This window comes from Amia ocellicauda, chromosome 10 (genome assembly GCF_036373705.1).
Source record: "Amia ocellicauda isolate fAmiCal2 chromosome 10, fAmiCal2.hap1, whole genome shotgun sequence".
Lineage (NCBI taxonomy): Eukaryota > Metazoa > Chordata > Actinopteri > Amiiformes > Amiidae > Amia > Amia ocellicauda.
The window spans coordinates 25,203,317-25,457,912 of NC_089859.1; the positions used below are offsets into that span (position 1 = coordinate 25,203,317).

A 254,596-nucleotide genomic window follows, 5' to 3' on the forward strand; every position below is an offset into this window, starting at 1 on the left:
TGTGCATGTCATTTAATGATTGAAGCCGGCATGACAAGAAATACTCTTCTAGAATTTGTTATTCGAGGATTCCATAGCTATGAAGCTCCCATCTGCTGGAAAATAAAAAATCCCCGACACAGAAAGGCAAATCCTCCAGATCTGAAGACTGTCGTATTCCACGCTGTAAGATGTGTTTACACGGAAAGGGGATACCTGAGATCAATGAAGCATTACTCATTTGTGTTTTTCTAGTTTTAACTTGTTTGGGGGTGGATGTGAGCGAGCTTCTTAAAGCGTGTGTGAATTGCAATTTTATAGAGGTTACTAGGCAACAAGAATTAGCATTATATTCCAAGGTTTCTAAATTGATAGCATACATTTTGCTATTCTGGCTTTGATTACCAAACTAAAATGTGGTAATTAGAAGGAAACATATTCTGAACTCAAGAATAATTAGACAAAAAAAGAATGTGGGGATTTCAAACTGTAGATAATTGTTACTTTTAATGTAGAGAATTAAACAGAGGAGCGAGCTACAATTCAGCTCTGATTGTAGACAGACAACCTGTAAACAACAAATGGGATACACATTTTGTGTTTTTTTCAATTCAACACCTTTCGTTATATTCAGCCGATCTCACTAGACTGATCCACAAATAGCTACCAAAGAGTATGAAACTAATTTATCACTTGTATTATTCTCCTGTGAGTTTAATTTGTATTCTAGCAGGTATCACTTTCTCAAAAGACACAGGTGAACTCCTGCAGCAGGCACAAACAAACATATTGTAGCATTACAGCTGTAATAGTAGCTGTGAAAGCAGAAGGTACGTGAAGTCACAGATCGGAAAGCACGCAAAATAGAGTTGAGGAATATAGATGGTGACATCACCAAGTTGTCCAATGTTGAAAGCTGTATTTTATTAGCATGGTATTAATGCCTTAATAGCTTGCTTCCTGTCTGATCTGACCTTCACACTGTAACATCAGGAGCACAGAGATGTAAGGCCTATTTTTGGAAAGTAAAGAAGAAGGCATGCTGATCCAATATGCTCCCATACCCATTTGCCAAGTTTAACCTTTTTTTATCTTTCTATTATTTCATTTAATAATGTTTAAAACGATCTATATCTAAACTGTATCCTGCTGGTGTCTGGCATTATTTCATAGTTTAAAATACAAACGACTAACAGTTGCAAATGTTCGGATTTTGGAATCTGTTAATGCTCAGTTGCGTTTTTCTTTTTGATAGGGTATTTCCCATTTACAAGTTCAAGATGTTTTGTTTTGTTTTGTTTAATCTTAATCAAACGTACAGCCCATCTTTGACCAGCATGACAAGACGATCAGAGAGTGAAAAAATATTCTAAATGAATGATGGAGTCATGTGCCAACCCTACTTAATAACCATTACAAAGTGAAATTTCTTAGACAAATAGTACATCAATAAAGACAGAAAAATCACAATACACAAGTATTTAATTAAAATGATACATACAAATAAGAGGGCATTTTATGTTGTGGTGCTTACTTAATTGACACCGTCTGTTTTTTCACCCCTATCTGAGTTGTTTCTGTTCCAGTTAAGTTATTTACAACAATATTTTTTTAAAGCATTGCTCATGGTTGCAAAAATAAAGGGGGTAGGGAAATTATTAGCAAAATGTTATTCAAAAAGGCATTTATTTAATGTGGCAATCCCTCTCCATTTTATTTTTCAAACAAATGGTTTTTGTTTCTGTGCTTTGAAAATGGTATTGCGACACTCCACACTTTGAGCAAATTGATCTATAACACAATTTATTGAAATAAAATATGCTGACTATTACCTTCACTTCACTTCACTTTTTTATTCTAAATATAATCTGGAAAAAATTTAATGTATGTAAGCTTTTACTCTTTAATATAAACTCAGATTTATATAACAGGCAGTTAAAGTAGATGTCTGAAAATGGCCAGTATCTGCTCCTTAAGATAAATAAACTTCCACTCTACAAATTAATTTTGGAAAATGTTTTTGCCCATGGCTGGATCCATCAGAAAACACTGGGACACTATCAAGCAAACCTAAATGGTATTAAATGAGAAGTGAACAGAATAAAAGCCAGACAGATACTGCAAAGTGGAGTCAGGGGAAGTGTAAGGATTGTAATCTTCATAATGAATCTAATCTTATAATGGATATTTTAATTATGTTTGGAGACTTCTTAAATTAATCTTCAGTTTTTAAGGAATTATACGAATAGAGTACAGTGAAATATTCAGTTTTTAAAAAGGAATGAGAAAATGATCATTCAAATTAGCAATACGTTTAATGTAAGTGACAACTGGGTAAACATTAGCATGCATGTGTTAGGAAGAAGATCTGAAATAGCTGTTAGTAATGGACATTGGGGTCTTTGAGAGAAATGTCAGTAAACATGACCTTTTACGGAGTAACTGCCTTTAGTGAATATCAAAAGTTCATGTCATTTCCCCATTATTGTATTGTGGTTAAGCATGAGGCATTCTGTTGACTTTCCAACAACATAAAGTAAGCAATTCATGAACATTTCAGCACTTCCAGAATAACTCTTATTTTCCTCTACATTATGATAAGGAGGCTTTATGCAAAATCACGATACAGTACTGATATGTTTATTTATGTTCAGCCCATTAGGCGTTAACTGAAAAGTATGCAAACACAATTCAAGTGATCTTATATTGCACCATTATTTATGTTCATAGGGCACATGTACTGTAGCATTAGAGCAGGAGGTTTGATAAATATTTAGAAACATGCAATAATTTTAAAATCAGTTAATTCAAATTAAATTTGCAGTGTGTTTCCATTTGGATCATGTTAGCTTCATGATTTTCATAGTGCTTGCTTACTGACATGCGGGAGGAATTGAATAGCAACTGAGGAAATACTGTATATTACACAGTATATTCTAATGGCATCCTTTATCTCCCTAAGAGAATGGCTGTCTGTATTTACTGGAGCACATTTGCAATAGTGCAAGAATCTGAAGCTATGCCTTGAACCTTTTAGAGCAAGGACATTGGTAACCTGGATGAGAATTGCTCTCCAGATGCTTTTCAACATGATTGTTTAAGGTGTTGGAGGTGGAAACACTTTGCTGCTCAGATATTAATAATTCACTGTGACACGATATGGAGACAAACAATTGATGAGTTGGAATTTCAATGATAGCAGCCTGCCTTTTTGTGGCTAAAAGGCTTTTGAATTTCATCGTGTTCCTTAATGATGTTATCCCTTATGTACTCCAGATCATATTGGCGGGTAGCCTGGGAGGAAATCCACCGAGAATATTTTTCAAAACTTCAGGGCTGTATCCTGTCAGGGTATTAACACCGTTGTGCAGTCAAAAGAAAGCAGCTACTTCATTTAAATTTTTTTCTTGATCTTGATTGATGTGTTATTTTATTTAAAGTTATTTAATGATTAATTTTGTTTAATATGTACTATCCATTTAACCTCAAACAACTTGTTTAACAATGATACATTTTCAAAGAGAGTGAAAATTGTAAAGATTCTACCTGATTGAACTGTGTAAACATTGGACTGCCAATCCCAAGATACCAGTGAAGGATGTGAATATATATATATATATATATATATATATATATATATTATGGCACCATATTGAGATGGACACGATAGGGTTCAATAAGGCAGGGACTATGGAAACAGTCACTCACAGGCATGGAAATATGTTGCAAGGATGTGATATTTATTGTACACTGCGGAGTTGAGCAAAAGAAAGAGACATACAAAAGCCAAACCTAGCTCCTCCTCCAAACCAGACCAAATCACAAATCCTTATTCAAAGTCCAAGTCCAACAGCAAATGCTTGTTACCGGTCAGTGGCTTCCTCTACTTTGTGCCTCTCTCTCTCTGTCATACACTGCCACTCCTGTTCACACTCACACTCACCCTCCTATGGGGGGCCAAACAAGCCATAATACATCAGTTTGTGTGCATACTATATTGGTTTGTATGTATATCGGTTTGCATGCACACTCTATTGGTTTGTGTGTGTACCATATCGGTTGTTGACGTGACTCAAGTGGGCGATGCAGGATTAGGGACGAAGGGAAATCAAGGCGGAAGTAGCAGTGCAAGCTTTGTCCTCAAGCAACACATTACTGAATGATTAACCATGTCATCTGAGCAAGATATTACAGATTACTTTTTATGTATTGATCACACTGTGTCCATGGTTGACACTTATGGGGGGCCGTTTGTGTCATACATAATTTTGTGCACCCAATAGTGCTGTCCATTTTTACCTCCGAAGGCTAGGAACACATTACACATTTTTTGAAACATTTTTGTTTTACAATTCCATTATACTGCACAACACTTTGCTGTAAAGATGGCAGATAAAGAAACAGTATCTCAGAGTGGTCCACAGGCATGCTGGCAGATGGGGATGATACTCTTTTAAGAAAAAAAAAATCAATGCAATCGTATATTCTCAAAATACATTGTTTAAATTTAATCGGGTCCAATGCCTACTGATATAACAGTAGCAAGTGAGGGGCTTTTTATGACAGGTTCTACAACCCTAATTCCGAAAAAGTTTGGACAGTATGGAAAATGCTAATAAAAATAAAGAGGAGTGATTTGTAAATGTACTTTGACTTGTATGTTAACAAAAAATGTATAAAGACAAGGTATTTGATGTTTTACCTAATCAACTGCATAGTTTTTTTGAAGGTAAACAGTTTATTTTGAAATTGATTCATGCAACACTTTCCAAAAAAGTTGGGACAGGGGCAATTTAGGACTAATAGCCATGTGACAAGTTGAAATAAGAAGGTGATGTGAAACAGGTGAGGCAATCGTGTAATCATAGTATATAAGGAGCCTCCAAAAAAGGCCTAGTCCTGAGCAAGGATGGGTTGAGGCTCACCAGTCTACCAATAGATTAGTCAGCAAATAATCCAACACTTTGAGAACAACATTCCCCAAAGATAAATCAGTAGGATTTTGGGCATTTTACCTTCTACAGTGCACAATATAATTAAAAGATTCAAGAAATCCCGGTGCATAAAGGACAAGGCCGAAAACCACTTCTGAATGTGTGTGATCTGATCTCTCAGACGTCACTGTCTTAAAAACCGTCATGAGTCTGTAATGGATATCCTGACGTGGGCTCGGGAATACTTTGGTAAACCTTTGTCAGTCAACACCATTCGCCACTGCATCCACAGATGCAAGTAAAGGCTTTACTATGCAAAGCAGAAGCCATACATCAACACTGTCCAGAAGCGCCGCCGACTTCTCTGGGCTCGGTCTCATCTGAGATGGACAGTAGCACAGTGGAATCATGTTTTGTGGTCCGACGAGTCAACATTTCAGATAGTTTTTGGACAAAACAGCCGTTGTGTTCTCCGGGCCAAAGAGGAAAAGGACCACCCAAGCTTTTTATCAGAGTCAGGTCCAAAAGCCAGCGTCTGTCATATTATAGGGTTGTGTCAGTGCCCATGGCATGGGTAACTTGCACATCTGTGAGGGCACTATTAATGCAGAAAGATATGTACACATTTTGGAGCAACATATGCTGCCATCCAGAAGTCGTCTTTTCCAGGGACGTCCCTGCATTTTCCAGCAGGACAACGCCAAACCACATTCAGCCCGGATTACAAGCGCATGGTTGCGTAAGCAGAGAGTGCGGGTGCTAGCATGGCCTGCCCGCAATCCTGACCTGTCTCCCATTGAGAATGTATGGCCCATAATGAAGCGCAAAATAAGGCAACAAAGGCCCCGTACAGTTGCGCAGCTGAAGAAATGCATAATGGATGAATGGGGCAAAATTCCGCTTGCCCAAACGCTTAATAAGTGTTATTAAAAGAAAAGGTGATATTACACAGCGGTAAACAGTCGACTGTCCCAACTTTTTCGGAGTGTGTTGCAGTCATCAGATTTGAAATGAGTGTATATTTTCAAAAATAATTAATAAATTCACAAAGTAAAACATCAAATAATGTGTTAATAATGTTTTTCAATATAGTACAGGGTGAATTGAATTTTCAAATGACTTTTTTTGTTTGTTTTTTTGCATTTTCCATACTGTCCCAACTTTTTCTGAATTGGGGTTGTAACTAGTTATATCCAACAACTTTTATTTAAGTAATGGGCAGTATGAAAATCAAATGTTTTACTTTAGATTATGGTATGGGACATGTGAAGTGTGGATTACTATTGTAACACTTGCGGGGGTTTCCAAGCAGTAGACCCAACCCATCATTGCAGGTGCAACAACAAATAGTTGTATTTATTATTACTGCAGTACACAAATAGCACAGGGACTAAACACACATTCATACTTAAAAAGTAATCTGTAATGTGTTGCTCAGATGACATGGTTAAGTCATTATGTGTTGTTTGAGGACAAAGCTCGCATTGCTGCTTCCGCCTTGAGTTCCCTTCATCCCTAGTCCTGCCCCGCCCACTTGAGTCACGTCAACAACCAATATAGTATGCACGCAAACCAATATAGAACACACACAAACCAATATGGTATGCATGCAAACCAATATAGAAAACACACAAACCAATATGGTATGCATGCAAACCAATATAGTACACACATAAACCAATATAGTACACACACAAACCGATATAGTATGCACGCAAACCGATATAATATGCATGCAAAGTTGTGAACCAATATAGTATGCATGCAATCTGATGTATTATGGCCTGTTTGGCCCCCCATACTCTCCTGCTCAACATACATATTACTACCCCCTCCCTCTTCTTATCATAATTAAAAGGGTAATTGAAAATCCAATCCAGCTCTATTTTTGTGGAACTTGTAAATCAGGGACTTCCTATGCATTTTCCAATACTGGTCTCAGTTGGAGGGGCAAGACATTGAGTTAATAGCAGAAGGTCATGTTTGCTGTTTGCTCTGTAGCTTTTATTAGCTTTGTACATTCCCTTTTGCTGACTATGTAATGTGTATGTTGTCAAAAGCATTCTCACTGTCTGTGTTCGGGAGAAGTGATATTCCCTCAGAGTCTGCCCTTGCGGTGACCGTTCAATACAACTCTAAATGAAGATTTCATTCCGGCTGAATAGAGAAAGTACAAAATAGAACATATTACTGCAATGTAAACTGTTCATACTGTACAGTAAGTACAGCACTGAATAAATATTTGTATTTATTCGTTCGTTATCAATAATCGCTTCATCCAGTACAGGGTCATGGTGAGCTGGAGCCTAACCCGCTGGGCACAGGGCACTAGGCAGGGTACACCTTAAATGGGATGCCAGTCCATCACAGGGCAGTGCAAACACACACCACAGTCACATGACTACAGGACAATTCAGACTAGCCAATCAACCTCACAGCCTCCCATTGGGATGTGGGAGGAAACCCATGCTGATAACAAGCAAACTCCACACAGGCACATACCCGAGGCCAGAATCAACCTGGGTCCCAGTACTGTGATTGTGTGTGTGTGTGTGTGTGTGTATTCATTATGTAAAGGCCTTCCAACGGAACTGAGCAAAACAATGACGAAGTAAGCAACACATCAGCTTTACACAAATAATAAAACATCTCTAGTTAATGAAGGACAATTGTGGATGTTCTACACCTTGGCTGTCTGAATGTGTTAAATTGCAGTACTTGTATTTACATTTGACCTAGTTGTGCCGGAGAGTGAAAACATTTGTCTTTAAATTTAAATGTGTCATGTCATTTAGTCATACCACCACCAGATGTCAGTTAAACACAAACCAAGGGCTTTTATTGTCTACACACTGTAGTAAGAACATTTGATATTTGCTGCAGGGTGTCTCCAGGTGGGCCGCAGTGGTTTTCGTTCTAACTGGGCATCTCAATTACATTAATCGGTCTTGGTTTTTGATCAATCAGATATATGAGACATTGTTTAAATGTTTGTTTTTAGAATTGGTGGTTTAACATATTCTTTTGATTCAAGGTATACTACTTTTAATCTGGATTTTGTAGAGACATCCAGTTTGTAGGCTAATCAGACCAAATCAGTAACTGGGAGCTTGCCAGGGAACACTGTGGCTCTCCAGGAATTGAGATTGATAGCGAAGATTTAAGATTATTATTATGTGGTAAATGGTGAATTCCAAAAGATTTTCCTCCATGCAGTCAGTGTGTAACTACATGATGAAACCCTTCTTTTCACACAGAATTACACTTCCTGTTTTGCACTTTGGTAAACATGTTTGTTTAAAAGCTTTCTGTTTTGCATCTGTTTCTAATACATTTGATACGTGGTGAAAACATAATGCCTAATTAACCTCTCCTTAGTGTGTGTGTGTGTGTGTGTGTGCAAACCCAATACTGCATATGCTTCAGTTTGTGCAGGGTCAATGCACAAGATACAAACTGATTTAATTCTGCTGTTTCAGGGGGAAGTCTGTTTTTATACTGATGCAAGATTTGTCTTTTTACACTGTAGTGAGTAAATTCCTGTAATTTGCAAGATGTACTGCAATTCTGTCAATAATACTACATTCTGCCGTGACTCATTGAAGTCATAACCAATTTAAAAAATAAGGTCGGTCTTATCATTTGATCAGGAGATAATTTATCTCGGATTTTAATAGGTCAAGCATTAATTTCATGATCTTGAGATAACAATTTGCAAATCCCCAAATCTATAGACAAATTATATGCTTTTAGGAAAATTATTTAGACATTTTAAACTAAAAAAAAAAAAGTTTTTGTTGGATGGCCTTAATGACTCACCAAAACATTCAACAACATTCTGCATTAAGTGTAGTTTGAGTATGTGAAAAATGTGAAGTATTGCAAATACACTGACACACTGACATAATATTACTATTATTCATATCTTTATTATGATGTGTAGGAGGTGAGTGGTATTGACATACACTATAGTAAACTAAACCCACTAACATGATTTTAAAATTGGCTTTAGATTTGTCCTCAGGGGTCAGCACTTGCATAGCAAATAAACTGGTCTACACTGAACCATAGTTAGAATCTGTTAACAATCCTTAAGTAATGGATTAACTACTTAATTACTTTGGCATGCTTTGCACTTTCTGCTGTTGGTGGCTGGCAACTTTATTTAACATTTTTTGTCTTTCCTGAGTTTAAGATTTCTAGTGTTTGTTTCCCTAACACATGCATTTTCTGTCTCATCATCTCCTCTTCTGTACCAGCTAACTTTAATTCTGTCATAGGAAATAATTTATTATAATTTCTACAGATAATTATTACTAAAATCCTCCTTGATCTTGGACCTAGAGAGTATCTGACTCATCTAGGGCTCAAATGGAATCACAGAAATAATAATCCGTTCAGTATATCACACACGATACTGTTTTCTGAAAACATATCTTTGTTCTCTCTACATTTTCTGAGATGTCATCGCTAAAAACCTTTTGCTGTTGATAAGTGTTTAACAATTCAAGTCATGCATGATACAGTGTTATAACTTCCTCAACTATTAAACAACCTGTTATTGAGTTATTGATGCTAGTCATTGTTTTTCATTTAAAAAAGCACCATATGGCATTGCATTTCAAGTTGAAAGACTAACAGAAAATATTGTTTTCAGAAACCCTGATGGCAAAGCAAAAAAATATATAGGAAAGCTTTGATGGGTGGCTAATTAGTTTGAGTATGGTATTCATCTGCCTAAAGTAATTATTTCATATATTGTATCTTCCAACCAAATAAATATTTTAAGGAAATTGAATCTGTGCTTTAAATTGATGCACACACAGAGACATTAATGATTTGTGCATTAATTTACTGTCCTTCTATGTGTTTTCCTTGCCTTTACAGGAAACGATATTATTTAGACCTATAATACACTTTCTCTTTAATTCAGGTGTCAAAGTGTCTTGGAAAATCTTCACTTCTTTAGTGATCTGAACAGAAATAACACTGCTAATATTATTCCAAAGCAATGAAGGGAAATTGGCTTTCTTGATGACTGCATGCTCCTGACAGCTTCCAGATGCTTTTGATTTTACTGCCTCATAGGTAATGGGGAAACAATAGTGTTCTGATGGTAATGGTTTTGATATTTGTTATTAATATGCAATTTACCAACTTGCAACAAGATGCCAGGAAATAACCACATTCCAGATGTTCAGTTGGTTTGTCTCATCAATGTTATATTCTGTCAGAATTCATTTTTGTTTTTAACACAATGTGCGAGAGTTAAGGAATAATTCAATGATCAGTATAACGTTGTGTTTCAATCAATCATTACATGTGTCTCAGTGAAAAATGCATACATTGTAAGATATTTTTTTTAATGACTGCAGCATGTTTGTCAAAACATATTGTAAAGATTTAAAAAGCACTGTAGAAAGTCATATAAATCCTTAATTCCTTAAACACTTAGAAATATCATGTTGAGAACTCAATGGGTGTTTCTTCTTAATTGAATTATAGCTGCCATTCGCATCAGAAACTGCTGCAGAATTGCTCAATAATCTGGAGCAGTCATAAACGATCTGTATTTCGGCTTTGCAAAGCAATCAAGGAATATCATTTGTGGATAGATTTGTAGGTTGTCAAATGCTGCCATTCATCATTACTTTGGAGTGACTCTGTTGTTACCAGAAGAAAGGGGTTAATAGAGATCGTTGTAAAGTATTAATAGCAATGTACAATAGATGTCAATAACCTTTTTGATGCCATTTTTTTCAAGTCAGTGCAGTGATTTGAGGTTAAAAGGTTAGATTTATCCATCCATCTTCAAGAAGAACTTCATCCAGTACAGGGTCACAGTAAGCCAGCAGGCACAAGAAGCTAATCCATTGCAGGGCAGCACTAGTACAACTACAGGGCTATACACAGCTTGTCTTTGGGATGTGGGAGGAAACCAGCACCCAGAGAAAACCCACACATCCACAGGGAAAAAATGCCAACTCTACACCAGCAGACATCCAAAGCTAGACTCAAACCTGGGCCCCAGAGATTCAGCAGCACTAACCACAACACCACCCTGCCACTCGGTTAGATAGAAAAGAAAAATATGGAATATCTATACTAATATTCAGCATCCCATATTATTTTTATTATTTTCAGAAAGACTGCAATTCCTTATTCAGCATTCACAAATGGATGTGTGCACAGATATAGGACTACAATATGTTTGTAATTATTGAGGTTAAGGTATAATTCTCCCGCTGTGTTCTGAAAGGGTTAAACCCACCTGTAAGACAAGATGTGCATTTTCAAACACAATCTACTTTCCAAGAGGACTCACAGGGTGTATTACTTTGAATATTACAAGGATTAGGTTTGACAAGCTGCCTAGAGCTTTTTTCTTTAAATATTCCCCACATATTAGTCTCTTGCTGAAAGCACTTTCTATACCAGCATAGAGCAAATTATGAAAATGAATGGTGCACATACATTTCAATATGACAGCTCTGATTGTGTTTATCTAGTGAAGCTCTGTTAAATTTAAGTAGACCCAGGAGAATTAGGAGAATTAGGAGAATTTTAGGTAAGTTTTGAATCCCTTTTACAGAGCTTTCAAAATGATGACAGTATTATTTAGAGCTTGTGGCACAATAAAAAGTACAACTTTGAGCCCCACTAAGTGAGCATCGATGTATGAAATCTTATAGCTCTGCAATTCCCGTTGCTGTGTTTACATTGGAATGAGGATTAATGCATCTCTGTGCATGCAGTTTGTCACTGTGAGACAATAAAAAAGCATAAGATGATGAATCTAAATGTATGACATATTTAAATTTCACTACATAGCACAAAAAAAACAAAAAATGTAACATTCTGAGTTGGTTTCAAGTTTTTTCTTTCACAGACTGTCAAAGACCAATAAAAAGCAACAAGCTTTCTTGGAAGGAATACAAATTCCTGAGTTTTCCAGGGTTTATTTAAATCATTCCTCATGTTCCACTTTCTTTGCTGGTACACATTCTGTGACTTAGTTTTCTCTGTCAGATCTGTTGGGGCTTTTCTTACATATTCAGTCACTTTCAATAAAACATTTGCAGACCTCTTTCAAGTCTCAATTTGATTTGTTTGATTCTAAAACATTTTTTGCTTCCCTTTTGTTTTATGAATCAGAAGTTGCCTTTTTTAATAATCCTATTGGTAACCCTAAACCTAAGATTGCCCAATACATAACCCTAATCCAGACTCTAAATTTAATTCTATGTTACAATTTAACTTAATTTAAAGTTCTAGATGTGGGTTAGGCTGTGGATTGGCTTAGGGTTAGAGTAATATTATCCAGTAAGCTTTGACTTCCAGGGTAATGGTAAGGTTCATACAAGGGAGGAATGATATTATATTTACAGTTTGGTTGTTCTTATTTGAGAGCATTTTTACTAACAACATATAAGGGAGGGGAGCAAAGTACACTACACGATATAGAGATTATGGAATATATGGTGTAGGATTTCAAGACAATACATGTAGTACAGCAAATTAAACACAAGGTACTTTTGTTATCATATCAACCATAGTTGGTAGCTTTAATAACAAACATTATTTGGCAGTGAGTGTAAAACACAATTTCCAGCTGGATTACATTTGTGTTTCTTTTTTACTTCTGGGTATCCTCCAACAATGCAAAATCCTTGGAAAAATTACTTTTTAGATCCTAATACCCCAGATAAAAATATTTAAAAAGGTTGTTTGCTTAAATATATATATATATCAATATAAGTTTTTATAACTTAATAATTAAATCATTTAATATTAATTTGCACATTTAAACTTTATTTAAAACAATGTGAAATGAATTCTGCTCAGCAGCAGTGGCGGTTCTTATGGGGGGCCAGGGGGACCACCTGCTTGGCCCCACCTGTAGCCCCCTTAACTAGCACTGCGTAGAAAACCCCGACACCCCCCCCGATAACATTGTGTAGATAGCACCGTCAGCACCCCCCCCCCTCTTAAAAAAGCAGAAAATACTCCCCCCTACTTCAGCAACATGGAGAAATTGATGGCCCCCCTAATATTACAACTGGCCTCAGACAGGCCCCCCAAGTTGAATGGGTCTAGAACTGACACTGCTCAACGGTAAAAAAACAATCAAACAAATAAAGAAATCTGATCCTGTGCAATTATCTAAGAAAGACACATTTCTTAATAAGTATAAAAATAGCTACGTTTACATTCAGATCCAAATAAAAGTACACAATTCTCATTCTGTATGAGGGCCAGTTGTGGTCAAAGACATTGGATCGGATGTTGAATAGCTTTGGATGTTTCAATAGATTGAATTAGACTCCATTCCAAGTCTTCTGATACACAGAATATACCAGATCTGACCACCATTAACAACATATGTATAGAAAGACCAAAGCAAGTCAGTAATTTACTTTGTAAGGTATTTAAAAATATAGTATGGTAAAAAAAAAAATGTCTTGACATAATTACTTTACATAAAATAGACACAATTTACTAAAAATGATCTGCTTTGTATTCTACTTTTGTTCTTATTTGGAAATAAATCTGAAAAAGAAAAAGGTTTTCTTCCGTTCTTAATAGCCCTGATTTGCGAGCATTGGATGTTTCTAATTTGATGCAGGTGTCCATCGTTCCCGTTCCAACAGGGAAGCTCTTAAATAATGAAACCCAGTAGTGACCAGACCTGTGAGATCACTCCTGCAAAACCTGGAGCTGGAGGAGAGATGGAGGGAGTAAAAAGGAGGACAGAGAAGGAACTCTTTATCCTTTATATTTTGTATCCTTTAGAAATTATTCTGGAACATGATAACTGTGCCTTCATGGTGCCAGTTTTATGAAGCACAAAGACGGCACTGCAAAATGTCTTCTGTAACTAAAATCTAAATGTGTAATTTACTCTACATTTAAGGGAGAAAAAACATACTTTTTACACTGGGTGGTTTGCCACAATTTACCTAATCTCTTGTTTAAAACACCGCAGTGTAAGGTGTAGACTTGTCAATTCAATATTTTCAAATCCAGAATGTGCGGGTACTGTCTCAAGACAAAAGGGGCATTACTCAATCTGACAGGAAAATAAAACCTGACTGCTGTACCCGACACTGAAAAAAGACAACCTTGAAGGTGACTTCTCTAAGTTGTTGATTAGGCAGACCAAATGCTCCAAAATGCTCCCAGAAATTCATTATTCATGGAACTGAACATTAATAGTAGAAATGCATCATTAACTTCAAGCTGCCCTTTACCATAGGGCAGTAAGGTAAACACATTTTGTTCAGAACAGCTTATGATGATAGTCCTCAAAAAAGTGTAACGTAAGTGATAGCTTACAATAAGATCATCTTTATCTTTATATTTACTGAAAGAAAATGTGTCTTAAACGATAGATGCAAGTACGTTAAGTTAATCATGATATTTTGAACATCAAGAGTAAGTCACTTTTATTTGGTGGTATCTAATACAACCATTTAAAAGGTAGATGTTGTATAATGATAGATGTTATACTTTAACACAAATGATAATTGGTACCATGTGTATTATCCTGATATGTACATTTTCTTGGTGGTTTCAACTCAGATTGTTATTTACCATGGAAACCATTGTGCTGATACGATTCCTAAGGCAGAATGCGAGGTGATGTGGGTACACAAGAACTTAAGAAAGAATATAAATGAGACAAGGTCATCTGGCCCATCTCTCTCATTTGTTTTTCAAATTTAATAAGGAGCTTCACTGCATAACCCTTGTTGCACCACTTGAACCTCAGCAAAGGCTGCGCTTCCTGCCACCTCAACAACGGTTTAATGCTCCTAATCGGCAACATCCACACCTTCCAGAGAACATTTTCATGTCTGTTAACAGCATACTAAAATTCTGTTTCTCCAAAGTGAAATGTAAATGTAAACCAAGGTGCCCAGGGAATCAAGAACCCTCCCTAAGATTATGGCAGACCCAGACTCTTTACCCAGTTAGTTTTTTTCCCCAATGGTCTTCAGTGCATCTCAGCACGGCATCATAGTCTTTCACCACAAGAAACCAGAATGTCCCATTTCGAATTTACATACAGGGATTGTACACGTATTGCTTGACACCACCATAGTTAAATAACACATTTCAAAACATCAGAAATGTTTCTTCTTCCCCTCTCTTTAACCTCCCAGCCCTGTGATTCCAGATGTTCAAAACCCAAGAGCTTTTAAAAAACATTCCCCTTCCTTCTTTTTTCAACTCCATCCTTATCCTCTTAAAGTCTATTGCGGTACTTCAGATTAAATCAATTCAGACACATACAGTGGAGAATTGACTTTTTCCTCCACTAAACATTTCACAGTTATTCATTACTGCTGTAGTACAGCACTTATCTCTATGTCCGCCACGCTCCCTCTGATCCCAAGTACCCTTTCCTCTCTGAGATCTGCATGAAGACTGAATCATTTTTCACCCTGATCTTCACCTTTCCATGACCCTTGCACACAACCTATCAGTGGAAAGGTATTTGTCTTGTATATATTTACTTTGGAGCACATTTACTCAGACATTACATACCAGTTTGATTCACTAACCAATGTCTTCCCAATCAGCTGTGAGAAGTATTTCCTTTGCTATTTAATTAACAATGCAAACAGCAGTGTCAAATGGAACAATGAGGCAGAAGTTCCAAATCACATCCAATGCAGCATAAAATGAATATAACAGAAAAACACTGAAATATATCCTACACCTTTGATGGTTTGTAGTCTTATTCTAGGAAGGTTATGACAATAATAGCATTTCAATCATTTTAAAATGTGCTGGCAATTATTTGGGTTATCATATATAGTATTTAAGGTTTTGAAACTTGAATTATATATACCTTATATATTGTATTGCATTAATCAAACTATAAATAATAAGTGTGCCATGTCTTTTTCAGAATTAATTAATTTCAGAATAGAGAGAAACCAGCTACAGGCTCACATTGAGTTAATACCAGACTAGCTGTTTTAATAGTCTGGTGGCACAAGTAGTCCCAGAAATTGAACCGTGCTTATCTGTTTAATCATATCTGCCTGAAATGTATGCACCCTGTCTTTCTGTAGACCCAAAATGATACTTTTTTGACAGTCCTATTAACAAGCTATCTTGGCCTTGATTAAATTATGGAAACACATTTTAAGGAATGAAAGTAAAAGCAATGTTATCTTTCGATTTAATAAAAAAATGAGGGAGAGGTATATAGCACTAAAAGGTTTTAATTGAAAGTCTATAAAAATATGAACAATGTAAATAAATTGATTTTATATCAATATTTGTCAGGCTCCATTTGACATATTTCTGGACATGAAATATAGGTCAATGTATGCTGAAGTATATTTTCTGATACATTTATATATTTTACAATGAATGTTTTAGTAATTCTGGCTTTTACATTTTGTAAATGTATTTCACTATATTTTACCACAATCTTTTCAACTTGCAATATTTTTATATAACATATGTAATTATCAATTGCCCTGCAGCCTTTCTAATAGTTTGACTACATGCACCATTAACAAAAAAAACACAAATGTTAAAAATGCAATTCAAGCATTGCTGTTAATTATTGTGGGTCTAATCACTTTAAAGTGAATCCTTGGACAGAAAGTCTCAAAGGGTTCAGACGTGTTTCTTTGGGCCAAGATAAACAGCTCCTAACACCACATGTAATGCATTACTTTAATCTTTCCTGTTTTTGAGCCAGATCATATTATGTTCTGATTTTAATGTGGAAAATATTATGAGCCAAATGCACAATGTATTTTTGGTAATAAAATAATAATTTAAAACATCTAATTACCTCCCAAACAACTAAACACATACAAAAATACTGTTGTGTTTTTTTTTTGTTTGTTTGTTTTTTTATAGCCAAATGTAAAAATAAAAAACATACATATATACAAACATAAATAAATAAATATGCAGGGGCCAATTTGGAAATCTGGGATTATGTTTTATTTCTCCATGACTCATCCACCCAAAGAGAAGTCTCTTCAGTTTCTAGAAACAGATTTAATCCCTGTACTGACATTCCAAGGGTTACAGATCTATGAGTGATTAATGGCATACAGTATGTAATTTACAGCAGTGTACCAATTATTTCAAAATAGCAGTACGGTCCTAAAATATATACTGAGCATGGATAGAAGGGATCAATGTCATTTATTAGGCTTCACACATGTAAACATATTTTTTCATTAAACTGAAGAAAAGAAGTACAAGCAACCCATGAATATTATACTGTTGAACCATTTACAAGACTGCAATGCGTCTTCTTTCATAGACTTACAAACCTTTTTCTGCAAAGTAGCACTGTTGAAAAGTATTCTTAGTGGATATAATCTACACAACACTATTTTACCTAATAAGACATCTTGAGACCAGGCCGATGTATTGCATGTTCTTTTGTTATTGTTGAGTTGTTGCAATCATGGAGTAGACTCAGATGGCTGGGAAGCAAAGAAAAAATGATTTATTAAGATGAGGGACCTAAAAAACAAACAGCTAATACGCCTCATTAAAATTGCTGGATAGCTTTGCTACATAATATTTGTAAGTTTGAAATCTCTCCATGATTTTTTGACAGCAAAGAAGTACTGCTATGATATATTTTAAAGCTAAACCATTATAGACAAAAACATAGTGCTATGCATAGTATTTTAAATGTCTCTCAATAGCAGCGCAAACAGAAAAGACATCACTTTGAAGGCACAGTTTCTGAAAAGGTTGTTAATAACATTTAAACACATATTAAAACTATGACATTTTAATTTGGCAGTGTCTAATCCAGAAATTGTGTCCAATGTTGCTGAGTTATTTTAACATCTTCAGTTTTTCCATATTGCCCTTAGGTATACATTCTAAAAGGGTCTATGTCTTTTCATCACGCACTTTTCATCATGCACGCTTCATCACACACACCTCATCACACACAGCTCATCACGGGGCACAGTTCATCACTGATTTGGATATTCATCAGCACTTCAGCATATTCAGCTACAAACTACACACGCGCATGGTCTCTTTTGATTTAGATCGAATGTTCTTTAATGACCTACAATTCCAAAACAGACTGATCAAATCCAACATTGATGGCAGGTTTGGTCTGTTTTTCAACTCTTTAATTTCACCCACCCCTTAGTTCTAATGTTATTCAGCACTTTAATTTATCCCCTTTTTATTGATTAATGCATTACTCAGTCTGCAGTCAGTGTTTACTTATGATCTAATATTCCAGTAATACATATTGGGAGGAATACTTACATATGAACCAGCATGTATACATAATGTGCAGTACACCAGTGAATATTTGTTGTTTGTGGTCACTCAATGTAAGTTTTTGAAGTTGTTTTATTAAATAATAATTAGTCGTGAGAGAGAGATTGGGAAGATGGGGGAATAATAATAATAGTAATAATAATAATAATAATAACTAGTCGCGAGAGAGAGAGAGACGGGGAGGAGGGGGGTGTTTAAAATAGGGCTATAGCACCATTATTGACGCGTTATACATAAAGTGTATACATATTTTATTAAACTTGTATTAATCGAAATTTGAAATGTGCGTGATGAAAAGTTATTATTATATGTAAAAGTAGTACATTTTTATTAAACATAAAGTCTGGCATGCTTACCTACTTTTTACAGAACAAAATAATTACTTGGAATAAGCTGTGTGTGTGTGTATATATATATATATATATATATATATATATATATAAGAACACAACTTTGTCCTTTGTACAGCTTTCCAAAGATCTAAAGTACTATAAATTAATAAATAAATCCAAATGATTGTTGCTCACTTGCCAGGTTTTTCAGCAGTGGGCATTTATCTCTAGCACATTTCCTCAGACATAGCAAGCAGAAAGGGAAAACGTTTAGAGTGATTTTGTTTGTACTGTTGCACGGAAAATAATCCTGTCCTCTCACAAGGTAGTCTAGAAAACAAACAAAACATCACCATGACAATGTAATTGTTAGCTTAAAGCTTTTGATTTATTTTGTTATGGTGCCATTTGTTTATATATTGTTTTACATCAGTTCAGTCATGTAAGAATATTATGTTTATTCACAATGTGTTACAGTTATTTTACATCTTGTGGCTTTGGCCTCACTCTTTAAGGGGCCCCTGTCCACATGCAGGGGGCAACGCAACCTCGATGGGAGAGCAATGATGCAGGTGGAGGCTGGGGAGGGGGAGGTGATGTCAAACACACAGCAGAGGATGCTGTTTTGGGTGAATTTTAGCTGGCCTTGCTATTCATTGAGAGCTGTGTTTCTGTGGGAGGTCGATGTGTTTAAAGTACTGGTTGCACTAAGTTTCCTGCCTGAACCATCACTTCTCATGTTTAATTTCATGTGAACCAGTCATACAAAACAAACTCCATTGCTACTCATAATGTTATTCTTTGCACGTAAAACAACATTGTGCTCTCACTTTGTTTCTTGTATTGTCAAATCACAGGGGACCTTTTCTATAACCAAAGAATAAAAAATAAAAAAACAGGTGAACATATGAAACTGAATCCATTCCTTTACATATTACAAGGTCTGATTTACATTTTCCTTAAAGATCTGTACAAAAACATATTTTTTGATAATCATCTACTTTGGCAATATGTAATTAATTTGTCAATATCAATCATTGTTGCTGCTTTCATTAAATTAGACCATTCAGGTAACAGTTACAAATGTTAACAGGTGATATGTACAGTAGATCACAAAAAAGGTTTAATATTTATGCTTGAGATTAATGATCTCAGGCTTCTGACAATTTAAAGTTATGATCTTGTGATTGCAAGAGAAATTATTTGAGCATCAGTGCATTTGAAATTGGTTTACAGGACAAAAAGATGTATTTTCTTGTAATTTCTGTTGAAAATGAACAATTCAAATTTGATAAGATGTGGATTCTGGAATAAATTGCTCATTTCATATCTAGTACATAGCAATCTTTGTTTGTCAAGGTGAAAAGAAATCTGTATAAAATCTGACCATTATCTAGATTTAATTGCTCAGTGAGAAGAATCCTTCAGTTCAAGTTGGAATATTAAGCAAGTTAAATGTAGTGCAAAGTTTAATTAAACTTACAATAAAGACATTAGATTATCCTTTATTCCCTTCACTTCATACATCCATACTATACAAGAAAAAGAATAATTGCATTGTGTAAGTGCTGTCAGTATGTAATGAACACATGGATTATTTAGTATCAGTATTCAGAGTTGGCAAAGTTATTTTGTGAAGCACTGGTTTGATTTTCTGACTGTAAACTGAAACTAATGCAATGCACCTGGTGATTATTGCGTCAGCTATCGCAAAGAAACCTTCATGTTTCACTCTGAAAAAATATATCGGAGCTCTTCAAGACTTTATTATGTTTCAGCAATGAATAAGTCCTGCCCTACATTACATTATCCAAACGGATGACACTGTTTGTATTAGAAGTTTAATTTATTATTTTGTGTTTATAAAACATTGTATTGTTATTCTGTAGTCATTTTAAATGGCTTTGTGAACAGATTACAAGTAGGCAAAAAGAAAGCGACATTAAAATCAAGTAAATCTTACACTTTATATCAAAACTTCTCATATTTATATAATATAAAATATATGTAAGTTCAGCGGAATGAGAGCAGTTGCAGTGGAAATTATGGTTTGCATAAACAAGTATTTTACTGAGAGAATGTATGAGGTAACTTTGTATACAATTTCAGCTTTAAATATTTTATATAACCGATGATAAATAATGAAGTTAGATCATAACAAAGCTTTATATGTGTTATTACATTGTAGTAACAATATTAATTTCCAATAGTATTACAGTGAAATGTCGCAAACGTTTTAAGTGAAGTATTTATTACATTTATTACATTATTACATTGTAGTAACATATATGTGAGGCTTTACCAATGCTGTATAACACCACACTTATTCAGTAATTTAAAAACATTAATGAAACACCAAACTGCTCAAATCATCTTTTTAATATAAAGTATTTCATTTCTAATGCTCTCCTGCTGATTCTATTCAGCAGGTATTGCTGAAAGCATTTGGTAACACAAACATGAAAGATAAAATATGAAAAGCCAGTTTTGCAGGTCACATAGATTTCACTGCAGACATTCATTTTATTAGCTGAACGGTCACAGGAGTTTTACTATTGTGTGAACATACATGATTTTATGGCATGTTTATTATTCCTAATCCATTGGGATTTCAGACGGAATACCTAACTTCAACCCGTATGTCTGTATGACCGTAAATGGAAGTGAAATAGAGAGCTAAACACTGTATTCTGAAATTTATCATCTTTAGTAAGGTTTTTTTTTCTTCTAAAAGACAGAGTTGGATAGATTGGGGGGAAACAAAACCAGGTTTTATGTGCTAAAGATCAGACAATGTGGCAGCATGTGATGTTTACTCCCATATTACTCAGAGTTAATAGGAAAAAGGGTAGATTTATCTGTGAGCTAATCACTGTGATGCATTATGACTATTGATCCACATAATAGAATTGTCGTTTTTGTAAATATTAACATGTTATTTTTAAGATTTATAAAACAAAAGCAGGGGTATTGCTGTTGTGAATTTTATGTAGATGTCTGATTAGGAGTTTCACAGAGGCAATGTAATCACAGAGAAATTTAAATTGTGTTTTCTTTTAAATCAATGGAACTTCGCTAAAAGATAATAGTAAATCATATTGTAGTTAGTGACTTATATACAAAAGTCCCAAAAACATGTAAACAACTGGTTGTATTTATCTCTAAATGGATGTTTTATGGTCCTCTCCTGCCTGCAACTACTACCCGCCACTCCAGCTCATCCAGAACTCTGCGGCTTGTCTGGTGTCTCTCTGCCCCGATTCACACACGCTACTCCATTGCTCCGCTCCCTCCACTGGCTCCCGATACCGGCACGCATTCAGTTCAAGACTTTGACCCTCACCTACCGCTGTCTCGCCCACACTGCACACAAGTTACCTTCAGACACTCATCTCCCCATACATCCCCTCCAGACCACTGCGCTCCTCCAGTACCAGAAGACTAACTCTACCTCCTCTCTACTCCTCCTCCTCCAGAGCCGCTCCTTCTCATCCCTGGCCCCTAAATGGTGGAATGACCTGCCCACTGAAGTCAAAACAGCAGAGTCGCTGACCTCCTTCCAGCGCTTACTCAAAACACATCTTTTCAGACAGTACTTGTAATTTAGTAATTTAGTCTCGTGTAAGATAGCACTTTACAACGTTTGTTCATACTACTTGCCTAGCAATACTAGTACTCGTATTATTTTGATTTCCCCTCTGCTCTCTTTCCCTTGGCCCTTGAGTGTGACCTAACATCTTGTCTGTACTCAGCTTTTACAATCCAGGATGTAAGACATCATATATTGTATACACTTGTGTAAATTGGAATTGTAAAATGTATTATGCTTTGAATTGAACTGTAATTTGTAAATTGGAATTTGTAATGTTTTATGCCTTGAACTGCACTGTATTTTTGCACTTTGTATTGTGCTTATATTTTGTAAATTACCCTGGATAATAAATAATATTAATTTATCTAACTTTATCTAACTTTCTAACTTTCTAACTTATCTAACTATATCTAACTTTCAAAGTATTTTCATGTAAATGACCTGGGAGTTAAATTATTCAATATTTAGCTGATTTTGAATGTAAGTTACACTTCATTGGTATATTCTTGCAGTGTGCTGAAAAGATATGCCCGAGGTGACCTGAATGATGATCAATAGATCTTCACACATGAATACAGTGAATGCTGAGGAGGAGGAGAAGTTCATCAGAAATACTGGGCATTTCAAGATGTTGTGAAGAAATCACAGTACCTGCCGGTGTTTGAAGAGTGTTTAAAAAAAAAACAGATAAGTTGAGAATTTGTGAACTATTTATTTGAAATACATACAAAACATCAAAAATCTCACCCCATTTTTATGAAATTGCAAAACAAAACATAGGATATATAACTGTTCTGGTTGAGTTGATTTTTAATAACTGTATATGTTTTAAAATTGCTCTGTATTGTTTGTGTAGCACTTTAGCATAGTTACAGTAGTGTAGTTTTGGGAATGCACCATCTGTTTTCTTATAATTAAGGATCGCTGCTACCGAGGGACAAAGCTCCATTCTTGCAAATCTAACAAGTATTCCAGCAGTATATGAACAGCACATGTTTCTTTGACCTGAAAATAGGCATGGTTGAAGGTGCTTCTTCTATTTGTCATTATAACTGAACCCTAAATTCACTTTATCAGCTCTCAAGCAGTTTGGAGAACAATCAAGATACCTATCATGTATTATAGGGGGGGAAATGAAATCTGCAAACTAGAATACAGTCGTTTAAATTAGATGGGAACACTATTATTAAATTCTGCTGATAATGCCAGCACTTCAGTAAATCAAATCGGGCTGTGCGTCAATATGGCTTCACACCAGGTATGAGCCATCTGAGGTGAATTAATGTTGTTCTAATTTAAATCAATGTGTTTTTAAATATTTATAATTATTTCAGTGGTATATTGTATATTCAACACATTGATTTCACTGTATCGAACAGACAGTCCTAGAGATAAGCACTTTTGAACACAATGCCAGTAGGGACACAGCTTTAATTTGTGCTTAGGCTACCACTTAAGATATAACTGGCCCTGCACAGGATCACGGCTTAGTGTCCGACTCTAAAGTGCTGCTTCAGCTAGAGAGGTAATAGAAAATGCCACAATGGGGAAATAAGCAATTTCTTTTGCAGGTGAGCAAAGTAAATGGGTCTCTGTAAATGGGATCTGGTTTCTATCACAAGCAACTGAAGAAATTAAAAAAAAAAACCATGTACCAGCTTCTCCTTGTCAGACTCATAAACTAAAGATCATATACATACATTAATGTGTAGATGGAAGGAAACAAACACACACAGAAAAGAATGTGTTACTTTACATGAAGTGCACAGTTTTTGGATGTTTGTACTTTCACTACTGAGAGTGTAGTTAAACATTAAAGTAGGCAATGTGTATCTACCTTGTTGTTAAATTACACATTCACATTCACCTGTATAATTGCACTACAGAATTTACACATTATAGCTATGCATACATTATAGATATGTGTAATTACACTGTAATACATATGTAATTACTCAATACGTACACCAAAAGGTTACCTACATACTGTGAAGTGTTACCAAAAAACAAAACAAAAAAATCAATTGAAATATTGATGTGAGACTCAAAAGCCAACCTAGAATCAAAGATCACACTGAGATTGATAGCAAAAATGTTCAACCTAATTTCAGGAATGTCGATAACCTTAAAAAATACTGTCAAGCTTATGAAACTAAAGTGGAGAAGTACAGCAGATGTAAAAATTAGACTTCATGGCACATTCAAACTCCTTTTATATTTTTATATATTTCAAACCTCTAACATGTAGTTATATTTTGTGTTTGAAAAAAATGTATCCGTACAACATAGATTTATATATGAAAATAACAGCAAGCTACAGCCAGTTAAACAGTATGGGGGTCTGTAATCCCTTAACAGATACAGGAGGCATTGCACATATTGCATATTAGTCAGAGATGATAACTGGAGGTCTGTGAATTAAAGGAAAGTGGGGTCTCTGAATATGTGTGCCAGTTGCAATAAGACAACTAATAGAAATCTCTGAAGGGTAATGCATTTTCAGTGGGAAATGAGCTCCTACTTTAACCCCAGCATCGGAGTTAGGATTCTGCTTCATGGATATTGTTGGCAAGACTTAAATCAGGTTTTTCCATCAATATACATGACTACTGCTGTCAGTATATTACAACAAGCCAAACTGACAACAGGAACTCCATTGTGCAATCTGCAGTAATTGTGTTGTCTTTGATTTATGGGTAAAAAGTGTTTTGTTTATTACCGATTACTTGCTAAGAATATATTGGTCTTTAATTCATTCATATATTCATTCATTCATTTATATCAGCTTCAGCAAAACCGTAACAAATGGTCTTGTGTGTTTAACGTGATAGATTTTCTCGTGATTGGTAGATTCTATCAGTAAATTCAATTTAAAAAAAAGTTTTCCAATGGATTATTGTTTTTGCCTGCTAAAATTTTGATTGCAGTTTATCTTCGTCATTACATGCTTAAATTACCATCCTTTCGGTAGCATATTGCTATTATGTTACATCGGTTTAATAATCTGCTTTAATTTCTCTTTTCAAAATGAATTTCTCTCAGAAAGGACAGCATAAGAGAGGATGACTCAAACAAATGTTCCCTGGTAAAGGTGCATAATATACATCACAATAAATAATGCTGAAAATGTCTTAACATTGATAGCCATTTGAAATGCAATGTAAAGGGTGCAGTGCATTTTACTTTAGGTTAAATAAAGCCAACTCTGCTTCCACCTTTCCTGTCTTTGGGAAATGCCCAATGTGTCATATCTGAAATGTTGCATAATATCATTGCAGGTGTCTACAAAATATATACAAATGTAGAGTACATCATGATTTTCAGCTTTCGTTCAGATGAAGTGGGATAAATCATAGGCATCAGTCTTAACAGCTTGCCGTTACTAAAATTTATGATTCCTTTCAATATGTTCACACTTATGAAAGTGAGGGAAAAGAACGATATATGTAACTCACTGATTTCAGAAAGAAAGATTCATCTGGCCAGATCTTTCCATCACACTGGGGTATTTTTGTGTGTGTGAGCTGTAAATAGTTCAGTAATTATACCAATCATATAGCCATGGGAAAATTTGAAAGGGTAATTTATTTCCCGGACAGATGTCAAGAGATAGTAAAACAATTTTCATCCCATATGAGTCTTTGCTATGACGGCCATGGTTCCCCTGCATTGTATTATTGTGATTTACTGTTGAAAATGTTAAGGGCTGAACCATAATACCCTAATCTGAGTTGACTGGTGTGAAACATGGTTTTAGTGTAGTGTAAAGTAAATTAATTAAATTCATTATCCTTCAACTTAGTAATCTCATTTGCTTCCAGATGTTGTGCTATTCACAAAGTTTTTTAATTTAGATTTTGTTTTAGAAACGCTCAGTTTTTCTGACAGTTCAGTAGAATAGTTTTCACCTGGCCCAGGGCCACCTTAAAACTATGACCCTGTTCACATATGAGTTAAGGCCGCCCTGGGCCGGCCTAAATCTTAAATAAGAACGGGGTCTATGAGATTAAAAGCTAATGGGAAAAAGACCAAGTGTTTCAGCCCCGTAGTGGTGACGTACATTGATACAAACACTTGTGTCACTTATGTAATCTCTTATACAAACTTTTGATTTCAGACTTTTTAGCTCGAAGAACTTGTGAACTGTTGTAAGACACTTATTACAGCAATTCACCGGGAGGGAAATATGTGAAGTGGAAAATTAGGTATTGATCAAAATATATATTTTTCCTCACCTTATTACTTTTTATACTTCTTCCAAACTCGCAAATTTGTTTTAATTACAAGGTGGTGTGCCTTGGCCCATTTCTTAGCTGTGGAAACTGCAACACTGCAGACAGCTTGGCTTGAGGATCACTAAAGAAAAGGGAGAGAAAGTGTATGTGTGTGTGTGTGTGTTCAAAAGGGAGAGAGACGAGACAACTAGTACATCTGTCTAAGGTAACATATTTGTATGAACTCACACTCAAGACATGAAACCAAAAACATGAAGTGTATTGGCATCCTGTGAATAAATCCCTTGTTACATTTCTGGAAGTGGAATCAGTTAATTGTCCTGTGCAGCTGGTTAAACATAGACGCAGCATAGTGAAAAAAGGCACATCATTGAACTACAACATAAACTTTTAATTAAAGGCCCAAACAGAAGCCTGAGCAGCATAGAGGTTCAAAATCTCATGTTCTTTTACGTTGCCTGAATAGTATCAGCAGAACCTGCAGTGCTACTTGATTTATCAACCTGTCAAGCAACTTCAGTCACACCAGACCTGAATGCAGATAAAGATTAACCCCTATGGGTGTATTCATATTTATTTTCTGTAAATCTAAGAAGCCTTATTAGACTCTAGTTGAGGCTGTAATTTAGTTTTTAGTTTCTTTGGCATCTTAACGTACATTTACTACTGCTCTCATTTCAATATAAATCATGGTGTTTTCATAATTAATATGGAGTGATGAAAATGTTGAAAAAACAACAACAACAAGAACCAAACATGTAAACTCCTGAATTCAGATCTGTGAATCCTGCACAAACATCGCTTCCTCAATGAATCCACAAATTGCCCATGACAAAACAGTGTGTCAGCCCTGATGTTGATGGAGAGTTTAGGACTGTCCAAAAAAGAAAAGATAAAAGTGCATTTAATTTTCTATCCCTGAATTCATTATTTGCAAGATAACATTGTTCAATGAAATGCCCTCGACAGATTCTCCGCATTATGATGTAAAAGTCTGTTCATGTTCCTCGAGTCCTCCTGTGCTTCCTGATTCATCAAGCTGTCATGGGACTTGAATCTTCTCTGAGGCACACAAGACTTGAATTCAGATTAAATACAAGGACCTTAATGATGTGGATGTACTGCTTTCATTGTAGTCAATGAGAAATCTGTATATCTTACTAAATATAGCCACATACCACCCGACATAAAAGCCATATGCTCCTTTAATCACACACTTTGAATATTTTCCATCACTGGGGAAACCAGTTACAGAATAAATCCCTTTGAACAATTTTAATTACTACATATTCGCACAAAGGTCTGTTATCCCAAGACAATACGATAGCGTGCCGTTACTATAGGGTAATCATTCTCCATCTCCCCTCAGCAGCAGGTACATTAAATAACAATGTCAATAATGCCAAGAGCTGAATGTGAATGAAAATAAAAATCTGAAGTGGACTCATCAATATCTATGTCTGCAAATGTGAAGAAACAAAAAAAGCCTTACCATTAACTTGGATATGCAGGGTTGGTTATTAGAATACAAAACAAGTCTTTGTAATGAGTAAGATTCTAATGTTTAGAATATAAATAGAATATATGATATATTGGATTACATTCTAGGCATAACTATTGTATTTTCATAAATCTGATTTTGCATATTGTAAGGTGAAGTTGTTCTTTTGGTCTATTTTAAGTTAATTAAAATATTCAAAAACTACAGAAGCACAGTTATAGACAAATAAGTTGATCCCCACGAGTCCATCACTGAACTATCTTGTTTCAAGTGGCTGAGCTTCTTACTTTCCCTCCCAGACAACACATCTCTGAACTGCCAATCAAGAGCTTTCTTTGTGTGAAATTGTGCACATGGCAATTAAACATCAATTATAGATAATGTCATCAGAGATACTGAAGCAGAGAACAGTTTTCTTCATTTTTCTTATGTGGATATTCCCAGATTTGCATAACAGAGTTTTATCTTCAATACAGTTTTCATTTTCATAGTATTTTTTGTTTTGTTTTGGTATTTATGGGACCAAGGCTGAATCTGTCCAAAAACCACATGGCATTGTGATCCTTGTGTTAAATCCCCTTTTAAAACATTGCAAACTATTATTTCAAAATGTGAAGGTGTGAAGATGGTTGATCTGAACAGAGTCGCTGCAGTAGCCTACTTGAATTTAGATATTTACAGTAGGATTTTTCTAGAAAACAAAAAGCTTATCACATATATACACCAGCAAATATTTTCAATCTGTTCTATGAATTAATATCAACTCATTTAATGTACAGCATCTGAATCACGCTGTCTTGGCTGTAATAACTCAAACTGTAAGCTGTTTTAAGTGGATAATAAAAGGTACTGAGATTGTTCAATGGCGGTCTTAGTGAAAAGATCAACCAATAAATAAACCTGTGCCTCAGGGGAGATCATATTAATAGGTGTTGATTTTGACATGCCATTAATATTAGACCCCAACATGTACAAGGCAGAAGCATTAATTTCTCATTGAAATTGTTTTTTAAAAAGCGGAGATATTTCAACGCACAATCAATTGCTAGATCTGATTGATGCTTTAGGGTGAAAGAAAAAAAACACACCTTCATGTAGACCTTGATTAAGCTGGCATTTCTATGATGAACTGTTAAAAAGTAGAAACTGCAATATGGTGATTCCACTTTGGGGAGGTTTGTCTTAGCTTGCAGGGGATTCAATGAGAAGCAAGCCAGGAACACTGCCAATCATTCTGAGAGGACAGGTAACGGAAATCTGTTTGTAAACACATGGTCTCATGAGAGGTATGGATGGATGATGGAGTCTCCAGAGTCATTTATTTCTTCCTTGATTGATCTATGGATTGAAAAGCATGGCCAAAATACAGGTGGTTTTGTTCATCATGCTTACTTTTGTCCGTGATCATAAGATACTTCCTCTTATAATTGGATTCTTTACCGTTTATTCTTCAAAGAAAATAGAATTCCATGATTCACATTCTTGAATATTCACATTCACATTCACATTCTTATTCACATTCCTGATAAAAGGGGGATTTGATGAGGATTGCTGCCCTCCTTTCTGTGTCCCACATGTCTTAATTCAATCACAAAAGTCTAATGATTTTCTAAGAACAAAAGAATGTAAGGAATGCATAGCCATTATAATCTTATTAAATAAACACATTTTGTCTGGGCCACTCTTATTGTTAAAATTAGTAAACTGAGAAACAAATCTAAAATCTAAATTTGAGAAGATTTGAAATGCATGCTCATTAACACAATCCAATGAAATGATGAACCAGACAAAAACTGCTGTTAATTTCTTTGTTTTTATCGGTACAAGAGACATGAAAATGTAAATATATTTAGAAGCTAGGCAAGTCCAGTTAGAAGAATACCAGTCTGGTCTGAGGATTTTTTCCTGTGCCCTGTAGTAATTATTTCCATTACAGCATTTGTTGAATCTGTTTGGGGACTTAAAGCAGTTAATTATACAGTTCCAGGATGTATAACTTCAAATGTCCCAAGGTTTTGATCACAGCAGTATATGAGTCTTTGTCAGAGATTTGCTGTGCATGCCCCCCTCCTATATAGCTGTTTACAGAAAATAGTCAAATAAAACCAGTGCTATCTTTCAAGTCGGAAGCACTGCTCAAGGGGGAGGGGTTTCTGTGCACTTCCGTAGGAACCCGATCGAAACTTTACTCAAAGCTGCCACTGGCCCCAGAGCACGTCACTCACAACAGGTCCCTTCCACTTCCTGTTCTATAAAACATGATGTCTGCACAGGTTCGTCTGAGAACATGAGCTTTCTGTGTCTGTGTTGCATTAGACCTTAAAAACTGCGTATTTCGACTGGCTGGCTTCACTAAGTGTTGTTCACCACCGTTTCGCTACATCTCTGTCTCTATTGTGTGTCTTATTAGTTATATTTATACCTAATTTCGATCCTGTCCGTCCGCGCACCAGAGCTGCGGCTGCACTTTCAGTTTCAGTTTCGTTTCACAAATAAAGCATTTAAAAATAATAATCATGTTAATAAAGTGCCATATATTATCCGATTGCTTGCTGTGTTGGTTTGTTGTCCACAGGGCTTTTTCCTCCACAGCATGAGCGCTAGCAATGGCAGTAAAATCCAAGACCCGTCCACCCGGCCTAAGCCTCAGTCTGTCATAAAAGATCTCACCCACGAGAAGTGCTCCTTTGCCGACTTGTGCCCGCACTACAGCCCGCAGCTGCAGCTGTAGGAGATCTGGTCTTTCAGACGTGGTAGTAGCCACTATCGAGAGCTCCCTCTACGAGGTTGCAGTATTCCTACTGCTGGTGGACGTATAGCACCTGGTGCCAAGACGGCGGTCAAGACCCAATTAATTATCCCATTGGGGTCATATTATAATTTTTACAAGAGCTGTTGGTCCAGGGTCCCCATTCACGCTCAAAGTGTATCTGGCGGCCATCTCCGCATGTCATGTCCAGATTGATGCCGAGCCCCCTGGGTCTCATTTCTTGGCTGCACAGTTTCTGAAGGGAGCTTGACGGCTACGGCCTCCTCTCGCCCCTTTACTGCCTGCATGGCGTCTTGATGTAGTGCTGGATGCACTTTCCCTAGCCCAATTTGAGCCACTGAACTCAGATGAGCTGAAGCAAGTATCACTTAAGACTGCGTTTTTGCTGGCAATCACCTCTGCAAAACGCGTGAGTGAGTTACATGCCCTGTCCATACACCCATCGTGTGTCCGTTTTCAAAGCAGCACCTCTCACAATGGATTGTGGACACCATTACCATGGCCTACGAGTCCACTGGGACCCCGGTGCCTGAACACCTGGTGGCCCACTTGACTTAAGTGTTGCCACATCATGGGCCCTTTTTCAAGGCGCCCCCTTGGCAGATATTTGTGCGGCTGCAGCTTGGGCCTCGCCGCTTACACTTGTCTGGTTCTACAGGTTGGATGTAATCGGACCAGTCCCTTCCATTGGGAATCCGTTGTTGGCTGCAGTGGAGCCCCAGTAGCCCATGGGCTTTGGCTTGTGTTTTTCTCTCCCAGTCTGCCACTGTTAATTGCATCCTGATGGAGCTATTTGAACCATGTCTTTCTCTTCCACCGGACTATGCCTTCCAGTCAAGCACCCACATGAGCTGCTCCTGGACTTGCTGACAGCCTGTCGATGTGTTCCCAGTGTCTGTCATGCGGCCTACAGGTACGTTGCCTTATGAGGCCGCCCTGTATATAGTTAATTCATTATTGCATTGTGTTGTGGTGGTGCATGGGTCTGGCTTGTCCCCGCTATATATATAACGTATAAACAGCAGGACTGTGACTCCGTTCTAGCTTGTGTAGACTGGAACTCACTGCCACTGTTCCCAGCTGATGGCGTTCAAGTTGTTTGCTGCCCCGCTGTGTATATAGTTCCTTGGTCAGCAAGTCTGTGGCCCACTCTGGCTGTGTGCCATAGAGCAAGAGACTGCTGCTGCTGTCCCCAGCACTTAAGTGGGGTCTCGTGTAAAGCTGTGTACATAGTTAATTGGTCAGCACAGTAGAGCTAATGTTGCCGTGCGTTAGCTGATCTAATCAGCAGGCATCAATTGCTCCTGTGTTCCATGGGTGGCGCATGAGTTGGTTTCTGCACCCCGTGGAGTTAATTTGTGCGACATTGTAGAGCTGGTGTGGCCTCGATCCTAGCTGGGCTAGTGGAGCAAGTACCCAATGCTCCCATGTTATGCAGAGAGTGCATGAACGGTTTTTCTGCACACCGCAATGTTTATGGTTTGATTGCCCGGTAGAGCCTGCTGTTGTCCTGCATTAGCTGTGCTAATAGGTGACAACTGCTCCCGTGTTACATGGTGGTGCATGTTCTGTTCCTGCACCCCACGATGTGTATGAATGATGAATGTTCCTGCTGCCATGCTGTGTATACTCTTTTGTCCAGCTGTGGCTACTCAGTTGACTAGCCAGCTGTGTGTTGCTCCTAGATGCACTAGTAGAGCAGCCGTCCTTGCTATTGTAAGTGGAGGGTGTAAGTCTCTGTAGCCCCACTTTGTATATGCTGATTGTAGACAGTTCCCGGTAGAGCGTGACTGCAGTCCTCGCTCTTGGACAGCCAAGGTTGGCCCCAAGGGGCCTCTGTGGCTCCTGTCTGGAGTTGTGTTGCCGAGGCCCCTAGCAGTACACCTCGGGGCAGGCTCCCTTATCAGGTCACTGCCTCCTCCCTTGCGATGGTTTTGTTATATGGTAACCCCTCCCCCTTGGGCAGTGCTTCCGACTTAAAAGATAACGATAGGTTGCGAATGCAACCCTGTTTATCTGAAAAAGGAAGCACTGCCCAAGGGTTGCAAGGTCGCGCGGGAGTCCTAGTTCCCGGCAAAAGAGGACGAACCTGCGCAGACATCACAATTCACAGAACAAGAAGTGGGAAGGGACCTGTTCTAAGTGACGTGCACAGGGGCCAATGGCAGCTTTGACAGAGTGACATTTTTTCGATCGTGTTCCTAGGGAAGTGCGCAGAAACCTCTCCCCCTTGTGCAGTGCTTCCTTTTTCATATAACCGGGGTTGCATTCGCAACCTATCATTTTGTTGGAGCAGTCACTTTTCCCTCCAGAAGTGAATAATTCCTCATGATCAAGATGTCTTATCCCCACTGACACACAATATCCCTCCTCTGCACCACATATTACAGTGCATTGAAAATCCCAGGGCCATCTTCAAGATGATGTTTGAAACACTCAGGTCACACTCTCTGAGCACAAACTGTCTTACATCACTCTCCTCTGGCAAGAGAGAGACAACACTTTCTCTGATATCACAACACGGCCAGTGACTGGGACACTCATCCTTGGTCTCCGCTCGTTTTCTTTTAGGATACAATTGAGGATGCAAGACCATGAATTATAGATGTACAGATTTGCAGATTCAAGTGACACATAAACCTAAAAGGCTCAAAATATTCTGACAATACTTTCCATTTTAGGAGTAAAACTTCTCAAAATAAAAGTTATTAAAGCACACCATAATATCCCATTAATGGACACATGCCTACTCTCAGAAATACAGCAAATCCCTTGTGCTTGGCTGATGAAAAGATACTGAAGTGTAATTACCCTTTTAAATATGTTTTCGGTACACTGGTTACATTTGAATTAAGACTTAATTTAAAAAGAAGTCACAGACGGAGGAGTGATGTATCAGATAAAAGCAAATTAGTGGAAAGATGATGGCTTACAAGACACATATAGAGGTTAAAAAGAAGAAAACAGATCCCAATGGGACACCACACACTACATGGCTTATGGCAAGAAAGATCGGTTGTGCCCAGAAGAAGCAGAAACTCATGTTTCAATGCTGTGTGACCAGAAACGAGAAAGGAGTGATTTTAGTAAGTTACGATATTTACCAACCATACTTTGAAGACTGAGGGAACAGAGCAGCAGAGGTGTTTAGAACATGTGGAAATAAGGGCCAAGCCAGTTTCCTCAACTTTCAAATCCAGCTGTAGGCCAACGATCAAGAGAGCAAGTTGATCATTTGCAAGAGAATCAAGGACATTGCTGACTTTCACAGCAGAGAAAAAGGAGAGAACCTCTTCAGGCAGCTTATACGTTTTTTTGAACAATGTTAGATTTAAGGAAATGCATATTATTTCTTTTCCTGACAAGATGAAGAGACCACGTGGCAAATCAATGGAGGCCAAGGAGGACAGCTCTTGCTTCTGGTGTCAAGATGAAGCACCCCATCCAATAGATTAGCACTTTATCATAGCAGCTGTGCATCCTCTTCTACATCGGGAGGCTTGGTTGCGTTCTCTCTCCGTGAACTTCAGGTTATCAGGAACAGCTCAAGGCTGTGTTTGTACTCTCGTTGACACCAAACTCTTGCAGTTTGCATTATGCAGCAGCTAAAAGAAAACAGATGGCTTAATAATGCATATGTATTAGAGGACAGACCTGTTAGTTAACTAGTGTGGGAGTTTGTTGCAGTACATTTGGTTGAATGGTTTTCAAGTATTCCAGATAGTTTTGGTATAAAACGGAACTTGAATTTTGGGGAAAACAATGTTGAAATGTAATTTATTTGTTCAATTAGAAATGTGAACGCATCTATGACTCATGCAGCAATGCAACACGTCAGGAATGTAAATTCAATTCTTACAGTATCTATGCAGCCCTTTTCAAAACAGAAAGAAAAATATGACATGAAGAAGTACTGTAACCCCATAGACTGATGCAATCCAGAGGAAACATTGTCCTGAAATGTGATCAATTTAGCAGGTCACCCTTACAAAATCCAGTCCAGGTTGTGCCATTCCAGGTAAAAATACTTACACCTGCATTTTACATCTGCTGCCATATACTGGTTATCTTTCAAGTTGAAAGCACTGCCCAAGGGGGAGAGGTTTCTGCGCACTTCCATAGGAACCAGAACAAAAATGTCACTATCAAAACTGCCATTGGCCCCTGCGCACGTCACTCAGAACAGGTCCCTTCCCAATTCCTGTTCTATAAAACGTGACGTCTGCACAGGTCCATCCTATTTTGCCATTTCGCAGGAACCCAAGAACCCGTGTCTGTGTGTTGCATTAGACAAAAGCCCAAGAAGTAAGCAGAAGTATTTACAAGTTGCCACACACAGACACAGGACCAGGGGCGTCGCAAGGGGGTAGGCATCCTAGGCAATTGCCTGGGGCCCCGGGCTGAGGGGGGGGCCCCAAATGTGAACTCCCCCCCCCGCTCTCATGGGAGAAAACTACGCCGCACAGCCCCCCCCCCCCACTCTCACGGGGGCCCCCACATACCCTAGAATCACCTCTGCACAGGACAGTACAGGTGAGATGCAGCCATCTTGTTGTGTTCCTAGTTTCAGACCAGTCTTAGCATTCCTCATTTTGTTTTAACTTTGCCTTAATAGAAGTTAATCTTGTCTGTAGTTTGCCTTAATTGAAGTCAATACAGTTCAGCTGCTGAGTTGGTGAAAGTAAATAGGTTGTAGAAAGGTGATTTAGTCAAGGACTAGCAGGAATTGTGTTCCAGGAGGAGCCAGGTGGAGCCAGTTAGGTGTGAATTGGTGGCAGGTAGACAAAAGCTACTTAAAGCAGCTGTTGAGAAAGAGCTGCGCTGTTTCTCGGTGACAAAAAAGTTGACTAGGGAACAGGAACCAAGAGACAAACAAACATTTAGAAGCATGTGGGCACTACAGTGTCAGGTTTGCAGAATAATTGCCTTCCTGGATGAACTCATCCAAGAAGATTTCATTTGTGAACGCTGTCAGCATGTTGAAATCCTAGAGATCAAGGTCCGTGATCTTGAGGCCCAGCTTGTTGATCTGTGCTGTATTAGAGATATGGAAGAATTAGTCAATCAGTCCATGAGAGAGATGGTGTGCACGCCAAAACCTAGGAGAGTTGAGACCTTAGAGCAGGACACAGTAGAGAAACTGCTGGGTTTCAGTAAGTCGTAACCGCTGAAAAGGTTGCGCATATCCCTTTGAGGAATCCCAAATGCTAGAAAAGCCCAACAGGTTGCAACTGCTGGACACCAAGTTGGACAGTGGCAGCTCAGAGGGTGATCGGAGGGCAGCTGAGCACCAGAGCACCATGGTGCCCACTGCCCACCATAAATGATACTGAGGCAGAAGAACTCAAATTAGATCCTAGTAACAAAACAAAATCTTTGTGGGTTAAACTTTTGAATAAAATATCCTGAGGATTAGTGGTAGGAGTGTGTTACTCAATTTGTCAGGGAACCAACCAGAGAGAGCGCAAGCATTGACTTGATCTTTTCAAATGATCAAGATAGAGTCAGAGGGACACTAGTTAGAGAACCAATGGCAAACTGTGATCACAATATGGTTAGCTTTGAGGCATTCTTTCAAAAAACAAGGACCAAGTCTAAAACAATGATCTACAATTTTAGAAAAGCAAACCTTGAAGGTATGAGGCGGCACTTAGAAGAGTTAGACTGGAGCACACTGGATACAGATTCAGTTGAAAATGGATGGTTATATTTTAAGAACATACTACTTGAGGCTCAGGAGAAATTTGTACCAAAACTAAGCTAATTGAGGACCAAAACACATTGTTTCAAATTGTTTAACAGAAGTATGCAAAAACAATCAAGAGCAAGAAGGGATAGAGACAAAACTAAATACAAAGAATATGTTGAACTGCAATGAGATCTTAAGGAAGGGATCAGGAAAGCAATGAGGGAAATAGAAAGAAACATAGCTCTTGGAGCTAAAGCTAATATAATACTACAACAGCAAGAGGTCAATAAAGGAGGAAGAGAAACAGATAAAGGGCAAAAATGGAAATATCTTGGAAAATGAACAAGATGTAGCAAATGTTCTAAATGAGTATTTCACAGAGGATTTTACAAAAGAAAAGACAGATAACATGCCACAGGTTAACAAGCAGTCCAGTCAAACCCTAAGAGAGATCAGGATAAATGAGGAGGAGGTACTAAAGGGACTAGCAGAATTAAAAACAAACAGATCACCTGGGCCAGATGGTATATTTCCAACAGTACTTAAATAAATGAGGGAAATTATTTATAGGACACTAACTGAAATATTCCAAATGACACTTAGAACAGGGGATGTGCCAACTGACTGGAAGACAGCAAATGTCATACCAATCCACAAGAAAGGGGACAAAACTGAACCAGGCAATTATAGACCAATCAGTCTCACCTGCAAAAATGATTAGACAGAAAATAGAGGAGCATCTTAATGAAAACCATATTCTTGGAGATAGTCAACATGGGTTTAGATGAGGCAGATCATGTTTTACTAATTCATTCGACTTTTTTGAACATGCAACTGCAGCTGTAGATCTTGTGAAAGCATATGATATGATATACTTAGATTTCCAAAAAGGCTTTTGATAAGGTTACACACCAAAGGCTGATCCTCAAATTGGAAGCTGTAGGCATTCAGGGTAATGTACGTAGATGGATTATGAACTGGTTGATGTAGACACAGAGGGTGTCGATTAGAGGAGTCGCTTCTAACTGGAGTGAGGTTGTTAGTGGAGTTCCACAGGGATCAGTACTAGGGCCCGTGATTTTTCTAATCTATATTAATGATCTGGACTCTGGGATAGTTAGCAAACTTGTCAAATTTGCAGATGATACTAAAATAGGTGGCTCAGTAGATACAATCTTGGCAGCACAGGTTATTCAAAGGGACTTAGATAATATTCAGTTGTGGGCTGACACCTGGCAGATGAAATTCAATGTGGACAATTGCAAGGTAATACATGCAGGTAACAAAAATGTCCACTATAATTACACTGTGGGAGAAATAGAACTAGATGAAGTAACGCATGAGAAAGACCTAGGAGTCTATGTGGACTCCTCACTTTCTCCATCCAAACAATGTGGGGAAGCAATAAAAAGGCAAACAGAATGTCAGGGTATATTGTCAAAAGTGTAGCATTGTACAATGCAGAAAACGGGAGACACGTCTTCACACAGAGAGGTGTTACAATCTAGAACAAACTCCCCAGCGATGTGCTGAAAGCTGAAAGCTGTGGTGTATATAGTTAATTTGTGCAACATTGTAGAGCTGGTGTGGCCTCGATCCTAGCTGGGCTATTGGAGCAAGTACCCAATGCTCCCATGTTATGCAGAGAGTGCATGAACGGTTTTCCTGCACACCGCAATGTTTGTGGTTTGATTGTCATGGTAGAGCCTGCTGTTGTCCTGCATTAGCTGCACTAATAGGTGACAACTGCTCCCGTGTTACATGGTGGTGCATGATCTGCTTCCTGCACCCCGCAATGTGAATAGTTGTTATGACAGCACAGTGGAGCTGGTGCTCTGTACCGTTCAGTGAATGTGATTTTCCTGTGCTGCACAGAGGCAGCATGAATGTTCCTGCTGCCACGCTGTATATACTGTTATTTTTAGCTGTGGCCACTCAGTTGACCAGCCAGCTGTGTGTTATTCAGTGGGTCTGTGGCCCAGCTCCTGCAGGATCAGGGGTCCACTGCCCGGAGAGCGCACAAGTTGCTTGATTGCCTGCACCATATATTGTGCCAGTAGATATACAGTCTCGCTCCTAGATGCACTAGTAGAGCAGCCGTCCTTGCTATTGTAAGTCCTTTTTTTTGATTGGGTTCCTACGGAAGTGCGCAGAAACCTCTCCCCCTTGGGCAGTGCTTCCTTTTTCAGATAACCGGGGTTGCATTCTCAACCTATCGATATAAAGTGTTTTCTATATACCATGACAAACGAATATCCTATTGGAAAAACTCGAGACGCTGTTGAAAATGTTCAATTCCATAATATCCTGTGATTTTGTGATTTATTCAGATTGTTCCAGTTCTATTTACATTTTCAGTCTTTGTATATTGATTGCATTTAGTTGAAGCATTTATCATGTGTTTGAAATTCTGTGTATTTCATTTTACCTATACAAATGAAAAATAACTAGATGCATGTGTACCACATTAAATAGCTTCAAAATCAATATTGCTGCAGCCTTAAGCTTGTTGTTCTTTTGTGTTTATCCCAAGATGTATTGATTTTTTAAGATTAGAATCATTATAGTTAAAATAATTCAAATTAAATAAAATAGTTTCCTTTAAACTGAAAATATTTCTAAATAATTATACATACAGCTTTACTTTGCAGTTTGAAAGTTATTTAAAATGTTAAAATTCATCATTTATGTTTGATATCATCAGGTTATTTTATGTATCTCTATGTATGCAGGTATGTAGGTATGTATGTATGTATGTATGTATGTATGTATGTATGTATGTACGTTTGTGCGTATGTTCGTATGTATTTAGATTTTATTAAAGCATGAATTTCTTTTTTAAGCCCAATATTTATGAATATTGGTCATCCAAAAATTAGGATGGGGAAAATCAAATGTATGTCATGACAAGTATGGCATTTGAATGATAGGTAAAAGAAGATAATAAACTGAAGAATATATTCAAATAAAAATAAAAAATGTTAATGTTTTTAAAACAATGCATTACATGTCAGTAAAGGATCTGTTGCGCAAATTAAATACATATTGTTTTATTTTGGCATTTAAGTATTAAGATGGGATTAATGCATTCCAGTACTCTTCTCAAATTGGCAATTACATGGAGAATACATATTTTCAGCTCTAAATATGTATAATAATGAGTTTAAATACCAACTCTCTATAGACATCTTACAAAAACAAAGATAGTATTGTATTCACATTTTGAGCTACTAGTGGAATGGGCCAAGATTTAATGTTGATAAGAGGATAAGTATAGTTACACTTAGCCTTCTCTGTCCTGTAGGCACCTGCTCTTAAATGGAAGTCACTGCACATCGACACCAAGACAAATGTCTTGCAGACCAATTTAAACCCCACAATACTCACTCCAGTTCATTGCAGCTACAAGAGACTTTCTGACTGTCCTAGTAGTAGGGGGATTCTGCATGCATTATTATTTTGAATACTGGTAATTTTTGAATACATTTTCAAATATTTTTATTTTGTTTGTCAATTCAATGCAAGTTCACTTTCACATTCACAAGGTAGCCTGAAATTAAAACAGTTTTACATCTCAAGATTTCCACAGAAACATCCACAGTACATCTGAGCAGGTCATGTGCTAAATAGTGCTGTGAATGTCAAGTTACAGATCTCAAGATTATTAAATATGTTTTACTGTATGCAGCAGACAGATGTTTGTGATTATTGGTTGGAAAATTAATGGGAGACGATGGTGCAGATAACTACTTTTCAATGAAATTCAATTTGCTTCACATGCTGCAAGTTTATTGTTTTTGGAAAGGCAGCATAATGGGAATTAGTTTTTTGGCATTAAAACTACAGCCTGCTTTCATGTCTGAAGAATTCAGTATTAATCATGACCTACCAGAATACAAATCACCACATTCTTTTCAATGGCATGAGGATTAGAGTGGAAAAGAGGAAAGGGGGTCAACACAAGGTCTATTAACTTAACTACTGCACTTGTCTTTTGCCAGGAATGTTTAGTTCATGTTATAGCACTTCTGTCACTCAGGTACAACAGCACTGAGTATTTCAAATAAAAGTACCTTTTCAGGCAACATGGTTTTGCTAAGGTTATGTATTGAAGTTCTGAAAATCAAATGCTTCTAACACAAAAATGTTTACCCTTCCGCCTTGGCCATTGTCCTGGGCTATTCATACAACAATATAAATATTTGGCTGTTGACTTACATGATAGAGACACTGCATTGAATATTTAATGTGGATTAGCTCAATAATGAACTAAGTAGTTGGTACCAGTCTTCGATTAAGGCTACAAAAATGATAAAGCATTTGATGATTTTATTCAAGACAGTAAAATGCAAAGGACAAACTATTCTCAAGGTAAAAAACAAAGGCATGAGAATGGCTGTGTGAATTGGTGGCCAGACCTTGGCATTTAATGTTCTATGTGATAATGAACATGGTTCCTCATTATCAGGGTACCTCCCAATAGAGTGTACCTGGGGGTGACTGGTAACCTGAGATCATATGCAACTGTATAAATGATTTAATGTTTATACAATTTGAGAAACATGTCCATCATAAAGACCTTCCTATCCTCTCTGACGATCTCTGTAGAGATGGTATGCCTGTTTTCCCAGTAGATTCAATAAACAAACTGTTTCTACTGTACATGCTGGTGGCTCCTTTGGGGTCAAAATTAAATTGGTACTATACTATAATATTTGTATCCTAGAATCAGTAAATGTTAGGTACAGTAATGTTGGTCTGTGATAACTTCACATTTTTCTCGACAATAACTTCTGCTTAATCTTCTGATTAATCTTCCACAATCAAGATGACAATATACAGATCATGACTAATTTTAGCTAAAGAAGAAAACAAACACTTTATTTAGACTTCAGTGTCAAATGCATATTAAATGCATAGCAAGTTGTGTCCCAGAATGCTGCTACCTGTATGTATTGTGTTTTTGCAAACATACTGAACAAAAAGGGAGAAATATACTTTATATGTATTTAATATATTTGAAATTCAGTGCTTTTCAGTGGCATTAGTCCTTGGGAATAATTATTCAATCAATTAATCAATTTATTTGTCCCTAGGTACATTAACCATCAATTTATATGTATTAAATAATAATTAATGCTGTGTGTATACTGCATATACCTTATGTATTAGTTAAATAAAAACAAGTTGAAAAATGGTGCTGCAGCTCAAGAAATATGCTTCCCTTGGATACACATAATTCAGCCATCATTTTGGGCAGAAGATAAGACGAGGATTGTGAAAGACAAGAAGAAGAAGAAAAAAAACATCCCACTATAACGTTACAGATTTTAGGTATTTTTCCAACTTTGGAAATCCTTATCAGGTTCAGGCAGATGAAAACAATTATTTCTAACCTTTAAAGTGTATAATAATTCTAGAATAAGCAAATCCTTGCTGAAAGGATGAAAGTCATGAATTATCTACAAATATGTACATCGTTTTATTACACAGGCAATAAATTACATGTTGGCCTGGCTGAAATACCTTTCTTAAAGAAAAACACACCTTATTATTCTAACACTGAGCTTTTGCATAAGTATTTTACAACTGAAATTCAAACGTTTTGCGATGCTTTCGAAATTTAAAAAGATCTTCCCTGAAATAGATTCTGTGAATGAGGATTGTACTGTTATTGCACACATTTATTGAACTAATAATCTTATGTTACAGTTAAAACATTTGAAAATCACGATCATTTTCACAGCTTGATTAACTCTTTGCATTGGAGTATGCAGCAATTCTAGTGTTTTATTTTGTCTTAAATAAAACTGAAATGAAATGTGCCTTTATGTGATTGACTGAGATTAATATGAGTCAGATGTTTTTATTGTAAATAAAAATAAGAAAAACAAAGACATTGCTTCATGATTACTTCAGGCTAAGCTCTGAACAAGCAAACATGGACATGGAGATCCTGCAGTGCTTAGCAAAATAACAGTAAACTACACTAATGAAATTTACGTTCAAATTCACTTTTTCCATCCAGTACATTGCAGGAACCTGGTACTTTAATGCTGAAATGTAATGCTGTCATCACAAAGACATTAACAGAAGTGACTTGCAGTGTGACCGATGCAGAAACCTTATCAGTCAAGTATGGCCTTTTTCAGTGTGACGTCTTGTCTTATCATAGGTGTGATAAACACATTACAAATCTATTCATGAATCAATGCAGATGTGTCGACTACAACTGAAGTGTCTTTCTGACATGACTAAAGTGGACTACTATAGCAGGTTGTGTGGCATGAAGCACAGGCAATGCTCCACCAAGGTCTGTTTTAGCATGTAATAGCTTTCAGACATGATCTGAAGAAGTTCACTCTGTGTGAATATCACTCAGCAGCTTCATATAAAGTTGTCACTGTAGTTCTCCATCAGTTTCAATGACGAGGAAGACATTATGTGACAAACTGATTGCATGATACAATGGCTGGTCATGGAGAGCAAATGTCTGCCAGGCTTTCTAGTTTTCGAGAAGATATAAGGGAATGGTTTTGCACATCTGACAGCTGCGCGGGAAAGAAAAAATAAGAAGTGCGTTAAGCCATATAATGTCATAATCTTAACAAAGCAAAAAGACATTTCTGTCAAGACATAATTTCTACTTGTCACTTCAATTCGAAAAGAAAAAAAAATCAGAGGTACCGAATCTTTGTAAGTGAGATTCATTTTGTTATGCATATGTGTAGACTGAAACTAGTCTTAATGTCTGTCAGTTCCTTGCATTCTAATTTCCTCTGCTGCCTTGTTGACTCATTTGCATGCCATGGCCAAAATATAATGCACACTTTGTTTTATCTGTAATTTTGTTCCTGAGCCCGCTGTAAAACATTAAGGCATTTTTAGAAAGACAAAAAAGAAAAATGAAAGAAAGAAAACAAGTAACAATGAAAACTATCCTAAAAAGAAAGAGATGCTTCAGAGTGCAGATCATCTACACTGTAAAGAGACAAACATTGTGGTTAGGGTTGGGGTTTGGGGTTTGGGGTTTGGGGTTTGGAGGAAGGATCTTCTTTCCTCTGACCCTAAATAAGTGTTCCCCCAGGGAAAGACAGAAATATTCAGAGTTTCCAGTGTGCAAAAGACGGATCATACAGTACCTTTTCCTGGAACATTTGCGGAATAGCTGTTCTGTGTCACTCCAGGAGAGCTGCAGCTGGAGTTTCCTCTCACATAGAAATAGTTGCCTTCCAATTCACTGATTGCTGGAAAACACTCTGGGGAGGACGTTAAGATTAATGTACGTACTTCCCAAGGGTCAGTGCCGGTCACATGAGCCATGCTGCTTGTGAAATGTGTGTTTTTCCTGATCGTTATAGCAGTGTCACTTTTCATATGATTAGTTTTTGTACTTTGCAGTTGAATCCTCTGGTTTGTGTTGAGAGAATGCAAATGCAAAAGGTAAAGATTTACCTTTGTTATGTATGGTACTAACGTCACAACCACTTTCCCTCAAAACACAGCTACAGTATCATTTAAATTAAAAGATTTTATAGATACCTGTCTCACTATAAAGTGTAGTACATTGTGATTCCTAAGATAATGCTCTGAATTAGTACTATTAAGAAATAAAAGACAATGTGGAAGATTTCCAAAATGGCTTAGAGATAAACCTTGGAAAATTGGATTGTCTTTTGACAAAGCTGATTTTCCATGAAACAGATATACACTGACATATTTATGAGGAAATATTTTCACTTCAAAACACCTATTCAAAAGGGAATATTCCCCCTTAAGAAAGCTGTATTCTGAATTTATACTTAAGAAAGGTAAGATTTTTCAACTTAAATTTTTTCCATTTTAACCTTAATTCTGGGAATTTATAGACTGCAGCCAGGGGATATTTGGACAAGTCATATATAAAGTAGGACTGTGTTTTGTCATCATGGACAAGAACTAACTGTGGAGATGCTTTGGCAACACAGTGTTGTGTTTGGGATATTTTGTGCCCCCACAAAAAAATAAAATCACAGACAAAAAATGTATGGACAGAAATAGCATGTTTTATGACTGAAATATAACTACATCAGAGCAGGGATGTACGGGTTTTGTAATTTTGAAATGCAGAATTATTGTTAAATAATTAAGCAGTTCTTTAACTGGGATTTGTAAGAACAATGCCCACTGAAATTAAATCCTTGCTTAATAGAAACCCTCACACTATATATGTATGCAGTTACTTTGCTTAGAGAGTAAAATAGGGGCTATCCAGTTTTGTCATAGTATTAGTAAATTTAATAGAAATGCTTACTCACAAAGCCATATCATATTTTGCCAATAATCATGACAAATGCCACACATTTCTTGCAGGCTACTGCTTCTTGCCTAATTACCATGAAAAACAATCAATACATGAAGCTCTGATGGCTGATAATGGAGTTTTTATTGTATTTGTAGTGGTTTGCACGATCACTCATCGATACTGAAGAGCCATTTTTGTATTCAGTCCTACACACTTATCAATCAATCTTCTTTTAGGAGATGGGTGTGTTCATATACACCAATGATAGAGTGAGGAATAAAATAGATTATAGTTGATCATAATCAGAATTAAATACAGAACCTGCAGTCATTTTCTAAATTACCCTCTCAGGTTTTGTTCAACAATAAATATGCAATTAATTATTAGAGTTGTGTGATGTGTGACCCTCTTTGGGTTGCCCATTGGATGTGATTGTTATTTATTTATTTTATTCAACTAAAAAGCCAATGATGGGGAGGTCAAGAACAGGCACTAGAGCTTCCACTAAAGAAAAATTGCTCAAAAGCATAAAAACTGTACCAATAAAGAGAACAATTTCTGTCCATGAAAGCAGTGATTGAATTGCATACATTACCTCATAAGAAATATTATATACAATATCTGCTAACAATGCTCACTCTGGGGCAGGAACACTGCAGTATGGAAACAAAGGAAAGGTTGTTTCTGTATTTTTCTGCGAATGTAAGTAAATGCCTGAGGCACTACACATTTTACACACCCTGAGAAACATTATTATGTATATAAGAATGATAGCACAAGTCACACTCCATGTGATCACAAGAACGTTCAAAACAGCTGCGATTGTTGGGGGTTTTGAACATATTTGTTTTTTGTGGCACAGGTGCCTGGAGGAGTGTGATGTAGCGGGGGGCGGGGGGTGGGGGGGGGGGCAGACTGGATATGGTATTTAAGCATGAAAAATTATTTAATAAACCTAAAAGTAAAAGAAAATCATTTTTTGATTTTACGTGACATACATATTCTACAGCTTTTCAAGTAGTCACTTTATTAAAATATTTCCTTGGATTCAGTTCTTATGCCTTCTGATGACACAACTGTCTGATTCATGTTTCACAAACCTCAGTTTTATAGTACAAGGGAATATAATGAAGCAGGAGATTCCCCAATGTGAGCAATTGTAATTCACATTCAGTTTCTTTAAGTTCAAAACAGTGGTCACAGTGATACTTCTCTTCAGATGCATCTTCACTGTTACTTTACAGTGTCATCCTTGATGTCTTATGATAACCCACCAGAATATTTTGTGGCATCCATTCCTGAGTTACACCAATCAAATTGAACTAACTAATCCCCTCGTCTCTACCTTTTACAGATTTCTCCCTGTCTCGAAAAGTTTGTCTGAGTGATATATGCTAATAAGGAGGCAGATGCCTTGTCTTCTTGTATAGACAACTAAGCACAAAACAGACTAACAACACAGGACAGTACAGAAACTCACATGAGATTATATCTTGCCAGTGTAGAGCTTTGCTGAATTGTCCCAAGGTAAGACATCATTAATATGGAAGTGACTAATATGTACTTTCCAAATTCTCTGACAAAATACTACCATATTGGATTCAGTGCAATTTAAATATGAGGCCTGTCTGCTGGAGGACAAGTCACAAAGGCTTTCCTTGTTACTAAATAAAATCTGACCTTTACATTTTGCAACAACAAAAAGCACTGACCTTAGTGCAACTATGCTTGTATACAGGCACACACTCACACATGTGAATACAGCTCACAAAAAGTATGAGGTATTCAACTAGCACTCTGAAAGGCAGCACAGCACAGAAGTTGAGCTTGAATAATTTATAGGAATGATTCTGAAACATGAAAACATTAAGTATTCTTGGTTTCATAGTGTTCATGTAGGGTCACAGTATACAATGTTAAATGAAAGATGGCCATGCAGTCAACTGCTGCAAGGGATACTCCCCTGTAGATGTTACATATAATCTGTAACAGTAGGTTTCTATTGTTGTCTTGATAGGAGTCAATATTCCTACAGAACTGGATGTAGACCCTAGGTAAATTTGCACAATCTCCTTAATTTCTAGATAAAATACACATTCTGTTAATATTGTGAGATTTAAACAGCTTGGTCATCAGAAATGTCATTACCGAGCTTCTCAATACAGTTAGAATCTGAGATCAATATTCTGGTCATCGTGAGTCAGGCGGTGGATTCCCATTTCATAAAATGCAACACAAACATATATTTTGCTGGATTGGCATTTCCAAGTTGTGTCTGCATTGATTTCTTAGCTCAAAAGAGGATTGGTAAATCTGGAATACACCCATTCTGTTGTTTGTAAAATACTGCAATACCTGTAACCCATTGCATTGTCTAGACACAAGCTGTTTCTTAAATTACAGTAAAACATGCTAGTAAAAAGAAGGGGAAGAAATTCAGTACTTCTTCTGTGTTTTTCTCCTTTTTATTTGCCTCTGATGTGACCTGCTATGACCCCTCGTGGGTTTATGTTTACTCTTCTTATTCCTCGGTTTGATCCACAGTAAACACTGTCTAGTGGATGTCGGCCAGGAGAAGCAGACAGACCTTGCTGGGATGGAGCATGCAGTGCATACATTGCACATGTCTGCAATTTAAAGGTCAGAAGAACAAATAACAGGTGATATTTTGACTTGGATATCACCCGCGTAAACCTACAAAAGATTTCAAAGCACTGACTTTAATATTGAGAATGCCTGTTAGTTCAATGCCAGTATTCTGGGTGTATAACCATACACACACAGCGAGGATGATGTGAGCTAATCAAAAAGCAAAGCAGTGTTTTACGCAAGGAGATTGTTTGTCTGGTTTGTTTTGTTCTCTCTCAGGAAAAATGCAAAGGTTTTTGTGCAAGGTATTAAGATTCTAGTAGGTTAGAGACTCAAGTGAGTCTTATTGGGACTTGTGTTTAAGGAAGAATGTGGTATAGCTGAGCAGTCTGGAGATTAAGGGATTAGATGGGGAAATGACCAAATAAGAGCAGCCTTGGAAGCCATAAGTGCGGAACATGTTCAAATCAGGGGAGCCGGCACACCAATCTATTCCCAACATCAAAACATCATCTGATGGAAATGTAACTTTCACCTACCTACAATATTTAATTTTGCTATCATTCAGTGTTATGTGTGGTATAAACGTGTTACTCTACCTCAAATACTAGTAGTATCACTAGTAAAAAAAACAAATTAAGTCTGCAGTTTTCATCAACACACCCTTATGAAAGCTTTCCACAATATTTCCCCAATGTTTTCCCATGCTTATACCATTCTCTTCTCTTCTGTGTGTATCACAGTTTACGGTCCCTGTGCTTTAGGGTACTTTACCTTGCTTTCTTCATCATATACCACAGTAAAAGTATGTTCAGTAACTTCGAGAGGGAAGTGCACCTTAGAAAACATTCCTTTAAGAATTCGGACTGCAGTCTATGCTCATATTGAGTCTGCTTGTTATGTAGTTTTAACCAAGTTGTAAATAAAACCACTAGAGCCCCATGACATTTAGAAGAGCATTTTCCAGTATGTCTAAATGACTATAATACTGATACAAGTACACTTGAATTATAGCATAACAGTTACAATTCAAAGCAAAGCAAGTCATGTTTGTGTTTCAAATGTACACTTGGCTTCTTGTGGATTCTTTTAACTTAATTGGTCTCTTGCTGACCGACACTGTCCGGATAGCTAATGACCAACATAAGAGGCTGCTACATCAGATACATTAAAACACACCGAGCCAATATTTGTATGTAAGGGAATTGAACATTCATCCACAGTTAACAAAGTAATACTTTTTTATTTTAAATTTGACCATCTTTAACACAGAAACTAATGGCACAGACAAGCACCACACAAATGCTTACCATTTCTATTTTCTGATGTTGTGTTTGTTGATCCGTTAGTTATTTACCAGCAGATCCGCTGCATTTGCTTCAGGAATAACGTCAGTGGTGTTCACAGTGTTTTTTCTTATACTCAGGAATACAGAATGAAAGTATATATATATATATATATATATATATATATATATATATATATATATATATATATATATGTATATATACATACAATGCAAAGATAATGCCCAGTGACACGCATAGCACTGCTTCCTAATGGATTGAAGACATTGATGGGGAGGAAATCATAGTGCAAAACAGCACGATCACAAATGTGTTTTAACCCTTCTAAATCTACAGGTCTTTTTAATCCTAATAGGCAATGGTTTCTGATGAGCACTACATCACTCATTCAGCCTTCACTTCCGTCCGCAGGTGAGAGTGATCTGTCCTAATGCCTTTGATCCTACAGAATGAGCGCTGCATAGTTCCCTGGTTTCTCTTTAAATTATTGCAGTACTTTATAATAGAAGAGTCTGTATTAGTCCACAGCTGACTCAGTACGGAGCAAAGAGCACAGGTGTGTGAGACGTTCGGATGGGTCCAGGGGCCGGCCGCAGTAACGCCGGGGGGAGGGCTTGAGTCTGAAAGAGCGCACCAGCTGGGGCTGAGCGCAACGTGAAGGGGGAGCCGACGGCGGCAGCAGCAGCGGCGGCCGCGGCGGCTATGTGGTTCGGTAATATCCTTGTCGTGAGTGGCTTCCCTAGTTCCTTCCTCAATGCAAGCTTTACCTGGAGAAGAAAAGCACACAAAATGGCAAGACTTAGAATTTTAATTTGGATAGCTCTGGTAGCATTTGATCAATAATAATGCACGAATACTTTTAAAACTACTGAAAACCTGAATGGATTGGGGAGCGGAGAAATGGCTTGTTTTAATCAATTGCAGTTAAATCAATGTGAAACAAAGTGAGTTTTTTCCCTGCATTTCTTAGCACTTCATCATTCATGCTTAGAAGAACTAAAAGCACAAATAATAACTGGTTTGGAGGGACAGGCTCAGGGTGCACATTCATCCAAACCCCTGGCATCAAAGTTAAGACCATAGTTACTGTGACAAAACACAAAACTGAGTACTGAATTAAACTGCAGGTCCTGTGGGTTATTAGGTTTTTTACAAAAGTCTCTTTACAGGTGGAAAACACTTGAAAAAATAAAAATGTATAATTGGTAAAATGAGAATGAAAAAAGCTATATAAATACAATCGTTTTCATATTTGAACTCCATTCCCTTGGCCGTGAATCAATAACAGACCTCAGCCTGCCATCATCATTGTGGAATGCACTTGATGTGTTTAAGGTCCAATGTGCCTTCAATTCCATGTTTCCTGGACTTGGTTTTCAAAGACATAATGAAATGACATCTGTTGAGTTCAGTTTTGTCAATCCTACCTTTACCTCACTCAGATTTCCCAAAAGGAGTGATATTTGGGCAAACCTAAAAGCCGTTTCTGATACACTTACTGATTGTGCCGTGGTTCCTCTTTGGGCTTTGTTATAAGGACTGTATTTCGGCTTGGGAGGTTTTCCAGCAGCTCTGTCTTTATGTCTTCTACTGCTTATGTGCTGAAAGGAAGAAAGGAGGTGTATTGGCATCCACAGAAGAAACCAGTACATACATTTTCTTTCATTACGATATTGAGTTTTAAAACCGTTTGCTGCCATGATGTAACAACATCCTATTCTATTATTGTGAGGTGTACATTTAGCTTGCTTTCACACCACTTAAAGGGCAAAGAGGCTAAAAGTGACTGGTAAATAGATTTGAAGGCTTTGCTTTTGTGTTGTATTGATATTACTTTCTTAACACTCCTTTGTATTGGGTACTTATCGTTAACAGACAAATATAAAGGCAGCATTTAATCCTTCGACACCTTTGAAAAGTGCTACCTTTCAAATCCACTCGTTTTCTTTCATCCATTTTGTAACTCACATTAGCCGTTCGTATTCTTTGAGTTGTGTTGCTGTGAGGCACAGAGAGTCACGCTCAGAGACAATGGAGCGGCTTCGACAAATCTCGGCCTTGCTAATTAAAACCTTGCTCAGTGGAGCTGCAGTGACTCAGATCTGCCAGATAATTGAAACAGAGGTCAAAAACCTGCGCTTATGTTGATGCTGCTTAGTTGAAGGGTATTGGAAAAATACCAAGTATTTTGTCAATACTTCAGAAGACTTCAATTACAAAAACATTTGTGTGGCATATGCGGTCAGAGCCCAGATTTGAAGTTTCATCTCCAAACCTCTAAACATCTCACCCGAAAGCTCCAGACAAGAAACACACCCAGTAAAGACCAGTAGACGGACACATTATAACAATTCACCCCATTACATTTACATCGAGCATCTTCATCCATTTATGAAAGGTAAATACTGACCTGTTTGAGCTGTGTTTCTGAGTTTACGTGAACGTCACAGATTTCACAGTGAAACGTTTTGTTCTGTAGCCCGGTGACAATCTTGGCAGCTGGAGCCACTTTGCCTTTGATACCCGGCCTTGGAAAGGATTTGATCGTTCCACTGCCACTTCTCGCTTCTAGCATAGTCTTGTGCTTTGTACCTGTTGTGCCACAAAGATGGGAATAAAAGATAATTTGTTATTGTTTTCCAAATTTTCTGTATATTGTGTTTTATGAGCAATGAAATATAAAGTTAAACACACGTTAACTCTCACTTCACTTTGTTGTTAGTGAGATTGATGCTAATATTTTTAAATGCAACATTAAATTGTCTTTAGAGGGCAGGGTTTAGTGCAGAATGTTTTTCTGATTGTTTTGTAAAAATATATATGATAATAAAATATGTCTTATGAAGCAAGTCATTGGCACTATGAAATGGAGAATGTTAATTTGTGCAATAAAATGATGTAACACCTGCTAAAGGCAAATAACCCACCCAAACTATTAATTGCTTTAAAGCTTCTGGTAAACAAAAGCCAGTCTCTGTGGCACATCTGAGTGTTTTGCAAAATCCCTCATCATCTGCATTGGATTATTATATAATACCGGTCAAAGTAAGCAAACAGTTTCATCCATGTTCTTTAGGGTCTGTTTATTTGGCAGTTTAGTTGTACACTGTTTTCTTGTGTGTCAAGTTTGTCAGGAATATTGGCTTGATTCACACAGCATCCTTACGCAATTCCGCAAAGAAAATTCCCTTAAAAGAAGAAAACAGTCATAGTAATGCCATAAAAAAGAGTGCACTAGGGAGATTCCTTAAAACATGTATTGAATAACAAACTATTTTGCCACCCCAATTTACTTAGCCTGAGAGTAAACAAGCAGTTCTATTTCTTAAAGTGTAATAGAGAAACAAAACCCTGTTATCATTCACCAGGGAGGTGACAAGAAACTTTGCAGCAAAAGCACAATGTATCCATAATTGACTTTAATTCACTGGCTCTTCCAATGCAGCGAATGACAAACTTGAGTGAAAGTGTACTCAGAAAAGACGGCATCTGATTGTAAGCAGAGGCACATTTATATTTTCTGTACAGTTCTATAAAAGCCTATTCCTGGAAAGATAATGACAGGGCTGCTGAGATGGAAAAAGAAATTGCTAAGGCTTACCGCTGTTATGTGCTTCCAGCTGTGAGGCAGAGTTGACAGCTACCTTGCATAGAGAGCAATAAAGCAGTCTTTTGGCTTTTTCTTCCTCGGTCTCCATCGGAGGGCAAGCCTTGCTGCCACTTGATGGCCCCTCTTTCTTGCTTGCCCCCGAGGTTAGTTCTGTACTTGAAGTCACAGCGCAATTTGTCAATGCTGCTCCCGTGGCTGCTGTTGATAAAGGTAATAATGGTGTTCCTGTTGTGCTGTCTGTAGCGGAGAAAAGGAAATGGGAAAGAGTGATATGATAGCTGATAATGATGTTACCACAAAGATCTGATTCTAATGTCATATAATGATGGACTACAGGTGAGTCCTCGTGCTTCAGACTAATTTACGTGGCACTTCACATGCGATGTAAAATAAATAAATAACACGCGGCCTTGAAGAGCAGCATAATCCTTCCCCCTTATCAGTGTCTTCTGAAAGCAGTCAGAACAAAATCTCATTAAACACTACAAATTATTGAAGACATCTGAAAGTTCTGCCTGCTGTAGTGATCTGTAATGTAAGCCGTACAATCTTGTGTTACGTAAGTGGGAACAGCTGTTTTGTAGCAGCGACTTCAAAAGAGAGGTGTTTATCAAAGTACATTTGACATTCGGTTCTTTTTGGGCATAGGAAGATGGTTGTCTTAGCTGATTGTTAATAAATGGAGTTATACTTTAAACAAATGTCATTGCATTGTAAACAGGTTAAGTCATACCAAGTAAAGTAGTTTCAAAACATTTTCAAATGTTGACTAATATTACGATTGGCATTTGCACATTGTGTCTGGTAAATTCAAATTTTAATCTTGCACTAATCCAAAATAATTTGGCGTCAATGTGGTGTACATACTATGTAATAAAAAAGACAGTTTGCAATTACAATAATAGCATGTCTGGTTCTATAGTGTTCACTTTCCAATTTTATAGTAAGTATAGACCTAAGATGACAAAGGTAGGCTGCCTTGACAGCACTGCTATAATTACGCTCCCTTTTCACTTTGAAGCCTCCGCAAAAGTGAGAATTACTTTCCCACACTTTTTTCTGTATAATTTGGAAACCAGTTATGCACAGGATTAATGATCTCTCAATTAAATATCTAAAAGCAGGCTTTCCAGAGGGTGCCTACAATTTGATTGAGGTATAAAAACATGAATTAGAATCATACATTAGAGATCATAGATACCATCCTTATTTTTACTGCGCCAGGACATCTGAGACCCCATCCAGCTTCCACATGCAGCCCCACTGTGGCATCAGAGAACTTTTGACAGGGAAGGCCATTTTCCTCGGCACACGTGGTCAGACAGATCACACGGGTTGTCTTGAGGAGATTCTGGGCTGGAAGGCTCATGGCTCACATGTGAGAGACAGACACACCACATGTGGCAGATGCCTGGCAGTAAATGAGGGTCCCCCAGCTGAGGATCGCCCAGCTGAGCCTTGATTTGTCTCAGGCTCTTCACGTGTGGAAACTCTTCATCTCCAGACTACAAGACACATTCACTACTCGGAATGGAGCCTTTTGCAAAATGGATCAGTCTACTAAGTGTGGACAATTTGAACTGATATTTATCTGCATATGTCCCAACATTATCCCCCCGCAAAAAATGAATGGATACTGATACAATTATTTTTCTTATTTCTTATATCTTATAGTCTGCACCTGCTTAAAATTATACTTTACCCCTAGGACTGCAGTACAAGATACATGTCCCACACATTCAACAGGCTTTCCAAAAATGTATGTCATATAGGTTACTCTCGGTGCCTGGTTGGTACTTACAACTGTATGAATCAGACAATAAATAGTCTTGATAGATGTAATGTAATCTATTACAATTATAACATAGACGTAACATTGCCACTCATCCATGTACAATTCAATATTAAAGAATTTAAGAAATGTCTTTCACGTATGAGGACATTGACACATACTTACAGTCATTACAAAAGGACAAAGTCATGTGTTGTAGACCGTGTTAAAATTAGACTAATAACTATGTAAATGCCTCTGAAGCAAACTTAACAGGTCAAATGTGAAATCTAGGCCTGAACTATTATTTTGCTCCGACCAGTTAATATTATCAAGCCCGTCAAATTAAAACAACATGCAAACCAATTTGAGAATATAAATCAAATGTTCTTGTGGCAAATTCCTAAAGATGAATCTCACAGTATAAAACGAATCCAGATCAAATGCATCCCTCTCTGTTTCATGCCCACATTCACACCTACACCGATTGTTAGTTACTCTTGCGAGTTGTATTCATGTTTTCCACTTTGGTGTGTGGTATGCTTTCATATGAACACAAACTCAATGTAAAATGGATCACATCCAATTAGCTCTCCAATTTGATCATCCTTTGACCCTCTGTGGGATTTTAATTTAAGAAACATAAGAGCTACAGTTATAAAATATAGTAATAGCTGGCAATGATGGTAATTTACAGATTAAATCAATAACAAAACAAAAACAATTAAAAGGTTTTTTTGTAACAAATAAAAAGGATATAGTAGGTATGACATTTTTGTATGTTGATGTAACGTAATGAAGCTCCTATAATCATAATTTTGAAAAAACATGAGTTGATTAAAGAACACCAGGTGAATTCCAGTGAATTTCCAATATTTAAGTCATATCACGATCAATGCTCCCATTGCAACAATAAGAAAGTGAATACAGACACTTTTCATCTCCTAGAGGGATCGTGGATCAATAATGAATTATGTCTTTCTATTTTCACTACCCATTAAGTATAGGTTTCATTTGTCAAAAGGGAGCTCTTTGAGGACACAAATGTCATCTCGATTGTGTGGGCTATTGCATAAGCATAGGTGACTGTCAAGGCACTCAAAATTCAGTCAACCAAAATAACATTACTTTAAAGACATTAAAAAAATACTGAACAATACAATTTCCATTTTGCCTACAAAAAAATCCTAGGAGATAGGAGAATCAAGTCCATAAAAAACAAAACAAAAACTAAATTAACAAACTAACTAAATAAATACAAAACTTGAACCAGGTCAAAACCTCCGATGGACAATAGAAGCTTCAACTACCTTCTTACTCATAGTGATATCAAAGAAGAAAAAGTAGCATAAAACTACATTAATGATACTTAAATTATTCCAATTCCAGAACAAAAAGTTCTTACAAAAAGAGTTCTGATTCAACCATTGGACAAGTTGCATTTCACATGCAATACAAAATAAATTATTCAAGGATCCTGAAGTATCTTACACTAACATGATCATCAGACCAGGGCCCTGGAGAATTCCAAAGTGGTCAAAACTTGATCATAGGACTTAATTCATAACTCCATTATTAATTACACAGATTGATAATAATTAATACTGAATTTGTACACCAGTATATTGTTCTGTGCAATCTAAAATACTGATACAAATAATAACCACAACACAAATATATTGCCTACAGATAATCTGTCTGTTATGCCTTTAAAGTCATTCTAATATTTGTGATCTTAACTCAATTTCTTCACTTACTATTTACATTCTGCCTTTTCAAGATCAGCCTTCCATGACAGTCCTAATGATAACTGAGCACAAAGAGAGGAGAATAAACAGCTTGCAACGCTGCCAAGAAGACAGCCGGGCTGGACATTTTCCTCAACTTAATGGCTGTTCAGAAACTGCCACCTTCCTCACTGTCCGCCATGACAACTGACAACATGCAGCATCCATGACATTCAAAACTTGAACCCAATTTACCACCGTGATTTCATTCTGTCAAAAGACAGGACATTTGGAAACAGAAATACTGCAGTTGAGGCATGGCTGTCAAGATTCAGCTATACACCCAGTCTGAAGCATACTGCAATCCCTAGCTGTAGTCTTTAAGAGTAAAACAAAACAAGTGTCACGTGCATTTTCTTAAAAAGTAATTAATAGAACAATTACTTATTTAAACTATTCATTCATGGGCCTTTTGAATGCCCCACAAATTCCCTTTCATTTCTGTGTTCCAATCTATAGAGTGCAGCTGTTGTGGCCTAAACTTCAGCTTGAAGTTGTATGGAGAACTCAATCCATTCTCATTACTCCTTATAATTAGTGTAATCAGTCTGGAGTGGTGCCATTCAATGAAAGCTGACTTTTACATCACTCCGGCTGACAGATTTAAAGAATAGAGCCCCTGATATTACACATTGCAGCCTGTGAGAAGCAATCCTTGTCTTTCTAATTCTATCACATTACCCCATTCCCCAAGGTAAGGACCAATTTGAGTCTTCTTAATTACCTTTTAGAGAGAAAAGCTATTTGCATTTCTGAAATTCGTCTGCATTCGTTAGTCTTCTAAATAATCAAAGGGTACCCGCGAGATCTGATTACTTTCCCCAATGTTTCAGAATGAAGTACTTTAATTAAAATTATTAGGCCCCATTATATGTCACTATGGCTAAAATGTAAGTCCCTCCAGGCCACTACGACCTGAGGGTTTCATTTTTTTAAAATTTTATGATTTGTTATCATCATATAATATTTAATGAAGAAGACAATTGTTTTTCATCTACATTTTTATTTTTCAAGGTTAAAAAATGACAAACAAGTACTAATAGGTCTGTGGGCATTTTTAAGGCTGATTAGGGTGACAATATAAAAGCAGTTGAGAACCATGTAATGCTAAGAGGATTCATAGTATTTACTAATGGAGAAAGCGTCACTAAACTACTAAACTGAAACTTCACATTGTTTTTCATAGGTACAACTGACTATCTTTCTAATTAGCACAGTATCATTTTATCTAGGCAGAAATGAGCTATATATGAACTATTATAGCCTTCATATCTATCATAGTTCTGATGCTGTAAAACACAGAGCAAAATGAAACTTGCACACATTTGGAAATGTTCTCCCCCACCAACACAAACAATACAATACATGTAAACTTTCTTCAAAGGTAAAGCTACACACAAAACTGGCAGAAGAATGAAATAAGTTTGGACGTGCCACTATCAAGCAGCATGTACGAGCCGATTTCTTGTTTCAGCTCCGATAACCATCCATGGGTCTTGGCCGAGGCTGTTTGCGTAAGTGTGTGTGTGTGTGTGTGTGACTTTATGTATACGCTTACCTGATTTCCAACACAGATGTTGTTTATCAGGGTGATGATGAAATATTCCGAAAAAGATTGTTATTTTAAAAGATTGTTATTTTTCCACACTCATCTAAGAGTTCCTTCAAACTATTTCTGCTGTTACTCACTCTTGGCGTTCCTTTAGGCTTTTATAACAATGACCTCTTCCGACATCACTTTTGTGTTGAAGTCCAACTCACAGCTAGCTTATCCCCTCACTTACTGGAACACTGTTATCTGTGCTCAGCAGCTTTCATATTATTACCAAGTGACCTAAATTTTTCATTAACATCACAGGAAGGAATTAATATATGGTGAAATGCACTTCAGTGTTGCAGATAATACTGTATTTACATGCTTCTGCAATTTACTTCACTTAAGGCTGACTTTCATTAATATTCATTACAGAATCTCATCTGAAAACTTTGACAAGAAACAGAGCAGTGACCCATAAATTAAAGGAGAGGGAGGAACGAGACGTGAATGGTTAGAGACGAAAGTACATCTAAACATCAAAACAATCACGCTAAGCATGAAAACAATTAGGACTCTTTCCTTTGACATTTCTAGACAACAATACAGTGGGGATCTGTATGTAGGCTACAATGACATGTTTAAATGTTTCTAATCTTTATTTTACAGATACTATAATCAATCTGGATTAAAATGTGTATGTAAGGAGAGTGCAGACAGACAGTTTGAGTCTAAACCACTCCAATCCACTCACACTGAAGGAAGGAGATAGCTTCCTAGTAACAGAGTATTAAAAACAGAACAAACTCATCTCTCCCAGCTTCAGCTGACAGTGTGCAGCTTAAACATGAAACTTAACACAATTACTTGAAGTTGACACCTGGTTAATTATATTGTTCATACCAGAAAGTTTTTCTTGAACACTATGACACTATATAATTTTTATATATTGCATACATTACACTGTTTCACAATGGACATAATAACTGTGGTCACTTGCAATTGCTAAGTGACAAGTAGTTAATTTGTTTTACAGTTTACAGTTTTTTAAATAGTTGGAAATCAGTTTGGGGAATATTAGCTGTGATCCTGTGATTTTGAAGTAGCTCACTAAAATTCAATATTTGTTTTGGTGAACGATTATCTACATGTCACTTGTCCTAATCCTTATATTAATTCAAGAAGTAACTAAGATATAGTAATCCCATCTCAAGGTGTTTAATTTTTTGTTGTAGTTTGATAGCAGTCTGGCATGCAATCCTTAACTGTACAGATAGCAGATACAGAGCCATGACCATCATAAGTGCACCACAGAAGTGTTGACACTGCGTTCTCCAGCCGCTGAGCAATAAGGATATAATAAGTCAGCTCAGCTGTCTTGCTATAAAATAAAGATCCATTATTAAAACATATAGTATTACTTATCACTACAAAATAAATGATATAGCGACTTCGGGTTCTTGTGGTAATAATGAGAAGTAGGCATCTTTACAGTTCTTAAGAGCCCTGGTATATTGAACACACTCTGCATGACTTATTAGACTTATTAGCACTTTAACACACCACCATATAACAGCACTGTATTTAAGCTCTTCCCTAGGCTATCCCGGCCTTGGTGCCGTGCCAATCAACTTTGGTCATGCACAGCCAGATGTGCATCAGGTAGGGCAACCTCAGCTATACTGACAGACATGTTTGGTGCCCACAAAGGCTAGTAACCCCAGAACATTCTCGAACTAACATAGAAACACAATATACACCGTGTATAAGCACATTCACATATAGAACGACCCCTCTGGCATTCTGCAATATGTTTATTGAGCATCAGTTTGTTACTACATTAAATCTAAATGTGTCCCATTAGAGCTTCTCTGCTCTAGATATTCACTGCACTTGGCCCCTTTACCAGCAGTTTGTCAGACTGTCTGTTAAAGACATGCATCTCTGATTCAGATTTTCTATTCACTGTATTACTTTCTTGATGGTATATTTCTTTAACAAGCACTAAGTAATAACCCCTTAACATTCAAACTGTTTTGTAGCTTCTCTACTTCAATTCCATATAGACATTTGCTGGTTTTGCTTTCGTTTGGGGATGCATGTATATTGTGTTACTGTGTTACTCTCTGCTCCTAATTGATGCCAGATATACACACGGAAATCCAGTAGTTTTGTGCAAGAAAATCTGACACAAACATATTCACATTTGGAAGAAAAAAAAAAGACAGTATCATTCCAAATACTTCAAGGTACCAATCTTTCTTTGTCAAATGCACCTCAGACATGAGAAGTGACCATCCCCACCCAAAGGAATGGATGGAGAAAAGCAGCATACACAAATGAATATAAAATGCAAGGCCAAACACATGACACACATGAGTTAAATAAAGATATTTCGCTTAACCTGTCTTGTCAGTGCTGGTATTGATGATATTGGTGGTGATGGCGGTGAAGGCAGTCTTTGCGCTGTCCTTGGTAGTGGCAGCTTTCTGCTTAGTTTTCGGGGAGTCCAGTGCTTTGAGCTTCTTGGCATGTTTAGTGCCTTTGTAGTGGGCTGATGCCTGGTTCTACAAAGGAGAACAAAATGAACCATGCAATCAGGCTCATTTCAAAACTGGCACTACATCTGTATTGTGGAAAATACAGACTTCCTTTCAATAAGGGGCACCTTCTCCGCATTTTTCCACATGACCACAGGGGGAGTTAAGAATGATGCCTGGGGATATTTATAGTAAAGTAGTATTAAACTGTGGGGGCAGGAGGTATTTCAAGATTTATGTTTCAAAGTATTACAACTACAATCCTATCTTTTTTTTCAGATTAAAACAGCTTTGAGGTTATCAAGTTGTCCACCAAAGCATTTTCATCAGTGCGTGCTATTTATAAGTTATCATGCTTGGTTTAATAATGTTTAATTTCTTGTGGCCATACATTTTAGTTTTCACACCTTTTTGGATTATAGAATTTTTAAACGTTATCTTTAATTGATAGATCAACTGGCTTTCCATCTTAAATACTCAGATACTTATAATTGACCTATAATAGCAAGTTTTTTAGTTTCATGTCCCATATGAAAAGAGGCTTCATATTCCTCCTGAGTGATTCATTTGATTAGTTAATCATACAGGGTTCGACTGAGAGTACTTTTGCATCATTCAGTTTGGTCAGACTTGGTATCGATGGTGTCCATATTGAAAGAACACTGGCACGTGATGTGTTTCATTAACACAGATAGCTCATTCATGCATCTCTACAGTAAGTAAATATGACAAAACATTAACAAACACATTCTTAAGCAAATACATGATCTAATTAAGCAAACACAATTCTCCAAACACTGGTTTATATTTAAAGCTAGTATCATGCTAAAGACAAACCAAACATCATAACACTTGCAGTTAAATACTTGGATGCATACACTTGTTATTGTTAATGAGCGTAATATAGATTCATTCGATGATCCCAGAATGCAAATCTCAATGAATCCATAATAGATAAGAGATGTAGTTACAGTGATTGAATTGCAGACACAGTTGTGACTCATTTACAAGAATCAAAAAATGATACCAGGGTTACATTTTTTAAAGCAATGTATTTATTTTCTCTATAAAAAATACATGCAACTGTGAATTAATCAATATGCATGTAGAATGACAGCAATGGAGGCATAAAAGACACAGGGCTTCTACACTGTCAGGCATTTTGAATATCACTGGAAGAATCTAAGGGGACTCATAGTAAAGTAAACAAACACACAGATGTCATCTGGTACAACATCTCCTGCCAGTCACTATAGCACATTTGCAAGGAATAACAAGCAAGCCTTTTTACTTCAACAACAATAAAAATACACCTTTTTATTGTCAGAATGTTTATGTGCATTTTATAGAATCTCTGTTACTATGTTTACATGATAAGAGCCTTATATGAGGACAAATAAGATAATATTGATGTTTTTATAGTGTATTAAGGCATATTTCCAAATAAAATAATACACAAACTTACCAGAGAACATTCATGATATGCACTATCAAGCAATGATCATTTTTGGCAAATTGGCAAAAGGCAAAAAAGGAAAAAAACCTCTATGAATTACTTTAAGCATTAGCTATTAGAAATTACGTATTGCTCTTGACATGTGAACAGAGCTGCACACAATGCATCAAAGGGTATGTACACAATGATTTACCAGCTTGTCACCTTTACCAACTTGTATTCACTTATATCCTAAGTATGTCACTCTGGGACCTAGAAAATCTTTATGTGCACAACCACTTTTCCAAGAATGGAGACATTTTTCTAAATTGATCTGAAAACATGATTTAGATGTTAATATTTTTCTTTACCTTGGGTGCACACTGTTATACTTAGCTCAGCAACCACTTGGCAAATCTTCTTTTCAGATTCAAAGCAAATTTGAAAGGGTCAAAGGTTTTGTTGAAGCCACCATAAAAACTGGGCATGATTAATCACCAATATATTGTGGGATTTATTGAGTAAATGTCTAGAGGGAGAATTATTTTCACTAGCAAACACAGAATTTACCATATAACTGTAATTATAATGTGATTATTTTTTTCATTGATTTCCTTAATTTACCCTTTAATGTAGGCTACACTGCTTGTTAAATTACACAGCTGCCTGCTCCAACACCCATACCAGGACTGGAGAGATGACAACAACAACCACATGTCCTCCAACATGTAAACTGTCAGCCCACCTGCAGCTTTTCACTTGGCAAGTCCACAAAGCAAGCACCAGAACTAAAGCATCACACAGAGGACTAAGCCAGGGGCCTCAGGTGACACTGCAGACCTAAATATGATGGGCAGGATGCAGGGAGTGTTGCCAAAATGCACAGCAAAGAAACCAAGGACTAATTTGATTCATCAAGTGTGATCAGTGCTCAAGGAGGTCTGGACAAAGTCAGCTAAAGACATAGTCTAGACAAGTGATCATGGGACTATAAGCCCCAAACAGTACTCCAACTGGGGACATTTATTTATTTATTTATGTATGTATGTATGTATGTATGTATGTATGTATGTATGTATGTATGTATGTATGTATGTATGTATGTATGTATTAATAGTTGTATAATAATTGCAGCAACATACAATAGATGGACTAATCTGTATATAAAGGGAGAAAATGGAAACACCTGGGTAAATGAGGGACACCAAGTACAGATGTGCTTCAATTAGCAATGTTTTGCATAGCGCTATGAGAAACAGCGCTAATTGAAGCATATTTTACCATAAGAAAAAATGTAAAATGCATTATAGAATTACAGAGCAGCAGTTCCAAACATTCATATAGGCCTTACCTTTTATCTTGTGCATGAATGGACCATTGCCATTTTAACATTTTCACTTTCAATTATGTCACATTTTCATTGGTACTCACATCCATTAATTTCTTTCTCTCTCTCTTCTTGTTATTCCAGGCATATATCTTTCGATGTGTCGTCCGCAGTTTGTGTAATATTTTCCTGTTAAGTGACCAGGTTTTACAGCTATAAGTGAGCACTGGTAATATGCATTGATCAAGTGCTTTTCTCTTCAGGCAAATGGGTAGATTTCCTTTCAATGGGATGCTGTTTCTTCCAAATGCACTCCATCCCATTTTTACTCTTCTTTGGTTTCTTACATATCTCCATCTGCGCTGATTTGTTTTCCAAGGTAGACATAACTATTGACTTCTTCAAGTATCCGTTGATCTACTTCAGTATTCTTAGATTTAACAAAGCTGTTAAAGATGACTTAGGCTTTACTCAGGTTCATTTTAAGCCCAGTTCTCTTGCATCTGAGAAGCAAACTGCAGCAGCAGGTCTTCAGGAGTTTTTGCAAATATGATGATGTAATTATTGTGAATGAGCTTGTTATGGTGACACAATCCCTCTGGATTCAGTGGAGTATATAAAGCAGTCTTTTGGCTATTTCTTTATCTATTTTTTATATATGGATAAGACAAATCTTATGTTTTATACCTTCTTATTTTCTTCTCTTTTTAGAATCTATACAATTTCAAGTTGAAATGTTTACCTTCAGAATAAGTTCTCCACTGACAGCTTGACAGGTCCTGTTGCAAATAAGGATGATATCGACTGAAATAGGATTCCTCACATTGGATAAAATGATGAACATAAAAGTCTGCTATTTTCTTTGTCTTTTTGTACCTATAAGTGGGATGTGAGAACTGTCAGTGAAGGGTCAGGCTTCATATTGTAATTTATGTTTAAAAGTATTTCCCATAAAGTATTTCAGTGGTTGCTTACTATGCTTATATTAAAATGGCTTGCTTAATTAAATACTAGCTTAATTAAAATGGCTTTCTGGAGCATTCAATTAGTTGACCGAACATTTTGAAAGCTAAATCAGTAGTTACATTTTTGTACCCCTACCTTTAGCTTGCTGAACTTTGGGATGTCATGTAATTTAGGAAGAAGCTGGTTTAAATTTTCACAAGTCATGCCTTTTCAACACAGAATGGAAAGGGTGTAATGAACAATTAATTGACCACTTTTCTGCATTCTATGATTAAGTTAAATGAAATAAATACAAATAAAACAAAAAAGGAGCTTAGGGAAATTACAATTACACAATCATACACCGATCAGCCATAACATTATGACCACTGACAGGTGAAGTGAATAACACTGATAATCTTGTTATCATGGCACCTGTCAGTGGGTGGGATATATTAGGCAGCAAGTGAACATTTTGTCCTCAATGTTGATGTGTTAAAGGCAGGAAAAATGGGCAAGCGTAAGGATCTGAGCGACTTTGACAAGGGCCAAATTGTGATGGCTAGACGACTGGGTCAGAGCATCTCCAAAACTGCAGCTCTTGTGGGGTGTTCCCAGTCTGCAGTGGTCAGTACCTATCAAAAGTGGTCCAAGGAAGGAAAAGCGGTGAACCGGCGACAGGGTCATGGGCGGCCAAGGCTCATTGATGCACATGGGGAGCGAAGGCTGGCCCATGTGGTCCGATCCAACAGACGAGCTACTGTAGCTCAAATTGCTGAAAAAGTGAATGCTGGTTCTGATAGAAAAGTGTCAGACCACATAGTGCATCGCAGTTTGTTGCGTATTGGGCTGCATAGCCGCAGACCAGTCAGGGTGCCCATTATGACCCCTGTCCACTGCCGAAAGCGCCTACAATGGGCACGTGATCATCAAAACTGGACCATGGAGCAATGGAAGAAGGTGGCCTGGTCTGATGAATCACGAGTTCAAGGTGTTGACTTGGCCTCCAAATTCCCCAGATCTCAATCCAATCGAGCATCTGTGGGATGTGCTGGACAAACAAGTCCGATCCATGGAGGCCCCACCTCGCAACTTACAGGACTTAAAGGATCTGCTGCTAACGTTTTGGTGCCAGATACCAAAGCACACCTTCAGAGGTTTAGTGGAGTCCATGCCTCGACGGGTCAGGGCTGTTTTGGCGGCAAAAGGGGGACCTACACAATATTAGGCAGGTGGTCATAATGTTATGGCTGATCGGTATATATCTTATTCACAAATATGATAAGCAATGCTTTATTTACAGATGGTAATGTAAACACAGCACACTTCAAGCCAATGTAATAGTTCCGATAACAGGACTGCATTCTTTGCATGTAAAAGGAAGACTATTGATCCAGTGAAGTGTTTTAAATAATGCAGTTGAGCTATGTTTCATTAAAAAAATTACCTGGCAAAATTGATTTCATGGGCTTTGAGTTCTGACATGGCATTGATGGATGAGGATGCTAATACAAATCATTACCATCTACTTAGTTTGGATTAAACAAAGAACATGATATCGTTTGGGATTTTAATTAAAATACTTTGTGTACTTATAAGCAGGACAGGAGCAATTAAATTATGTTTTGTACATTTGACACAAAGTTGTTCCTGGTAAGTCTTGCTAGTATTTACTGCATGTATATACTTCTGCATTTCATTTATACCACATCCTCAAACAGCATTAGTTTAATTAAACTAGATGTGCAGAATAATTACTTGTGATAAATGATAATGGACATTAATTATGGGACAATTATAAAGTTCCGAAATTACATGAAATTAACTTTTTATACAAGAAGCTGTTTTACATTAAACAATACCTCAAGTATGCAAGGATGAAGCTTTCTTTTCTTTTCTTTTCAGTGTAACAGAAATGTTCAAAATAATATTTGGTAACGTTATCAGAAAATACTCACAAACATTTAGACAGATTATTAAATACTTATAAATATATGTGGAATTGATCAGTTCCATTTGTGGTCATGAAGTAGAAAATGTAACTACCTTGCAAAGGGATTCCACAAATTAGCAGTAGGTTCTACTGTATCAGCAGTGTCTATGCACATTTATTGCTATCATGTGAGTTTAGAAACTTAGCATGAAGCCATTTTTAATGTTTTAAAAAGTCAACATCAATAATATTTCATACAGCATGAGAGATCAAACTATGTAGATGCCTTAAAGTTCTGCCACCTTTTGGTAACAATTTACAACAGGTCTCCCAAATTATAGTTTATTAACATTGTAGGTACTCATTAACTACATGTTAGTTACTCATAAGTATAGTGTAATTAAGCATTTGTTAACATGTACTTAACATGTATAAATGATTAACGGCATATGAAGTACATATTTGTCTGGTAAGGATGCCTTTGGAGCTAACAAATGCTTAATTACACTGTTCTTATGAGTAACTAACATGTAGTTAATGAGTACCTACTATGTTAATAAACTGTAATTTGGGTGACCTATTGTAAAGTGTTACCCACCCTTCTAAGACTCAATCGGACATACTATAGTGTAGTTCGTATTCTCAGAGGATCACTGATGTTATCTGCTGCCACAGCATCTTTGGCAAAACCAGGCTCTTCTTGAACAGAAAAAGGCAGAGGGTAACCCATGCATTCGCTCAGGAACTCATTTGATCAATGACAAGGCACTGCACAGCCTGTATTACCTCTGAGGGGTATCACATGTGGTACTGATTTCAGAAAACTACCCTTTGTACTTTGGAGACAATCCCCAGACTCCTTTTTGCAACATTTGTTGTGCTATATATGTTACAAACGGAATTAATTAAAAGGAATTAAAGTCATGTAAGATATATTACTACAACCCCAACTTCAAAAACATTGGCTGAAGCATTGAATAGGGCCGGCGTACAGACATGCAGGGTGAGTGTAAAGTCCTTTGGAAACACTGTAGAGATTTACTGGAAAATGGTTCCATGTATGAAGATTAAAAACATAACAAAACATGATTACGAGAAAGTGACATGAGACGGATGGTAGGAGACACATTTTAGAATATTTCCTCCCTCATTGTGCGGGGCTAAATAAGACAGGGATACACTTAGATTAGTTCAAGTAGAGTGGCAGCAATCTGGCTTGCAGGAATCTGGGATTCATATGTTGGAAAGTAAGTGATTACAGGACTCAATACTGGATTGCCATGGTCAAGGTTTCTAGGAGAAATGTATATGTGTCAGTTTTCAGCATGGATTGCTTTTCTGAAGGGAGAACATATATAACTATTTTATTTTAGGCTTTATTTAAGGGTTGTTAAATGCATGTATTCATGTCATGAAGAATCCTGTATTACACCTAGACATTATAGTAGCATTTGTCATTTTCTAAAAATGTACATATTCTGTCACTCTTTTCTGGAAACTCATTCTGACAAGCAGATGCTTACCTCACCTTGTGTACTGCCCTTACAGTTTATGATTTAAAAAAATAAATATAATTAGGTATGCAGAGAAACTCGATCCGAATTGTAGTGTAACTGGATTGTTGGGGTGTTTTTTGCAGAAGGTCAGTTTGTATATTTCAGTTCTCCAAATACACCGTATAAAAGGACTGTAATAGAAAAGGAATATCAGCAAATATGTTTGCTTAAACTATTAAAACTATTGTGTCTTTTTGAGGACAAAAGCTTTTAAACCTAATGTCTTTATAAAAAGACACACATACTCATACAATAATTGTTTTAGGGGGAAAGAATCCATAAACCTTTAAGATGTTTCCTTTTTCAGCACACAGCATACATTCATAGATCCATATAATGATTTTAATAATGCACTCTACGATGGCTAAAGATAGTGGAGTGGAGGTAAGTCATGTCTCATAAGACACTTGCAAACTTGCTGATTACACATCCTGCGTAGGGCAGGAATGGTTAAATAATTCATTGTGTCAGCAAATCAAAACTGAAAGATAAATTTTAAACTTGATTAAAGTGCAATTTCATTTTCTTTTTCTAATATATTTCTCTGTAAGTCAATAATGTTGTAACTAGTAATTTAATAGTGCATTTCTACATCAGTGGGACCCATTCTAGCACCATTACTCCTATGATGTTGAGATTAATGAGAAATTTCTTAGCCTGACACCTAAATAAAACATTTGAGAAAACCACACTGCAGTAAGTATATGTATTCAAATTAATTTTATTACCAAACACCAATAATAAACTATTCATGATGGAAATTAAGTTTATTTTGTTATGCCTCTACTGGAAATGAAATGTTCTCGCCGGTCTCCAGACACATCACTCTGTGTGCTGATGGGACTGATGAACAGAATAGAATCTCTACTCAACTGTACAGAAGAGTGATTGATAGCTGAGATGAATGCTGATTATCACGACAAGATCTCTGATGCAGAGAAAATAAGCAGCGCAGAGAATGAATAGTACATCCAGTCTGCAAGAGAATAAATAGGCCTTTTTTAATGTTTCATTGTTCGGAGGAATGAGAGGAAATTATTTCATAATTGTTTTTGTATATCTCGCACTAATAATAATAAATAATAATAATAATAATAATAATAATAATAATAATAATAATAATAATAATACGAAAAAAAACAGAATGCCTTCTTTTCTCTGTAATTTTTTGAAAAAAAGAATGATATACATGATACTGCATGGACATAGTTTTGCAAGATAATGAAATCATATTACATATTGTACCGTTGCAAGATTTGGGAAAATGAGAACCAAATTTGCCTATACAATGCTGCAGCAATGCTGTTTTGTATCATAAGTGCTGAAATTATGAAAATAATGCCCCCTCCCCCCCCTCCCTTACACAGTCATGGTTTTCTCAGTTGTTTTCATATTCTGTGTCACTTTTATTACATTGGGATCAGAGCTGAGATCTTGAATAATCGCCAAAACAAAACATTGAGAGCTGTACCTAGAGACGTCAGTGTTTCATTCACCATGACTCGAACACTGACTCAGCCAGTGCAGAACAAGAAAAAATGAAGAAGAAACATTCCCGAAGCAATGCAGATCACAGCAGAAATGATACTAACTGTAGTTATATAATTATCATATTGTGTCATTATTATTATTTTCTGCGTGCTGTCCTCCCTCCCATAAATCACCAACAATCTCCCAGAGGTAGAAGTCTATGAAATGAAAGCCTTGATTTTAATGGTATCAGACACTTAAGTAATGAGACTCTCCCTTTCCCGACCAAGGTAACAGTCCTGTCCCAGTCTGATGGGACACTGACACCCCGTCTCGGGAAATGAATCACATGAACTTGTGCTGTCTGTGATCTTTTTATGTCTATCTTCCCTCTAATGTTACTTTTATTTTTAAATGCTGCACCATTCACCCATATCGGACAATTATTCCAAGCCTATCTTTCAGGAATGGATGACACCTCATGTGCTATCACTTAGAACCCAGGACAAAAATAGACACCCAATTATTCCAAGTTGAAGTCTGCACATGTGAAAAGGTTGTGTGAGATGCTTTTGCTTGTAACTTTATTTCTTGCTGTGCATCACTTAGAAGAGATTGGTTGAAACCCAATCAAGTAGAAGGAATCCCAATGTAATCAAAAAGCATAACCACTGAAGACCTTGATTATATATATGTTTTGCTTGGGAGGTTTCCACATTAAGTGCTAGATTGCAGTTCCCCATGATGCATTACCACATTATAGCATAATAGTGGTTACTAAGCAATGTGTTGAGACGCAGCGGCTCACAGGAATGCTGCTGGGAGTAGCCAACCAAAAGTATTTGTAAGCAAGTGTGCTTGAACACTATTTATAGTAAATTCATCACATTGTTTCTCTAGAATCAGTCAATACACACTCTAGGATGAAAAAGTATGACAGCCCTTATAGCTTGAAATCACACCAGAGTGTGTATTTGTTTTCTGTTAAAATGACTGTATGTTGGTTTTCTAATACATCTCTTTGGTTGAGTATATAATGTTCTATATTTAAGGACTGATGCTAAGGTGATGGACACACTACATGGTTACACTGGAAACAAGCTCAAAGATTTAACAAAGTGCTCCATTTTGGATTATGGTGGATTGCTATTCCTTGGAGGAAGATCTTCCTGCCTAATTTGCATAAGAGAACACCTAGTTACATTTACACGCCATTACAAACTGCTACTTAAATGGACCCAGGCAAGAAACAAAGCCAATGCAGAACCAGATTGAATGTGACAGATAAATACAGCACACCCCAGCTACACCACACAACTGGGGATACTATGTCAAGCTTAATGGATTGTTAACAATGTTATAGACACAAAGAGGACATCAACACAATGTAGCATACCTTAGTATTGCATTTGAACATCTTGCATTTAGCAGAAAATTGGCAAAAAAGATAATACCCAAGTGTCATTAAATACGATATTACCAGTACATCTCAACATTTTTGAAAAAGTATCTGTTCAAATCAGGGAACTGAATAGCAAAGCATAATACATTTTCAAATGAGTTTTGTATCTACAGCTATCCTGCTCTCTCCCAGTGCTCACAATGAGATTTCATTGAAAATTATAGAGGCTAATATTCAGAATCAGTAAGCATACCAAAGAGAGAAGTTCATAAATGTAAGATTCTGATATTAGCCTACTTCTAATGTGACTCTGTAAGCACATTAAATTGCACTTTTATAGCGAAGAAATTATATATTCCTTTCCCTTTATACACATCTGAGGGGGAGCTATGAATTTCTGGATATTTGAAAATGTATGTCAAACTTTAAGTGCCATTTTGAAATATGGCATGTCAAAAATGATCTACCCTTCTATCTAACCTGACATTGCAAAATAATTATGTTAATGAAGAATTCAAAAGGTTTAAATCTCTCTCCATCTCTCCCTCTCTCTCTCTGTGTGCTTCTGTCTGTCTCTCTACCCCCCCTCTCATATATATATATATATATATATATATATATATATATATATATATATATATATATATATATATATTCACATCACTACATGAATTCTGAATATGCTCTAGTCTTTGATCAATAGATTGTAAAATGTTTGAATACAGTAAGTAAGTTAATAAATTAATTATGGGTAACACTTACATTAAGTGTCCCTAATTACTGTTTATTTACACTGTAATTACTTAGTAACTTCAAGTGTAATTATGCCTATCTACACTGTATTTACACTGTAATTGTGCATGGTTACAATGTTTTTACTGCACTAGGGTAACACTTTACATTTAGTGTCCCTAAATACTGTATAATTACTTGGTAACTACCAGTATAACTATGCCTATTTACACAGTATTTACACTTTAACAAGTAATTACAGTGTAAATACACAGTAATTAGGGACATTTAATGTAAAGTAAAGAATTATGAAATGTATGCTGAGGATGTTTATTATTATTATTATTATTATTATTATTATTATTATTATTATTACAATTTCAAATGGTCCATGCTAAATCATACATGGGGTATTTGTACTCCTTCTCAAGCAAACACAGTTGAGGTCTTCCAGCTTAGTGTCTGAAACTTTTTTCCTATGAGGCAAGTTAAGCACCTTATCCCTGCACTCCTCTCATTTAACACACTGCACTTATTAAGATGGATTTGCTTGTGCATCTTCTTTCCTCTGAGTGGACTATCTAAATAATTGTTAAAGACAGCGTGCACATTAAAATAGACACCCACTTATTCCAACGAGGCTCCAGTGAAATTAGTTCCTCCAGTAAACAGCTCTCTCACACGGCCGTAAACAGGGCTCTGTTTTTGTGCCTGTGGCAAGTGTAGTGTTGTCACGAAAATATGGGCCTATGCGTCACATCTACCTCACTCACCTCAGAATTAAATCTTAGTTGGCATACATTGCATGAAATGATGTGTTTTCTTTTTGGAGGAAGAGGAACTCCAAACGTGTGATTTATTACTGCTTTTTGAATTGGGTCCATCTGTAAAAAGAAACAAAATGAAAAATCCAATTAACTTCCTGTTCTACACTGCGCTTCTAATTAGACTGCGTTTTAAAATTACATATTTCTAATTCCCTTCCTCCTCTCTGTGCAAAGAGACCTCCAGCTAACACAACGTTGTCACAACATTTCAGCATTGCTGTAAGGTTGTGGTTCGATTGTGTCAGACATAACGTTTTGGGGTGTTTATCGAGTGCTGGTGGTTTGATTTCCTCAGACAAAACGTTGTAGCAACATTACAAAACATTACATAAGACTACTGCTATTTATGGTTTCATACAACACTACTTGTAGATGATAAATGGATAAAAAAAATTGTAATAAATAGCCATCTGTAATAGTCATTGTTCAATATATATATATTTTTATTGCCATATTGTTTTAAATACCTTTTTTAAATTGTGATTGTGGTCATTGTAAATTGTGGTATTCTAGTCTTTGTTTACATTATTTCATAATTTCACCATTGTCACAATGTTATGGTAACATCTATGAGTGGTTGCAGAATTTTGTTTATTTTGCAACATTATTCAATTTGTATTCTTACCACAATGAAAATGATGTTGTAGTGATGTCTTTGGGAATCTACAATTTTACATTCAGCGGATGTCATTTCATATGACCAGAATGTTCAGACAATGTGGTCGAAATGTGAAATTGTTATATGGGCAGAAAACACATGTGTCCCTACTTTAGTACTCTTCTTGACTAACCAAATAATGCCATGTAACTGAATACAATCTGGGACTAAGCTTCAGATATAGGATAAGGAATTTAAGCTTTACGATTTAAGAGAAGCAACTAGTCAAAAACTCATGCTCTGATTCTATACTGAAAATCTAAGTATCAAAACCGCTTCCTGAACTACAATAACTGTTAGACTGCACTGAAAGACAACTCATAAAAATTAAATATAAAGATAAAAAATCATCCAAACAATTACTTGTAATGACTAACATATATAATCCCTTGATGCATAACTTGGCGTTAGTCATCGGTTATATACATCTTATCTGACACTGTTTGTGTAAATAGGATTATTCCAATCCTCTGACTTTCCAATACTGGTAATACAAATAAAAAACTGATTTGCTAAGATGTCTTTAAATTGACACAGTTATTTTATAAACTGCTTACACTAGTCCAGGTCACCATTAGAGCAAATAAACCAGTTATCACACTTAATGTATTTAATCCACGATTCAGAGGATAATCTCTTACTCACAACACATTGTTAATTTAGTTAATTTCTTTTTCCATGTAACCATTACAATTATATCACATCTTTGATCTAGGAATAAGGATATAAACCTTCAAAACATGGTATTTTGTGCAGAACAAAAAGTTGTGTTTGATGACTGTCTGGGAAAGTATGTGTACATTTTCAACTGGAAACAAAAAATAAACTCATTTTGCACAGACACTGGCCACACGACAGCACAGAGCTAAACTGCTGGTACTACAAGAGGAACCTAGAAAAAATAGAAATCTGCTTTCTGTCTCTGTGACATCTATGTGAGAGACATCAACAGCTATAATAACTAGCAGGCAAAATATATTTTTGGCAAAAGAGGATGTGACAAAATCTGTATTGTGTTACTGAAGTAGGTTTAATGTAAAAATGTCTTAAATGTTTGTTTGCATTTGTCATCAAATTCGAGTTTGAGAAATGTGTCGTCAAAAAGTTTTGCACTGGCGTCAGTCATCTATTAGTCTATTCAGTTGTGTATTGCTCACTATTGGTGTTTTCTATGGGGTGAAATAAAAGTACAAAATAAATCAGACCTTAAAGAACAATGCAAACGTAGCAATCCGGAGCAAGAGGGGTATCCAATAGAAGATACAAACATAAACTAAACCGAGGATTGTGCATGGGTAGGGATAGATAACAATGGTAATAGGACACCAGAGAATGCCAACAGTATATTATTATTATTATTATTATTATTATTATTATTATTATTATTATTATTATTATTGTTATTGTTATTATTATTAAGAAATGTATGTGGAGCACAACACCCCGAAAAGATCTCACCAGAAACAGACCCATATTAAACACTGTATCCCTAAGGGTACCATTCTACTCGTCTGGAAATGGACATGTGTCTTTGGCAATAGTTCCCGGGAGACTAAACTGATGAATATTAAATGGTGTGTGCATTTAGTACGCAAGCCAGATGGTGATATTCTTCTGACAACTGACCGATGCCACTCCTACTGCTGTTTTATGATTAAAGCAGAAATAATGAAGGATCCCAATAGTTTTTCATTAAGATGCAGCCGTATATTTTTGTGGAAAGTCCTGTTGTTCTGTGTGATTTCACAATAAATGAAAATGGATAATTTACGATAAATAAAGGTTCACGAGAGTAGACAGGCCCCTGAAATATTCTCAGCTGAATGAAATGCATCCTTGCTTAAAACATGGAGGACATTATTTTCCTGTGTTCTTAAACAGAGAAACTATCACTTGAGCCTTATTCCACTGGCAGGAGTGACAACAGATACAGTTATGTAACAGAATTCCAGCATAAATCTCACACTATGAATCCGCAAGGGGGGGCTTTACACATAAAACTGGCTCGCATCCCATACACATAGTCCAGCTGACATAGAAGAGGCTCCCAAGACACTGGAACAGCCATGTGCAATTACTAAAGTGTACAGTGGGGTATAGCAAACCACGTCCTCTTGCCAAACACAGAATAGTGCACCACAGAGAGCCCATACGGTTAAATTCCACACTGAAGATTTAATATTTACTGTACCACAGGAATGGAAAAACAGATCATTTAGACTGACAGCATAAACTCTTATTGACCCTCACAAAACGCACTGTCACCCCACTCTCCTCAGTAGATCGGCTGCAGTTCACAAATGGAAAGTCAACAGATAGTCTATTCTGGTTGTTTTGTGAATAATATGCCGTCTCTGTATCCTCTCTGTATCTAGTATTGATTTGAACTCACAGTTATTAGGTATTTCAAAAATAAAAGGCAACCGAGGTGATGGGGAACTGTCTGGGCAACATTTGAACCCGTGTTACTGTTTTTTTTCCCAATGTAAGACCTGACTGTGTGTTCAGAGCTATTATCATGTTGACAATCAAAAGCTTCAATCATAGGTAGACTCCCAGAGGGCATTACATACATAGGAGATTGGAATGATATTGTTCTTTAATAAATATATCTCTTGCTTCCACTATTTGTGTGCTGGCCAAACAAACCCACAGCTTCATATTACCTTCCAATGTTGTGCTGAAGAAAATACACACTTTCTTCAGTTTGATACCTGGCTTTCTCCTCTCCTCCTGTTTCCTCTTAGATCTAAATAGTCCAAATAGTCTTTTATGTGGCCAGAACCATCTATACCATCAGGGTGTGGAGCAAAACATGTCACGTGCAGCTGAAAACAACAAACTGCATGCTGGTAAAATGTAATCGCCTTTTAAAAGCATATTTTAAATATATTTCACTTGTAGCTTCAGCCATTTTGGTTTGCACCCCTACCATTTCTTCCCCCTTTTTGCTGATTGTGATCTGCATTCTTAAGTAGTAGAAAACCATTGACTTTTCTTGCAATTTCCCTTCCTCTCCTTGCAAAGGGTAACTATGGATACAAGATGATTATATGTTATAACGTGCCTTGGAGTCATGGTAACTTGCAATCCTATTAGGGATAATAGGTTCTTAGGAATAACTGAGGTATAATACCAGTCAAATGTATCCACTGTTACATTTTCTTTTGAAACTGATCTAAAATGTTTGGATAGCATTTGAATAACATAAATGGTTTATATGTGGTTTTCCTTCCTTAGTGGGATTTGAGTAAGATTTCCAGGATGCTCCATATTGTTGTCTGCTAGTGCTAACAAACAAGTGCAAAGTCTACTCATATTAAATGTCATTTTAGTATAAGAGGCTAATGAGTTCAAGAGTTGCTTAAAGGTACAGCAGTGTCACACATATGCTAACTAGTTGTGACTGTAGTGGCCACAAAATCCTAGACTTGTAACTGGCAGGCTGTTTTCATTTAGTCACATCACACTAGTTTTAAATGTCAAGCTGTTTTTTTCATTCTCTTCAGCAGAGGTAAGGTTTGCTTAATGGTTTCTAAAAACTGAAATGAAACTATAAATACAATATTATTTTTTCCCTAGTTTACCTAGCTAGTTTAAGTTTACCAAAGTAAATACTAATCAAAAAATCATGAATGCATGCATGCGATACACAAAAACATGCAGACAAATCTAAATATATGTTATGATATGGGATATAAAGTAGTCCTTTTATGACAGGTCTGAGGACAATTTGAAAATAGATCAATAAGTGTAAAAATATGAGCAAAGTTTCTGCAGGATATTAACCATCCATCTATTTTAATGCACACCATAATGCTGTGCAAAGTTCATTTATAATAAATAAATTATGTGTATGCTACCAAGAATCTATTGTTATTATTTGTCTGGTTTTCGCATTATTTTGAGGGATGAGATGTATTGGAAAAGGAAAATACCAAAAAACGAAATCATCATTGATTTCAAATACTTGGCATACCATTACAGAGTATTTATAAGTCTCCCCATCACTTTATCATGTGTTGCCATGGTGCTGTCGTGATCAGAAGCTAACTCCCTGAGACAAGCCTCGGCACTGGAGTAGGCATGTTTTATAATCAATTTTTAACACATCTAGAAACAAATTTAAAACTTATCTTATTATAAAACACCAATGACACGGTTCTCCTCCTCCTGACAACTGAAAAGATCTTCAGCAGCCTCCATAGACTGAGAGAAAATGTATTTTGCAATCCCTTTCAATCAGTTGTATATATATATACACACACACACTAACACAAGTCTGTGGAGATCTATGGAGACAATACTAAATTGTGTTTCCTGGAACAAATTTTAAAGGCAGACACAAAGATGGTAGTCAACAACTGTGTGGGTGTATCAGACTAAACAGACCAGGCTTTCTGTCTGATACTAGACAGACCAATCAAACCCTCAGTGCTCAAACCCCCATCACCACCCCCCTCGTCCCTGACTTCAGTATTTCTACAGAGAAGTTACTCTTACCCAAGAGGAAAACTACTCACGACAACTTGTCCAGATGAATCTGACTTATCTGCTGTAAGACAGGGTACCCCCTCCTGGCACACTACACTAAAATATATGTGTAAATAGAAGCAAATGCATGGGCACTTTCTGGCAGAGATGAAACATTATGACATAGTTATGGTAAAATAAAGAACAAGGTTACAGAATGTCTAGAGACATTCAGCTCCTCATTTTATATATTTAATTATATTTCAGTTCCAGTACATTTCCCCCTGATTGTTCGGCAATATAAATACTTTATTAGGCATCATCACCAGACATAGACTTTTGTTTATGCTATTCTGAAGCAGCAAAACAATGCATATAAGGTCATTTATATCAATCATTTTCTCAGCTCCTCTAGGTTAAACATAATGTCTTCAGTGGTTTAACTTTCTGTCTGCCTGCAAACATATCTCACATTGGTTTATTTTGTTAATTTATCTCTGTATTTTATTTTTCTACAGGATACTGAGACTAAATGCTTTTCTGATATTATGATATTATGTTAAAGGCCCCAACAATGCAATTTGCAAAATTAATTTCAAAATTAATCTTCACCTTTACTCTGCCAGATTACCAGTGCACACAATAGCTTCCATATCAATCTCCCAGAATGTTGAACTGTTAAATTGGCCTCATTTCCCCTGACTGCAAAACAGTGCCCCCTGGAGCCAGCTGTGGCCCCCAGCGAAGCGTGTGTGGAAATGCATCCATCAGTCTCAGCAATCACTCTTCAATTGCACTTTCCATTTCCTTCAATGGTGGTTAACAACACAAAATACACCTCTTCCTATCATAAACGAAAAAGTGCAACTGGCTACCAAACAAAAACATGAAACATGGCAGAGGAATTCTATGTTTTGTAAGCCAGATACATAAACTGTTGCTTTGCAAATAAAAATCACTGTTTTTTTATAGTTATTATTACTAATTAATGCTTATTTGAAATATCCTAAAACCACAAGACAATTTAGTTGTAACTTGACTATGATGCCACAAGAAGCCATCATTAGGAATTACCAGAGCATTAAGAGTATTTCTGCAAGGTATTTGAAGACATATCCCCCCTCAAATAAAAACAAAACACATTAGAAATGAAAAGCAAAAACTAACAAATAATTAAAGACTTTATGTCAAAATCAGTTAAGAAAAACAAATGTGTTGTGAAGCTAAAAGCTTTTTTCCCTGAGCAGTGTTTTTTTTCCCTTAAATCTGTGTGGGGATTTTATATATTTCTCTGTATCTCTGTGTTTGCAGGCCTGCTGTAAGAGTTCTCTAATCTGAAGGTCATGGAAAGAGAGTTTTAATGCTATGTGGGTTATTACTGTCATTTTTAGGTATGCATTGATCCAAACCACATGCCAGGCTCTCAGATGTGAGTGTCTGCTTGTCCAATATGTCTTGTTTGATATATCCTATCCCTCCTGAAATCTCTAGCTGACTATGATGTGGAAATCACAATGACGTCTTTGGGAGACAACCATCACCCGTGTAACCTCTGCTGAAACATGGTGCCGTGTGAAGGGCAAAGAAGTAACACAGGCAAGCCTGTTAAAACTCAGTGAGCAGCATGTTCTTCTAATGGTGTCCAATTACTATGCAAATGCCCTATAATTACCCTCATCAAGAGCAGAACATAAAACCAGTTAGTGGAACGGTTTCCATGAAGCAAGTGGCTGACACTTTTAACATGATTGCTTCTTCTTGCTGTGATAGCCATGTATTTTTTGTGCGTAAGTAAAGGGACTGCCTACTTTTTCAAATTTCGCTGCAGTTTGTATGTTGTGCAATTCTGATGTGATGGAAGGAAAAACAGAGAAGTCAGTGAAGCGAAATGACCCCTTTACCTTAAAGTCTGAATGCAGCTGTAACACACGCTGAACACATTCACTATTAACTTAAGTGGGATTAATGGGCTGTCCTTGGTAATCTGCATTCTTATGTGTTTCTAATTAACAATTCTGGGCAAAGTCAATCGCTGTGGACACCGTGGCATCTGCAACTGAAAAGATATGCAATCCCAAAACCAACACCCGTTTGAGTTTAAAAATACACAGAACACAATATAACACACAAGCACTGTTACATGCACTCCCATACTCACACTCACACACAATTGACTGCCAGAAATCCCAGCCTTCCAGCTGCCGAAGGGTGGAAACTGATCTGTCCTGGAAGAAATTCCAACCACGCTCTGAAGACAAGAATACGGAAACCACAGCATTATATACTGATGACAATATGGTGTTTTCATTAGACAGATATACAAATACCACAATACAAAGATTAAGAGCTAAGTAGCTCTAATGCTAACATGCACTCACACATAGAGGAGACTCCTGGCCTTAACATTTGCTGCTTGGCATGTTTGATCACTTTCCTCTACATAAATAACAAGAACATATGAACAATATCTACTCAGCAGGGTGTCAGATCAACAGATGTTCAGGATGAGTTTTGTTTAGTTTCTTTTATTGCTATGTGTGTGAGATAAACGAAAAAGACAAGAAAAGAACAACAACATCTCGATGATTGATGTGCTCTGAAATGTCATAGAACACCCTAGTCACATGACTAAATTGCATAACAGAGCTGTGTGATTTTCAACACAATGATTATGTTTTCTGTAAGTACAATGAAAAGGGAATGCAATCATGGCTGGCCATTTCAGTGAAGTATAACCTATAATCTCAGGTTACAGGTGTAGCAAAGTGCTGAGATTCCCACAGACATCAGAGAGAACATTTTTGTAATGTACTTTTACATTTTTTCATTTTGCTGTACTGCAACATTTACACATTCAAAAATAAACTATATATACTATAAGCTACTCAAGCTAAACCAAATTATAGCAATACACTGAATATACATATAAATACAGACTGTAAATATAGTTGGATAATCTATTACTGAATAGCTGTAATTTTTTTTTTTTGGCTTGTCTATCCAAAACTTCAGAAAACACACAAAATATGTACGCCCAGTGTTCTAGATGTAAACAGTTTCATGGAGAGGAATGCGAACAATTTGTGAAAATAAATCGGCGGAAGGCTGCAGAAATTCTGTTTAGATATTAAGGCTCACTCAGGCCCTTCGGTTTCATTCTGGAAAATACTTATTAAGACAGTAGCCCAAACACAGCTTTTCTGATTGTGACTACAAGAGCCAGGTTACATACTAGACTTCACATCCCACACACATTTTATTTTTCTGTTTGGTTTTATTTAATTAAATTGCTGAATGCAACTTTACCTCAAATGAAATACAGGAGTTCAATTTCCCCCGAGGAGAAACGGTTCTGCAAATGCACTGTTGACCTTATAATACTATCAGAATTCATCACAGTGACTTATATAACTAGGGTGACTAGGCTGACCTCAGAATGCCTTTAGAGTTATCCAGCTGTAGCACATTTCCCTTTATATGCACTTGAATTAAAAAAGAAAAAAGGGAAAAAAAGTCTGTATTCCCTTCCCCTTTTAAAATAGCAACTACAAAGACATGTCCCATGAAAAAGAACAGATGTTTTCCCTTTATTCATTCAAAGTTTGTAAGGCAAGGTGATTAATTGAAGTAGGCAAGCACTTTGTAATAGTCATCGCTATATGACAGTCTGATATCTTTTCCTCCCAAGTTTCCCTAGCACAGCGATTTAATTTAAAGCTCTAAAAGAAACACTACCTAAGCTACTTTAAAGTAAAAAGGACAGGAAGTATAGTAACGAGACATTTTTTCTTATTTTTCATCAAACTCATGCTACTCAGTAAGGTCCTGGGTAGTTTTCAGTCTGAATCCTCAAAATGTCATTCAGGCCACTACAATATAAACAAATTAACAAACTGTACGCCTGAAGTGTTTATGTTGCTGGTTGGGTATTTTATTAATTTGCTGATCGCAGATATAAAGACAGTTTTTAAGTTCTAGTCTTTGTTTTCTTTATCATTCATTTTAAATGATTTATAAATTAGTGACTATATTGGGCCAATTCAGTGTTTGTTTCGTGCTTTTCTGATATGAGATTTGAGTCTACTGCAATTAACATTTAAATGCAGCAATTGCTGAATAGGTGTAACTACTCCCACATCATTAGATGATATTGTATGCTTGTAGATAACATGCTGATCATATCATTATCCATAATTAGGTTTTATTTATATGCTTTGAATGATATTTTGCAAGTTCTTATGGAAAGCCAGGTCAGTCAGGCTGTTCTTTCTCAGCAGTAACCAGATACAAAGCTAGGTAAATATATAAATAAAATAAGACTTCTCCTATCAATGGAATCTCTGAGGTACTAAACTTTGAAGAAGATTAAGCTGAGCTTATCTGGAACGGCTTACACTGGCGCCTGGCCAGCAGAGATCTCTGGTTTGATGAAGTGAAACAGTCCTGGACAAATTCTTTCTCCTGAGACAGGAAGATCAAGAGTTTTCAAGCTTAGATCTTCAACGTGGCATGACCAAGGCTTCAACCAAGTCGGACTCGCCCTGCATTTTTTTGTAAAGTCTCCCATTCTATGGAGAACCCTGAAGTATATTTTCTATTACTCTGTGTTTAACCTTTGGGCATATTGGGAGCAAAAGAAGCTTCATTGGAATTATTTGATAACAACTGTGCTACTCTCATTCCAGTTTAAAAGTAAATGGAAGCATGGAAGCTTGTTTTCCTTGCTGTTAAATGACTATGTATTACAATATATTTTATTTAACTTATATTATGGAATATGAAATACCACATTTGACACAGTTGATGAGTATTCAAATATGGTTTCTTATCTTTTTGTCTTAGTTTTATTTTTTACTATATTAGACATTTTTACCATTTATTCACAGCATGGCCATTTTTCTTTGTTATGTAGTTACAGCACATGTATTATATTGTAGATGGCAAAACCTGACAGATGACTGCAGTTTCTCGGTTACTGAGCTTTCTCTGTTCTTTTAGACATATCAAGATTCATATTTGTTAAATTTATATGAGTAAAACATGTTGTCTTTATACAAAGGAATAAGGGAAAGAACACCATCATTTCTTTTCTCTTCAAACCACAGCAGAGAAACAGTCGAGTTCATTAAAAGATTTAAGTAGATTAATCACTGCATATGAATTATGCAAACACTTATTTTGTATGAAGATTGTAGATAACATTTTTAATTAACTCACAAGGACTTTCATTGAATTGGCTCTTGAAAAATCTGCAGCTAAATGTATTATATATATATATATATATATATATATATAATGTAATACAGCGGCAGGAAAATTATTAATTTACTATTAAAACCTTTAACAGTGAATTACCTGTTATTTATTAATTCTTACAATTTGAATTTCCAGAATATGTATATTTATACCATTAAAGTTTTATGTGCTAGAAAACAGCATAAATAATATCTAGTGCACAAATGTTGCATTCATCTCATGACACCACACTTCTTAACTGGTTTCAAATAAATGTTTTATTCATTGATGTCAACTTAGCTGTGTTACACTGTATATAGATACTGCTGGCAAATTACATATCATTTCAACTTGTAGCCACTTAATTTGCCAAACATATTCCCAGTCTTGATTGTACAATATCTGCTTATGAACCATGATAGGACCTGCTTTTGCTAATTTTCAACAACAGCATACATGTGGCACTTAGTCAATCGCAGCCCGTTGTGGCAGCAGGTTCACGGCTTATTTGAAGCTCGGCATTTGAAAAGATGGTATACTGTTATCGATAAGAGCGGAATTATAAATCATGAAGAAATAACAATTCAGACAAAAGAGCAAAGATGATTGCAGTCCTAATAATGTGCCTATGTGAATAAAACGATGAAGATAGGTTTCACCTTCATTATTAAGTCTTTGGGTATTATATACTAGGCAGTGAGGCAGGCTTTAGCTCATGAACACAGCAGGGCAGCAAATATACCTACAGGCGTTTATATAAAATGGTGTGTACTGCAAATTGAGAATGCGAGTAATTTTGTAAACTGCCACAGCAATTTATTGAATGGGGTTTTAAGATAGTAAAAAAAAATTAAATTATAGTTTATTAGTCGCCAGTCCTTTCTTTTTTTTACAATGCAGGTGCAAATTTAGCTATATGACAGCAGCAATAGATATAAGTACAGCTGTGCACAGGGTGCCAGGCATTGTAAAAGAGAGAACAGTGTGTGGCAGGGATAGCTATGAACGATGAAAATCTGGCCTGATACTGTACAGTACCTGATTTTGTATTTTAGCGATATGGTGATTTGGATGCATTGATAGTGGAAATAAGCATAATAAACAGGCCTTTGCAAAGTACAATTGGATCAATTTGCAGTGATTTAATTAATAAATAGCTGACACTCCATACTTGAACCATGTTGCAAGTAATCTGCAGGAAAAAAAAAAGAAAATGAAGAGACCATTGGTGCAACTGAGTTTCTGACCTTTGGGTAGGAAGATAGTTAAAGGAAATAAGAATAACATCAACTCATATTGTTTGCTGATTTGTATAAATATTAGCTTAGTGCGAATGTCACTGAAGAACACTGAAAGAGATGCAGGAACATTCGATAGACATCCACAAACAACAACGATTTGTGTTACTACACGAAATTTGTTTAAACAAATCTTCATACTGCTTTGTTTAAAGTTAATTAGCTATGTGTTTCATGTTCTCCCACAGAGTATTTATTTTTTATAGTCTAAGAGCCATCCTGACGATTTGAATGCAAAAAAAGCTAAGGCTACATAGTTAAACTTTGTAAGCACATACATTCTCTTCTGTGTAAACTGGGACTTGCATTTAACATGCATTTAACAAAAGATAAGACAGAAATCAAGTGCTTGCACTATCTGTACTAAGTAACACACATGACTTCTGTTATCCTTAAGTGGCATTTGAAAGAGAAAATCAACCCCTAGGGCTAACTTAATCTGCAAAATATCTCTTTCTTGCTAATACTTACAATAATTGAGATTGCTCTTTGCCCTGTTATTTGTTACTGTTTTAAATATACACAAATACGCATTATATTTTAATTAGATTACCTTTTAAATGAGCAAAAATAATATGTAATGTCCATTTTTAAAACACTGTGCAGAATACGTATGCTTGCAGGCCTACAAACCCAGAACAAAAATAAGGATGATGGATTATTTAGCTATTATTCCCCCCCCGCCCCCAAGAAGCATCTTATATCCATTTGAAACCATGAAGCTGGCAGGACCAAGGTTAAAGTGTTGTTCATCTCTTTAAGCACATCCAAACATATTCTAAGCTTTAAGGCACAGCTCTACTGCCTAACAAAAAACAGAAAGATTAAGTCTATTGCTGTAGGAAGTGAAGCTGAACCAGTAAAACCTTCCTGTTTCACGATTTATCTCTTATATAGTCCGACAGAAACACACTGTGGTCATTTGTAATCGATTTATCTAAGGAGTTTACATTTTTGCAATTGCACACAGTTGACTGTTTTTTGTACGTCAACATACAATGGCACTGCATTGGCAGCACCACTGGGTATTGATTATAAAGTAGCCAGTGTATGTACTTAAAAAAACAAAAAACACTATCTGTGAAATACATATATGGACACTTATTTGGGCTCAAGCAGAGATGGTGATGCATCCTGTCCCGGTTGGCCTTTGTCTCCACAGAAATGACTGCACATCTCCTCGGTGGAAGATGTCACAGGCTGAATTTATATTCTGTAAGAAGCATTAGATGAAAACCATGGTAAACTGCTGGTTCAGAAGTCAGGCTTGCTGTGAAGTGTTACATTTGAAAATGCCAGAGAGGTCTTGCACTTGATGGACATTTCCTTGTTCTTGACCTTCAGCAATGTGTTACAGTACAACTGGCCTGCTGCAAAAAAGGACGTTATTGTTTATAAAATGTCAAATGAAATCGTACTTGCTGTTATTTTGATAATCTAAGATGTGCACCGTGAAGTGCTTTAATTAAAAACATAAAAGTCACGTTTCATTTCAGATTGTCCACATGCCGAAACAGCGATGTTTGAGAGGACAACAGTTCATTGATAGTGGCACGCTACACATAAGAGGGCTGGAGTTGAACTGAGGCAGGCGAACTGTCCCAATCTAGGGAGAGTGAGCTCTACTCCAATGTGAAGTAGTTTGTCGAGCGGAAGTGGATAGGCTGAATCCCCTGAATTCAATTTTAAATTCCAAAACTATTACTGGCCTGGGAATGTTTGATCTCCATAAAGTTGTCACAAATCCTACAAAGGCATTCAACTTAGTGAATTATTAACAAGATCTGCAGACTTTTAAAATGTTACAGATCATCAAAATAAGAGGGAAACTGTGAGGCATAAGTGAATGTTTCCCCAGGGATGTTACAGAAGTGCATCCTGAGATTTAGTGGTTTGATGTAAGAATTTCAGAACTTGTCCAAGGCTAGTGAAAACAGGTCACCAGGTTAAAGCTTTTACAGTATGCTACCTAAATGCACCCATTTATCCTTTTTAATTACACTTAACCTAGTTCATGCCAGCAGCAAATTATACCTTCCTACATTAGGCTTTAATGAAGCCTGAAAATAAACAAAGAGATCAATATGCTGTTGTGCAACTGGTACTGTACATCCCCCTGGAACTGCATATTAGCTTTATAATGTCATACATGCATTCCAGTGTTTATTTGTAACAGGTCTTTTGGCAGATAAGAGGAGTACTTTATCAAGCAGGCATTAAGCATATCTAAGGGCAAGGTGCCAAGAACAACTTTGCCAACATGTGCATTTCCAACCAAGTGAAAACAAAAATCTTTGTTATGTCCATGTCTAAATGTAATACTTCCCTTGAGGAAACACATAATGTAATGTCTAAACAACAACAAACAAAGCATTCTGGTCAATCTTAATACTTCATCGTCTCTAAATCAACTTAAGCCTTTGCTATGATTAATGACCTACATATCGATCTTTAGAATGAACATAGGTAAGGATATGTATATTATAGAGGCCAAAAACCAAGCAATAAATGGTGCACCTAATTTCCTTCTGACACACAAAAGCTATTTTATAGGACAACATTTTAAAGACAATAGCTCAAGCTGCCAACATGTCTGGAAATGAAGAGGGTTTGACTCATGTTTTATGTAAAGAAAAACAGTATCTTCAATCAGCTTTTCAGCTTATGCTCTATGTATAAGGGTGTCTGCTAATAAATAAATAAATAAATAAATAAATAAAGTATAACAACAAATGTATTTATAAAATATTCCTCCTTTTTCTACAAAGGATAGTGGTTTTTCTATCCTCTTCTCAAACAACTTATTTCTCTGCTTCTCTTGTAACAAGAAACACCTTTACTGTTCAAGGCATTCAAACTGAGTATATTGAAGGGGGTCTAGATAGCACTTTGTTTGAAAATGCATCTAACGTAGATATATGACATCCACAAGAACACTCTCAAATTAAAATTGTAATGTAGGCAATCTGTTTTGAGAAATTCAGTGGTTGTTAATACAAGTCAAGTTATAATAACCATCACAAATCATAATCACATCTGGCTTCCACAGTTTAAGTGAAAGTAATAACAAGTGTTTGAAAGTATAATAACTTAAACAGAAACCCACCATTTTTCCTTTACCTTTTTCAATTTAATTTAACTGCAAACACACCTTGTGAATGTAAGGCTAACTTGTTTCTGGAAATATAATTTTCAAATGAATAAATAATGCTATACTCAACAGCTTCGTCTTCCACATTTCCCAGTAACAACCTCACAGGACTCTTCTCTTGCTCCCAACAGAAACAAACTTCAGGCCAAATTATCAGCTCCATCTGGCAAGTTTAATAGCTCTCCCTGACTGAGTTTTCTTTCCAAAAACCATAGTAACCGAGATAGAGCAATAAAACAAAACAAAAAAGACACCATTCTGATTCCCCATAACAAAAAGGAGATATTATACAGGTTCAGACCTTAGCAAAACAAAAATAAAAATGATATAATTAAAATACCACAGCTATTCAAAACATATGCGATCAAAGAACAAGTACAGTAAAACAAAAAAGGTCCATAAAAGGGATATTAAACAGGATGTGGCCTATATAACAAAAGATACACTGCAGTAAAATTGAGCTTTTAATGAATGATGTAATAGCATGTTATGTTAAAGGATGAATCTTTCAAGACTTTCAAAACGCCCAACATTTGACTTTTGATTTCAGAGTTCTTTTGTCACACGAATTTGAGAAATATGTACTTTAAGCAATGAAGTAATCTGCACTTTTCAATAATTTGTCGTGACCCCTTATTATATTTTCTTGTTAGTATATTTTGCCTATTAATGTTTTAGCGAAGAGGGTGATTATTTTTTTCTTAAATATCTAAATAAATTATTTCGGACAATACACAAAAGGCATGTTCCATTTCCTTATAAACATATCTGTTACAAAATACCCCAAATACCTTCTATTTGATCTTATTTAAACTGCTGTTTGCTTTCATTCCAGATAGTTTAACCTCATTAAAAAATACAATCCAGAAAAACAGTATAGCTAGCATTTAACATGTAATTTATAGTTGTACACATGATCAAGTTAAGTCAATAGAAAACCAATCCTGACCTTAATGAAAGACTAGTTTTTCTGGGGATTTCAATCCTAACCCTAGCTCAGACCAAAATCTAACCCAAATTTGATCGCTAAATTAAATCAGTGCAGAATTTAGCTCAGTTTGCTTGAAAATACATGGGCCTAGAAAGACAAGAGATTAAGTGCTAGAAGGAAAATTATACTGCTTTTGCAACCCCTGCATTTGTATTTTACAACTACTGGGCACATCTCTCAGTTTCCCAGGATATATGTTCAGGGCAAACTACATATGTACCTGAGTTGATATCTGATGGTTATCCGTTACCAATGTGTTTTGCAAACGTTTGACATTCTTCCTAAATTTTTGAGTGGGTCAGCACCTTTTTGTTGACTTTTCAAACAGTGGGAAAATGCAACACCTTGTGTTCTCAGTAGGTCATTGGGATAGATAAGGATTTATGCTTGTTATTGAAAGTTTTTTGTTCCATAACCTGATGTACTGCAGAATAGGTTAGTCTATTATTTCATATTAATGATGTTCATATTGTTGGGTTTAAGTGGTCAACCACTTTAACATTTTATTGGATCTGTAATGTAGTCATTAAACAACAGGCCAATCTTCTTTCTTGTCTTCTTCATCTTGATTTTGATTGAAGTCTCTTAATGTTTCCAAGAAGATATTGTATTTCGATTCAATCTCCATTGCCTTTACTGTAGAGCAGTCTGCTGACAGTAAAGTCAGGAGCAACAGGATATTGTTAAGCAAAACATAATAAGAGATGTAAAGACTGTGTAATACATCTTGGCCCACACTGAATGAATCTGGGCCATCCATCAATAGCAAGTTACAATCCCAGGGGCTGATGGCAGGTTTCCATTGAGTTAAAGCAAGGAGCTGTGAAGAAACGAGTAACATCACTTCTGTTTTGTGGCAGTTCAGATGCAAAAAAATCACTTAAGTCAGACATTGTAGAAGTACAGAAATAGCCAGTGTAGTGTCTGTGAGTAAACCTGAGTAACATTGGCACAGTGATGAAAAATGACATCAAATGACCAAATGGTACTGTATACATAGTCAATAACAGAGTAGAACACCAAGGGACACCGAGAGAAACCAAAATGCAAGTTTATTTTAATACATAGTTAATATCAATTATCATTGCAGACCTGGATTTGGATTAAATCCAAACTTTGACCAGCCTATCAACTGTGCATAGTATAGTCCAAAGCCAATATTTGAAGCCAGATTAAGAGCCCCTGGCGAACAGAAATCCTCCACCCAGTGACTTACTTGGAATATGCAGTTGGCTGATGGTCAACGTTTTGATTTGATCTGAGCCCTTGACGGGGACCACTAATGAAAATTCAGAGCTCTGCTACTCCACGTATAAATAGAAATATAAACAAATACGATTTAAATTTCGAATTTAAAAGGGGAAGAAACATAAAACCACAATAAAGTATTCAAAGTATTCCCCACCGATGCCGGTTTTGCAAGTGTTTTGCAGCGAAGCTTTAAATTCAGCTCTAAAGCAAGAGCTTTGAGGGCTTTAGCAAAATCACACGGTAGCCCCAGTCGTGCTCATTTTTGCACTTTCTATTTTTTCAGTAGAGAAACATAACCAGCTCTCACGAGGGAGATGTCTGCTGTATTTTAGATTGCTTCATGTATCTCTGCCTACGGAAAAATCACTAGCTTCAGAATGATTTCTGTAAACAATGTAAGTATAGCATACACCCCTGGGCAATCTGTTCTCCAAAAACATCTAGATGCACTTCTTAAAAACAGAAACTTAAATGAGTAATTGCCTTCTTGAAGGCTTAATACTTATATCCTATTGATTATCTGGCCATAACTGGAATACTAACTGTCCTCTTTGATTTTCCCCAAAGCACTTAAAAAACTACTACATAATCAAGTAGCATATATTGCACAGTTTCACAGTTTTCTTGTGATACATCCCTCAACTGTAATGCGCATATCTAATCTTGAGGAATACATGTAAAGGTGCCATTAACAGCTACTGGGCCTACATATGTTTTATGGAGTATAATTAGATACATACCAGTGTATCACACTGACAGCGGAATCAACAGAAAAGGGGTGCCACCTGGAGCCATTATTGCAGAATGCTCTCAAACAAGCTAGTTCACTTAACAAACACAGATTATTACATTTTAATCAATGTTGCAAAATAAATGTGAAATGATTGAGCTGCCTTTCTAAAATTAGGGGCTTTGTTTTTTCTCCTTAGTGGCACCAACTCTGTCAAGAGCCACAGCCCTGTGAGGATTCCTTTCATCAATCAGAACAATGCTGACTGATTTGCATGCTTCGCTTTAGTGGAAAGCACTGTGTAAAGCAGGCGGATATCATCAAAGAGAATCTGAGTACAAATTTGAAAATAAAAGGAGAGTAGATACAGGGAGCCATTTAATAATGAAGGTATAATGCATGTTTGGGTATATACTGAATTGCACAGAGTCAAAGCCCAAAGAGGGAAGAGTACGGTTTCAGACAAAGGTTGAAATGCAGAGACTGATACAGCAGTATTTCTAACATTAGTAAGATGGTTTTACAGTTGGAATGCTTTTATCTCAGAGGACACTTCAAGTAATAGTTCATCCATAACTTTGATCTGAATTTCGAAATGTCCCTGCTCATTTCCTGAAGAGACTAACCATGTTCAAGTAATAACCGATGGGGAAATCTCCTATCTTGATGTTAATAGTTGTTATGCAAGTGCACCAACCTCTGTGCTGTTGGGTTTGTTTGTTTGTTTTTCATTCTGGACACCACACTTTATCGCTCTTTTACAGATGCTCTCGGGATTAATATTTGATTGTCTTCTCAGACTTGTAAGTCCAGAAACCGTTAAAAGTATTGTTCTAATACTGCCTACGTATAAATATACTATAGTAATAATGTCTGAAAAGTTTTGTTCTGATTTAATGACACCACCCCGATATATTGTCTTTCAAAACTCCAGTATTTATAGCACACTATACAGTTGGTAGTCAAATAATTTATGAAAAGATTATCTCTTGCAACCTAGGTTGGAAATCCTTGATAGTAAAGCCTTTTCCTTTCCTTGTTCCTTTTTAAAATTCTAATAAGGCTCTAGGTCACACACAAACACAAAATAAAAACCAGGTTCAATAATACAATGTCCTGAAATTGATCATGAAATAATATGGTTAAATTAGAGATCTGGTTGTTTTAGGCTTGTCCCACAGAAATGCAAAAGATTCTGATCCCAAATACCATTGCTGTTATAAGAGGTAGTACAGGTGAGACGAAAACGTGACGGGCAGCCTCAGTCCCTGCATTGTGCTGGAATACCACCGAGTCTTTACCATCTCCAGAGCGGAGAGAACGCTTCATCAGCCACCTCTTTAATGGACAGGATCATTTAGAGTAATAGTTTATATTATCATAATTTTACTGTTATTGCCGTTCTCGAGCTTTCCATCACATATGTTCTTGCTTTTTTTAGAGCATTTTTAATAAAACTGTTACAGGGATAATTTGCATGCAGTGCAGCTGAACACAATTCCTATCTTTATAATGAGCACCAGCGAGCGGTTCAGTCGTGACTTGTGTTGGTGTTTGCTCTTCCCTGCCTTTCCCTCGATTATCACTCACCGCACTAAAGTTGGGGAAGAGGTTGATGGCAGACGCTGTATCCAGGGGAAATGGAAGGAATGGTTTCATGTCCAACGACGGCTGCATCGTCGGCAGAGGCGGTCGTACCAGGGCAGGAAGAACTGCATTCTGGCATGTGCTCCCTAAAGGGGAGAAGAATAAACAAAACAATACTATTCATGATGCCTGTTTATAGCACAGCTTACGAAATAATATCCTCGAACCAGATAAATACCATCGTGTGCCTGTGTATATACCCTGGCTATTATGCAAATAGCCCTTTTCACACTTGCAAATCATTATACAACACAACATTCTCACTTATATCAACATCTGGATATAACTTACAGCAGGGATTATATAACATTGTGGTGTTTACCTAATACAAGCTACTAGTTTAATTTAAAATTAAAAACTGATACAATATATATTTTTTTTCTACCAAATGACACGTAACTATGTTATATGCAGTGTAATATGCAATATATGCAATAAATGACTTCAGGTTTTGGGTCTCGGCCCTGGGATGATTTATACAAATTTGATATGAATGAGATAAGATGGGCTAGAGATTGTTCTTCCATGGAACAGCCACACCACATGAGTGATTACTGCGTATGACAACTACAATCTGAATATGAAACATAAGCCCAGAATAGAACTGAAATAATGATTTTCATCTGTGTTAACTTTATTTAATCACGGGCAAAATGAATCACCATAATGAAAGACAGAATTTCCACAAAGTGCATCAACATCTTGAAGACAGTTTGATAGTAAAGTTTCAGCAGACAAAATTGAAGCTCCATAAATCGATACTCTATTGGTTCTGTAACTTTGTATGTATTATTGGTGCACACATTATTTAATATAACTTACCAGATGATTCAATTTCTAAACTTACAACATCCTAGTCTAAATGACACAATTGAAAGACAGAATAGTCTTAATTTTTCTGCACTGTAAATATATCTTCTGCTTATCAAAATGCCATCAGTGTACATAATCAGTACACAATGCTCTAAAAAACACCAAGCATCAACCACCCCCACACAGCATTCTTTGCCAGTAATAGACCTCGAAAACGATTATTAACACTTGATTAATTAGCAGAGTATCTTGCTAGTTACAGTGTTTTTCCACATGCTACCCCTATGCTGAAAAGAGTTTTATTCTTAGATGCTTCTCCTATTCTCTCCTTTTCAAATGGTCAACAGGCAAAGCTCCAATCTCCACTGTAACGTAGTCCTGTCGTGAATATGTGCACAACATTAATTTCCCATGTAGTGTAAGTAAAGAGTAAGCCTTTTTACTTTGAAGACCGGGATGCAATAATGTACATCCTATAGACAATATCAAATCAAACTGTACTATTTTGGCCCCTGGAATGTAATCCAATAGGCCAACAACATTTGAAATATTCCTATTGCAATGGAAATAAATTAGGAAACATTAATCTTAAACTGACAGAAACCAATAAGGGAAGATGCTTTCCTTTTTAAGTTGTATTGACACTCAAAAATGCATTCCTACTTTGAAATTTAATGGTTTATTTATTTATTTTATTTTTAGGATCTATGTTTTATCACACATGATGAACAATCTTGATTTTCGTTTTTCACCATCACGATTTATCTGCGCCTATCTATTAGTGGAACTATCCGAACCGTTTCTCGGTTTTCCTTTGCCGAAGGGGATGTGTCCCAGTCGGCTAGTTCCAATTGATGTCTTTGATGTATGTTTCCTACTCAAACGTGGTATATGTTTAAGAAGCCTAAAGTCCCTGGTGTATTTCACTTCAAATAAATTCAAGTACTCTATAATACACATTCATTTACTTAATGATATTGTTTTTTTTCTGTCTCACTTATCTATGCAGAATGTAAGATTCAATATCTCATGCAATGTCTGTTCTGTTACCTGCCATTTTATCTTTGGCGACAACCATAATCTATTATCAGAGTCATTTGCTGCTATTTATGTGCCTATTGTTTTTTTCTACATTCTACATTCACTTTTTTAAACAATACCTGTTAAAATAAGTTGGATGATTGTGTTTAATCAATCAATGCCACATTTTAAGTTTTCCAGAGATTAATTTGTATATGGTTATTTTGAAAACTGACTTCCTTTTCCTCCTCTGTGAATATTGCTCCATAATATTGGCAATGTGGAGAGAGCACTTTCCTAAATCCCGTGCAAATGGCTTATTCACATGCAAAAGTACTTTGTAGTGGTGTTGTAAAGTGCTGCTAAATGCTATCATTTGATACTATGGTTTCAAAGTTTTTAATGTTAGTGAGTCATGTTTTCTAAAGAATAGGACTTGAATTTTACCGTTTACATTTTTTTAATTCTTTGTAATGTATTTAGCACTATTCTATAATATTTTACAATACCGCGGGCTCTGAGTCATTGCGATCTGTAATACCTACTCTTCTACTCTTCACATTTCAGTTTCATGAAGACTCAGAAAAACTTGGACAAAACCATAGCACTAAAACAAATAACTATAACAACCAGCCACGAAGCGCAACAGGTTTCAAATACTGTCGGGAACTGGCTGTAACTTTTGAACTGTTTCACAAGAACTGAATACATACCACATGACTTCTGGTCCAATCCCTTATTAGCAGAGAGCAGGTTACCAAAATGTGTTGAGTAATATAAAAAATACAATATACAGTCGAACACTTTAATTTACACAATTCAACAGTACTTCATTCAACAGTGTATTTTATCCTTGTTAGTTGTTCTATTAGCATTTTTTTTTTATTCAGCAATCAGACATGAAGTGAATCTTACAACTTTTATTAAATGTATGTCTAATAGTTCCATTTTCAACTTTAGGAGAAAAGAAAAGAGAAAATATGGTTGTTGTGTCCCTCTAGTATCGGCACATTGATAATCATCCACAATGTGCTCTGGAACAGAAAAAAAACAAGGTCTTGTAGCATTTTCCCTTTCTACTCCTCTGCTCAGAGGACACACCTTCCTGCACAAATTCACAGTCTCTGAATCACAATGTTGAAGAGATCTTTGCAGTGACCTGGAAACTGAAGTGTTTAAATTTGCTGGAATGTTAACAGTAAGGAGGAAAAATCCAGGAAAATTGCTTGGTAGCAACAAGTGGGTATATTTCTAGGAAACAGGCTGCCTGTTCATTAATACATCTTCAGGGTGGTCCTCACAAACAAAGGTAATCCATGAAAGAGTTTATAAAGTAGGTCAGAGTTTTCAATGCACAGACAACATGCATCAATCTAATCCTAATATTCCTCAGACTGCAAGAGCCAAAAGATACAAATGACTTCAAACACATTAAGCCTGAGGCTTACATGACTGATAAACCCAGATGGGTCTTTTCCCCCCAGTTTAAGGTTTTTGAAGTCAAATACTTAATGCATCTAAAACAACAGAATTTTACATAATGCAGCCCTGTTTGAGGAAATGACTGCTTCCTAAATGTTATAAAATACATAATAATTATATAAATAATAATAATAATATTAGCATATGTCACCATATGTTTCATAGAATAATATAACAAATACATTAATACTACTATTATTATTATTATTATTATTATTATTATTATTATTATTATTATGAATTATTATTATTATTTACTTAATTAATGAAAGATCAATCAGTCCCTGAAAAACACCATGTCTATTGCTGATAACTTTATTTACAAAAAGAATGGAAAAGTGTGTTGACAGCATAAACTATTGAGTTTATTGATTCTGTAAAATATAAAGATATTTTTTTAGGCATTCTGTGTTTTCTTCTCCTTCTATCTTCTACTTTCAGATGGCCAGGTTTGGCCGTGTTTCTGGCTTTCAGACCTGGATGGCAGAAGTTCCTTGCTTCATCTTTGATCTCTGCCACTGATATGCCATATGTCCCTGCCTCTGACCTACTTAACACCTTTACGTACAGATGGTGATGCGTACTGGAAGCAAGATCTGACACCTCGAAGGGGATATATTAAATATATAATTTCAACACAAATTTTCTTTTCACAGCATTATTTTAAGAAATTTGTGCAGGATAAAATTATATACTGAAACCAGTTCCACAAAGTTAAAAGTGTTTAATGCTGTGCTGTGATGGATCCTTTGATCCATCTATGCTGAAACAAGAAAATCCTTATATTCCCTAAAGCTCATGAAGACTTACAGCTTATTTAGCATTTGGTTTGTAAAATGTAGCATGAGTAATTGAATGGGATAATATATTGCCCTCAGAATCACACACACACATGCATTCTAAATATTGCACTTAAAAAACAACTTTGCTGTAAGTTTTTTGTCTTTCTTTCTGGAATGAAAGAAACAAAACAACTAAACAAACAATAACAACAAGGACATGAAAACAACTTGACAAGAAAATATGAAAATTAGTTTCAGACGTGTAGGAATTACTTGTACTTTTCTCCCATGTGTAGAAGGGAATATGAATATTTACTGGCAAGCAAATTTCAATCAGAATAATTCAGATCTTTTGGTTTTAAAAACCCACTGTTAGGTATAGATCGTTCCATGTATTTTAATATCCTTCAACAAGTACATTCAAAATGTATAATAATGGAGGCTTGTGGTTGCATTTTTGAAATATTAGAAAACGACAGAGAAACAATGGTGCATGACATACTGAAATGACTGGGAATAATGTATAATTAACTGCAGTGCTGTGTGCCAAGAGCAAGAATATTGGTTACATATTTCCCCTTTGTTTAAGTGGGAACAAAAAGTTGGGTAAGTGCTGTAAATGTTGAGAATGGAGGGCCAAGAAAACTCGAAAACAAAGACCACCTCCTACAAAGAGAGAGAGCTGCTCAATGGGAGACAAACGTGAAAAGGTTTTATGAGAATAAGAAATTGCTTGTGAATTATATGAGATATTTGAACCACTTCAAGTTTTAAAGTTCATCAGAAAAAATATTAATTTCTCTGAGACAATTCAAATTGCTCAAAATACCAAAGGAAAAATTATCAAAGCTTGAAGTAATATTAATTTGCTCAAAGAGTTGTATTACTGGTGCACAATGTTATTTACAAATTTTATAAAATGCAAGGTACGTTTCTTCCATTGTACAACATCATGCAATAACCACAGGGAGTGTTTATAAACATGATAAGGACTCAATTAATTGTACTAGAGAAAAAATACCCTCATAACTGACAAACTGTCCACAACAAAGTTAACCCCAATAAAACCTTGTGATTACTTTTATGCCTACACAGATGTACTTCTATTTATAAGATGTACTTCTGAAGTAAGATGACAGAATGCCTACACCATGTGCAGCTGTGATTGCTAACAAGAAGGGCATTTTAATGAGACAGGACTGCAGTAAAATACCTGAAAAACACCAAACACAACAACAACATCCTCTGTTTCATTTCCTTTTTAAAAGGTTAATAGATTTCAATAAATACATCATTCATGCTACCTTAGGCTCCCCTCTATTGCTCCCTATTATTTAATATGTGCCCTTTCTTGCACTTTTAAATGACCCTGTTGAAACTGTTTTTATTGATCATTAAGCCTGCATCAACCTCATTGCATACATTATTGATGTAACTACTGCACTGTATTCTATATTTGATTTTAGTTTAATTAGCACTTAAGCTGTTGCTGTATAAGTGTTTTTCACTAAGATCACTAGTTTGGGGGAGTGAGGATTTCCTATAAATTTACGTAGGTTATTAATGTCTCAATTGGTATAGAAACGGTAAATTGTGTGATTTTTTTGAAAGTACAGTTTCTATTACATTTACATTTCTGATGTTCTTGGCTCTTATAATTCTTGTTATTCTTGTACTGAAACTTTTCACATCTGTTGGCATTTTAATACTGAAAATGTCAACAATGCTTCATCAGCTTAAGAGTATAATTAAACATGAGAAAACTAACTTTTAATTTGACAGTAAAAGACAGAGAAAAGAAACTACGTGTTTATGTCACGCCTCAGGCCTAAGCTGACCCATGTTCTGACAGTGATTCCCATAACACACTGGGACAAGTGTTATCTGAGTTCAAACAGCAGCAGGCAGAAGAAATTCTCGCAAAACCTAACAAAACCATTCTGTGTCAAAAAGGAAATGAAGTGCGCCAAACGCTGTCCCGATCTGTCCTGAAATATGGGTTTAAACAAGACTGTCAGCCACCCTGCGCTATAATGCATCTGTGCCACTGTGTTCTCACCAAGGGAGAACCTGACATTGAAATGTACTCTTCAACATGTGTCCTACTTCGCCAATCTTACCTCTTTAAATTATGCCTCAGTCCACGGAGAGCACGTATCATTTTATGTGACCACTACACCGCTTCCAAAGTTCAGCCTCCATAAAGAGAATGAACGTAATAACCAGACGTTAAAGCTTTTTCTTTGAGTATGCGCCACTTCTTCTATAGCCACATAAAATCCAAATACTTTTCCAATAAAAAACAAACAATATTAATTACACTATTTTTCATACATACAATAGCTTGTAAATGTATTATGAAACCTAATCACTTTGTAAGGGTTTTTGCTTCAGGGCAACATTTGTGGAAACATTTCAAACAACTCCATACGTATTTAAGGGGTAATGGGACTAAGTCATAGGTTCATAGGGACTATGGTATATGGAATGGATTTGGGAAAAAGCTCAGTTGGCTGATTCTTGTGGTCAATTGCTTTGCTTTAAGCAGAAGCTTTGTTTCGTAAAAATTACAGAAACAAGCATTTTTACAGAAAAAAAAAAAAAAGTTAGGCAGCCAAGTAATGATTCAAGCTGAAACAACAACAAAGGATGTCACAGAACACATGTATGCGCATATGTGTTAAAGTCAGAAAAGGAGTAGAAGCTCAATTTAACTACTGGTATTGATACCCAAAATAAATGATTTGTTTTTTCTCATCTGTGAAATGATAAGTAACCATTAAGAAAAAAAAATGTTGGTCTATTTAGTTTTGGAATCGGTACTTTTCCTCTTCTTTTTTTAACCTGCTAATTTTAAATACCCAACTGGTAACATGCCTCCCAATTACTCCCCTTGCATTACAATGGTAGAGAATGTATACTTCCAAACACGCACTGTAGAGCAGTTTGTTACTTTGCACACTGCAAGTACATGGTGCTTAATGCAGGGCAATAGCCTCATAGGGAGGCCTAAGACAGCACTCACTGATAAGACATGTTCACCAGCACCCAATACGTGAACGCTGAAAAGACACTGGCAGACATCAAGTCCACGCATGCCCAGCTGTACTTGTCCAATTGCACTCTGCCCTATAGGGAACCACAATCACAATCAGCTTTAATACAGACCCGATTCAAACCTGCTCTCTAAGCAAAGGTTATTCATGGCTGAGCAACTTCAGTCTCTGTTAAAAGCTGTTTTTTTTTATAAACAGTTCGTTGACATTCAAATATAAATTACAAAAACAGTTTAATTAATGAAAACATTGCATTCGCCCATAAAATATTGATTATTTTAACTCCCTTAATTTTCACATGCCTGCGATGTAGCAAGTGGATCAGCAACTGTTCCTCATTTAATTTAATTGCTAACCTATGCAGATTACACATTGACTTTAAATATCTGCCCCCATATGTGTTTGCAGCATGTGTAAAGACTTATGGGACAAAAGTATCTGCAAATTATAGGCTGTAAAGTGAACCTGCTAAGCCCAATAGACTTAATCTTTTTACAACAAATAAAGCTTACCTCTGTCTTAATTACAAAATATGTATTTTTTGGCAGGTGATAGGTATATAAATGGAATCAAGCACATCCCTAAACAATAATCATAACAATTACCTCGCTTCATCTGTAGTCTTTAAAGTGTAATCAAAATGAATGTGTTCGTAATGAGCCTCATACATTAACCCAGAATCCCGGTGTCACGTTCCTCCCATAATGCTGTCGAATGCAGGATGCTGTGCCATGTCCTGCCATGACGCAGAACGATGTGGCATTGGGACTTTTTCATTTGTTTTGAAAGCTTAACTGTTTTGGAAGTAAAATGGTGGTATGAACAGAAAAATAAAACCTTGGAGCAGTGATTCCATATGTCACTCCAGATTCCACACTAAGTTTCCTCTGAGTGTTTTGATCAAGAACAAAATATGTCAATGTCGGTGTTCAAACATTCCTATGAAATATTGGTCTGCAAATGGACACTATAGTGTGACTCACGCTTTTAACTTTGATCTACATTAATCAAAGCCATGTTATGAGTCACAGAAAGCAGTGGCCCACAAAGGACTACCCTGCAATGTTATCAATTATATTGTAAGAAATTTGTATGAAACATTAATACATTTCATAAACCCATTGCATGTTATACACAGAATGAAAGTCCTGCCAAAAACCTTGCATGCTAAACAATCCTGGTACTACATCTGTTGGAACCACACCAAGAGCTTGACTTGTCACTTCTAACAAGTCCTAACTTGCAGCCAATAAAACATGTACCAGGCTAAGTAAAATATATCAATCATAATAATATTTTTCAGCTGATAGAGTTGTACATGGCCATGCTTGTGTAGGTACGTTACCTTTCAACAAAGCATATTTTCGAATACCTTTATTGCTTACAGCAATAATTCAAATATCTAGAATTGAAAGTGTTAACTGAACACCAGGCCCAAATGATTAAAACTCCCCTTATTGAAATGTTTTTATTTTTCCAGTCATAATTTGGAATATACTAACTTTAATTATACCAATCTATAACTTCACTATGCAGAATGTTTGAACTTCTTCCTGGAGCATTAATTTCACATGTACTCTGTGATAAGATAAACAATCTCTCATTGAGGCTCAAGGCAATGGCCAACCAATCAAAGTGCAGTACATTTATGCACTAATTTAGTTTATGCAAAACTGAATTAATTCTTTACACTGGCTGCCTTATATAAGAAAGGTTCTGAAGAGGATAACAGTGGACACAGAAAGCACTCCACAGTGACAGGAGGTAACTGGAGGTTGACCTGCCAGCAACTACCATAAACAACTGCTTTCCTAGGATGGGAGCCAACGTCACAGTAACTGTTTGTCTTGGTTGTCTGGAAGGAATATGCAGTGAGTCAGTGGAACACCAACACAGTCTTGCTCATTAAATACTCTGGACCTGCTGGACAAACTTGCAAAAGGTTCTTAATCTGTCGCAGGAGACTATGCTTACTCCAAAAAGAAAAAGAAAATCCTCGATCCTAATAATGGCGGGGGGGGGAGAGGGAATTGCAGACTCCCAAGCACTTAGTGACGGCCACCATCCTTCAGCCAGGCTGTGGACTCGCACACATCAGTCCCATCAGCTGTGTGGTTAATTACGAGCTGCAACCCTGGAGACGCTTCTCTCTGTGCAATTGGGAAACCACTCATCACTCCATCAGAAAGCGGGAACTGACTGTCCAGCTGTTATTAATCAGAGTCTGGGATTTTGCCATACTGCACAAGCTAAGCTCCTTAAAGTAGAGACTGATTTCAAACTCATTTGACCTTTGGAGGCTGGAGGTCATTGTCATTTACGCAAAGTAACCGGCTTCCCATCAGCTGTATTTATATACTGTTAGAATAATCAGTAGTGAGTTCCAACGGTGTAAACTAACAGAGCAACGATCCCAAGAGTTGATATGAACACACACACACACACATTATATATATATATATGAATATGTAACACAATTCTTATCGCTGGAAAGAAAAGACCATAATTGCCATCACATCTAAACTTGCTTGTTTTGTAAGACATTTTCCACAATGCATTGTTTAACAGAGACGGATGTGTTCTGTAGATTGCATGTCTTTATAATGCACTGTTTAATATACATTTTATACCTGACATGTAAAACCGAAGTTATCTTTTAACTCAATCTGTCGTAGCACGTTGTAACTTGTACGGAGACTTCAGTGCACTGACTATCCCAGCATTCCTCTAGGTCCTTCCAGTGGTGTGATAAACACATGATTGCTAGGTACAAGAAGAGAGGGAAGGCCATCGATCTGGAGAAGAAAGGCTCAGTGCCAAGAGGAGTTTATGAGGACTAATGGGCTTCGAAGGGTGCTTGTATTTAAAATCTTTGTGGAGGGCTTAAGCAAAGGCTTTTTGAAATACATATTCTGAATAACAGCCATTATAGTATTTTGTTCTTGTTGTTTTAATGCCTCTCAAAAAGCATTCAGCGCCGGCATCAGATTCCTGTCCATCTCTCACGCTACATCAAGACGATATGGTACATTATTGAGTGACTTTAAGAGCATATGACCATGTTTGCCTGCTTGCATAGATGCACAAGATACAGTAGGTGCACAATTATAATTACTCTGCTCAGGGGAAATGTGCTGATTAAAATGATGTTAAATGATCATAATTGCATTTTGATTATAGCATTAGAAAATTATTTCTGAGCAAGCCCCTTGTTCATTTTTTTAAAACACTAGTAAAAGGAGGGATTGTAGCCCACTACTAGGCTTTGAGACAGACAGTGAGACAGACATCCTGAATTATCCAGGAGAATGTAAAAAAAGGATTTTAAGTCTGACCAGTGATGGTCTATAAAGATGGTGCATTTAGAGTTTGCAAAGATCTCGGCACAGAATGCATTCTATAGAACCCAACTGAACATTCCTCATTCTAGTCCTATAGAATCTGTAGGATTCACAGTGTTGATGTGCCCGTAGTAACTGAAGCAGCTCGTTTAGGCGGTCACTGTGAGCTGGGATCTGTACTAGGAGAATGCTTGAGAGCCAAGTATCTCCACAGCGTGTATTACTCTTGTTGAGATTAACTTCCCCCAGTTCAAATGTGTTTACCAAAAGAAAACACTGTACTCCGCAGGCTTCATTTAAAAAGGGGGCATGCCCATACAAATCTTTAGGAAAATCAATGACTATTTATCAACGCAGCTGTGTGTCACAATGAAATTCGTCTTTCATTTCATGTTCTTCCTGATTTACACTTTATTGACAGAAATGACAAATGGGACAGGAAATATTACTGTTCCACTTTTAAATTAAACTAATAAGGTACAACTGGTATTATTATTATTATTATTATTATTATCATTATTATTATTATTATTATTATTACATTTTAATCATCTTAATTTCTACTTTTTTATTTGGGACTGAAAATCTAAATTAACTTCTTTGATTAATAGATTCATTTTCTGGGCGATTATGTTTTTATATATAGCATTTTCTGCTGTTATCGGTACACCATAACTCACTCCCTGTCAGGCAGCTTAGCAGGAGTAAACACATCCAGAAACCCCTGTATGTAATTTATTTGAACCTTCCACTTGACTGATAGATGTGTCGATGTGAAAGTATATTTTTGTATTCTTGGGACTTTAAAGTATATATTTTTACTCAATGCTTGGATTTGATTAGTGAAATGGCTTTAATCAATAACGCAGATACAAAAAAAACCTGCTGTCCTTCGGTAAATGAAAAAGAATCTTCTTCCTTTAGTAAAACCATAAATGATCTGGACCATGAACTAAAATCAAGCTAGCAATCGGTACCACCAACTGTGCTGTTGAATATTTGAGATTCTGAGATATAGCAGTACTCAAGAAAAAAAAAAAAACATAAATACTCTGGAAAAGGTTTAGTATTTTCACTAAGTTGCATGTAATTAAAATCAGCATGATACAGGATACTGTATGTAAATTAGCATTGTTTGTTTGTTTGTTTGTTTGTTTATTAAAGATGAACACACAAAACCAAGGTCTAGGGTGTCAAGAGTCAGTCACATTCTCATAGTAACAACATTTGCTACGAAGATTATCTCCTTTCAAAAATAATTAAAAATAAGCCATTCAATGAACAGCGACAGAGAAACTAAGCTCACATATTTCAGAAGATGAAATATCAGAACATGCAATCAAAAATCCTGAGCACCTCCTGCATGTTGAACATTAAATAGAGGTAATTCTCCTTTCCTATGCACAAATCAAATGTGAAAGATTGGTTTGGCAGCATTAACCTGATTTCAAGTTCAAACCATAAAACAAGACCACCACCAGTCTGAATTCCTTGATGCATTCTTGCAGTAGATTATAGCACTCCAAACGGCAGCTTCACTACATTCACTGGTTGTCTAGTGACAACATGACAGCATGAATGGCTGATAGCATCTCCTGTAATATTTTGAAACACACACCTAGGCACCAGCTGACTTTGTTCAACATACAAATGCAGTATATTAACTCCATGCTGAAATTTATAACAATGTTATCTCCAAAGAACACAAGTGGATTCAAAGGTACAGGTTTTTTTTTTCTTTCATTCTTTTTATTCATGCCTCTGCAAGCTGAGTGCATTACCTTGTAGCTACATATATTTCAAAAAGGTAAGCCCTGGGTAGCAATCTGGCACCCATTAATATGAAACCATGCAATTTCTGGTTAACCAAAAAACTATTTATGTGCTATAAAATACAGGCTATATAACACTGTTCTGAATATGTCAGTTTTCTCCTCTGCAATATATCTGTATATCACAGTTCATATTTCATATACACTATTTTAAATATAAACTACAGGCCAATAAACATATACTGTACTTCTGTTTGCAAATATATATGAAACACATGAATAGTCTGTTGAGCTCCAAATGTTATTACTAAAGAGAAACATTTCTGTGCTATTACGGACTGATTACAAAATACACATCGTATTATATGTTATATTAAAATTACTTTAATTAATGGTCATAATATAGTACTACTCAGGCAAGCGCACATTTGCAGCTAGTAAGGTTTGCACGTGTAAGAGCTGTAAAGTAGCCTACACAAAACCAACAAATTACCAGCATCTGAAATACATCTTAGAATTTCTATTTTCCATTGGGTAAGTAAAACAAACAACCAAAGATCTGAGAAAACACTGAAGAAGCATAAAAAATGAAAAAAATATATGACAGTGCGCCTGCATAAACATACAATTGCTTAAATATTATTGAAGGTTATACTATCATTCTAGCTTCCTACCAATAATGATACAAGTCATTTGTTATTTTTCCCCTTTATTATAACATACATTTGTTTTTTTACTATTTCCTAAAAGAAAGGGCTGTATTCAAATATTTCACTCCGTAGCTAATACAACTGATACAACTATAGGTGCTGACAGTAAGATCCCTAAACCCCAATAGGTGCCCCAGTCAAAGATCTTCAACATTGTCATGCAAGGCAATCCATAAAGAACTGATATCATGAAGCAACTTCATTTCAATGCCACTAATTTAAACTCCATATATTAAAGAGTAAATAAACAATCAAATATGCAGCACTTCTACTTTCTGTCTTTTATATACTTTGTATAGAAGCCAAATCGTCTGTTTAATTTTCTGAAAATGTTTTAATTAACATCATTTCATAAGCATGAAACTAAGAATGCATTAGGGGATATTCATAAAAGTCTGCTGAGTTTCTTTCTTCAACATGTACTCAAGAAGCCCCTTCTACTAAAACAAATCCATCACTGAGTAAAATAATTTTGTAGTGAAATTAAATCTATTTCCAAATCAATTCACTGAAATATACTTTGTTAAAGAAACAGACTAAAATTAGTAGCAGCACATCCAATTGTTTTATAACCAGTATATTATTTTTAGCAACAATATTTTTGACTTCAAACCACAAATATAGATTTGTTCAATGAGCACTGATGCTCTCTTGATAGAACCTGAAGCAACACAAAGAATCTCAACATAAAACTCCACATCACCAAAATCACATTTTCCGGTAGCTGAGAGCAAAACATTACCTTAACAACACACTAGATCTGTCTCCTAGGCAAAATAACATCAGGTTATGAGTAATACTTACCGAAATACATACTGTTCTTCATTAATCACACATAGAAAAATCCCACTGTTCTGAGTTTCCACTGTACTCTCAACATGCGCTGACATGCAAAACAGGGAAGTTTCATTCTACAAGCTCAGCTACGTTTCCCTTCAGCATTCGGTTTGATCATTATAGCTCTTCAGCCAGGTTGCTTATATGCTGTCTTATCCCCAACACAGTCCCTGCCTGATTATCATGTACTCTGGCAGCATACTGTGCTTTTGCTTCTACTGAAATCTGACTCCTCCTTGTGATGTTCTTGTTGTGCTTGTGACATCAGTAGTGCCAGAACAAGATTTGTTCTAAGAGTCTGCTTCTCAACTGTTCTGCTTGTGCGTTCATTAGATTTGCTTCGTTCTCATTTAAATGACAAGGCAGGCTTAGTGTCATTCACAACTCCATGCCACAAATAACTGCAAGGCATTACGGCTATGTTTAATACTGGGTTTAGATAACACCATATAATATCACACCAAATACATCACAAATCTCTCTTCTTACTATTCCCCAAAATGTGCGGTGTACATTTTTCTGTTTCTCGTGTTTATTTGACATGCACATTCCAGTAATTCTTTTGAAGGTCAGGCTGCATTTACTATAGTGAGGCAATGATGCATTTATTGATTATAAATCAAGATTTTGTAAAACAAAGTGCATTGATCTGCCCGCACTTTAAATTGCATACAGCTAATCTTTGTCACCGTTACACAATTCAGTTCGATCAAAAGTCTCTTAAAAAGCATTTTATAAGCGATGCTTTTTTGGTGGTAGTGTTGTTGTTGTTGTTGCAGAACTGATATAGCACACGATTTGCCTTCAGCAGCTGTTTTCAATTAATTTTGAATTCACCCATCCCTCCTATCATATCCCCTGAGCCCACATTAAGTAAATAAGTTTATTCCATATCTAAAACCAGCCAATCTCCAATTTCGCCTTGGCTCTGTTCCACAGTCTAAACCCACTGAATGTGTTTTTTAACCTTGACTCAGAAGTGTCAGTTCTGGAAAAGTGCATTATTTGTCACCATGAATACCGTTTAACTGAGCTGGTACCCAGAGGAACTCTGCAGAGCCACACGTGAATACAGCGGGAGGAACTTAATTAATCTTGCTGTCACTTCAACGACGCTTTTCATTAGTTATGGTACTATCTGATCAACTGGCTTTGTCTGTATTTGGAAAACCTTTCAACTGCGTTCTGGAAAGTCCTGCTTGTGCCTTGAAGATCGAGAACACGCTTTCACATTTGATGTTAGGAAACTAAAATAAACTCACCTTAAGGTGTCCATGGTTACTTTTGCTAAAAGGCAAAGCTTGCTGTATGAAACATAATGATATTTGTTTAGAGATCGAGAAAACATAAACCTGTGGCACATGTTGTCATGTTTTACATCTTTCACAAGAATGTCCTTTCAAGGTCAAGTATCAGGAAAAGAAATACTTAAAAATGAACAAATGTTCCTGTCATGTCTACTGCCCTTCACTTCAGGTATAATCTTTCTACATGCTGGACTAAAACTACACCATATGGACAGACAATTTAATAAATGTCTGTCACTTTCTAATGTATTTTCCTATTAAACACACAGCCAAATATAATTAATGTGTTTATTATCCATGTATGATAAGAATGGATCTGCTAATTCGGTAGATACATTTGTGAATTGTACAGTGAAATGGTACATGTATATAAATGAATTAAATGCATTTAAAGCAACATTTTACAAGTGTTTCTTCCCTGAGCAGCACAATTTGGCAAGAACTGAAGAATTATGTTAATAACCTGATCCAAATTTTGTAGTAAGTTCAATATATGGCCACATTTGCTAATCACAGTTTTCTCATATGTGTTACATAAGATTCCTATCAGGTGCTCGGAAGCACAAATGGCAGAGGCAGAATGCCTTTTCGTAGCTACAGGGTAACACTTTACATTAAGTGGGCAATTTTGGGAACTAAGTACTGAGTAATTACCTATGTACTTACATAGTAATTACACATAGCTACAAAGTAGGTAATGTGTTATTATGCAAGTGGGGTGTAATTATATACATGTGTAATAATTTGGCAACATAAGTAGTTACACATTACTTACATTGTAACTATGAGTAATTATACAATATAGATTAATTTATCTAGTACCTGCATTTCATTCACTATGTGTAAAGTGTTTTCTTTTTGTATTTCAGTGATGTTGTTACCTGTGTAATATGGTGTATATGTAGAACATTGTATTTATTATTTATTAGCAAATAACAGAGCAGAGTGAAGTAACAGTTGTCACAAATATATATGTATATATATATATATATATAAATTAAGAAACAGTACAATAAGATCAATGAAATTCAATAGGGCTAGACTAGGGTACTGCTTAATTTACGATTCACGAGTCAAAGTTTTGATTTGGTCTAGCTCCTAATTAGGGTAAGTTATCTTGGATAAAGGTGTTTACAAAATAATAATAATAATAATAATAATAATAATAATAATAATAATAATAATAATAATTTAAACCAAAATTACTAGGATACTGAATTTCAATTCTGTTTTATTTTTTATTTTATTTTTTATATATCTCTGGTTTATACTGGTTAAAATAAAATGTGTGTTAAACTAGAGAAGAATTGTTTAGCATAATCTCAAAATGTACGTCAGGGAGCGCCAAGTATTCACAATCAGGAAATACCATGGTGGGATTTGTTTAGTTGTTTTGACTTGTATTATTAATGTTTATGCCTGTTTGTCTATTTGTTGGTAGACAGTAGAGGTCCAATAAAATGTCATACATACAATATTGAAGAAGGTGTTATTCAATTTAGCAAAAACAGTCAATAGGCTGGTGGATATCTAGCAGCCATCGGGATGCTTGGGTAGAAGGACGTTGACATTATCTTTGTGAATAGAGTTCTGCACCTTGCTTCCAGTTTCCCATAGTGCATTGTAAGAGGCACTGCAGGTATGGACTTACAAAGGGGATTATAAACCTGCAGCGAAGACCTGCTGAAAGAGCAGAAAGCTTTTGTGTCTGCCCCTGAAAAAAGTAATATATCCATGCCATGGAAATATCTGGCAGTACAGTATCCTGGAAGATTACAGAGTCCTCTTGGTTCCCCCCAATGTTACAAAAGAATATATTATTAGCAATCCATTTAACTCCCTGATTGACAATATGTTCAATCTTCTCAATAAAATTAGATGTGGGCCGATTACAAAAATTGCTGCAGTCTGCCTGGGTATGATGAATGCTGCTGATTATCTTCTGAATATCTTTTCCATAAATAAGGCATACTTCTGATTACAATGATAAGCTGTTAAAAAATAAACCAGGGCTGTTTGATTTACAGCTATAACCAAAGTGTTTCCTATGGGCCATATTACATATTCTGCCAAAAGTAGAAAAACTATGAAAAAGCAAATATCTGCTTTGTGTTTTATTTGAATATCTTTCAATAATTTAATAGTGCTGTTAATGTACGATTTTACCTGACTGATGCATGGCTACATTTCTACTGTAGGCCCCATTACTCAACCCTTTGTAAAAAAAAAAAACACATATGTTAACAATAAAACTGTATGTACATAAATCAAAATAGAGAAAAATCAGTGAATTGAAATTGTATAGAAACTGTTTTCATTCCTCCATGTTGTTCATGAAAGAAAATGCTTTCATTTTCAGCCTACACTATAATTTTCATTGCCAAACACTGACAAAGGGAAAAACACTACCTGAACATCTGAAATACAGATTTTCTTTGTGCATTTTTTGTAACGCAATATGCTGATCAAGGATATAGTTAATCGTCTGTACTACTTGTGTTGATCTAGCAATGTGCTTAAAATAATGGATGTTTAAATTCTATTAATTTTCTGGATCATAAAGTGAAGTAGTTCCACAACTCACATTTCCAGAAGACTCTGTTTCTTTACCAGTTACAGAAACCACGGTAAAATTAATGGAAAGATGGAAAATGCAAAATGATTAATCATCATCATCATTGTAATAATTGTAAAGGTTAAGACGAGTACGTAGAAAACAATTAAATTAATTATCGCCCAGACACCAGGATGTATAAATGATACAATTCCACACAATTCCTGCCTGCAAGATATTTAAATATGTATTACTATACCACTACTATTACATGCTAACAACCAAGAAGATAAAATAAAGTAATTCAGGACTGCACTTTGAAACACTGGGACAAATACTAATAATAATCTCAAGAACATTAATATAAAAGTAGTTCCAACAATTCAAACATGAATAAATGTTTCCTAATGTGCTACAAATAAACACTTTTCAAGGCCACGCTTGCGGGCTGTTACTATCAAATAGCTAATTGCAAAAAAGAAAATTATTGTATGACCTAGCAGAGACCCACTGGCCATGTAAATCTGTTTTATAGCTTGTAATGCTGCTCATGGCTTTTAAAGTACTTATTTGTGAAAGCTGTGAGAACATTTGGTAACAGGTATAATTAGCTCTTTCCCATTTCTTTGTTAATGAATTTACTGCACAGAAAAATTGCATTATTAAAGAGTGGCTTTTCTTCACGAGAATGGTAAAAACATCTTGTGTGATGTGGCTCCACAGAATAAGTGCCCCTGTTAGAAACAATGTCACAATATTGCTATGGCTAGCTATAGAACTGGCACTTGCAAAATGCATCTCTGTTCTCTTTGTAAGCCATGGGAGAAATAAATACATAATTAAATAGATACAAATAACATGATTTCAACAACCATACAGCTAGGTTAAATATTGTTGCGAAGTTTCTCTTTTTATAATGGAATTGCATAGCTCTGTATTGTTTGCTAGATCCAAATGCATATTAAATGTAAATATGAGAGCAATATACAAAAAAACAAAAACAAATACCCAATATAATGGTGTATATACATTACATACATGATAAAATATTTATATTACTTAAAGAAGCACATCAGTATTGTTATAGTTTTATGATGCAGATATTTCTGATGCTATATATACTGAAAAAAAGTTCTGCATGTAATAATAATAATCAAAGCACTATTTCAAGTTGTTTAATGCCTGCACCCTGTGCCTCAGTTGTTTGATATACTGCGAATGTGCTGTGTCTTAAGAATTATTATTTTGACTTTATAATCCATCCATGTTAATCAGTCTAGGTCTAATGAAATAAGGTATGGCACAGGCTTGTTTATCCTGTTGTTGTCTGTCACGCCCTAGTGGGTGGTTAGGGGTGATACGCTGTGCGACCACGCCACCTCTTTTTAGAACGAGAGAGGACCTCGTTCAACCAATATCTCTCTCCCTAGGCAGGCTCAACTGGACCCCAGAACACCACCACACAGAAGGTAAGTTTTGCAACAAATAATAGTTTATTTTAAACAGTGCTGAGACAGGGCATGAAGACTTTACCAGAGCAGGGAAATAAATACAAAAAGGGAATATGGGAATGCTAAACATATAAAACCTATTCTAAAATTGCCTTTAAAAAAAGGGGCAATACAACAATGTAAAAACCCTACCTAAAGTAACACAAAGAAAATAATAAAAAAATTGAATAAATAAAACCCAATTCCCCTAATCTAAAATAATAAAAAAATAGCAGCAACCCGAATTTCAAATGTTTAATAGTTTCACAAAAAGTACTATTGCATGGAGCACATCCCCTCTCTTCTCGAAGGAGGTTAAATGGTCTTTCTTTCAGCACAACGCCAGGACCCCGTTGGCCAACTGGGACCCCAACAAAGCTGCATTTAAGAAATGACTGTTAGTTCCAATTTCCAAATGCCCAAGTATTTAATCACTGTCTCTTTTCTCTTTGTTCACAGGTGTAATGCTTCTCCACGGGATATTTGGTGAGAAAGCAGACAGCTTCGCAAACCCAGCACAGAGACCCTCTCCTTCCAGATTAAACACCGCAAGGTTGTATGACTGTTGAAATCTGGTTCAAATGTCTCAAAAAACAAGTTAATCTATCACTGTGAATACTTGAATGTCCCCAGAAACTAAAGAGAGATACTTAGTGGTCCTTAGTCTCGCCATCGACTCCAGCGATTGAGTGTCCTTCTCATCTATCTCCGTCCATGTTGTAGCGTTATGTTGGGTGTATTTGGATAAGAGCATTTGGGCTCTGAGCTGAAGCACTGATCTAAAGAAAACCTCTCCCCCCCAAAGTTATCAGATTCCCTTAGCTCATCAGCTTGGAACTGGTTTGCATCAAAGTGACAGTTTTGGGGAGGATGGCACCAAGAAGAGGCCAAATAGTTTGGAATTCTGCTATGAGATGTCTGGAGAAAGGGGCCTGTAGGTGATAAAAACTCTTTGAAGTGGATGAGAGCCGAAATCCCGACACAGAGCTACGAACCCGGGCCAACCGGCATTTCCAAAAGATGGCATGGATTGACATCAGTCATAAATCAAGCCCCCCTCCAATAGGACACTGGGGGCTGAAACCGAAATCCAATCTCAAGAACTCAGGAACCAATCACCTATTGATCTGACAGACTATAAGGAACAGCGGACAGTCAGTCGCTCTCTCTCTCACCTGAACCAGTAACTCGCTGCCACAGCTCAACCTGTAGCTCTGTTGCCAGAACCGGAACCAGAAACCAACCAAGTCTTTGCCGGCAACAGAAGAGTTAAACTGGGAGAAGGAGATTGAGCCGTACGAAGAATTCTTTTAAAGGACTTTATTAAATAAAGAACTTTACAGACTGCACATGCCCACCTGTGCCCACCTGATCAGTGGAGTTTTACAGCTGGACAATTGACTAAGTCGACTGAATACGAAAGTGTCAGTCATTTAAATAGCTATTTGAGTCTTAAGAAACTTGACCCTTGGAACAAACAGGGCCCTGCTTTCCTCAAAGACTTTGTCTTCAAATAAGTACGGTGAGAGACCCTGCTTGCCAAGAAGATTTTGTGCACAACCTTGGAGCCTTCAAACCAGTGGAAAATCTGTTTGGAAACGACTCTACTTTCGCGAAACCCCAACTTCCAGGTGCATCGACTGAGTGGAAGTTCTTGGACAAAGCCGAACCGGACTGCCTTTGTTCCAACCACACGGACCTCGTGCCGTGTGCTGTTATCTGAGCCCGAAGCCAGAGAGGCCTCTCTGCGACGAAGTTCAGATAAGTTTAACAGTTTGGAGTTCATGATTCATGACATTTGAGAAATCAATTAGAAATGTTAATCTGTGATTCATAACTCTAGAATGTGTAATATCATTTAGTTTTCTTAAATATAAATGTGTGTTGCATTAAACTGTTTTGTTGATAATTTTAGAAATAAAATCTGTCAACGCCGAGAAATATCTTCTCATTCCTGTTTAACTGTTTAGTCTGAAATTGACACAAGTTAATAGATGTTAGATTATTGGTGGCCCTGCCTATCCTTAATCATTGAATAATAATCAGTTAAGGGAAATTGTGGTAACAAGTAATGATAGGATCTTTTTTGGCACCTAAACGTAAATGAGACTGATATATATATATATAACGAGAAGTTACCTGACATAAATACTAACCTGCGTAGTTATTTAATGTCTGACTAATAATACTAACGAGAGACTCACCTTCGTCTTACTAACCGGTATTGTAGTCAATGTGTTTATAACCTTTTTTGTTTAACGATTTTTGTTATCATATGCGATCCCATGGTCTTTGATTTGGTCACGGAAGTGATTTGTCTCTGATTTGTTGATCTAGAGTTGAATTTTAATTAGTTTTTCCCTTTTGTATAATTAGTGTAGTGCTACATTTAGTCTTTGTTTTGAATAAATTTGACAATTTATATCTTTGGAATTGGTGTCTGCGTCCAATTATTACAGAAATTGAGTTCTACAAGATTCCAGGATTCGTGATAAGGTGATACTATAAATTCACTTCTTTAATTGAAATTTATAAGTGTACCTTACGCTACAATGTCTCCAGGGGATTCCTCTTAATAATTATTTATAATCCTTCAATAATCTTCAGGGAGTTCTTCACCATTCTCCCGGTCTCCTGCTGTCTCCGATCACCGCTTGTACTTGAAGTTAATGTCCAAGCTGCGCTCTATGCGTCCTGTATCTGTCTCAGTTGTTTTTACAGGCATTTAGGGGAACAAGGGCACAGGTGAAAACAATCAAGGGTTAGAGTCCAAGTTCATGTGGGAATGCTGATTGGTGGCGTGCAGCAGAGAAAGGATCAATCAATTCCAATCATCCAATTAAATAAAATATAATAAAAACCACACAAAAGAATAATGGAAGCAACGCGTGAACCACACAATGTGCAAGAATATAAAGAAAAATCAAACAGTGAAAAAGAACCTAAAATAGGCACTGAACTAATTAGTTAGCTAATTAAGTCCATCACGCCCTGCCCGTGACACTCCCCCCCCCCCCCCCCGAACATCCCTTGTAATTACAGAGATTCTCTCCTTTCTCTACAGTGCTGGGGTCTAACCCCAAAATTTGTCAGCTGTGACCTGCGCACTCCCCCTCTGATGGGGGCTGCAGGCGGGACAACAGGTTCCACAACCTCTTCCCCAAGTTCTTCCCCCCAACCTACCTCTAGGTCCAGGTCTGTGCAATCGTTCGGGGCAGCCGAAGGGCTGGATAACAGCCCTCCATAAGGCCTTCACCATAGTGGGAGCGGTCTGATCTTGTACTGGCACAGCCCATGCAAATCTGGAGAATAAATCCACCATAACTAGTACATGAGGATAATAATCAGGGCAGCCCCTAATGACAGATGGTCCAATGCAACAATCTCCAAAGGATAGGAAGTCTTGATAGAGACTGTGGGGGCCGCTGCTTCCGGTCACGCTTTTGCCCAGGAGCACTGAGGGCACTCCCCCGCCCAACGCTTCAAATCTTCACCCATCCCATGCCAGAAATACCTCTCCTGCAACACCGAGAGAGTATGAGCACTGCCAGCATGTCCAGTGGCCTCGTGGTACTGGACCCACACCTGCCTTCCTTTCGCTCTGGATGCCACAATCTGCTCCTGTTCACATACCTGTTCCCTCATACTACCCACTTTCCCCTCCAGGCTTTCCCCAACTACAGCTCGCACCTCACCTGGACCAGCGGTCCCTTCCCCTGGAAGCTGGGACAAAATATCCACATTCTGGTTCCACTTTCCTGGCCTATGTTTAATATTGAACACGAAATTAGCCAGTTGGGTGGCCCATTTCTGCTCGACTGTTCCCAACTTAGCCATGCTGAGGTGCACCAAGGAATTATTATCAGTGATGACCATTAAGGTCATCCCCCAGAGGTAATCTTTACATTTCTCGGTAATGGCCCACTTGAGGGCCAGCAGTTCCAGTTTAAAGGATCTGTAGTTCTGATCATTTCGCTCTGCAGGATGCAAGCAATGACTAGCGTAAGCAATAACCCTTTCTTTCCCTTCCTGTACTTGAGACAGAACTGCTTCCAGCCCATCGAAGTTGGCATCAGTATATAAATTAAATGATTTGGAAAACTCTGCATAAGCGAGAATAGGGGCCCTCACTAATTTAGCTTGCAACTGCTCAAAAGCCGCCTGGCACTGTGGGGTCCACACAGAGGGGCGGCGATCTTGGCAAAGGCGGGGATGAAATGCCGGTAATACCCCACAAAACCCAGAAATGACCACACCTGCCGCAGAGTACCAGGAAAGATCCAATTCTCTATGGCTGTGATCTTCTCTGGCACCCCGCCCATGATACTGCTTTTAATTACGCTAAATAAAGCAAACTCAATGTTCCTTCATTATAAACAGATACTTTAAGCAGCAAGAAAAACACATTAATTAATAGTTTACAGAAACCTCCAGGCCTAAAAGAGAGTAGGGGAAATATACTACAGCATTATAGGCTAAGCAAATCGTTAATGTTATGTCTTTAGATTGTGTTTAAAAATGGTTATGGCCTACCTGAAAATCATTAATCACCACCACACGTTATTATTATTATCATCATTGGATACCCCATGTTTGATAAATGTATACCTAAAAGGCATATTAAAAATGCACACAGATGGATTGTAAATTAAAATAAACCTGTTTGCACCAACTCCCTTGTGAGTGTATGTGTGTGTGCGCTTCTCAGGTCTGTGTGTGTTTAACTGTTCATGAATGTATATGTTGTGCTAAGGCAAGCCAAGCTCCAAAGTCTCTAGGCTGCTATTTATTGACTGCTTCATCTTCAAATTATGCCTTCTTTTCGTATGCTCTGCTATGTGCTGTAAAGCTGCCGCAAAAACAGTGACAGGTGTCACACTGACAGCAGACTGATTCTGTAATCTCACTTTTAACAAAGCATGACACCGTTTCTTTATCATAATGGATTCACAACATTTGCAGATTTAAACGCTTCTCCGTAATTGGTTATGCAGATTTACCAATGCTGCCAATGCAAATACATTGAATAAGAGAAGAGGCCTGTTGGAGATGCAGGAGAGTTGTGTTCAGTGATTTAAAAATATATAATGAAATAGGGAATGCAGAGTGAGAAATGTTGATCCGGTAGGCAGTGTATCATGTATCTGTGATGTATCTATGTGAACAGATTGTAAAGGGTATTGCATATATCAGGTACCACATTTCTGCAAACAATGACAAAACTACAAGCTCCAAAATGTGACTTGTCAAACAAACCTTCATGCACCACAAAAGAAACTGCCACAAAAACCATGTCTAGCAAGGTAGTATGTAAGGTAATTATACACTGGGAATCATGTAATTAATTATGCTACTAAGAAAGGCAATTAATTTGGGATGGGGTGAGGTGTGTACTATCGCAAAGCGAGTTGAGCTACACAAATAAATAACTGTTTGTAGTCATGGCTATGCCACCTTGTGGGTGTTGGGCTCTAGGACCCAGAAAGGAACCTTTGCTTCTTTTGATTGCTCTTCCACACCTCCAGTTCAAATATCCCTAGTTGCACCTCTTGAACCAGGACCACAATACAACACCATGCACAGGATGGATACCAATTTAAAAGCAATAATTAACAATGTATTAATACAAAGGGATAAAACACCAAAATAATAAAACAGTAGAGTCCTGGGGGACTACAGTCCACGTTGATGCTAAGCACCCAGCAGTGTAGTTAGCGACTTCTTCTTGACTTCCAAAGGGGAGAGAACAGAACCCAGGATGACTATGGGGGGAAATAAAACAAGTGCCAGTGAACGTGCTTTGATATCCTATAATCCAGTCTAGGCCTAGAACACAACCCACAGTAACGTGCACCACTTGATTCAATAACTAATCACAAATCCCAACACCAACTTACATACATAACCCATGTTCATCATACAAAAAGGTGTCCTGAAAAAACATTTCCCCAAATAGGCTAGACTAAAAGAAGCCTGGATTCCCCAAATACAATTTATGAAGCTCTATACACTGACTCCCCTTTCCCCATTAAGTTAAAACTAGAATGTAAAACCTTTAAAAGACAGAGCTGGTTACAGATTGTTAATACAAAGCTGCACATAAAAAGAAAGGCCGATCTCTATAGCAGTCCCATAGTAATTGTAGTCTTGAATGCAGAATGTAGAATAAAATGCTAAATGAAAAACAAGTGCCCACTGCTAGGGTTTAAACCAAAAACCAATACACACTAAAAGCTAAATCTAAATGGTGCATTTCTTACACCATGGTTAGAGACTTATACTCTATCTTGACAGACATACACTTAAAACTGTATCCATAAGGCTTGTGCTTTGTAGTATAAGGCTAGCATAACACAAATGAGTCTTCTAAAACTCTGGCAAGTGCACGGTCACTTATTTTTTCGTGGGGTAAAGTCTGCAGCCGTGGAATGTGGTGTGGACTCCGGTCCTAATCACCACTGCTCCGTCCAATAATGCCTCTGATAACGCTGTACAAGCCCATCTGTGCCCCGCCTCATAACTTCTTGGAAACGGTTCCTCCAATGTCTTCAGTTGATGTCTGTCTCTGCGTTCCCATCTCTTCTGCCTTCCGTGTACCCTCCGGTTTCCTCCGGTTTGCTCCGTTTCTTTCCTTTTCTCTCTTCTCCAATCTGCACGCTCGATCTCCTCTCCTCCATCTCTAACCTTGCTTTATAAAGGCTCTTAAAATACAATTAAAAGAACGTGGGCCAATCAAGTCTTGAGTTCATGGATTGCCAATTGGTCACTGATTGGGCGCAGCTGGAAAATCCAATGAAAAAATGGTGTCACCTCAAAATCCATGTGAGGAAACCAGTCCCGGGTGAAAAATAAGTTCCACAAACATATAATGATAGTGATAACATTAAATTGTGTGATAAGTGAAAAGTTATACTCATAATAATAATATTAATAATAATGATAATAGTGATAACATATAATACACACCCAGGTTCAAGGAAAAAAAAATAAAAAATGCACCCCATGTCACCCACATGACAAGCTCTCAAATGATTTCAAAGGACATAGAGTTTATATAAAATTGCTTGCTGGTAAGACTTTACATAGGAAAAGGAGATCAAACATAATCCTGGAGGTTATGTCTGTATATCTTCTGGAACCGTAGCAAAGAGAACATTAAATATCTATGGGCTTCAGGCACATTTTGGAAGCATATGTATTCAGATAAATTACGAAGCTTTATTATGCACACAGAACTTTTTTTTTTTTACAACACAATCTGTAACAGGAGTCAAAGACAAAACTGGAATTGCCTCCATTTATTTGTATGGCTTAAATAAAATGGTTTTCCATTATATTCTGTAAAAGGGATCCCACAACACATAAATTAAGATGTTAAAATGCCAATGTTGTTCTTTCCCAATTAGAATTACCCCTTCAGCTTGCCACAAGCTTTGATCTATAATAGCACTCCAATGGCCCACAATGCTAGGGACATTTCTAATCTTGAGCTTCAACTGACTTCAGTACATTTTTGTTGCTTAGGAAGTTGCAGCAGGAAGAAAAGGTTAATATAGGACTATAATTGTGCATTAGGATCATTATTGTTTCAAAATAAACAGTAGATAGAGAAACATACATCAAACTTAATCACTTTCCACTGATACAAGGAAGATATGTTTAAATAGTTAAGCAGCACAGCAAGTTTTACAGTTGTTTGTTTTGTTATTTGATGAGACCCCAGTCATATATCGGTGGAAATAAATCAAACATAGTTGCTATAAACAGTTAAAAACATACACATCCATGACTATTGTGGGTGGATATATATATATATATATATATATATATATATATATATATACACTCACCTAAAGGATTATTAGGAACACCTGTTAAATTTCTCATTAATGCAACTATCTAACCAACCAATCACATGGCAGTTGCTTCAATGCATTTAGGGGTGTGGTCCTGGTCAACACAATCTCCTGAACTCCAAACTGAATGTCTGAATGGGAAAGAAAGGTGATTTAAGCAATTTTGAGCGTGGCATGGTTGTTGGTGTCAGACGGGCCGGTCTGAGTATTTCACAATCTGCTCAGTTACTGGGATTTTCACACACAACCATTTCTAGGGTTTACAAAGAATGGTATGAAAAGGGAAAAACATCCAGTATGCGGCAGTCCTGTGGGCAAAAATGCCTTGTTACTAGAGGTCAGAGGAGAATGGGACGACTGATTCAAGCAGATAGAAGAGCAACTTTGACTGAAATAAGCACTCGTTACAACCGAGGTATGCAGCAAAGCATTTGTGAAGCCACAACACGTACAACCTTGAGGCGGATGGGCTACAACAGCAGAAGACCCCACCGGGTACCACTCATCTCCACTACAAACAGGAAAAAGAGGCTACAATTTGCACAAGCTCACCAAAATTGGACAGTTGAAGACTGGAAAAATGTTGCCAGGTCTGATGAGTCTCGATTTCTGTTGAGACATTCAGATGGTAGAGTCAGAATTTGGCGTAAACAGAATGAGAACATGGATCCATCATGCCTTGTTACCACTGTGCAGGCTGGTGGTGGTGGTGTAATGGTGTGGGGGATGTTTTCTTGGCACACTTTAGGCCCCTTAGTGCCAATTGGGCATCGTTTAAATGCCACGGCCTACCTGAGCATTGTTTCTGACCATGTCCATCTCTTTATGACCACCATGTACCCATCCTCTGATGGCTACTTCCAGCAGGATAATGCACCATGTCACAAAGGTCGAATCATTTCAAATTGGTTTCTTGAACATGACAATGAGTTCACTGTACTAAACTGGCCCCCACAGTCACCAGATCTCAACCCAATAGAGCATCTTTGGGATGTGGTGGAACGGGAGCTTTGTGCCCTGGATGTGCATCCCACAAATCTCCATCAACTGCGAGATGCTATCCTATCAATATGGGCCAACATTTCTAAAGAATGCTTTCAGCACCTTGTTGAATCAATGCCACGTAGAATTAAGGCAGTTCTGAAGGCGAAAGGGGGTCAAACACAGTATTAGTATGGTTTTCCTAATAATCCTTTAGGTGAGTGTATATATATATATATATGTATTAAAGTATGAAGGCCCACTTATTAATCATGCATAAGCATTTAGTATCTAGTCACACCTGACAATGACTGCCTTCACATACTTCCAGCATGAATTCGTTTTTGTAAATTACATTACAGAACTCTAAATCTAACTGGAGCCAATTCAAAAACCGAACTCATTGTTAGTCATTTTCATAAGGGTCATCTTTAACATTAAACTGCGTTTTGTAGCATGTGAAAACCATTCATCGTCTCCCACAGTTGCCCTCATGCAGTTGTTCTGTACAAAGTGCTGAGCTTTTCGATCGCACAAAAGATACATACTGATCCTACACATCAATAAGGGCACACTTCATTTATATATGGTGGAATCTATGTGCCTCTGTCTCTGACATATGCCATTATCCAGTCCTGAGAAATAAATACATTTTGAAAGGGTCCTCATGTACTTTTAACAGCATAATACAGTATGAAATATATTCCCCACTAAAGCACAGTATTCTACAGTTCCAACAATGGACCGTTAGAAAAAAAGGAAAAACGACCACTATAGCACAGATCATTATGGAGTAGTAAAATAATGAACAAAAAATGTTTAAACGATTTGGCAAATTCATTAGCTTCATTATTGCACAGTTTGGGGTTGACTACACTTTTCTAGGATGATGAAAGCCTCACAGAAGTGTCTAGGACTCTGCTGCTCTGTCACTCACTGGCTGGCTGCCTTGTCTTGAGCATAGCATTACCATGGCAATGTGCAAGCTCAGAAATATACAATTTACTATTGGCGCTTGCAAATGGATGTTATCAGGGTGTCTCTTTTGCTCTCCAAACGAAAACAATCACTTTTAAAATGCAATCTTTTTTTTTTTAAAGCTATATACATACACACACACATATATATATATATATATATATATATATATATATATATATATATATATATATGCAGTCACCTCTAAGATTATTGGTACCCTTGATAAGGATGAGCAAAGAATGTGGTATCAAATAAACAACACAGGTAATGACTTGTATTGTAATTTCATCACATTTGTAATATTGTACTATTAATGAGTTAAAGGAATTAACCACAATTAATAACTTCTCAAATTATAAATGAAATTTCCCCAAAATATTATCATCATTTTTGTTTTCAATACTTTGTGCACCCTCTCCTTGCTAGGATCACGGCATTGAACCCTTTTCTATATTTTTTTGAGACTGGAGAATACATTGGAAGATACCTTAAACCATTTCTCCATACAGAATCTTTCCAGATCCTTTGTTTGATTGTAGGCTAAGTGCAGGACATGTTACTGTGTATAGAAATACTTAAAAGGGTTCCATTCATATAATAATCTCAAGCATGTTTTTCATAGTGCAGCTATATTGTGAGCAGTACTGAATCTCCATAGGCTATTGCTGTAGTCAGGCTTGCACTAAATCTCTATATTGTGATGCATAGTAAAGAACTATTAGGCGGTTTTATATTTATTTTTTGTCACACAAATATATTATTTGAAACTCAAACTTAATTTGCTTTTGATTGCAGTAGCTTTTACTGTGTTGATATCATAGTGCCAGGGTAATCAGCATGAAAATATATTAGATTAGTAAATTAATGTCATGGGACTATTTGTATATAGAGATTTACAAAACAGTTTCAAATAATGACAAAATATAATGTGAGTGGTAAACTATTATCGCTTTCACCGACACTTCAATTAAATGATTGGCATAAAATGATCATCAATACAATGAATGCACTTGGTACTGCAGAGATTTTACAGGGCCTCTGTTGGGAATAATTAATAAAAGTGGAAGACCATGGAATCCAGACCAACAACTGGAACGGGGAACAGAGACACATGTGGCAAGGACACACTGAATGCTTGACCTAAAGGTCATTATACACAGGAGATCAATGACTCAGTAAGTGTGTCAGCTATATGTAGGGAATTGCACCAAGATTTTATGGGTAGGCAGCTGTCAACAATCCAATGATCACACATCTGAAGGCAGAGTAATAGCTCTGGTGGCCCTGAGACCACCTCAGTAAGGTACAAAACAGCTGGGATGTGTTCAGTGGAGTGAAATACTGTTTGCTTCCAATGTTAGAGTCTGGAGTGCTGGCAAGCCAGAAGGGGCCTCAATCCACAGGGCCATATCCTGAGGAGACAGTGCCATGGTGTGGGTGTATTTCTCATGCATGGGACATGTGTTTTTGAAAAGGCAGCAAGACCACCAATACCAATAGTGATATATGCTGGAAGCTGGGTGTAAATCACAGTGGTTAAACAGAAAAACATGGATTTCCGATTTCATTCAGCCAATACCTAGTTGCATATACGTAAAACAGAAATATAACGATCTTAAATACCAATATGATCGTGAAGTGTCTTTGAGGAGCTTTATGAACCACTATCTCATAAAGCCGAACTCTCCCAGTTTCATCACTCAGCTGCTGAGTGTACGGGGCACTCGGTGATAGACCACCTTTTCAATTACAGCCAGAGAGTAAAGGCATGGTAAAGCATACAGCTGCAGCATTATACTTTGAAAAAAGATAATCAACAACACATTCAATAAATAGTGCAATGAGCAGGCTAAATAAAAGAAACATATGAAGGTTAAATGTAATTCGTGAAAGTTTAATAGGATGAAGGTACATACTGGCAATGTCTGTAGTCCTTAATAATAACAATAATAATAATAATAATAATAATAATAATAATAATAATTATTATTATTATTATTATTATTTTCTCTCTTGAAATGAATGTACTGGTCCCACCAGTCGATTGAATTTTTAATCCTTGTACTGCCAACTCAGCAGTTCTACCCAGCTTTCTAAAAGATATTTGAATATTTATGATGATCCAACTAATTCTGTGTCGTTCACATCAAATCTATATTGACCCAGTGTCCCCAGGGTTTTAAGAGCACCAGCCTAAATCAATATACTCACAGCTAAAGTCCATTTCAGTGAAGTGATTCATTCTGGCATCCTACTGCTTTTCAGATTAATGTACAAAGCAATATTTATTGCAGCTTGAATTGGAACTTATAGTGCAAACAATGAAAAAACAGAGCCGAATGAAAAGCAGACGCAGCTTAAAAAAACAGCCTACAGTTCCATTGCATAATTATGCGGCTTAAAGAATAAGATAAATAGTCGAATGAATGGCTAATCCACATAGTTCTGTGAAGCACAACAGGTGACATACAAAGGGAATGGTAACCATTATTCTTGTGTTTATCTTACAAACACAAAAAATATGGTCCTTTACATGATATTATAAAAGCTTATTTTATTTTCATTGCTTGAAGAAGGATTTACGGATGTTTTCATTTAGGATTATGTTGTTAATCATTAGATTGTTTCTCCATCTCAAACTCACATAACTATATCTAGACTTAGAGTAGTGATAAAGGTGAACGGACCCAAACAGGCTGCCATGTGTGGCTCTTTGAAACGATTAAATATATATTCATATTGAAACATGTTTAGTTTTTATGAAATGCATTGGTAGCATAAAGTGGCTTTTGCATTGTACAAAGCTGCGCTGCTTGCATGTTTTAATTTGATTTGTCCCAACAGGTAAGTGGCAAAATGTTAACAGTTTATAAGTCACACAACTCCATTCACTATGCTTTATATGTGTCTGTCAGACAGATCTGCAGGTTTTAAAATGATGGCTGATTTAGACCTGGATAGCAACACAATACAAAATACAACTGAATACAATTGAAAATACAATCAGAAAGATGCTGGAAGTGTGTGCGCACTCAAAAATAATATATTGAAAACTCAGTTGTTTATAAGCGTTGAATTATATATATATATATATATATATATATATATATATTGCATTAATTAAGGTCATAATGGATTTATTATGTGTCTCTAAGAGATTAGTAATTAATTTAGCTATACAATAAACATGAATAGCTAATGTAGAGCTCCTTTGAGAATATTTAAGAATTCCCTTTTGCCTCAAGGAATAAGTGGAGAAGATCATATTTTTAACATACAGATTATGCCAAAAAAAAAGCAAAAGTATTAAACATCTGATAAGATTAAGAGACGGAGCAAAAGATGTGAAAGCATGCTGTAGAAGTTAAAATATTCTGCATGCCAAAGACATTCTTCTATACTGGCGTGCAACACATTTTAAATGTTACTGAATTAATTTAAGCTATTTAATCAGGATAATCAGGCTTATTATTTCTCATTTCAAATAGCAAAAAAAAAAAACATTATCATAGCACTGTGGGGGTGCTGTTTTAGCAAAGCATTTTTCAAGAGTTTTACCAATCCTTAGGCTGGTCTCAATGCATCAGCTGTAGTCACAGCAGTAGACGCTGCTCCATGTTGTGTATTTCTGCTTGACAGACCATGCCTAATAGAAAAGCAGTTTAATTTAAAGTTTCACATTAAGCAAAAGAATTTAAATAAGATTGTACATTCTTGTAGCTTCAGGACATGTTTGATAGTCAGATGTTGCTCCTGTTTTGCATATTTTTTTTTTGCCAATGCAAGTTTATACGCACGGGAAGGGTAATGTAACTTGGTATGTACACATCTGAAAAATTCAATTTCATTTTTTGTTTGCTGTTGTTTTTAAAAGGTATGGGTTACAGCGGTACTCCATCTCACTGTGGGGGGTAAGACCTAGAGGAGTAGTTCAAAGATTTGATAAATGTCCTGATCTGTTTATCACCCACCTCTTTTATAATATAGCAATAGTTCATATGGGAAATGTTCATTCATTCTAACCTGATTTAGTTAGTACAGTTAAAGGATTTCATCTGACAATCCTCTGTAGGCACTGCAGGGTAATGGATATCCTGATAGAATTAAATGTAATTGAAAGAATTAGGTTTAATTTAATTGATACAAGATGCCAGGCTGCTATTGTGTTGCTTGTGAGCTGTGCTATTCAGAGTCATAATTAGTGTTTTTTTTTGGTTTTTGTTTAATCCAATGGATGCAGTACACGACCCTTACAATACATTAACTATTCATTAGTTATGAGATATGCATGGGAAGGAAGCAAAATGCACATTTTCTTCTACAGCAGTGGTTGTATAGAATTATTTTTCAATTTTCAAGTTTCAATTAAGAAAAAAAATACTTCACATTTCTACATTCTTAGGTGTAAACAGAAGTTCTTATCATGTTACTATGTGTAACAGTGTCATCCAACTACGTGGACACAGACAGTCATGCTTTAATGCTTTAGATTTGGTTAAAACCAATGTTCTCGTCTCTGTGATGCAGAGTAACCATCGCTGGTAACCTACGATTATATTTTGTGTTAAAGAAAAACTGATGGAAGTAGTTTCCCATTAGAAAAAGTATTTGAGGAAGAATATGTATGAAGAATTTTCTGGCAAGCACACAAAGCCAATCTAGTCTAGGAAATTTACATTATCTGTTAAAACATTCCATACGTATGGCTTCAGTCTTGTTTTTAGTGCACACTAAGAGTTAAATGTAAAAAGCTGTCTTCAATAAGCTATTCTTATTGAATTTCATTTTTGAAAGAAAGGAAGTAAATCAGACATTTGAACTGCAGGGATTTCTAAAGCCATTGATGGCTGTGTTGGTTTATCTGTGGATACGCATAAGTAAAGAGTAGATTAAGAAATGTAATTAAGAGTTGTGAATCTCCTTATATCTGTCTTTATGAAAACAGTTTTCTGCATACATGAAGGCTGAAACAAACTCGTTGAGCTTAATGCCATAGTTCTTCTATGTTTCCAAGAAGTTTGAACAACATTGGAAAATAATGTGCAATGTAAATATTTGTGGTAAATTAAGTTTTCACACCTACACAGAGCACATCAACACATCAAACTGTGCATACTACACTCACAAGCTTTTACTGCATCTTTATTTATCACAAGGGAAAGTGTGTTTCCTTTTTTTCTCGAAATGATCCTACAAATGCATTTGGTACATTTTCTGAACTTATTTCAATTCTGTGCGAAGTTTCAAACATAAACACTCAGCGCCTTCTCAGTAAACCATTATACGTGTAAGAACAACCAGATGTGATCTTTTTAACAGAGTGCTATTATCTAATTGGCTGAAGGCTAGTGGAGCCAAAGCAAATTGAAATGGCCGCTGGACTCTAATCCACTTCGTATGTAGAATGCAGTAAAAGTTATAGGATGAATCAGTTTGTTATTGTCCTTAATCCCTCTTGCTGAAACATACCTAGGGAACAATAAACACTGACATTTTAATATACTTCCTACACTTCAATAAAAAGCATCAACTCATCTTTTATCGCCTTTCATTTAGCCATGGCATTCTCTGAAACCCACACAATTCACCTTTCCAAATGGGATATACAATAAATAACAAAAGTGGAACCACCTGCGACATTTTAGGAGGCAGGAGAAGCCAGGATCTTAATTGCTTACTATTACTCATCGCAAGTGAACGTGTTTAGCTTTTTATGCTTCTCTAATTTATCAAAATACTACTCCAGTGTGATTTCTCTAAACTCTAATGAGACAGCCTTCGTGCACTGACACAAAATACAAGCCCTTTTTAAGTTCTCACTACAGAAATGTTTTGATTGTTTCTCAACCATCTGAAATCATACAAACATACACAAAAACATGCATACGCCCCATGCACACATTCGCACACGGATATGTGCCATGATTCTACAATTTGTACTGAGCTGGCACCATCAAAGATGACACTAACAACACATTTAGCTGATGAGGTAATTTGCCACCAACGGCTTGAAGATTTGCTGATAGCAAGTCACGGTTAGTTTTACGCAGCACCCTGTCACATCAGCAATTACTGGCCTCTTGACTCCTGTGTGTATATTTTCATAAATTATTCCTGCTTAAATGTGAGTTGCTGTTAAAATGTGTGTCCGTCTCTCGGTGATTAGACTGTTGCCTCTTCACTGTGGCTGCAGCTGTTTGGTACCGTTCATTTCAGCTCATTAGATGGCCTGTTATCAGAGTTATCACCTCAATGCATTGGGGTGTGGGTGAAAGCAGCAGTTTAGCTGATCTCAGTTTTTTCTTGGCCTTTTTAGTGGAACAGTACTTCGACTCATTCTTGAATTAATCAAAATACATGCTTAAGAAACAGCCTCAGAATGAGCTTTTTTACTCATGTTTGCTGGCGCTCCAGAATGTTAATCCTTTATTTTATGGCACATTAAGACCGTTTTAACTCGGCACTCTTTCCTGAGGTTGATGCTCGCAGTACTTAACACTGCTGTGTGAGTGGGTGAAACACAGCTATTTGCTTTAGTACATTTTTATGCTTTTCTTAAAAATCATCATAATATTTTTTAGACACCTTTTGCACTTAGATATTACTTCAAGACCATGATTATGGCCGATTTCTTCATTTCTGTCAATCAACTTTGACTGGTCTGTGCTGTTTTTTCTTTCTTAAGATTTATATTCCATTAAAAAAGGCATGTTGTGCTTCAGTAAGTTGGAAGTTCCTCGCCACTCAAAGGGGTGATTGGGGTGATTTTGCATAGCCCCATGTTACTGCACTTCTGTAATTATGTCCTCACAGTCAACTGCGTTCACAGTAGTGGAGCTAATGACTTTCATTTTAACAGTCTAATGCTGGTAGATCTTATTAAGCACATATTTAACAAAGTTATAAAATGCTTGAAACTTTTAAAACAACATCTAGAAGGACAATTGGATGGTGCCTAATCGGTAAACAAAACAAAAACTATCCAGTGTATTGATATTAATTTACATTATATCTTAACTTTCATTTCAGAACATTGTTTAATTTAAAGCAGACATACAAGCTTTGAGGGCGACTTTCTCCACACAATTATAATATCCTGCAGGAGGAAGTTACTTAATGTTATCTTAAAGCATTAAAGGACTTTCAGGGGAAAGGAAAATCAGTTTTGTGTTGCTGAATAACAACATTAATGCTGTGGAGAATTGTACAGATTCAACAGATTGTTTTTTAACCCATATTAAAGAAATCCCTAAAAACAAATCATATCCAATTTTCTTGTCTATGCTGTCATAAACGTTTTACACAGGATATTGTTTTTGTTGCTGTACTGCTATTACTGTCAGTAGTAAAGAGTAGTTGTAAGGTCTTCTCCCACACTTCTCAAACTCGCCACCAGAGGTCATCATCACCAGAGTTGTAAATCATGTCAATCCACATTCCTCAAACCCCAGTGCACTCTTTCTCTTCTCCCTCAGTTCTCATTCGCACAGCACGCTCTACCACCAATTGCCTTCTATCTCCTGCCTTTAATATCTACTGTATTGAAACCCCCTGGTCACTTCTAATAATTGCTAAGTCTTCTCTCCAGTCGCATTTCTAAGTATTCCCCATTGCTATTGATTGCCTGTTTACGACCTCCATGTGTACCCCGGCCACTGATTCTTGGATTCTCCCTACCAGCCTGTTCACCTCATCGTTGACCTCCTGCTTGCCTCCTAGACCTCCCCTTCGGATTACCCTTGACATTGTTGTTTGCCGGTAATGACCCTTGCCTGTCCTTGGACTCCCATTATACCGCACCTGGGTTCCTCTCTTCAGCGCTGCTTTTTCATAGTAGACTTAGTCATAAAATGGACCCAGCGGATAAATCTGAACTACAGTCTGCCATGGCTGTTCAGGATGCATTTTACTGGAGCAATCTAAGTGAAGTACTTTGCTCAAGGGTACAACAGCACTGCCCCACCCAGAATTTGAACCCCCAACCTTCTGGTTAGGAGTCCAGAGCCCTAACCACTACTACACTGCAGGTGAACATCAGCCTTACTTCGGGCTATCATCTGCAATCTAATGGTCAGACAGAGAGGCTAAAAATCGTGAGGTTCCTGCGATCGTACTGCAGTTCGTCCCAATTGGAGTGGAGTCGCTATTTGCCTTGGGCTGAATACACCCAGAACTCCCTCACCAACTCCAGCTAGGGATGACTGGTTTAAAAGGAGTGATGAGGTTTGGCAGGCTGCTAATGTCCGTCTCAAACACGATGTACGCTGTCAAAAGCTGAAGGTGGATTGCAGGCCCCCCCTCTATCATTCTGGCCAGGAGGTTTGGCTCTCCACCAAGGACATCTGTCTCCATCTTCCCTGTCGCAAACTCAGTCTCCGATTCATCGGACCATTCACAATCCTCCGTCAGATCAACCCTGTCGCCTACTGCTTACAGCTGCCTTCCTCCTGTCGCATCTCCTCAACATTTCATGTTGCCCTGCTCATACTTGTGGTGCCCGGTGCCTATCCCAACTCCGACCCACCAACAGCTCCTCAGATCTCTTAATTAATCCTCCTCCCCCTCCTCCATAGGTGGCTCAGCAGAAACAATCTCGGCAACACCCAAAATTCCCTCAACAGGTTATTCAAAGGGACTTAGATAATATGAAATTCAATGTGGACAAGTGCAAGGTATTACACGCAGGTAACAAAAATGTCCACTATAATTACACTATGGGAGGAATAGAACTAAATGAAGTCTATGTGGACTCCTCACTTTCTTTTCTGTGTGCCAGTATCAGGAGCCAGTGGAGGGAGCGGAGCAGTGGAGTAGCGTGTGCAAATCGGGACAGAGAGAATACCAGGCAAGCCGCAGAGTTCTGGATGAGCTGGAGTGGCGGGTAGTAGTTGCAGGCAAGCCGGCCAGAAGGGAGTTGCAGTAGTTCAGGTGGGAGAGGACCAGTGACTGGATGAGCAGCTCAGTCGAGTATTCGGTGAGGAAGGGTCGGATTCGACGTATGTTGCTCAGGAAGAATCTGCAGCTGCGTGTCAGCGTGGTGATGTGCTGGGTGTTGGAGAGCGCAGGATCGAGGGTGACTCCTAGATTTTTAGTGGAAGAAGAAGGAGAGAGTATCGTGGATTCCAAGGGGATTGAGATGCACAGATCAGCAGAAAGTGAGGAAGAGTGGGGAAAAAAGAGGAGATCCGATTTGGAGAGGTTGAGCTTGAGGTGGTGCAGGAGAGGGAGGCCGCTCGAGCACAGCTGATGGAGTCAGTGACTACCAGGGGAGCAGTCTGTACTGCAGGGACACACGGACCCGGAGACACAAATGGAAATTGGGCTTCAAGGCATTCAAGTCGGAAAACAGAAAACACTTCTTCACACAGAGATTTGTCACAATCTGGAACAAACTCCCCAGCGATGTGGTTGCAGCTGAACATTTGGGAACATTTAAAAATAGACTGGATAAGATCCTTGGATTACTAAACGACACCAAACGAGCACGATGGGTCGAATGGCCTCCTCTGGTTTGTTTCTTATGTTCTTATTAAACCCCCTGCTCACTTCTAATAATTCCTAAGTCTTGTCTTCTCTCCAGTCACATTTCTAAGTATTCTTCATTGCTCTTGATTGCCTGTTTATGACTTCCATGTGTACCCAGAACACCGATTCCCAGATTCTCCCCACCAGCCTGTTCGCCTCATCGTTGACCTCCTGCTTGCCTCCTCGACCTCCCCTTCGAATTACCCTTGACATTGTTGTTTGCCTCGCCTGTCCCTGAACTCCCATTACACTGCACCTGGGTTCCTCTTGTCCGCGCTGCTTTGTCACAGTAGAAGGTATAACTCTTGCAGAAAAATCTGAAATCTGGTTGTGAAGAAGGTTTTTACTGTACCAAAGCACTTCTGTGTTACAAACCTCTGTGGGGTCCATCAGTAAAGCAGTGTGCTCATAATGGTGAATTCCTTCCTTGTCAAAAATATCCCCAATAGCCCCAGTACAACCTTTACAGCACATTTTGGAAGCAATGATTTTTATATTGGTAAAGTGTAATTTAGGCCTCACCAAGATGGAAACATATTGGGGAGGCCTTCATCCAGCAGTGGACAGATATAGGATGATGATGATGCTGATATATACAGTGAGGGAAAAAAGTATTTGGTCCCCTGCTGATTTTGTACGTTTGCCCACTGACAAAGAAATGATCAGTCTATAATTTTAATGGTAGGTGTATTTTAACAGTGAGAGACAGAATAACAACAAAAAAATTAAGAAAAACGCATTTCAAAAAAGTTATAAATTGATTTGCATGTTAATGAGGGAAATAAGTATTTGACCCCTTCGACCCCTTAGGGAGTGCTCCTAATTTCAGCTCGTTACCTGTATAAAAGACACCTGTCCACAGAAGCAATCAATCAATCAGATTCCAAACTCTCCACCATGGCCAAGACCAAAGAGCTGTCCAAGGATGTCAGGGACAAGATTGTAGACCTACACAAGGCTGGAATGGGCTACAAGACCATCGCCAAGCAGCTTGGTGAGAAGGTGACAACAGTTGGTGCGATTATTCGCAAATGGAAGAAACACAAAATAACTGTCAGTCTCCCTCGGTCTGGGGCTCCATGCAAGATCTCACCTCGTGGAGTTTCAATGATCATGAGAACAGTGAGGAATCAGCCCAGAACTACACGGGAGGATCTTGTTAATGATCTCAAGGCAGCTGGGACCATAGTCACCAAGAAAACAATTGGTAACACACTACGCCATGAAGGTCTGAAATCCTGCAGCACCCACAAGGTCCCCCTGCTCAAGAAAGCACATGTTCAGGCACGTCTGAAGTTTGCCAATGAACATCTGAATGATTCAGAGGAGAACTGGGTGAAAGTGTTGTGGTCAGATGAGACCAAAATCGAGCTCTTTGGCATCAACTCAACTCGCCGTGTTTGGAGGAGGAGGAATGACTCCAAGAACATCATCCCCACCGTCAAACATGGAGGTGGAAACATAATGCTTTGGGGGTGTTTTTCTGCTAAGGGGACAGGACAACTGCACCGCATCAAAGGGACGATGGACGGGGCCATGTACCGTCAAATCTTGGGTGAGAACCTCCTTCCCTCAGCCAGGGCATTGAAAATGGGTCGTGAATGGGTATTCCAGCATGACAATGACCCAAAACACACAGCCAAGGCAACAACGGAGGGGCTCAAGAAGAAGCACATTAAGGTCCTGGAGTGGCCTAGCCAGTCTCCAGACCTTAATCCCATAGAAAATCTGTGGAGGGAGCTGAAGGTTCGAGTTGCCAAACGTCAACCTCGAAACCTTAATGACTTGGAGAGGATCTGCAAAGAGGAGTGGGACAAAATCCCTCCTGAGATGTGTGCAAACCCGGTGGCCAACTACAAGAAACGTCTGACCTCTGTGATTGCCAACAAGGGTTTTGCCACCAAGTACTAAGTCGAAGGGGTCAAATACTTATTTCCCTCATTAATATGCAAATCAATTTATAACTTTTTTGAAATGCGTTTTTCTGGATTATTTTGTTGTTATTCTGTCTCTCACTGTTAAAATAAACCTACCATTAAAATTATAGACTGATCATTTCTTTGTCAGTGGGCAAATGTACAAAATCAGCAGGGGATCAAATACTTTTTCCCTCACTGTATATGTGTTGTCTTAAATGAAATTACTCAGTATTGCTATACAAATATAATGTATAGTAATAAAAGTATAATTTCATATTCCATACGAACATTTCTTTGGAAATAAAAAGCATGCTTTTCCAATCTTTACTTTGTGTAAGTCTGTTGCCAAAAATAACGGTGCTCTTTTTGTAAAGTTAATAGCATGGTATCTGAAATTTGCAAGCTTTCCTAATCCTATTTATTGACATTTAATATTTTCAAACCTTGTCAGTGTAAATGTTAATCCTTCAGTACATATAAAGATTATAAAAATTGAATTTCTTCTGGAACACTTAATCTGTCCATCCTTAAAAATATACTAGACTATTTGATTTGTTTAAAGTATTAAAAAATACTCCCTACTTCACAATCTGTCTGAATTCAGAAACTTTGAATCAAAGATATTTCACAGAATTAATAGTGTGTGTGTGTCTTTGTGAGCACTGGGTGACATTGCTTTTTGTGAAAATGGGAACCAAGAAGTGTCCCGCCATCCCAAGCTTCAGACCTATTTCGTTCCTAAAATTTAAACAATAAAATGAAGTTATAAGGTGTTCTATACAGCTTTCAAAATTCCTATCAACACCAAGTTAAACATTTCTTGCAATGCTATCTTTTCTACGTTTGACCTTGCATGGGTCTACACAAATGTCACATCCACACCGTAAACATAAGAGTGGGCAGGGCTGGCTCGCTCATTGAGCAAGTGTGTGAAACCGCATAGGGTGGGGGGGCAATGCCATCTCCAAGATTATAAACCTTTCAAAACTAATGTCACGTCATGTATGTCCCGCCTCCTAAATGCAAGTGACCAATCAGACGCATCATATACATTCTGCCCCCTGGAGCAGTTCTCTTCTAACAGAGTTGGTTTCCAAAACCTCGTTTCACTGATTGGGTAATTTATCTCTGCTTGAAGGCGGGAATAAGCAGAGTGACAGATCCTTAGGTTAGAATTATTTAAAATAAAAAATCTGGGAGAATGTAATACTGGAGTTTGGAAACGATGTAGAAGCACAGATAGTCTGCAAGATCTTGAAAATCATGTATTTTACTAATAATTCACGGTTTTCCTAATGAACTAAATTTTTGCACTGCCCAGTCACCACATAATATGTTTATTTTACTTAAGGATAAGGAACACTGTTTTCCCTAATGTGGTTATTGCTTTTAGAATAAATTTGACTTTACCTATAACAAATGCAAGTGCAAGGTATTTTTCCAAGCTTGTCCTGATCACACATAAACGTAGGACCTCAATGGGTGAACTGCGGCTTACCCACTTGACTTTGATGTCTATTGAATATACAGTTAGGTCGATAAATATTTGGACAGTGACACAATTGTCATCATTTTGGCTCTGTATGCCACCACAATGCATTTGAAAGGACACAATCAAGATGTGCTTTAAGTGTAGACTTTCATCTTTAATTTGAGGATAGTTACATCCACATTGGGTGAACAGTGAAGGAATTACAGCCATTTTTATATGTGCCCCCCCCCCCAATTTTAGGGGCTCAAAAGTATTTGGACAAACTAATGATCATTAATTAAATTGTGAGTTTCAATACTTGGTTGCAAATCCTTTGCAGTCACTGACTGCCTGAAGTCTGGAACCCATAGACATCACCAGATGCTGGGTTTCTTCCCTGGTGATGCTCTGCCAGGCCTGCACTGCAGCTGTCTTTAGTTCCTGCTTTTTCTTGGGGCATTTTGCCTTAGAAATCAAAACAGAGAGATAGCAAAAACATTATGTGTGGCCAAATCAACTATTTGGTACATTCTTAAAAAGAAAGAACGCACTGGTGAGCTCAGGAACACCAAAAGGTACATCTTACCACAAGATGTAAACAGGAAACAGGAAGACCAAAAATAAGAGTTTGCCAAAAAAAACATCCAATAGAACCCTGTACAATTCTGGAACAACATCCTATGGACAGATGAGACAAAGATCAACTTGTACCAGAATGATGGGGAGAGAAGAGTATGGAGAACGGAAGGAACTGCTCATGATCCAAAGCAAACCACCTCATCTGTGAAGCATGTTATGGGCATGTATGGCTGCCAAGGGAACTGGTTCCCTTGTATTTACTGATGATGTGACTGCTGACAAAAGCAGCAGGATGAATTCTGAAGTGTTTAGGGCTATATTATCTGCTCAGATTCAGCTAAATGCTTAAAAACTCATTGGACGGCGCTTCACAGTGCAGATGGACAATGACCCGAAGCATACTGCGAAAGCAACCCAAGACTTTTTTTAAGGCAAAGAAGTGGAATGTTCTGCAATAGCCAAGTCAATCACCTGACCTGAATCCAACTGAGCATCATTTCACTTGCTGAAGGCAAAACTGAAGGTAAAACTCCCCAAGAACAAGCAGGAACAAGCCTGGCAGAGAAGAAACCCAGCATCTGGTGACGTCTATGGGTTCCAGACTTCAGACTTCATTGACTGCAAAGGATTTGCAACCAAGTAAACTCACAATTTAATTCATGATTATATTAGTTTGTCCAAATACTTTTGAGCCCCTAAAATTGGGGGGACCACATATAAAAATGGGTGTAATTCTTACAGCGTTCACACAATTTGGATGTAACTACCCTCAAAGATGAAAGTTTACACTTAAAGCACATATTGATTGTGTCCTTTCAAATTTATTGTGGTGGCGTACAGAGCCAAAATGATGACAATTGTGTCACTGTCCAAATATTTATCTTATGTGTCAGATGGACTTCACTGTTATCAGTCAGTAAGTTTGCAGGAAAAAGATCCACTAACATGTCATCGGTAAGTCGGATATTTTAAATGCGTTACATTGACCTCACAAGAATCTAAAATTTTAGATTTTTTGTTGCGTACCGCACATTTCTGCAGTTCTGCACGGACATGCACACGACCAATTGTCTGAGTTGCTGTTATTTGTTGGTCCTCCCCTTATGTGTGTAATGACATAATAACGTTACAGTGCTCTTGCCAGCGCAGAGGTCATAGGCAGTGCTATTGCTCTGTCTGTCAGAGCACTGATGTTGTGGTCGTATTGGTTGTTGCCCCCTTGGAGTGTGGTACAGTGCCACAACATTGTTTATAAATTATTTATAGTGGTGTCTTTCATGCCATTTCCGTTGGTCTACCAGTAGGCTATAGATTCTCATCACTGTAACATCAGTAGCGTTAATTGCCTTTACATTGGCACTTACTGTGCACCCAGCCTCAAGTCATCTGCTTTTTTTATTTTTTATTTCTGTGAAAGTGTTCATAGCCTAAGGCCACAAAATGTCTTAACCCGGGTCTGCTATTAAGCACTGATTCTTTACTATTTTCAAATAACACGAGGAGTCTATTTATCTTTAAAAAAATATTGTAATTAAGTTCATCATATTATTCATGGTCAATAGAGTAGCAATAAATTGCATTCTAGTAGATTGAAATCACGTTCTGGTTTAAATATATCAAATAATAATAATATTGACTGAAAGGCAGCAGAACATCATGTAACTTTCAATTTCATTTTTTTTCTCTTCCTCTTTTTTCCAGCTTCAAATCTTCACGAGATGTTTCTTCATAAAATATGACATTGACTGTTAATAAATTGTGAAGATGAGTATGAGGAGATTAATAAAGAGTTGCACACGGTTCGCGTCAAGGTTCAGGAGTATTACTTTTTACCCGGATCAAACACCATTAATTTTCCAGCAGGAGTGGGACGGTGTCGGAGTTAGCGCATCATGGATGGTTGGACACCCCATGTATATGACAGCTGAATAATGGTGGCTGAACAAGCCGCCCTTGAGGAGATTCAACAAGCTATTTATTAGTCAGACACAGATCAAGGTATTTAATTACCAGCAGAGCCAAAGTATATAACATTTTGAGTAATAGGTTTGGGTAGAACATTTGCAGAAACCCACTCAGCTTTAATGACATAAGAAAACATTTCAAACACTGCTGACACCAGCAATGGGTTTTCACATCCACAAAGAAGGAATAATTCCAAAATTATACAATGTCTACAGCCTCTGTTTAACAACAGCCTTCCTAGGGGTGCTATATTTAGATCACTCTGGGAAACGCATTACTTCATACATAGGCTAATCTCTGATGTAATACTTTGAAGGTAGCCAGCAGTATTTCATATTGCAAGGAGGGACATCTCAACACTTATAAGAGAGCCACAGAGTTTGGGAATTGAAGCCGGATCTCTTTTTTTGACATTCAAGAATAATCTATGGTTATTACTTTTAGCATAAGCAAATATTTGAAATCTCAAAAATTACACTGTACTTAACAGCCCCACACATAGCTCAAGAACAGTAGGTTAACAAAAAATGTGAGTTTTGAAAAAACGTATTAAGAATTCACAGAATGGCTACATTTCTTTCACAGTGCGGAACATCTTAAGTGAAACCCCCCATCACAGTACCAGAGCAAAGAAAAAGATAAAAGGCAGAAAATACAAGGCAACATAGGGGTCAGATCAGTAAGGTACCTGGGCAACTTTCACACTTTTAAGTGTGTAGAGTTAGCCAAAGGAATTCAATTGTATTATGTGGCTGGTTAATATCTAATCTTATATGTGAGGTCTGTTTTGTCATAAAAAAAGAAGATCTAAGCCCGCAGAATACAGACAGAGAAAAGGTAATACTTCCACGGCAAGGGTCAGAAATGTCTTGAACTTACATTATGTACATACGTACCCTATACTCCAGGAGATCATCTTTGTCTTTTCAGCACATTCAATGCATTTCTCCTTTAGGTGATATTGATTTCAAATAGCAATCGAAAGGAGTTACTTTATAGGAACAAAACAAGTAAGCAGTAAGCAATTTGGAAAGCTTAAGAGTTAGCAAACAATATTTCAGTTGGGGCTGAAACTAATAAAGGAATTAAGCACATAAGTATCTGTTTAGATATCTCATTGCAGCTCACACAGTTTTGCCAGGATTTGATGTGTCCTCTGTACCTTCTTCTTCTGTACCTTGTTCTAACAAGCCTAACTCCACTCTAAGGACACTTGCATACATATGTCATTGATGTATGAAACTGCTGCCTAAAGCTTTACCACCTGAATAAGCAGATCTCAAAAGCTCAGGAATGTCAGTACAGGATGGAAGACCCACAAGTAAAATCAATTTTCTGCTGAAAGTGTTGTCGGTGGACAAAAAAGTATGTGGACGAAAAACTCGAAACCATTGCCAAAGTACAGGTACAGTGGACACTGCAATGTAATAATAGGCCTTGCTGATGACATATAAAACCTAGGCCCTCACTCCTTGTCACAGGAGTAGATGTGGTAAACCCAGTGCTCCAGGATTCAAATCAGGATTTCTTAATCTGGCCTGCCTACATTTTGCCCTGTAGCTGGACAGGGCAAATTACTTATTTTTCCACCTTTTCTGTTGTGTAGAGAGCTACTGGGTACAGAAAGGCTGTGCACCACCCCAGGGGCCAGTTATTAGGCTACTCTAAACCATTAGACTTGTCTTAATGTGACAGTCAGACTAATGAAAGTTAGTCAGTTGCATAAAAAATAATACTGACTAAGACTAAGGCTATGGCGACACCGTCACTGATGCTGGAGACATGTTTTATTTATTCTTCAAGTGTCTTAAAATACCCAGAATACCTTGTGTGAAAGACTGTTTTATGCAATGGTTTTAACTGAGTGTCTTATCGTTAGTATGAGTTATAATTATACTAAGACAAAGACTTGGTCGATGTTCATGCCCCCAGAGGCACTGTACTTCAGTGGGTGGATTACGTGCTTCTCTTACTACAAAGAAGGTGCTTTGGCATCTTTCAGCAGGAGAAGTGCTCTATAAAATGCAACTTTATGGTGTATAAGGTTGCCTGAGAGTAGCACTGAGCAGGTGCACAATGCAGCACTGTTTTTTGCTTGACAATGAAAGCCTACCACACACACCTCATATTAATGAAGTGTTTTATATTTCAGGAGAGTATTTGTAGACTATTCACATTTGCATTTGTATGACAATAATGATTGGTTTAAAGATGATTGAAACATCCTGCCTGTCTCTAAATACCCTACTTAATTGCTGTAGAGATGGCGAGGAAGAAGCAGTTAACCTCAAAAGAAACTTGATGCTCTGAAGTGGCATTTCTCTTAGATCTGTCAAGATGCTTCAGTTCAGATTAAATCAACTTCATCCGTAGCCATAACCATGGCGCATTTAATTAGTATAATAAGAGCCATATGAATTCTACCATTAAGTACTGCTTGACACCCTTTTGAGTTATTAGGATATGGAGAGATAATGCTCACCCTGACAAAGTATACAGTGTAGTATCTGACATTGCATAGAGCTAATTTAGCTGATTATTTATCGTTCCCACCCAGGATTTCAAACAGGAACCCAATGAACCGAAGGCAGCCATTCTATTATTCTGCTAAACAGGAAACTCCCTAATAGCAGGTCTGCAATCAACGATTTTGTACATGTGTAATCCCCAGCCAGCGCCGGTCAGCTGTTACTTATCTCCCCCATTTGAGAGAGATCATCTGAGCTCCATCAGCAATGGCCTGTCATAAGAATAAACTGAACAGATTGCATCTGGGAGACTGCACAAGGAGTGTGATAACCTGAGTGTTAGGAGCCAGCTGTAAAATAAATGTCGCATTGAGCCTCTAACTGACTATGAACTCAAACTGAAACACTTTGTTCACAAGAGGGCTGACAAACTGACGTGATAGGGAGAAGGTTGTCCAGTTGCGGTCTGGTAGTCAGGACTTAGACAACCTCTATCCAGCGAGCAAATTGTAATTATAATTCTCATTGAGAGCTCGTCAATCCGTCCGTGTATATGAATATGTTCCATGGAAATGATGGTTAAAAATTGGAGTGGAGAATATATGATGGGGGCAAATTGTCATGGGAGTGAATTGTCACGGGGGGCAGTTGTTATGGGATGAATTGTGATGCACCCATTATCATAATGTATTAATTATAGGAGCCCTTATCAAGTTTATACAAGAAACAAATGCAGACAAAATACAGTTAAGTCCAAGATAAGTGCGAAAGGGAGGGGTGGGCATAGGAGAAGTTGCAGTAAAATGATAGAAGTGCTAACAATACCTCAGTAAGCAGGAGCATAAGGAAGCATAGTGTAATAAAATGCATAAAAGCAAGAGTGCTGAGCAGCCCAGGAGATCAGGCTGCTGTATTACAGGTACAGTCTGCATAGACGTGTCTTGAGTAATCATGTATTGCAAAGTTATACAATAAGGCCTGTTTGAGAAACCCCCCAACCCCTTCATCAGAAAATATTGACTGAATTCATTGATCTTTTCCATTTAATCTGTTCACACGGGTCAAGCTTATTTTCCCTGGAATTGGCAGTGACATCAGGGGTTGTGGCCCGATTCATTTGACTGATTCCACTGTCATTCACTGCATGAGATTGCATTGTTTGGTGCTATGATCATAGATTGTTTCTGAAATTACTCCTAAAAATAACCTGCTTTAAAATAATTTAATGGTATTGCATGAAGTCTCCTTGGCCAAGTTTCCATGTGTTTCTCTTCTACTCTAAAGGTATCAATGTTTATGTTTGGCAAAACTTGAAAAATTGATACAACACATGGAAACTCAGCCTACGTTAGTTTTGTGTTTCCCACATCATTTTTGTAAGTTTCCAAACTGTGCCAGGACGATAGCATCTATAATGTGTAACTTGCTTTTAACTGGCCATAAACAGAAAAAACACACAATACTGGTAGAGCAGAAATCCTATGAAATAACATTTGTATTTGTATTTGCCAAGTCATTTGAAAATGACAACCATAAAGCAGTTTAGATGACAAAGGAAAATTTCAGAAACCTTTTGGCTTCCTGTGTTTAGGTGACTTATGATCTATCCTTTACCCACAATATTAAAGAAATGACAACAAGGCTTACGATGTATCATCTGCAGATTAGTCTGTAAGAAGATAAGCATGACTTTCCTAATCTTTACAGGGGGATTTATGCCCACAGTTTGATAACATAAGATGTCATATCCTTAAATGACGGTGTTTTTAATAGAATTGCTATGTGGCACTTTTAAGATTACAGTTTGGAAAAATTGTGAGCCCTGGATTTATCCTGGATGTAGACTTTAATAGATCTATATGACCTTCCATTGAAAATTAGTTTGAAATTAGCAAAGTGTGGTTATGTGAAGCCTTTTGTTAATGTCAGATAAAGTCAATTACACTGCAATCGTAACTAATTTGTGCCAACGTTTACTTAAAATGCACACTTTCATTGTAAGATTATCATCCTATCAGCTCTATCTGTCAAAATGTATTTCTGAATCATAACAGATCATTCAAATTGCAAATATTGTACCTGAACATGTTTCATCCCTAATATAGGACAATAACAGAGTCTGATATTTTATTTGTTTATCTGGAACAAAAAATGACCCTTATTGTTACAAATAAGCATTTTGCCAGGATAGATATAAAATCTGGTTCACTAAGTAGAACATATGCATTTCGTATTGTTCAGAGCAAATCATCCAGAAAAAGAGAAACTGCCTTGGCAAAACTTTAAGTGCAGGATCAGATTATTTTGGTAATATTGCATATTTTAGAGCAGCAGAGTAAATAAAAAACAGATCTCCAATAATCCAGTGAATCAAACCATTTTAACATATTGCAGTTTGCAAAAGAAAAACTCAGAGGAAGCTGTACTAAATAAAGCAATTATGTATCTCTGTGGCTCATCGAATTAGCTTCAGGGGTGTCTTGAATATGAGAAAAGGTGCATCAGAGATGTTAGGGCATAATGCATACAATATACTAACACAATAATCACAGTGTATTTAAAGAAAGGTCACAAACACACTCATCAAAGAAACATAAAAGGGAAAAGTATGAATGCCTACTTTATCCATCTACGTTAAGTGGTATCAAATCTCTGTTTTGCTTTTAAACAACTTCCCACAAATCCAAGTCAACAACCCTGCGAAGCAGATGTGTGATGATTTGACTTCATATTTGCAATTTAAAAAACAAAAACCTAATTAACAACAGTCATGTGTGTTATTAATTTCCAAATCTTCACATTAAAGGTTTAATTAACCCCTCCTCCCCCCTCCCAAAAAAAGATGAGCGAATATGCTAATGACTCAGGCTACAACTTGGTCTTGCATCTTTTCAGGAACCTTACATCACCTCCAACGATGTGTGCACAGCAAGACGCAAAACCACACTTACAACTCTACATGAATCTTATTACCATTCCCTATTAACCGGCACTGGAATTCAGCACATTTTTTGCATTTTAACAAGAAGGGCCATCTGAAATTCATGGATGAATCAGAATAAAGTAGCAGGTTTTCCGTCCGAAACGTTTCGCTGTCTAATGAAGCATCGCTAACTCACATTGAGGTAATCAACACAACCACCACATGCATACTGTAACACATCCCCTAATAGTGAGGGACGGGCATTACCATTCTCATATTAATAGTTTAAGAATCGCTGCTGAAGACCAACATATAATTACATATGAAAAAGGGAAATTGTCTGATATCGCCAGCCATTTTAAAAATGACAGTACATAGTTGTCAAGCTATACTTGGAATAAATGAATTAATGAATGAATAAATAAATCAACCACGACATTATCGATTCCTCAAATTAAGTATTTGGAATGTGCACTGAGTAGGTCCTCTCAACCTGCCATTTATTAATATAACAAGGGTTTAACTTATTCTTGACAATAAGGTTGCAACGACAAGGCCCTTGCGGTAGGTTTAAATCAGTCAGTTGATCCTTTGAACATCTTTCATAAGGGCTAATAAATGGGAATGACAAGTCAAAGACACTTACTGTGACACGAAACCTTGAAAAGTGGTCAGACACAAAACCCATAACATTTTTGACTTTGACTTGATTTAAACATTTTTCAATGCTCTTCTCCTATAATCTGTTGAATAGTTTCGTTGTTTTCATGGAATTCTGTGAACTATATTAAATCCATGACTGAGCCACTTTATTATTTAATCGATTAATTAATTTTAATGTATTCATTTATTTATTTAGAAGAGATTTAAGTCTGTTATTATTTTGTTTTCACTATAGCAAAAAGCAACAGCAATTAAATGCTAATTATGCCTGCTAGGGGGGCATTAATGATATTATATACAGAAATATAAATTTTGGTACTTTGGTTTTACATTTTAAAGCTGTTTTGTCATTATTATATATTTTTTTTTTACTAAAGGCACACAGAAACTTAAAACAAAGCATACATAGTATACATTAAAATGTTTACTATGACATATCCCAGAAATTAAGATTGTATTTTCTCATCAGTCATCAGTCCAGCTGTCTGTACATTTGCAGACTCTGTGGGTATCCATTATCTCAATTCAAGCAATACCACCAATGGCCTGTGAACATCCCTTAATTCAGTGTACTGAAATACACAGCTCAGATATAATGGGTTTGAATGAATGCCATGCCTCTAAAACACTAAATTAATTGTTGCAAAAATAACCTTTCTAAGGAAGTAACCTTATACAATACAATGCTGTTGCTTCCTTGTTGCATGTCTAGTAAAAGCACAAGAACTAAAACAGCAGATCTCAGACAGATAGCAGAAATTACTGACATTTCCAAAGGAGAAAATGTGGCAAACGACCTGAAAAAACCCCAACCATTTACGCATGGCAGTGGTTAAAAGGGCAATCCTGGTAATCACGAGTGCTAAGAATAAACTTTTCACTGCGTGGCATTTCTGTTTTAACAGACAACATGCAGTTCAGGACTACATTTTCAGAATAGTATTTTAATGAAATGGTTGATCATGAAAGTAGGAGTACTGACAGACGAGTAACAACTTAATCTTGTCTCTGCAAGTTTGGAAAATTAACAGGGGTGTAGTATCTTAAAAACCTCAAATATTGAAAAGTAAACAGGATGTATTTATTCATATTAGAACTATGGTAGTATATAAATTTCTTATTGAAATACAAGTTTTCCTCTACTTTACAATAACACAAGTAATGAACTGATTAGTATTTTAAGCTCCATTTGACAATATGGAAAAAAAAAAACTTCGATAAAGTGGAATTACTTTCAATGTTGAACACTTTCATAAACAAATGTGTGAATACATTGTTATTTATTTAAGTAATAAAAGATATAACATAATACAGCTAAACACATCAGAATGACATCTTGGATTCACAGGTTATTTAATTTAGCCAGCAGTTAATACAACTGGATTTAAAATATATCATGTTCATTAGTCAGGCTTAGCCAGATTACAAAAAAGATGGCCTACTGACCACCTGAACCAATTTATCTATATAAATCACATAATTGATCCTGTAATGTAAATATCTATCATGAGAAAAACTAGTCTTCGTAAAGAGGAGAAAATTATGTGTCTCATGTAAGTTAAGTCAATAAGGTAAAATCAAAGGAAGCAAAAAGTGCTGAAAAGACACCACACTCGCAGTTCAATTCCTTACACCAGGTACCAAAAGGATTATATTTTTTGAGTATGTGTATATAAATAAATAAATAAATAAATTGCTTTGCTGCCCTTAGGTTTCCTGTCATTTTCTGTTTGATTAGAAACACAGAAACCTGTATTCTGGAAAGCCTATGGCACTAACTTTATAACTGTCACTGGTTAAAAAAACCTGCTTGCAGCACTTCTTAGTGATTCCTGTGAAGGTCAGGTTAGATAATGTTATACCTGTGAGGGGTAACAGCTTGGATTCAGAGAGCATAACTCAGCTATTTCCACCAGTGCTTATACAGGATAACCCAAAGGGGCGGATAAACCTGACCTAAAAGAGAATATTTGCTGTAGGTTGGTGAGTAATTTAAATCATACCATATATGAAGAATCTGGAATATTACATCCAGTGTTGGAAAAGGCATGCGTCGAAGAGTCAGACTATTAAATCAAACCAAATTTAATCTGTGTAATTAGAACAGACACCGAGCGACACTGCCCAGCCACAAATATGAAGATAATGACCTTAACTGAGGGTAATTGCCCCAAAAAAACAGCTTAACTAAAATGGCATGGGCAACGCTTTCAGGAGATTCCAGAGATTGGCCAAGCGATAAAAAGGGGAATTTGTGGAGAGGCTGTAGCCAGTCCAAGAGACAGAGAGGAGATGGGAATGAGATCAGGGGATTGAATGACAGGGAGCTAAACCGGCATGAATTCAATGTCAAATTCCGGAAATCTCAGCTGCACAACATTAGATACAGAAGCAGCCCTGCACAATGAACACCGTGTTAAGGTATTCACATGATGCTATCTGGTCCAGCAATAAGAAGAGCGGACCATAACTAAGCCAGCTTAACGGGCACCAGACCATGACACCGGCTCCAGCCATGCCTGTGTGAATAATACATGAAAGGTACGGCACTGTGGGATCTTCATAATACTGAAACCTAACAACGGGTGGCAACAAAATGGTGAAAACATAATTCCTGGTCATATTCAGTTCCTCAGTCATGACGGCCTACAGATCACTCCAGACATTCTTTCCATCGATGCCTCGTCCCACAGATTATATATATATATATATATATATATATATATATATATATATATATATATATATATATATATATATTGTGCGCCCTATTTGAACTTAAATCTAAAATTATGTTTTTCTTAAAAATACATAATGTGTGCCATGTAATCAAAATTCTCTTTTTACATAAAACTATAGCATGTCATATGTTCACTGCATGAACCAGATGATAAAACGTTTTAAAGACTGAAATCTGTCAGATAAGATGTAAGGGACTGTTTTGTGACAGTTCCCATATTACGAGAAGCCCACAGTTTAATCAGTGACACAGCATGTGGATGTGGGAGATACAGGGATGCTGTGCACTAGATAAGAACATGCTGCTGGGCAGAAATATGGCTCTTCAAGGGAGCGAACACATTATGATCTTTTTCTAGACAATTATACTCAATGTAAAAATGTTTGATTAGATTCCACCCCCTTTCAAATATGAAACAAGCAACACTTAATCGTGCAGCTGGAGTGATGGCAAACTTTAGGATTGATGTTGTTGAACATCTTCACAAAGTAGGCCTACATTTTTACCACTCTCTATTCGTCTCTGAAGAGAATTTCATGTGAAGGAATGTCAAATGTGTATGTTTATTATGTATCAGATATAGATTGTGAACCACCGTCCTTGACCAGGCTTTTGGTTCTTTTCTCTCATTCATAGACTGCATTCCTTTACACGTGCCCCCATAAAATGTAAAACTAAAAACAATTAACTATACTTTATATCGACACTTGCATACAAAATTATGTATTTTCCCTTTCCTATTAAGCTGATCCCATAACAGTTTAAAAGCATTACGGTAGGAGGACTAAGAAGGCCAGCACATGCAATTTCAAAACCAGATTGCTTCACAATAACCAAACACATTGAAAGCACATCATTCATCCCATTCAGTCAGTTATTCAAACATAAATGTTAGATTGTTCATGGCTTGGAGCAACAGAGGAGAATAAATCAGACACAGATATATTAATATGTGCTGGCATGTGTTTTTCAGCACACTTATACATTTTGTGTGGCTAAAAGTTTCCACTCAAAAGAATGACAGGGCTGTAATTTCCAGATTGAAGAGTAAGCTGGAACTGTTTGTTGCCACTGTGTCACACGGAGACACTCACAATTACTGGTCTTGCTCTTCAGATGACTTCAATTGTCACTTTTGAATAACAAAACTTCTGCAAAGTCAACTCATTTCAGGACTACAATACTGTTGTCGTCAACGTACGTCAGCTGTCTCTGTGTCAGTTCTGCGTGGGGGGCGGTGGGAGGAGGGTTTTCCAGAAAAAGAAGTTCTCTCAAAGTTTCAGTGTGTTCCCTGAAAGTATTATATTATAAAGCCATTAACTCAACCTGAACCCAGCCCCACTAAACAGCAGGTGTGCAATCTTAGGCTGCCGGAAGGAGGTTAGCTATGCCATTGCACAGCGCAGTCAAAAGTTCTCTCTTCATCATTTACCCTCATAATTTTGTTGCCTCTTGTATTGCTTTCTTGAAATATGAAATTGCATTCTTATCTGCATGGCTACAAGCTGAGGGGCATGGCTTTAACTGGTATTCTCTCAGCAGCCATATCTAAGGACAGTGAATATGATGCCATAAAGCTACAATGCTGTCCTGAGACAATACCACTAGTTAGTTGCTTTTTTAATCTACTAAATTTGTGCTTAAGTAATAGTTAATGGTTAGTTATGTTTGTGCTTAATTAAAACAAACAAATAACTATTCCAAATGGTTTTGTATTTGAACGTTAGTAAAGTCAACTACAAGGCCATGTTTATATAAAGTATTGGATATACAGCTATCTGTGACTTTAAGGCCCATGTACATAAAAATGTAAACGTATTAAAACATTTTAGGTCTCTCCTACCTTCAAGGGAAACAATTTAAAAACCTAAATCATACAATATAATTACAGTATTGCATTTGTTTTTAAACATACATTCTTAAGATATTAAGCTATTAATTTGTACTTTTTGTACAAGCTCTAGAACTGGTGACTCTTCTCTCACTGTTCAGTTTTATCCCAGAGGTGTTCTATAGGATTGTGGTCAAGACTCTGAGCAAAACGTTGAATGTTTTTATTGCAATGTCTCTTATTATACTGGTAGATATATGGGTCCAAACCATGATATCTCATCAATGCTGGCAAATTATGCTTAATTTATCACAATATGTACAAGCTGTCCTGGCCCATTTCAAAACCTAGCCCATCTGCACAACAGTGCTCTCTTTAACATGGTGCATGGGTGTGTTTTCTTTTTAATATTATTGAACATATGCTGTTTGTTTGTTTGTTTGTTTGTTTGTTTGGGGGTTGTCATTTATGTTTTACAAAATTCTTAATTCAAATTGTGTTCAAAATTCTCTGACCCAGATGCCCGTCAGCATGCCACAAAATTCATAAAAATAGCTAGGGTCTTATGTGGCTGAGCAAAAAGCTCATTTCATGGCTTATTTATTAAATGAAAAGCTATTAGAAATTATGTATCAAGTAGTCTATGATCTGTGATGCAGAACTCAAATACACATAACAATTTCCACAAATATTATTCATCATGGAAAAAAACATAATTACAAGACGTATTAATATTTTTTTAATAATAATAGTAATTATTTTTATTATTATTATTATTATTATTAATAATAATAATAATAATAATAATAATAATAATAATAATAATAATAATAATAATAATATGAGGCTGCACGCTGCATTCATCAGACATTCAATAATTCAGATAAACATAGTGCTGGGTGGCACTATGACCTATGCTAGATTTACACCTATGTTGTCAGTTTCCACCAGCCATCCCTTTATATGCAATGCCTGTTTCCACTTATTTTGCTCGAACGAAAACATATATATTAAAATTGCTATTTGTATTTTTGGACACTCTATTCTACTTATTTGAGATCATTCTATGCATTAAAAATGAAAGCAGCCCTTGGGAGAATAGAGGAAGAGTATAAATCAGCATGACTTGCACTGTTGGAAAACAGGATAGTTCACCCAAAGGCAAAGTGCATTGCATGTCTTGAATATGGAATTATCCCGTGTCTTTGTCGTCTGTGACTAGTTTTGCCTGTAACTTGAAACACATGGCTAATATATAAAAGTTTTTAATTGTTTCAAAACACGCCACGCTGAATTCTCACAATGTAGTGATTTGAGATTTTTTCCCTCCTCTAATGTCTCCTGCATATTATGTAAAGAACAGACTTGACATATGCAAAATCTGACATGTCCACTGATTATGAATGTCATTAATTAAATAGTGGGAGACAAAATAAATGATGCTGACACTTGTTCACCCTAATTCGTCACATGAGCTCACTGCTTTTGCATGGCATTTCGAAATACATGTAACCATTTGTGACAGAAATGCTATTCATATATGGTACAGATAGTCAGATTATTATTATTATTATTAATTTATTTTTGCATTTGTCCAGAAATACTGAATATACAACTACATGTTCTTTGCCAAATCAGCTTTTATAGATATATTTGAACTGTGGGACCACTTATTAGTCATTCTTACATACATGTCTTTGATCAAGAAGTAAATTCCTGAAGATACATCTCTCTTAATGCTCCATCTGAGAAGGCTTTCTCATCAACAGTATTTAAAAATTAGGAACAGATTTCTTGGTGGGATATTTTTTCCTCAAAGCCACATCACTGTGAGGCCTAAAGTAATCAGTTTGGATTATGTAGCCTTTCATGCAGTTTGCACAGATTTGCAGCTTGGTTGCTTTATCTAGCCTAATGCTTAAAGGACAGCTGTTAGGCATTTAGCTAATATAATTCTAGCACACAAGGGGATTCTCTTTGGTCTGCTCAAAGTTGGAGATGTGTTGAATTGTTGTGGTAAAGAGACAGCGCCGCTCTAATTCTTTTACGAATCTTGCCTCAGCCTTTGAGGAGGACTGGTTCTTTGTTGCACATGCCTAATCGAGCATGATATCTCCCGACTGTAATTTGCTCTTGATTTCTCTAGGGTTTCGTACGGTGCTCATATAGATCAAAAATTTAATTATTGACAGGTATTTACAATCAGATAAAAGTCTTTATTGTGATCTTCAGGTGTAGAAACCACATGTGATTGGAACGCATTGTGACATTACTTTGAAGGAGCAGCTTCTGTAAGGCTTGGAAACTCGATTCCCAAGGAGAGAGAAAAGTAGTTTTTCTGTCAATTCACCTGCAAATATTGAAATAAAAGTGATGTCCCTGGACTCGACTTCACATGGTGGACAAGTGCTGTTAAATATGCATTCACTGATGGACAACCTGGTCGATGGATCCCTGCACTTCCATTGGTCTGACAGCAATTAACAATTAATGTTAATTCTTTGTCCAATGCATGATCTTCCATTGTCCTTGACTGCAATGTGACCGCCAAATACTGCCACATTGTGTAAATGGCACTATTTCTGCATAGGCTGCTTCAGCAAACTACACTTCCTTAAAACTTGGCCTTTTCAAAAACTCAAGCACATATTGTTGGAGGATATTGTGCTCATTTTATTCTGACAGGGCAATGTAATATTAAATTAATATGGACATTCAAGAATGCACAGCAAATATAGTATGTATATATATATATATATATATATATATATATATATAATTTATTTTTCAATCTACTATGTAAACCATTTTTATATAGGAATCTAGCCATATGTACGTTTCTATGTGTTTATTTAGAAACCACTTCAAGGTTTAAACAGCTGTTGAAGTCTTAAAAAGGAACTAAATGAGTCTGATTTTTTTTGTAAGTGTGATATCCTTCAGAATGTAGAACAATAAAGCTCCTTGAACCAGAACACCTTCTATCACAAGCGATTTTTCTGCAATGTCATCTAATTCCACTTTTCTCCACTCCAGTGATTTTGACCTTCGAAGGACAATAATGTTGATGACTTTAAAGTTCTGTGCCCTTTTAGTAATTGTAATGAAGTTCACCTACAAACTGGCGTGCCTTTCCTTTTCTGTGCTTCCTGTCGAGGCTGTGAGTAGATTAATATCAGGATGGAGAAAATTATGTTCAATACCCTAGGAAGCAAATTATGAAAGCGGACCGTCTTTTCTTAATTTTTTTTTTTTTTTTAACCAAAGCAAGATGACTACTTGCAATATGAGCAATGAAAGTCTCATTACTGTAATTTGTTAACACCTTTTAATCTTTAGTTAAATATTTAACCTCAACAGCCAGATGATAATTACCTAGGGAAGACCAGTACAGAGGAGATTATGAATGGCAAGAGATTTGTAAAGATCCCTATTTAACCTAGACAATAGAATTTCCCTTTTTTCCCCTCAGCTGTGTGTCAAAATAAGATTAATGTTACACGGTACATTTCTGAAGTGCCTACATTCCCTGGCTTCTGAAATTGAAAGGATGTTCTTTATCTGTATTCGGACAATAAAGCTAGTTCTTTTGTTGTTACATGTTTTTTTAAGCGAAATGAAGGCTAACAGTAACAGTTAAGAATAAGACATACTCCTCCTATTTATTGATAATGCTGATTAAAATACCTATAATTTAAGTTTCAAAGTGAAATATTGGAGGATAGATACACATAAATGGGTCTATATTTTGCCAATTGTTCAATATAAAAACTCCAGGTCGGCACTAAGCAGCAGTAGCCTGTCCAGCTCAACTCAGAACACTTACAGAAACTCCAGGACAGTAACTCAAGAAATTTAATTAATTTTCAGCAAGTTAACACGTTGGAAAATCCACTTTTATCTTTGTCTAATGTTTTCAAGAAAACCTTATATGATTAATGCAAAAAGCCTACATATGTGACTGCTTGTTTTAGTGGCGTAAGTGAAAGCTAAACTGGAACATTGCAAACCACAATAGTCGAAGATTTATGAACATTTATTTTTCTTCATATGGTTTTTCCTCAGGTATTGTGTATGGGCTCAAATTAAGTATCGCATAAAAAAAATATCGCATTAAAAATATATATATATTGTAAACAAAAAAACTTGAGAAAAAATGTATGTTGAGATCAAAAAAAAAAATGGAATGCAAATTAATGCAATGCAATTATAGAATTGTAATTAAAAAAAATGTATAGAAAGCAAAAAAAAACGATAGCAAAACTCGCCTGCAGTCCCTGTCTTTGCTTGCGATGCTGCAATTTTTGCTTTCACCACCAGTTTCTTTGCTTTCGATTTATTTATTTTCGTTTACGAGTTTTGGCACTGTTTTGTCATGAGGGCGGGATTTACAGAGAGGCGTGGATCTTGGGTCCATTGGTCCAGTAGGTTTGAGTGATGGTTCTTCCTGACCCAATCAGTGAGCAGGTGGGCTGGTCTGACAGTCACCTCTATGCAACACATCTGACTTCACCGCTGACTGACCCAGACTGATTGGTGCAACCACATGGCTTCAGAATTTAATTTTAAAAAAGCAAGCTTTTAATAAAAGTTGTGGACAATCGCTTTCTACATATTACATGTGTTTATTTCATACAACCTTTATCAATGGCGCCAGTAATTTTGTAGGTGACTGTGCATATATATATATAGTGTGTATGTGTGCATGTATGTATGTATGCGTGTGTGAGTGTGTGTGTGCGATTCTTACCTAAACATAAACTGGGACATCACATGCTCTTAATGAATACGATGCCCCTCCATTTGCCTCTTGCTAAATGACGTGATCTACATCAGTCTGGCGCTGTGTTATCTGAGTAGCTGAATTAAAGTGCTCTGCAGGTTACATTAATATGAACATGATATTAAACATGTTACTGTGCATGTAGCAGGTGAATCCTGTGTTGTGTTTCAGTGCTGTATGTTTGGGCTCAAATGGCGGTGGGATCCAGTGATTGTGCAGCTCTTGACTGCAGGTCTGCGCACACAGGGGGTTTAATGAGTCACTGAATCGGTGCTGCTGTTGAAACCGAGACAGTCGATACCATCCCACACAGAGATCACCAAGACCAGCCCACCTGCTCACTGAATTGGGTTAGGAAGAACCGTCACTCAAACCTACTGGACCAATGAAGACCCATGATCCACGCCTCCCTGTAAATCCCGTCCTCACGACAAAACAGTGCCAGAACTCGTAAACAAAAATAAATACATTGAAAGCAAAAAAACTGGCGGCGAAAGCAAAAATTGCAACATCTCAAGCAAACACGGGGACTGCAGGCGAGTTTTGCTATCATTTTTTTGCTTTCAATACATTTTTTTTTTACAATTCTATACATTTTGCATTCGATTTTTTTTTTGATCTCAACATACATTTTTTCTCAAGTTTTTTTGTTTTGTTTACAATATACACTCACCTAAAGGATTATTAGGAACACCATAATAATACTGTGTTTGACCCCCTTTCGCCTTCAGAACTGCCTTAATTCTACGTGGCATTGATTCAACAATCTTTAGAAATGTTGGTCCATATTGATAGGATAGCATCTTGCAGTTGATGGAGATTTGTGGGATGCACATCCAGGGCACGAAGCTCCCGTTCCACCACATCCCAAAGATGCTCTATTGGGTTGAGATCTGGTGACTGTGGGGGCCAGTTTAGTACAGTGAACTCATTGTCATGTTCAAGAAACCAATTTGAAATGATTCGACCTTTGTGACATGGTGCATTATCCTGCTGGAAGTAGCCATCAGAGGATGGGTACATGGTGGTCATAAAGGGATGGACATGGTCAGAAACAATGCTCAGGTAGGCCGTGGCATTTAAACGATGCCCAATTGGCACTAAGGGGCCTAAAGTGTGCCAAGAAAACATCCCCCACACCATTACACCACCACCACCAGCCTGCACAGTGGTAACAAGGCATGATGGATCCATGTTCTCATTCTGTTTACGCCAAATTCTGACTCTACCATCTGAATGTCTCAACAGAAATCGAGACTCATCAGACCAGGCAACATTTTTCCAGTCTTCAACTGTCCAATTTTGGTGAGCTTGTGCAAATTGTAGCCTCTTTTTCCTATTTGTAGTGGAGATGAGTGGTACCCGGTGGGGTCTTCTGCTGTTGTAGCCCATCCGCCTCAAGGTTGTACGTGTTGTGGCTTCACAAATGCTTTGCTGCATACCTCGGTTGTAACGAGTGGTTATTTCAGTCAAAGTTGCTCTTCTATCAGCTTGAATCAGTCGGCCCATTCTCCTCTGACCTCTAGCATCAACAAGGCATTTTCGCCCACAGGACTGCCGCATACTGGATGTTTTTCCCTTTTCACACCATTCTTTGTAAACCCTAGAAATGGTTGTGCGTGAAAATCCCAGTAACTGAGCAGATTGTGAAATACTCAGACCGGCCCGTCTGGCACCAACAACCATGCCACGCTCAGAATTGCTTAAATCACCTTTCTTTCCCATTCAGACATTCAGTTTGGAGTTCAGGAGATTGTCTTGACCAGGACCACACCCCTAAATGCATTGAAGCAACTGCCATGTGATTGGTTGGTTAGATAATTGCATTAATGAGAAATTGAACAGGTGTTCCTAATAATCCTTTAGGTGAGTGTATATATATATATATATATTTTTTTTTTGAATGCGATACTTATGGCGCTAATTTGAGCCCATAATTGTGAGACACATATGCAGTCTTAAAACATCAATTATTCAGTATTATTAATGTGGGCTTATCAGGACTCCTAAGACTAATTCTGTCAAGGTCACTCTGTAATTTCCCAGCACCTCACAAGTAGCTGTGACAGAGAAAATGCTATTTTGTGAAACACCATGTTGCCATCTGCACATATTGTCTCCCTTCCTGAATGATTATGTCAATAGAAGTAATCACTAGGAAGTAAAATCTTGTATCCTGCATCTACAGGACCCACTGTGGTTTATTCTTCACAGAGGGCACGCATTTGACAGATCAGACAAACTCTGCTTGAAAGGATTAAATAGTCTCTTTGGGGGAAAAATTGAGGCTACATAAATACAAAAAGGAAAGCTGGCCTTGAACTCATAATTTATAAATATTATTGCAAATATTTATGTCATATATATACAGCTCTGGAAAAAATTAAGAGACCACTCCAAGTTCAGAAATCAATGTTAAGTTGTCTCTTAATTTTTTCTAGAGCTGTATATATATATATATATATATATATATATATATATATATATATATATATATATATATACTGTATATGGGAGAGAGAGAGAGAGAGATTCTATTTAAGTATCACATTCTCTATGAAGATTTGGTTTGATTATGAATGTTATTTTGTGTTGGATAAAGCATATTCTTGTTTACTCTTCTTTGTGTTAAAATGTTCAGTGTTTACACGGGTGTCAGTGATGTGAAGTTGTTCATTAATAATTTCTTTATACATTTGCTAATGATTTTGTCATGATTAAATTGTATTTAGTCATCCTTGGCTTAGAAACGTATACAATCAAATAGTTCACTGGGAAGGTAAAATCCCATTAAAACTATGTGTGTTATTTTCAAATAGAAATTTAGCTTTTGGGTGCATATATACATATAGCAAAAGACAGAGAGTTCAGTCATCACTTGTGTCTGTCTGCAGAAACTAAAATAGTATCTCGACAGTCACATATAGCTTTTCTCTTAAAGCAATTTCACAGGGACACGACTTGACCAGCACACAGCAAATCATGAAAATGTGCTGAATAGACAAGTTAACAATTGAAAGCTTTAATGTGCTTTTCAAAAAGCTCTATGAATCTAATCAATATCGTGTAACAAGTAAAACCTATTAAGAAAATGCCAGTCATCTTTTAACCAAAGAAAATTATTTCTAAAAGGGCTTAGTGGCTTAATGCTTTTTCAGTCTAATATTAGTCTGAACAAAAATGTGAACACAACACAGGCCAGCCTTCTGTGTGAATATCAGCTATATTCAGGCAATAACACAGTGTACTGGATGTGATACAACACAAAAAAGTAACTATTATGTTAACCTATGTAAGTTGCATTCTGGGCATAACAATACTAAACAGTCCCTCTGAAAAAGTATAAATGTTTTTTTCACCATATGAAGCTGTCAATTCCTCTTGTTTAATAAACGGATTTGTGTATTTTTCAGGAATTTTGAAAAGTACTTTAAACATGTCTGCTTAATTAAATATAAATCATTTAAACTGGGGTCTGTACACTGTGTTTTCAATGAGATAACACAAGAAATTGGGTGCTGCCTTTTTTTATTAAAATATGGTGCCATAATTTAAATGTACAATAGTTTTTCAATTAGGTGCCTGGCACAGGGTTGCTGTGGTGACCATTTTAACCTTTATCTGGCAATTCCAGTCACTTTACTTATTTATGTACCTGAAGACCTGCAATCTAAAATAAACAGCATGCCAGTTGAACACCAAAATAGCTTCAGTGAAAACCACATGCATCATTTTACCCACATGGTCTGCTGGGCAGACAGAGTCACAATCACATCTAAAGCCTGCAGGCAATCAGTGGAAGTCCTGAGAAAGGTGGTGTGTGTAATTAACAATATGGAACTTTTTGAGAGCAAAAGAAAAAGTTTGCACCTATTCACCACCTCGGGCCAGAAACACAGGAAGTAAACAATTACACTTTGTAGGGATAGACACTATATTGAAACATCTTCTTAACACTTTGAAAATGTATTGATCATGCTAAAGTAAAGTACCCCTCCTATATGATCTTGCAGGTAGTGCTAAAAACATTCAGAATGAACTGGATTATCAGCCTCCTTTGCAAAACTGACACATAGCATAATGAATGAGTAATGGAGCACCATCTCTGTGATTCCTGAACTGACAAGCTTGTGATAAACATCCTCAGACATCCTCAGGATCGGTCCAATAAATGATGTACATCTGATGATCAATTATAACAGTCTGATACGGATATACACTAGCATCATTAATATTAGACATGGGAGGCTGAACACTGTATGAATGCTCGCATGTTAGTCGTTACACAGTGTGTATGGTCTCCTCTTAATCCAACCTTATTAATAACTGAAGGTCAAACAGAAAGCATAATTAAAATGTGCAAAACCTTAACCTTTTAAATAAAAAATCTAAATTATCATGATACATGAAAAAAGGATTATTTTAACATTCAGTGTAATTTTTTTAATTTACCATTAAATACAATCCATGGTGGCGAATTAAGACCTAACTCAGAGCAGAGGAAACCACAACAACCAAGACAGCAATTAATGCCAGAAAGTTTGGTAAGTGTTCGTACAATCTGTATATCATACTTAGAATTTACTGAAGTTTTTTCCTAATTTCTAAAGACAAATATATACATATATTCCCGCTCTGTGTTTTATAATATATTTATATTGCACATTCCCTTGCTCTTCAACAAACATGTTGAAATGGCACTGATGTTTACATTTCTTACATGACAGGTTTAATAGCCCAAAGTCAGCCCAAACTAATGAACCACAGCAATGCAGAATTAAACGCAGGCATATTAAGTGAGCTGCACATACAGTTCCTCTCTGGAATTGACTATATATAGATTAAATATGTCATATATATATATATATATATATATATATATATATATATATATATATATATATATATATATATACACACTCACTTTAAATATAAATTATATATATATATATATATATATATATATATATATATATATATATATATATATATTTTTTTTTTTTTTTTAATTATTATTATTATTTTTTTTTTAATTATTTTCCCCCTTAAAAGTATTTCACATCAACTTACCTAACAGCATTGCACTCATTGTTAATGAAATGGAAGCATGCAGGACAAGTCGTCTTAAGCGTCCTGTGGCAAGAAAACTATTACCGAGATGAATAGGAGTAGGTCTCTTGAGCTTTCTTTCCTGCCTGCAGTACAAAAGGCAGTTAGGATCACACTGAGAAGTGTCAGCACTGAATAAACCACTAGCAATTTGGTTGGTGCCCTTCGGGTGTCTAGTCCTTCACAGAGGATGATTTGACTTTATCCAAAAAACCAACATGTAAAGCAAAGCAAAAACAACTACAAACTGTAGTCACACTTTCATAAATACATCAGTAAATAAGTAAATAAATAAATGCATTCATCAATTAACTAATTAATTAAGTAATTAAAACAACTAAGAAGCTATTTGCATCTTAGGGTTCTGCCAAGGGAGGGCTTACTACAGAACACTAATTCAGTCAGTTGGAAATCACAGCAAGCTCTCCTAGGAAATATTGCAGCTTTTGAGCACCAGAGCTTAAAATTCTCCTTCTTCACATTAACATGCATAACAGCGTTCCAGGACAGTTAAAATACACGACAGGTACCACCGCTTCGTCAAAGACCTCTATGTCAAACCCAGCTGTCCCCGCAGCCCTGAGATACTAAACTACATGACCACACCTTGCAGTAGAAGAACTCAATGCAAATTTAACTTCCTGAACAAGAAAATAATTCACCACGATAATACTGATTGGTTAGGGCCGCTGGTGGAGCTGAAACCACTGAATTAGTTTTAAATGATATTCTACAACAGTAAAGGCTTTTAATTGTTTATTGATCAATTTTGCTCTTGTTATTTACCTATATAAAAGTGTGAAATGGTGACTGCACACCCCTGTTATTCTTACTGATAAAATGCAAAACCTCTGCCATCAATCACAAAAAAGTGTTGGTCTTTTGGTGATCTTGAAGATTACAGGAGAACAATTATCACTTGTTCATACTGGTAAATATTTTCTCTGATATAGGGTGGAGGGGAATAAATAAGATGAATAATGTAATGAAAAGTATTTACTGAAATCACAGTATTATCTAGCAATGACATTCTGATTCTGCAGTTTAGGAAAACCATGGCAACTCTAGAATTGTATATTAAAATAGAGGAAATGCAGCACTGTTAAGAACTCAGTAAATGACACAGAATACAAACTAATTTATCAAACCACAGCAAACCCAACTGAGTGTCATGAGTTAAAAACAATGCATGTAACATTTATTCGATTTCTTACCTACATACTATCTTTTTTTCACTCCACATTTCTTGCCTAGTCTTCAATTTAACCTCATACAGCATGTTGGGAATCAGACTGGTTCATACAAGTGCAGGTCAGAAGGCATTCATAGATGATATCTCAATATTGTAACGAATCTCCTGAACAATTTTCCAAGGTTCAAGAACAGTTACACGATTTGTTTTCTAAAACATAAGTCACTTTTGAGAGATCAACCAGGATACATAACTATCCTGAGCATTTCTATAGTTTTCAATATAGAGACTACAGCAACACTAAGAGTTCCAAGTTAAACACTACATTAAATTACTGGTCTGATTTAAAGTCAGAGCGACCTTTCTCTTCATATATATTGCATAAGAAAACACCATTATATACCTGGCTGTGAATAGGTCAGAAATTCAAACCAGCATGTGTGCAAAAATATTGGGCTGGAAAATGCCAGTTGGTGGTATTTTAGATACCCCTAATGTTTCCCTTCAATTGTCCAAAATGTGAAACAGATGAGGCTCCCCTGATGTACTCTAAGTTGAATGTTTCTACTTTCCTTGACTCTGTAAGGATTTTTCCCCTTAAGTAATTCATAGATACACCCATGGTGAGAGAGATAATGAACTAGTACTCTAGTGATGTCTCAATTACATGCAGTGAGACAGTGATCTCTCAATCCTCAGAGAAAATCTGTGCACCCTACTGATATAAATTATGGAAGACCAGCATAATTGTTTTGGTGAGCTAAAATGGTGCCACGAAATACTCAGAATGCCAGTTTAATCAGAGTGCAATCTCGCTGCTGAATGTTTCGATCTGTCCATACAATAAAAAAATGAATCAACAGAAAAATTCATTGCTTAATTCATTGTATGTTAAATACATATTACATAAACAATGCATGACAAAAGTCTGGGAGAGGCACTGCATATGCATAAGCAGGCTGTGTTCCTAATCGTTTCACGGATCAACGGTTCTAAATATGTTGAGAAAATTAAGGAAAATTAAGGAAATTAACTTCCTCTTACATTTTCTTACTCACTACACAATTTCAGGTGAAACTGACAATGCAATTTAGCCGATATTATCCAAATTTCATAGCCTACAGAAGCATTCCTTTTTGTTGCATGACACATTTTATCTGGTTATTTCACTTCCTTGCAGATTTTCTGATTTATGCCGCATTTTGCTTGAATGCACAGATTGTCTGATAAATGAAATAGCTATTTACCCCGTTACAGATTTATATTAAAAATGTCGATATAATAGCATTCATGCTGAAGGCAAAGCAGGGCTCTGCACTATTTATCACTCAGACCTATTTAGATTACTTAGACTGTGTATTTTATGTTTTAAAATAGCAGACAAAATAACTCAGTAATGCAGTATTTCTCCCTTAACCTCTCAGACACTTTGATAAATATATTAGCCTATAGTGACTGACAAAAATGTGAAGATCCATAGATTCCAATCTCAGACTAAGTCTTGTAAATATCAAAGCATAGAGTAACCTTACCTCTCAACAATTATTTCTTATATTTTGAGATTGCATTGCGAGGTGTTATATATGCTATAAACACAGAGTATCTCATTATGTCACACATGAAAATACAGAAGGCCGAACTAGATTATGTTTAGTTTTATGAGATTAAGGAGAAAGAAGTGTAGACACATATTTGGTTGCTAGTATAAACTTAGTTCCCTTATGGGAAACAATAATGGATTTGCGGTGAGGTTTCTGGACTATGGAGTGGAGAGTGTGTACATATGTGATGTGGAGACCCCATGTGCACCCCACCTGAGCTCTATAACCCATGTCATAGATACATGTTGCTCTGATCTGAAACCGCTGGTATGTATGTACCTGGATACAGTGACTGGCATTGCCTAGCAGCTGGAAACAATACAGGCTGATGTGTGTTCTAACACCACCTTTCGTCAGAGAGTTGGCATCTAATGGGGTTTATTCTCGAATCCAGGCCAGCAAGATGTCCTGAACATCCAGGTCTGAGATTCGGCCCTGTCCAGTCAATCATCTAAAGAGGGGATGACTAAAATGCCGTGTAGCCTCAGGGGTCTTTGTGGAATAAAATAAATATTGACACGACACGACACAATTAACGTATGTATCTTCTGGTCGTGTAGGTGTTAAGGTTGGGAAAACCCACAGGTTATGACTTGTATTCCGAACTGCTAGGAAAGTCATTTGTATGCTTTAAAAATATGTTCTACTCCTGGTCTTGAGAAAGAAATGAGTCACTGCTTTTGATGCACTGAATCCTTTTCTCTCTTTTTTACACTTACTCTGTAATGAGAATATAATTTTTATTTGCTCTAATTTAACCTCCAGTATCTCTACGTTTTAATAGGACAGCCTTGATATCAGTTGATTGCAATCTTTTGAAGACCTGAGAGTTCCTAAAACAGAAGATGGAAAACGGAAGCCGGAGTGCTGAGAGCAGGCCTGCTCATTACATGCTCCACTGCACCCTCACAAACGTATCTCTGCTGAGAGCATAAAAAAGGTGAGACAAGAATGTCAAGGCTATGAAAGACAAGGGAACTTTATGTATCTATCAAAATGTATTATTCCTTTAATACTCAACTGTTTTTTTTTTTATTTTAACCGTAGGAAGTTCCAGTCTTTAAGCTCCAATAGTAAAGGTTAGCAGGAAGGATGAGTTCAAAACAAAGAAGGACTACAGCACAAGCAACAACAATCGTGAGGACGATATACAGAAGAACAACAACGACACGGTGATGGTGAAAAGCAGGTGGCACTGAGGGATGTGTGTACTCATATTGTCTCGATGCCATAATCACTGCAGAAAGATTAAAGATGGACATAAAGCATGTTAGAGCATTATTGATCAATTCCCCAAGATCCCTGAGGGGTCTCTTTTGGGGTTGTAATTGGACATGTGTCTCCAAACTGGGAGGGATACAGGGTTGATTAGATACACACTGAATCATCAAGGCAGAAACACCTCGGGCATAGATCATTTATACTAAGAGGCAAAGCAGTGGGCCTTCATTACATTGTTTGTTACAGCTTGTTCATATCTGCTGTAAGGTCATCTGCACTGCCCTTTACAAAACAAGTGCTAGCAAGCAAATGGGCACATAATTGATTCTTTCTTGGGCATAAACCAACAAAGCCACACACAGGGCCCAATTATTGCATGCCCAGAGGCCTTCACACTGAAACAAATTCACTGAACTTAACCTGTATCAGTAAAGCCTAACATAATATGTGGAATATAATTGTTAAGTTTAAGACTATTTTTGATATTCAAATAAACTGGAAATGTCTTAGCAAGTGCTTCTCTTTCCCATGACTCATATACACTAAGCATCTAATAAAGTATTATTTCTCTCAAATTAGGTTCTGTTTCATGAACGTTTTAAATCTACGTGGCTTGCCGACACTATCCTTAAAGGAGATTCAAGTTTGTTGCCTCTTTCCAGCTCTCACCATTTATTTTGTTTTATTAAGCACCTTTCGAGGGAAACCAATATCCATGTTAATGAGAACACAAATAACCACAATCTGATTTCGCTGAAAGAGCTTTGTTTCTCTTTTGACTTCTGCTGCACTCACAAATGCAATTTAAAAAATGCACAGGTGTGGGTGGGCTTACTTAATTATTCATAGTGCTTGTTTTAGCATCAAGGAAAGGGTTTTCTCAATATAGAATTTCTTCTGAATGCCGCCACCTCAAATTACATTTTAAGTTTCATGCCAGATACCTCATGTTAAAAAGCCCTTGATTATGGAATTTAAATAGTTGTCTGTGGCAGGACCAGAGAGCTGCCCTACCCTGCCCTTAATTAGTTTATTGGCCAGTGCTCTTTCCTTTGAGCTGCTGGTTTAGCTGATGGACCAGCATAAAAATGCATTAAAATTCCTCTCTCATTGCATGGCTAATCAGTTAATTGGGCACCTGGGACCAACACCTCCAGTCAAATTAGGCAAAGCGGAGGGCCTCTAGAGTAGAATTTTTGTTATTGTATGTATTTTGTTCTTATTCTTTAATTAGTGGCATGCACGCACGTTTGTATTTAGGTTATTTACATTGTAAATTATTTTGGAACACAGAGTTGAAAGTAGGGTATAGAATATTGACATCTGTTTGAGTTTATAAGACTTAATTTGTGGGCTTAAGCAACAATAATATCCTTCCAAGGTAGACCACCCAGTAATCGGTGTGGAGGGCATTTTCAGGAGCTGTTGTAGCTGGAAAATGTCTTATAAGTGAAACTGTTAGAATCGCACAGCAAACACTGATGTGCTTATTTCCTTTTCGGTTTTATTAGTGACTACAGTTTTTCTTCTTGATTTATGTAAGTCTGACAGACTAGAGAAGAAACACAGTCCTTTTGAAATGTCCACAGATAATAATTGCATGTCCTACTTATTCACTGCAGCTGACCACAGATGAGTCCCTGTGCACAGTTGGCACACTGTTAACATATACACCCAGAAAACAGATGAGGACTATAACAGAGAGGCTCAAAAACAGAACACAAGAATAAAGTGTTTTCATATATCTAAAGTGTACAAAAATGCTTAACAATTAAATTGGTTTGTAGACTTACATGATTCAGTAGTTTTTACTAAAATAAACATAACCAAAAGTGCTGGTTTGAAGGCTTATTGAAGCCAGGAAGTGAGTATTAATAGACACATGTAGCTAATAAAAAATATTCCTTTGAGTCTGTAATTATGTTTCACTGAAGTATCTCCATAGTGTCCTATGTGATAGACCATTATGCAATCTTATATAAAACTGAAAAACTGATATTGAAATTTTCCGCTCGTGGCTAGAATCTACTCACGTCTCAAGGTAGTCTGGAAGTAAACAAAGGGAGTTCAACCCAATAGCACTGAATTGATTTCAACTCAGCCAGCAAGTGTATCTGTCTGCCATTCAGGCAAGCAGACAAAATGTTTGCAAATTCAACACAAAAAAGATACTGAAGACAACAGAGTATGAAGAGCACCAGTACAACTATTTTGTTCTCGATTAAAAGTATTAAGCAAATAACCACAGTTTCATAAGGGAAAAAAGAACAGAACAAGTACAAAAAAAATCTCTATACCTCCTGATTTATCTCTTTATTAGAAAAGACAGATATACCGATGTTTAATCAACAAAATAAAGTGTTTGTTTTAGAAGGAAGTCAATGTAACATTTGAACCGCAGTAATTTAAAAAAGAGAACTAAAAATAAACAAGTGAATAGGTCTTTGCTTCATTTTTGCATGTAAGTAATAATGATTTGCAAGGGAGGATGTCACTGCTGTGAATAATTGCCACTCTTTGAACATTTTGACGCACAAAACAAAGACTGAATCCTGCCACCACAGAGATGTGCAATTATGCACAACCATGTGCCCCCCTGACTAGCTAACCCTGATTAAAACAACTTTCCATGTCAAATCCATGTAGCCCTCGACTCGGAAAAATAAAAAAGGGGAAAATTACCAAGCATAAAGGAAGACCCCCCATAGCTGAGCGATACTGAGAAGAGTAAGGTTTGGTAATTGTACATATTGTGGTTTCGCTTGAACTTAATATTCAGTTCCAACCTTTTTTAATTGCTTTCACTAAGGTGCATGAAACACAGCAAACTGAACGGCATGTTTTGCTATTAACAAATAAATATCAAACACCATCACCAATCAACAAAGTGTGTGTTTCCCAAAGAGTATTATTTCAGCTCACTGATATCCTACATGTATTCTGTATATTTTTTTTAATCTCCTGCTGACATTAATCAGTCAATCAATGTTTATTTAGTATAGCACCCTTCGCAGGGTAACCAGAGTGCACTTTACACTTGCCAAAACATTTGGACTGTGGTTGTCGATTGTGTAATATGATATTACATACTGCAGACAGGTATCCCTATGATAAGGTATGGTATCCCAGTACACAAGTAAGAATTCCCACCCTGCCTGTTAGGTTAAAAAACAGGTAAGAAGATATCATATATCTGTTTAGTGTGGCACCTGCAATTTTAAACATTTGTTTTAGCACCAGTTAGATGGATATAAGTGAAAACAACCCATGAGACTAATCTCATCAGTATTAAAGTGTAATTATAACAGTTCTGTCAATATCTAATTATTCTGCCTATCTTCAGTGCAAAGTGAATGACACGGAGAAAAATAAAACCTACTGAACGCTAGATGGAGAAAAAGAAAACTTACTGAATCAGTGATCAGTGCTGTACACTCACATATGGCTTAGTAATTGATCACAGAATACAGTTTCCAAAGTTACATTCACCCGGGGGAGTGGGTGACAATTGTAATTACACTTTTCCAAATCACGTTGAGGTTTATGGTGGTAGCATCAGAAATGGTTGTGCCAATGACGTCACACTAGGTCCTTCACTGTGAAATTCAGTTTGATTAGAAAACATTCTTTTTAGGCTGAAGTACTCCCTTTTCAAATAAAATTTAAACAAGAACAGAACTGCAAGACATATTCAGCGATTCAGTGGAATTGGAAATCCTGCACCAATCATTTAAATAAAGTATAGGTATATATACACAGATATAGCTTAATACAAAATATATTCAAAGCTCCTGCTTTATAAATTTTGAACATGCCCGTAAAAATGCATTTTAAGGCCGTATCAAAATGTGGCCCCTAGGCTGAATTTTACTGTGACTTAGTCAGACCATAATGTAAGGTTTTATTAGATCCCTATGGTGCAATATACATGCAGTGTTTCAAGTTCACTTAATCCTTCCTCAATCTGTTCACCATTCTCTCCGACTCAAAGCCACTACAGTCTGATCATTGCCAATGCTGTAAAACCCATCTGATTTATTCCCCAGTGAGGAGGGTCGATAAAGCAGACAAGAGCTTGACACATAACACATCATTCAACCAGCTAATCAAACTTCTGACTCTTATTCAATTCAAATGGGAATGTTTTCTCTGACACCCTGGCACTCCTGTCCTACGGTGTTCGGCATCACTCCCTGGGTTTTAGTGAACCTTGAATGAAACCCGCTATGATGTGGAATCGTTTAACAATGCTTCACAGACACACTAGGGTGCCTTGCTTGGCCAAGTCAGGGGAAATACACAGTATTTCAGAGAGAGAAACCTGAAGATTCACACTGCAAAAACCTGCACTAATATTCTGAAACACAGATTCTAATCAGACATTATTTATTTATTGTATTAATGCATTACATGTCATGCGATGAAATGTGTACAGTGTTAATAATTTATTAACAGCTTGTAATTAGAGATGTGATGAATAGCCAAAGTAAGCCTATAATCCACCATTTTATAAGAAAATAAGAAACATTTGAAAAGTTTAAAACATTAGACCCGTCAAAACTGAAGAGGAGTCTTTTGTGTTCAGATCCTATCAGGTACAATTTGATATGGTGGCACTTTCTTAATTAAAAGTGAAAAACTCTGAGCACGTATATGTGAGTGCTTTGTTTGCTTGATTGTTTGTTGTTGTTGTCGTTTATGTTGTTAATTCACTAATCTGTAAAAGGAAAAACAGCAATGTCTGCGACAGCACCCGCGTACATTAGAGATGCCTCATAAATCATAGTTATGTGGCACATGAGTAACTGATGGATGGAACCGGAGATCGAAGAGATTGTATTGACAAGTCGGTAAAGGAGACCGGAGTGGATCTGCATACATATAAGAAAGATATTGAAGGTACTCAAGAATTTGTCTACTTTATTTAATCTTTAACAGAAGCGTCAATGCAGGAACCTGATTTATGTTGTTTCTCTATCGATCCACCTCATAAAAGGATGATAATAAATCCAAGCAGTACTGAAATAGCTGCTCTTACCTTTCTATGGAATATAAGATATACAGCAAGTGAAGTGTCCCACTGGTTCTTCTGTTGAAGATTAAATAAAGCAGAGCATTTTTATGTAATAGCAGGAAACATTAAAACACAAAATCTCCTAGAAATGTCCTAGGATATAAAACGGATATTCTTAGCTAGTCACTTTAATGAACATTATTATTAATATATATTATGTTAAGACTTTATTAACTGTCAACAATCAATCACTACTCAATACTGATAGAAAGAAAGGATGGTTTGCCTCTGAACTCTGTATTTTGTTTCTGTTTAAAAGTTGTGTACAATAGTACCATAGGAGGGAGGAAAAGCTAGCTAGCTTATTCAAGTTTTATTTTGTATTTTTAAATAAATAAACCTGCTTTTTATTTTTACAACACTCTGTGTGTGTTTGATCTTATACAATGTTATTTGGATTCCCTCATTCATCTCAAACACCCTCTGTTTTTTATAACAATGAAAATAAGAAAATCAATAAATCACAAAATGCCAACAGAGAAGTACTGCCATCCTACGCCTTGGCTATAATAACTGTCTAAGGGGGGTTGAGCTTTCGAGATTTGCTCACCACTTACCTTCCTTCATGTTTCTTCAGTTTTCTTCCCTCAGTTTTAGAAATATGAGTCGCTGTAATGAATTGTTTGAAAGACCACTCGTGTGGTTTCTGATTGCTGCTGTGTAGGTTCAAGGGGACTTTCTGATCCATGAAGCAAGGGAAACATTCCTATCCTTCTTGGCAAAATGTAAAGTCGCTAAATCAATCATTTGACCAAGGTATTATGACCGAAGGAGATAACGCAATTTCCAACGCAATTTTTTTAGAGATGATTTTGATGTTTTAATGATAACCAGTTAAGGTTGTAAATCTGGGGTCCCTTAACTGATAAGATGATTGAAAAGACAAATAATGCATCCTGCTGCTGGTATTTCAAAGACAGACGTCATCTGGAACTGATTTGCAGATTGTCCACCGTAGACATTCAAAAATGTAAGATGTAAGTGCCAGCTAAAATAAAACTATTTTAATTGGAAGTTTGTGAAAGTTTTTATAGGAATAAAACCTTACAAAAAATGTAATCCTTGGTGTGTATTGGCCTTCTCATAAGAGGTTATTATGGCCTGAGAGAAGACGTTGTTGAAGTTACATTTTACTAAAATATATATATAAAAAAACAGCTGCATGTTTATCAAACTGAACAAAAGACAAACTCGATGGAGTCTAAAAACATTAACAGTACTTTGAAAAAATAAACTGCTATTTATTAAGGATATTGTTTTCCTTGTAAATAATGGGATAAAAAATGTTATGGCTCCACAAAATGCAAGGCTTATGTCACATGGAAGTGACTTCATTTCGAATGCAATGTTTTTGAGCTGAGGTTAATCTCTGAAAGGAGGAAGCTATTCTTTTCGGTTATTAAAAACACATGGTTGAAATACTCCATACGGTAAAGGATTTTTTAGATTTGGTTTCTTTATGTGCACTGCATCCTGAAACTGAAATGTGTTACAGCTTCAGGACATGAGAATGACTAAGAGGTTATATAAAAAGGCCAATGAAGCAATGTAGGTGTAACTGAAGAGATTGTGGATATCAGACAGATATCGACACTTAAAGTATATTTCAGTACAGCACCACTTTGTCTTTGAAATATCTGAATGCAAGAGATATAAATTTAAACAATAATAATGATAATAATAGAAAATACAAGACCCTTGTTAGAAATTAGCAGATAGATACAATAATAATGCCCACTGAATACAAGGTTATACAAACTGCCTTCAGTCATTGCAGCTAATCTCAGTTTGCTGGTCCCAATCAGTATATTAAAGACATAAATCAGATGTCACATTCTCTCACTATAGGATTATCTAAATTCTGCCTAGGAAAATGCCTAGCATACCAACATCTGTGATGCTAAAAACAATTTAAACAAGAATAATTGAAACGTGCTTGAAAAAGGCAATGATTAAGGACTTGCAGACAGATAGAGGCCAACATATATATAGAAGACAAAGATAGAGACAGACACATGGATAGACAGATGGATGTGCATGTTTTCACAAAAGAGATTGAGCTCTTTTTGAGGATCCATAGTATTTTCTCTTTTTCCACTATTTCTTAAGTATGTGATGCTTCTTCACCCTAATTTAACGTTCTATGAACTCGAGGTAAGTCACAATTCAATATTTTGACAGGAAAACGTAGGCCTATATCTGAAGATTATATTTGTTCTGTTGTTGATTTTCTTCCTGCTAAGTCTGATCTTCACAGACTAACAGTATATACTTCATGAAACATTTTTGCATTCATTTACCAATTTGCACTGGCAATTTAGCCATTTAGCAGTATATTACATGCTTCAATTCATAGAAAATAATTGAAAGTTTATAACCAACTCATACAATGCATATTATAATTGTAATACAAAGTTCTAGACCTTTTTTTATGGGTGTCTACAGTATTTTGTCTTTCTTTTTCTCAGTTTTATAAATGTTAAAAATTGTTTCACTAGTAATCCCATCACTGTGCCTCATGCTGCAATGCTACAACCACATCTTGCAAAACCAAATTACCCCCATGTGGAGAAACTTGACTCAATAACTTTCTTAGTCCAGGAGAAAAATTAGAGGACTTTTATCCTCATGCGGGACCAAAGAACTGGGGCCCAAAGCATGAACAAAATGAACTGACCGTCATCTCAAATGCTGTACCTGAGACCCTGATGATGAAAGACACTTGAACAGTTAGTTGAATCAAGTGTCAGATATGTACTTAATTGCTTTTCTTGGATCATTTTACGTGCAACTTTTAAACATGATGGCCAAGATCCACTGTACACCTCTTTCTTTCACATCTTCCCAAATGCCCAAAACTATCCCCACATGGAAACTGTAGATGCACTGGATAAACCCCTGCAATATCAGCTCTAACCATCATGCTGTTCCCTTATGAAGCCAGATTCTAGATAATACCCCAAATTGCTCTTTCCCCATCAGGTTCTGCACTCAGTAATTTGACATCTCTTGACTTATCTAAGGAAACTTAGGCCCTAAAGAACTACCAAAACCCTACAATCAGTCTCGGTAGATGTGTGCCTGCTGCCTCATATGCTTAATCTTCTAGTCTAATCTCTGTCTGGATGATTCAATCTTAAAAGGTGAGAAAGCGTTCAAGTCATATTGTAGCAAACTGCCAAGCTGCAACTCCGAGTCAAGAGGGTTTTTGCCTTTCTTTCACCAGAGCCCACAAACTGTGCCAACTCCGAATGGAAGAGATTTCTTGGTTCAACTACAAATATACCCTCTCACCAGGTGTATCCTAATAAATTACGCTGTGATTTGGATATGTTAAATGTGGCTGAGCTGGTTTATGAAGTTTGAGTAATGTATATGGTTTAGTCTATCATATTTTTGTTTACTACAAGTTGGCAACCCATTAAATGATGCATATAATACTAGACACAACCAGCTCTTATTTACATAAAACTCTGATATTTGGGGTGGAAAGAATGTCTATACGTGTATAAGATCGTCCTTTTCTTTTTCATCGCTGTACTGCAGTGATCGTAATGACTTCCCCAGCTGTGCTTCCATTTAAGACGGATTACTTGACCTTCACAAATGTGACCACAGCTTATAGGATAAGTTAATCCAAAGATTTAAAAGATTGCCACTAATATATGACATCTCAATTTAAATCACTTTAATTATATACCATTCCCTTAAGCAACAACACGGTTCAAAGGCAAAAGAAAAATGTGATGAGGTTTTACAGAATAAGGGATTTACGCAAAACCCTTGGAATACGCTAAGATTTTCGTAGGTAGTATTGTGTCTGAATATCAAGAATACATAACAAATAATATAATAATTAGAAATACTATGCATATTTCCTATTGTCTTATACAGGTAATCAGAGCCATTATCTACATTCCAAAGGAAGAGAAAAAAGTGTTTTGCAAGTTATAATTTAATGGAAAATATATCTTAGTCGTATTTTGTGTTGTTTCTGTGCTGTTGTTCTGTGCATGTGATGTAATAGCCTAGTTATTTTAAATGTTATGTTGGTCCTAAAATGTTTTATCACTGTCATATCAGTAAGTCAATCTCTATAGAACAGTAAAGTCTAACTCCCTTGCAGCAGCGGTCTGCATTAACTGTATATTTTCTTTACGGATGTAGGTGCGTGAGTGGACTGCTGTTAATTATTTATTATATAAAGTGCTGGCCCCTAACAGATAAATGTCTGTTTTAAATTCTTGAGCATTCCCCAAGGAGAGCAGCCAAAGTTAATTTAGTTATAGGAAGCACTGTTTCAGTTATCTCTCACTTTATCTTCACTGTGCTTTATCTGCGGCATTTCTAGAACAAATGCAATCAACTAAATTGAGTTTCACTGTGAGCAAAAAGTGGGAAGAAAGCATGTTTTGGTTTGAGTTTGAAAGTAAAGCTGTTACACTGATGGTAATATCATTAGCTGGACTTTATAAACAGTGTCAGCAGAAAATAGAATGGTTTAAAGGACATAGATGGGATGTATATAAGACTTCCACATCTTTACTCCACTATTTCCTCACTAGCAAAGAAAAATAAGCTAATGCTATAAACAATATAACAATATACACTCACCTAAAGGATTATTAGGAACACCTGTTCAATTTCTCATGAATGCAATTATCTAACCAACCAATCACATGGCAGTTGCTTCAATGCATTTAGGGGTGTGGTCCTGGTCAAGACAATCTCCTGAACTCCAAACTGAATGTCTGAATGGGAAAGAAAGGTGATTTAAGCAATTTTGAGCGTGGCATGGTTGTTGGTGCCAGACGGGCCGGTCTGAGTATTTCACAATCTGCTCAGTTACTGGGATTTTCACGCACAACCATTTCTAGGGTTTACAAAGAATGGTGTGAAAAGGGAAAAACATCCAGTATGCGGCAGTCCTGTGGGCGAAAATGCCTTGTTGATGCTAGAGGTCAGAGGAGAATGGGCCGACTGATTCAAGCTGATAGAAGAGCAACTTTGACTGAAATAACCACTCGTTACAACCGAGGTATGCAGCAAAGCATTTGTGAAGCCACAACACGTACAACCTTGAGGCGGATGGGCTACAACAGCAGAAGACCCCACCGGGTACCACTCATCTCCACTACAAATAGGAAAAAGAGGCTACAATTTGCACAAGCTCACCAAAATTGGACAGTTGAAGACTGGAAAAATGTTGCCTGGTCTGATGAGTCTCGATTTCTGTTGAGACATTCAGATGGTAGAGTCAGAATTTGGCGTAAACAGAATGAGAACATGGATCCATCATGCCTTGTTACCACTGTGCAGGCTGGTGGTGGTGGTGTAATGGTGTGGGGGATGTTTTCTTGGAACACTTTAGGCCCCTTAGTGCCAATTGGGCATCGTTTAAATGCCACGGCCTACCTGAGCATTGTTTCTGACCATGTCCATCCCTTTATGACCACCATGTACCCATCCTCTGATGGCTACTTCCAGCAGGATAATGCACCATGTCACAAAGGTTGAATCATTTCAAATTGGTTTCTTGAACATGACAATGAGTTCACTGTACTAAACTGGCCCCCACAGTCACCAGATCTCAACCCAATAGAGCATCTTTGGGATGTGGTGGAACGGGAGCTTCGTGCCCTGGATGTGCATCCCACAAATCTCCCACAAATGCTTTCAGAACCTTGTTGAATCAATGCCATGTAGAATTAAGGCAGTTCTGAAGGCGAAAGGGGGTCAAACACAGTATTAGTATGGTGTTCCTAATAATCCTTTAGGTGAGTGTATATCACAACAGAGATGATTGGCTACCATTCATAATTTCAGTTAAAATATATATACTAACAGTCTAAATATCCAGTTTTGTTGATGTATCATTGTACATGGGGAACATCTGTTACAGACACAGAAATCACACATCTGTGCGAAAGTAGCTTTGGTCATCCGTTACATGTTATCGATATTATTTAATAACCGTTCAACTTTATTATTTGTATCCTCCTTGTATATAATGTGATGTTGGATAAAGTGTATTATACATTAATGAATAGTGCTTTGTGTATTGATTTAACAATATCCAAGATGGACACTAGTTTTATGTATCAACACTCTAAAGAACGAATGGCTCTCCATTGTGAAAGCAGACATTGGTTGCTGAAGCCATTTTTTACACATGCTACGTCTGGCAGCAGATGTACATCAATTACGTAAATGTTTCACACAAAATGCTAAAGATATCGCCACTGGTCATGTTTACACTTAATGAGGTGCATAAATTACTGTATCTAACACATAGAACAACAGCGCACAAAAACTCCTGAAATAGTAATCAATTGTTAGTCGATCGATTTGTTGCTTTATTCTAGGGTTGAAAGGTAAAATTAGCAATGTTGTGTCTCTTCAAGCTGAATATTGGCTGATTAGCTGAAATAGTTCTGAGGTTTATTAAAACCCCAGAGAAGCTGTGCAAACACTAGACTTGCAACAGCAACTACAGAGGAACACTGCGACACATTAAAAGTACATTAATTGTTGTTTACGAATGTGTTTGATTGCATTGTGTAGATTTGAAAAAAAACATCTGTGACTCAACTAATCAATTCTTTGTCAGGGTACAATCATCCAGTAACACTATCAACCAATCAGAGGAGAGGACTGCTTCTCCAAAGAGCCATTGATACTACAGGCCCATGGAGAGATAAACAGTGGTACAATTCAAAGCAGCTCCCAGGAAGATAATCAATTTGCAGCTGTTTACTGTATATGTCCAGATGCCATTGCTTACCTTTGCACTACATATGTCTTGAAAAATACTAATGCTATTTCTGGACAAGAAAAATCTCTAAGGTCTGTGCTGTGTCTAATGGCCAAGCCTCATACTATACAGGTGGAAGCTATAATTGATCTATGAGGTATAAATAGCTCATAACAAAACAGCTATGAACCCTTGGCAATAAAGAATGCATTCACTTGTGCCCTCTCATGGCTACTTTCAAGCACTGCAAGCACATATGTGTGTGTGTGTATATATATATATATATATTAAACATGCAGCAATCACTTAAGTGATACTGATCGATTATCCTTGAAGTTACTAACCAATATATACAGCTCTGGAAAGAGTTAAGTGGTCTCTTAATTTTTTCCAGAGCTGTAGTCCGATAAATGAATGCTGACTAGCATTTGGAGTGAAATACCTGGATTAGCTAAAATTATGATATTATTCACAAATTTGAGGTAAACTTTTGAATGATTGATGTTGCACTGTAGACCTAATGTAAACTTTAAATGAACCCATACATTTTAAAATAAAAAAAATATCATCCCACTTCCAATTATTACAAGCTACAGGGTTTTCAGAGATTGCTGATTTTAAAAAATACCCATATATAGTGGGGAAAAAAAGTATTTGATCCCCTGCTGATTTTGTACGTTTGCCCACTGACAAAGAAATGATCAGTCTATAATGTTAATGGTAGGTGTATTTTAACAGTGAGAGACAGAATAACAACGAACAAATCCAGAAAAATGCATTTCATAAAAGTTATGAATTGATTTGCATGTTAATGAGGGAAATAAGTATTTGACCCCTTCGACTTAGTACTTGGTGGCAAAACCCTTGTTGGCAATCACAGAGGTCAGACGTTTCTTGTAGTTGGCCACCAGGTTTGCACACATCTCAGGAGGGATTTTGTCCCACTCCTCTTTGCAGATCCTCTCCAAGTCATTAAGGTTTCGAGGCTGACGTTTGGCAACTCGAACCTTCAGCTCCCTCCACAGATTTTCTATGGGATTAAGGTCTGGAGACTGGCTAGGCCACTCCAGGACCTTAATGTGCTTCTTCTTGAGCCCCTCCGTTGTTGCCTTGGCTGTGTGTTTTGGGTCATTGTCATGCTGGAATACCCATCCACGACCCATTTTCAATGCCCTGGCTGAGGGAAGGAGGTTCTCACCCAAGATTAGATGGTACACGTCCATCGTCCCTTTGATGCGGTGCAGTTGTCCTGTCCCCTTAGCAGAAAAACACCCCCAAAGCATAATGTTTCCACCTCCATGTTTGATGGTGGGGATGGTGTTCTTGGGGTCATTCCTCCTCCTCCAAACACGGCGAGTTGAGTTGATGCCAAAGAGCTTGATTTTGGTCTCATCTGACCACAACACTTTCACCCAGTTCTCCTCTGAATCATTCAGATGTTCATTGGCAAACTTCAGACGGGCCTGTACATGTGCTTTCTTGAGCAGGGGGACCTTGCGGGCGCTGCAGGATTTCAGTCCTTCACGGCATAGTGTGTTACCAATTGTTTTCTTGGTGACTATGGTCCCAGCTGCCTTGAGATCATTAACAAGATCCTCCCATGTAGTTCTGGGCTGATTCCTCACCGTTCTCATGATCATTGAAACTCCACGAGGTGAGATCTTGCATGGAGCCCCAGACCGAGGGAGACTGACAGTTATTTTGTGTTTCTTCCATTTGCGAAAAATCGCACCAATTGTTGTCACCTTCTCACCAAGCTGCTTGGCGATGGTCTTGTAGCCCATTCCAGCCTTGTGTAGGTCTACAATCTTGTCCCTGACATCCTTGGACAGCTCTTTGGTCTTGGCCATGGTGGAGAGTTTGGAATCTGATTGATTGATTGCTTCTGTGGACAGGTGTCTTTTATACAGGTAACGAGCTGAGATTAGGAGCAATCCCTTTAAGAGAGTGGTCCTAATCTCAGCTCGTTACCTGTATAAAAGACACCTGGGAGCCAGAAATCTTGCTGATTGATAGGGGATCAAATACTTATTTCCCTCATTAACATGCAAATCAATTTATAACTTTTTTGAAATGCGTATTTCTGGATTTTTTGCTGTTATTCTGTCTCTCACTGTTAAAATACACCTACCATTAAAATTACAAACTGATCATTTCTTTGTCAGTGGGCAAACGTACTAAATCAGCAGGGGATCAAATACTTTTTTATCATTTTAAATCCTTTTAATTTACTGAATGACTGTAAAACGTGTTATCAGATGTAATTTATATATCCTATATGCAATAGTAACACAAGCAATTTCAATCTCAGAAATATTTACTGAAGACTTAATGCTTTTAAGTGTCTCCAACAAATAAACAATAATTACAAAATCTTAAAATAAATATAAAAAATAAACATGAGTTGTCCCAATTTAATTGTACTTTACAAGCACACAGCAAAAGCAAAACTGGAATGGCTTAAAAACAAGAAAGTGAATGTCCTATAGTGGCCCAGTTAAAGATTGCTCTTTACCAACGTTCCCTGTCCAACTTGACAGAGATTGAGCATTTTTAACAAGAAGAATGGACGAATATTGCACAATCCAGATGCGCAAACCTAGTAGAGACTCCAAAAGACACACAGCTGTAATTGTTGGCAAAGGTGTTTCTACAAAGTATTGACTCAGGGGAGTGATTACTTCTCTAACCAAGACATTTCAGATTTTTTTTATTTTACATTAACTGTCAAATATTCTTGCCTCTTCAAAGCGTTGAGTAGGTTGTGTAAATCAAATGAGAACAAATATTTAAATACATCAAATGTAAGGTTGTAACACAACATGTGAAAAAGTCCAAGGGGGATGAATACTTCCAACAGCCACTGTATATGTATAGATGTGTTTCCTAAACCCCGCCTTGCCGTGTCTAACTCCCCACGTTGTCACTATATATACACACTCACCTAAAGGATTATTAGGAACACCTGTTCAATTTCTCATGAATGCAATTATCTAACCAACCAATCACATGGCAGTTGCTTCAATGCATTTAGTAAAATGTTGCCTGGTCTGATGAGTCTCGATTTCTGTTGAGACATTCAGATGGTAGAGTCAGAATTTGGCGTAAACAGAATGAGAACATGGATCCATCATGCCTTGTTACCACTGTGCAGGCTGGTGGTGGTGGTGTAATGGTGTGGGGGATGTTTTCTTGGCACACTTTAGGCCCCTTAGTGCCAATTGGGCATCGTTTAAATGCCATGGCTTACCTGAGCATTGTTTCTGACCATGTCCATCCCTTTATGACCACCATGTACCCATCCTCTGATGGCTACTTCCAGCAGGATAATGCACCATGTCACAAAGGTCGAATCATTTCAAATTGGTTTCTTGAACATGACAATGAGTTCACTGTACTAAACTGGCCCCCACAGTCACCAGATCTCAACCCAATAGAGCATCTTTGGGATGTGGTGGAACGGGAGCTTCGTGCCCTGGATGTGCATCCCACAAATCTCCATCAACTGCAAGATGCTATCCTATCAATATGGGCCAACATTTCTAAAGAATGCAATGTGTACAACGCAACGCAATGAATACAACGCAATGTGGGTGCCATTGAAAATAAAGTAATTTAAATCAATTATGGCTCTCAAATGAATAATTTAATATATATATATATATATATATATATATATATATATATATATATTAAATTATTCATTTGAGAGCCATAATTGATTTAAATTACTTTATTTTCAATGGCACCCACATTGCGTTGTTCTTCCATTTAGTCAGTGCAATTGACAGGCATGTTAACCTCAGGGCATTTCCTCATTCTGTTACCAAATGAAATAAATATTTTTGTACAGCAGCAAGTCTCCAATTCCAATAATTGAGTTGAATCTCATCTCCAATTCAATTTCATCTGTCCCTGTGATACATCTACACATTCTGTCAGAAACAGCCCATCTTTTAGGACTTCTCTAAATAAGATACTTTAAAGACGGTAAGATTTACTCATATTTTAGGTGTAAAAGTCATGTAAAATTTGATCAAACATGCAAGGGGAAAATGCGGAATATGAAAAAGTTGTCTGGATTTTGTTAAGCTTCATACTGGGATGAATTTTGACTTCTGTATTCTTTCTCCTGCGGGAAATTGAAACCTGCTTCTTATATAATAGAAATGTCTAAATAAGTAACAAGCATTCTTCACATTTCGTGTTGTTTTCACTTGTTTAATTCAGCAGGTTTAGACCACCTTTAGGCGAAAACATGGAACAAACTGCCCCTGATGACAAGTAATACCAAGGCTTCAAAAGGCTGAGTTTTTGTGTGCAGTGGGTGGGTTTCTTACATTCACTATAATGAAAGACACCTTGGTAAGTTGGTAAATGTTGTGTGCTCAGCATGCTGTTAATAGTTCTGTTTGCAAAGCTATGAAACAGAAAACAAACAAAACAGTGGGTAGTGGGTATTAGAGTATTAAACTATTAAAGTTTATTTGTCAGTCAAACTCCCTCCCTATCTTTCACTTCTGCCTCCACTGACACAAGCTTTCCCTTCTTTTTCTCTTTCCCCCTTATTCCCATCACTCCTACCTCTTAACCTTATCTAACCTCATTCCTGTTGTGTTTCATCATCCTCTTCCTCAACTCTTCACTTTTCCTCCAGTGGCCGCAAAAGCTCCTTCTACTCCTTCACGTCTTCACTGACTCTGACCCCTGTTCCCTCTCCTTGATCACAAGCCCATGACCTGTTCTACCACCTGTCAATATCTGTCTCTTCCACACGTTGCTGCTGAAGAAGTCTACTCTTGCCCCCTTAGACCCCAGAACTTTTCTGCTACTCCTGAGCTCCCTTCTTCTCTTCCTTCAGAAGTCCACTGCTAGATCAGTACCTTATCCACTGACCACCACCTTATTATCTGGCCAACCATCTCCCTTGCACTCTCTATGGAAACTGATTTCCCCATTACCACATCTGTAAACCCTGGTTATGTTGCCTTCCTCTCCTCTGGCCTAATTCTTCTAAACTTCTCAATTGCTTCTGAGTTAGTCAACCACATTATTATCCTCTTCTCTCTTGCCAACTTCAGTTTCAGGTCCTGTTTCCCTTCCTATGTCTCTGACCTCTATGGCCAAACCCCCTTAAATAAATCAGTGTCTTCAACTGATCCTTCTTCAAGGGGTGGACCCCAAAAACAGTTTTCTCTCTCACTCTTCATCATTGACCTGGATTTGTTCAATCTTCCTGCCTTCTTCCACCTTCAGTACCTTGCCTTTCCCTTTCATACCCTTTGATGGCCAAGTCATGCCTTCTCCTCACTCCAATGTGCCATGTGCCCAATCCTTCTTGCCCCCCTATGGTGGTACCTGAACATTGTAACTGTATATTTTTCGCCACATTGAAGCACCACAGCCCTTCAGACGGCATTGAAAGATCTCACAGCCTGCTGCTTCTTCATACCTCTGGACTGTCTTAATACACCACATTGCTGTGAACCCAAGTCACCGATTTCTACTTCATTTTCTGTACTAAGATAACTGCTGTGCTGTAGTAAGTCCTGACCACCTTTGTCTTCACTACAGGCACAGCAACAGAAACGTTCACGATTTGAACATTATTAGTTTGAAATGGGGCAGAATTACATGATTATTTAGCATTACTCTTCGCTTGGCATCAGTATTCATTGCTTTGACTGTGCAGCTCAAGGATGTATCACACTGCCTTGGCGCAATGCACTCTTATGCTCTGCCTCAGACAGCCCTGTCAGATCAAATTAACTATAAAACTGTATCTTAAGAGCAGCAAGCTTAACACAGGTGACACACACAAACTGGAAAGATCAGAGCTTTTGGGCAGGCCTTAAAGCCCATTCAGAGAGATCTCCAAGGAGCCTAACTGTGGCCTTTTTTTTATTTTAAGAAATTAATGTTTAATTTGCTTAGAATTATTGTCATGTTCCAGAAATAATATATTTCAATTATGACAATGGCAATCCATGTAATGCTAACACTATTATCTAAGCGTTGCAGTATTGTGGCAAATATTAAATAAATATGACAAATACAAAAACATGTTGGTATCTTGAAAGTAAGAAATATCACCACATTAAATGTACTTGCTTTGAGTTGCCATTAGTCTACAATGATGCTACTAGGAATATATTAACTCCCAGCATCAATGTTCATGTTCATGTCAGATAGTTATAATAATGAATCTTGTTTCAGGGCATAACAATCTCACAGAAGTACTCCACTACACATGAATACATAGTCATGGAAACAAAAATTGCTTTTCTCTTGCAAAATAAATAGCATATTAAAGGAAAAAAAAGTGATATCGTTATAAAACAAGATCATAATGATTAAACTGTGCTGCTCCGCAGTACAGTAACACAGTGTATGTCAACATCTAATCCTTTTCATTGGCGTTTTTAAAATCTGTTTATTGATACATTTGCTGTAATCTGATCTGTGTTCCGAGTAAATACTGTGAAACGGAAAACAATTAATAGGAACACACTACTGCAACCGACTCCACGATAATTTGCTAGAGTCTATAATGCTTAGATCATGGAGCCCTGGGACAAGGCGATCCCTGTTTAATTTTTTATGAATACCTTCAGTACACATCCAAGGACATCGGTGTACCAGTACAACGTTTTCACACATTGGTTCCCAGCAGCATGAATTATGCCACCTGCTGGTAATTAGCTGTAATTAAAGCTGTACAAATAATTGTTACATTGCACTAATCTAAATACCGTAAGCATAAGCACATTATACTCATTAGCAATACATTGGATTATCAAGGCAGTCCCCCACAAAACTAATGAAAGTGATGAAATTTGTGACATTGAGATCCCACAAACTGAATTAGTGACTGTGCAGTGCAGTGTTGGGGGTTCGGTGTCTGGGCAGCATATTATAAACTACCCAGCAGCTGAGTTACTATTTGTCATTTAGGTAATGCAGCTCTTTAGATATGCTGTGATAGCATCATTGGTGGGATCCAATTAACCCACCATGTTAAATAGTGTAAGAGACACGGGCGTATTGCTCAAACAGTTCCTTAGAAAATGTACACAAAAGCCTTTACAGACACTGCTATTCCAAACAGCCTGCTATAGTCATTGTATTGCTTCAGTTGAATAAAAGGTAAAGAGGTATATGGTATATCAATTAATTAACACCACCCATATAGTGTGGACATAAAACTGTAAGTGTAAATGTAAACTGTACTTCGCCTTGGATAAGGACATCTGCTAAGAAATGAATAATAATAATTTTATAATAATATAATTAGAAAGTAAACATTCACTTCCCAAACCCTCCCTGCTCAGACTTCAGGAAACCATTAAGGCATTTGATGTTTCTTTGGATTCACAATTCAGCAAGGATCTGTGAAACAGGCTGACAGCAGATGCCCGTGCAGCTGCACCACAGTGTGGAGTTTCTTTCATCCAGCGAAAGGCAAGTCACTCCTCTCAAACAGTCAAGAGTACACAACACAACATTCCTATGTTAGGCATAGTCTCTGCATACAAGTTAACCTGAACAAAACAGTGTATTTGACCACATTACACTTGACCAAATTCCTATTATTTAAAAATCCAATAGATCAATAGACAGGATTTTGGTTTTAATTGTACTTAAACTCCAAATTAAACTGCTCATTTGAGAAACAGGGTTATCTCCTGATGTTTATTCTGCTTGGTCAGGCCTCCTTGTGCTGCTAGTTTCTCAGCAGGAGAGTTATCTTTGCAGGTGCAGACTTGGATCCATCTTTAATAATCTTAGATGTTCAGCTGTAAGTATTCTTCAGCACAAACGGTGACCTTCAGGAAATAACAACATCACACTCCTCAGCTCAAAATTCATTCCCACTCACTCACTAAGTGACTGAATAATGTTGGGCATCAGTGTGTATATTGTAGTGCACTGTCATAGGACCTCCTGGTTAAATAAAGGTTAAATACAAATAAATGCATGTTGAAAAGAGGAAACGGATGTGAAAATACACAGGAGAGGCAAAACATTATGGAGAATGCAATCAATAACATTGCTTCATCTGAGGATTTGCGCTATTGAAAAGTAATTAAGTAAATAGTAAATAAGTCAAATAATTGTGATTGTGTAATTGATTGTGTTGAGTTAGTTAAATCATGGCATTGTCAAAACCACAGAACAAAAGTGCAGTTGACCAACAGGGCCCTAGAGAGATACAGCCACCTGTGTTATTACAATCCCATGAGCACTACACGAGAAAACGAAATGAAAACAAACCGGGTCAGTAAATACAGGACCCCCTGTGACCTGCAGCACAACATCTTCAAACCCTGAGCAGCACTGACGCATCACCATTGCCATCTGCAGGACTGGCTCGTGATAGCAATCTCCACAGCTGGTTCGGTCTGCAGAATATCAACTGAGAGAGGAGCTCTGCAGACACCCCATATGAAATCAAAGAAAAGTCAGCATTTCACTTTTTTAATTTTCTTGGACGATTATTCCTAAATTACAGTTTTGCTTAGACATACTACTCTCTAACCTGCTACTTACCAACTACAAATTCCAATGGAGCATTCCACTTTTAACAAGTATGAATACATTTAAACAGCACTGTTGCCGATTTATCTTTGTTGCTGAGGAATCTGTGTCCTTACCCTGAGAGTGATCTTATCTTTCTGTGAAATAATGTAATACATGTATCAGCATCGGCTCACATTTTCTGAAGTTTCAAGATGAAGTATTTCATTCAGAAACACAATGCATAGCAACAAGCTTGACACCAATGCTACCACCTACAGGTTTCACCCTAGGAGAACAATTTAAATTATATAATAATATCCACTTACCTACATGAATAGGATAACCTTAACAAGGCATAGAACTAAGTGCATGTTTCTGAAGAAACACAAGCCCATGCAGCCACACAGCCAGAATGTAACTATTTTCTATAACAATAATATAATAAGGTAACAAGTTCTAAAATGGAAACAGCAACAACATTCTTCAAAACTGAGAAGTGCCCAGAGACAATACACACACAAACATTGATTATGAATTTCCAAAACCTGGTTTTGCTTTTAATGACTAATGGGAATAAAAAGAACAACAGCATACATTTTAATGTTCTAGGTGGATGCATTTTTCGATTTCCATTGATATCCTTGTGACAAAGACCGATGAGATTTATTTTGTAACATGAACTACATACTATTAAAAAAATAGTCAGACTGAGACAAATACTAATTAGTGTGTACTTAGTACATGAATGTAATCTCAGTCTGATTTTCACTGTTCAAACCCATTTTTCATACTCAAGGCTCAGAAATTACTTTCTTCCTCTACCCATTTGAGCCACATAAAACACACAAAGTAATTACTGCAAGGCAATGCAGAAATTAACAATGTACCATGGAAAAAATGCAGCAAATACAAACTGAAAAGCATGACCATGAGCACATTTAAATGACAAGAATAGTATTTATTATTATTATTAATGTGTTTGCTGCTTTTATCCAAAACAACAATCCACTAATAAGCCAGTGATTTGTGAGACTTTGGATTTAACTATATTTAAAATATTTGCTTGGGCTTTGTACAGTATTGAGCTTTATTCAGCTGAAACCAAAAAACTGATGGATCAATTGTCCCTTACCTTTTTCAGCTGAGGCATGCCCATTATTCAGCAGTTTTATTCTCTTCATGTGTGACTTCCCATTATAATGGATCTGTGCCTGAGCAGGAGAGTGCAGCTGGATGTTACACATTTCACACAGGGTCAGGCTGGGCTGCTCACTCCCCTCGTCTGTCCCCGCAGACAGCCCATTGTGGATCTCTGATGCCGCTCCGTCATTGAGAGATCGGGGGCTCTTCATACCTGAAACCCAAAAGAGCATCAGCCACTGAGGACCACAGTGCAACACTTACATCGTCTCATTATCATTCAATAAAAAGAGTCATCTTTCGAATCGAGGATAATACCCGAAGGGGGGCGGTAATAACAATATCCCATCTCCCCTTTGGGTAGTATCCTCTTTCTCAGAAAACCAGGGTTACATTCTCAACCTATCATATAATAAGCCATACTATAGTCAACAAATTAAAACTCCATGCATAATTCAGAAAACTAACATTCCTTATTAAAATGAAGTTCAAGTTACTAATTAGCACAAGCAATGATCTTTCTCGGGGCTAAGGAGAGGGTGCGGAACAGGGTGTGGGTTTCGCAGGCAGTGATTTAACTCACAAATGCTGCATACTTAATTGTTTATGCAAACATAAATATGCAATCAGAATTGCATTTTTTTACCCTTTTTTTGTTGTTGTTGTTTGTATTCTACCAGATGCTCAGTCAATGGTCACCTACAGTTTAGCAGTTTTTTATTTCTGTTCAATACAAATATAGTAAATATGCAATGAATGCTTCCCTTTATCAGCACTATATATTTTCTTGCTTCAAATTAATCAAATTAAATTGTCTATTGATTTAAATAACTGCTTTATTATTGTCACAGCTTACTTCCTTCTCTTTAAAAAATATACTTTGTATTATTATGATGAGGTTTGTAGGGTAAATAAAGAAAAGAGAAAATAAGTAGAAGAAAATACTTGTTTTGACTGCGCACAATACTCCGAAAATGACAATAAACAGGCCTTCAGAAACTGTGATCCTCCCATTCACAAAACACAACACACTTCTCGAGTGCTATTAGAATAACTGTGAGCAATAAAACTGTATCCATTACTGCTGGACTAATGGCTGCCCTTTTAACTTTAAGATGTTAATTTATTGGAACACAAAGCCTCGTTAAATTTGAAATGGCACTGTGAAACAAAGGGATCTGCACGTAACCAAACACATTTTAATTGAACTCCCCTGGTAATGTGCAATTGTACAGTGCATACTGTGAAAAACATTTATGCACATTTTTAACTCTTGTAGCCCATCAGCATTGCAAATCCTTCAAAGCTTCATGTGTTTGAAAGTATATGATGCCTTGCACAGCTCCTCAAGTAACAAATTATTATGGTGTGTTCCCCAAATATAGCCTATCCAATTTCACCTTTTAAACTAAAGTACGGCCTAGGTCAAGTATAAATTCAGATCTGATTGCACATAACGAGAGCTCTCGATGCTCCTGTGAGTACACAGCTGTCAGCACCAGCTCCGCCGGTCATACAGACTGCAGTTCAAGCTCAATCAATGCAGGCTTATGTTCTTACTTTAATGATTGTAACTTTTCAATAGCTAATGGCTTGGAAAAGGATCTGAACTACATAAGTCGGTTACCACTCTTTCGATTAAATATTTGTTTTCAGAGTGCTCTCGGAACGCCTGAGACACAGAGAGATTTGTTCTGCTTTGATTTGCTTTGGTAAACTTTGAAAATGGGTTCTTCTTCCATCAGTATCTCAGCAACATGAGACCAGTTTCTTACCTCGAATGCACCGTAGAACCAATATTTAACATTTGTTATAGTCGCCCATCATCAGACATAATCAAGCATATGCTTTGTTCTGCACAGGGCGAAATTAGGATTTTAAGATGAACCCAATAAAAGTGCCTGGGAAGTGTGGAACAATGTCACTGGTTTCAGAGTGGCCTGTTGCTGTAAACGTTTGACGATATTGTAACTGGTGCTTTTATGTAACGAGTAATAGGTTCAACAAATATGATCAGCCACATGCTACCAGTTACTTACATCATGAGCATACATGTTTAAATGGGGTTGTGTGTGTGTGTGTTTGTTTTACAACTGTTCTGAATGTTACACCTGTGGGGTGACAGTTCTTTTAACTGATAAATCACACAGGCACACCCTGCCACTGTACACTTCAGCCATCCTCAACCATTTGTGACATAGCTAAGGATAAAAGCTTTTTTTTTATTTCCCTATTGGGCTCATATAATATTAACATTAATACTTATGGTACTAATCATCTCCAACAACCAACTATGGGAAATTTAATGAACTGCCTTTCATTTTGTTAATGCTTTCCATTAAGGTATAGCCTATTTTCTTTCCAGTACTAGTTCAAGGACTGACATTAATTTGTTGTCATTAACAGCTTTTCACAAGTCACTTCATTATTGATCTCTCCACTTATCGCTGCTCATTGACTGAACCTCATTTCCCAGCATTGCTCGCCTGCTGTTTCAGCAAACTCACTGACATTTCGGCTGCAGTTCCATTTCACACATAAAGGCATTGAACCCCTTCATTACACCTTGTTTTTTTTGTGCTTCATAGATGGGTGTCCAAAATTGCGAGCAAGAGTTATTGTGCACCGCTGTTCTGCTGTTCAGATCTGAAAGTCCTTATCTACAGCACATGAAAAGGTATCAGCAGCTGAATGACCACAGAAACAAACGAAAGCAAGTGATGTAATAGAACACCCTAATACCTCTGAAAGACGTACACATTTAAATATTGGAGTTAATAATGATATCAAATGAACTTAACATGTGTCACGTTATAAAAATAATAGTTTGAAAAGTGCACTTAGAATGCCAAAGAATTGAGCAGAAAATCATTCTGGGAAGGCCATTTCAATTGCACGTTTTGTTCCAGGAAATTATTTTTTGCATTGAAGCATGAAAGTAGTTTGCTCGAAATCCAATTTTATAATTAAGTAAATAAGCAGTTTATAAAAACATCAAAAACAGACCTGAGGAGGTCATTTGATGCTGCAAAACCATTTTCAATCTGTACAGAAGCTTATGACAGGGAGATGCTTGACATTTACCTTTATGTTTACCTTTAATATTTATTTTTCTACACTTAAAAACATAATTACTTTTATGTTGTTTACTTTGTTTTGTTCTTTGGGTACTTGTTGTCAAGGCATGTTTACCCTCCTCCCTATCACAGCACGTATACACTCACCTAAAGGATTATTAGGAACACCAAACTAATACTGTGTTTGACCCCCTTTCGCCTTCAGAACTGCCTTAATTCTACGTGGCATTGATTCAACAAGGTGCTGAAAGCATTCTTTAGAAATGTTGGCCCATATTGATCGGATAGCATCTTGAAGTTGATGGAGATTTGTGGGATGCACATCCAGGGCACGAAGCTCCCGTTCCACCACATCCCAAAGATGCTCTATTGGGTTGAGATCTGGTGACTGTGGGGGCCAGTTTAGTACAGTGAACTCATTGTCATGTTCAAGAAACCAATTTGAAATGATTCGACCTTTGTGACATGGTGCATTATCCTGCTGGAAGTAGCCATCAGAGGATGGGTACATGGTGGTCATAAAGGGATGGACATGGTCAGAAACAATGCTCAGGTAGGCCGTGGCATTTAAACGATGCCCAATTGGCACTAAGGGGCCTAAAGTGTGCCAAGAAAACATCCCCATTACACCACCACCACCAGCCTGCACAGTGGTAACAAGGCATGATGGATCCATGTTCTCATTCTGTTTACGCCAAATTCTGACTCTACCATCTGAATGTCTCAACAGAAATCGAGACTCATCAGACCAGGCAACATTTTTCCAGTCTTCAACTGTCCAATTTTGGTGAGCTTGTGCAAATTGTAGCCTCTTTTTCCTATTTGTAGTGGAGATGAGTGGTACCCGGTGGGGTCTTCTGCTGTTGTAGCCGTTCCGCCTCAAGGTTGTACGTGTTGTGGCTTCACAAATGCTTTGCTGCATACCTCGGTTGTAACGAGTGGTTATTTCAGTCAAAGTTGCTCTTCTATCAGCTTGAATCAGTCGGCCCATTCTCCTCTGACCTCTAGCATCAACAAGGCATTTTCGCCCACAGGACTGCCGCATACTGGATGTTTTTCCCTTTTCACACCATTCTTTGTAAACCCTAGAAATGGTTGTGTGTGAAAATCCCAGTAACTGAGCAGATTGTGAAATACTCAGACCGGCCCGTCTGGCACCAACAACCATGCCACGCTCAAAATTGCTTAAATCACCTTTCTTTCCCATTCAGACATTCAGTTTGGAGTTCAGGAGATTGTCTTGACCAGGACCACACCCCTAAATGCATTGAAGCAACTGCCATGTGATTGGTTGGTTAGATAATTGCATTCATGAGAAATTGAACAGGTGTTCCTAATAATCCTTTAGGTGAGTGTATGAATTGGTATATATTAATTTGTATCTTCACTTCACTTGAACTGCCATTTGGGGTCCTACAGGTGAGGTTGCTGGTGGCTCCCAAATGACAAAAATGATGTTGTTTCTTAGTTTTGTAATAACAAATCAGCAATTTACCTGTAGCTCAAACCCAGGCTTTACATCATTACTCCCAGTTCAGCAATGCCAAGTGAAAAACAACATTTTCACATTATAAATCTTCATAGAAAGGTATGTCATGTTAATAATGTTGAATTCAATAGCAAAACATGAAATGAAAATGTTTCTATCTGATGTAACATACGCTAGCATACGTGAACACAATAATAAAAGCATAAAACAGGTCTCCATGTGCCAGAACTGAACTGAACATAATTAAAAATGAATTTGACTTTAAATTACATTGTGGATGTCAACTTCCTGGCAATGCCTGAATGCAGAGGCTACACAGATTGTGTAGAAACTTTAAAGCAATTGTGAGGCTGTCTTTTTTTCTTTACTCCAGGGCCTTTTCAAAATTTTTGGACAAAAGTTCAATTACACACTATTATCAGCCTACTTCAATGATAAGCTCCAAATCATTTATTGGAAGAGTAAAGTCCTGATTGGTACTGACTTTCGGTGCTTCATAATCAAGTAATAATCACTCCAAGGCACTTCAAGGCAAATCCCCTCCAGTAATTTAGATTAACTGTCACAGCTCAATCCAAAACTGACAGTAACACTCAGTAAAGCTGGAAAAAATACATTTGATTTAGTGCAGGTAGAGAGAATATTTACTGAAACCCAAAATGCATCCTTATCGGCAGTGGCTTAAAATAGAAAACTCCATTGCAATAAATCTCACGGTCCTTTACATCTGCAAAGTTTGCAATTTCACCGCAAAACATAAGTTTCAGACACAGCAAGATTATTAATTATACACTCTAGTCTAAATGGAAACTCATATATATCATATCTATTTAAAAAATCTGTGACTCAGTTTTATATGTCCCCCCATCTAAAAGAAACCAAAAAGTCCACATGAAATGCCATTACACTCACTCGTTAATAGACTAAAATGCAGTGCATGCAATTTTGTTTATCTAAAACTTATCTTGCAAAACATTAAATAAAATAAGATAATCTTTCAACATTAGAAACCTAATCATTTGACAAACTTAGGGTATGTAGCTATGGGTAAAAACCTGAAATTCTCTGAAATATGAATCTGATTAACTATTGTGGTTGTAAGCCCAGCACCTCATGATGTATTTTTTTTAAGTTAACTCCAAATAAATTAATGCAAAACATAATCAACACATCACCACTGGTTAATTCTTAAATATCTACAAAAAACATGTAGGACAATTATGGACATTTAGCAACAAACAGGTCAGCTAGTTATGGAGAGTCAGCTAACGGAGAGACTGATCAATAGACAGATCAGCTACTTAAGGAGCTAAAAGCATCTGATGCTGAAGGACCTGCTTGCATACTCGGCCCTAAAAGTAAGTGAATGCCCCTGTCGGAGGATCAGAGTATGAGTGAAGGTAGGGGTGACCTCCCATTGTCTTGTCTGTATCCCCTAGTGAAGACGGTAATCAATCTTCCCTCATCTCACTCACAGGTTAGCAATTCAAGAGTGCGGCATGGTGTAATTCACGCTGCTCATTTCCTGAGTCAGAGGAGTGTTTAAGATTAAAGTGAGCAGGCAGGTCAATCCAGAACAGGTTCTCAGGACGTAACAAAGACAGGCTCAGATCACATGAACAAATTGCTTTTCTGCTTTTCCCTTGAAGATGAAGTTCCCTTTGGTCTGTAATTCCAAGGTTGAATTGGTCCAACCATTTAAATTACTTTAGCAAAAATGACAATGCCCCACTCCTAAAAGTACCACTGTTAAATAAATGATTTAGTACAACCATAAAAAATGTATTTTCTCCATTCTTGTAAAACCACATTTAGGTTGAACTCAATTAAACACTCCTGGCAGGGCTATAAATTAGCACAAGGCAGGTAAACTGAAAGGCCTGTCAAACTCTAATATGGTGTAGTGCTGTAAGAACAATTCAGGCAATTTTTTGTATTGACATTTTACAAGAACAAGAATATGAGCCGCATATTTTTCTTACACAATATGTGACAAATATAATTTGTTATATGAAGTTAATTTATTCTAAATATCTACTAAATGAGCTGTAATAGATTAATTCAGATAATCCGGTATACATATATTAGATTTATTATAAACATAAGGGATTGTGTGTTCAGTACCAACTACAGAAACAATAAAGGTGAATTGACCAGTTACAGGCAACATACTTGGAAACAATTAATAAAGTAGATAACAAGTTTGTTAAAAACAACAAAATCCTATTACATCTCCTTATATTATAAAAAAAGAGCTTTAAATTGTTCTTACTAACATTAGGAAACTAACATATCAGCAGGGTTGGGGAGTAACGGAATACAAGCAGCGGCGTTACGTATTCAGATTACAGAATTGTGATACTTATATTCCGGTTACAGTTCCTCCTGTCAGACAAGTATTCTGATTACTGATTATTTTTTAAAAGAGTAATAGATTACTGATTACTTCAAGATAATTTACATGAAAGTGCACAAGTGTAAGGAAATTGCATGAATCTGAAGGGGCCCACATCTAGTATTGTAACATTGTTTTTATTTAAGCATCTCTATCAGGTGCGTTTCTAGACTTCAAGTATAAGGGGGGCTTCGAAACGGTGTCCAGGATTGGTTGGGGGGGTGCTGACGGTGTTTTGTCAGACTGTTTGAACAGGCCATTACTTCATAATCGTATTATTTTTAGGGGGGCTGAGAGAAAATACAGGGCTGAAGCCCCCCTTAATAGGGTCTAGCGACGCCCCTAGTCTCTAGCCAAAGAGCGGGTGATTCGGCACCATTCTACAACAAGCAGGCAGAATGGAAATTGCTTGTCAGCATCGCAGCTAGTAACACACAGCTCTACAACATTGTGCCAGTTAATGAAAGCATAAGCAAAATAGTTCCTGTGCATCCTAGCTGGTTCTGTGACCTTAACAATGACTTAATATAATACCAAAATAACAACATACAACGTGTTAATAGTCTAAAACAAAACAAATTACACAAACTGAATAAACTAGTCCTAACCAATGGCGTGGCGAGTGTGCGTTCAGGGGATCCCCACATGTCAAACCTTTAAACTTTTACAAACCCATCACTTAAAAGAAGGTAAGACGTCAATAATTAATTGCAGAAACAAGATGCATAACATTCCTCACGGGTTGATACTTAAAGATAATGCCCTAATTGCATTGATTTCAATGTGTGTTTTCGGTGCCTGTGTTTCTCATGGATAGAAAAATGCAATACATTTAAATCCCCTTTCTTATAGCAAGTTGTTTGATCCGTGTATCTTCACAGATAGACCAAAATAAAGTAGTCTTTGTAAGCATTTAACGTACTTACAAATTACAGAAGATACCTGTTTAAGTTTTCAAGAAAATACGTTTCACATATCACTGATTAGCAGAAAACTGAAACCATGCCTGAATTAAAATAACTGTGAACGTGATACACCTTTGACATTAACGCATTATTGATGTCTGATTTATTTCAGTTCATAAATGATTTTAGGGTATCAAAGTGCAGTTTCACTTTAAAAATGCATCCACTACTACAAAATGCAAAATATAACTATGCAAGAATATTTGACTGATGCAAATCTTAATTGCCATTTTAATTGTTTGTACTGTGGATAAAATAAATAATTTAAATCCATCATCCATTTTAGAATATGTAGTTCATTTTGTTTCACTTCTTGAACTCAACTGCTTTTGTTTTTAAATAAAAGGAAATTAAGTAAGGAAAGTAATCAAAAAATATTCTGATTACGTTACTAACTTGGAGTAATGTTTTGGATTAGGTTACAGATTATTTTCAAAACAAGGTAATCTTTTTAAAAGGAACCCTCCCAATCCTGCATATCAGTCACTGTTTTTGTGGTTGATTTAGCAGACTATAAGGTTTTATTACATTTCAATGTGCAAATTATTAAACCAATTTAATATATAGACTGCAAAGAATGTGATTTTTCCCATTTTTATTATACTTCTTTGGAGTAGTTTAAATGATATAAAAATATTCAGCAAATTCACTCTAAATTGTGTCTTCAACATGTTGTGAAGAATAGATGACAGGACTTTTCACAGCACAGACATCTGCAGCCAATAAAATAACTCACAAGGGATATTAATTTTACAACACACCAAACATAACAGTGATTTACAAGTCAGTGAAACTGACTTTTTCATTTCTAGCAGTTCAATAAGAAACATTCAGAAAATAAATGAGAGGGAATATGACTTTACACTAGGTTTACAAATATGTGAGCCAGGGCTGTAACGTGTTTGTAACATTTTATATTGCCTGTATTGAATTACTCCAATTAACCAGTCATTGTTAAATGGCATAGAAAGTATGAAGTTTGCATACTGTGGTTTAGCCACATTGACCTTCAAGGCAATTTGCAAAAACACAGTATTGAATGGTTAAGTTAGAGTGTGGTAATTACCTGAATGGATGAATCACTGCCCACAATTAGAATGGAAATGACAATAACAAAGTGCAGCACAACTGTGAAATATGTAAGAACGCCATGTCATTGTACAGCTTTACTGGGGAATCTCTGGGCTGTGTCATTTATAGGTATATATTATAGGTCTTCAGTTGGAGAACATGTGTGGTGTTTATAGTTACTGGTTCAATACATGTGGTGCAGTGCAGCCTGTAAAAGCAAGAGTTAAACAGAGCTCAGACATGCAGCAAGGCAATTAGTATGGGAGTTTCAAATGCAATCTATAAATAATAAACATTAAGGTACAATTATATCTTCTTATGACAGGCAGTTCCTGCAGCTGGTTGTTTTTATAAAAGTAATTTGACATAATTAACATGTCAGTCCTTACATCTAAATAACCAAAATCAGAATTAAATTACAATCTCTTTAATATGTAAACCCTGAAAAGAAACTTCCAGTAAACGAAAGATCTTTTGGAATTTAATCAATTACATGACCAAATCATTTTCACACTTCTACTAATTTCAGCTGAATTAAAGCATAACAAATGTCAGCCTTGTTCAATCATTAATTATTTATATAATACATAATATGTCAAATACAGAGATTCATGCAAAATTAAGGTCAAACTTTCTAGTTATGTTTCTGTTTGTTTTTTCCTGGTTTTCTTGAAATCACAAATTTTACACCATAACTGAGAAACACAGAACACTGAATGAATCCCTTAGTAAATAGAAAAATACACTGAGGCCAATAAAAGTAGACAAGCAAGAAGACAAATAGCAAACAAATTTGACAAAAATTATGTTAACTGGATTTTTTTCTGTAGCTGTTCCATATTTTCTGTCATATTAGTAAGACACTGAAATAAAACTTTCAATTAGAGCAGAACAGGATTTCTGTGACACTTTAGGTGACAAAACAAAAATCATAACAATACAAAATGGGGAAAATGTAGCTTATTATTTGTTTCTGAAAAAACTAAATCTGAAAGCCACAGGATACAATATTTTTTTCTGTATCACAGCTAATTTAATGATTCTTGCTGTCTACAGTTGTGTGTGTATGTGTAATATATATATATATATATATATATATATATATATATATATATATATGCACACATCAACTGTAAATAGAAAATGAGGCTTCCTTAGTAAAAGGTTACCAAAATAATCACACCATGCCATATTATTTATTTTTCATCTTCCATTACACGCATCATTTATTCAGCTTTTTAATATATATATGATACTGTTATATAGCTATAAATGTATAGTTACCCATTTTCCACTCATAAGCCAATTCACTAGCTCTTGAGTTCTGTTACCAGGACTCGTTGACATTCATCTCTGCTGACATAAGAGACAACGAAGGAAATTATTCATTACTGGCCCTTAAAACAATGTTTTAGTCTTGTTCAGTAGTTGATACTTGTCTGGTTAATTACCCCATGGATATCCCACTGAGTCAAAAATTGTATTATATATATATATATATATATATATATATATACACATACACTCACCTAAAGGATTATTAGGAACACCATACTAATACTGTGTTTGACCCCCTTTCGCCTTCAGAACTGCCTTAATTCTACGTGGCATTGATTCAACAAGGTGCTGAAAGCATTCTTTAGAAATGTTGGCCCATATTGATAGGATAGCATCTTGCAGTTGATGGAGATTTGTGGGATGCACATCCAGGGCACGAAGCTCCCGTTCCACCACATCCCAAAGATGCTCTATTGGGTTGAGATCTGGTGACTGTGGGGGCCAGTTTAGTACAGTGAACTCATTGTCATGTTCAAGAAACCAATTTGAAATGATTCGACCTTTGTGACATGGTGCATTATCCTGCTGGAAGTAGCCATCAGAGGATGGGTACATGGTGGTCATAAAGGGATGGACATGGTCAGAAACAATGCTCAGGTAGGCCGTGGCATTTAAACGATGCCCAATTGGCACTAAGGGGCCTAAAGTGTGCCAAGAAAACATCCCCCACACCATTACACCACCACCACCAGCCTGCACAGTGGTAACAAGGCATGATGGATCCATGTTCTCATTCTGTTTACGCCAAATTCTGACTCTACCATCTAAATGTCTCAACAGAAACCGAGACTCATCAGACCAGGCAACATTTTTCCAGTCTTCAACTGTCCAATTTTGGTGAGCTTGTGCAAATTGTAGCCTCTTTTTCCTATTTGTAGTGGAGATGAGTGGTACCTGGTGGGGTCTTCTGCTGTTGTAGCCCATCCGCCTCAAGGTTGTACGTGTTGTGGCTTCACAAATGCTTTGCTGCATACCTCGGTTGTAACGAGTGGTTATTTCAGTCAAAGTTGCTCTTCTATCAGCTTGAATCAGTCGGCCCATTCTCCTCTGACCTCTAGCATCAACAAGGCATTTTCGCCCACAGGACTGCCGCATACTGGATGTTTTTCCCTTTTCACACCATTCTTTGTAAACCCTAGAAATGGTTGTGCGTGAAAATCCCAGTAACTGAGCAGATTGTGAAATACTCAGACCGGCCCGTCTGGCACCAACAACCATGCCACGCTCAGAATTGCTTAAATCACCTTTCTTTCCCATTCAGACATTCAGTTTGGAGTTCAGGAGATTGTCTTGACCAGGACCACACCCCTAAATGCATTGAAGCAACTGTCATGTGATTGGTTGGTTAGATAATTGCATTAATGAGAAATTGAACAGGTGTTCCTAATAATCCTTTAGGTGAGTGTATATATATACAATAACACTCAAGCAAACTATCTAAATAAAAGTAGTGAGCATTAAAATACATTATCAAAAAAACAGAAAAGTCATTATGTATCACTGGTTAATAATAATCAATAATCGTGACCCTTTCTGCTCGTTATTTGTTAGTTTACTACAAGCTGTGGAAACTGAATTATTTTGTGAGACCTATCCCATTAAAGTAATTAATTGAAATCCCACCCTTCCTTCAACATTGTTGCCTCTTATTTCTACTCAACAAGATGTCATGCATTCCTGCCAAAATCAGCCAAAGCTACCGATGTCCCATGGAGGCACAGAAACAGCCTACATCAATAATTTAATAGAGCTTACTTCTGTGGGAAATTGTTGGTGTCTAGGACAATAGGATCAAATACTTCCTTGGGCACAAATTGCTACAGCAGGCCTACATCTAATCCAAGGTTACTCCGTCTGTGGAGAGTTGCTGCCCTGCTGAGGTCGTTCTTTTTCTGTCGGTTAGATCAAGGAGACTGGGTAATAACTATTAAGTTTTTGTCTTTATATTTAGAAATACTTGACTTTTAATAGTCCACTTAATATATTCCAAGAGTAGTAATGAAACTTTTTTCCTAGTTACAATACACTCTTACAGGGATATAAAGTTTTTGTACTACTCTGTACTAATGCTCCAAAAATATGCACATTGTTATATTTTTTTACAGTGATGTTAAAACTTTGATCAAAGTCCAATTACTGATGTTAAATTAAGACATACAAATAAAAAAACATTTAAATAAATATGTGGAACACTTTCTCTGCAATTTATGACCTGTATTAAGATTCATTAGGTTTCATATGAAATGTCTAAGTAAAGCAACATTTTCTACATTGAAAGCAGCATGAATGTTGAGTTCATTCCTCTCCCCATCCTTGCTGGTATTTAGAGGTGCTGTGTCATACTCAGGGTGGTTCTTTCCATCACATTTATATTTCACAATTGTCTAATGTGTTTAGGCAGCCTGCGGCAGAACAGCACATTAACATAAACAATCATGAAGCGCAGCCTGATATTGCTAAGTACATTTGTATGGTAATTTCCTTGTTGTGTAATACTTTGAATTAAGACGTGCAGGGGCAAAGTACAGCATTGCTTTATTACCTGGAAATAACAGCACACTCAGAATAGGGTAAACTTCAGTTTGAAACTGTTACGAGACACATGGGAACGGAAGCATTTATTGTGTTGGTACGCTTGTTAATCTGACTTAAGGCAGGTGCAGGTTTAGTTTAAAATCTCTATTTCACAAATACCACAACATACTATAGTATACTATACTGTACACTACTATGCTATACTCAAAGCCTCAATTACAAAACTGAAAACAGAGCTAAGAGCGAGAACAAATTGACCCAATTTCATGCAATATACATGCTTTCCCAGGACAATAACATGAACATTAAGAATGAATACTGTTTTTATTCAAAATATTGGCCAACCCAATTCAGAAATCAGACAGAGAAGACCCACGGGATACACCATGTCCACCATGACAATCAACAAGTACAGACATCACAGCCACAATCCTGAGAGTCTGAATATGATTGAACAAGTAATGACACAATTTACACAATGACACAATTTATGACACTTAAGAAATGCACCTGTGTGCATCAAGTGGTGTTAAAAGTAGTCGGAGGTAACACTTGAGTAAAAAACTTACTTCAGTAAAAGTAAAAAGTCACCCATTCAAACAGTACTTGAATAAAAGTAAAACACACCTACTTTCAAGTCTATTTAAGTACCAAAAGTAAAAGTAAATATTGTGATTTTAGCAATTGTGAATGTGCATGTGTTTGTGTGAGCTTTATAAAGCGGCACACAAGAGATTAAATGAATGTTTTAATCCAACATTATATTTAAACAATTAAGGTATTTCTATTGTTCCTCAATTTTATCTTGAAGAAAACCACGTTGAACAAAAATAAATGTAATTTAGGCACAGATCTGGAAATGTCTTTAATTTGAATTCAGTATTAACAAAGAGTAATGTAAGGCTATAAACCTAGACGTCTTGACAAATCAGATTATTGACTGAGGTAGGCCTAATTGAAAAAAATGAGTCATTTATATCATATTTTCAGTTTTTCTTATCGCAACTCACTGTGCAAGCTAGCTAGTGCAAAATGTGGCAGTTTTTGGTGCCATCTTTGGGCTGTCCTTGGGCGACACTATTTCGGCTAGGATAACAGCACAACAAACTTTGAATTAGTTAACAGTGACGGCTTGAAATATTAATTTCTGAAGCAGGACAAGTGCATCAGAAGAATGTGATTCTGATTAATTTTATGAGACTGTTAAGGGTGGAGAAATTAACCAAATTAGCGAGAGCGTGGGCTAATCTCTTTCAAAACCCCTTAAAGCAGCCTCCAAATGCTCAAAAACAGCCTTTGTTGACAAATGCATTTTATTATCAAAAACTCACTCTTCAGAGTCCAACAGAAAATAAAGAGCCTACGCTATGAAAGGTTAAAACTTGTATCCCTCAGTGCATAGTATCAAGCACGGGTTAGTTTCCATCTTTGAGCAAGGGAATGAAAGAGCGATGAAAATGATGAATGGAAAACAAATCAGCTGTTTCTGAGATGCTGGAACCACCACGTCTGACACCAACAATAATACCACAGTTAAAGTCACTTAGATCACAAGTCTTCCCCATGCATTTCGAGTCCTCCGTGGGTGGGGGTGTAGTTGTAGAGTTGTCGATGTGGGGGTGGTTGAGCATAGTTGTGGACTGGGGGGGCATATCAATATTCTCATTGAGGAGAAGGGACGCTATGAATATTGGGGGGGTGCATCCTATGGAGCCAGGCACATATTATTGGGGGGGACATTTTAACGTTCTCTCAACATTGGGAGGAACTCATTTTAATGAGTGCAGGACCATTATATTTCAGACTTTAGGATTAATATACAATGTAACTTTGTATTCTATGGTGATGGCAGGTGGTTGCTAAGATAAATAAACACTAAACATGATTGTTGATGTTGATGTTTGAAAGTTGTGGCTAACATTCTACAATTTGCTATATCCATAATTTCTAATAACATTGTTTGAACCATATCTCCAAAGTTTAAAAAGAATCCAAGTCATCAATTATGGTAAGGTTATAATTGACATTGTACTTATTGTTTATATTTTGTCTATTTGTGTATGAGATTTGTATAAGAGGATGGTATGGAAGCTTTTCAGCATTTGTCTAGGATTCCTGTCTTGTTCCAGCTGGAACTGTATTTGGACCAACACGAACCTCTTTAAGATTTCACTGGCTCTCATCACCACAATTGGGAGACTCTGAAAAATAAAATAAACCTTTCTGTGAAAACAATAGGGTGCTGTTGGAAAAAGGTTGATTACATCTCATTGAAGAAACAGCAAAGGATTCAATGATTTCCACCATTAACTGCAAATACACGTCTCTGTTCTCCATTTGTTTGTTTCAGAGTGAAGCTAAAGGTTGTCCTCAGAGACACGATGGCCTCCGCAGGCGGATTATTGCCAACAGGTGCTTCCAGGACTACTATCTGGGGAATGAGGCTCTTGTCCAGGATGCCCTCGTTCATAAACCGAGTGCTCAGAAGAGACACAAGCCTCGCTCGTAAGTGATAACCAGGGCCTGTGACCCCTCCAATCCCGGCTCTCTCAGGATGGTCCTGAGGAGGACAGGGGCTTTATCTCTGGCCTCTCAGGACTGTACTGTTTCTTTGTCCAGGTGTCAAGACCCCCTGACAAGCCAGCGGACCCAGTGTCCCTCCCACCACACCAAGAGACAGCATAGGCCAGACAGGCAGAGCCAGACCTGCTCCTCTCAGGACGGGCGATTGCGCAGGGCATCAAAGCCTTCTGTGGATGGAGGCATTACTTTTTGTGTCATTCAGGAGTGCACGATCTCTATACAGGTACTAAAATGAAGCTCACCTAACATAGAACATTTCAGGATTAATTCACATCTTTAATATCGGAACACAAGCATTAATTACTTGGTTAACCAAAAAGAAATGAAAATAAATAAAAAACGTTAAGGAATGAGGTGAATAATGGATGCTGACATCCTGCAAGACACATGTTGTCGGTTTGGGATATGCATTGGAGCGAATTAAAGAAAATCACCTTTCAAGATTCAAGGTAACATTTGTTTGGGTTTATCCTCTGTCTCAGAGATCAGATCTCAGGGCCTGGTGTGAAGAGGACAGGGCAAGAAAATCCTGCATCAACAAGAAAGCTGCTTTGTTGGAGGGAGCTGCTCAGGACTGCGACACAACAGATCTGAAGACAGTGCAGCCTAGTGTCCAGACTCCAGAGCTGGACAGAGTGCCTGGACCAACTGAGGTCGGAAACAAGGAGCCTCGGCCTACCATCAACTGGGCAGTGCTGCCACCAAAGAAGCGCTGGAAATACATGCATGACTTCTGATCGTTCTCCAAATTCCCTGTGCCATCTGCATTTGTGTGTAATTTTATGTAAACAGTACTTGTAAATAAAAAAGTACGAATCTTTCTTTGTAGCACTATGTGGATTATGTTACAGACATAGACTTTCAGGCATCTGACTCACACAGGTGATTTATATTTCTGATACAAACCTACACCCCTTTCAGTAATTATAGTAGAGGTGAAATTAAGAGTTGAATTAGTTTTTCTGTTTGTTTGCTTTTTTAACTTCTGAGGGCTGTGCGTTTAATTATTGTTTGACTGCATACTGTTTAGCAGTGCAGGAGTGTAAAATATAAGAGACAATTTTGGAGAAGGCACTAGCACAATTAAGTGAAATGGATTTAAACCTCAATCTTGAAATTTGACAGCCCAGGTCAACTGTCACAGCCGATATAGGTTTTATGATGTTTCTATTCCACCTCCCTGAAAGGTCCAGAGCTGTAGGGTGCACAAAGATGTTAAAAGCATAACCTTTAAGACATAAATCAATATTTTCTACCTGCAAACACCACTTTGTTTCACAGCAACACAGTGCTTTTCCTTCTTCGCCTTTACTTCCTGTATAAGACAAGCTGCATTTAAAACGATATTACTTTACCCATTTTAAAGACCGAATGACACTGATAACTTTACAATATTTTTTATGCTTAGTCTCAGGTGAAAAGCACAGCAAGTGAATGACTGAAAGAAATTAACAAATAACGCATAGCAAGCACAAAGAATTTCATAATACAACCCTCCCAAGTTAGGTTAGCAGTGAGCAATTAGCACATTTTAGGATGCTGATAAAGACAATTCTGTCATGGATGGGAAATGTATATAAATTAGTATGTGTGGCAGCAAAGTGTTAATGGCGTAAGTGTTTGCTTTTAGAATATTAATAATCAGTTCAACAACTGCTCATGTACACATCCCTGACATCTACAACCACAAACATTATTTTAAAAACAAACACAAATTCAAAATAGCTTCAGCCCACTGTGTGTGTACAAGTAATATATGCACCAAACTGGTACAATCTTTGAAGCAGATCTCTTTAGGATGTACCAGTCCAAAACTCTGCAGCTTTGGATCACGGTAATTAAGGAAACAGAGCAATCAAAGTTAATCAAATTCCCTAACATCCATTTTTAACATGTTGTGGCACCAAGACACATAATAAAACACAAATCAATTTCAAAGCTGGTGTTCCCGTGGTAGTAATATACATTCCTAATTTAAATACAAACATATATAGGAAATAAAAAAAGGTATGATTTGGGCAATTTTTCAGTTTCATTAGTGCACCCCATCCCAAGTAACCTCCATCAGCAAGACTTTGGAAAATGCTGCTTTATAGTATCTTAAAAAGCAAAGCCAAGGATAGAACAATCAAAAGGCACTGGTGCTGTAAAGGGCTGTGGGAACGTGACATTATATTAATATAGACAAAAATGATTTTTGTTTAAATGATGGGGATACAGATGGTCATGGCCAGACAAGTTCTCAGAATCTAAACAATTGAGACAAGAGATATTGTATAAATCGCTCATTTGTGAAAAGTGCGTGCTTTGAGGATGGGTTGACATTGAATTACATGTAAAAAAAAACATGCAATATATTTTTTGCATTCTAATCTGAAATAAGGCAGACATGTTTTCACTAGACCAAAACATTAATACATTATTTGTTTACTGACTTTATGTTATGGCATATACAGCAAGATAAATAATTAAAATGGCAAAATATACTGGATTCATTCATCTTTAATTGACTACAAAATGTTGGCAATACAGACAAACACATTTTTATGTATTTATTTATTATATATCTAAATAAACATATATGGTCATTTTATTTAATTCCAGGGGATCCATTTTTTCTTTACTTTCACTAAAGTTATTGCTATGCTGCAGCACAGCAGTCTCAACTGAAAGAAGTGCAAAAAGTTATTTTTCATAGTAGGTTACACTCATTGCTATTGGCTGATTGAGACTTGAACTGAAATTAATCTGAAGACTTTCTAAGAGTTTTACAGAGGTTTGCCCTTTTCCTTTAAAAATGAACTAAACATATAGAAATTCAAGTCAGATCTATTCCGGTGAATTTTGAGTGCTCGATAAGATTTGAATGGAAAACGTTTTGTATAAAACATTCATGCCAACTGATATATTAGTCTATTGTAAGGTGCTGATTGATTTCACTCTAGTCAAATTGACACCATAGGCTTGCACCAAAATGACATCTTGCAGCTGTAGTATCACGTTATAGAGGCTGATCTCTTGAAGTATCTGTGAAGTTTTCTAGGTCACAGTCTTGTGTAAGATGTCATATTGATCAGGAAACCTGTCTTTCATATTAAACCTACAGCAGGAAAGTTGCACTAGCAGGGAGCTCACTCACAACTCCAAAGTTATAGTCCTCAAAGTCCCTAATCATGCATTAATCAGTCAACACCATGGATGTAGGATCAAGACATATCTGGCAATCCACAAATGGATTCCAGTTCTTTGTGTGTGTGTTTTTTATAGATATATACAGCTGTGAACATCCTTAATTCACAGGAGAATGGCACAGTAATGCATTCCAGAAGCTGAAGAATGTATAACCTTCAATCATTCATCATCATGTGTTCAAGGACAGATCTTTTGTCTGTTTTTTTAATCACCTTGTATTTGTTATAAGAAACAAACAAACAAACAAAAAATCTAATATATCAGGCACACACAAATATTTAATCAGTATGCTACATTTTTATGAATTTAAGGTACCTAGGGTGAAAGATAATCGAATATAAAAAATAAATGTTTAAAGCATCGATCCATACGTCTCATACAGTTGAGTTTAATTTCTCGCATTTTGAACTCAGACAGGCCTCTCCTCTGCCATAGAAGAAGCACCGAATAGTATCATATCAATCCATATGGAGAACATCAGGAACAAATAGATAAGTTGAATTCTGGCACAATGGCAATATACCAGATCATCTTACTGCAGCACTAAAAAGAGAAACTGTTTCTGCGGTTTCATGTTTAATGATACATGACTCTATTGTTGCTGTGGAAAGCATTTTATGTTTGATGTTCATCAAAACTCTATTAATGTCCCTAAATCAAAACCAGGGACAGATTCTTAAAGCATATTAGTTAAACTGTCACTGGGATTGTTTTGGCAGTGAAAGTAAAATGCTTCTGTTTTTCCAATCTCAGAGTACAATAAATATATACAAAATAAATTTGCCGGTTAAGGATTTTTGACATTTGATGCTTTTTTAGTCAAGATAAATTTTCAAGTTAAAAACTAAACGAATCAAAGTAAAACAAATAACAGTGTTATTCAATTTGCTTCAGTATATTCCATCCCCAGAAGCAGAAACAATGCCTATATTATTACCCATGATAGATACTCAGAATTGGAAATTGAATGGAACATGTGGGAGCATGTGTGTTTATTTAAACTAAGAAAACACCTAAAGTAGCCCACCACTGAAACTTAAAATTATTAAAATACAAAACAAAACTCTAATTGGGGCAGCAACTTTGCAAAGGGCCTTAGCCATTCCAAAGACAGGACAACATCCCAATGCTTGGCTAATCAATAATTTAAAAACATATCTCTTAATCCCAGCTTTCATCACAGCTTTTCTTCCGCATTTTGGTTTCACTGGTCCACCTGGTCATCATCTCTATTTTACAGGGGCTTATTACATTCAGGTTCCTTCTCGTTCAATCCTCACCCCCCAAAAAAACCCATTGTGTCAGTGGTAGACGGTTCTGCACACACTGCTTTTCGCTCATACCCGCATTTAAGATATACTTTTTTAAATGCAACATTTTACTGAATTATTCAATAGCAAATGCAGCTACACTGACAGAACTGCCTTTTCAAAGAAGAAGTTGAAATATTCAGAAACACGAAGCATGCTTTCAAAACAATGCCACAGAAATGGGATAAGTTCTTCAGTTTACATGAGGTGTAATTCAGCATCAAAATAAAAAAATAAAAAGGACGCTGACACACAGAGTTTCGTGTGTAGAGCTCACCGTGAATTGCAAGCCACTTCCCAATGAATTAATGTATGAATCATATACACAATAAATTGGACATTTCAGGTATTATTAGGCATGACAAAATACAGTAGCAAAGATTTAATACTTTCTGGATATGTTACATTTTCAACCTTGCAATCAATTGTGAAATGTGTAAATCATCATTTCAATTTGATAGAATCTGAATTTGATCAAGGTGGTGAGAAGTCATAATATACAGTGTTTTGTAAAAGTATTCAGACCCTCTCAGACTTTTCACATTTAGTTGCTTTAAAGCTTGCAGTGATGAGGATACATAACGGAATCCACACATTCAAAGCAAAAATACAAAGAAAGAAGTAAATAGATCATTAATATGCAATACAAATGGAAAAGTCATGATTGCAGAAGTATTCAAACCCTTTGTTGTGGCAAGCTTCAATTAACTCAGGTGCACAAACTGACTTTAACAAGCCACACAATTCGCTGAATGGGACCATGATTAGCATAATAATGATCTAAAGCATAAGGCCAAAGCTACACAGGGAGTGGCTAAAGAACAGGAAAGTGAATGTCATTGAGTGGCCCAGTCAAAGTCCTGACTTGAAACTTCTGTCCTTATGTGATATTCAAGAAACTTGAGAAAGCTTGAGCTAATCTAACAAATAAAATGGGCAAACAAAAGTTAGTAGAGACTCACCCAAAAAGACTTGCAGCTGTAATTGCTGCCAAAGGTGCTTCCATCATACACTCACCTAAAGGATTATTAGGAACACCTGTTCAATTTCTCATTAATGCAATTATCTAACCAACCAATCACATGGCAGTTGCTTCAATGCATTTAGGGGTGTGGTCCTGGTCAAGACAATCTCCTGAACTCCAAACTGAATGTCTGAATGGGAAAGAAAGGTGATTTAAGCAATTTTGAGCGTGGCATGGTTGTTGGTGCCAGATGGGCCGGTCTGAGTATTTCACAATCTGCTCAGTTACTGGGATTTTCACGCACAACCACTTCTAGGGTTTACAAAGAATGGTGTGAAAAGGGAAAAACATCCAGTATGCGACAGTCCTGTGGGCGAAAATGCCTTGTTGATGCTAGAGGTCAGAGGAGAATGGGCCGACTGATTCAAGCTGATAGAAGAGCAACTTTGACTGAAATAACCACTCGTTACAACCGAGGTATGCAGCAAAGCATTTGTGAAGCCACAACACGTACAACCTTGAGGCGGATGGGCTACAACAGCAGAAGACCCCACCAGGTACCACTCATCTCCACTACAAATAGGAAAAAGAGGCTACAATTTGCACAAGCTCACCAAAACTGGACAGTTGAAGACTGGAAAAATGTTGCCTGGTCTGATGAGTCTCGATTTCTGTTGAGACATTCAGATGGTAGAGTCAGAATTTGGCGTAAACAGAATGAGAACATGGATCCATCATGCCTTGTTACCACTGTGCAGGCTGGTGGTGGTGGTGTAATGGTGTGGGGGATGTTTTCTTGGCACACTTTAGGCCCCTTAGTGCCAATTGGGCATCGTTTAAATGCCACGGCCTACCTGAGCATTGTTTCTGACCATGTCCATCTCTTTATGACCACCATGTACCCATCCTCTGATGGCTACTTCCAGCAGGATAATGCGCCATGTCACAAAGGTCGAATCATTTCAAATTGGTTTCTTGAACATGACAATGAGTTCACTGTACTAAACTGGCCCCCACAGTCACCAGATCTCAACCCAATAGAGCATCTTTGGGATGTGGTGGAATGGGAGCTTCGTGCCCTGGATGTGCATCCCACAAATCTCCATCAACTGCAAGATGCTATCCTATCAATATGGGCCAACATTTCTAAAGAATGCTTTCAGCACCTTGTTGAATCAATGCCACGTAGAATTAAGGCAGTTCTGAAGGCGAAAGGGGGTCAAACACAGTATTAGTATGGTGTTCCTAATAATCCTTTAGGTGAGTGTATATTGAGTTGACAGATCTGAATTATCCAATCATCATATTCTAGTTTTTCCTCTTTAGTTTTTGCTTCTTTTTTTTTACGGAAATTCATCTTACCCTTAAAAGTCTTCAGTTCAAGTTTTGAATAAAATATTATGTTACAAAAATGTCTATGCATCATTTTGTAATTTCACAAAATGGGGCACCATAGGAAGCGTCTGAATACTTTTACAAGACACTATATATAGCCTGTATACTTTTTGGAAAGGATTCCAAAATAAGACACTTATATCTTCCTGTATAAACATCACACAGGTGACTAGAGAACTGACAATATGTTTACTGTAATAAAGTTCCTTTAAGAGCAGAATAATAAAGTCAAATTATAATGACAATCTTTAACTGTACATACAATGTCAGCCAGGTTCTTTTTGGTATTTCAAAGCAAAATATGCAAAATGAATGGAATTTTGCCTCTGCAACATCTTTGAAGATTTAGATATTTAAACAGCTTCCGTCTGGACTTCGGTAATTATGGTGCATATTATCCTGGAATGTTGTTAATTAAATGACATTCCACCTTATTTAGCTTAGAAGCCATGTGATCCACAGAGAGGAAGTATAAAAGAGACTAACACTAACATGACCAAGTCGTTTTGATTTAATATTCAAAAAACAATGTCCATCATTTGAAAACCAGCAGTATCCTTATAACCAGAATTCCTATTATCAAAATTAATCACAATGTCTCATACATTATTATTTGCAATTGACTGTCCATGCAAACAATCTAAAATACAAAAAATATGAACCAGATTGAACTACATGATATAACAGTATTACATACATTCTTATAAACACAGAGGAATACTGATGGTAAAATAAAGGCTCCTTTTCACCAGTTAAACATCACCCCATTTCCTGGCCTGAGAGATTAAATAAGACTGCTAAAATGTGCTCTCTTTCATGAACTATGCAGAATTTCCTGCCACATTTTGATATCACTGAAATGCTAAGGCTGTACTTCCCATAAAGGAAATACTTCAGAAACAAGATGCGTATCAGCTCTGGATGTTTAGGCTAGAACAATGAACACATCTCCTGACAAAAGGATATGCTCTGTGGGAAGTGAAGAGAACCAAAGGGAACCGAAAATACGATGATGATTTCAGTCACACATCAAACAGCACTTTATCTCAGGAGCGTGCGCTATGTCAGGAACTGAATTATGTCTTTGTGTGGGACACCGTATGGAAAAAACAAGAGAAGCACTCTCTGACTTACATTCAGTGCACCCTGATGAATGAAAAGGAGTGTGCATCAAAGCTACGATCTTACTATGACTTTCTAAAGAACGTCATTCTTCCCTGCCCATAGCAAGAGGCTCTCTGATCAACTCCCACCCCATATTAGATCAGGCAAGACAGTCAGCACTTCAAACTTGAAACAGTCTTAAAACTTACTATCAGACCCTTGATTTCATTTTCCTGTCTAATTTATTGTATTAAATTATATGTATTTATATTTGAATGTCCTAGTTTTGTGGCATCTTATTGTAAAGCACCTTGAGATGCTGTGTCATGACAGGTGTTATATATGGTATATACACTCACCTAAAGGATTATTAGGAACACCTGTTCAATTTCTCATTAATGCAATTATCTAACCAACCAATCACATGGCAGTTGCTTCAATGCATTTAGGGGTGTGGTCCTGGTCAAGACAATCTCCTGAACTCCAAACTGAATGTCTGAATGGGAAAGAAAGGTGATTTAAGCAATTTTGAGCGTGGCATGGTTGTTGGTGCCAGACGGGCCGGTCTGAGTATTTCACAATCTGCTCAGTTACTGGGATTTTCACGCACAACCATTTCTAGGGTTTACAAAGAATGGTGTGAAAAGGGAAAAACATCCAGTATGCGGCAGTCCTGTGGGCGAAAATGCCTTGTTGATGCTAGAGGTCAGAGGAGAATGGGCCGACTGATTCAAGCTGATAGAAGAGCAACTTTGACTGAACCACTCGTTACAACCGAGGTATGCAGCAAAGCATTTGTGAAGCCACAACACGTACAACCTTGAGGCAGATGGGCTACAACAGCAGAAGACCCCACCGGGTACCACTCATCTCCACTACAAATAGGAAAAAGAGGCTACAATTTGCACAAGCTCACCAAAATTGGACAGTTGAAGACTGGAAAAATGTTGCCTGGTCTGATGAGTCTCGATTTCTGTTGAGACATTCAGATGGTAGAGTCAGAATTTGGCGTAAACAGAATGAGAACATGGATCCATCATGCCTTGTTACCACTGTGCAGGCTGGTGGTGGTGGTGTAATGGTGTGGGGGATGTTTTCTTGGCACACTTTAGGCCCCTTAGTGCCAATTGGGCATCGTTTAAATGCCACGGCCTACCTGAGCATTGTTTCTGACCATGTCCATCTCTTTATGACCACCATGTACCCATCCTCTCATGTCACAAAGGTCGAATCATTTCAAATTGGTTCCTTGAACATGACAATGAGTTCACTGTACTAAACTGGCCCCCACAGTCACCAGATCTCAACCCAATAGAGCATCTTTGGGATGTGGTGGAACGGGAGCTTCGTGCCCTGGATGTGCATCCCACAAATCTCCATCAACTGCAAGATGCTATCCTATCAATATGGGTCAACATTTCTAAAGAATGCTTTCAGCACCTTGTTGAATCAATGCCACGTAGAATTAAGGCAGTTCTGAAGGCGAAAGGGGGTCAAACACAGTATTAGTATGGTGTTCCTAATAATCCTTTAGGTGAGTGTATAATAAAGATGTTAATAATATATATTTGTATTATTATTATTATTATTATTATTATTATTATTATTATTATTATTATTAACTTTCACATTAGTGCAGTCTTTTTCACAACTAACGCAAATTCCTTTACAGGCGTGATATCCCTAAACCCTAGACTTCATTTGTTCATTAACTAAAGGTCTGTAATTACTACATGAACAACTGTTCAGCGAAGCTGGCAATTCACAGGACTGAATGAGAAGCAGGCATGTAATTAAATCACAGGACAAAGGCAAGTTACAGCTTCTTTGTTTATTGTCATCATTAAAAGCTTATCGTTTTTGATGTTCCCTCACATATTCAGAGAAGAAACAACTTATTCTGCACATTCTCCTCAGACATCCTAACTGGATTTATTTTGGTTTAATTGTTATTAATAAGGGAAAGTCCGCTGATATTATAGATGCTGACAATGGCCCTATGATCTTGCACATCATGTGTGATTTATTTGCTGTCAGTGTGCACACATTGCTTCAGTTTTCTGTATAACTTTAAATACCCAGTTCTCAAAGACATCAAGAGCATCTTTTATAGTGCAAAATGCTTATGGAAGCAAATTTGAAATAGTGACTTTAGATTCTGACTTACACATTCATCAGTTTCACTGCAGATATTAATTTATCTCTCGAGCAAGTGAAACTCCTGGGAAGAAACAAAGCTGGAAAATAACATAATTGCATGTTTTCAGAAATGAACATCAGGAAAACTTTTCATTAATGTGTGGCTATATCTTGTTACTTATAACGTTTATTCTCTCATGCCTTGTGTGTTTGGTATGGAAGAATTAATTTTATAAGAGGATACAAATGCTTTGGTATTTTGTTCCCCACAATATCACAGGTCATTATTATTACTGTCTTGATGGTTCAGGGCTGTCAGCAACTTTACAACATCAAAGCATGTGGTGTGGTGTTTAAATCCTTCTCGTAGACAGGATCCAATGGCATTTCCAGAGAAGAATTATTAAACTCAGTAAACAAAGTATGTGCACTCCATTACAAGAGTGTTGGGAGACGTCTTGCTTGTAAAACAAAAGTAAATATTTACCTTTACCTTGAGATTGTCCTGTTGCATAGAGTTAAATACCACCTCTAAAAAACCAAGTCCAAGTTTAATTTTCTTATTTCACTCAGGTTCAGCATTACAAACTGATAACTATTGAGAACATAAATGTTGTTAATCGTGTTGTTTTTTGTTCTACAACATCCAAATCTTAAGTTTACACAGAGATATACAAATGAATTTGCCAAATGCCTAAATCATATTTAGAATATGTATTATGTTATTAGCAGACACCCTTATCCAGAGCAACTTACAATTGTTACAATACATTACATTATATATACAATTACCTATTTAAACAGCTATGTTTTTACTATGTTTTTAGCATATTCAGGTAAAATACCTTGTTCAAGGGTGCAACAGCAGTGTCCCCCACTTGGTAATGAACCCACAACCATCCACACAGGAGTCCTGAACCTTAAACACTATGCCACACTTCTGAGCTGTAATACTTTCCAAAAGGAGAAACCTGGTATTATAAATAACTGTATTACATCAGTAGATTACATGTCTCTTTTTAGGTACAAACAGCCTCAACCACAAACCTAGCCAACACTGACATTTCAAGCTATGCCCATACATATCTACACCTGATTGAATTAAGTCCATACAAAAGCAACCCAAACCTTAATGAAACCCTAAGTTTGGTGGAGTCTCTAACCCTAAACATAGACCAGAACTTATTATATTTTTCATATTCTCAAAATATTTGTACTGTGTTTTGCACTTCAGGGCCAAATTAAACTCTACCAATGCCAAGGTTTCTAGTTATCAATTAATTTTCTCACACATCCAATTCTTCAGAGAAATGTACTAACAAGTACAAGCACGACTGAGAAAACTGTAATATGATTTAGTCATTAAAAGTAGTATTATACTGTAACACACCAACTTCACTGCCATATTCAAAGGTGAAAAACGTAAGCACACGTTAATACCCCAATACAGAAAAGGGCATATGAAATCTCTAGCAAACACACGTGTTTTATCTTACAACATTTAGCAGAGTAACAATAATACACATCTTTACAATAAAAAAAAATTAAACAGGCATGCATAAAATAATTACTCTGGAAAATTAAACTGTGTCGCATTTAACTACACGGAGTGTATAAACACATGGGTACACAATGGGATCATTTATTCACTGAGTAAGTCAAGCACGGTATACAGTAAACACACTTAACACATGCTTTTCTTGTTTCTTGTTTTTGAAATGTTGTATTTAGATAACCTACTACCGCTCCACCCAAGCTACTTCAAAATCAATTTTAATTACTGCTACGGAACTGCCAAAACTTCTTTTGTATTGTTGCAGAAACAAGCTTAAGTCCTGGGTGTTGAACAGCTGTTCTTCCTCAATTAGTATTATATTTAGAGGTAAGTGTTCCCACGACTCTAATTAGCGCGTTGAAATCTTATTTTCTTGTGTCAACGAGCACTAAAGTTGCAAAGAGAAAGAAAAACCAGTTGATAGATGTTTGCAGGGAATGAAGTGGCACCTTTAACATCTGAAGTTTGCGTCTTTGCATTGATAATAATAATAATAATAATAATAATAATAATAATAATAATAATACTTAAAAAGGAAAAGTAGCCTACCTACCGCTGTCTAGCCGGGTCCGAGTGTCTCCTCTCCCACCTCAGCAGTGCCAGATGTGCCGCAGCTGTGCGAGCCCGAGCCTTACCGCCCCGCCCCCGCACTGCCGGCCCGGGTCGGCTGACAGCTCGCACCTCTCAATGCGTCTGCTGATGTATTACCGTTATTATTATTATTATTATTATTATTATTATTATTATTATTATTATTATTATTATTATTATTTGAATGGAGAAAACTCAAGTCATTCACTTTCCAATTTGAATAGCTTTTTAAGTGAAATTGCATGGGCTGTCAAATCGGTGAATGCACTTCGCCCAAACTAAGCTGCTTGCTGAATAAGCACGGGGTGTTTCATTAGGTTTTACCCTTAAAGACTTCAGGATTGTTTCCCTATTGCTTAAATGTGTTGATGCACATTAAAACTATGGGCTGTATAGCTCTATGATGATGATGATGTTTAATATTATTATTATTATTATTATTATTATTATTATTATTATTATTAATTGGTCAGCTTTTGGCATTTATGAATAAAATACAAATATAAGTTGCCCACTAGGGAGATGTATGAAAGCTATATTTACAATGGAGGATTAACCAAGGAAGCAAGCAAATACATAAATAAATATTAACTTACTTGTGGTGAAATTCGATTTTAACGCCCTCCACTGGTGGCATTGCAGGTGGGGTTGCTTAGCTTAATATTGGGCATATTAGCTTATTGGGGACAGGTTCATGCTGGGAGTACCTCACTGCATGGACAAATTGTGGACACAAAGGGAGGGTAGCATCTTTGTAAGGTGTTAGAGGGTGGCCAGTGTTGTGTCCTGTGTCCCCTGTTCCCTTCTGTGTCAATCTGTGTCTGTCCCACCCTGGTTTCCACAGTAGGAGTCTGAGACAGCCTTCCTGCCGCTCCCCTCGGTCAGCCTTTTGGGTTTTGGCATTTAGGTCCAGTTTACATCAGAGTCTGTGTCTCAGAATCCATCAGTTCAAGACTGTTACAATATATCTTCACTATATATATATATACACACACACACACATTTATAATCACAGTATTCTATAGTTTTGAAAATATTAAAATCAACCTCCAGAAGTATATGCAGTTTTTCATGTTACTGGAACTAAGTCATCCATTTGCAAGCATTTGAGCAGCCTGTTACATACAGCAGTATCGAAATAGAGCCTACAGTAAAATGAGCAGCACTCTGGTGCCATGTTAATTTGTTTCCACTTGCTGGAGAGAGGCTGAAAATCTTACAGAAACTGTCTCCCTGTGCCCCATAACTGCTTCTTATGAAAGCGCTTTGTATACCCAAATGATAGCATATAACAGACTATGGCAGATGAAAGTATCTGAATAAGACTTCATACAGCATTTGTCTGGTTAATATCTTCACAGCTTTTAAATATGCAAAGTGCTTATTAATTCATTTTTCCCCTTAACTAGCACAAGCCTTCATGAAGTGCCTGCTTAAGCACAAATCCCAGCTGCTGCGTGAGGAAATGTATTGAAAATATTGCATGTTATTTCCTTCTAAAATTGTATTTTTGCAATATTTATGACACAGAATAGTTCAACTTTCAGTGGAATGGAACAAATGTTTCTCTGAAGTCATTTTCATTATTCCCTTGGGCACAGAAATACGTGCATTTGAAATAAATGTGGCATGTGTGCATCTGCTACTTGGCTAGTCTAAAAGACATGATGCTAACCTAAAGTATTTCTTCTTCTGTGTACAAAGATGTCAAACCTTGACACAAGGTCAGTTATTAAGTGTTCATTTAATGCAACCTCTGTTTTCATTCTCAGTTTGTACGTCTCATTTTCTGTGCTTAGCTAATGTTTTTTTTTATTTTTGCATGCTATGACTTAAGAACAAAGCTTTTTTATGAAGATGAACCACTTGATTTTGTCATCTGCTGTCTGAAGCACAGAAAATTAAACAGAACCTTCAGATTTTATACTCTGTTTAAAACGGCTCAATTGAATGCATTTCATACATTTATAGTATGGAAATATAAACCTTAATTTTATTTGTTGTAATATGTAGATTTCTTGTGGTAATGTTGTTACACTTGCAATATTGTGTACAGGATATTTAAAGGTTAGTGCTTGTTAAACCACGTAACTTGCCTTGGATACAAGTATCTGCTACATAACTTTGTAATAACTACACATGTGAGAGGATTATTACAGTTTCACATTTTACATTGAACCTTGGTTTCTAACATTTGTGACATCCAGTTTTCTATTCTAAACATTCTGTAGTCCGAGAAATGACTTCCAGGTCTGGCTGCCAGGACAAATCTTATCCCAGACCCTGTAATGTCCAGCTCTATATTTGTCAGCTTTTATTTAGCATTATTCTGTCTTAAATTGTAGAATTTGTGGTGCATTTATAAATGCCTTGTATCACATGCACAATAAAGTGTGAACTCACCAGTAATCGTCCCGTACATTAATTCTGCAATGTATTGTGCAATTGCATTGTAATATATATTGAAAATGTAGCTACCCATGTGTAACAAGCTACACACACACACACACACACACACATATGCACAGACAATAACTGGTTGCAAGTGGTTGGGAAAAAGGGAGTATAGAACGGCCCTTTAAAATACATTTAATTCAGGGCAGTGTCACTTATTGAACATGGCTGCAAGTTGTTGCAACTAACCAACTGGAACTACAATAGGCTTGATTCTACTCAGTCAGATATAATCAATGGACTTTTAGTTTTAGTTTTATACTAAGTAACACATTCCACAATTCCTTCTATGAGAAATGTAGAGAAATCTACAGGAAGAAAATGCTCCATCAAAAGGTCAACTTTAAATGTAAAGGTCCTCCTGAAATCTAGATACTTTTAAGTATGGTTGACTTACCCTCATAGCCCAAAGCTGATTGTGACATGACTGCCTGCAACAGTAGCCTATCAGGGTTCACTGCACATTCTAGTATCTAGTTAGAGATACACACTTAACATTGCTACATTAGTAAAAGTGCCTCTTCTACATTATTATTGATCTGGCATTAGGGTTAAGATTTGTGCATCAGTTAAAAGTTTTATCTAAATCTATATAAAATGATTCTCTGAGGGAAATAACACAATAGTCACAAGTGTCCATGTGTAATTTACTCAGAACAGCGATATTGCCAAATTAACATGATATGCTCGTATTGATAGAATACAAAAAATAAAAACATGTGGAATACAGAGCCTTTGTCAAGCTACTGAAAAAAAAAAATGTCCCTTAGTCTCTTATGTTCATGTTGGAAGAGATTTTGGCAGGTAGCCAGTGTCAGAGTTTTGGTCTTGATCTAAATACCAGTTCCTTCTTGTCCCCATTTCGTCCTTTCCCTTTCTCGACCACGCAAAATTCAGGGCAGGGACCCCTTTGTGTTCAACATGTAATGTTCTGTTACAGTTAAGAGCTCAATGAACTCTCTGTATGGGCAGTAAATACCATAAGGGCGTAAATTGGCAAAAACAGCATTCGGAATAGATGCCCCAGAATTCTGGAGACACTGCCATTAACCATATTATATATTTCACAACCTACCATAATAATAACAAATACAACAAGTTCCTCAGTCTTAATAGAGAACAGTGGCCTTCAATTGTAGTACTGGAGAGTTTTAAATGTGTAGTCCTTCAGGAGTTTAAAATCCATCCGGTTTTATACTTTCCTTCAATCAGTGGCTAACTAATTGATTCAAGAAAGTAATTGTAAGCTTAGACGAAAGGGAAAACAAAATACCTGCTTTTTTTCCAGGCCCAGGAGACCCCTGGTGTAGAATATAAGTACAAAACAGAAACTGCAGAGCAATAAAGACATAATGAAAAACCACATCCCAACTGCAGGTCTTTAATTTCATAGATGATTATTTTATGTTTCATGCAGCCTCTCGATATCAGTATTGATTAAGCCAAGGTTTAGTGCTAAAGTGGATGCTAATTTATTGTGGTTCACAAGCAATTTAAAAAATAAGTTTCGAACAGTATTATGGATTATGGGGTGTATCCTGTGAAGTATGAAAACCTTAATAACCCCATATTAAAATGAAATTAATGCATTCAATACCACAGAACGGTAGTGTAAGCTAGGTATAGATTGGTTATGAACCCATCCATTGTGACATCCCAAGACTTCAGAAGAATAATTTCACTTTAATCTTATATTCAGAGAGATAAGAAATGTCAGCTTCACATAAGCAGCAATGAAGCAGCGTCTCTGGGACAGCAGTTAGTGCCATATTTATCTCTGAATCCAGATAGGAGGGTATATTTTAATTTCCTTCTCTTTAAAAAGTAATACATTCTAACCAAATAAATGCATTCCTTGCTGCTGCTTCCTCCATTCAAGGAAGGAAGCCATACACAGTGTCATGAGCAATTCGCATAAAAAATAAACAAGTGGAATAAATGGTTTGATTGTATAGCAAGAGGTGTAGTCCAGATCTGAGAGTCAGATTTCATGTTTGATTTGTTCCTTAAATCGTGAAATGAAGTTTCCAGCATACATATTAGTCCACTTTATTTTTCATCAGGCATTACAGATTGCTTTCCAGTACCCTAGCAGAAGAGAACTTGGTATATATAGATGCATATGACTCTGTGGCACCAGTAATAGCTGCACAATACATATATTATATACACTAATATATGTAACTATGTAATTTAAACAGGTTTAAACTGGTTTAAATTAAGATTCTACAGTAATGATTTTATCAGAAAGCTGCACAAGAGCTAAACATTTTGTTATATTTTCATATAACATTCACAGAAGCTTTATACCACTTTGTTTCTGTTACAGTAATTGCCAAATGAAATACAATATGTGAAAAATCATTACTACAAATTAGAGCCTGCTCTTTAAATTTGTTAACACACATCCTGTATTTCAGAGGAAGCAATATGAATTTTCAACATCCACGTTATCACAACGAAATAACACACACACACACAAAAAAACATAATATGGGCTATAAGATATGCTGATTAGAAGCTCATATGATCTTTGATGTTTCATCCACATGGATTGCTTGAAATAACCAAACTGGGTAAAATTACACACACAAGTTTTTGCCTTTCTATTGTCAAGGGCATTAGCCTGCTATCCATCTCTGACGGTCCACTGCCTTGCACAGCTGTACATCACAGGAATGTTACTGCAGAAAACTGTAGAGCTCGGGTTCCACCTGCCACTGGGATTGAGTGGGATTCATTGCATACTGGTTGCAGTCATTTCCACAAACATGACACTTTGGAATAGGGACACTAGACAGTACGCCCAACAATCCTTAAATAATATGACTTTATCCTTTCATATACACAAACACTTATGTGATCATAATGAATAGATCTCAAAGCTCATAAGTTAGGATAATTTGCAGATGTTGCTTGTAAAAGGTATTGTTGATCTAAACATGTATCATCTATCAACTGTGTTGTTTGTGTGTACTCCACCGCTACACTGCAGAATGAAGAGCTGTTCCTCTATAAGTAGTGAGCTGAGCAAAAAACTATATTTAGATGTAATTGATTCCGATCACTATCAGGATGGTAAATGTGACCTTTATTACCTGGAAGGAAGTGAATTTAAAATCCTTTCATAGTTATCAAGAGCCGGTAATAAGAATGGGACACCTCAGGCTGTACGGGCATATTTATTTTCTGAAATACGAACCATCTGTCAATGTGACCCTATTTGAATAGCCTAAATGAGCTAATGCAATCAGGAACAGAAGTTTTCTCACCCACTAGTCTTTTAATTCACTAATTTACAATGGTTTTATTACCTGTGGGAAAATTAGTATGTGTGAAAGATAAATAATAGACTCCTGGAGGTATTAATTGCTTTAACATGTATTTTTCAAAATATTTGTGATTGTACAATGTAAAATACAATAATAATAATAATTAAAAAGCAACAACAATAAATATTATTATTATTATTATTATTATTATTATTATTATTATTATTATTATTATTATTATTATTATTATTATTACACTAAATGCTATACGTTGTTTATTTTCCACCGCTGACTAATTTAATTGTAAACACTTTTGTTTTGTTTAGTTTTTGTGTACTTCTGTGTATATACTGTAGAACTGGGGAGGAAGGAAGTCTGATAAAGGTTTGTACTCAGATTCCCAGCACTGCAGCCAACACATCCAGACGAACCGCCCAGGCCTTAATCACATGAGATGCAGAGAAACAGGATACAAAATATGGCATGTAATGAGTTCTGACTTTATCTGACGCATTAATACAATGAAGAGTGTTTTCTTGTTGTTTTGTTCTTGTCGTTTGATTGCTTTAAATGTGTTTACAATATACTGTAATTAAGTGTAATTTAATAAATTAAGGTTGTTTATAATAATGTACAAATATTAGTACTGTATATTAATTTCTGCATATTTTATATTTAAAGGTTTATTAATACCCGGTGAAGTGGTCTACAACTTGTGACCAGACCCCGCGATATTTCCTAAGCAAATGAACATCTGTCTTGGAAACTGTCTTGGACAATATTTAAACAAGTCTGCCATTCTTACCACCCTTTATGAGAGCAGAGTCCAGGAAAGCAACCAGAATAATCAATAATAATGCAATTCAATCATTTTCACAATGTCAGTTTCCCCAAAAGCACCAGGTGTGTCCTCAGAGACGCCCCCGGTCTGATGTCTCTCAACTGCTGGAGAAACAGTAGGTGTTTCTAGTGGTTTGGAGAAAAGCATTTCCACAGCTGCTGTGAGTGGCATTGATAGGCAGCAGCCTGAGGGACACAAGCTGCAGAACTCATCAGTATGTGAACAATTCAAGGATTCAAAGGACCACACCACCCACCCACCCTTTTATTTTCTCTTTAAATACACTGGCCAGTACAGGAGCTATGGACGTACTGAAAAAAAACTTTCAAACAATCTTGTGGACGCTGAATCTCTGGCATTGTTCAAGATGGAGCTGATTCTTGGATCAATAAGCTATTAGTGACCGGCGAGGGAGAATGGCTGAATGGCCACCTGTCATCTGTAACCTCTGTTATGATGACCTGTTTACTAGAGTTCACTGCAGCAAAGGTTAAGCATTTAGACAGGTTTGTTCATAACGCATTTGTTCAGAGGAAGCCCTTTTGTTTGCAGTAAGGTGGATAGCTCTCCAGGGATTGGAAACATTTGTGTGATGGAAAGAAACTTAGAACTGCAAAATTAGCACGAGTGAAACCAACCTGGTTGTCATGGACGCGTCAGACATAGCTTCACACTTTAGCATGACAGCAAGTCAACTGCACAGCTGTGAAAGGATGCTGGATTGTGCTTATTGTATTTTGTATTGACTGTGTTACTATACTATTGTAATGTTTATTGTGGTAGCTGTAAGTTGCAGTCGATCTGCTAATAAATAATAATAATAATAATAATAATAATAATAATAATAATAATAATAATAATAATAATAATAATAATAATAATCTATCAATTTCAATATTTTCCACGAAGACTGTAGAACAAATCACAGGACAGATGTGTTGACAAGAACACAAAACAGTGTTTAACAGCATAAGAAAGGGCAAAGCAACACACACTGTGTACTTAATGGAATGTGAGTTTTTGTAGAGAATTTTTGTAAAGAAACGAATCATATATGTCTCTTTGGTTGCTTTATTATTGTAGTGTTTAAATCACTGGATACAATGTTTGTTACATTATGCATTACTTGGTGCACATATTTAATACAGCATGAAGAATACATATGTCTTCAATAATATATATTCCTGTGCAAATTAATGACTTCAGAGGAATGACAATTAAAATCATTCTAAAATCTTATTTGCATTTGTTTTAGTTTTTACTATGACTGGCATTGGCATTTATGTGGTAATGGTGTAAAGAGGATATACGACTTAGCAGATGGGTATGAATGCCAAGAGGAGCAGCTTAAAATAAAATAAAATGCAAGCATAATGATTTAAGTCTGTCACTTTATTAATTCTTCACTAAATCAAATTGGAGTTCTAGTTAACAATGCCATCATAATGAGAAAACTAAACCTCACTCTGTTGTCTTACCAGAAACATGCTTTACTAACGTAATGGAAATGTGTGGAGCTGGCCAGCATACAGAGCTTCTATCAGACATGATAGATGATTAGTTGATATGGATCGGTCTTGAATTGGAGATAAGAACACTGGCTTACTTTTCTCCCCCTCCTATGTGTCTTGTGCTGAGGATCTGATGACCTTACTGGCTGTTTTGAATTTGCTGACTATGTAACCTTTATGTAAGGACATTGTTTATTTTTGGGGTATATAAAAGAGAGAGAGACTTTGCAATGTAAGCAGAAATGTTTTTTCTGACTGATCTTAATCTAAATTATGTCCAAGACCAAGGATAATTTCTGTACACCTATACAATGTGGTTTCAGTCCTGTAACAACATAAAGAACACAATGTACAATAAAAGTGCTACTTCTATTCTGCTCTGATTGACCAATGTAATGTGCTTTGTAAAGTGCCAATAGTGGTTCAGTAGTTTACAGCCCCAATCTAGCATTTAATTCATGATTGCTTATGTGAAGCTTTTGGCTTTACTTGTTTGACTGAGGGGAACGACAGTAGTGGGTGGGGTGGGGTGGGGTGCGAAACAACGAATGCTAGGGGGGTGCTTTAGAAACTGTTATTTATAGATTGTCAAGTGGAAGTGGATAGGTAGAACTGGGGTTGTTTACTCCAAAAACGCAATTATAAATAACACTTATTTTCAGGGTGAACTTCCTGCAACCATCTGAACCATGATTCATGACCATTGCTTTTCCAGCATAAGTCAATAAGTTATCTGAAGCTTTCAGAAGTCACCTTGATTGATCTGAGGGGCTACATACAGAAGGGCTCCACAACTGAACATATGGATTTGATTGAATGAAACATTATACAGCTTTACAAACATCACTGTACATTTCAACTATACTATAACAGAATAGGAATTCCTTGGAGTTTGGTGCCAATATACCCTTTGAAATATTTTGTTTATTGTTCACTTGTACATTATTGATGACACTTTAAATGATAGGACCTTGAATATACAGAATATGTTAATCCTCCTCCTTCTTCATAGATGAGAAAAATAATACATTAATCATCAGTATTGGTATTAAGAATGTACAAAAATGTTAAAAGCAACACGAAAAATAAGTATGAAACAAGATGAGAAGGAAAAGCTTTAGAAGAGTATAACTAAGAAGCTGTGGTGGTTGGTCATGGCAACCAAGTACTAATGAAATATATTTACATCTTTACAGTGAGTGGCCATCAAGATAGTCCTTCATTCTGCAGAGGATGAAATAGTTTCAGATTGAGCCACCTTGAGAGAGAGAAATAGGGGGGTGGGGAACTATAACAACTGAATTTCAAAATAATAATGAAATCATTTGTATCAGCTGTTTAGAAAGTGTGTTTTCTCACCTAAATTATTAATGCCGTTTTGGCATCAATACGAAAACAGTGTCTGTATTGTTCTACATGATTATTTCATTATATGTTTACAGATTTCTCATTGATTATCATGTTACACTGATGAATGTTAAACTTTCAGTTCCGCTCAACCAGGTAAACCCTAAACACCAGACTGCTGCTGACAACCAATATTCAGTGCACACATGGCTAATTTACATATTCAATTAGCATTATTGTTTGTTATTCTTTTTACAGAAACCATATATAAATATGTCATGGAACAGGTGGACAGGCCTACTTGTCGCTAATCCCTCCTCTGTATGTGTTTGTACCAGCCAATCGAGAAGTCTTGTTTTTTGCAATTACCCACTTATTGGTTCATTTCAAAATACAGAACGTATGCCAATTAGAATTCAGAGTTTTGCCTTTCAGACTAATTTAAATATTACACTAAGCCTAATGTGAAAATTAAGAGTTTTGGGAGATAAATTGTTGGCTATATGAATCATTGGCTAAAGACTGGTACATTAGCAAAGGATGGATCACATAGGCATCAGCAGAAGACCAGTGCAACCACGGTTTCATCCGATTCACCCGACACCAGCCACGGCAAACCAGAGTCCAGCCACGGCGAGCTGGAGTCCGGCCACGGCCAACAGGAGAACAGCCACCGAGAACCTGATGCCGGCCCCGTGTGCAGGACGGCTCAGGAAGTGATGACACCAAAGGATCAGCATCAGTTTCCCGGTGGCTTCAGTGATTTTTAATGTCTTACTGTACTGGGCTGTGGTGGGTTTGGCAAGGTATATCCTAGTTACCTGAGTCATTACTAAATGCTTGTGTTTTGAAGTTAGATCCTGGGGTTGAGAGTGGAGTTTGCCCATCTTGAATGTCTTGCTTTGACAGGTGCTGCTTGCCATGGCCAGAAACACGGGGGAAAAGGTAGCAGTCAAAGTGCTGAGGAAAGCAGACTACACAAACAGTGCAGCTGTTGACAGGTATGGCTTATTTTGGTTCTAGTGAGGCTTCTGGGTATCTAAACAGAGTAAAGATACATAAACCTAGTCATGTTTTGATGCTATTCACCAAGGGTCTGCATTAGCAAGGTCTTCATTCACTTCTTTAACGTTCTTACTCTGCAGGAAAGCCGCCATTTTGTTGCATGTGCGGACTTCTTCACCTAAGCTGTTTATGAATGTACATTCGGGTGCTGTCTGTCTTCTGTCTCGCCCCAGCCTCATGTGTGAAAAGCATGGGTTCGAGGAGGTGAGCAGCGTGCGTCACCCATTCCAGGTGAATTTCATCTCCACTACAAATAGGAAAAAGGGGCTACAATTTGCACAAGCTCACCAAAATTGGACAGTTGAAGACTGGAAAAATGTTGCCTGGTCTGATGAGTCTCGATTTCTGTTGAGACATTCAGATGGTAGGGTCAGAATTTGGCATAAACAGAATGAGAACATGGATCCATCATGCCTTGTTACCACTGTGCAGGCTGGTGGTGGTGGTGTAATGGTGTGGGGGATGTTTACTTGGCACACTTTAGGCCCCTTAGTGCCAATTTGGCATCGTTTAAATGCCACGGCCTACCTGAGCATTGTTTCTGACCATGTCCATCCCTTTATGACCACCATGTACCCATCCTCTGATGGCTACTTCCAGCAGGATAATGCACCATGTCACAAAGGTCCAATCATTTCAAATTGGTTTCTTGAACATGACAATGAGTTCACTGTACTAAACTGGCCCCCACAGTCACCAGATCTCAACCCAATAGAGCATCTTTGGGATGTGGTGGAACGGGAGCTTCGTGCCCTGGATGTGCATCCCACAAATCTCCATCAACTGCAAGATGCTATCCTATCAATATGGGCCAACATTTCTAAAGAATGCTTTCAGCACCTTGTTGAATCAATGCCACGTAGAATTAAGGCAGTTCTGAAGGCGAAAGGGGGTCAAACACAGTATTAGTATGGTGTTCCTAATAATCCTTTAGGTGAGTGTAGATCCGATCACAAGATGACTGGAGTTCCTGCATTGACAGGACACTGACTGGGTTGGCTCATTCCCATTTGAGTGCAATCTGAGTTTATTAGCCAAAAAGGACAAATATTTGACCTGTGCTTTTTCTATTGTTGTCTCTTTTCTTGAACAGCTTCACTGCTGCTTGTGTGGTGCTGGGGGTGGAGTTTCTGCACAGCCGCAACATTGCACACAGGTAAGTTCTCACACATAATGGAAGTCACTTCCTAAAATCAGGTCCACTGAATGCCAGCAGTGTGAGACATGTATGTTTCCTTTAATGGGTGAGCGTGACATAGTTATTGTGTTCTTGGCAAGATATTCTAATATAGAATACGTGATTATACTGTATTTTTATTGCAGAGACTTGAAGCTGGAGAATCTCCCCCTGGACAGCCAAGGCTTTGTGAAAATCGCCGACTTTGGAATGTGCAAAGAAGGTACATTACAAGAACAATAGTATTGATTTCCTAGTTTAGCGCTGTATGTATTATTTACATGTTTACTAATTTCCTGACTGCTCTTCATTGTTCTGCTAGGAATTGGGTATGGTAATTGGACGTCTACATTCACCGGCACGCCCCTGTTCATGGCTCCTGAAGTGCTGACTCAGGAGTCATTGATTGGTGGGCACTGGGAGTGCTGCTGTTTGTAATGAGGGTTTGCCAGGTTGGTATTGTTAACATCGCAGCGATGAATTTAGTGAAAAAGGACATCATAAGTTAGCAGAGACTGAGACTAACCTGCAGCCGCTTCCATAGACCTGACCGTGGAACCACTTCACCTCCAGACAGACCTGCTCAAGTCATTCCTCTTCAGACTGTAAGAAAGGGAAATATTCCACCTTAATTAAGAACTTTCTGATCTTCTTGCTTCTGTATCATAATTATACTGACTGGAGGGGAGGCAACCATTAGGCCTGAGCCTTAAGCCGTGGACCCCCAGAGATTTATTTTCTCCTACAACAATCTGCTATCCATAGGACTTTGTTTTTCTGTCTTCCGTGCCTCGTGGTTTATTTTATATTGTAAATTGTTTATGGTTTATATATTTAATCTATTCATTTATTTTGTTGTCTGTTTATCAATCTGTAAAGTGCTCTGTGGTTACCCTGCAAAGGGCACTATACAAATAAAAATTGATTGTTGATTTACTAAGTGCTTGATCAGAGGAGAGTAAAGGGACAGAAAAACAATTAGTTAAAAACAATACTGCACCCAAATAAACAGGAGGATGTTATACTCAAGTTGTAAATAGCAACAATCTTAATATTATAATGAGTCTAGACCAGGGGTTTTCAAACCGGTCCTGGAGTACCGCCCTGCTGGTTTTTGTTCCAACCGAGGTTTTAATTGCTTAATGTAATCCTTAATTGACCTAACAAAGCAATATACCATTCAATGAAGTAATTAAAACCTAGGTTGGAACAAAAACCAGTAGGGCAGGGGGTACTCCAGGACTGGTTTGAAAACCTCTGGTCTAGATACACTTCCTTTAAAATCACCACACATGTAGATAGCATAAACAGAAGTGAAAAATCACTGTAAGAAATAATTTCAAACAACCACACAATCAGGAAAGATAACCAATCTAAACCTTTTATACAAACGTCAACCGTTAATAGTTTTCATACCCGCAATCACGATAATATCTGTCAGCACAATTTAATGCTGCTACATATATGTCGGGAAAAGTAGAAAACTCAGTGACTTTAAGTATCTAAGTGTAGATTTTAGTTGAAACTTTCAGGATGATATTGAGGATCTCAGACCTGTACATCAGTGGTTCTCAACCCTGGTCCTGGGGACCCCCTACCCTGCTGTTGTTTGTTAGAACCAAGCTATTAGTTAATTCAACCCTTAATTTAACTAATAATTTCCTAAATCCAAAATGAGTATGCCCCTTATTAATGAGCTTTCCGCTAGTGACTGAACATTTCCATTATTTTCTATTTTTTAAAAACACCATCTTCTAAGTAAGGACATCATTCTAGCCCCTTACACATGCTAATAAATCTGTGATGAGCCCGGACCTGCAATACAGAGATAACGGACAATTATTCAATTGTAACTGTACTGCAAAAGTCCATGAATCTCAAAGAGACAATATCAATATTAAAATTAAAACATCAAACAGGATTGTTCATGTTACTGTTCTAGTTCTCTGGTCTGTATTTAAATAGACCCTTCCCTGAACCTGAATCCGACACAATTCCCTCTCGAACAGACTCCACTCTCTACCCAAACACCTTCAAAATCAAATAATCAATACGTAAAAAGTACTGAAACATACAATGTGTTGGTTTCTTTCCCGAGTTTCACTAGAGCAATATGTCTTTCCTCACTGCCATCTTCTGTCTCAGATACAATTCTGATACAATGTGTCAGAGGATAGACTAGTGAATCAAACTGTGTATCTGATTGTCATTGCCACACGCTGTCAGTATAAACTAGACTACAGCTACACTATCCACATATATATAATATTTTGTCAGTGGAAACTTTTGGAGTTTGAACAATGGCTGACATTGTTTTGTTATGTATTGTTAATTGGAATTGAATTGCCTCACGTTGCATATTTTACTTGGACACTATAGACAGATTTACATATTTCCTCAAATTGCAGGACACCACATTGGAGAATAAACCAATAAAAAACTGGAAGTATCCTAAGTGTAAAAGGATGTTAATTATCTACCAAAGCTGCCTATAGGCTACTGTACTCTGTCACTCAAGCTGCCCTCCACTGCATAGTATATACAGTGATGAATACAGTGACTCAGTCTCTTCTTTGTTGGAGCCCAAGGGCTCAAATGTGCTGGGCCACACCTCTGGCGAGGCCCCTACCCATTTGGGCAGTATCCTTATGTAACTGTAACTGTACTAATATTACTTTGTATAGCCTAATACTTATTATGTTGCTTTAAATGGTCTGAATAAAATGTTTCGGGCCTACCTTTTTATGGCAATCTAGTTGAAAAGCCCTGCAGTAGAAATGTAACCCTAACACTAATGGCATTCATCTCAATCTTCACATTGCCTGTTTAACATTGTCTATTTCCTCTGCTAATATTCTTAATACAAAAAGACTTCAATGTAATGTTAACATCAAGGTTATTTCAGAGAAAGAAACTAATTTCCTACATTTGACTTTTAACTGCCGTCACTGTATAGGCTACATGTTAATGAGGCCTTTTAGAGCTTTGTAAAATGGAAACAAACAAGACAATGAAATTAAAATATCAGACATTGAAGTATTATATCAAGGTCCTTTGCCACCTAACAACACTTGCACTCTTATTGATTGATACATTGTTTAATGACCTGGCAGAAGGCGATGTGTTAATGAAGCAGTGTCATTTCAGACTCACCCATGGATTGAACACTTTGTTCTGGCTTTCTTTTTGATTTATATTGATCACAGAACCATAAGCAGAACATATTAGTAGATTTCTATGAAACTGACAGACCCAACTCGGTTTAATCTTTGCTGAGCAGGCTTTTTGTACACAAAGGATGCAGTCAATTATAGCTAAACAATTTCGTTTCAGTCCCTGAACCCCAGCAGAAGGCAAAGTTGCATACCAATACCATTATAGACAAGCGCAAAGCAATTGTTGGTTTGAATTGGAATGGAAATTACAGTGTAGATAAATATTGACCTTATGCAAACACAGAAGTAGGCAAATAGCTGTTGTGAACGGCAGCCTTCCATTAACTCAAGGTCAGCTGATTTGTTTTTTTTTAATCCATGAATATTTAAATAGACTTTTCAGTAATTGGGCATTTTAACCTTTCATACTTTTTTCTGCTGACCAACAACAATGTGATTCACAGCACTCACTCTCTCTGCAAAAGTAATTGACATTAATTACTGTACACACTCTTTGACATTATTGTTGCTATGAAGGCAAAAATGCATTTAGAGTTTAAAAGTTAGGAATTGATTTGTGTTGACTGTAACTTTGTTGCTTTGTACAATACCACGTTCCAAATTAGATCTGGAATCGGGAATCACAGACCAAATGTAGTGTATATTATATGTTTACCATAGAAAACCTCATAAAACTGTCAACCCCTTTTATCATTATATGAAACCTGAAAATAATGTATTTTCCCCACAATTTCCCAAAAGTATTTGTTCAAGTTCTCTTTCGAGGTACGTACAAGTTGGATATGTCCCAGTTTTGCTTATAATTTGTCACCAAAGTAATTGTAAGTGACTATTTTGTAACACTCACCTTCTGTAGGTATATATTTCCTATCTGTGAAATGGCTTTCTGTATCAACTTAGATTTACATTTCCTTCATATCTCTTATTGTGAAGATAAATTGTCAGCAACGGCAACATCATGTTATTTTCTCTAAATTATATGACATTTCATTCTCCAACACATAAAATCCATAAATCTCCCCATGTCATGTATAAGCCTTACAGTTCCCTGGATTCCATAAATTACACTGCATAATGTATTCTTTAAATGTGAGAATATAAAAAATAAAATATTCAGTGTAGGTCATCAGATTCAATAATCACAAAATGGAAAAAAAAAAAAACATGTTTTTGTAGTTTATGTTGTAAACAGATCTTTTTAATAAGGTTACAATATATTATATGGAGATCCCTTTTCCAAAGAGTTATGAGTGTATTAAAAAATGTTTTCAGTTGAGGATTATGATGACTGATCTTGCATATTATCTCAGATAGGGAAACTAAATCATGCTAGCTTGGAAGCCATGAAAGATTTGCTTAAAGCACTGAATCACGTCCCACAGCGAATATGCATTTCTTTCTATTCTGCAGTACTTCTTCTCATTTGCTTAATCTACATTTATTAGAGTAATCGAAGAGCCTGTTATGTAATCTGCCTTTTACTGTTACTTCATTTCCCCGATGATGTATGCACTTCATGTGTTCTGCATGGTTAATTTTTCCTCTTTAGAATATCACTCACAATCTAAGCAACTATACAAAATAGCATGTGAAATATAAAAACACTGCAAAGTAAAAGTGAATTAGGAAAGCTAATTATTATTGCCGTTTTCTGTGGTACAAAGAGCCTAGTATATCAATACACATAAACCAAGGCATAGCTAAGCTCTAAAATACTTTATTTGTGTGCATGGCACTTGTGTTCTGCTTCTTCGTGTTTTGTTAATTTAATGTTTGCTTTAGTAGTATGTAAACATAGCCAGACATTTGCCAATCACTCGTGGATTTCCCCCAGCAGATTATTTATTAATTGCAGTTGATTCACTCATTATGTCATTTGTCCTGTACCAAATTAAACATCTTTGTTGTTAATTACATTTTCTATTAATTGTGTTGCTATTATTATAAAATGTCAAAGTAGTTTTACAAACTTGAAACTAGGTGCGGGATGTGTATACAGGAAATTGGATGTATTAACATCTGAGTTATATATATATATATATATATATATATATATATATATATATATATATATATATAAATACCAGAGAGCATGAAAAGGGGACTGAAACTTTTTCATGCATTTAAAAAAATCTATATCAATGGGTTCCTCTTGGGGTCCATTTTAATTAAATGAATAAACAGGCATTACACTATCAGTAGTTCAGGACTCAATGTGGACAGAAGAGGCACGGACGCACTGCAGCCCCCCCACCTCCCAGGAGTCCAATCTTCACTTAAGAAGACAAGTTATTGGGAAGAAAACAGGAAACCTAGACTATAGAATGCTGGATCCAGGAGGGAATGATTAATGGCATGAAGGAAAAACATGCCAAATGAAATGAAATCACATGGTGTGAACACCTCATACACTGTGGCTCGATTACATTGTGTTTTAGTTTTTTTCTGGATGTCAATTAGTCTAGAATTAGATACTGTTTTTCTTAAGAACACCCTGCATATGATGTGAATTTGGAAATAACAAAACCAAACAATGTCGACACTGACTATTAAAGAACTTTGATGTTTACAATTGTTCAGGCTTTAATAATTGACACTTAAGCACATGGTTGTTATTGGTGATGATGTTCATTAGTGTTCTGGATAACTGGATAGCAAACAAATGCAACTTAAAGATTTGTGCATAGTATTTCAATGGGACTTTGTTGTCTGCCTATTTCCAATGGGCATCATCTTAATCAAATAAATACCTCTAAACCATTATTCAAAATCTCCATGTGATTGAGATGCTGGCAAGTAACCATATATATATATATATATATATATATATATATATATATATATATATATATATATATATATATATATATATATATACAGTATATTATCACCGTGGTTTTTGTATAATTTCTGCATTAAAGAGCACTGATAGTATGCATTGATCAAATACATCTCTCTTCAGGCATACTGGCTAGATTTTCTAGATAATGGCTAAACAGTGTGCTGTTTTTTTTTTTCCAAATGCACTCTCCCAGTTTTACACTTCTTTAGATTTTTTCCATAAAATCTCTGTCTGCACCGATTTGTTGCCCAAGGTCAGTGGCGTCATGCCATTGGGGCAAATGATTTCCATTGTTCATTTTTTCTGTCTAACCTATGTAGAAACATAATCAGCGCATGCGCGTCACAAAGAGTGTACCTGGTGCCGCCGGTGTTTCTGAGGCGCGTCGTGTGGAAGACAGCAGGCACAGCACACACACACACACACATCCGACAACACTTTGATTATTACAACATGCTTTCAAAGTCCTTTGTTAGGCATTTCATTTTAGTTTATCTTGCATATTCTGTGGCAGTTTGAAGCATGTATATTGTCCCGGGTTTTTTATTAAACTGAAATTTCATATTGTTGTAGTAATGTTAAGTATGCAATCTTCTTAAAACAATATTTTATAATGCACTGACAACACGTGAGTCAATAAACATGTTTTCAAAAGAATGTGTGTAACTGTGATGTACAGCATAAATGGCTGTCCACCATTTTACTTTTCATACTTTATTATTATTTAAGTGTTGAGGTGCTTTTTCTTCGTTTGAATTCCTAAAATTAAATTAACAGAAGATATCTAGTAATACTACTAACTAGGCCAACAGGCAGTTGCATCATATCCTTCATAGACTACAGTGGGTTTAGAGACAAAAAGTGTACATTCAGTATTTGTTGCGTAGGTGAATGATAACTACTTAAAGTATAATGTATATGAAAGCATATTTAATGTATTTATTTTGAAACCCTGAGACTGTAGTGTCCCCTGAAGCCAGCTGTAGGATCAGTAGCAGCAGCACCAGTGAGGGTCAGAAAGGTAGGAGGTGGTGATTATTGTTTAGGGTGACACAGTTAAAACAGATATAGTACAACAAGACCAAGACACTGTTTGTTCCCGTGTAAGAGCAGCGGGTTGCTGACTGTGTTTTGCGGAGTGATTTCTTAATTCTTGGATTCTTTTGTTGTATTATTTTTAGGGGGCTGAGAGAAAATACAAGGGGCGGCCAATGGTGTTTTGTCGGACTGTTTTGTCATTACTTCATAATCATATTATTTTTAGGGGAGCTAAGAGAAAATACAGGGTTCTACCGATGCCCTTGACCACCATTTTCAAGGACTTTTTTTCATGTTCAGAAACAGAGCCAAGTTTGACTGACACAACTGGCAAGAGACGAGGACAGAAATTACAATACAGAATATACCCCATTTTTAAGGATTTTTTTTTTAAAGATCAGAAACAGAGAGTTTAATCATGCCAAAAGATGGGTTAGCAAGAGATTAATATATAACTAGAAAGGGTCCCACTCCAGCAGTGTTAGATGCCTCCCCTTAGCGAACCCCAACCAAAGATGTTTTAACAGTAACTGGCATCAGAAATACCAGTGGCAAGAATACAACACAAACAGCAGAGCAATACTATAATGTGTTTTCTGACTGTTAACTGTTAGCTGTTAACATATATATACTATCTATATATATATATATATATATATATATATATATATATATATATATATATATATATATATATATATATATATTATATATTATATATTATATATTAGGAACACCATACTAATACTGTGTTTGACCCCATTTCGCCTTCAAAACTGCCTTAATTCTACATGGCATTGATTCAACAAGGTGCTGAAAGCATTCTTTAGAAATGTTGGCCCATATTGATAGGATAGCATCTTGCAGTTGATGGAGATTTGTGGGATGCACATCCAGGGCACGAAGCTCCCGTTCCACCACATCCCAAAGATGCTCTATTGGGTTGAGATCTGGTGACTGTGGGGGCCAGTTTAGTACAGTGAACTCATTGTCATGTTCAAGAAACCAATTTGAAATGATTCGACCTTTGTGACATGGTGCATTATCCTGCTGGAAGTAGCCATCAGAGGATGGGTACATGGTGGTCATAAAGGGATGGACATGGTCAGAAACAATGCTCATGTAGGCCTTGGCATTTAAACGATGCCCAATTGGCACTAAGGGGCCAAGAAAACATCCCCCACACCATTACACCACCACCAGAAGCCTGCACAGTGGTAACAAGGCATGATGGATCCATGTTCTCATTCTGTTTACGCCAAATTCTGACTCTACCATCTGAATGTCTCAACAGAAATCGAGACTCATCAGACCAGGCAACATTTTTCCAGTCTTCAACTGTCCAATTTTGGTGAGCTTGTGCAAATTGTAGCCTCTTTTTCCTATTTGTAGTGGAGATGAGTGGTACCCGGTGGGGTCTTCTGCTGTTGTAGCCCATCCGCCTCAAGGTTGTACGTGTTGTGGCTTCACAAATGCTTTGCTGCATACCTCGGTTGTAACGAGTGGTTATTTCAGTCAAAGTTGCTCTTCTATCAGCTTGAATCAGTCGGCCCATTCTCCTCTGACCTCTAGCATCAACAAGGCATTTTCGCCCCCACAGGACTGCCGCATACTGGATGTTTTTCCCTTTTCACACCATTCTTTGTAAACCCTAGAAATGGTTGTGCGTGAAAATCCCAGTAACTGAGCAGATTGTGAAATACTCAGACCGGCCCGTCTGGCACCAACAACCATGCCACGCTCAAAATTGCTTAAATCACCTTTCTTTCCCATTCAGACATTCAGTTTGGAGTTCAGGAGATTGTCTTGACCAGGACCACACCCCTAAATGCATTGAAGCAACTGCCATGTGATTGGTTGGTTAGATAATTGCATTAATGAGAAATTGAACAGGTGTTCCTAATAATCCTTTAGGTGAGTGTATGTATATATATATATATATATATATATATATATATATATATAATTGTACAAACCTGATAAAAAATATCTTTCAGCCACAATGAACCAAGCAGTGAATTACATTTCATAGATTACACGACCAGCATACAAACAGATTGGCCCAATTCCCGATACCAAGACATCTGAGTTAGTCAAGGAGGCAAGCTGTAGAATGAAAGCCATGAGGGAATTTCACAAGATTTGTCCACCAATAACACAGGCTAACTGCCAAGAAAATAAAAGCACTCTAGCAAGATGTATTAAGACCCTTTCTCCCCACTCTCTTTTGGGTTAATTGAATGAGACCTGAGTTTTGTTTTATTGGAAAACTTCAAAAACATTCCACAGCATAAACATTGCAGACAGGGGAAATGTACTGTACTTGAGCATTAAGCTGGTATGGGGAGATATACAGGAACGTGATGCAAAACTAATGGCAAAAATGTTTAGACAAACTGGAGATCATTATGAATAATAGTCTGGTTTTATGCTGCTTTAATGTGCTTGTTGTCAGAGTTTAATATTCCATTGGGTTTTCACAGAGTAGTATGAATATAGAAAATCATGAATATAAAAAATATCATATAACCTCTTGTCTTCAAAGCCCTTTATTAAGCCAATCTGGGCAAACTCTGAACTCTGACTGCACCGATAGCCAATTAGGTCAGAATACCAACACAACCAAACATAACCAGCCACAATAATATCAAGAATAATAATACCAATACCAGTAATACCAAGTACCATTCAAATGAAGAACATGTTTTACTACCACTTTATAATGTTAATAATTCTCTCTGGGAACTAAATTAAGTGCTTAGTTTCCATGGTAACGGCCCAGCAATTACCTGTCATTACACTCGAGAGTATTACATATTGAAAAGATATGCTGGGTTTGCAGTAGAATGTAAAATACGTCGGTCGGATCCGTGGAATTAAAATGCAATACATATGTGTGTTTTTATTGCTGTTGATCCCAATGCACGGGAGCCGAGTTGTTACTGTTCTGAAAGCCTCCATGTTGAATGAAAGAACTAGTCCTACCATAAGCCTCATCTTAATAACATCTTATCTAGGAGAAATGAACTACTTCTTATGTTAACTACTGTATATTATCTTGAACATTAATCTGTCCCCTTATCCAAAGTGACTTTAATTTAGTCATATACTACTAGACCATGTCTGTGATTGAACAATTTGTCCAGTATTATCTGTTCTATTCTACCATCTAGATATATTGCACAGACATATAAAGATACAACTAAATGGCCAATAGTACTTACTCATTTATAAACACTGGCTCTGAAGGTGACGTCGTTGTCTGTGAAGATGAATAGTGACACTCTGAAATGCTGCCAAAACGGAGATGCCTCATAGTAGATTATTAACAATGGTTTTATAAGTGATCTTCAATGAAAGGTGACTTGAAAGGGACACTATATGCTGCATTAAATGATGTCACCCTGGGGCTGGAGAAGGTGGTGTTATGGCATTATGAAACACTTCTGCAGGATAAGCAAGGAGTCTATTACATTAACTGTTGCAGCCTATTCATTTAGTTGCCTTGCAGTGCAGATTGAAATCTTTGAAAATCTTTATACAGGTTCTACAGATGTTCAGAAAGTTTAGCTTTCATGCTGTACATTAAAAAAAGTGTATTTTATTTTATTCCATTTCCTTAAATTAGATTCTGCAATTCATGATGTTAATGAGTAATAATACTTTTCAATCAGTCAGTCAGGCCCAGCCTTTTCCAAAACGATTGTGCAGTCGCTTGCCCTTGGGGGATGCATGTCTGTGGATGAAAAGTCTGTGTCTAAAGAAGCACCTAGGTGTTGACATTCCTTTTTTTGTCTTATTAATTGTTCAATCTTGCATTGCTGACATTTGTCTCCACAATTTTCATGCCAAATTCAAAGAGTGCAGCCTTTCCTGCATTGTGTCAAAAGGATTTAATGGCCTCTTTGATGATATTGATCGGTAGAAAGATAGATCGAAATTCGGTAAACGAATGCATAATTACATATAAGAAGACAATAATATTGAAATAAATCTAAAATAAAGTCTTTGGCAAATGAATACTGTTGTTGTATTGTGAAATCCCTTCATAGTTCAGTAGTCTAGGCCATTACTGTCTGATAGTATTTGATATTTAACTTAACAGCCCAGTCAGTTTAGGGAACTGCTGACAGTACAAATGTTATCCCAGCTAACTGTGCTAAAGATGGCACAATTGCCTTTTAGCATTGATTTTCTAATGAAAAGTGATTTTCTTGCCGGCTGAAGAAAGCATGTCTACATCTATCAAGCCATTCACTTTATTTACAGATAATTGGTCGCAGATACTGCTGATAGAAAATTACCAGTTGAAGGTTTAGAAAAATCTAATCACATCTGAAACGATAAGCAGACGAGCCTGCGAAACGATGAAAAGGAAAACAAAGAAAGTGGGAAACAACTGGCCAAGAGAAAAAGAGCAGGCAGCGCAATCCATTCACCTCATATGTGAACATGAATTGAATTAAATAATGAAATTCATGTATTAGAGTCTACTTAGTCATTTAGAATAAGAATAAGAATATGTATAATGTTGTTCAACTTCTATATCATTAGCAGCTCCATTATAATGATACTAATCACGGTTATTGTTCTCAATGATTTGTCATCATTCCATTAGTGTTCTTAGACTTGAATTGTATGCTCTTGTGTCTTTCAAACAAAAACATGTGAATTATTAATATTCAAATATTCATTACTGCCCTATTCCATAATAGCAGGATATAATTATCTTACCTTCCTCTCTAAGGCCTAATGTAAAAATATAGAGACTCACTGGGTTGAAACAGAACCTGTATCTTCCAACAGCAGTTTGTTCATGAAGAAGAAAGTGCCACTACAAAACATCTGCATGACTCGCTATACAACAGCTGCCTTCAGTAAATCAGTACAATTGTAAACTAGGGACAAGTTCAGTGTTTCAGGGACTGCATATCATACAGGATATAGGCCATGTCTGACTGTCACCTTTGAATTAAAGTAGTGAGAACCCTAGCTTTTTCAGCTACTGTAATATTCATAGTGTGTTACTCACTCCACTCACAATATTGTGATTGAAACACATGGGGAGAGGAATCCATTTCCATTTTCCCCTGGAGGTTTAATATGAAAATAGTGAAGGGGAGAAAGCTACCATTCATTTTCAACTTCCAATGAATGGGAAACTTTCCAAAAGGTGCCACCATCTTGTGGAATTGTTCTTCATTTAATTTATTTAATGGTATGTCATGGTACAATTTACCAACACACTAAGACAGAATGATCCCTTGTTCTTGGGTATGTAAATGTCTTCTGCTCACCATATAATGTTTCTTATTATGTAGTGTGTGAACACAGGAGAGAGCTAGGATTACATTAATGGTATCTAAACAGGGTGATGTCACTTCCTTAGTGTAAATTAACCATTTTTTGTTTTAACGTGGGATAAGGTTGGAGAGACAAAGAATATCCCTTTCCTGTAAGAGCTTTCTTAAAAATAAAGATGTAGTAATTGTGTTGTGACAATACCATTCTCAATGTGGAATTATGATTTTCTCAGTAGTGCAACTGATGAGTGTACATATCCCTAATTTTATGTAATGGAGTCACATAGGATAATTCACTTTCTTGCAAAGACTTTCCTTTCTAGTAATAAACTGCTGTATTGATGGAAGGGAAGGTGGAAAAAATATTTTAAATTTCCCAAAACACTTATACTGTATAATATTCAGCAAATCTGAACAAGACTTGCCATTTCTTGAATATTTCCACTTTTCCCACAACATATAAAAACTAATTTTCAATTTCATACTTCTGTTCTTGTAAATATTCTGCTTTGTTGGCCTGTAGTATTTCATAAATCCTGCAATGTCTTCACTCCCTTTGATGGAATGAGTTGCTATTAAATTACAACCTTGAATTAGTAGTATATTGGGCAATTGTGTTCCATGGGGAAGAAAGGATAAAAAGCAAACCTGCTAAATTCAATATATCCTTTTTTAGAGAAGGTGAGGCAGGTTGCATTTCCTCATGTCAGATTTATTGATTGAGCCGCAGTGATGTGTGTTATTTAAACCTGGACAAAAAGCACACTGCATTGTAGTACTGCTGACATGGCTTGGCGTTCTAGTCAAAGTCTCTTGCAAGTCTATATTTAAGGGAAATTAGATTTCTACAGGAGTACAAAAAGAACATCCCCAGCAAATAAAACAGTATGTTGTATGTAACAGTAATGTGAATGGTTACAACAAAATACATATGAAATGGAGATATACACTCACCTAAAGGATTATTAGGAACACCTGTTCAATTTCTCATTAATGCAATTATCTAACCAACCAATCACATGGCAGTTGCTTCAATGCATTTAGGGGTGTGGTCCTGGTCAAGACAATCTCCTGAACTCCAAACTGAATGTCTGAATGGGAAAGAAAGGTGATTTAAGCAATTTTGAGCGTGGCATGGTTGTTGGTGCCAGACGGGCCGGTCTGAGTATTTCAAAATCTGCTCAGTTACTGGGATTTTCACGCACAACCATTTCTAGGGTTTACAAAGAATGGTGTGAAAAGGGAAAAACATCCAGTATGCGGCAGTCCTGTGGGCGAAAATGCCTTGTTGATGCTAGAGGTCAGAGGAGAATGGGCCGACTGATTCAAGCTGATAGAAGAGCAACTTTGACTGAAATAACCACTTGTTACAACCGAGGTATGCAGCAAAGCATTTGTGAAGCCACAACACGTACAACCTTGAGGCGGATGGGCTACAACAGCAGAAGACCCCACCGGGTACCACTCATCTCCACTACAAATAGGAAAAAGAAGCTACAATTTGCACAAGCTCACCAAAATTGGACAGTTGAAGACTGGAAAAATGTTGCCTGGTCTGATGAGTCTCGATTTCTGTTGAGACATTCAGATGGTAGAGTCAGAATTTGGCGTAAACAGAATGAGAACATGGATCCATCATGCCTTGTTACCACTGTGCAGGCTGGTGGTAGTGGTGTAATGGTGTGGGGGATGTTTTCTTGGCACACTTTAGGCCCCTTAGTGCCAATTGGGCATCGTTTAAATGCCACGGCCTACCTGAGCATTGTTTCTGACCATGTCCATCCCTTTATGACCACCATGTACCCATCCTCTGATGGCTACTTCCAGCAGGATAATGCACCATGTCACAAAGGTCGAATCATTTCAAATTGGTTTCTTGAACATGACAATGAGTTCACTGTACTAAACTGGCCCCCACAGTCACCAGATCTCAACCCAATCGAGCATCTTTGGGATGTGGTGGAACGGGAGCTTCGTGCCCTGGATGTGCATCCCACAAATCTCCATCAACTGCAAGATGCTATCCTATCAATATGGGCCAACATTTCTAAAGAATGCTTTCAGCACCTTGTTGAATCAATGCCATGTAGAATTAAGGCAGTTCTGAAGGCGAAAGGGGGTCAAACACAGTATTAGTATGGTGTTCCTAATAATCCTTTAGGTGAGTGTATATCAAAGTTTTATAAGCTCGATAAAAATATTGATGTGTGAATCATGGTGAGTTTTCAACTGATTAATACAATTTTCATTTTTGCACATTGATTATAACAGTTGTCGGTGTTGTAAAGATTGGTGAATATAAATTGGGATTGCATATCACACCAACCTATTTTCCTCTTATTGACTGTAGAATTGATCAGGTTATTGTGTTAATTACCATCTCAAACTGCTTTCAATTCAACTCATGTTATTTTCTGATTACTTTGCTTGAACTGCCTGATACCTTTATTTTTACTGTGTTAATATAACGGCTCCGTTGGGGCATTTATGAACTGCTTATGTCTGTCTTTAATTTTGAAGGTAATCTGTGTGAGTTGGTTTCAATATTCAATTATGCTTAAATACTATATTTCCTTTATATAACATCTAGTAAGGGTGGTGTAGTCAACTATTCTAAATTAGGAATTTGGGTCCAATGTCACATAAACATATAAGACCAGGTACAAATTAAACATTGAAATAACGGTGTCAATTTGTAGTTTCAGTTTCATTGTTAAAAGAGCAACTCGGCTTTGTTATCATACACGCACTCAGAACTACCGTAGAGATGGGATTAACCAAATGGTAACAATTTTTGAGAAGCAAATTTATTTGCAAACTCTCCTATATTATCTTTTTGTTAAACTGCAAAATGTAAGAAGTTGTATTTAATCTGCTGGTTTTACAGGTGAGTAAATACTGAAAATCAGCTGTTCTTTAAGAGTGGTTTAAGGGTCTGTTCGGTTCAATCATTCATGCCTAGTTTAGCTATCCACATTACTTGTTTCCAAAGTGGACGTTTTATATATAATACTATAGAAAAGGTATTGTATGTTCTACTCTTTTCTTATTTTGTTGTCCACTGGCCACATCCAACTGCCAGTTGTTGTACATCTATTTATTGAATGTAACTGTCATATTAATTGAAGGGCCTTAATATCTTCATATATTTTTAATAAAATAATAAACAGTGACATAAATAAACACTGTCATTACAACCCTATTGCAATGACATCCACTTTCACTGGGCCAGCGTCACAAGAAGGTCATAAGATGTCATCGGTCAACCATTCAACTCCCTGTCCTATAAAAAAAACATTTAGAAACATATGCTGAGATTGAACTGTTGACTGCGACAGTGGACAGACCTTCCATCATTTGTATTGTTTTGCACCACTGCATAGGCCTAACCAACGTTCCCAGGTACGCATGGGAACACTGAGGTCCAGGCCAGGACAGTACCCCCTTTTCTAGGGTTAAGCTTAGGGGAGGATATGGTGGACCACTCAGCTGGTTTCACTGACCTCAGTATTAATCAGTTTCAGACAGTGTAAAGCCAGTCCTTTAAGTAACATAGCCTACTTAATTATACCAATTGCATCTTGGGTAACTGTTTTGAAATGTCAACTGAGAGAAGCCAGTCACACATTAGTATAAAATCAGTTAATTATAAAAGCTCTGTAAGTCAAGGTCCATGAGAATAGTCCGTCTTTAATGCAGGTCAACTCATCAATGCAAAGCTGCATAAATACCACACTTACACCACTGATGCGTAATAATTTGATTTTGCTCAGGTAAATAGAATCTGTCATATAAATCCAATCAATATAGGGAAACACCCCACATTTACTCAACACTAGTTAGTGTAGAACTATATAGAAAATGTCCACCTGAGCAGCTTAGATAAAGATAAAACAGTGACGGAAAGCAGCAACTAACCACTATATTAAAAAATGAGAAACAAGGTATTCATTTACAAATAACATATTCACCAATTTTAGCAGCAAATACACCATATTCAAAGGTAATGAAGACACATTTTACAGTCCTTAAAACCAGAGGTGCTGTGCAGCTACATTTTTGGGGGGGGACAGTCAGAGAAATAAAAAAGTCTCACAAATATTGGGTAATAAATGCCATTCACTACATCGAAGGTACTTTATTTATCAATGTTTTTAATGTTATACAAACAGAATAAGGCAAAAAAGACAAAGCATGTGTAATTTACAAAAATATATATATATATACTTCTTAAAATTCAACAGGACTTAGATTACAGTTCACAACCATTTACACATTTCCTGAAATTATACAATATATTTTCTCAAAATTATAAACACAAAACAAAAAACCCACACCGTACTGGCCAAACCTCAGAAATCTCAGACAAAATATTCAAAATCATCTAAATTAAATTCTGCCTTCAAATGGCCATCAAGTAAATTGACCCTTGAATACCCATTACAGACCGGTGAGATCAATGACAAACTCTATTATAAACAGTGGCGGTTCTAGCCCCTTTCATGTGGGGTGCCATGGCTGGGGCCAGCTGTAATATTAGGTGGGCCATCGGGGGGCAGGGGTGCTGGCGGTGTTTTGTCCGCGATGTTGGGGTGGGGGGGGGGCTGGGTGCAGATAGGTGTATTGTGGGGTGTATTGGGGGTGGGGGGGGTGGGGGACTGAGGGAGTTCTGTCCGCGGTGCTAGTTAGGGGGGCCACAGGGGGGGCCAAGCTTGCTGTCATGGAGGCACTGGCCCCCACTGCCCCCCCCTCAGAACTGCCACTGATTATAAAATATGCTTTTTTCAATATTACCAGTCTAAATCTTGCACTTTGCCACAGAATGCTACTGAGTATGCTCAAGTGTACAAACAATACACGAATAACAGAATTTCTAAAATTGTATTTTCAGAATTTCAACTGAATTTGCTAGCAGACAAAAAGGGGGAACAAAATCAAATGTAAAAATACTTGAATAAATGAATGTATCTGTATCTGAAATGAGTACATAGGTGAATGTTGAGAGAATGTTAAATGTATGCCCGACTAGGCATAGTGGGCACATACCCACCAATATTGATATATCGTCTGCCTCTACTCGAAAATAATATTGACATGTCAACCCCCCCATTGACCTGTCAACCCCCCATCTGAGACTTTTACTTAATTCACAATATAGATAGGAGTATGGTCAGGAGTAGCGTTCCTAGAAAACATAGTCTTCCATTACTGTTAGGGTTGAATTTCTACTAGACAAAATAATATGGCGTAAGAAAAGTGCTAGTCATTAATCATTCATTGTGCTGTAGAATTGCAGATCGTTTTCCATGGATTTAAAGAATAATATCTTCTAATTACAGTACTTTTGTTTTGAAATGTTTTCTTTCCTTGTGTTAAAAATATTTATACCAGCTGACAATCAAATAAGGACATTATTCCCTGATCAAATACAGTATCATTGAAGTGATAATTGTGAATAAGGTACAAAATCTCTAAAAGGAGAGGACCCAGGCACAACCTGAAACACACAGCACAAACCCCTATTTTACTGTTTTACATTTAATTCTTCAGGGAGGCCGCAGACTCATGCAGGAGTTGATTGACTGACTGACCTTGACTTTTACCTTGTCTTGTCACTGTGCACTCCATTCTAATCAGAATATTTTTCGCCAGCAGGATTGTCACTGTTACTGAGAGTTTAGCTCCTGTATTCTGTTACCAAGATGAGACATGGAGATGACAGTACTGTCAAGACAGTCAGGGAGCATCTGATGTGCCTGGCTGCCTAAAATAAATGCAAAATATTAATTGTACTGGAAGTGTAGTGCATCTTGTAAATGCTGTCTGTATGTCTAAACAGCTTTGATTACCCTGTTTTCTAGCAGCTTCTCAGCAAATTGTTGCAGTTTAATCATTTCACTTACAAGCTTTGAGCTGAACAGCAGAGATCACTAATTCTCATGATCTATGATTTCTAATTCCTCACAAATGGGACCTTGGTTGTGTATTTTGAGCAACACATATACTTATGCATAATGATTCTTCTGATGCCATTCTAATTTGCATATATATGATGTAGACTCATCTCACTTTCTTGGCAAAATAACTTATCAGTATCGTACTGAGCAACAAAATTAAGTTACATCTCTTTATAGCCATGCTTCATTACACAATAATAAAATGAATGAATACATAAAGCTTAAGAAAGGGAAAGTCCCACTGTGTTGTAGCCCCACCTGGTGTTCAGATTAATTCAGTGAACTTATGAATTATTTTTTAATGTTTGTTTATATCAGTCATACTTGCAATGCCTTGAATAACTCTTCATATTGTATGTGCTATTCCAGGTAGTACATTTTATGTGTAATTAAAGTGTCCTTTGATTACAGGTTACGTAAGATTGGAAAAAGTATTTACAACCATTTTACATGTCTAGTATTCAATGGTTTAGAACATAATCATTAATTCTGTTCCTCTAGGGAATGCATTTAATGGGGACTCACCTCGCCTTCAATCTATTGCTAAATTAAATAGATTAAAATGTATGTATTATTACCATTATTGTTGATATTGCTTGTTGTGTTTTTGCTTTTATGAACGAGTAAATCGACAGGTGTTTAATGTATCATTCGGAGCGGTATGAAGGGGCCACAGACAAGTATAATCGTTTCTCTTAGTACAGCGCCCAGTGGATATTAAATCATAACGCAAACTGTTAACCCTGTTGTATTGCAAGTGAACACAATCCCAAGTGTTCCAGGGAAAGAAAGTTTTGAAAGGAGTGAAAAACACACACCAAGTTGATTTGTGCTGACAGGCTGCTGCCAGGGCTGATGTCTCCTTTGTGATGCCAATATTCCTCTGAGGTCTTTACTCTTACTCCCCCAGGACCCAACACTGAAACGGGGGCACCTGTGGAACAGCTACATGCCTACAGTTTAAAATGTGAGCTTCAGCATATTATCAGTAAAGCTGCTCAGTGCAAATAGAAGTACAGGAATTTATATTAAACACACACAGGCAGCCTTGGAGAACAAGGCTTGTACATTTTGCATAGTATGACGTTTATATGCATTAACTGGTTTTGTTATGTTGTGTCAGATTTGATATTTTCCTTAAACTAGAATCACAACCAGACTCCTTTACTTTTTAACTAGGTTTGATTTAAATACTGATTTCTTTCCACTTGCATCAGTGTCATTGGCGGTGGAAATAGTGAATGAAACTTCTCAGCAAACAATGAGATATTTTGGCACAGAAGACAGGCAGAACAGTTTGTGAAAATATTACAAACTTCTAATATCAAACTCTGGCTCCCTCCTGTGGCTAATCAAACATAATTCAACATCTAACAATAATTTTTTAAAAGCTATGATCATAAGAATTAATGGTAATGCATACATTTATATTTCCCATGACCTATTAGACCTTAAAGGTTATGTATTTATTCAGAAGTCTGTTCTTGATGATATTCCAACTTTACTTACAACACTATTTAAAAATGTAAGTTGTGTTGCTATGCATTTTTCAGTTGTATAGTTTTCATTTAAGATGTGGTTATTTCCTTGTTTCTATAATTTGGGCAGAGCTTTATAGTCCACCGGATCAAATGATATTCCATCAATTAATCTGCAAAAGCATCACTGAAAAAGTACGAAATCTCTGTGAGTTTGTGGAATTCTTTCTTTTACCGTTCTTGCTTCTGGTGTTCAGAATTATATTCACAAAATCAGTTATAGTCTCCTGTCAGGAAGACGATAGCAACACTGACTCGTCTCTCAACAATACAAGGCTCCTGTCAAGTCTGCTCCATGTCATGTGTCGTCGAGCTGTTTGTCGCTACTCTGCAGTCAGAGAGTGGTATTGTAGTGGACTATTCGGGCCAACTTGACTCTTGCATTTTATCTTGCAAAATTCAGAAATTATTTCATTTAATTGCATGCATTTCTATTTATACATGATTGTATTTCTTTATAGACAGAAAGTTGGAATTGCCTCATTTATTTCTTTTATTTCGTTTTTAAATCCTCCATCAGTTATGAAATCAGTGCCTTTACAACCCCTGTACCAGAACAGGAGAAATTAGACAGAAAACAAAACAGGCCAACCGTTCCTTTACACAGCAAGCCCACAGCACAAACAGCAAAGATAAGGTGGAGGAATGACACATATCTTCTGATTTGCCAGAGGGGTTGCTGTTGAATAACAAGCTTAGGAAATCCCGGCTAGCTACAACCTACTCTGCCTATTGCGTGTTGCCCTTCTAGGGAATTCCTGTCAACAAACGACATGGCAAGTTTCAGACCAGTGATTTCTGAATGTGAGGCCTAGTGCGCTTGGAGCGGAAACCTTGGGATCCCATAATTACTTTATTTTACTGTGATGGGCTTATTAAGCTCTTTAGTTGGACACAGGAATGTGGTTTCAAAGGAGGATATAAGTTATGTGCCTAAGGACAGACTATTTTATGTATTTGACTGACTAGATTGTGTATCAGCTGCTGATCTCAGATATCATTTTTATTTTGTCATGTACTCATGTAGCCTGCTATGTCATTCATGTGTGCTACTTGACAATATGGTTGTCTTAAGGGTTAACTATTGTAGCTGCCATAACATGATGACTATGAAAGGAAAGCTCTCACTGTGAAATAAAGGAAGATTTTATTTCACACGTCTGTCTATATACTGTAAGCTAAAATCAAGATAGCTCTCCTGTAGTATTTCAGAATCAGGCTACATTTTAATTTATTGCAACAGTCCCTCAATACATTTCAGAACTTTGTCCTGTGGTTTCAAAAACCATGAAACAAAATACATTAATCATTTGTATATAATATTGACTTACACATTATAAGTAATTGTTTATGATTCCAGTTTATTTTAAATTTGCGTTAGATTTTGTTTCCAACAGCCTTTCTAAAAACAAATAATTGGTATTAAAATTATCATGCACATTTCAAAGTAAGAAGCCACCTGAGCAAGCTTACTGAAATACAATTGAAAACTGCATTAAAACTCAATTTCACAATGCATGTGAAAATATTTATGATTGATGATAGTTTGCTTTAAATTAACTTTGGACAATTACCTCTGTTTATTACTTAAAATGCCAACGAGCCGTAAAATGTGACTTAATTAGTTAGTAAAAAAAAAGGGCATATATTTTAACTGATGGCTAAGCTTAAAATCTAACTGAACCATTCCCAACCCCAGGCAGCTATGGGTACCCTCAGTAAAATAGCAGTGAAAAGCCAGAATGTATACTAGCTTCAGTTGACTTCAGTCAAATGTAGGTCATGGATTGTTTGCTCAAGAGGATGGTAATAAATTTACTCTTAAGTGCTCTTATGTGTCACACACATTTTATGCCTGTAGCACAATGCCAATCCCTGTATTGAGCAACCGACTCCTGTAAGCCATTTTGTGGTTATTAAACATTTGATTCGGCACTGAAAAAAGATCTAGGATGCAATCTGAAGTTATGAATTACTCATGATACTCAAAGGTACTTTTTAAATCCCTTTTTTTGTTATGCCTAATGTGCATTTTTACAAAAGCAAGCAAAACATAACAAACTGCCAATTGACTCATCAGTTCAATAACTTTTTCATATGGTTAGCTTAGCAACACTTTGTCAATGTGCCAGAAAACTGCTGTTTCTAAATGTTATTGCGTAAACTGGTGGTTACATTTGCTATGGTGAGAAGTCTTTATTTCTTCAACTAAACTTTATGACCAACAGGAAGACCTAGATGCATCAAATTTATACGATACAATATTGAATGACCACATGTAAATTGCAAGAGGATTTGGGGGAACTAGCTCATCACAAGAAGATAAAAATATCTCTCAAGAAATGAGAGAACTATTGAAGAAAAAAGATAAATAATTACACTGAGCTGTATAAAATCAGAAGGAAACATAATCCTGAAGAACAACCCAATTAAACCATTGAAAATAATGGGAACATCAAATATGCAAAGCAATGCCCCCAATAATCGAATTATTGCCCTGTAAAAATATGTAAATAAATCACTACTATATATATATTTACAGAGAGAAAGAGACAGAGAGAGTAGTGAATTATTTTGCTAACAAATTAGAAACATCAGAAATAAAGAAAACTGTCTTTTGCAACCCAAATAACTATATTCACTGAGATCCATTAACCACTATAGAAAGAGTGTAAGCACTCACAATCTAATTTTCTGTCAGAAAGCAGTATTGTACAAAGCTTCAATTTCCTTCTGATGGTTTTACATCCACAGATTTATAATTACAAAGTGGAGATGGTAGAGTCACCGGCAATCATCCCCCCTTTTCAGCAAACATGTGCCAAGCCTGTCTGTTTGGATTAACCTTTCAGGATAAAAGTGACAATCCAATTCCCCACAGATTCTTCCAGATATCAGCTTCTCTTTTAAAACAGGCAGCAAGGGTCCTCAGTTCTAATTGTGTTACATTAGACACAATACAACAATACAGGAGTACAACCCAGGACGGTGGCGTTATGATGTTCATGGTGTTGTTTTTAGTGATACACAATCAGTACTTTTATGTAGACATTACATATATAACCATTTCTAAGAATATTATCAAATTATTATTATTACGAATCATATTAATAATAATGTCTACCACATCCTATATGTATACCTTTGTATCCTTAACAACTCATGATGTGCATACACTTTAGTCCCGATGTTACTCCTGTCTTTTCTCTGCTTTACTCAGCACTGAACTGAGACAATTAAGTGGAGAGATTGCAAGACTCTAGTCAACAGGCCGTGTGGAAAATGCATGTCAGTGCTCACAAACGGTCGACTCCTCCTGAAACATTCCTCTACAGACCTGCCATCTAGTGAGTTTGCTTTTTTGTGAACAGCATGCAGACTTAAGCATGTTTCAAAAAGAGTGCAAATTAGGTAAAAAGTAAAAAGACAGAAGACCGCGGTGACTTGCAAAAAATGACAGGAAACCACAAAACCCACCTGCATTTTAGACAGCCATGTGCTGTGATCCAAGAGCACACTATTGGTTCCTGTCAGGTAATATACAGCAGAATGCTTTTTCTGTATTTGGTGCTTTGCTACATTTTACCAGCTTCCATTTTAATGGTTCAGTTCAAGCAATTCGTGAGTATTTCAATTCATAACTCGATCGATTCAAAGTTTAACAAAATAACTACATATCTGGAGTAATTTTAAAGTTCACTGAAAAATGATGTACTTGTTTTGAAGCATTTGCACTGGGCCCTGCTTAGTTCAAAGGGTTGGTTGAAGCCCAGGGTATACCAATCTTGACGGAAACATGTATTTTTAAAGATATTTTCTAAAAGGTCATGCTTTTATTCTCTTTTGTAAGTTCTATTCAGATAAATTGTAGACATTTGACCCTGATGTGGGAAACATAGACCAATGCCATTGACAATGGCAGGACAATGGATCTCTGTCTATGATAGTAGTTGCATACTTTTTCTCTTAATAAATGTCATCACATCATGTAGTCAAGCTCCTCAACCCAAGAGAACCTGGTTGAGCTAAGGTTAATGCACCAACCATCATTTATATTTAAAGATATAGACAAAATTAAAATCCCCCACCCCCCAAAAGCAGGTGTTAGTTGTACAGTAATCCCATTATACATTTTATGCTGTAATTAGAATACCAAAAGAACTCGAATGTGAAAAGCAACTTTGACAAAACACAGGAAATCCATTTGTGGATTTGTAACATGCTACGTTAATTACTGGCTGTGTAAATACTTTTAAAAAATCAACAGAGAAGCATTTGTCCCCCAAGGGTATCTTATCTTTTGCGTTCTTTACTCTTTTCTCCCTGCCATGTGTTGTCGGTCAAGATTTGTTTGATTAAACATTTTGTAAATCAAAAGCCTACTGAAGCAAGATGTGTATCTATAAACCTTTACAATTAACAAGTTATTAATGTGTGTGTGTGTGTGTGTGTGTGTGTGTGTGTGTGTAAAAACCACAGCTCTGGTTATTGTAAGCTTGAAACGTGCAGTGTCCTTGTTTCATTCTGATTCTTAACATATTTACCCTGAGACAGAACTTAATGATTTGGATTACATTTAATTACTTACAATTGATCTGATTGCCTAAGAGGTATTCTTTGTATTTCCTCTTGTTCTCAGAAATTGAACTGCTTATTACACACATACACACACACAAATGTAGACACTCCTAATTGGTCCCATAAAAAACACCTTGCTGTCTTCCTCTCATTAGATAAGGTACTAGCTCCAGCCATATATATGTATGAGGACGAAGTAGCTACATTTTAAAGAAATTACCGGGTCAATCCTCAAACCTGATTTATTAAAAACACAACCTTATACAAACAGCTGTCAGTTTTTATTGTTTAGTTCCTTGTTTGAATTGAAGTACTTGGCAGAGAATTATATGATCAGTAACCTCTGACAGGTATTATTTTGAGTAGTATGTAAAAACTACTTAGAAAGGATGTCAATTATTGGTGTGGTTTTATCACTAGCCCCTCATATAAACAGTCAGTTTAAATAACTTTGATAGGGAAGGTAAAATAAATTGTTCATGCTCAGTAATTAGCAATTAGTTTGTTGTTGTTGATCTCCTTTGAAAACCACATAAGTGGCTCTTCTTAGAGTAGGAAAATTGCCAGCAGGCAGTGGCAAGTTAAACAGGTCAGCACTTGGCTTCCAAATGACAATAGCTACTAGTGTGAGTCATATTGGGTTGACTTTGTCATGTCACACTGTTTATTGGATTTATTGATTTAAGTAACATGAGAACCGTGAAAAAGCTGACAGATTTTTGATAGCAGTGCTGTGGTGGGTAGTAAACCATTATGAGATGAATTCTGATAAATGTCAGGACTAGTTACAATCCCAGTGCTTTCGTAAACTCAAACATTAATAAATTCATAATTTAATGAGCTAACATTACACCAGAGATATAAGATCAGTGCAGTCAAATCAATACTTTAGGACAGGTGATGGATTAATTGATTTAAACTGGTACATTCACAAATAGTATTTAAAAGATATATTCCATAAGATTAACCAATATTTGAGATAACAAATAAACCAAAATAAAAAATTGAAATCTTTTAAATTAAAATTGGCACTTTAATATTTTACAATTCTAATTAAGGTAATATAATCCTGCAAAGTCCTGAACATATATTTTATTATCAGATAAAAACACAAATGGTTGTACAAATGCATTTGTAAACTTTAGAATCCCTTTAGGGTCTCAAGGGCAGCATCTGGAGCACATTAGAACATTTTAAGGATTATTTTCATCTGTCTAAACCTTGAGTTGGATAAGTCATTACAAGATTTCTCCAAAGAATTAAAAAAACACTGACTCTCTCTGAAATATACAAAGCACCCTTTTTGAAGGTTTACTCCTGGAAACTCAAAATCAGGTGCCTTGTGCTATGTAGAGGTTATATGTCTGGGCTGTAAAAGTGCTTTAATAAAATCCAGCTGTGGCTAATCCAATTGGGTTGTTCAGCAGGTTGAAGAAATCCTGAAGCCTTTTAGCCTCAATCTTTAACAAAGAAAATCAATCCAATTGCCACTTGCTGTAGTCACAGTGTAATACACAAGTCACATTGCTGATGAAAATATTATTGATGGCATCAGCAAAAAAAGGAAAGAAAAAAAAAGAAATAAAATGTTAAAAATAAGTAATGTAAAGTACACCCTCAGAATTAAATGAAATATTAATTTACTTTAAAAAGTGAGATCTCCTCTGTTTCAGCTTGGGATGCATTTCATTTTGCTCCATAACTTTGTAGGCTGAAATGTCATTTATTACAGTAATCATTAATGAAAGAGACTCTTCATTTTTGACAGCTATGAACTCAAGGCTAATTAAGTACCTAACTAGGTCAAGCATGTGTCTTGCTTTTGAAAATATGCCAATAAATTAATTTTGTCTCTGACATTTTGCTTTTGAGTCTCACTGTAGACACTTAATACGTACCAATCATCCTTGACACTGGGGAAAATCCACTTCATTTGCTACAAATGCTTTCATTTTGTATTTACGGCTCCCAACACATGTATTTCAATAGAATCAATAAATACTTTGGTTTTGCAGTTTATTTGTATTCAAGAACATGTCAAGTTATGTGTGTTTAGTGTTTTATCAAATACACAAAAATAAAAAATAAAAGCTGTTCTTGACTGTGTTTATAAATAGATGTATGCAGAAGTTACACATAATGCTAATAAGTAACGTTACTTGCGGAAAATCCCTTATTCAGAGTAAAGCACAAGACATTCAAGTTGCAATGACTTAGAGAGCGTGAATTGGGAATTTCCCACTGTAAAAGGCTGTGTGGTGTCACAAATTACACTTAAATGTTTTTGCAACAGCTGGAATAATTTGGTCGTGGGGGATATCTAATGAAGCCGTGATCTAGTCTGGGGCAAGGGGGCATGGTTAAGCAATCAATATCACAGTAGTTTGGGACACATGTGCCATTCTCCAAATCATTATCATTCTTAAAATACATTATTCATATAAAATTGCCACAACAGTAACACTCGTATTTTGGAATAACAGCTTGAGAACATGATATAATGCACCATAAATGTGTCGGCCTGACATTGCCCGCCTCAATAAGGGAAGGAAAAGCAAACATATTCCTATAAAGCCTCAATAAAAGAAAACCTTTGACTGATTTTTTTTTTATGACAAATGATTATTTGATTCCATTTGAACTGGACTGAAGCCCAGCCTTCTGAATCAAATACAATACTGACATATTTCCTTTCATACTACTATATTGTTTAATATACATTTACAAATGTTCATCTGTTGGTTTTATTCTAATGATTCAGATATCCAAATATTAGCACAATCCAGTCTAGTGGTTGTCCCTGCCTTTTCTTTTCTGTTTGTCTTCAAGGCACCAAGGCACTGTTATCAAGGCGATTGTGCTTTATGAACTGCTTTGAAAGGTTTAGCTTTCAAGACACAAATAAGAAGTGTGCAAATTGTCGAGTTTCAGACTTATTGCAACTTCCTTTATTTCGGTTATCAGTCAGCGGGGTTGATTTTTTTTTTAAACTGTAGAGATAAAGATCTTCATTCATTCTCTTTTAGAAGCCTAGTGTGTCCAAAAAGGAGTAATTTGAAATAGCTCTTTCATTATTTAGTACAATAATGATCTTTAGGAGGTTCTTTGTTCCCTCGGTCTCCGTGGAGATTTGGAGCTAAGGTACATCTATTTAGCAATTGAGGCTTTTGTGGAAGCTGTTGACTTAGCAGTACGCTAGTTTTTGTTTTCATTCACATTTATGATAGGTGAGGGAGTAAATAAAATGGTTCTGACTTGTCATTTGAGTAATGAGTCGTTAGTGGGTGGATACATTTTTCAGTATTACTCATGTTATCTGATGCAAGCTGTCGAATCAGAACAAGTATCTATTTGCTTTTACTTTATTGGACTATACAAGCAAATCCTAAAAACGCTCTGCACTCCAACATCAGATACACAATTGTTACTATCATAATAGGAGTACTTTTAATTTATATATTCAATTTATTTAGTATAGTGCCCTTCGCAGGGTAGCCACAGAGCACTTTAAAGATTGAAAAGAAACAAATAAACAAATACAGAACAAATATATAAACCATAAATAATTAAATAAAATAAACCCTTAGGCACACAGGAGAGAAAACAAAAACTACTATAGGATGGCAGATTGTTACAGGAGAAAATAAATCTCTGGGGGTCCACAGCTTAAGGCCTAGGCCTAATGGTTGCCTCTCCTTCTGGCAGTATAATTATGTGATATAGCAGTAAGAAAATGGTGCTGCTAGCTGGGGTCTTCCTTCTGGTGGGGGCCCCGCTGGCCCTCAGGGGGGGATGGAACATTATCAGCCCTTGGGTGGGGATGACTTATCAGCCCTACAGGGTTGGGGACAGGATGCCTCATCAGCACCTCGAAGGGTTGCTGTTGCTGGAATGCAGAAAGTGAAAATTGTACTCAGCTACTGATAGTAAAATTAAGGAGATGAGATGACATAGTACATTGTACATAGCATGTCCATGGCACACCAGCGGGACTATGGGTTATGGTGACTAGAAGAACAAAGACTAAAAAGATGAGTCTTCAGCCGTGATTTAAATGCTGAGACAGAGGGGCATCTCTTACATAGGCTAGAAGATCATACCACCATTTTGGGGGCCCTATAAGTAAATGAAAATAGTACAGGGCCATGGACTGATCCCTGTGGTACTCCGCACTTAACCTCAGATACATTTCAGCAGTTTTCATGAATCTGTGCGAATCGAAGTCTGTTTGTTAAGTATGATTTAAACTAGGACAGACCCTGGTGAGATAGGCCAACAAAGTTTTCTTAATCATGCATTAAGATTTGGTGGTCAATTGTATCAAAACCACACGTAAGTCTAGTAAAATAATAACAGTAACATGCCCTACATCAAAAGACTGAAACACGTTGTTTAATATTTTTAATAGGTCCATTTCCGTACTGTGTCCGGAGTGGAAACCTGATTGAAATTGCAACTAGTTAGCAATTACTTTCTCTAAAACCTTAGACAGGAAGGGCCGATTTGAAATAGGTTGGTAGTGTTTAAGTGAATTAGGGTCAGCATTACTTTTTTACAGAGCAACTTTAAAGGATTCAGGAACATAGTCTGAGGATAGCGAGGTGTGAATAATATTGTGTATTCATTGGATAATAAATGGCAGAGATTACTTCAGCAATTAAGTAAGTATAGGGTCTAGTGCACAGATAGTGGTTTTCATTTTAGTAATTAATTTAAATGAGTCCAAGGTGTCACATATAATATTTGGGAATGTTGTATCAGTTTTTTATACCAGCATCACTGCTGTTGAAATAATAATAAAGTAATCTCAGGTCAGTGTGGGAGGGATGACCTCACGTTTTGTAGTTCTCCATTTACTTTCATATCTACAGCAATTTGTATAAGTGAGTGGGTGAGCTCGTTAAACCATAGTGAGCATTCCTTTGTTTTAATTACTCTGGTTCTTAATGGAGCTGCTGTGTCTAAAGCAGTGCTTAGCGTATTGTTGAAGATATTTAATAACTCGTCTACAGATATTGTTTTGATAAAGCTAGCAGTAGACAACAGAGTAGTAAATGTAGTTATAGCAGTAGGATTTAAGTGACTAGATTGTATGTTCTGCTTCTGTGTGTCTGTTGCTATGCCGAGCAGCTCAAAGGTAATAAGGCAGTGATCTGAAATCATCTGGTTTTTGGGTAATATTATTAGGTTATGAATCTCTACCCCATGAGTAATAACTAGATCAAGTGTGTGATTGTGGTGATGTGGGCTGCCTGACACATGCTGAGAAAAGCCAATACGGACAGGAAACTCACAGTAAGGGAGTTCTCTTTAATAGCAACATGTATGTTAAAGTCCCCCAATATAATGAGGTTATCATAGTTTATGGCCAAATTAGATAGGAGATCACTAAATTCAGCCATAAAAGTGGAATAGGAGTCTGGAGGCCTATAAATAGCTATAAGCTGTAGAGTGGTGTGAAATCTAAGTTGTACTCGATGAATACCAAAAATTAGTGGACAGGCGACGACCTGATACAATAGAAGAAAGACAGAGTGAAATCAGTAGGAGACATTTAAAATGTTTACATAATTAAACACATTGGGATGCAGTTTAATATAAATAAAATATCACATCCAGTTGTACTTCGGCAAATTCCTGTTTTGTTGGTATTGTCTACAGCTGAAACTACACTTTAGTAATATCTAACAATTTCATGTGTCATTTAATTGTGCCCATTTTCAGGCAAGTTCTCACTGTCTTGCTACAAAGTTGTCTTTCTCCACGCAACATCAATTTAGCACCCAGGCATAGCATTCCAATAAAGCTGTAATCTGTCTCTTGTACTTCACTGCATTTACTTGTATACTATAGTGTAGTACAATTGCACAGCCTTGCCATATTAAAATGAGCAGCCTTGGCAGAGTGATGGATGCAGCAGGGAGCAGATGTTCTTGTTAAATGTCATCGTTTTAACTGTAATAAAATTAGTTTCGGTGGCACTTTCAAAGTTAAGCTTTAAATACAGATTTATGCTTCTCCCTTTGAAATGTACGCTTCACTTTTTTTGCAAAGGCTAAAGAAACCATTACCTTTTTAAATGTAGTTTTTTTTAAATAATTTATTTTTCACAATTGATATGAAATATTATTATTTTTATTATTATTTATTTATTAGCAGACGGCCTTGTCCAGGGCGACTTACAAAATATAAGAACAATACAAAGTGCAATAATACAGTGCAGTTCAAGGCATAATACATTTTACAAATTCAAAATTTGTACACAAAGTGTATACGAGATATACAGTAATCAATATATAAGGTCTTACATCCTAGATTGTAAAAGCTGATAAGTGCAGACAAGATGTTAAGTCACAGTCAAGAGCCAAAGGAACGGGAGCATAGGGGAAATTAAAATAAACAATACACGTGTTAGTAATGCAAAGGCAAGAGTATGACATAACGTTGTAGAAGTGCAATCTTACAGGATAATAAATGACTAAATTACAAGAACAGACTGAAAAGATACGTTTTGAGTAAGTGCTGGAAGGAGGTCAGACACTCTGCTGTTTTGACTTCAGTGGGAAGGTTGTTCCACCACTTAGGGGCCAGGGATGAGAAGGGGCGGGCTCTGAAGGAAGGGGAAATAATAAGTAATGTCCCTATGTAATAGTGTACTTTATTTGTATTAATTAGTGTTGCACCCCTATTTGTTTCAAGAAGCAAATAGTTGCAGTATGGACCTGTCACAGAGGTTCACCTTTGATTTAATTGAGATATTGACAATTGGCGGCAAAATTATATGGTTCCCGAGTGTGTTGTATGGTTCAGCATGAAAACACTTCATCACTTTTCCGGTTGAATTACTCTGTAGTACAAAGTCGTACCAAGACAGAAGTGCACTGGTGAGGAACAATAATATTCTTCCCCAAACATAAGCCACTTTTTTTTTTAAGTCTATATCAGTGGGTGGTATCAATGCACCCTGGTCCTGGAGTCAACGTGACAATGAAAACTCCTAGGACTGGCCATGTTCCTATTAGCTGTCTGAGTTATCAGTTAGTGACGTGCTGCTCCTCCAATCAGGATTAGCTCTCCTGTAAGATACCGTGCAACTCAGTGTGGAAAAAACAGACCTCCAAAGGTGGGTGTATCCGAGGAGTGCGTATGCCTGTTTCAGTGCTGTGGCAAGCAGGGAGGAATATGTATAACTGGTGATTTCAAATTGACCCCAACTTACTGGTGAAAGCCGTCCATACAAGAAAAAGAAACATTCATGAAATTAAAACAAAGTGCATCCTTAATATTATTCTGTTAAATAATCTACTGCTATCATTCCCAAAAACTCTCAAAACCAGGTCAATATTGCCAGTGGCAGCACAAAAAAAGCATAAACAAGTCTGTTGCTGCTTCATAAAAGTGTCAGGTCTACTTCTGAGAAGAGTATCTGTGCTTCACCTTATTGTGTGCCCTGGGTACACCACAGTGTCGTCACAACAGAGATCACTCTAACCACATTTCCTCTATGTCAGACGTCCCCCAGCATGAACAGTTAGTGCCAGGGTGTTACCGCACATGGCATGCTAAAGGTTGCCATTTACACAGCAAAAAAAAATCTTCTGCCATAAATCACCAATATTTCACCAATGGAAAAAAAACAATCATTAAAAACAGAAAGGTCAAAGGGAAAAGTCAGTATTATTATATTATGTCAACAAAGTGACTTCAGAGCAGTGTTCTGTAAAACTTGCTCCAGCTGCACATATATACGATGTGTTCAATCTGCCTGTCCTCAACATCCTGGAGGTGAACCCAGGGACAGTGAGCTGCAGCTTGTCGGCATATGCATCACATGCCTTTACCATTAGCTACGGTGCAGCATGACAACTACCAGATTGGCTCTGGAGAGATGTCCCAATAGAAAACCGTGCGCCGTGCTATTGTGTTACACTTATATCATGTATTTACATTACAAAAAGGCATACATAAATGCAGAGGTAACTCAAGACTGTGAAAATGATATAAATAAGCAAAAGCAGTCTATAAATGCACAGGCTGGATTCATGGCCATTCAACTTCAGGGTTGTGGGTTAGTGTGTAGCCTTGAATAACTAGGATGATTGTTATGCTGATCTGATGACTATAAAGGGTTATTGAGTGAACAGTATAGGTAATCTGAGTCCAGGTTAGAATCCCTGCTCATTCTATCGGTGGCTTAAATTGATGCACTCCATTTATAAATTAATCTGTTCCTTTTTATTATATTCGACACAGACATCACACATGACAAAATACAACAGCAAGCTGATTTTTTTTAATGCAGCTATTGAGAAAAAAAAAAAGACAGCATAATATAGTAGAACAGACAACAAAAGAGCAGGAGGCCATATGATTATTGAGCAGCTTCCCTGCTTTTACACTGGTGAACAAACCGAATAAAAAATACTTTTTAAAAACAAAACGTTGCTCTTTGATAAAAAAAAAATAATTAAAAAAAAAATCATCTGTGACCTATTCTGGCATTACATTTCCACAAAACAAAACACAGAAAAACAGAAACTACTTGTCAAGAAAGGAAATTCCTCTCGTAGAGACATACAGAATAACTTGTTAGTACACTATGCACAGTGCCTTGCCGCTGTGTGTAGCATTTGCATTTGGTACCCTATGATATGTCTACTTTTAAAGCTAGACTACACCTAAAAGGTTGCTTTAGCTTCCATGTTTTCCTGTTGTGTTATGTGGGCTGCTAGCAATATCCTCTATAGCACCACTTCTATGGTACAGTAAAGTCATCTGAAGTCTATTGATATTCCAGTAGTTTCGCGTGGGTGTCTTTGACAGTACCCATTTTCCATTCGCTCTTCAACATCTTGTTAACAATACCAGCAGAAACAAGAAATCTACTTGTATTTTTTCTTGCCATTTCATTCAAAACAATGTAATTATTATAGGGGTAACATTTATTCTGTGCGTAATGTCTGCTACATTTGCTGCAAGGGGGCTTGTATACTTAAGTAAACTCAAAAGCTGCTTTCAGAGGCTAAATGGCTATAAGGATGATTCTCAGTCGCTGAACTGAGGAAATGGTACAATATGAAATTGAAACATGGTGTAGTGATCCAATTTTACCCAGTAATGACTTGCAAAACCACTTTCACATGGCCTTCCACTATGTATGGTATCAATAGTATTTTTGTTCATTTTGTTCTTACTCATGAAGGACTAGAAGTTCATTACTGCATCAAAAACATATTTCAGCAAGGCCAACATTATAAATTGCCAGAAATGTGAGGGCTCGTTTTAAAAAGGTTTGTTATTAATACCTTTGTTGTCTAATGCATAAGCATGTGTCATCCACATATTGGATATTAAACACCTGCAATGTTCCTTTTTGTTCTGCTACACTTCTCAAGGATCAAGCAAAAGTGTTTGTTGAGATAGCTATTTGTGCAATTACAACAATGTCACGGTTTTGAAAGATGCAGGTGTTTATAGTGAAAATGAGGGAAATGCAAAACTGAAATATTTGCTTTGTAGT

The 254,596-nt window shown here is 36.9% G+C and overlaps 1 protein-coding gene across 3 annotated transcripts; it reads right to left on the reverse strand.

The window, feature by feature from the left end:
* Positions 1–48,431: 48,431 nt before the first annotated feature.
* znf385d (zinc finger protein 385D) lies at positions 48,432–181,483 on the reverse strand. Of its 3 annotated transcripts, none has more exons than XM_066715712.1 (9): positions 181,267–181,478; positions 90,758–90,900; positions 78,670–78,759; positions 71,327–71,437; positions 59,618–59,780; positions 52,113–52,358; positions 50,922–51,103; positions 50,011–50,112; positions 48,432–49,278 (listed from the first exon to the last, which is right to left on the reverse strand). In XM_066715712.1, the coding sequence occupies exons 1-9, from the start codon at positions 181,376–181,378 to the stop codon at positions 49,045–49,047; spliced, it is 1,383 nt and encodes a 460-aa protein (XP_066571809.1). In that variant the 5' UTR covers positions 181,379–181,478; the 3' UTR covers positions 48,432–49,044. The 3 variants fall into 3 exon arrangements, with proteins under 3 accessions (XP_066571809.1, XP_066571808.1, XP_066571810.1); XM_066715711.1 differs by lacking the exon at positions 181,267–181,478 and adding an exon at positions 104,595–104,845; XM_066715713.1 differs by lacking the exon at positions 78,670–78,759 and having other exon boundaries at positions 181,267–181,483.
* Between the last annotated feature and the right edge of the window lie 73,113 nt (positions 181,484–254,596).

Excerpts from the sequence above, each read along its gene's own strand:
- znf385d (XM_066715712.1), bottom strand. The coding sequence starts at position 181,378 with ATGTGTAACATCCAGCTGCACTCTCCTGCTCAGGCACAGATCCATTAT. Across the intron at positions 52,359-59,617 it reads TACCAGCACTGACAAGACAG|ACAGCACAACAGGAACACCA; the intron begins GTTAAGCGAAAT and ends TCTCCGCTACAG. Across the intron at positions 49,279-50,010 it reads GAGGAACCACGGCACAATCA|GTAAAGCTTGCATTGAGGAA; the intron begins GTAAGTGTATCA and ends TTTCTTCTCCAG.